Here is a 284,757-nt window from a genome sequence, read left to right as displayed (position 1 = left end):
CACACACACACACACACACACACACACACACACACCCATGACCGTTGTTTCTCCCATTATGCGCAGTTGCTCCCAGTCTGGCCCTAGCAGCCAGAGACAGTGGTCATGTATGTGTGATCTGCATTTGCGCGTGTGTGTGTGTGTGTGTGTGTGTGTGTGTGTGTGTGTGTGTGTGTGGGAATGGGGGGGGGGGGGGCGTTTGCACCAAAAGCTTACGTGTTTAATAGGTGGTGTTCCCCCCCCCCCCCCTGCCAGCAACACAACATCTACACTATACAGTGAGTGCCAATCTATCCTTTTCATAATACTGTCGTTACCACCTTGCCAAGAGGCATATTGTGGAGTAATCCGAAGGGCTCTACTAATTTGTACAAGAGGAAGGAGAGCACAATCTCAATGTAAGTTTTTAGAAAACTGGTATGTGCGTTACTTCTCCAAACCTTTCAGAAAAGACACGGTATGCTCTTCATTCAGCAAGATGCGTAATAAACAATATTAGCAATACTGCATCAAACTTGTTCACTTTCATCTTTGGATTAAACATTCGATTTCAGAGAGTACAGAATTTGGCAGAATCAAATTTTGGGGATATGTGGAACTGGGACAATGGCATATTTTTTACCCATTCAACAAACTAAGCACTGCTGATTGCTACTTTTATTGTGTCTGCTGCTGCAATGCATATATGAAACTGTAAGTGCAGCATCTATGATGGAATAAAATGTTATACAAATGAAACAAACAGGCACAGTGAAATAGAGTAGTATGGCTCATCATTTCGGTCTCACAGATTAGCAGGTGTTGACTTGAAAGATAATACTTAAGAAGTATTTACTCAAATCCAAGCCGCACTTTTTTTCCGGTTTTTGTAATCCAAAAAACCGCCTGCGGCTTAGAATCGAGTGCAAAGCAAGTGGAAGTTCTGAAAAATGTCAGTAGGTGCTGAAACAACTAACTTCTGCCGTCGAATATATGTAGCGCTACACAGGCACAAAGATAAATACTGGCGCCAAAACCTCTGCGTCAGTAAATAAATTAAAAAAAAAAAGGTGGAAGACAATTTTCATACATTATCCAAAGAAGTAAATACAAATTCCGTATTGTTCATCTTCGAATGTAGCAGAACTTCAATGTATTACGAAAATCCGACTGGCAAGACTGTTTGGGATGTTTGTCAATATGGCCAACTCTACGTTCTGAATGTTTTCCTACCTGTGAGAAGAGATGGTTGCTAATAGGAACCTGATGAAATGTGAATCACATGCAGTATTCTCTTCATCATAAGAGTTATACGAATATAAACATTTTGCCACGTATTCTTTCGTGTTTGCTGCTATCTTATTTAAATCCTGTCTGCCTAATAAACTACGAAACTAGAGTGAGACAACAGCAAATGCGGAAGAATATACGTATCGTGTCATGTTTATATTCGTATTATTCTTATGCCTAATAGTGATACAGTCAGAAATGAAGCATGGCAACTGACTAGATTTTTATATCTAAGATGACTCTAATTTCTGTGCAGAATTTGATGTACTAAAGAAGCGGCCGCAAAGATTTTCAAATGGAGAAAAATTTTCGCCTAACTCTCGTTCAGAACATGTTCTATCATACGCAGTCTATTATTTGGTTCTTGTTGATCATTATCAAAGAAAGCAGCAGTGTAAGTAACAAGAAATAGTAGTCTCTTGCCATTGTTCTGCTAATGAGACAATTTCTCTCTCTCGTTGTTTTTTTTTTTTTTTTTTTTTTTTATTGTAAGCGGCGGTAGCGTGCACAAAAGCAAGCCATGCCGCGAGCGACGAAAGGCTGGAAACACGCACTATCAGAATGTGACAAACAATGCATGACACAGTACAGTAATGCATTTTCAGCTTAGAGTGACATAAACGCCTATAACAAGGAAAATGGCACTTATCAGATCAAAGCAAAATAAGCAATCGATTCAAACCAGATGAAGCACATGAAAAAGGAAGGGTACCAGTATAAATACGGACGGAGCGCCTGACGCATAGCAATGGCTACCTGGTAAAGCTTAAGTGCTACGCTTACGACTCGAACCAAACTACTGTAGCTGTATCGTCATTCACTCGAACTAAATTGTGTCTCATATTACAATGGACTGACTTTGTTTCGATTTGGAGGTGCGGCCTAACATTTTTCTCTCCCCTTCAACTTCGAGTCTCAAATTTCAGGTGCGGCTTAGATTCGGGAATTTTTTTTTTTCCTTCCTTTATTTCGAGTCTCATTTTTCAGGTTTGAGTGCAGCTTAGATTTGAGTAAATACGATAGGTGGTATTTCAACTAATTCTGACTATGAAATAAAACAAAGTACAGCAGGGAGCTCTGACGAATTAAAGAGCAACGATGAAGATTCTGATGAATAGTAAAGTATGAGTTAAGAAATAAGATGCTACTGAGATCATAAATTTTTCTTGTGTTGATGAATCTGTTAACAAACATATTCAAAAATGCACTGAAACATTGGCACATGTAGTGTTGGGAGGTGATAAACTGTCATTACTGTTAGAGGAGCTACGTATTTCTTGCTGTTCTACTCCTACATGACACTGTATCTGAAGGTATAGAATGAATCTTCACTGGCTAGAGAAATGGGTAACACAATTTTACAAGTCTCTGCTGTCATGTAATCTCTTCAGGGAAATCATGACTGTACTACGATTCGGTTTGTGGTTGACAAGGTCAGAGTCATTAAGAAATGCAAGGCAGCTACCATGTCAGTCCTAGAAGAAAGAGACGTAGCAAACTGTCAAAGCATGTACATCCCTGGTCCTTATGTTTGTGGTGATGTACTAACCAAGTAATACTGAAGTGTGATCCAAGTCGCACAAATATGGCTTTAATAATAACCTCCGAACAATATGCCTCTAAGGACTCAACAAGACACAGAACGCTGATGTGCACATTACAAACTAGAATCACACAGAGAGTCAGTCAGCACTGTTCCACACTTACATATGTGCAAGTCGCCAGCAGATGGCATGGCAGGGACCGCACGGCACGCTTGGCTCCCAGAGATGGCCTCCAGCAGCCAGCCTGCAATGATCAGTCGGTGACCAATTTAAAGACGCAAGTACGGCAACACCACTCTCGGTGCACTCACACAGACACGTACTAGTAGCACGATACAGCAGTGATGAGCAGTAGTACCCCTCCTGTCTTGCGCGCCTTTTATCTGGCCCTACAATTTACTTTCCTAGACCCACACAAATGCCTGATCCTCCTAATTCAATTTGCTCTGCAGACTATTTAAAATTCATAAAGAAAAAGGAGCCACAATTGCACTTTGTGTGCCAGTTACTTTCCAATACATTGGCACCAGCTGATCTTATTTAAGAATACTGAACTTTCGTAGCCATACTTACAGCACATCCTTTGCTTCCTGGTCTAAATCCAAGTTAACTCCCAGCCCCCTCCCCCCCCCCCCCCCCACACACACACACGCCCCTCCCCCCCCTCTCCCCCCCCCCTCGCAATCAGCTAGTTGTGTGCTGTTATCTCACGTCACACCCTAGTCTATGAGTACCCAGCTGTCTATCACCTGACCCCTCTACCTGCACCCCTAGCTAGCCCACAGATGGCTCCCCACTCTCCCACGAGCCACTAAATGCTTCCCTCCAAACCCCTCCCATCTCTCTCCATTCCTCACATTGCCTCAACCCACCCCATCCTACCCCACTCTAAAGCCCCACCTCACTCCAGAACACTCACCGTGGGCCAGTAAAGAGCTGGCAGTTGAGCGACCACAAAATAAGGAGACGTGCATGCGCATGTGAGTGTGTGTGTGTGAGTGTGTGTGTGTGTGTGTGTGTGTGTGTGAAAGTGTGCTCGTGCTCATGTTTTCCCTACAGCTAGAAAAAGAAAGTGCATTCTGGAAGCTCGCCAAGCAATGTACCTTTTAGTTTGGAATGTAGAAGACGAGGTACTGGTGGAAGTAAAGCTGTGAGTACGGGTTGTGAGTCGTGCATGGATAGCTCAGATGGTAGAGCACTTGCGCATGAAAGGCAAAGGTCCCAAGTTCGACTCTTGGTCCGGCACACAGTTTTAATCTGCCAGGAAATTTTCATATCAGTGCACACTCCACCGCACAGTGAAAATCTCATTCTACATACCTTTTGTTCATGTGCCTATCGATGAGACAGTGCTTCTGCCTTTTGGTGAGCCATCTCCTTTATTCCTAAATAATTCGTAATTTTCAACAGAAACTTTCCATACGTTATTATTGCATCCTACATTACAATATGCAATTTCCACAATATGTGGTCCTCTGTGAATATAATGGGGGTAACAACTGTAGGAGACCAAAAACTGACTGCAGTAAGCAAGTTCAACTTATTGTACGTTGCAGTAGTTATGCAGAGGTGAAGAGGGTCACACAGGATAGGCTAGCATGGTCAACTCCATGAAACCAATCTTCAGATGGAAGATCACAACAATAAAAACATTTGATTCAGCATACACCAGACTCCAAACAGCGTACACAACCTGTATGCTCAGAAACACAGAAAATCATATTGGTTCCATCAGCAGGAAACTTCAGCCCGTAATTGTTATGGAACACTGTGGCGATTTTGTTCATTAATAAAACCCAAAACTGGGGAGTAATAAGAGAGGATTGTTGTAACTTCTTATCAACCTGGTTACCAAAATACATATTAAGAACACTGGTAAAGTGTTATTTTAAAGGGGTCACTCCAAAGCGCCACGAAAGTATTTGAGCAATGTATAAAATTAGAGAATCAGTGCACAATATTGAAAGCCTATCTACATAATCTATATCTGCATGACTAGTCTGTAATTCACAATTAAATGCTGGCAGAGGGTTCAGAGAACCACCCTCAACCTCTTTATCTACCATTCCACTCCCCTACAGCATTTGAGGAAAAACAAACACTTCAATATTTCCGTACAAGCTCTGATTTCTCTATTTTATTACAATGATCATTTCTCCCTATGTAAGAGGGCTCTAACAAAATATTTTCACATTCGGAGGAGAAAGTTGATGATTGAAATTTTAAGAACCTGCTCCAGCAAATTGCTTTTGCTTTAATGACTGCTACCCCAATTCACATGCGATATCTGTGGCATGCACTTTCCTGTTTGCCAGTAATACAAAATGAGCTGCCCTTCTTTGAACTTTTAAATGATGTCCTCTGTCAGTCCTATCTGGTAAGGATCCCACACCATGCAGAATACTCCAAAAGAGGACAGACAAGTATAGTTGTAGATAGTCTCTTTAGTAATCCTAATCTTCTAAATGTTTTACTATTAAATCACAGTCTTTTGTTTGCTTTCCCACCGCATTATCTATGTGAGCATTCCAATTTAAGTTATTTGTAAATGTAATTCCTAAGTATTCAGTAGACTTCACAGCCTTTAGATCTGCGTGAATTATCATGTAACCAAAATTTAGTAGATGCCTTTTACTACTCATGCGGATGACATAACAATTTTTATTATTTAAGGTCAGTTACCACTTTTTGCATCATATGGATACGTAGCCTAAATCATTTTGCAGTTCATTTTGATCATCTGATCACTTTACAAGACAGTAAATGATTTGCAAGACTGTAAATGATAGCATCATCTAAGAGGACTGCTCAGATTCTCTCTTAAATTGTTAATGTAGATCGGCAACAGCAGGTGGTCTACAACACTTCCTTGAGGAATTTCAGATATCACTTCTGTTTTACTTGATGATTTTCCATCAATTACTATGAACTGTGACCTTTCTGACAGGAAACCACACATCCAGTTGCACAACTGAGACAATACGCCATAGGCACACAATATGATTAGAAAATGCTTGTGAGGAACTGTTTCAAAAAGTCTTCTGGAAATCTACAAATATGGAATAAATTTGAGATCCCCAGACGACAGCACTTATTACTTTGTGTGACTAAAGAGCTAGCTGTGTTTTAAAAGGTCTATATTTCTGAATCTATCTTGGCTATTTATCAATGAATCATTATCTTTGAGATAATTCATAATATTCAAACACAATATATGTTCCAAAATCCTAATGCAAATCAACATTAGTGATATGAGTCTGCTATTTAATAGATTACTCCTCTTTTCTTTCTTGAGCATTGGTGTGACCTGTGCAACTTTTCAGTCTCTAGGTATGGATCTTTATCAAATGAGCAGCTATATATGATTTCTAAAGGAGCTATTGTATCAGCATTCTCTGAAAGAAACATGACCGCTTTATTACACTGAGGAGAGCTACTACTAAGTTACTCACAGTTGCAGTTGTTCTTGATTTGAATACTGCAATATTTACTTTGTTGTCTTTGGTGAAGAAATTTCAGAAATCCGTGTTTAGTAACCCTGCTTTAGTAGCACTGTCATCAGTAACATTACCACAGCTATTGAGCAGTGAAGGTATTGGTTGTGTCTTGCCATTGGTGTACTACACATGCAACCAGAACCTCTTTGGATTTTCTTCCAGATTTCAAAATGAAGTTTCACTATGGGAAGTATTAAACACATCTTGCACTGAAACCCACCCTAAGTTTCGAGCTTCAGTAAAACATCGCTAATCTTGGAGATTTTGCATTCTTTTAAATTTTGACATGCCTTTTTTCATTGCTTCTGCAGCTGAGTTTTGACATATTTTGTGCACCACCCTTTTAATTTATTTGGTATCCTTTCAATTGCACAAACAGAATGTGCAAAGTAAGTGGAAATTACTCGTCTCTTCCCTGATTACAGTGCAATAGAAGATACTACAAGATGTTGACAGATTGCCATATCTCGTTAGCTTTATATGTAATAATGAGGTCACAGATGCAGAAATCACCAGCAGAACTGGAAAATCAGTCCATATGGTAATTAGGTCTGTAATATGTCAACAAAGCTTTGACTGTACTCCTTTATCATTTATATGTGTGAGACTTGGAAAATATCAGTAAAATCAGCACACAGTCTCCATATTTTTCACCAACAATGCTAGAGATGAATTCTGAAGATGTTAACCCAACCAAGTTACAAACGATGAAGTGCTGAGAATACGAGGTCTACACAGCCTGCACGTAATTATTGTTGAAAGAAGACTGAAGATTGCAGGTTATGTTCTACGCATGTAAGGTGGAAGAATCCCAAAATCAACACTGTTGTGGAAATCAATGGACAGATACAGATGTACAGGAAGACCTTTTAACACCTGGAACTTTTGCAATGAATCTTCAATGCATGGACACAAACTTGGAGGAAGGTGAGAACTTGGCAGCTGATCGAGTGAACTCTGTGAAACCAGTTCCTTGTATGGTACACAGCAAATCTGAGTAAGTTAGTAAGTAAGTAAGTAAGTAAGTAAAGTAAGTACAACTGGGGATTTTGCAAAACTGCTGGATGATCGATATTATTGTCTAGATTTGACACTGTTGGACTTATACCTTTTCCTTGATGTGTATTCTTCAAATTGTGAGTTTTATGAAAAAGCTGATAGGTACTTACCAATCAACCTTCCCTCACATGAACTGACATTGTCTCTTTATAAATTCTACTGTGCTAACAATTATCTACTGAGAATCCTCAACTAGGTCTCCGCAGCTCAAATGAGCCAGTTTCTTTTAAATTTCTGTCTTTGGCTATAATTGTCTTCCAAGTATGGTGACGCAACATCCTGTCATGAAACTTTTGCCTTTACACTTGCTTTTTTTTCTGGACACTGCCTTTTTCTGCACTGTGCACTAAATACACTATGTGAGTAACGCCCAATCTCCAACAACCAATCGTGAACTGTAATCAGTTGTGAACTCTACCAGGGCACATAACAAACAATTAACATTTGCGTTTTAGTGTTCTAAGCTGTGAAGTCATCAGCGGACAAATAATTTAGTACCTATTCCTGGACAGCCGGAGTGGCCGTGTGGTTCTAGGCGCTACAGTCTGGAACTGAGTGACCGCTACGTTCGCAGGTTCGAATCCTGCCTCGGGCATGGATGTGTGTGATGTCCTTAGGTTAGTTAGGTTTAATTAGTTCTAAGTTCTAGGTGACTGATGACCTCAGAAGTTAAGTCGCATAGTGCTCAGAGCCATTTGAACCTATTTCTGACATGCTGTTGTTTGGAACAACAACTGACATGATCCAAAATATTACTTTTTTTTATTATAGCTTCACTTTTATTTTGTCTAATGATTACTAATTTCAGTATCAAATTCCATCATCAAGCCACTATATGATTGGAAAGCAAAGTGTATCGTTAAAATATTGTTTATTAAACAGATTACCATTATATCATCATTCCTTAAAGTAATGTCCAAAGTGGAAGGACAGATGATTGATTTTGAGTATATACAAAAGTCAGAGTACTGAACCGGATATGAAAGAAGGAAAACCAGAAGGGCAGTGAGAGACGGGTGCCTTCTATCACCTTACTTCCTTAATATTTTCATCAAGGAAGTAATAACAACAACAAAGAAAAGATGACAAGAATCAAAAGGTAATTTCTGGAATACTCCAAGGAAATGTGATAGGACCATTACATTTACAATGAATATAAATGATCCAGTAGAAAGTGTCAGAGGCTCCTTAATATTGTTCACAGGTACTCTCACTTGTCCATCAGAAAGTAGCAATAACAGAAGGCAGTATCAATTTGCACAATGACCTGCAGAGGATTGGTGAATGATGCAGGCTCTGGCAGTTGACCCTGCACATAAATAAATGTAACATATCACTCACACACACACACACACACACACACACACACAGGAAAAGAAATCCAATACTGTACAACTACACTATTAATGACAAATTGCTGGAAACAGAATCTACCATAAAATATCTAGAAGTAACTATCCAGAGCAACCTTAAAGTGGAATGACCACATAAAACTGCAATAGAAAAGCAGATGCCAGACTAACATCCACAGGAAGAATCTTAAGTGAATGCAAATTACCCCTGTGTCCTTACCCAGTAGGACTGACAGAAGAGAGAAAGAAGATCCAACGAAGTGCGGAGTGTTTTGTCGCAGGATCATTTAGTCACTGTGAGATCATTACAGAGATGCTCAGCAACTCCAGTGGTAGATGCCATAAGAGAGCAGTTGTGCATCACGGAAAGATTTACTACCCAAATTTCGAGAGAGTAGTTTCCGAGAAGAGTCTGACAACATAATAGTTTCTCTCATATACAATTCACGAAATGATCACGTGAAGAAAATTTGAGAAGTTAGAGATAATACAGAAGTGTACTGACAGTCACTCTTCTCAGGCACTGTTCACAAGTGGAACAAGGCAGAGGGGATCAGTTGGTGGCATGAGACGTACCCCCTGCCACACACAGGTGGTTTTTGGAGCATGATGTCGATATGGAAACTTAATTGCATGCATATACACTGCAGATTGATGACATCACAATAGTAAATCAAAGTAGGAACTAAATAAAATGTTTCAGGCCTTAAATCTAGACATGGTAAAACTAAAGCTAAAAATGAATACAAAGAAGACAAATGTTATGGCTACAGACAAGAAAGGAGGTGGAGGTAGGACTGACACAAGAACAGACAATGAGAAACTCAAGAAAGCAACTGAAATTCAATATCTCAGTAGCTTTTTGCAAGAAAACAATCAATATTTCAAGACATTCAAGAAAAGAATAGCACAGGTGAAGAATTCCTTCCAAAATAAGAAGAAGCTGCAACTGAATAAACATATCAGCTTCCACATTAACAAAATATTTGTAAAGACCTTTGTGTGGAGTGTTCTGACACACAGATGCAAAATCTGTACATTAGAAAAGCCAAAGGAAGCTCGCCTCAAACCTGCTGAAATGTAGTTCTGGAGGAGAAGTACAAGAACTAGCTGCATTGACAGAAAAATTAAAGGAAATAGGAGAGAAGAAAAAACCACTGAAAGTTATAGGCCAGGGCAAAGCAAAATACACTGGACACTTAACTGGAGACGATAATCTTTTAAAAAACATTTCTGAAGGCAAGATCGTAGGTAAGAAAACAAGGGGATGACTGAGAACATCCTACTTAAACAATGTGATCAATGAATGGGATTTTCTTCACACATGGAGATGAAGACAACTGCTGAAGAGAGGAAGCTGTGGCTGCAGAGACAAGGTTTAACCTTTTGGAAGAGTAAGGACAAACAAATACGAAAAAAGTGAATCTACATGGTAGCTACATATGGAATAAATGACAACTTCTTGTGTGCAGTCATCAAGTCACTTACCCCAGTAGGTGTCTTATCTACTAAAAGTAAAGGTCACTGTTGTGCTTTCAATAGATGTGAACTGCACCCTGAAAATGGTATGTCTAGTTTGCAGTTGTACAGAAGCTTTTTATTTTGCAAAATGGTTCAAATGGCTCTAAGCACTATGGGACTTAACATCTGAGGTCATCAGTCCCCCAAATTTAGAACTACTTAAACCTAACTAACCTAAGGACATCCCTGCCTGAGGCAGGATTCGAACCTGCGACCGTAGCAGCAGCACGGTTCCGGACTGAAGTGCCTAGAACCGCTTGGCCACAGTGGTCAGCTTTTATTTTGCAAAGAAATTTTTGATAATAAGATGAACTGATGCTGGTACTTGCTACTGAAACCAGTAGTACTTAGATACAACAAAAGTGTGACTATAGAATTAAGAATAATTTTTCCAAACAATCGAGTATTTTTTTCAAAATGGCACCACAATAGAGGATACTTATTTTAAACTAAAGACACAAAAGAAAAAAAGAGAAACTGTAAAGATCTTCAGTTTCATAATGCTCTCTTGGGAGGAAAATATAAGATACCAATTACAAATTATTTGTTTCAGTTCCTTTAGAATAATTTCCTGTTTCACAGGTGCCTTGAAGAAAATAAAAGATCTCAAAAGTGTCTTAATGACAACCGATGGCCTCATGTTGACAATAATTGGTAAACTTGCAAGCCATACTTTTTTATGTTGTATAAACTACGAAACTGTTAGCATCGTCAGCTAAAATTTACTTCTTCTGTCTTAATATACCTTCCTTCACTTACAGCTGCAGTGTGGAGACAGCGGTGAGGGTGGGAGCGGGGATGGGGGTGAGGGTGAGGGCGTACTGCTTTAAAATGGTGATTCTTGTATTGATATTCTTAACAACAGATTTATATCTTTTGTTTATGAAAGTCTGCATGCGATGACAGCTGCACTAGTAATACCTTCACAGGTTCGTATTCAAGTTGCAAGGCTAGATCTATGCCAGCCATGACACGCTCCCAGCCTTTCCTCCTCATGATCTGGTTGTAGCGTTGGGACTGCAGGGTGTCTAAGCTGATGTTCAGACCGTCAAGCCCTGCCCTCTGCAAGGCAACCAGCTGTCTTGTCAACATGAGGCCATCGGGTGTCATTAAGACACTTTCGAGATCTTTTATTTTCTTCAAGGCACCTGTGAAACAGCAAATTATTCTAAAGAAACTGAAACAAATAATTTGTAACATTGTTGCTGCATATGAAACAAAACTCCAGTTGATAAATTGAAAATACAAATTCCTTAAAAGTTAACTGTACATTTGCCCTAATACAAAGAGATACGAAGGGTTAATAAACTGAATTGGAGAATGCAAGTTAAGATAGCAATGAAAAAATAATTAGAGGCATAAGATCACCTACTGCAACAGGGAAATGGGAATCAATATGAACCATTACCCAGCTACTGTCAACTGATTCCATGTCTCCATGCACACTGTATAAACCACTGTGGGTTTGTCCGACAAAGTACATTGTTGTACCACACATTATGGTTTATCCCCATTCAATGCTCATGTGGAGTGTGGGAAGAATGATTCTTTAAATGGTTCTGTGCATGCTGTAATTAATCTTGCCTTCATGGTCCCTATAGGAGTGATACATATGTAGTTATTGTATAATCCCTAAATACCTCGCTTAATACAGGTTCCTGAAATTTCATAAGTTGGGTTTTGTCATATATTTGGCGTCTATCTTCACTTGTCTGGCATTTCCAATTTTTAGTAGCTTCTTGATGCTCTCCCATGCATCAAATAAATCTATGATCAATCATGCTACACTACTTTGTATACATTCAATGTCTGCCATTAGCCTTATTTGTTATGGGTCGTACTTAAGCAATATTCTAGAATGGGCCACACAAGTATTTTGTAAGCAATGTCCTCTATAGACTGATTGCATTTTCCAGTATCTTACCAATGAATTGAAGTCTGCATTCTGCTTTGTCTACAAGTGAGTCTATGTCACCATTTCATTTCATCCAGATATTTGTATGAGTTGACCAATAAAAACTGTGATTATTTGATAATGTAGTCATACAATACTGTCTTTTATTTGTTTTGTGATGTGCTCCAATGTACATTTCTGAAAACTTAAACTCAGTTGCCTATCTTTGGACCAAATTGAAATGTTATGATCTGACTCAAATTTGTGCAGATTTTTTTCAGGCAATAATTCATTATAGACAACTCTATCATCCAGGAAAAGTATGACGTTCCTTATAATATCATCTTCCAGAACATTAAGGTACAACATTAATGTAATAGTATAAATTACTATAACTGTATAAATAAGTTTATAAGTGTGTAAAATACATTGAACTGTTTGTTACAACAAAACATTGTACTGGTATACTCAGCAAGATGTTAAATCAGCAGATAGCTACATTTTATGTTCAACATTTTGTGTACAGCATATATGCTGGAAAGGATTTATACCCAAATTAAATAAATCTGAAGAAATGGTAGTGTGTCTCTGGAAAAATAATCCATAAAAACTCATACAGTCCAATTTGCTATTATGTCACTGTTGCTGAAATATAATACAAAGTAACTGAATTCGATGAACATTCTCAGAGTGCAATATGCCTCAGAGTGAAATGCACAGTAATGTCAACATTATTTTTCAAGGCTATGTTTGTGAAAATGGATGAAAGCAAACCACACATTTTGTTCTCAATCTGCGGAAGCATTATGCACTGTGAAACACTGTACTGCTGTTCTACATAAAAGCTGTCTCATTGTCAACATCTTTCCCCTGCTGGCTGTTCTACACTTCTCATCACTGATTCAACACATTGTAAGATATTTTATGCTGTATGACACCACAGTCTAGTCTGGTTAGGACAGCACAAAAATAATATATGAATTTCAGTATTGAAACTGGAACAGCAGAACAGCTCTCATCACACTGGATATTAAATCGAGGTTGGATTACAGCCGTGGGTACATCATTTCATGCTACTCAACTGTATGTCATATGTCAGAGTTCTTCAACTGTAGTAGCTGGTGACTGGTGGCTGGCGACTGGTGGCATACCCATCTCTTGGCATCCTGTGAACAGACGTTCTCCACAGGTGACAGATTTGAAGGAAATGCTGGATACGGCAACAGTGGAACACTCTCTGTATCGAGGTAGCTCAGTACAGATCAGGTGATGTAAAGTCTTGCATTATACTGTTAAAAGATAACATCACGGAGCCCTTGAAAATAGGGTACAGCGATAGGCCTTAACAAAACACAAATGCAATGGCTGCTGTCCAAATTACTGGCTATGTGAACCAGAGGTTGTGACATGTATCCAGTTGCACCCCATACCATCACATCACATGCTGGACCTGCATGTGAATGACAGGTACAATCTGGCCAGGTCTGTTGGCATCAGAGCCTCCACACACAAGCAAGTACATCAATTGTGACGATGTTGCAGAACCGAGACTCATCTGATACAATGACACAGTGCCATTCCTGTGTCTGGCATTGTTGTCAGTTGCACCGCTGTCAGTTCAACTCTCTCTAGAGCTGCATTAATGGCTTGACAGTCTGTGCTGCTCCAGATGCCATCACATTGTATGTGTGGATACTTGTCTCACTGTATACAAGCCCACTTCCTGACTAAATGTACAAAACTTCACTGCAGGATCATGTACGCATGAGCGAACACTTGTCTGCCCTCTCAGGTGCTAGTTGGATGGCACTACGGAGGCCCTGCAAGGCATTTAGCATGGCCCTCCTGAACCTACCAATTCTATGTTCGCACAAAATGAGATTCTGAGCAATGCAAGCAGCAATATAGTGAAACAATAAACCAGAGTCTCACCAGACCATGAGCCTGCCACTGCCAAATCTGGAATGCTGATAAACATTTCTCCTTCTTCCATTATGTATAACATGGTCTTTGTGTACACAACCAACACTGAAATAGAATTTCTGAATGAGAAACCTGCTTTCTTGCATACAGAATATGCATGGGAGTGCTGAAAAGTAATGCCTCTGAATTTTTTATTCTGTTCTCAATATCGGTCGAGGTATGACACGTCACGCATATTACTTGGTCAACTTTCCCACTTCACTGACTCGTGGCACACCCCCCTCCCGCTAACAGATGGAGTCGCAATAGGCAGCCCACTCTGGCCAGAGATTGTGAATATGTTTACGGTGCACTTCGAGGAAGAGGCCCTGATGTCATCCAAATGGAAATCCATCTTCTTCTTCTTCTTCTGTTATGTGGATAACACACTTGTCATCTGGCCTCATGGAAGAGACAAACTTCTTGACTTCTTTGTACATCTGAACTCCACACGCCACAAAATCAAATTCACTATGGAGACCAAAGAAGAAGGAAGACTACCATTCCTGGACATCATAGTCAGGAGAATAACGGACAGCACCCTGTGCCACAGTGTGTATCTGACTCTATAAAACACATAAACTCAGTTCTCCCTATGGCACTGTGAATAATTTCAATAACAAAAACTGAGATGAATGTTGCAGCGTACATTTAATTTCCACTTTGGCTTTGCATTCAAGATCAGTCTTACCTGAGAGTGCAACATTACATCTTTGTTTAATTTAATTATATGTTCATTAGATTTTGGTTATAAGGCACGTTTTGCTTCCTAATGTTTCATCTCCAAATGCTGGAAACAATCCATGGAGGAAGAGGAGTATGTAAGACATTGGTGGACCAGGTTGGAAGTATCTGTGAATTTCAATACTCTGTAGAAGAGCTCAATCATTTGAAAATAACTTTCAGACCTTGTGGCTATTCTAACAGATATACATAGGGCACTACATTCTAAAATATTTGCATCTTTCAGTGACAAAACAAGCAACTAGAGGAAAAGTTCTCTTGCCACTTGTAAAAACAGTCGCAGATCGCGACCTCTGAGTGCTATAAAGAGAAGGTATTGATGCAGTGCTTAAACCAAACAGAAGACCACAACTGCAGCCATACTCAAGCAAATTGCTATGCAGTAGTTTCAGTGAATTTGACAATGATGTGGCTGCTTTCATAGTGGCCCAGTCATATTGTGGGGTACGGAATGCCAGTGACAGGGCTGGAATTGTAGGTGACAGATGGGTTTTTGGCAAAGCCTTGTATCAATACCTCCTTAATTATTGAGCTGAAAAACTGTAAAAAACATCATACAGTAAAATCACACAAAAAAAATTCCTATTTCTGCAGGTATTGTGCCTTCTGTTTCTTTTTCATTACAAAAACATATTGATTCAAGTTTATAAAGTCACAACTATGTCACTGTGATTTGTGTAACACACATTCTGGAACATGTTCCAGGAATGCCATGAAACAGACAGCTTTAAATACTTACTCTAGCTCATCTTTCAAGACTTGCATGCCAACAACAACACCATCTATCCAATCTGTTTTTATTTCACTTTCATGTAAAGCTTTCTCCACAAAGGATATCATCTGCCATGTAGGCAGTGCAAGAGGAAATTCCACACTCACATTTGGGTAACCAAGTGGATTCTGTGTCTTGTCAGAACCAAGTACAATCAACCCAATTTCATCTTTACCACTGGTAAATATCTGGAAACATATTAAATGGTAAAAATAAGTTTTGTTTATAACAAGTTGTATCCAATAAAAACATCACACACAGGTACTCTTTATAAAATCATTTAATTCGATAGATAAAAAATCTACTCACCAAGCAATGGCAGAACACACACATAAAACACTGTTGTGATAGGCAAGCGTTTGGAGCCAGTGACTCCTTCTTCAGGCTGAAGGGTTGCAGGGGAAGCAAGAAGGGTGAAGGAAAAGGACTGGAGAGGTCTAAAAAAAGGGGTAGATTTTGGTAAAGTTACCCAGAAACATGGGTCATGGGTGACTTACCGTACAGGATGAGAAGGAGAGACTAATTGTTGGGGAGTGCATCGGGCAAGATTCGGAAACCTGAGAGCTTAAAGGTGGAAGACAGGGTAATATGCAAGACAGAGATTACTACTAAAACTGTACATGAGTTAATAAGAGTGAGAAGCTAAGTGTATTGTATGCAACAGCTGTGGGAGGGGGCAGTGAAAACAGACGGGAAAGACAATGAAAGATGTAGAAAGCTAAAACGGAGTGAAGCACAGAGTAATTACAGTGAAGAATAGCTGAGACAGGAGAAATTAACGTAAATGAAGGCGAGGTGGGTGGTGAGAACCAAGGACATGTTTTAGTGCTAGTTCCCACCTGCGGAGTTCTGAGAAACTGGTGTCTGGCGGAAGAATACAGGGGGCATGTGTGGTGAAACAAGTGCTGAGGTCACGTATGCCATGTTGAAGAGCATGCTCTGCAACAGGATATTGCGAGTTCCCAGTATATACACTACGCTTATGCCCATTTATCCTAACTGATAATTTGGTGGTAGTCATGCAGATGTAGAAAGCTGAACAGTGTTTACATAATAGCTGGTATATGACATGTGTCGTTTCTATTTCTCGCCTGATCCGCAGTTCTGTGTGACTTTCCCAAAATCTACACCTTTTCATGGAACTCTCCAGGCCTTTTCCTTTACCCTTCTTCCTTCCCCTTCAACGCTTCTGTCTGGAAGAGCCACTGTCTTTTATGTGTATGTTCTGCTGCCGCTTGGTGAGTAGATTTTTTATCTATTCAATTAAATAAATTTATCAATAATTTATTGTTTTTGTTGTTATAGTTACTCTTTATAACCTACTTAAAATACATCACGTACCCTCCTCTCCACAATTCTTCGAACACATAGTTTTGCCTTTTGTAAAAAATCACTGCGTTTCTGTATAACATACTTGGAGTCAAAGTGTCCAACATCTATTACAATTATAAACAGATGAAAGAAAGTCATTGTATTTATTGGCAGTATTACGCAATCAAATATTTTGAAAGAGTTCCAGTGGTATAAATTTACAATATCTTACAAATAAATATATACGTTTATTCTTTAAATCAATTCTTAGCAATAACATAATAGTATAAATTGCAGAATCAATATAGCCAATTTTAATGTAATGACTGCAATACTAATACAAAATAACAGTGGTAAGTTATTACAAATGAGAGGGGGAGAGAGAGAGAGAGAGAGAGAGAGAGAGAGAGAGGCATTTAGACAATGTTTCATTACAGTGTGAAACTTATTAGAATTAAAATGAAGCCATAGTGAATTATTACATTCCAAAAATAATAATTATTGTGTTCTTTCACATCAAAATAATACATTCATTAGGCAATGTATACTTTTAATTTCAGAAATTTTTATAACAGCTCTGAACTTCACTGTTTCGATGAATTTATTACATGTGTCAATGAATGAGGGTTGATAACATTGCTTTAGTCATTCAATTGTTCATCATGTGATATTCGCAATGTTCTTAATAACTTCTTATGTAAAGTTCTATCATCAAAAAGATAATCTACGTAAGTTTTAAAAGTCGCGAATCTTTAAACAACAACTTGAAAATGGGTATATCAGTATTTTGTATACATTCTAGCATTGCTAGATTTACTTTTAAATTTTAAAGTATATGAGCAGATTGAGCGACTTTCCATCCAGAAAATTTGCTGTTGGCAAGACCTCACTACAAAGAAAAATGGTCTTTCCGGAGTCAAATGCTAAAAAATTCATAAATACCAGCATTGTAAGTTATACAAACAGGTATTAAGCAATGGGCATAAATATCGTTCTGCTTGACTTGAAAAAAAGTAGGTAGATGAAAGAGTAAATTGGGTGCAAGGATTGAACATAAACTCACCCAAATTGCAAAGGTTTTTTAAAAAAAAAAAAAAAAAAAAAAAAAAGGACCAAGAGGGTCACTGCTCAAGAATTGAGAACAGCCCCCCCCCCCCCCCCCGCCCTTCCCTTTCTTTTACAGGCTTGCTTTCACTTTTCAGATGAGACCATGTCCCCCATATGTGAAGAAAATAGCCAATACGTAAAGAGAATTACAGATAAAGCGTTTTCTAGAATGAGATTTTCACTCTGCAGCATAGTGTGCACTGATATGAAACTTCCTGGCAGATTAAAACTGTGTGCTGGACCAAGACTCCAACTTGGTGATCTTAACCCCAGATCTGTGTTGCCGATTTGGGAGGTAGATCTCGTATCTGGAAAGAGGAGATGACAGTTAGGGTACTATGGGTGAGCAGCTGCCATCAATTTTTGATGGTGCAGAACCCACAATAGTGGAACTGCTGCCTAGTCCAAAGGCACCTGTTACCAGTCTTACCCCACAATAGTGTATCGAATCCAGATGTAATGTCGAAGCTGATGAAAAGTCATATGAGAGATTCCTGTAATCTAGGTGTGACTTCACCAATGCTGCATACAGCCATATCAAAGTAGAGTGGACCACACCGTGGTCAGTGTCGCTGAGGCATAGAAGAGCATTCAGGTGCGACCTACATGTCTGCTTTAGTTGACAAAGACGGGGAACCCATGTCAACTAGGCATCTAAGACCGGTCCTAAAAAACACAATGACAGAAATGCATAACGTAGGTCATGGCAGGCAAAAAATGGATGCTATGAGTGAAAGCCCAGGATTGTGCTTGGTGTATTGCTCCCTGCATTCTGCCTCCAGCAATAGAAGTCGTGGATGAACAGGAAAGATGGGGACACCATATGCCATGCAGCTGCCACCAGATCATTGATAGCCACAAAAAGGAGAGTGGCACTCAAAACAGAACCTTGTGCAAGCCCCTTCTCCTGCAGGGGGGGATGCTACAGGAGGCACCAACCTGTACCCAAAAAGTGTGACATGGAAGAAAGTTCTGGATAAAAATCAGGAGTGGGCCATGGAGGCCCCACTCCTTTAAGGTGGCAAGGACGTTATGGCACCATGTGGTATCATAAGATATACACGCAGATCAATGAAAACTGCAACAAGGAACTGATGCTGAGCAAAAGCTGTTCAGATAGCACACTTCAAGTGGACTAAATTATCTTCAGTAGAGCACCCTTGGCGAAAAGCACCCTGGATCGAAGCCAAAAGATCCGGGGATTCAAGGACACAATACAGCTTTCGACTAACCATATGTTCAAGTAACTTGCAGGACACTGAGTAAACAGTCTGGACGACAGCTGTCCATTTGAAGAAGCAATTTATCAGATTTCAAAATTGGAATAATGGCATTTTCACGCTACTGGGAAGAGAATTCTGCATTGCACCAGGGATGGTTAAAGAAAGGCCAGGTACACTGACGGAAAAATTTGCAACACCAAAAAATAATTAATGTAGAGTAATGAAATACCAGGAATATATTTGTTGAGACAACGTATGTAAAGTGATTAATGTTGCAGGATCAGAAAACAATGTAAGTGTGAGATAAGCCACAGCAAATGTAAAAGTAATTGCTGGTACACTGATGTACACGTGTCATGTGTCAGTTTATGGGATGGAGTTCCATGCCTGTTGCACTTGGTTGGCCAATAAAAGGACAGTTAATGATGTTTGTGGATGGGTTGAAGCTGTCATCAGATAATGTCCAATATGTGCTCGATTGGAGGTAGAGCTGGTTATCGAGCAAGCCAAGGCAATATGTTGACACACTATAGCATGTTGGCTTACAACAGCAGTATGTGAGCAAGTGTTATCCTGTAGGAAAACACCTCCTGGAATGCTGTTTGTGAATGGCAGCACAACAGGTCAAATAACCAGACGGACATACAAATTTGCAGTCAGCGTTCGTGGGATTCATACAGACAGTTTTGTCAGTGGAAAAGCGAAAGCTATTGTTGATGCTCCAGGAGTAAAGACAATCAAGACATTGCTGAAGATGCCACTAAGTGAGACAGGTTCATAGAGAACTGCAATAGAAGGCAAAATCGTCAAAAAAAAGGGAGCCGGAGATGCCCAGTGGGAGACATGCCATTATAGGGTTAATGGTGATAGCAAAGAGAATGACACTCAGAATGGAACCCTGAGACACACCATTTTCCTGGATAAAGGTGTCCGACAAGGCAGACCTTTCATGAACCTCGAAAACTCGGTCTTTTAAAAATGTCTGAAGGAAACAGGGTAGGTGGCCATGGAAGCCCCACATGTGAAGAGTATGGAGGGTACTAGCTCTCTAGCAGGTGTCATAGGCCTTCTCACAAATCGAAAAACACAGCGACAATATGGGATTTCTGCAGAAAACCATTCATGACATGGATGGGCAAAATAATGAGACGGTCCACTGCAGAATGCCGTGTTGAAAGCCACACTGTGCATTCATCAAAAATTGTGAGACTCGAGCCACCATATCATCCGGGCATGAATCATATGTCCCATCACCTTGCGAACACACTGGTAAGAGAGATGGAGTGGTAGCTAGAAGGAAGAGTGTGTGTGTGTGTGTGTGTGTGTGTGTGTGTGTGTGTGTGTGTCAGAGAGAGAGAGAGAGAGAGAGAGTGAGAGAGAGAGAGACAGAGACCTAATTTCGGCAAGAGCTGGATTTCAATCAATAAACTGAGTTGAAGTCTGCTGTTGTGGTCTTCATCCAGCTACTGGTTTGGTGCATCTCACCAGCCTATCCCAGCCTTTGTAAGCCTCTTCATCTGCATAGTATTTCAACCTAAATCCACTTAGAATGGTGAACCACCATTCAGAGAATAACTTTTTAACAACACAGTTCGACTTCTCTAAAGGCTTCTATACTGAGAATCAAACATAATATCTCACAAATTCAATTCCAGTAGAATTAAATAGTGGAAATTATCCCCTCTGTCATCTTTCCAAAGCCTTTGACTGTTTAGATTAAAAAATTCTGTGAGGGGAAGCTAAAATAGTATGGCATTAAAAGTCTTCCCCTTGCATGGATTGAGTTGTACTTTAACTACAGAAAATGGAAGGTCACATTAACAAATGATAAGACAGGAAGTGGGCGCCATGTGTAGAGAGTACAAACGATACTAGTCCCCAACAAATGTCGTAGGCTTTCTCCAAATTGAAAAACACAGCCAGTCTGGGATTTCCACAGAAAACCATTCATGACATGGGTAAACAAAGTGGGTGATAGCCAGAAGGAAGTTGTTTGTCCTTACCGGGCTTAGGTGTGGGTATAACAGTGGCTTCACAACAGTGGCTTAATAACATGCCCTCTGCCCAGGTCCGGTTGTACGTATTAAGCAAAAAGTGCTTGCCCACAAGAGAAAGGTGCTGCAACATTTGAAAATTAACAGTGTCTGGTCCAGGGCAGAGGATTGAGATGAAGTGAGAACGTGAGCTAGCTTCCTCATAGTAAAGGCAGCACAGTAACACACACGATTCTGAGAAGAGAAGGGTATTGCCTGAGTCTTCTCTGCCCATTTCCAATAGAGGTAGACAGGATGATAGTGGGAGGAGCTCAACATTTCTACAAAATGGCGACCCAAGGTGTTGGAGATAGCAATATGGTACACGATGATACTGTCTGCTACTGTCAGGATGAAAATTGGGGAATGGATCTTGCTCCCAGAGAACCATCGGAAGTTGGTGCACACGATGGAAGAGGGGGGTGAAACTGTTAAAAGAACTAGTGAACGAAGTTCAGCTACCTTTTTGGTTATCCTGAAGAATGCGAATTCCATCGCAGCAGGCTTCAGTCCACCAAAGGATTGGGACACAGCATGGTAAAGAGGAAGTGTGAGGAATGGAATGTTCTGCGACGGTAAGGATAATGTTTGTAAGAAATTCCACCTGTGACAACTGTGGAAATCATGTTCGTTGAAGGTCGCCAGGGCGGGGTAAAGTCTCCAGTCAGCCTTAGTGTGCTGCCATTTCGATGTGCACGGAGGTGGGGTAGGAGTCAGCAAATGGATAGCACACAGGAAATGGTCGCTCGAGTAGGTGTCAGAAAGAACGGACCGTTCAAGATGATGTGCAGGACGGGCAGTGAAGAAGGAAAGGTCCAAATGGGAATAGGAGTGCGACGAGTCTGAAAGCAACATGGGTGCTTCTGTGTTAAAGATGAAAAGGTTAAGTTGATTAAGAATGGCAGCGAAGAGGGCACCTCTCGGATAGGTTCTGGAAGAGCCCCAAATGGGATGGTGTGCATTAAAGTCCCCAAGCAGCAGAAATCGGCGAGGAAGCTGTCCAATAAGCTGGAGGAAGTCGAACCTGGTGACATCAAATGATTGAGGGATGTAAATGGTAGAAAGGGAAAAGTTCAAGTGAGGAAGGAAAAGACAGACTGCAACAGCTTGATGACAGGTAGTCAGGGAGATGGATGGGTTGACTATGAATGTCATCCCATATGAGCAGCATGACTCCTTCATGAGACAGAATGCCAACCTCGAGCGGAAGGTCAAAACAGACCAGGAAGAAATACAAAAGCTCAAAGCAGTCGTGAGGATGCAATTTTGTTTCCTGAAGGCAGAGTACAAGTAGAAGCTGCGATTCTAAAAGCAGTCATAAATCCTCTTTGTTGGATCAAAGTCTGCAAAAGTTCCATTGGAGGACAGTCACAATGAGGACAATAGGAAGGGGTGTCACCTCGGCAGCTGCCAAGTGTCAGTCTGCGAAAACTCACTGCTACAGGGCACAGAGGCAAGAGGATCCTGCTCCATGAGGTCCTACAGAAGTGTCGGCTTTCTTCTGCTGTCGACATGAGGAATTCAGGGCATGTTGTCTGTAGTTCAACAATGCCTAGATGATCCTTACTGCAGTTTGATTGCATCTGCATTATAACACTTTGCCAAGAAGGGCTCTCAGCAAGGGTAGTGTCCAGACATCGTGGAGTGAACCGTGGCAATGTTGTTCGGACATGGAAGAGATAGAGAGGGACAGGAACTATCAGTGACATACCTTGCTCAGGCCACCCGAGGGCTACTACTGCAGTGGGTGCCTGCTACCAACAGATTATGGCTCTGAGGAAGCCTGACAGCAATGCCAATGTGTCGAATAATGCTTTTCGTGCAGCCACCGGACGTCTTAGGCCTGTTGCTCTTCCATTCATTGAAACTACAAAATTCCTGAGGCTCCTGCTTTATACAAAACTATCTTGGTCCTCCGACTTCATGCTCCCTGCAGCTTTTTCGATGGGTGTGAACCCTTCACCATCTTGGCTTCATGCGGCAGCCCATCTTCACCTTGACCTTCAGGCTCGCCTTCAGTTTCACGACCTATGCATGGATTTTTGCAACAATATCTTTGTGTACACTGATGGCTCTTGGACTGACCATGGTGTCAGGTGTGCCTTCAACGTCAACCAACATTTTTTGATACTGACTTCCGGCACATTGCTCAGTATTTACAGCAGAGCTCTTCACCCTGTATCAGATCATGGAGTACATCTGGTGACATACTCTTTTCAACTGTGTCACTGCTCAGACTCTCTCAGCACCCTTCAAAGCCTCTGTGCACTGTAGACTGTCCATCCCTTAGTGCACCGGTTCCAGGAAAGCTTCCACTTGCTCACTTTTTATGGAGCCACTGTGATGTTTACGTCGGTTCCAGGTCATATCGGTCCAAGAGGTTGCTGACACTGCTGCCAAAGCTGCATTCCTCGTACTTCAGCCCAATAATTCTTGCATTCCCTCTGATGATCTCTTGTTGCTTTCTGTCAGGAGGTGGTGTCACTTTGGCATCGCCACTGGTCCTCCATTCATAGGAATAAGCTCTGGGTTATTAAGCCTCTTCCAGTGGCTTGGACAACCTCCTCTCAGTCGTCCTGCGGCGAGGAGGTCATTTTAACTAGGTTGCATATTGGGCACTGCCTTTTTAGCCATCACCATTTGTTAAGTGGTGCTCCCCCACTACTTTGTGTACATTGCACCCAACTTTTAACTGTCTGCTGTTTCCTCAGAGGGTGCCCTTTTTTTTTACCGTTTACGTTCCCGTTTGGGTTTGCCATCTGAGTTATTGGCCGTTTTAGTGAACAATGCGTGGGCTGTCGACCGTGTTTTACTTCTTATCAGTTGTAGCAATATGGTGAAGGCCATTTAACTTTTAGTTCTGGGCCTCCATTTACCTATTGCGTACTTCATAGACCTTTCTCCACATCCCTGATTGTAGCTGTCCTCTCTCCTGTCATTAAACGTTGACATGTAATCATTTTTAACTCCTCTCCTCACCTTTGTGTTTCACAGTTTTGGCATGGACACATATGACCCTAGTTGTTTTTGCGCCCTAAAACAAAATGGGGGAGAAATACAAGGCCCTTACATTCTTTTGTCGACTTATGTCTTTACCTCCCCTTGAGACCTCAAAATTTGTCGGGGAAAAATTCTAAAATGTGTCCGTGGAATCAGAGATATCAGGGAATTTCACTTGGAGAAACTTGTGGCAGCCCTGATTTTAGGTTTTTATATATGGAAATTATTTTTGCTTCTAGTATTGCAGTTCTGAATTGCTGAGTTCATCCTAAACTCACACGTGAGTGGTATCTGCATACCCAGGAACTTAGAACACGGGAGCCTAATTGCCCAGTTATCCCTACTTTTGATATTCGTATCTGTAAGTCACTTTCATTTCTTTAGAACTGCACAATACAAGTTTTTAGGCATTAAGCTGGTACCTGTGGATCAGTACACGCCTGTTCTGTTATTCTCCTGGATGTTTCTGGTATGGATGAGTTTAGATCTTGCATCAATAAGTTTGTGGCACTGCAAAACATTAGAGTTTTTCCTAAGCCCTCCAGTGCCGGAAGTAAATCATTTTTGTGGACTTGGCAGCAAACACTGTGTGCCACACCATATTTTATGTTCTCCCTTTTTGAGTTTAATCTTATTCCTGTCTTATCATTTGTTAATGTGACCTTCCATTTTCTGTAGTTAAAGTACAACTCAATCCATGCAAGGGGAAGACTTTTAATGCCATACTATTTTAGCTTCCCCTCACAGAATTTTTTAATCTAAACAGTCAAAGGCTTTGGCAAGATTACAGAGGGGATAATTTCCACTATTTAATTCTACTGGAATTGAATTTGTGAGATATTATGTTTGATTCTCAGTATAGAAGCCTTTACAGAAGTCAAACTGTGTTGTTAAAAAGTTATCCTCTGAATGGTGGTTCACCATTCTAAGTGGATTTAGGTTGAAATACTATGCAGAGATGAAGAGGCTTACAAAGGCTGGAATAGGCTGGTGAGATGCACCAAACCAGTAGTTGGATGAAGACCACAACAGCAGACTTCAACTCAATTTATTGATGGAAATCCAGCTCTTGCCGAAATTAGCTTCTAGCTACCACTCCATCTCTCTTACCAGTGTGTTTGCAAGGTGATGGGACATATGATTCATGCCCGGATGATATGGTGGCTCGAGTCTCACAATTTTTGATGAATGCACAGTGTGGCTTTCAACACGGCATTCTGCAGTGGACCGTCTCATTATTTTGCCCACCCAAGTCATGAATGGATTTCTGCAGAAATCCCAGATTGTCGCCGTGTTTTTCGATTTGGAGAAGGCCTATGACACCTGCTAGAGAGCTAGTACCCTCCATACTCTTCACATGTGGGGCTTCCATGGCCACCTACCCTGTTTCCTTCAGACATTTTTAAAAGACTGAGTTTTCGAGGTGCATGAAGGGTCTGCCTTGTCGGACACCTTTATCCAGGAAAATGGTGTGTCTCAGGGTTCCATTCTGAGTGTCATTCTCTTTGCTATCGCCATTAACCCTATAATGGCCTGTCTCCCACTGGGAATCTCCGGCTCCCTTTTTTTTTGACGATTTTGCCTTCTATTGCAGTTCTCTATGAACCTGTCTCACTTAGTGGCACCTTCAGCAATGTCTTGATTGTCTTTACTCCTGGAGCATCAACAATAGCTTTCGCTTTTCCACTGACAAAACTGTCTGTATGAATCCCACGAATGCTGACAGCATTCCAGGAGGTGTTTTCCTATAGGATAACACTTGCTCACATACTGCTGTTGTAAGCCAACATGCTATAGTGTGTCAACATATTGCCTTTGCTTGCTCGATAACCAGCTCTACCTCCAATCGAGCACATATTGGACATCATCTGATGACAGCTTCAACCCATCCACAAACATCATTAACTGTCCTTATATTGGCCAACCAAGTGCAACAGGCATGGAACTCCATCCCACAAACTGACACATGACAAGTGTACAACGGCGTACCAGCATTTGCATTTACATTTGCAGTGGCTTATCTCACACTCACATTGATCTCTGATCCTGCAACGTTAATCACTTTACATACGTTGACTCAACAAATATATTCTGTTGTGTGTAGACAAGACAGCCTAGACACAATAAGAGGAAGCCGAAAGGCATGCGCTACGCTCACACAGATGGACGTGAGGTCTGAAACAGGATACGTAATGAATGCTATACAGAAAAGTACATAGCTTCTGTAATACTTAACTTTAATCCATCCTTTTGGTACATCTGGGGAATGTGGTGATACAAGTGAGACTCTTTAGATACATGCAATGTTACTAATGGCGCCTTGCTAGGTCGTAGCCATTGACTTAGCTGAAGGCTATTCTAACTATCGGCTCGACAAAGGAGCGAGGCTTCGTCAGTATAGTCGCTAGCTATGTCGTCCGTACAACTGGGGTGAGTGCTAGTCCGTATCTCGATACCTGCCTTGTGGTGGTGCTCGGTCTGCAATCCCTGACAGTGGCGACACGCGGGTCCGACATGTACTAATGGACCGCGGCCGATTTAAAGCTACCACCTAGCAAGTGTGGTGTCTGGCGGTGACACCACATTCCTCCCCCGCAAATCGGCGAACGGTCGTGTTATAAGGCTTCCGCCCGCCGTGGGGAGGACCCCATGTTGACGTATGCGATGAGGTGGGGAAACTAACAACAGGCGAGGCTGTGCCACCCGCACCCAGCCATTCGGTGCGAGGGGATCTAGGAAACGCCTGATAACCTAGTCCAGGGTGCACGTCAACATGCGGTGTATGTGCCCGTAAAGAGACAGGAGGGGCCGAAGGGTCGACCGCGAAGACGCCATGTGGTCCGGAGCGGGCAAGAGCTCCATGGTGGAGGACAGCTGGTCACGGGAAGCGATCGGCGGCGCGTGACCCAGGGAGGTGCTTGGCGGCTGCAGCGAAGCGTCCACTGTGGGCGGCGCCGGCTGGAGGACAGGCGGCGGCGGCGGAGGCGGCAGCGGCGCGTCGCCATGGGGCAAAATGGAATTCATCGTCGGTAACACCTGGGGATGAGGCGAGCCAGTAGATGGGTCCCCAGGGCGCTGACCGGACGGCACCGTCGCTGAAAGCAGACGGGGAGCGGCAGAACCCGTGCGACGACAGAGGTGCAGCTGATTGAGATGCCGACGCACCTCACCAGAGGCCCCCAAAACCAAATACATCGCGCGGCCGAGGCAGCGAAGAATGCGCCCTGCGAGCCAACGCCGTGAACCTCGATAGTTGCGATAAAATACAACGTCGCCTGGAGCAAAAGCAGAAGTCTGCCGCTGCACAGGAACCTGATGCGGCGGGTGCAGCAAAGACATCAAGGTTCGATGAGGACGACCGTGGAGCAACTCAGCCGGCGAGCGACCATCTCGGGGCTGAGAGCAATACGAAGACAAAAAGAGCAACAACGCGTCCTCCCGAGAATGCGACTCTTTCAACTTCAACATCTGTGACTTGAAAGTCCGGACCAATCGTTCAGCGTCACCGTTTGACTGAGGCGAAAACGGCGCGGATGTCAGATGTTGAATACCATTGGCCTGGCAGAATGACTGAAATTCTGCGGACATGAATTGTGGGCCATTGTCAGAAACAATAGTCTGCGGAAGACCTTCAATGCAAAAGATAGCAGACAACGCTTGGATGGTGGCAGTTGACGTCGTGGAAGACATCCGGACAACAAAAGGAAAATTACTGAAGGCATCTACCAGAATAAACCACCGAGCATTCCAGAATGGACCAGCAAAATCGATGTGCAAGCGTTGCCAAGGGGAAGTGGCTTTTGGCCATGCAAATATTTTCCGCGGCGGTGCTGATTGTTGTTCGGCACACGCCATGCAAGAAGAACACATATTCGTAATCGCAGCATCGATGCCGAACCAAGTACAGTGCTGACGAGCAAGTTGTTTCGTTCGCACTATACCCCAATGTCCTTGGTGAAGAAGCCGTAAAACAGAGGACTGTAACGAACGTGGGACCACGACTCTGGACTGATCATTATCAGAACGCAACAACAAAACACCACGTCGAACAAAAAGTCTCTCCTTGTGAGCAAAAAATCGGCGAACCAACGGATCCTCGATCCGAGACTTTGACAAAGGCCATTGCGTAGCAACAAAACGCAAAACGGTAGCAAGGACCGGGTCAGCAGCTGTGGCTGTAGCTACACGACGAAAATCAATCGGAAACGATTTGACCACGTAATCGGTTTCCGAATCAATGAGCATACAAGCAAGTTCAGAAGAGTCGAATGCTCTATCCTCAGCAACAGGCAAACGGGACAAGGCATCGGCGTTTCCGTGCTTAGCAGTGGACCGATAAAAGATATCGTAGCGGTAATGCGAGAGGAAAATAGACCAGCGAATGAATTTCTGCGCTGTACACGGAGGTACAGGCTGGTTCACTGATAGGTCCTGATTTACTATAGACATGTTAAACAACTGAAATAAATCTAAACCAAACAAGTTCACTGCAGTAGAAGAACGAAGAACGTAAAATGACACAAGTTTTGTTTGTCCCTTGTATGTTGCAAGAAGGGTGCACTGTCCTAACACAGGGATATTCTGACCTGAATAACTATTTAACTTAACATTTGCGGCACGCAACAGAGGTTTGCCCAGTTGTTTGTACGTGTCATGATTGAGCAATGAAACTGCAGCTCCGGTATCAAGCTGGAATGGTATGACCTTGCCATTTAAGTCCAAATCTACAAAAAGTTTATTGTCCTGGTGACGACATGAGCGACTGTCTCATGCAATTTGAACTGACACTGGTACAGAAGCACTTGCGACTTGACGCGAGTTCCGGCAACGTCGACGCACAGCATTTGTGGAACGAACACAGTCACTGTTAGAGACAGTGGCACTGGACGAAGTGGAATTAACTACATGAATGTCCATGGGCGAAGGTACACGAGCCTGAGTATTCTTGGTTCGATTCCGGCGCGAAGCAAAGGGCTTGGAATGATTAAGAGTGTCTGATCTGAGCTTTTTCTGGCAAACACTTTGAACATGTCCTTTCTTATTACAGTAAAAACAAATAGCTTGGCGTGACGGGCAATTTTCACGCAAATGTCTAGTAGCACACCGCGGGCATGATTTCACTGCAGTTGTATGCTGTCACGGCACACCTGGTTTAGAGCGAGGCGGCAGCTGCGCGGACGCGTGCGAGGGCAGTTTGCTGGGCCGTGCAGTGCGCCCGGCGGACGGGGTAAATACTTTTCGAAGTTGGACCTAGCAGATGCGTACTTGCAAATCCCAGTGGATGCCGAATCCCAGCGCGTCTTGGTGGTTAACACGCATCTTGGCTTGTACCGATTCAAAAGACTGCCATTCGGGTGTGCATCCACCCCTGCATTGTTTCAGCAATATTTACAAACTGTTTGTGCGTCGGTGATGATGGTAAAGTGACGACCATACAAGAAATCATGGAACTTAGTAACACCAAACACGAGAGCCAAAGCTTCTTAATGTGGTATCACCGCCAGACACCACACTTGCTAGTCCCTAGCTACGTCGTCCGTACAACTGGGGCGAGTGCTAGTCCGCATCTCGAGACCTGCCTTGTGGTGGCGCTCGGTCTGCGATCCCTGACAGTGGCAACACGCGGGTCCGACATGTACTAATGGACCACGGCCGATTTAAAGCTACCACCTAGCAAGTGTGGTGTCTGGCGGTGACACCACATATTCCTGGTATTTCATTACTCTACATAAATTATTATTTGGTGTTGCAAATTTTTCCATCAGTGTACCTGGCCTTTCTTTAACCATCCCTGGTGCAATGCAGAACTCTCTTCCCAGTAGCGAGAAAATGCCGATATTCCAATTTTGAAATCAGATAAATTGCCTCTTCAAACGGACAGCTGTCGTCCAGATTGTTTACTCAGTGTCCTGCAAGTTACTTGAACATATGGTTAGTCGAAGGCTGTATTGTGTCCTTGAATCCCCGGATCTTTTGGCTTCGATCCAGGGTGCTTTTCGCCAAGGGCGAAGATAATTTAGTCCACTTGAAGTGTGCTATCTGAACAGCTTTTGCTCAGCATCAGTTCCTTTTTGCAGTTTTCATTGATCTGCATATATATCTTATGATGCAACATGGTGCCATAACATCCTTGACACCTTAAAGGAGTGGGGCCTCCATGGCCCACTCCTGATTTTTATCCAGAACTTTCTTCCATGTCACACTTTTTGGGAACAGGTTGGTGCCTCCTGTAGAATCCCCCCCCCCCCCTGCAGGAGAAGGGGCTTTCACAAGGTTCTGTTTTGAGTGTCACTCTCCTTTTTGTGGCTATCAATGATCTGGCGACAGCTGCATGACATATGGTGTCCCCATCTTTTCTGTTCGTCCGCGACGGCTATTGCTGGAGGCAGAATGCAGGGAGCAATACACCAAGCACAATCCTGGGCTTTCACTCATAGCATCCATTTCTTGGCTGCCATGACCTACGTTATGCATTTCTGTCATTGTGTTTTTTAGGACCGGTCTTTGATGCCTAGTTGACATGGCTTCCCCGTCTATGTCAACCAAAGCAGACATGTATGTCACACCTGAATGCTCTTCTATGCCTCAGCGACACCGACCACGGTGTGGTCCACTCTACTTTGATATGGCTGTATGCAGCACTGGTGCAGTCACACCTAGATTACAGGAATCTCTCATATGACTTTTTATCAGCTTCGACATTACATCTGGATTCGATACACTATTGTGGGGTAAGACTGGTAACAGGTGCCTTTGGACTAGGCAGCAGTTCCACTATTGTGGGTTCTGCACCATCAAAAATTGATGGCAGCTGCTCACCCATAGTACCCTAACTGTCATCTCCTCTTTCCAGATACGAGATCTACCTCCCAAAATGGCAACACAGGTCTGTGTTTACGATCGCCATGTTTGAGTCTTGGTCCAGCACACAGTTTTAATCTGCCAGGAAGTTTCAAATCAGTGCACACTATGCTGCAGAGTGAAAATCTCATTCTAGAAAACGCTTTATCTGTAATTCTCTTTACATATTGGCTATTTTCTTCACATATGGGGGACATGGTCTCATCTGAAAAGTGAAAGCAAGCCTGTAAAAGAAAAGGGGGGGTGGGGGGCAGTTCTCAATTCTTGAGCAGTGACCCCCTTGTTTTTTTTTTTTTTTTTAACCTTTGCAATTTGGGTGAGTTTATGTTCAATCCTTGCACCCAATTTACTCTTTCATCTACCTACTTTTTTTCTCGCCAAGCAGAACGATATTTATGCACAGTGCTTAATACCTGTTTGTATCACTTACAATGCTGGTATTTATGAATTTTTTAGCATTTGACTCCGGAAAGACCATTCTTCTTTGTAGTGAGGTCTTGCCAACAGCAAATTTTCTGGATGGAAAGTCGCTCAATCTGCTCATATACTTTAAAATTTAAAAGTAAATCTAGCAATGCTAGAATGTATACAAAATTCTGATATACCCATTTTCAAGTTGTTGTTTAAAGATTCGCGACTTTTAAAACTTACGTAGATTATCTTTTTGATGATAGAACTTTACATAAGAAGTTATTAAGAACATTGCGAATATCAAATGATGAACAATTGAATGACTAAAGCAATGTTATCAACCCTCATTCATTGACACATGTAATAAATTCATCGAAACAGTGAAGTTCAGAACTGTTGTAAAAATTTCTGAAATTAAAAGTATACATTGCCTAATGAATGTATTATTTTGGGGTGAAAGAACACAATAATTATTATTTTTGGAATGTTATAATTCACTATGGCTTCATTTTAATTCTAATAAGTTTCACACTGTAATGAAACATTGTCTAAATGCCTCATTCTCTCTCTCTCTCTCTCTCTCTCTCTCTCTCTCATTTGTTATAACTTACCGCTGTTATTTTGTATTTGTATTGCAGTCATTACATTAAAATTGGCTATATTGATTCTGCAATTTATACTATTATATTATTGCTAAGAATTGATATAAAGAATAAACGTATATATTTAATTGTAAGATATTGTAAATTTATACCACTGGAACTCTTTCAAAATATCTGATTGCGTAAAACTGCCAATAAATACAATGACTTTCTTTCATCTGTTTGTAATTGTGATAGATGTTGGACACTTTGACTCCAAGTATGTTATACAGAAACGCAGTGATTTTTTACAAAAGGCAAAACTATGTGTTCGAAGAATTGTGGAGAGGAGGGTACGTGATGTATTTTAAGTAGGTTATAAAGAGTAACTATAACAACAAAAACAATAAATTATTGATAAATTTATTTAATTGAATAGATAAAAAATCTACTCACCAAGCGGCAGCAGAACATACACATAAAAGACAGTGGCTCTTCCAGACAGAAGCGTTGAAGGGGAAGGAAGAAGGGTAAAGGAAAAGGCCTGGAGAGTTCCATGAAAAGGTGTAGATTTTGGGAAAGTCACACAGAACTGCGGATCAGGCGAGAAATAGAAACGACACATGTCATATACCAGCTATTATGTAAACACTGTTCAGCTTTCTACATCTGCATGACTACCACCAAATTATCAGTTAGGATAAATTGGCGTAGTCATAGTGTATATACTGGGAACTCGCAATATCCTGTTGCAGAGCATGCTCTACAACATGGCATACATGACTTCGGCACTTGTTTCACCACACATGCCACCTGTATTCTTCCGCCAGACGCCAGTTTCTCAGAACTCCGCAGGTGGGAACTAGCACTAAAACATGTCCTTGGTTCTCACCACCCACCTCGCCTCAATTTACGTTAATTTCTTCTGTCTCAGCTTTTCTTCACTGTAATTACTCTTTGCTTCACTCCGTTTTAGCTTTCTACATCTTTCATTGTCTTTCCCGTCTATTTTCACTGCCCCCTCCCACAACTGTTGCATACAATACACTTACCTTCTCACTCTTATTAACCATATACAGTTTTAGTAGTAATCTCTGTCTTGCATATTACCCTGTCTTCCACCTTTAAGCTCTCAGGTTTCCGAATCTTGCCCGATGCAGTCTCCAACAATTAGTCTTTCCTTCTCATCCTGTACGGTAAGTCACCCATGAGCCATGGTTCTGGGTAACTTTTCCCAAAATCTACCCCTTTTTTTAGACCTCTCCAGTCCTTTTCCTTCACCCTTCTTGCTTCCCCTGCAACCATTCAGCCTGAAGAAGGAGTCACTGGTTCCAAACGCTTGCCTATCACAACAGTCTTTTATGTGTGTGTTCTGCCACTGCTTGGTGAGTAGATTTTTTATCTATCCAATTAAATAATTTTATAAAGAGTATCTGTGTGTGATGTTTCTATTGGTATACAACTTGTTATAAACAAAACTTATTTTTACCATTTAATATGTTTCCAGATATTTACCAGTGGTAAAGATGATATTGGGTTGATTGTACTTGGTTCTGACAAGACACAGAATCCACTTGATTACCCAAATGTGAGTGTGGAATTTCCTCTTGCACTGCCTACATGGCAGATGACATCCTTTGTGGAGAAATCTTAACATGAAAGTGAAATAAAAACAGATTGGATAGATGGTGTTGTTGTTGGCATGCAAGTCTTGAAAGATGAGCTAGAGTAAGTATTTAAAGCTGTCTGTTTCATGACATTCCTGGAACATGTTCCAGAATGTGTGTTACACAAATCACAGTGACATAGTTGTGACTCTATAAACTTGAATCAATATGTTTTTGTAATGAAAAAGAAACAGAAGGCACAATACCTGCGGAAATAGGAAATTTTTTTGTGCAATTTTACTGTATGAATGTTTTTTACAGTTTTTCAGCTCAATAATTAAGGAGGTATTGATACAAGGCTTTGCCAAAAATCCATCTGTCACCTACAAATCCAGCCCAGTCACTGGCATTCCCTACCCCACAATATGACTGGGCCACAATGAAAGCAGCCACATCATTGTCAAATTCACTGAAACTACTGCATAGCAATTTGCTTGAGTATGGCTGCTGTTGTGGTCTTCAGTTTGGTTTAAGCACCTTCTCTTCATAGCACATGGAGGTCGTTCTCTGCGACAGTTTTTACAAATGGCAAGAGAACTTTTCCTCTAGTTGCTTGTTTCTCACTGAAAGATGCAAATATTTTAGAATGTAGTGCCCTATGTATATCTGTTAGAATAGCCACAAGGTCTGAAAGTTATTTTCAAATGATTGAGCTCTTCTACAGAGTATTGAAATTCACAGATTCTTCCAACCTGGTCCACCAATGTCTTACATACTCCTCTTCCTCCATGGATTGTTTCCAGTATTTGGAGATGAAACATTAGGCAGCAAAACGTGCTTTATAACCAAAATCTAATGAACATATAATTAAGTTAACCAAAGATGTAATGTTGCACTCTCAGGTAAGACTGATCTTGAATGCAAAGCCAAAGTGGAAATTAAATGTACGCTGCAACATTCATCTCACTTTTTGTTATTGAAATTATTCACAGTGACATAGGGAGAACTGCGTTTATGTGTTTTATAGAGTCAGATACAAGCTGTGGCACAAGGTGCTATCCGTTATTCTCCTGACTATGATGTCCAGGAATGGTAGTCTTCCCTCTTCTTTGGTCTCCATTGTGAATTTGATTTTGTGGCGTGTGGAGTTCAGATGTACAAAGAAGTCAAGAAGTTTGTCTCTTCCATGAGGCCAGATGACAAGTGTGTTATCCACATAACAGAAGAAGAAGAAGAAGATGGATTTCCATTTGGATGACATCAGGGCCTCTTCTTCGAAGCGCACCGTAAACATATTCACAATCTCTGGTCAGAGTGGGCTGCCTATTGCGACACCATCTGTTTGCAGGAGGGAGGTGTGCCACAAGTCAGTGAAGTGGGAAAGTTGACCAAGTAATATGTGTGATGTGTCATACCTCGACCGATATTGAGAACAGAATAAAAAATTCAGAGGCATTACTTTTCAGCACTCCCATGCATACTCTGTATGCAAGAAAAGCTTATGGAGCAGGTTTCTCATTCAGAAATTCTATTTCAGTGTTGGTTGTTTACACGATGACCGTGTTAAGCATAATGGAAGAAGGAGAAATGTTTATCAGCATTCCAGATTTGGCAGTTGCAGGCTCATGGTCTGGTGAGACTCTGGTTTATTGTTTCACTATATTGCTGCTTGCATTGCTCAGAATCTCAATTTGTGTGAACATAGAATTGGTAGGTTCAGGAGGGCCATGCTAAATGCCTTGCAGGGCCTCCGTAGTGCCATCCAACTAGCACCTGAGAGGGCAGACAAGTGTTCGCTCATGCGTACATGATCCTGCAGTGAAGTTGTGTACATTTAGTCAGGAAGTGGGCTTGTATACAGTGAGACAAGTATCCACACATACAATGTGATGGCATCTGGAGCAGCACAGACTGTCAAGCCATTAATGCGGCTCTAGAGAGAGTTGAACTGACAGCAGTGCAACTGACAACAATGCCAGACACAGGAATGGCACTGTGTCATCGTATCAGATGAGTCTCGGTTCTGCAACATCGTCACAATTGATGTACTTGTGTGTGGAGGCTCTGATGCTAACAGACCTGGCCAGATTGTACCTGTCATTCTCATGCGGGTCCAGCATGTGATGTGATGGTATGGGGTGCAACTGGATACATGTCACAACCTCGGGTTCACATAGCCAGTAATTTGGACAGCAGCCATTGCATTTGTGTTTTGTTAAGGCCTATTGCTGTGCCCTATTTTCAAGGGCTCCGTGATGTTATCTTTTAACAAGATAATGCAAGACTACACATCACCTGAGCTGTACTGAGCTACCTCGATACAGAGAGTGTTCCACTGTTGCCGCATCCAGCATTTTCTTCAAATCTGTCACCTGTGGAGAACGTCTGTTCACAGGATGCCAAGAGATGGGTATGCCACCAGTCGCCAGCCACCAGTTGCCAGCCACTACAGTTGAAGAACTCTGACATATGACATACAGTTGAGTAGCATGAAATGATGTACCCATGGCTGTAATCCAACCTCGATTTGATATCCAGTGTGATGAGAACTGTTCTGCTGTTCCAGTTTCAATACTGAAATTCATATATTATTTTTATGCTGTCCTAACCAGACAGGACTGTGGTGTCATACAGCATAAAATATCTTACAACGTGTTGAATCAATGATGAGAAGTGTAGAACAGCCAGCAGGGGAAAGATGTTGGCAATGAGACAGCTTTTATGTAGAACAGCAGTACAGTGTTTCACAGTGCATAATGCTTCCGCAGATTGAGAACAAAATGTGTGGTTTGCTTTCATCCATTTTCACAAACATAGCCTTGAAAAATAATGTTGACATTACTGTGCATTTCACTCTGAGGCATATTGCACTCTGAGAATGTTCATCAAATTCAGTTACTTTGTATTATATTTCAGTAACAGTGACATAATAGCAAATTGGACTGTATGAGTTTTTACGGATTTTTTTTCCAGACACACACTACCATTTCTTCAGATTTATTTAATTTGGGTATAAATCCTTTCCAGCATATATGCTGTACACAAAATGTTGAACATAAAATGTAGCTATCTGCTGATTTAACATCTTGCTGAGTATACCGGTACAATATTTTGTTGTAACAAATAGTTCAATGTATTTTACACACTTATAAACTTACTTATACAGTTATAGTAATTTATACCATTACATTTATGTTGTAACTTAATGTTCTGGAAGACGATATTATAAGGAACCTCATACTTTTCCTGGATGATAGAGTTGTCTATAATGAACTATTGCCTGAAAAAAATCTGCACAAATTTGAGTCAGATCATAACATTTCAGTTTGGTCCAAAGATAGGCAACTGAGTTTAAGTTTTCAGAAATGTAAATTGGAGCACATCACAAAACAAAAAAAAGACAGTATTGTATGACTACATTATCAAATAATCACAGTTTTAATTGGTCAACTAATACAAATATCTGGATGAAATGAAATGGTGACATAGACTCACTTGTAGGCAAAGCAGAATGCAGACTTCAATTCATTGGTAAGATACTGGAAAATGCAATCAGTCTATAGAGGACATTGCTTACAAAATACTTGTGTGGCCCATTCTAGAATATTGCTTAAGTACGACCCATAACAAATAAGGCTAATGGCAGACATTGAATGTATACAAAATAGTGTAGCACGATTGATCATAGATTTATTTGATGCATGGGAGAGCATCAAGAAGCTACTAAAAATTGGAAATGCCAGACAAGTGAAGATAGACGCCAAATATATGACAAAACCTAACTTATGAAATTTCAGGAACCTGTATTAAGTGAGGTATTTAGGGATTATACAATAACCGCATATGTATCACTCCTATAGGGACCATGAAGGCAAGATTAATTACAGCATGCACAGAACCATTTAAAGAATCATTCTTCCCACACTCCACATGAGCATTGAATGGGGAAAAACCGTAATGTGTGGTACAACAATGTACTTTGTCGTACACCCCACAGTGGTTTATACAGTGTGCATGGAGACATGGAATGAGTTGACAGTAGATGGGTAATGGTTCATATTGATTCCCATTTCCCTGTTGCAGTAGGTGATCTTATGCCTCTAATTATTTTTTCATTGCTATCTTAACTTGCATTCTTCACTTCAGTTTATTTACCCTTCATATCTCTTGGTATTAGGGCAAATGTACAGTTAACTTTTAAGGAATTTGTATTTTCAATTTATCAACTGGAGTTTTGTTTCATATGCAGCAGCAATGTTACAAATTATTTGTTTCAGTTTCTTTAGAATAATTTGCTGTTTCACAGGTGCCTTGAAGGAAATGAAAGATCTCAAAAGTGTCTTAATGACAAACGATGGCCTCATGTTGACAAGACAGCTGGTTGCCTTGCAGAGGGCAGGGCTTGACGGTCTGAACATCAGCTTAGACACCCTGCAGACCCGACGCTACAACCAGATCATGAGGAGGAAAGGCTGGGAGCGTGTCATGGCTGGCATAGATCTAGCCTTGCAACTTGAATACAACCCTGTGAAGGTATTACTAGTGCGGCTGTCATCGCATGCAGACTTTCATAAGCAAAAGATATAAATCTGTTGTTAAGAATATCAATACAATAATCACCATTTTAAAGCAGTACGCCCTCACCCTCACCCCCATCCCTGCTCCCACCCTCACCCCTGTCTCCACACTGCAGCTGTAGGTGAAGGAAGGTATATTAAGACAGAAGAAGTAAATTTTAGCTGACGATGCTAACAGTTTCATAGTTTATACAACATAAAAAAGTATGCCTTGCAAGTTTACCAATTAAATATCATATATTTTCCTCCCAGGAGAGTCTTATGAGACTCAAGATCTTTACAGTTTCTCTTTTTTTCTTTTGTGTCTTTAGTTTAAAATAAGTTTCCTCTATTGTGGTTCTGATTTGAAAAAAATACTCCATAGTTTGGAAAAATTATTCTTAATTCTGTAGTCACATTTTTGTTGTGTCTAAGTACTACTGGTTTCAGTAGCGAGTACCAGCATCAGTTCATCTTATTATCAAAAATTTCTTTGCAAAATAAAAGCTGACCACTGTGGCCAAGCGGTTCTAGGCACTTCAGTCCGGAACCGTGCTGCTGCTACGGTCGCGGGTTCGAATCCTAACTCAGGCAGGGATGTCCTTAGGTTAGTTAGGTTTAAGTAGTTCTACGACTGGGGGACTGATGACCTCAGATGTTAAGTCCCATAGTGCTTAGAGCCATTTGAACCATTTTGCAAAATAAAAAGCTTCTGTACAACTGCAAACTAGACATACCATTTTCAGGGTGCAGTTCACATCTATTGAAAGCACAACAGTGACCTTTACTTTTAGTAGATAAGACACCTACTGGGGTAAGAGACTAGATGACTGCACACAAGAAGTTGTCATTTATTCCATATGTAGCTACCATGCAGACTCATATTTTGTATTAGTTTGTCCTTACTCTTCCAAAAGGTTAAACCTTGTCTCTGCAGCCACAGCTCCCTCTCTCCAGCAGTTGTCTTCATCTCCATGAGTGATGAAAATACCATTCATTGATCATATTGTTTAAGTAGGATGTTCTCAGTCATCCCCTTGTTTTCTTACCTACAATCTTGCCTTCAGAAATGTTTTTTAAAAGATTATCATCTCCAGTTAAGTGTTCAGTGTATTTTGCTTTGCCCTGGATTATAACTTTCTTCTCTTCTATTTCCTTTCATTTTTCTGTCAATGCAGCTAGTTCTTGTATTTCTCCTCCAGAACCACATTTCAGCAGGTTTGAGGCGAGCTTCCTTTGGCTTTTCTAATGTACAGATTTTGCATCTGTGTGTCAGAACACTCCACACAAAGGTCTTTACAAATATTTTGTTAATGTGGAAGCTGATATGTTTATTCAGTTGCAGATTCTTCTTATTTTGGAAGGAACTCTTCACCTGTGCTTTTCTTTTCTTGAATGCTTTGAAATATTGATTGTTTTCTTGCAAAATGCTACTGAGATACTGAATTTCAGTTCCTTTCTTGAGTTGCTCATTGCCTGTTCTTGTGTCAGTTCTACTTCCACCTCCTTTCTTGTCCGTAGCCATAACTTTTGTCTTCTTTGTATTCATTTTTAGCTTTAGTTTTACCACTTCTTGATTTAAGGCCTGAAACATTTTATTTAGTTCCTACTTTGATTTACTATTGTGATGTCATCAATCTGCAGTGTATATGCATGCAATTAAATTTCCATATCGACATCATGCTCCAAAAACCACCTAACTGTGTGTGGCAGGGGGTACGTCTCATGCCACCAACTGAACCCCTCTGCCTTGTTCCACTTGTGAACAGTGCTTGGGAAGAATGATTGTCAGTACACTTCTGTATTATCTCTAACTTCTCAAATTTTCTTCTCGTGATCATTTCGTGAATTGTATATGAGAGAAACTATTATGTTGTCAGACTCTTCTCAGAAACTACTCTCTCAAAATTTGGGTAGTAAATCTTTCCGTGATGCACAACTGCTCTCTTATGGCATCTACCACTGGAGTTTGCTGAGCATCTCTGTAATGATCTCACAGTGACTAAATGATCCTGTGACAAAACACTCCGCACTTCATTGGATCTTCTTTCTCTCTTCTGTCAGTCCTACTGGGTAAGGACACGGGGGTAATTTACATTCACTTAAGATTCTTCCTGAGAATCTTAGTCTGGCATCTGCTTTTCTATTGCTGTTTTATGTCGTCATTCCACTTTAAGGTTGCTCTGGATAGTTACTTCTAGATATTTTATGGTAGATTCTGTTTCCAGCAATTTGTCATTAATAGTGTAGTTGTACAGTATTGGATTTCTTTTCCTGTGTGTGTGTGTGTGTGTGTGTGTGTGTGTGTGATATGTTACATTTATTTATGTGCAGGGTCAACTGCCAGAGCCTGCATCATTCACCAATCCTCTGCAGGTCATTGTGCTAATTGATACTGCCATCTGTTGTTGCTACTTTCTGATGGACAAGTGTAGTACCTGTGAACAATATTAAGGAGCCTCTGACACTTTCTACTGGATCATTTATATACATTGTAAATGTAATGATCCTATCACATTTCCTTGGCGTATTCCAGAAATTACCTTTTGATTCTGGTCATCTTTTCTTTGTTGTTGTTATTACTTCCTTGATGAAAATATTAAGGAAGTAAGGTGATAGAAGGCACCCGTCTCTCACTGCCCTTCTGATGTTCCTTCTTTCATATCCGGTTCAGTACTCTGACTTTTGTATATACTCAAAATTAATCATCTGTCCTTCCACTTTGGACATTACTTTAAGGAATGATGATATAATGGTAATCTGTTTAATAAACAATATTTTAACGATACACTTTGCTTTCCAATCATATAGTGGATTGATGATGGAATTTGATACTGAAATTAGTAATCATTAGACAAAATAAAAGTGAAGCTATAATAAAAGAAAGTAATATTTTGGATCATGTCAGTTGTTGTTCCAAACAACAGCACGTCAGGAATAGGTTCGAATGGCTCTGAGCACTATGCGACTTCTGAGGTAATCAGTCGCCTAGAACTTAGAACTAATTAAACCTAACTAACCTAAGGACATCACACACATCCATGCCCGAGGCAGGATTCAAACCTGCGAACGTAGTGGTCACTCGGTTCCAGACTGTAGCGCCTAGAACCGCACGGTCACTATGGCTGTCCAGGAATAAGTACTAAATTATTTGTCCACTGATGACCTCACAGCTTAGAACACTAAAACACAAATGTTAATTGTTTGTTATGTGCCCTGGTAGAGTTTACAACTGTTTACAGTTCACGATTGGTTGTTGGAGATTGGGCGTTACTCACATAGTGTATTTAGTGCACAGTGCAGAAAAAGGCAGTGTCCAGAAAAAAAAACAAGTGTAAAGGCAAAAGTTTCATGACAGGATGTTGTGTCACCATACTTGGAAGACAATTATAGCCAAAGACAGAAATTTAAAAGAAACTGGCTCATTTGAGCTGCGGAGACCTAGTTGAGGATTCTCAGTAGATAATTGTTAGCACAGTAGAATTTATAAAGAGACAATGTCAGTTCATGTGAGGGAAGGTTGATTGGTAAGTACCTATCAGCTTTCTCATAAAACTCACAATTTGAAGAATACACATCAAGGAAAAGGTATAAGTCCAACAGTGTCAAATCTAGACAATAATATCGATCATCCAGCAGTTTTGCAAAATCCCCAGTTGTACTTACTTTACTTACTTACTTACTTACTTACTAACTTACTCAGATTTGCTGTGTACCATACAAGGAACTGGTTTCACAGAGTTCACTCGATCAGCTGCCAAGTTCTCACCTTCCTCCAAGTTTGTGTCCATGCATTGAAGATTCATTGCAAAAGTTCCAGGTGTTAAAAGGTCTTCCTGTACATCTGTATCTGTCCATTGATTTCCACAACAGTGTTGATTTTGGGATTCTTCCACCTTACATGCGTAGAACATAACCTGCAATCTTCAGTCTTCTTTCAACAATAATTACGTGCAGGCTGTGTAGACCTCGTATTCTCAGCACTTCATCGTTTGTAACTTGGTTGGGTTAACATCTTCAGAATTCATCTATAGCATTGTTGGTGAAAAATATGGAGACTGTGTGCTGATTTTACTGACATTTTCCAAGTCTCACACATATAAACGATAAAGGAGTACAGTCAAAGCTTTGTTGACATATTACAGACCTAATTGCCATATGGACCGATTTTCCAGTTCTGCTGGTGATTTCTGCATCTGTGACCTCATTATTACATATAAAGCTACCGAGATATGGCAATCTGTCAACATCTTGTAATATCTTCTATTGCACTGTAATCGGGGAAGAGACGAGTAATTTCCACTTACTTTGCACATTCTGTTTGCCTTATCTCTATTAATTTCCAGCCCTACACAATAAGGCATTTAATGAGAAAGCAGATAAAAATTAACTTGATGCCTTCCAAGAAGACGGTCTCTACTAAGTCTCTACTCCTTCAAGTCTGACTATGTAAGTGTAGACCAGAGATGGTTTAAATTCAGAGAAATAGTATCGACATCAATTAAGAGATGTATACCAAATAAATTGAAAGGATACCAAATAAATTAAAAGGGTGGTGCACAAAATATGTCAAAACTCAGCTGCAGAAGCAATGAAAAACAGCATGTCAAAATTTAAAAGAATGCAAAATCTCCAAGATTAGCAATGTTTTACTGAAGCTCGAAACTTAGGGTGGGTTTCAGTGCAAGATGTGTTTAATAGTTCCCATAGTGAAACTTCGTTTTGAAATCTGGAAGAAAATCCAAAGAGGTTCAGGTTGAATGTGTAGTACACCAATGTCAAGACACAACCAATACCATCACTGTGCAATAGCTGTGGTAATGTTACTGATGGCAGTGCTACTAAAGCAGGGTTACTAAACACGGATTTCTGAAATTTCTTCACCAAAGACAACAAAGTAAATATTGCAGTATTCAAATCAAGAACAACTGCAACTGTGAGTAACTTAGTAGTAGCTCTCCTCAGTGTCATAAAGCAATTATGTTTCTTTCAGAGAATGCTGATACAATAGCTCCATTAGAAATCATATATAGCCGCTCATTTGATAAAGATCCATACCTAGAGACTGAAAAGTTGCTCAGGTCACACCAATGCTCAAGAAAGAAAAGAGGAGTAATCTACTAAATAACAGACTCATATCACTAATGTTGATTTGCATTAGGATTTTGGAACATATATTGTGTTTGAATATTTTGAATTATCTCAAAGATAATGATTCATTGATAAATAGCCAAGATAGATTCAGAAATATCGACCTTTTAAAGCACAGCTAGCTCTTTAGTCACACAAAGTAATAAGTGCTGTCGACTGGGGATCTCAAATTGATTCCATATTTGTAGATTTCCAGAAGACTTTTTGAAACAGTTCCTCACAAGCATTTTCTAATCATATTGTGTGCCTATGGTGTATTGTCTCAGTTGTGCAACTGGATGTGTGGTTTCCTGTCAGAAAGGTCACAGTTCATATTAATTGATGGAAAATCGTCAAGTAAAACAGAAGTGATATCTGACATTCCTCAAGGAAGTGTTATAGACCACCTGCTGTTGCTGATATTTATTAACAATTTAAGAGAGAATCTGAGCAGTCCTCTTAGATGATGCTATCATTTACAGTCTTGCAAATCATTTACTGTCTTGTAAAGCGATCAGATGATCAAAATGAACTGCAAAATGATTTAGGCTACCTATCCATATGATGCAAAAAGTGGTAACTGACCTTAAATAATAAAAATTGTTATGTCATCCGCATGAGTAGTAAAAGGCATCTACTAAATTTTGGTTACACGATAATTCACGCAGATCTAAAGGCTGTGAAGTCTACTGAATACTTAGGAATTACATTTACAAATAACTTAAATTGGAATGCTCACATAGATAATGCGGTGGGAAAGCAAACAAAAGACTGTGATTTAATAGTAAAACATTTAGAAGATTAGGATTACTAAAGAGACTATCTACAACTATACTTGTCAGTCCTCTTTTGGAGTATTCTGCATGGTGTGGGATCCTTACCAGATAGGACTGACAGAGGACATCATTTAAAAGTTCAAAGAAGGGCAGCTCATTTTGTATTATTAGCAAACAGGAAAGTGCATGCCACAGATATCGCATGTGAATTAGGGTGGCAGTCAATAAAGCAAAAGCATTTTGCTGGAGCAGGTTCTTAAAATTTCAATCATCAACTTTCTTTGTTTGGCACGGCACTTGGAGGGCGACGGTTCAGTCTTCACCCATCTGTCTCTTTTGTCCCATGTCCTGATTATTTTCTCCTCATGCCTCACTCCTGTCTTTACTTTGAACAGTTCATAGATCTCTCCCATGAACTTCACTTTCGATATTGCATTTTTCATGTTTCTTGTCATATTAACATCAAAGATAATGATAATGTGCCAGAATAATGTAAGGCTAGCATCTTTTTAGTCACATATTTCTGCTGATACAGCTTATATTGTACACCTGGAAATACAATGTCAATTTTGTTCCGATGACAACGTATGTCACCTGGGAGTAGTAGATGTACTGGCAATGGTTTCAGTGTCATCCGCCAACAGATAGTGTAATGGCATAGCTATCAGAGTGCTATATGTGTCTACCCTTTAATAGGAAATGCTCACAGCCAGTGTGATGCAGACATGTGAAGCAAGCAGGCAACCATGCCAGGAAGGCACACTCGTGATTCTTATAGCCAACGAGTGAGTTTAAAAAGGGGTAAAATTGTGGGTTTCCGAGTGGCAGGATGGTCCTTTCGGGGGAATTTCCACACAAGTTGGATGTGCTGCATCAGTTATGCAACGCTGCTAGTATCAGTAGTCACGTAAACATTCTCACACACGTAATCGAGGTTCTGGACATCCACACAGCACAGATGCTCACTAGGATTGTTGTACTGAAAGGGCAGCAGTTGCAGATCGTACGGCTACCACAGCACAGATAAAAGGTCTTGTGAGCCCCAGATGTGTCAACACAAACTGTTGCGAAGCAGTTATTGCCAGTTGCGTTACGGACGTGCACACATCTATCCTGTCTTCCAATCGTGCCTCAGCACTGACATGCATGGTTCGAGTGGTGCCATTAGACGATCTCTTTGAGGATGGCATGGCACGCCATGGTTGTAAGTGATGAAAGCAGATTCCGCTCACACACAAGTGATGGTCGTATCAGCAAATGACATAAATCTGGTGAGCACTCTCTTGTAGAGTGCATTTGCCCAAGATACAGTGGCCCCACCCCAGGCCTTATGGTCTGTGGTGCGATAAACTACAACTCTCATTCATCTGTGGTGTTTCTGCACTTGGTACATGCAGAATGATGTCACACCTGTTATTTTTGCATTCTTGTAACTGGAAGGTAATGTACTGTTCCAACAGTATAGTGAGGACCCACACGCTGCCCATGAAACTCAGTGTTCTCAGAAAGATGAGCAGTGACTTCCCGGGCCAGCATGTTCTACGAGTTTGTCTCCAACCGAGCACATGTGGGAACATGGGATGAGAAGTGACTCGTGCAACTTGTCAACCAACAACTCTTACATAACTATCTGAACAGATTGAGCATGTGTGACATAATTTATCTCAGGACAGTTTTTGCCATCTGTACTATCGACTGAATGCCGTAGTCAGTGCCTGCATTGTCACCAGTGAGGCCTACACCACGTACTAATGTGTGTGTTTTGGCACGGGTCGATACATGCTAGCTGAGAAGCATTTGCAGTATTGATCTGTAAATGTGATCATTTCATGTACTCCATATGCACTGTTGCAACATTAAATCTAGAGTGAATTTTCTTCTGGCAGTGGGCACAGACTTTTACCTCACAACTTTGATACATTTTACTTTTTCTTTTTCTTAGTCTTTATCCCCTGCTATCACAGTCTCAGCATGTTAATGTGCATTTGGCAGTATTAGTGGTAAATTGTGGCCAGATGCCCTTTCCATGCCACCTCCCCCCCCCCCTCCCCCCCTTCCAACCCACACCAGAGTGAAAGTTATGTACCCTGTATCTGTATGTATCTAATATTATCGTGTGTGAAAGTGTGAGAATGTTTTCAAAATGTTTGAGGATCATGTAACTGATGTGGGGTGTGCATACCAGTCTGCTATTCATCTAGTCGGATGTGGACAACAGCCTAAAAACCATGTCCACACTGGCTCTAGCTGCATGCTAACGTTGGCATCTACCCAGGAGTATTACAATTTCGATAGAGTACAGTAGAGTTTTAATGATTTATACAATACTTTTATGTCATGAATTTTAGAGAATTGATTGAAGATGTCTTTCTGCTGTTGTTTAATTTATGATATAGCCACAACAGAAAATCCAACAGAATATGTTAATTATTCTGGTCTTGTTCATTTCCGTATTTGTTCTGTGTTAAAGTAATTGTTCAGATGCATACAACATAAAAGTAAAAGTAAGGTCTATGATGACAGGCAGTGACTGGGCTGTTGTCCTGACAGCAGGTAGGGTGCAGCCTTTGTTCACTGTGGCACTAGGAGGGAGAGGTTTAATGGCCTATCACCCCAGCTTCCTTTTACCCCTGGGAAATATCCCCAGGAGTCACCTGATAGCAGGTTGGCGTCACCTGGGGGCCATCCTGCAGTCACTGGAACAAGGAAAATTCCCCACCTTATATGTTTTATGGGGAATCGAGCCCAGGACCTCCTGATTGGAGTCTAGTGCGCTACCCACTAGACCTCCACAACCACCGTGCTTATGGGATATGAAATGTCTGCATCTATATGACTACTCTGCATTTCACAGCTCAGTGCCTGACAGAGGATTTATCAAACCACTTCCATACTGTTTCTCTACCGTTCCACTCTTGAACAATGTGTGGGGAAAAGTAACACTTAAATCGCTCTGTGTGATCTCTGATTTCTTGTGTTTTATTATAACGATCATTTTTCCCTATGAAGGTGAGTGCTATGAAAATTAAAATGTTTTTGCATTTGGAGGATGAAGTTGGAGACTGGAATTTTGTGAAAAGATCTTGCCACAGCAAAAAAGTATTTCTTTTTGTGATTACCATCTCAACTCGCATATCATGTCCGTGACTCTCTCTCTCCTAATATTTTACAATAATACAGACTGAGCTGCCCTCATTTTGACTTTGATTTCCTCCATCATTCGTATCCCATGGTGTACTTGTGCATTGTCATCTTGAAACACAACCAATGATCATCCAAATGTCGACTATATGACAGGACAGTAGGTTCGAGGATCCTATCATCATATTGCACAGCCCTCAAATAGCCTTATTAGAAATGAGATGTGTCAGACATCTGTATACCATACTGGCCCAAAACATGACCGATCCATCTGCCTGCTAAACTTAAAAGACTGGACTGCAGGTCTGAAACACATTTTTCACTGGAGCGGACACAAATGAACAAGAATTATCTATGGCTCTGAACAGTAGCTGAGCACAAGCAGACACCATTCTGTTGCATTTGGTTAGCATTCACAGGTGTTCACTCATGTTCTGCCCATTATCAGTCCTTCGATGAACTGTCAAACGAAGTCTCCATCATCTCTGCATTGGTGAGAGCAGGAGAGAAAGAGCTAAATTCTGGTGTTTCATCAGTGAACTTTTGTCTTCAACTCAAGATCTTTGAGCAGCAGAATGGTCTGAAGAGAATGTAATGTTTCTGATAACAGAATAGATGCTCGTGAATTCCAAGATGTCCACGCCATAAATGCCAAATAAAAAGAAATACAATTGACAGAGAGTTTCCGAAGTACTGGGAACATGAGAAAGATGATAATTACATTAGATACTTTCATCAGCCAGGAATGGAGTGAATAAGCACGAGCTTTGTATTTGTTTTTATTAAAAAAGAACAGCACAACAAAGTTCCTTGAAAGTAAACATGTACAAAAATGTATCTATCATGCTGATTAAAATTATGTACATACCCCACACGAGCTTTGTATTTGTTTTTATTAAAAAAGAACAGCACAACAAAGTTCCTTGAAAGTAAACATGTACAAAAATGTATCTATCATGCTGATTAAAATTACGTACATACCCCACAAGCCACCTTAGTAATTTCTTGTCCTGTTCCACTGACAAATAGTGCTAGGAAAAGCAATAGTCTATATGCCTCTGTACAAGCCCTAATTTCTCTTGTCCTTGTGGCCTTTACATTAATTGTAAATTGGTGGCTGTAGGATCATCCTGCAGTCAACCTCAAGTATGAGGTACCTAAATAGTTAAATAGTGTTTTGTGAAATGAATATCATCTTCCCTCCAGGGGTTCCTATTTGAGTTCATGAAGCATCTCTATAATACTTATGTGCTGATCAAACTTACTGGTGATAAATCTCTGAATTGGTTCAATGTCTTCCTTTAATCCAATGTCATGCAGATCCCAAACACTCAAGCGATGTTAAAGAATGGGTCACACTAGTGTTGTGTCCTTTACAGATAAGCTACACTTTCCTAAAATTCTTGCAATAAAGCTATTTGGCCATTTGCCTTCCCTACAACCAATTTTGCTCGTTTCATGTCTTACTGCTTTGCAACATTATGCCTAGGTATTTAATTGACGTGACTGTCAAGCAGCATACTACTGATGCTGTATTCAAACATCATGGGATTTTTTTTCCTTCTCATCTGCATTAACCTACATTTTTTTATATTTACAGTAAGCTTCCATTCATCTCACCAATCACAAATTTTGTCTAAGTCATCTTATATCCTCCTATAGTCACTCAATGGCGACATTTGCTCATACACAATAGCGTCATCAGCAAACAGCCTCATAGTGCTGGCCACATTGGCTGTCAGATCCTTAATGTACACTTATTAGCCAAAACATTATGACCACTGCCCACTGCAAGTTGGATGCTGCCTGGTGGCATTGCGGGCATGTGATGCGGTAACAAAAATATGTAAATAGAGCAGAGGGGGGTGGGGGCTCACTTAGGTAAGATATGGGCTGCAAATGGGGAAATCAGTTGAGATAAGTGATTTTGATATATGGCAGATTATTATTATGCTAAGCCTGTGACACACATCTCAAAAGCGGCAATGCTGGTCAAATGTTCATGTGCTATCTATCACTAGGTGCTAAATGGTTAGACATCCATGACTCTTCACAGTACTTGGGGTTTGGCGGCATGTCTGGCTGCAATGTAGGATAGATGGTGATTTGTAGCAACTCTGCTGAAAGAGCACACTGCTAGTGCACGCACAAGTGTTCCATAGCACACTGTTCATTGTAAATTCTGGAACACGGATCTCCGCACCAGACCACTCCTACATGTTCACATGTCTACCCAACAACATCATCAGTTGTGATTGCAGTGGGCACAGGACCATTCGGATTAAACCATCAATCAATGGAAATGTTGGCTCTTTGGGTGAATCCCATTTTGCTACACTAGGTTGATAGGTGTCTCCACAAAAACCATCATTGAGGTGAATGGCAGCTCCAAATGTGCAGCACACCACGGATGCTGGCTGGTGGGAGCAGCATTATGCTTGGGAGACATTCTCCTGCACTTGCATGTAGTAATCAAAGACATGCCGACAGCTGTGAATCACCTGTGTCCCTTCATGCTTGATGTCTTCCCCGACAGCGATGTCATCTTTCAGCAGTGTAAATGTCTGTGTCTCAGAGCCAGAATCATGCTACAGAGGTTTGAAAAGCATTATAGTGACGTCACATTGATGTCTTGGTGGCCAAATTTGCCTGATGTAAACCTAAAAAACCCATCTGGATCACTATCGGGCATCATTACCACGTATGCAAATCAGTGAATTACAAGACCTGTGTGTAGACATCTAATGCTTCATACCTCCTCAAACCTAACAACAAGCTGTCTGATCCCTGATACGCAGAATCAGTGATGTATTTTGTCCCAAAGATGGACAAACAAGCTATTAAGCAGGTCATAATGTTTTGGACCACCAGTCTATACAGGATGTTACAAAAAGGTACTGCCAAACTTTCAGGAAACATTCCTCACACACGAAGAAAGAAAATATGTTATGTGGACATGTGTCCGAAAACGCTTACTTTCCATGTTAGAGCTTATTTTATTACTTTTCTTCAAATCACATTAATCATGGAATGGAAACACACACCAACAGAATGTACCAGCATGACTTCAAACACTCTGTTACAGGAAATATTCAAAATGTCCTCCGTTAGCGAGGATACATGCATCCACCCTTCGTCGCTTGGAATCCCTGATGCGCTGTTGCAGCCCTGGAGAATGGCGTATTGCATCACAGCCATCCACAATATGAGCACGAAGAGTCTCTACATTTGGTACCGGGGTTACGTAGACAAGAGCATTCAAATGCCCCCATAAATGAAAGTCAAGAGGGTTGAGGTTAGGAGTGTGTGGAGGCCATGGTATTGGTCAGCCTCTACCAATCCATCGGTCACCGAATCTGTTGTTGAGAAGCGTACGAACACTTCAACTGAAATGTGCAGGAGCTCCATCGTGCATGAACCACATGTTGTGTTGTACTTGTAAAGGCACATGTTCTAGCAGCACAGGTATGAAATCATGATAACATGCTCCATAGAGCGTAGGTGGAAGAACATGGGGCCCAATCAAGACATCACCAACAATGCCTGCCCAAACGTTCACAGAAAATATGTGTCAATGACGTGATTGCACAATTGCGTGCAGATTCTCATCAGCCCACTCATGTTGACTGTGAAAATTTACAATTTGATCACGTTGGAATGAAACCTCATCCGTAAAGAGAACACTTGCACTGAAATGAGGATTGACACAATGTTGGAGAACCATTCGCAGAAGTGTGCCTGTGGAGACCAATCAGCTGCTGATAGTGCCTGCACACGCTGTACATGGTACGGAAACTACTGGTTCTCCCGTAGTACTCTCCATACAGTGACGTGGTCAACGTTACCTTGTACAGCAGCAACTTCTCTGACGCTGACATTAGGGTTATCGTCAACTGCACGAAGAATTGCCTCGTCCATTGCAGGTGTCCTCGTCATTCTAGGTCTTCCCCAGTCGCTTAGTCATAGGCTGGAATGTTCCGTGCTCCATAAGATGCCGATCAATTTCTTCAAACGTCTTCCTGTCGGGACACCTTCGTTTTGGAAATTTGTCTCGATACAAACGTACCGCACCATGGCTATTGCCCAGTGCTAATCCATACATCAAATGGGCATCTGCCAACTCTGCATTTGTAAACATTGCACTGACTGCAAAACCACTTCCTGACGAACACTAACCTGTTGATGCTACGTATTGATGTGCTTGATGCTATTACTGTAGAGCAATGAGACGCATGTCAACACAAGCACCGAAGTCAACATTACCTTCCTTCAATTGGGCCAACTGGCGGTGAATCGAGGAAGTACAGTACATACTGACGAAACTAAAATGAGCTCTAACATGGAAATTAAGCATTTCCAGACACATGTCCACATAACGTATTTTCTTTATTTGTGTGTGAGGAATGTTTCCTGAAAGTTTGGCCGTACCTTTTTGTAACACCCTGTATAGAGAATGAGAGTGGTGCTATCATACTTCCCCGGGGCACTCCTGAGAATAACCCCAATACCCCTGCCTCTGATGAACACTCACCATCAAGGACGACATTCTGGCTTCTGCTACACAAGAAGTCATCTCGAGCCATTTACATATCTTGAAACCTAATCTGTAATTTCAGACCTTAATCAACAGTATGCAACTGTGGCAAACACTTTCTGGAAACAGCAATGTGGAATCTGCCTGTTCCCTTCATTGCTGATTTGCAGGATATCTTGTGAGAAAGGAGCAAGTCGAGTTTCACACGAACGATGATTTCTAAATCTGTGCTGATTTGTGAACAGAAGCTTTTCTGCCTCGTGGAAATCAAAGTGAAAATACATTCAAGAATTCTGCAGCAAACCAATGTTAAGGATATTGGTTTGTAATGTTGTGGGTCCATTTTTTTACTCTTCTTATATACAGGAATTACCATGCTTTTTTCCAATTGCTTATGACTTTGCATTAAGCAGGAAATTACAATAAATGCATGCTAAGAACAGGACCTATGCCATAGTGCACTATTTGTCGAGAGATCCATTGCTGAAATTTTGACATTTTGTTGGCTAAACAGTAGGTTGGAGGATTCAGTTCTGATACTGCACAGCTCTCAAATTATACTTACTAGTTATTAGAGGCATTTGATATCCATAGGTGACACAAGACCAAAACCAGACTGACTCAACTATGTGCTGAATCTGTGGGTCTTCACACTTGAGACATGCATTGGTACCTGGCCATTTCCGCACCCTTCTACAAGGATCATCAGGTATCAAAGAAATGCTTCACTTATTGTGAAAGGAATACAATACCACTGATCCAAGTTCCGCTGGAGGACACCCTGTATCACCACTAGTAATCTCCTTTCCTGTTGCACCACAAACAGAGTGAGGGCAAAATGACTTGTCTATATGCCTCTGAATGAGCCCTAATCTCTCTAAACTTGTCTTCATGGCCCTTACATGGAATGTACATTAGTCACAGTAGATTGTTCTGCAGTCAGTGTCAACAGCCATTTCTCTAAATTTTCTCACTAGTGCTCCTTAAAAAGATTGTCGCTTGCCATCCACCGGTTTCCATGTACACCACGATTCTTTGTGCACTACATTCCCTGGGGGTTTGTACTGTAGTACATAATGGACACCTAGAGACCCCACTGAATGTGTCGAGATGGTTGTGTACCGTGTGAGTCAACACAGCTCTCCCCATTATCTGCAAAAAAGTCACAGTGCAGTTACAGTAAGTTCCTGAGGTACTACCTGTCAGCTATAATTTGAAGTTAGCAGTCGTCAGTTGTTGTTGGCTCTGAGCAATCTCTGTAGTGCCGATTTTTAACATTTTGTTACTGCAAAGGCTGTGGAATGTTCATATGACGTCGCTGTAGCTTTTGCCAATTGTGTGGTAACTTTGCATGCTGACAAACATTCTCACTGTAAAGTAACAATGCTTGGGCAGTCTTTAAGCATTAACGCTTTAATCCCATTGCAAAGTCAAATTTTTTGATGTTATATTTGACATGTGATCAGTTTGTTTATTTATTTATTTTTGTAATTTTATTTTTGTGGTTTAGTACAAAAACTGTAGTGGTAGTGTATTTCTCCTAGAGCCCTTTTGTGGGCTGCTATTTTCCACTGTGAAAATGAGGCAATTTTTTTTTTCCAACTACACAAGTGACGATAGTAGTGATCTGACAACAAACAAAAACTGTTTGTTGTAGCAATTTTTATGCATCTGGTACAGTGTACTATCACAAGATACCAGGTACATCAACAGATGGTAATATATATTCCCAAAAGCTTTGTAAAACCACTAAGTGGTTGGCAAGTGTGCTTCCCGAGATTCACAAAAGACATAATTGTGTAATACCGTATTTACTCAAATCTAAGCTGCACTTTTTTCCGGTTTTTGTAATCCAAAACACCACCTGCAGCTTAGAATCAAGTGCAAAGTAAGCGGAAGTTCTGAAAAATGTTGGTAGGTGCCGCCACAACTAACTTCTGCCGTCGAATATATGTAGCACTACACAGGCATGCTTTGCAGGCACAAAGATAAATACTGGCGCCAAAACCTCTGCGTCAGTAAACAAATTAAAAAAAAAACGGTGGAGGGTGGTGGGGGGGGGGGGGGGGGGTGGAAGATGAGCTTTTTTCTCTGCCCCGAGTTTCGACCACTGCATTTTCATACTTTATCCAACAAAGTAAATACAAATTCCATATTCTTCATCTCTGAATGTTGCAGCCTTTCAATGTACTATGAAAATCCGACTGGAAGACTGTTTGGGATGTTTGTCAATATGGCCAAGTCTACGTTCTGAATTTTTGTCCTACCTCTGACAAGAGATGGTTGTTAATAGCAACTTTTATGAATTGTGAATCACATGCAGTATTCTCTTCACCATAGGAATAATACGAATGTAAACATTTTGCCATGTATTCCTATGTGATTCCTGCTATCTCATTTAAATCCTGTCTTCCTAATAAACTATGAAACTAGAGTGAGACAACAGCAAACGCGGAAGAATATATATATCATGTCATGTTTATATTCGTATTATTCCTATGCTGAATAGTGATACAGTCAGAAATGAAGCACGGCAACTGACTAGATTTTTAAACCTAAGATGGCTCTAATTTCTGTGCAGAATGTAATGCACTAAAGAGGCGTCTGCAAAAATTTTCAAACGGAGAAAATTTTTCGCTAAACTTTCGTTTGGAACATCTATCATATGCAGTCTATTATATGGTTCTTGTTGATCATTATCAAAGAAACCAGCAGTGTAAGTAACAACAAATAGCAGTCTCTTGCCATTGTCTCACTGATGAGGCGATTCCTCTCTCTTTTTTTTTTTTTTTAATTGTAAGCGGCGGTAGCGTGCGCAAAAGCAAGCCATCCCGCGAGCGGCGACAGGCCGTAAACACGCATAATCAGAATGCGACAAACAATGCATGGCACAGTCCTATAATGCATTTTGAGCTTAGAGTGATGGAAACACCTATACATCTACATCTACATCTACATTGATACTCCGCAAGCCACCCAATGGTGTGTGGCAGAGGGCACTTTACGTGCCACTGTCATAACCTCCCTTTCTTGTTCCAGTCGCGTATGGTTCGCGGGAAGAACGACTGTCTGAAAGCCTCCGTGCGCGCTCTAATCTCTCTAATTTTACATTCGTGATCCCCTCGGGGGGTATAAGTAGGGGGGAGCAATATATTTGATACCTCATCCAGAAACACACCCTCTCGAAACCTGGCGAGCAAGCTACACCGCGATGCAGAGCACCTCTCTTGCAGAGTCTGCCACTTGAGTTTATTAAACATCTCCGTAACGCTATCACGGTTACCAAATAAGCCTGTGACGAAACGCGCCGCTCTTCTTTGGATCTTCTCTATCTCCTCCGTCAGACCGATCTGGTACGGATCCCACACTGATGAGCAATACTCAAGTATAGGTTGAACGAGTGTTTTGTAAGCCACCTCCTTTGTTGATGGACTACATTTTCTAAGCACTCTCCCAATGAATCTCAACCTAGTACCCGCCTTACCAACAATTAATTTTATATGATCATTCCACTTCAAATCGTTCCGCACGCATACTCCCAGATATTTTACAGAAGTAACTGCTGCCAGTGTTTGTTCCGCTATCATATAATCATACAATAAAGGATCCTTCTTTCTATATATTCGCAATACATTACATTTGTAATGTAACAAAGAGAACGGCACTTATCAGATCAAAGAAAAATAAGCAATCAATTCAAACCAGACGAAGCACTTGAAAAAGACTCTCTAGTATAAATGCGGACGGAGAGCCTGACGCATAGCAATGACTACGTGGTAAAGCTTAACTGCTAAGTTCACCACACGCACCAAACTACTGTAGCTGTATCGTCATTCATTCGACCTAAATGGACCAACTTTGTTTCGGTTTGGAGATGTGGTCTAAAACGTTTCTCCCCCTTGAATTTCGAGTCACAAATTTCAAGTGGGGCTTAGATTCGGGAAAAATTTTTTTCCTTGATTTCGAGTCTCATTTTTCAGGTGCGGCTTAGATTCCAGTGTGGCTTAGATTCGGGTAAATACAGTAAGTGTACTTCCCAAACCATTTTGAGAAACTATTTTGATGGAAAGCATATTTTCCAAGAGCCATTAAAACACTGTTATTTGGTGGGCTGTATACTTCTCACAGCCCTAAAAGCTATATTTCATAACAAAAAGAAAGTAAACTGGTGCAGCGGACTATCACTGGATGCCAGGAGCATGCAGAAGTGGTTCAATGTATTCCCATAAATGCAGTAAAGAAACACAGCTACTGCTAAGTATATCTCTCATGACCAGTAAAAGCCTTAAGTGACTCTTTGCAGCAGGTCGACAGACTGTACAGCCCACGTGAGTCACACTGTCCCATTAACGAATGGAGACACAGTGCACTCTGCTAAAGTAAATGAGAGTGCAGGTTCGCTTTCACCTACATTACACAGTCAGTTGTACTTAGTGATTTCTGGTGGACAAAAGAATATTGAGAAAGGAGAAATGAAGGAAGATAAGTGTTTAATGTCCCATAAACACTGAGGTCTTTAGTGTCTGAGCACAAACTCTGATTGTTTCAAGGATGGGAAGGCTATTTATTGTGCCCTTTCAGAGAAACCATCTCGGCATTTGCCTGTACTGATTTAGAGAAAGCTCAGGAATCCCAAGTCTGGGTGGACTAGATGGAGCTGTAGAGAGCAAAAACTGTAGAGGAAAACAGAGATTGGAATACATCCAGCAGATAATTGAGGCTGTAGGTTGAAAGGGCTACTCTGAGATGAACAGGTTGCCACAGGAGAGTAATGCATGGACTTTAACTGTTAGTCGCCCTGAATGTGAGTCCAGTGAGCTCACCACTGTGCCACCTCGCTCGATATATTTTGAGAGAAGTTCCTGATTTTACCATTTCACAGGATGTGGGACATGTACTTACCATCAACTGTATTTCTTTACTGTATTCCTGAGAAAACATCATACGAGCTCTGTATGCACCTGGCACCTGATGTTAGTTTGCTGCACCAGCTGAACTTTCTGTCTGTTATGAAATGTAGCTTTTAATTGTCATTAAATGTCACTTGTTCCTTTCAGAAGCAGTTGCAAATATATGTGCCACCAAATAATGTTGTTTTGAAGGCCACTGGGAAGTATGCTTACTACCAAAGTAATTTTTCCATGATACAAGAAGAATATACTTACCACAAAATTAATTTCTTTTTTGGACTGCAGAAAAGATACTTACCACCAACTGACCATACTTACCACTAATTTAGTTGTTTTACTATGCTCTTGGGAAAATGTTGTACCTCCTCTGGACGTGGTTGATCTTTTGTGATAATATGCTAAACCACTGGTGCCTGTTTGTCATGACATCAGTGCTGTTGTCACTTGTTACAACAGAACACATTGTTTCATTCTGCAATATATGCTATTGTGACTTGCCTCAGCTCGTTTCTTTAAGTAGTGTTAAATGAAGTTTCTAGGATTGTAAAATAGATAGTCAAATAAAATCAGAAAATTCCTTTTTTTCACATGTAGTAGTAACTCATAACAGCTTACTAAAGACAGTGGGAAGTATACTTACTACTATAGTTTTTTGCTCCTAAATCACAAAAATAAAATAATCAAAAATTAAATTTAGTTGAAACTTCTAAAATGATACCAAAACAATTAACTTTACAGGGCTGCTACAAAAAATGTGCCCACAAATGGGTTAAAAACAAAGTTTGCAAGCTGTGGGGGCAGTGTGAAACTTTTTTAAGCACTGTATTTGAAAAATATTATTCATTTTGTTCCACTTCTAGAATGTTAGGTTTTGTGGATTTTTGCCTGTACATTAATGGGTGTGGATGCGTTCAGTGGAAGCAAGTGTGTCGTGTATGATTTTTCTCAGTAAATATGTCTTACTGACTTTGCAGTATATCTCCAATGTTCTGGATGCATCAAATGAAGTTTAAAAGACAGCTAAATGCTGTTGCTGGTATGTCTCTTCATGTAAATGTCAGAGTTACTATTATTATTCAATACAGAAAGGAAGATTACCAGCTTAGCAATTTGCTGAAAATGGGTTCAATAAAGGGAATATTACAATTAACATCCTGTTAACGACAAATTAATTAGAGATGGGAAGCAGCCTCAGATTGGAGAAGGAAATTGGACGGATAGCTGACTCCATAAAAATTAATACATTTCATACTGTGCTCGAGCACAGGCAATAAAAAACAGTGAGCAAACATGATGCATGTACTTGTTGCCTCAGGGTCTCCTGCGAAACTGAGGTCCTTGAATAAGCTACATCACACTGCTTCATTGTGTACTTGTTGTCAAGCCAGTTTATGAAGTACACATCCCTCTTCATTTTAAATAACTTTGTTTTGAATGCACTGTACAAGAATATTGAATACCTTGAAAATTATCGAGTTCAGCCATTCATTCACATGTAATATTCCAACAGCTCCATCACCGATGAGAGCCTTCAGGGGTGTAAAACGAGTAAGTGAGAAGTGCCACTGAACTACTAACAACCATTTTCATCTACTACTAATCTGCTCACATTAATCATTATTCAAGGGGATCAGTTCTACATCATTTTATTTTTATAAATATACAGAGAAGCAACTACTTGAAAAAAGCCAATGCTCTGCTACTTAAACTGCTCTGCCACTATTTTGATTTAATACTTCATGCTAAATGGGCATTTAATTTTACACAGGACACTGTCATCTAAACTTATTCTGATAAATTCATATACTTCCTTCTTGTGCAATGCCCTTTATGCTGTCAATGCCACGTTGGGACCGGTACAGTAGTTTCTGTTCCGTGGAGGACCAACCGTACCTGCACATAGGCTATTATCATGATGTAATCACCACTTCAAAAGGCATTCCTGTCTGCTCCTAGAGAATATGTTGCATGGCTAAATATGGTCTTCTGTTAGAAAGTGTTTGTGTGTTGTGTATTTGAGGTGGGACAGGTAGGTAAATTCACATATCCAGGTAAATTATTGGTGTACTGGCTAATAAAACATTTTTTGCTTTAATTTTGAATATTTGGGGATTTCCCGACTGCTCCTAATGTCGGCTGGCAGATGTTAAAAGGGTGTTGCACCTGAATATAAAACAGTTTTCTTAACCCTAAGCTTCAATGCATATTCTCTATGGAAATTATTTATATTGTGATTGTTATGGTTGCAAACTTTGCAATTAATGCTAAATTCTCTCTTGTCCATTTCAGCAGCTCAAGGTCAGCATATCTTGCTGCTATGTGGAGGACCCAGGTCCAATTCGTGGTAATGCCTTTTTTTTTAAGGGGCGAAGCTACTCCACACCCACACTGACATGGTGACCATCACCAAAGTTCTACCATCACCTCCGTTTGCTTCGTTACAATTGAGAAGTGCACAGGATGTGGGGTCATGATGTTGTCCGTAGGATTACCCACTAATACAGGCACTTTGAGGCGATAGAAGTGGTCGAGAAGTGAGCAGAACATAGCAGTTTTAAGGGCAGAGGGAGAAAAGTGCCGAGGCAAGCACCAAAGGAAAAGAACTTCTGCAATAGTCTGGACAGATAGTAAGAGCAGTAACAGTTTCTTTCTGTCTGCAAGGGTGAGGTTGTCGTTAGTTTTGGGTATCATGCGATGCTCGATACCATTGTCGCAGCTTAAAACACTCTTTACGAGTGTCAGTCCTATTGAGGAGGGGTACTCCTGGGCTGTGCACCTCAGTGTCTCCTGGGCCACCTGCAGCATCTGTACTTGTAACATGCCAAGGTCGTTATACGAGTGGTCAATTGGCCATAAAGAGGTTTGGTTGGATATGTTTATGTTTAGTGTGCAATACTGCTTTCCCGTATTGCCAGTTGGTCAGCTAGATATTTGCAGCTGGCAATGCCATTTAGTTTTGCTGTAATGCAGGGATTCACCAGTGTTTATTTTGTCTGTGAGCTTGTGCTGTCCACAGGTGATTAATTGTCCCTAGATAGAAGTGTTTTTCAGCAGTTGTGTTTTCACCCATGGTTGTGGTCGTAGTTTCCCAGGTTAAGAATGAAATAATTGTCAGAGTGTCTCAAGTTCCTTTACAGTCGTGTGGTGAGTTTTTTGAATATCTGTGTGTGAGTCTCAAGGCAGTATTCTCTGTGAAGATCGACAGTGTGTGTGGACTGTGGTGCACTTCGTTGTGTATCACCTGTAGGCGGCACAGGCGGTCAGAGCCACATAACCCCAGACTGCAGCTGCATGTATCATCATGGATCTAATCAGTATCATGTACACAGACCTCGATACCCTCCTATTCAGTGTGCTTTACCTGTTGAGCTTAGAGTAACACTGTTTGAGCCTTGCATTTGCTCAGTTGGCCAGTCACTGAAGTATTTGACTTTCACACTGAAACGTATTGGGCGTGTGTGTAGCGTTATTTGTCTTCAGTCTTAATGTGGGGTCCTGCCCACTCATCTCATATAGGGTGCCTAAAGGATGCTGCATTCTCAAAATGCTATACAACAATTCAAGCAAACAACATTAATAGTTTTTATTACAAATAAGAAGTTTGACAATGCTTAACCTGGAATTTACAATGGTGTCGCAAGCAATAGGCGACATGCAGTATAAATCCGAGTCCTTTGCTATATACAATGTTCGTGCAAGTTTGACACACAGTTTGTGGATCACTAATAACTGTTATTGTAGCATTCAGCGCTAGGCCTGTCCGTATACTGTCCTAATCCTGTCCAAATACTGAGTGGCCGAGGCTGGCAGGAGCGGCACTTATATTCTCTTTGTCTAGGGGCCTGCTCCCGTCGTGGTGTGGTCCTTGCCAGTGGGCTATTGGCTGACGGTGTGTTCACTGCCTTCTTAGCTCTTGCAATCTTAATTTTCATTCCAGAGCTTGTGGGTATGCCAGAACACTTGATGTTTGTGCAGTTGTTATGGTTTGTCAGTGAACAGAACTGATTCACACTTGTCAGCATTTGCTTTAACACACTGTCGTTCCAGCTAGGCAGTTTTGTTTGCAGTTGCGAATTATGCCTGATGGTTTCCAGTCTTGCACTAGGATGGTAATGTCGTCTGCGTAGATGGTTGCCATTGTGTTTTGTTCAGTTGGAAAGTCATTGACGTAGAGATTAAACAAGAGGGGCCCTTGGATGCTGCCTTGGGGTACTCCCACTTGTATACTGTGTTGTGTTGACTGTTTGCCCTGAACGTCGGTGTTGAAGCTTCTGTGGGTGAGATTGAGTGTGTAAGATGCATGAACTCGTTGGAGAGACTAGCAGTGCAGAGTTTGCGAATGAGACGATTGTGCCGTAGATGACTGAAGACCAAGAACAGCACTCCTGTAGCTTTGTTGGTGTTGGGGGTGTGTGTAATATGTTCTACTACACCGAGGAGTTGTTGTGTTGTGGAGTGGTGATTGCAGAATCCAAATTGCTCCAGTCTCAGCGAGTGATTGGTGTTGCAGTGCATAGTAAGATGTTTGAGAATCATCTTCTCAACAATCTTATTCAGGGAGCTCAGCAGGCTGATGGCTCCATAATTTTGTGGTAGGGAGTGGTATTTCCCTGGCTTCCTGAACATCAGGACAGGGAAGTGTTGATGTTGTAGAATGGTATTCATCATATGTGTGAGATGCTCTATAGCTTTATTTGTGAACTCCTGGGTGACATGGTTTTGAAAGTGATTGGGACCAGGAGCTTTTCTAGCTGTTTTGTGCTTAATAACCTGTGTAATTTCATGTGTAGCAGTATGTATTGTTACATTGCACGTGGGCTGGGTTACAAGCCATGTAACCTCCTGGTTCATTTCAAGTAGCAGTGCTGGATTGGAAGGAGCCAGATTCAGTGTGAATGATGTTGCTAGTGTTCTGGTCATCAGCTCATGCTTCTCCTCCATGGAGTATGCTGGTCTGTAAGGCGGTGGTAAGGGCTTTGACAGCTTCAACAAGTTTCCTGCTTTGTGTAATTTTGGGAATTTGTGGGATATGACTTTTCAAGCATTTCCTTGAACAATGCCCAATTCACACGCTTGTAGCTCAGTATCCTGTGAGATTCATCATACTGCTGTGTTTCTTCCAAGTAAAGTATTACAGGTGTTTGGTGAGGCCAAATCATGTATAATTTCAATGTTGATTGTGACTATAATGCCAATCACATCTAATGTCTATCACATTTAGTCTCTGTTCCCTGTTTTAAGTGTCACCTCAGCTGGCACTAGTGTAATGTAGTTTGGGCGCAGTGCATGTTCGCATAGTTTTTTTGCTAATGGTGTTTGATCTTTGTTAGTTCCAAGCAGAGTGTTTAGCATTAAGATCACCAGTGGCTATTAGTCACTATGCTATGTTGAGTATTGTGCTGATATCGCTTGTTATGATATTACCAGATCAATTGTATATCGATATCAATGTAGTGTTCACTCAGTTGACTTGACCCTAACAGCTGTGGCTTCTAGTCTTGCAGGTTCAGGGATCTTAATATTTGTGTATTCTTTGTCTCAATATATGATGATTGCTTTTCCACCCACAGTTGTGCCTTCAGGTGGTCAGTTCAGTAGATGTAATATCTTGGGAAGAGTAGTTGTTCGTGTGACTGGAGTTAAGCTTTGTTCATGAGAGCATTCCAGATTCCCTTCTCCTCCATAAATGCAGCTAGCTCTGCCCTTTTGTTGCCAATCCCATCTGCATTCCAGAATAGCATCTGAGTCAAAGTACTGTTGTTTGTGTTTTGTGGTGTATTATCTATGGAAGAGTGTGGGCGGTGTGGTGATAGCAGTTTGTATAGCAGCCATGCAATGGCTGGGTGTAGCCGTCATGAGTTTGTGCATGCGTTATGATGAAGAGCCTCAAGAGGATCTTAAGCCACGTGAGTGGGGAATAGTGTCTCCACTATGCCTCTGATTGTGGTGAGAATGTTTGTTATGTCAGCCAAAGTGTTGGCGGTGGTGTTGGTGGCTGGTGGTCCTTATGTTGGTGTACTGGATGGGCTGGCTTGTGTGTTATTCATGGTTTGTATTTCATCTGGGGTCACCTGTGTTATTGCTGTGGTGAGGGGGGCAAGAGTGTGAGTTACGGTTACATTGTTCCTTTTAATGTGTTCCTATGTTTGTCTGGTCTGTTGTTGGTGTATTTGTTGTGGTGTGATAGTGTCCCCTCTTTTGTTTTTTGGGTACCTCTGTTTCATTTCGTGTGTTTGTGGTTGCCCTAGTTTGGGTGTGTCTTCTGTGATATCACGAGTGTCACAATGTGGCCTAGACAGAGTTGACTTGGTGTTGTCTGGGACCGGCAGTGTTGTCATCAGTACAGGGGCAGTTTCTAGCATTGCAGGTGTGGGTTGTGGTTCTGTTGTTGTGGGAGTGTGCCATGAGTTTGTGGAGCTCTGTGCATCCTCAGTTCATCCACTTCCACTGACAATGCTAGTAAAAGAGATTCCACACCTTACTGGTTGGGGGGTGGGGAGTGTCTTGGAGCTGTTCTGGTTACCACTTGTCTGTCTTTGGCACTTTTGCACCTTAGAGCTTCTTTGTATGCTGCACACCATCTGTAGTTTGCACATGGACCCCTCCACATTTGGTACATTTGATAGTTGTACCAAGTTTAAAGTGTCGTGCTACATGGTTACCAGTGCATTTGCAGCACTGTGTGCCAGTTCACATCGGGTGCCGCACGGCCAATCTGCTGGCAGTGGTGGCACTGTTGGGGGACACACGGAAGTGTGTATATTTCTACTACGACCATGTGAAGCAGGAGCATCTGCGTCAGAAAGTTGCATGAGTAAGCTGTGTCGTCCAAATCCACTAAATAGTTTGGCTGCAGTCTGTGTGTCACGAATCCCAGAATTCATCTCATGCTCTCACAGTCCCAGCTGAGAGCTGTGATTATACCATGAAGAATGTCATTGAGGGTTGTGGTGTCAACTCCTTTCATGATGTACATTCGAGTTTTTCCCCCTTGGGTGCTATATTTATGATACTCAATTCCCCCAGCTTTGACGAATTTCAGGAGATTTGTGCAATCTGTTTTGTTGCATACATACAGTGATACATGGTCCCTTGTGAGTTTTGTGTTTGGTATATGGTGGGGAGTGACATTCTACAAATGTCTTGTTTAGCTTGCCGAGGCAAGTGTAATTGTGTATTATGACCAGTGGGAAGCCAGTCGGTGTAGTGTTCTGCGTAGCGGCTGGGTTAGTGTTGTGTAGTTGAGGTGCTGCAAAATTGTTTGTATGGGCGCTCGTATTACCGATGCTCAGAACTGCTGTTGGTGAAAGCACGCTGCATTTGCCATGTGAGTCAGTAGGCTCAGTTGTTCGTGTATGTTGCTGCTGATTCCATTTTGGACCCACCAGCTTCGAAGGTCCATCTTTGTTCCACGGAGCTGTCACTTCCAGCTCGAGGACTCCTGCGGTGATATTGAGGGCCTCTCTAGTATATTCACTGGTGGTGTGACTGGTGTTGGTGTTGCTGTTGCTGTTGCGTTGCTTCCACCCGTCAGTTGGACAATGAGCTCATGCTGTCTCCGAGCCATTGCTTCTTGATTTGTGGCAGCAAAGTCCAGATTTAGCTGGTTCATCACTTACTGATAGGTGGCAAAGCAAGACAGAAACATTGAAGGGAACAGATGGCACTCCTGCCTCTTGTGCTGCAGTCTTGCTACGGGTCGTTGGGTGGGATCTGCTCGGTGGATCTGCCGTCTCCCAGACATAAGGATACTTTTAAGGATAGAATGTGGATATGAGACAATTTTACTTTTTCGTCTGAAAAGACAATTTTGCTTTTTTAGTGTACATACAGAAGAGGGGAGTCCTTATGACTCACTTGTGCAAGATGCAATGCACAGTGCAAGAGAGCACGGGTGGTAGACAGCAGGCCTGTACTGGAAAGTGTTGTCCAATGTGAACGTGCCCCGGACACTGAAATACCCTATTAAAGAATGGGAGAGTCACACTGGGGAAGTTCCAACCACAGTTGCAGGAACTTTGAGCCAGAACTCTTGGCCACCTAGCACTGTCAAGTGTGTAGCAGCGTGTGCTTATTAGTGACACTCCAAAGAGTGTCCTGTGGCATCTATGCCAGTTTTAGCGTATATGTAACACAAATATCCTCTCGCAGCTACTGCAGGTACAGAGGGAAGGCAGCTGCTCAGCTGCGACTCACCCGTAGTACTGCCCGTGGTTTTCCTTGGTGGGAGGACTGGAACGAGGTGCACCAAGCCTTGTGATGCCCATTGAGGAACTGTTGGACTGAGGCGTAGTGACTCTGAGGTCAAGAAAGCTGGCAGTGACCAGAACAGGGTGTGCTGACTCACCCCCCCCCCTCCCCCCCACTATACTGATTTCAGTGATGCCATTGCAGAGGATTACACTGTGGTTGGTCATCTGGTTTTGATGTGGGCCAGAACATGAAGCTTTCCTTTGCCTTTTTTTGCTAAATTGACTCTTACTTCTGGGCACAAACACCTATACAGAGCAAATGTATTGGCACCCAGGGTTTGGTTATTTGGGGGGGGGGGGGGTTGGGGGAGTGATGGTTTGTTATTGTTTCCACCCCCCTCACCCAGCTTCCCTCAAAAATGCAACTCGCTAGCAACCTCACTGTTAGCATATGACAGACATCTACAATTTTAATAACAATAATAAACACACAAAAATATATTAAATTATTCAATATAATAGTAACAATACAAATAGGTGGATCAAAGAAGGAAGAAAACATAGGACAAACAAAAGAACTTCAGAAAGTGTACAAACTGACATGGACACACTATAATAAAAGAAACATTTCAGTACAAGGCAAACACATGCGCTACAATACAGTTATAGTATCAGAAGCACTCTTCGCATCAGAAATGACCACAATCTGAGGACCAGGCACCACAAAGCAGAAAGAATGCAATGCAAAATCCTCAGAAAATTTTTTGGAGCAGTGTACAGAGATGGCATATGGATGAAGAGATCAACCAGAGAATTATAAGAACACAGAGGCAGACTCAGTCACAATCAGAAAACACCGACTAACATTCTGTGGACACATACACACAATGAACAGCAACAGATTCACAAAGGGATTTAGGATGTAGTAAATGCCTAAATCAAAAAAAACCAGTTGGTTTCAAGAAATAGAAGAAGGCTAAAACGAGCAGGAATCAGAATGGAAATGATGAATGAAAGAGACAAATTCAGAATCAAAATTATGAACATAAAACTTGAAGTAAAGGGAAGGAAGAAAACAGAGAAAATATGTACATATCAAAGGAAACAAGAACACAGTCAATGAATGAAACGATTTTGGGAAGAGAAAAGGGAGGAGGAAATAAGGAAAAATCTGAACAATCACGTAACAACCAAGTTGAACTCTGTCAAAGTGTGTGCTCACCATCATCATTTCAATAAACATTATGACTGAACAGAGGTCTGCAAACACATGTGAATGAGGGGAATACTGTTTCTATCAATGATTTCCAACTGTGTTCGGGAAGTCATTCTTTCTGTTGTTGTTGTATCGGATCTGTTGTTGACACCTGGTATGTTCAACCCAGTGGTGTGCAGCTTTACCCGGCTGGAATGTTGTCAATCAGACCAAAAGCATGTCCTTGTGGGCAGACCCTAGCACGAGCAACTGAAAAGTGTCCTTTATTACATGTAGCTTGTCATTGCTGGAAGAACTTGGCATTTTTGACACACTTCTGTTTCCATGCTACCTCCTTCTCCAAAAGTTATGTGTGCATTTGGAAATTGGTGAAGTAAAAAATATAAAGACATCGTGTTGTTCTGCCACATCTGTCTGTAGTGTGCATTTTGGGGTGCGTGTACGATACAAGGCATTTAGGTATGGTGAGGTTACTTAGCCATTAGTGTTCACAATGGCTGGCATAAAGGAAACATGACAAGTATTACATTAGAAAGCAACAGCGATAGCTTTCCGACCGCATAAATTCTACTAGGCAGAGTCAGAAGCAGACACAGTGGCCTGTGCCAGATACGAGGGTTGGAAGTGGCTGAAATGTGAGTCGTGGGACAGAGAGAAAGAGAGAGAGAGAGAGAACACACAGACAGCACCATAAAGCATTCCCCATCTCTTTCTGCACGGAATGAACCACACTGCTGCCTTCTTAAGGGCACCCCAGTATAATATGTTGTTTGGGAAGTGGGTGGTAGTTATCATCATTGCAATGACCTCCCCTTATATCCACTCCTGCAAGATTGTGAAATCTACAGCCACTGAGGAGATTTATGTGAGATGTTCCTATCAACTTTGTGTAACATTCATATTGCACACTTCTGCAGACAAAACAGATTTTCGACCTTAGCTTAGGAAAGAAAAGAATCATCACAGATCATTAAGGTTCAAAGAACTTGTCTTGAACACTGTAAGGGATCCGTGATCCCACAAACATAGATTCTAGTATCTGACGCCCAGGTCGATAGCGGACAGGAGTCGATTGTCGAGCACTGCAGTAGGCAGTGAGACTAGTGCTGAGTGCGCAGTAGTATGGTAGAGTGTCGAGTGAGAAGTAGAGTGGGAAAGACGGCCAAGAATGGTGGTCTAGTGAGTTGTAAACGGTAAAATTCACTGGAGTATGACGAGTGAGCACGTCCCCCTGATCGTCGTGGGGTTGACTCTCACTAATGCCGATTCGCGAGTGATATGAAACAGAAAGTGACAAGTGCCAAATTACGTGTTTCGTGTCAACCGCGACAGCCAGCAACAACCATGGATTGCAGTGAGGATTGTTGTGAATGTTAACCATCAGCATTGCCTGTGACAAAGTGCTGAAAGTCAGCAATCAATAAAAAGAGATAACCACAATTAGACGTGTAAGGCAAAGGTAGCAACAGCCTCAGAATTTGTGTGTTAGTAGGAAATATATATCAGTTGTACATCGCAACCTTTGTGATACTTAATAATAGACAAACTTTCAATCATTAGCTATTCCGTCTCAGAACAGCCGCATTCGGTTGAAATACTCCCTAAACCACAGCAGAACAACGCAGAACAACCAATAGCCTTTCATGCAGTAAGCACACGGTCATATATCATAATAATTAACTGTTTTGTGGCTTTGGTAAATTACCCAAAATCCAGTAAAGGAATTAATCGGGGGTGTTTCAACACGAATCCTTAAAAATTCTTTTGTAGTTAACCTATTTTCAGATTATGAAGAGTTCTTTGTTACAGCTTGTATTTTTATTCCAGGTGGCACTGAACTTGATGGCTGTAGTGATGTTGTGAAGGCACAAAGTCGGAAGTTGTTAAACCTTCAGAAACAAGATTTTCAAAAGTACTTCTTCTCAGATACCAATATTTCGCCCCTGTTTGTGTCGGATACACAGATGTCTCAGTTGTTGTCACATAATTTGAGTGTAGTGACCGAATCTAGAAAACAGTTTCTTTTGCTTCCCTGTACCCCAAGCATTATGTGCAATACAGGACTCCTAACAAGACAAACACACAGAGCACTGCCCTCTGTCTTCTCTTGCCGTTTCTGCAGTTTGGGAGCACAGTCCGGAAGTCTGACTCATGTTGACCGGTCTGGCAGGGCGAAAATGGTCAACGTGGGTTCGAAGCTGGTGACAGAACGGACTGCTGCAGCACAAGCAAAGGTTTTTGTGGGACCCGAACTGATGAAACTCGTACGAGAAAATGGCCTGAAGAAAGGTGACGTACTTAGCGTTGCTCGCCTGGCGGGAATTGTGGGGTCCAAGCAGACGTCCAGCCTTATCCCTCTGTGTCATAACATATCTTTATCCTCTGTGGCTGTGGACATTGAACTGGACTCTGCTCTCAACTGTGTGATTGTAACTGGCACAGCAAAGTGTAGAGGGCAGACGGGTGTGGAGATGGAAGCTCTCACTGCTGTATCGGTGTCCGCCTTAACAGTGTACGATATGTGCAAAGCTGTGAGTCATGACATTGTGATATCTGAAATAATGCTTCTGGCCAAAAGTGGGGGAACTAGAGGAGACTTCCACCGGACATGAGCATCTGTGTGGGGCAGTGAAATAAGTTAAGTATACCTGGTGTGATGTAGGCAAATTTCAAAGTCTGTTCATAGTTATCATAAATTATATACACATCGAATTGGCCTGAATATAAGTTGCACCTTTAATTTCGAAAAAGAGAGAAACTTAATTAAAAATAATTTGTCAAGTTGCCCATTTACAAAAGCTTTTCAAAATGTGATTTACCCTTAACCAGTTTTTTTGTAGTACACTGTAGATAAATTACACACAAAAACAAAGCTTTCAGTTGCAGTTTTCATGTAAGACACTCTTAACTTCACTAACATTCATTGTTTTGTCACTGTCAGTATTTTTGTCACTCTCCTCCCAAAGTACAGTGGCGTCGCTACAATCCTGGGCATTGCATGTGCAGCATTTCTTGAACCGTACCTTTAAAAAGCACATCTGTTAGATGAATAACTGTGAGTTTGAAATTTGCAACGTAACTGTACCGAATTCCAAATCTCTCTCTCTCTCTCTGTGCCCTCCCCCAGCTGTGTGGTAGTGTCCTCTGTGTTGCTCTATTGTTTCAATTTTTGATGGTCCCATGCTGTGAAAGTTGAGGTGAAGTGTTCATTCTTAAATAAATAGTGTGTATCAGCTCTTTTCTCCTAGGATCAGGTTGTCATTGCTGTGTTCATTGATGTAAAATGACACTTTTTTAACAGTTCCTAAAAGGTGCACCACTTCATTGACACTTTTGCTCAGGTGTAGAGCATATTGGCCAGACTAATTTACATGTTTCAGCTTTACACTGTATGGTATCCTCTTTTTTAAAGGCCTATTATCTTTCTTGTGTGTGACTTGTCCAGAGATTGAAAATGTTTTATTTTGTAAGTTACCAATCCAGAACAGATTTCTGTCAATTTAATTCTTCAGGTTTTTCCAGAAGTTTGCTGAAATTCCCGAGTTGTCCTTTGCACAGTCGGACATCATTTTCTTCCTCGCATATTTCGGTGACATTAGTTGTTGCTTTCACAAAGTGCTACTTGAGACTGACCGTCAGATGGAGCAGGTCTGTAATTTGTTCCCTCTGCCTTCGTGCTTCATCTGCAATCTGCTCTGACAGACACCATCCTCGGGTATCCGTGTTGCGTGATATTCCGAGTGTCATCTACACTCACGGGCACGATTCTTGTGTGTTATGTTTTCAGTCCAAGCTGGTTGGTAGAATTCTGTTTGCGGGCTGTACCTGTTTGGGGACAAGGATCGGCAGGGCATGAAACCCTAATCTTTCATCTTTCAGTTAACTCAAATGTCGAGTGTCACTTTTTTCATGTACTGCGGTTACAAATATAAGAAAATACAAAATGAAAATTTCTCAACATAGTCATGTTTCTTTTCAGTATGTTTCTCAGATCAGTACACTGCAATGTAAATATTCCATTAAAAGAATATATTTTTGATTGTTTCTTCAGTCAGAGATGCATTGCCTTTTTGACTTAACAATCAATGTCAAATCATTGTCCCTCAAACAATCCTGCAGGGGTTTGACAATGTGAGACCATGGCTTTATGGAGGATCACCTAGAATTAGCTGCCGTCTTTTCTGACATGATTTTAAATCAATGCTATCATCACTGTTTCTTTTGCTTAGGGTTTTGAGTCTAGGAATGATGCAAACAATCAGCAGTTTATTTCTTTGTTATGTGATCTTTTTTCTCCTCCCTAGCCCCCTTTCTTCCTTCATTTGGTAGCCTTGAGCAAATTGAATATTCCTGCTTTTGTTTGTATTTATTAATCTGTTTGTGCCTCTAATTCTTAAAAGACTTCATTATGACACTAATAATCTGAAGCAGCAAATTTGGGGAAAAAGAGCTGCATTCATTTATGCTGTTGTAAAATGGAGGAATTGGTTGTAGTTGGAAAAAAATCTGCCTTTTACAGCTGCTGAATTTTGTCATTTATTTTACGTAGCCCACCCATGATCTACAATCAGGTCTTCTTCTTTATGTTGTATTTTTTATGAGAATGTTGAAACATAGATGATTGTTATGCATCTTTGCAGCACCTACACTTGAATATTGTACTTAAAAATGTTATTTGTTATCTTTTTTAAATTAAATTGTTATGTTAAAGAAGTGAATTAAATGATTGTTGCCTGTGACATAATTTTGTAGCAGCTAAAATTAAATGCTGGTCTTCAATATTTTAATTGTTATAGTTTGGGGTATGATTGTTGTAATTAGAAAATGAATATGTGCCTTGTGCACTATGTTGTTACAGTAATTTGGAGTTTATTTTGTACATCATCTGGTGTAAATTATAAGAATTTAAGCAAAAACTTCTGTCTCTCAACAGATTTCTTAATAACACTATTCCAGTAACTGGATATGCATATTGAAATATTTGTGTTGTATATTAGATTCTATGACCTGTACCGAGGCAATATTTTGCGGTTGCAAATTTTCTTGACTATTATTAAGTGTGTGTGTGTGTGTGTGTGTGTGTGTGTGTGTGTTACTTATGCCCTACATACGAGTCCTCCAAGGTTCTTATGATCTGACCAATGTACGACATGCCAAAATGCTACAGCTGCATGGGGAGATACAATTAAATCCCATCCCCCCTCTCCCTCTCTCTCTCTCTCTCTCTGTCTCTCTCCCTCTCTCTCTCTCTCTCAAAGATCGGCAGGTTCAGGAATCTAACACAGAAAGAATTTAATCACAGTTTCTTTTTCATCTCTATCATACAATGTAGTCCAATTTTTTGCTAATACAGATATATCATTTTGTGATTTATGTTGTGTACTCTTCAAAAGATCTAATGATGTCCTCATTCCTTTCTTATAAACAAAACAAAAAGAAACTAACAATAATTGTCATTAAAGTAAAACACAGAACAGTGTCTCCATAGCATCAATGAGCACATCCTTTCAGCACCTTTGACCCAGGCAGTGAACACAGCAGCGGTCAGTCTATGACTTGCAGCAGGTGAATCCCAGTCAGCTGCATTGCTCATGCACCCCACGTAAATAATAATAAACAAAATCTAACAATACACATAACCAAGTCTTGATTTGTGACAGTATACCGCTGATGACGAAAAAAATTAGACCCAAAGATTTTGAGATGTGGTACAATAGAACTATTGCTCTAGTTGAAGCGGTAAGACACAAATGTTGTATTCACACTTTTAAAAAGCTCAGAAAAGTGTTATAACTTTTTCAGAAGTCTAAATCAAACTATGGAAACTCTCGGTAGGAACTTAGAAATATAGGAAATGATAGAGTGCTACTTACCATAAATACATGTTAAGAAGTCTATTTTTTTTTTCTTTTAACAAATCTAGCACTGCATATTACTGCCAAATTAGTCATTACCTATGATTGCCCCAGTGGCAGAAGTATGTATAATAATGTCAAAACGTTTGTGACACTACACACTAGGACAAGCTCAAGTTTCAGATACACGTTGATTGCGTTCTGGATGATGCTATCTACATGTTCATCCACACTCTGCAAACCACTATGAAGAGTATGACAGAGGGTACATCTCACTGTACCAGATATTAAAGCTTGTTCATGTTTCAAGACCATTTAAATCTCTCTCTGCATGCTGTAATTAATCTAATATTGTCCTCACGGTCCCTATGGGAGCAATAGTTACAAGGTTGTAACATATTCTAGAGTCGTCTTTTGGTAAGCATACTTTCTTAGGATAGTGTACATCTTATCTTGAGGCGTCTGCCAATTCAGTTATTTCAGCATCTCTGTGACACTCTCCCTTGGGTCAAACAAACCTGTGACCATTTGATCTGCCCTTCTCTGCATGCGTTCAAATCACCCATTAATCCATTTTGATACGGGTCCCACACATTTGAGCAAATGATTTGTAGAATGACTGCATTTCTATGGTATTCTAGAGTGCTACTTACCATAAATACATGTTAAGAAGTCTATTTTTTTTTTCTTTTAACAAATCTAGCACTGCATATTACTGCCAAATTAGTCATTACCTATGATTGCCCCAGTGGCAGAAGTATGTATAATAATGTCAAAACGTTTGTGACACTACACACTAGGACAAGCTCAAGTTTCAGATACACGTTGATTGCGTTCTGGATGATGCTATCTACATGTTCATCCACACTCTGCAAACCACTATGAAGAGTATGACAGAGGGTACATCTCACTGTACCAGATATTAAAGCTTGTTCATGTTTCAAGACCATTTAAATCTCTCTCTGCATGCTGTAATTAATCTAATATTGTCCTCACGGTCCCTATGGGAGCAATAGTTACAAGGTTGTAACATATTCTAGAGTCGTCTTTTGGTAAGCATACTTTCTTAGGATAGTGTACATCTTATCTTGAGGCGTCTGCCAATTCAGTTATTTCAGCATCTCTGTGACACTCTCCCTTGGGTCAAACAAACCTGTGACCATTTGATCTGCCCTTCTCTGCATGCGTTCAAATCACCCATTAATCCATTTTGATACGGGTCCCACACATTTGAGCAAATGATTTGTAGAATGACTGCATTTCTATGGTATTCTACCAAAAAAAATCTAAGTCTTTCGCCTGCCTTAGCCTGAGTGGGCCTATATGACTGTTCCATTTCATATCCCTACAAAGTGCTCCACCCAGGTAATTGTATGAATAGACTTAATCCAAGCAAGACACCCTGATACTGTAGTCATACCACACTGCGTTTTCTTCATTTTGCAAAATGCACGATTTTACATGTCTGAACATTTAAAAGAAAGTTTGAAATTATCAAGATCTGACGAATGTTTGTACAATTTCTTTCAGACTGTGCTTTATTCTAGATAAATGCACTATCTGTGAAAAGAGTGCTTTACTATTAATATTGTCTGCAAAGTCATTAATGTACATGAACATGAACAGCAATGGTCACAACATACCTCTCTATGACACATCTGAGGTTACTTCTACATCAGATGATGACTCCCCAGCCAAGATAACATGCAAGTCATTCCTACCAAAATATCCTCAATTCCAGTGACAAATTTCACTCGATACCCCTCACAGTAGCAATTTTGATAATAAGCATCAATCTGGCACTAAGTCAAAAGCTGTTCAGAAATCGAGAAATACTGCCTGCACCAGTCGAGCCAGGAAGACGAAAGTTTGAAGGTCAGGTTGACAAAACAGATTTTTAATACTCTTGGTAACAACCTTTAAGTTTCTGATGTAGTTCAGGGGAATGACAAAGGGATCTTTGACAGGCTGGATTAAATCTAGGCGGCGTCTCAGACCGACCAGAGTTACAACTTTAAAGGCTTCTACGCTGAGCAAATACAACGGGCTGTTGGAGGAAGAATGCAAAGGCAGCTTCTAGTAATGTGCAATTGCTATTCTGCATGGTCTTTAATGGCCATTATCAAATTTTAAAAAATTAAGAATAACAATAACACAGTACACAACAGGAAGGGTACAGCAGACTTTCCCTGATTGTTCCTTACATTATCTTTCCTTGATTTTTTTTTTTTTTAATGATAATGTTTCTAAGTCTTTCCTGGTTTCCATTGAAAGGTTTGGATTGTTTCAAAGATTAATTTACACATTTTTTAATATTTTAATGTATTCTAGGACAGGAACTCAAAGAGCACAAGTATAAAAAAACTGCATGTAGGACATTCATGTAAAGCTTCCCATTTTTAACTGCAAGGTAATGGCAATCTATTTTGTTACAAGAAAATGAATTGGGACTTAGTTCTCCAGAGCTGATACTATTATAAGGAGTTGTGATGGAAGAACATGAGTTCCAAACAATGGATGCCTTGGATCTGTTTGCTGCTGCTTCTTTTTAATCTCTGCTGCTAATCCCATGAGTGAAAGATCTCTACCAATGAAAAAGTAGATTTGAATGACATTAAGTTTCTTCTCTTGTCAATAGTTGTTTCTACTGAAGAGAAATGAGTCTGGTCATCTTTGTCCATTTGCAGTAATTCAAAGGTGTCGTAGCACCTGACATGTATGCTTGAAAATAACAAACGATCAAAAATGTAATTAACAGAAGTATTGACAGCAGTAAGCTGTATTTATCACATTCAAAAAGTTTGTAATAGCTGTGGACCCTTGTTTTATCATGTCAATCCATTTGTGCCAATGGCTAACAGAGTACCATTCATCATCATGTCAAGTGGCAATAACAGTTTGCTTGCATCATAAATATTGAGTGGCAAAAGATAATTCTAACAATATGAAATAGGACAGATTGCTACTCACCAGTTAGAGCAGGCAATGGGCAGCAGACAAGCATACTGAAAAAAAAAGAAACTGTCAGGTACTATATACTCAAAAAAACACTTAGGTACTGAAGGAATTATCGAAATACCAAATAGGGCTGAAATCAGTAAATGTGACATACATGTGAAGACAGAAAAATAATTACAGTTTCAGAAAAAACTGGATGATTTATTCAAGAGAAAGAACATCACAAATTGGATGAGATGGTCCACCTCTGGCCCTTATACAAGCTTGGCTCTGGCTGATAGAGTTGTTGGATGTCCAACAGAGGGACATCATGAAAAATTCTATTCAAATGTCACTGTAGATAGTCAAAATCCCGAGGTGGTCTAACGGCCCTGCCCATAATGCTCCTTACATTCTCAATTGGGGAGAGATCCAGCAACTTTGCTGGCCAAGGTAGGGTTTGGCAAGCATGAGGACAAGCTGTGTGCAGACAGGCATTATCTTGCTGAAATGTAAGCAATGTATGGCTTGCCAAGAAGGGAAACAAAATAGGATGTACAGTATTGTCAACAGACAACTATGCTGTAGGGGTGACATCCATGTCACCCTTACAGCATAGTTGTCTGTTGACCAAAAGTGATCTGTTACGAAAAGAAATCGCACCCCAGATCATCAGTCCTGGTAGTTGGACCGTATGGGATGTGTCATTCACGGTGGTATCCCACCGTCTGGGGCATCTTCAGACGCATCTGTGATGATCATTGAGGCTCAGTTCATAGTGGGACTCATCACTGAAGCCAATTATATTCCAGTCAATGCAATTCCAGACCAGGGACGTGCCTGGGGACACACCAGATAGCAGTGCGATACCAACCCGGCTGCTGGCTGCCATACAGCCAAACGAGGACTGATGGTCTACTGTGCCATTTCTTTTCATAACAGGACCTCTTTGGTTGTCATCTGTGTCACCATTACAACACAGACATCTGTTGACGATATTATAAACCCCATTTTGTTTCTCGTCATGACAAGCCATCATTTGCTTACATTTCAGCAAGATAATGCCTGCCCACACACAATTTGTCTTCATACTTGCCACACCTTATCTTCGCCAGCTAGGTCATGGGATCTCTCCCCAACTGAGTATGTCTGCGGCATTATGGGCAGGGCCACCCAACCAGCTCATGATTTAGACAATACAATGTGCCACTTGGATAGAATTTGGCTTGATGTCCCTCAGTAGGACATCCAACAAATCTATCAATGACAAACTTGCTCAAGAGTCAGAGGTGGACCAACTTGCTCAATTTGTGAAGCTCTTTCTCTTGAATAAATCATTCAATTTTTCTGACATTGTAATTTTTATTTTATTTATTTATTTTATTTTTTTTTTTTGTCTGTGCACGTACATCACATCTACATATTTCCATCCCACACAGATAATTCTTTCATGCTGCATAATGTTTATTTTCATCTTACGAGTGTAATCTAATGGACAGAGCCCACCTCAGCATAGGGAGTCTCTGCTGGTTGGGAGTGTGGAGGTGGACAGACAGAGAGAAGTGTACTAGGGGGACGTAATAGTGTGTGAGATTGGAATGGGAGCAGGGGAGGGCATTGAGGTGTGGGGCCACAGGAACGAAGCCTAGAAACTCTAGCTGCGACATATTCTTCACTCCTGTAAACCCCGTTACCTAAACCTTTGCTAGTCTCTCTGTCTCACATATCTAGGCCTTTACCTGCTCCCACCCCGGCCTCACACCACCACACCTGCTAGATGAGGACTGTCCCATACTTTCTAATATCTAAAAATCTTCCTTCAATGTGCCAGTCTGCCACTCAGTGTCTCCTCTAGGTGGGGAGCAGAAAGCTATCCTATTCCATATTATTGTTATTCCATCCCAGATATCCCAATGCTTAAAAATTAATTTTAGGCTTGCCGTAAAGTATTACACAAACACTAATTGGTTATTTTTTCTGATATTCAAATTATATTTTGCTCTCATTTTTGTCCCTTTATCTAATCAACTTTGCATTGTGACATTTCTGACGAAAGTACGAGTTATTCAGAAATTAGGTAAAAAGTAGTGAATTCTTCCTTTGAATCACTCTCACTTTGTCTCAGGCACGAGCAAATGTGTGTACCCGTATATGCATTTAGCTGTATCAAATTATCTTCCCCAACACACAAAATGGGGGTCATTATTCAATTTATCTTGAAAGTATGTGTGAAATGCACTTTCCACAAAAATGCTCAGATGCATAACTCTCAAAATATGTGTTTGAACAATAGGTCTGGAATTTTTAAAGACAAGGTGAAGAAACCATTGGATTGTATAATTTTTTTATTAATCACAAAGAAACAACATGATTCAAAGACATCAACAACAGCAATGGAAGTTCAAGTGAATTGTCTGCCTCCAATTCTGATCACAGAGAAACACTCCAATAGGAAAGAGGGCACAACATCCTGCTCCATTTTTAAAAGCTGCAATGTCAAATATTACAACCTGTAACAAAAAAAGGTCATGTGATAAATATTGTTTACATATCGATTACAGTAACAGAGGCATATATGGTCTAATAGGAAGGGTGAACACAAGGGCAGGACATGGGGAACAATGAACAGATGAGATGTGAAACCACGGTAAGTTAATAGTGGTGATAATGCCAGTTAATTACATGGGTGGGAAAAGCAACCACTCTTGCAACTCAGAGCTACTCTTTTTTCTGCAACTGATCTTCCGTTCCTTCATTGTTCCTATTTTTCTCATATTAATAATTCTAGTTATAGAAGGTTTTCTAACTAAAAGCTTATTAGCATTTTGTAATGAAACCGATAAACAATACAGTCTCATTCTCTAATGGAAGAACACAGTACATCGCGTTCGTAAATAACTTGATCCAACAAAACAGTGGACATTCATTACATGACATTTAATTTTAAGTATCAATACAAACACTTACATAAAACATTATTTACACTCAAAACCCATTATTCAAAACTGATGTCCATATGTGTAACTGTTTACAGTAGCAATTATTAATATAGTTACTATTGCTAGCTTTAATATGGATTGTTAAAAAGTTTAGAAATGTTAACTTAAAAATGAACTGTAAGCAAAATCTTTTCTGTTAAAAAGTTAATGTTGAAACCACTGGAGAAACATTATAATGTATTATTGTAGTCATCATGTACACTGAAAAAAAAAAAAAAATTTGCAACACCAAAAAGTAATTAACGTAGAGTAATGAAATTTCAGGAACATATATGTCTAAGTAACTTATTTAAGTGATTAACATTGCAAGATCACAGGATAATATAAGTGCGAGATACACCATTGCAAATGTGATACACTAATGCATTGAAATCCAGTGTAACTGCCCGAATGTAAGCATGCAAACGTGCATGCATTGTGCTGGTTATGAGTTTGTGGGATGAAGTTCCATGCCTGTTTCACATTGTCATCAAAACAGGGATGGTTAATGCTGTTTTTGGGAGACACTGGAGTTGTTCGATGATGTCCCGTGTGCACTAAATTGGAGCCAGACCTGGTTATCAAACAGGTCAAGGCAACATGTTGACATACTGTAGAGTATACACCCATGCCTCCATCTTTGCTACCCTCCCTGTTTACCTCTACCCTGTTGCTTCATAACCTGGTTTGTGAGTAACTGAATCCACTTTCTCTTCTTCCCCTTCTTTCCCCTCTCTCCTCCCTGACGAAGGAACAAAGTTCCAAAAGCTAGGATACGTAAATTTTCTGTTATGTTTTGTGTATCTATTGGCTGTACTGGCCAGCCCCTCTATCTCTTTGTTAGTATTTGTTTCACGTCTTTATATGAGATTTTCCATCATCACAGTAATGTTAGTTTATAATTTACGGACAGCCTAATCCATTATTTCCTGTCAAGGTTTGAAACTTTAGAAAATCATAAATTTTGTCTTGGTAAAATAAAGGTGATTAGATGTTTCCCTTATGCACATGTAAAAGACTGTCAGTTCACATCTACGTTTATAATCTGCAATCCACCAGGAGGTGCATGGTACAGGGTAAGTCCCATTGTACCAGTTATCAGGGTTTCTTGCTGTTTCATTCATGTATGGAGCGTGGAAGAATGATTGTCTGAATTTGTCTGAATGCCTCTGTGTGAGCAGTAATCATCCTAATCTTATCTTCACGACCCCTGTGAGAGCAATATGTGTGTGGGGGGGGGGGGGGGGGGGGGGGGTTGTGGTATATCCCTAGAGTAATCATTTAAAGACAGTTCTTGAAACTTTGCTAATACACTTTCTTGGGATAGTTTACACCTGTCTTCAACAGTCTGCCATTTCAGTTCCTTCAGTATCTCTGTGACACTCTCCCATGGATTAAGCAAACCTGTGACCATGCTGCCTTTCTTTGTATACATTCAATGTCTCCTGCTAGTCTCATCTGGTACAAGTCCCACACACTTTAGCAATAGTCTAGGGGGGGTGGGAGGGGGGGGGGGTCACACGAATGACTTGTAAGCATCTCTTTAGTAGACTGATTGCACTTCCCCATTATTATACCAATACACCAAGGTCTACAACCTGCTTTACCCACAACTGAACCTATGTGATCATGCCATTTCATATTCCTACAAAGTGTTACACACAGGTATTTGTACGAGTTGGCAGATTCCGACAGTGACTCACCAATATTATAGTCACAGGATACTAAGTTTATACATTTCTAAACATTCAGAGCAAGTTGCCAATCACTGCACCATGTTGCAATCTCATCAAGATCTGACTGAATATTTATGCAGCTTCTCTGAAATAGCACTTCATTACAGATAGCTGCATCATCTGCAAAAATCCTGATTTACAGCAAGGTCATTAATGGACAAGAACTGCAAGGTCCCCAACACACTTCCCTGGGGCACACCTGAAGTTACTTCTACATCTGATGATGACTCTCCATCCAAGGTAACATGCTGTGTCCTTCTTATCAAAAAGTCCTCAATCCAGTCACGTATTTCACTTGATACCCCATATGATCGTACTTTTCACAGTAAGTGTAGGTGTGGAACAGAATCAAATACTGTTAGGAAATCAAGAAACACAATCTACCTGTTGCCTTGATCCAAAGCTTTCAGCAAGTTATGTGAGAAAAGTGAGAGTTGGATTACATATCATCTATATTTTTGAAAACCATGCTGGTTGATTCGAGAAGGTAGTTCCGTTCGAGATACCTCATTATGTTTGAGCTCAAAATATTTTCTAAGAATCTACAACAAATTGATGTCATGGCTACTGGATGGTAGTTTTGTCACTCCTACAACCCTTCTTGTAGACGGGTGTGATCTGTAACTTTTTCCAAAAACTAGGTAAGGTTTTCTGGATAGATTACAGTGAGAAGAGAGGATAACTCAGCCACAAATTCAATATAGAATCTGACTGTGATTCCATCGGGGTCTGGAGCTTTGTTTAATGATTTCAACTGTTTCTCAACACAACTGACACTAATACCTATTTCGTTCATTTTTTCAGTGTACGAGTATTGAATTGGGGCAGTTCTCCTGGGTTTTTATTTGCAAAGGAACATTTGAAAATCGAGTTCAGAATTTCAGCTTTTACTTTGCTACCCTCAATTTCAGTTCCTGTCTCACTTGCTAGGGACTGGACACTAACTTTTTTGCCACTAACAGCCCTTACATACGACCAGAATTTATTTGGATTTTGTGAAATGTTATTTGACAATATTCTGCTACAGTAGTCATTGAAGGCTTCATGCATTGCTCTCTTGACAGCCAAACATGTTTCATCCAGCGTCTCTCAATCTATAATCCTACACTTTGTTTTACACCTATTATGCAGTAATCTCTGTTCCTTTAAAAGTTTTCTTTACAGTGACTGTATACCACGGAGGTTCCATCCCATTATGAACTGTTCTACTAGGAACCTATCTACTCAGTGCGTGGTCAACTGTTCTTTTCAAGTAGAGGAAGAGCACCTCTACATGCTCCTGACCTGTGCTGAAAGTTTCAAGTTCCTCACTGAGATAAGATATTACTGATTTCTACTTAGTTAACTGAACGCATAATAAGAGGGAAACATTCCATGCAGGAAAATATATCTAAAAACAAAAATGATGTGACTTACCATACGAAAGCACTGGCAGGTCGATAGACACACAAACAAACACAATCATACACACAAAATTCTAGCTTTCGCAACCAACGGTTGCTTCATCAGGAAAGAGGGAAAGACGAAAGGATGTGGGTTTTAAGGGAGAGGGTAAGGAGTCATTCCAATCCCGGGAGCGGAAAGACTTACCTTAGGGGGAAAAAAGAACAGGTATACACTTGCACACACACCCATATCCAACCACACATACACAGACACAAGCAGACATTTGTAAAGGCAAAGAGATTCGGCAGAGATGTCAGTCGAGGCAGAAGTACAGAGGCAAAGATGTTGTTGAAAGACAGGTGAGCTATGAGCAGTGGCAACTTGAAATTAGCAGAGGTTGAGGCCTGGCGGATAACGAGAAGAGAGGATATACTGAAGGGCAAGTTCCCATCTCCGGAGTTCTGCCAACGCAGAAAATCTTTTTGGTTTCAATGCCTTTCGCGTTTTTGGGTTCTCCATAGTTGACTCTGTCAATATTGTCTCTGACGCTATTCCTTATGCTCAACTGGATTCCTTGTCGACTACATTTTCGTCCCTTTTTTCTCCCCGTTTAGGCTGTGCGAACGACTTTGAAGCTCATATCATGCTCAAACCCACGGCTCGGCCTAAGTTTTTTCGGGCTCTGCCCATTCCTGTGGCCCTTCGAGATCGGGTAAAACGGGAGTTGGATCGTCTCACTGCGTCAGGGGTCTTACTTCCTGTCACTTCCAGTGATTGGTCCTCCCCTGTTGTTGTAGTTGCTAAGGCCAATGGTGATATTTGTCTCTGTGGCGATTTCAAAGCCACTGTAAATGCTCAATGCCTCATTGACACTTACCCTATGCCCCGTCCTGAAGAACTGTTCACTAAACTCGCTGGAGGACAGTATTTTTCTAAAATTGACCTGTCAGAAGCTTATCATCAACTTCCTCTCGATGCTGCTTCCTGGCAGTTTCTGGTCCTTAACACGCCTTTCGGCCTCTATCAATACCAACGCTTGCCATTCGGGGTTGCTAGTGCCCCTGCTCTCTTTCAGCGATTCTTGGAACAATTATTGCTCCCTGTCCCTGGGTGTATCAATTACATGGACGACATTGTTGTCACTGCCTCCACCACTGACGAACATCTTCAAAATCTCCGCACACTTTTTAATGTCTTACAGACTGCCAGTTTTAAATGTAATCTAAAGAAATCACAATTTTTTCAGGCATCTATAACGTACTTTGGGTTCCAACTCTCTCGCGATGGTATTCAACTGTTTCAACACACTGTCGCTGTGATCGATGCCCTTCCTTGCCCTACATCTGTTAAGGAACTGCAGGCCTTCTTGGGGAAAATAGCATACTATCACAAGTTTTTACCATCTGCGGCGTCGGTGGCTCAGCCGTTGCATCCCCTGTTGCATAAAAACGTGCCTTTTCACTGGTCCGCGTCATGTGACGCGGCTTTCCAGAAATTAAAGACTATGCCTGGCTACTTATTGACCTGGCCAACATCTTGTTCTTGCCACAGATGCCTCTCAATACGGGGTCGGTGCAGTCCTTGCACACCATTTTTCTGACGGTTCAGAACAACCCATCGCTTATGCCTCCAAAACGCTCACGGATGCCCAACAAAGGTATTCCCAAATTGAGAAAGAAGCTTTGGCCATTATTTATGCTCTTCATAAGTTTGGTGTTTTTCTCTATGGCTCAAAATTTCATCTTGTTACAGATCACAAACCACTTGTTTCCTTGTTCCATCCATCAACGTCACTTCCCGACAAGGCTGCACACCGCCTCCAGCGTTGGGCTCTTTACTTGTCCCGTTTCAATTATGAGATTCATTTCTGGCCAATGGCTCAACATGCGAATGCTGATGCTTTGTCTCGCCTTCCCATGGGTCCTGATCAGGCATTCAATAGGGACGAACTTTTGTGTTTCCACCTGGATGTTGCCGAGCAGCGGGTTGTGGACGGGTTCCCCATCACTGGGGACAGGCTGGCAGCTGCTACGGGTTCTGACCCTACCCTCTCCCGGGTTTTACGCCGTATTCAGGAGGGTTGGCCAGATCGCCCGTCCGCTAAGACTTCTGATCCGTTGCGGAACTACTACACTTTGCGCTACCGCCTTACGGCTAGGGATGGTATTATCCTCCTCTCCACTGACAATGCTTCACCGCGTGTAGTGGTACCTGCATCTATGCGTGTTGCGGTCTTGCGCCTCCTTCACCAGGGGCACTGGGGTGTGTCTCGCACAAAATCTCTGGCGCACCGTCATGTGTACTGGCCTGGCGCTGACTCTGAAATTGCACACATGGTGGCTGCCTGCGGCCCTTGTGCGTCACAGGCCGCTGCCCCGAAGTCATCTTTGTCACCGTGGCCTTCACCTGAGAAGCCCTGGGAGTGCATTCATGCTGACTTTGCGGGACCTTTTTTAGGTACTTATTGGCTCCTTGTAATTGACGCCTACCCTAACTTTCCTTTCATTGTCCGTTGCACGTCACCTACCACCGCGGCAATCACCAGTGCTCTCACCCGCATTTTTTCTTTGGAAGGCCTCCCCTCTACTCTTGTTACTGATAATGGTCCGCAATTTGCCTCTTCCGACTTTGCAGATTTTTGTGCTCGTCACGGCGTTACTCATGTCACGGCCCCGCCGTTCCATCCACAATCCAACGGTGAGGCTGAACGGCTGGTCCGCACATTTAAGGCTCAGATGCGGAAACTTCTGACTTCTTCTGCTGATGATGATGCGCTTCTCCAGTTCCTGGCGTCTTACCGTTTCACCCCCATGGGCGATCACAGCCTGGCTGAGCTCTTACATGGTGACAGCCCCGCACGCTACTTCATCTTCTGCGGCCTCCCTCCTCATGGCCGCGGGTGCCTTCCCTTGGCCGGTTCACCGCCGCCGACCTTGTCTGGGTACGCGGATATGGCAGGCGGCCAAAAAGGAGCCCGGGCCGCATCTTACGACACCGTGGTAGACGCCTGTATGAAATCCAGATGGACACGGGTGTTGCAGTGCGTCATTCGGACCAGCTTCGGCCTCGGGTGCCAGCAACGCCTGTTCCGAATGCTGCCACACCACTTTTGGCTCTACCTGATGCCCGGGATCTTGGCATCTCTCAATACTCACAACGCAGCCCTCTCACCGTCATCGCGATGCCAGCACCAGAACGGACGCCACCAGGAGACGTGCCCATGCAGGAACCGGAGGATCATCCTCTGTCAGAGTACATCTACTCGCCTCCTCCTTCAATGGATGCCGACACATCACCCACGTCTCCTGTCATCTCGACCCGTTATCATCGGGGACACTTCCGTCCGTACGGGAAGCCTCCTCCTCGAGACTTTACATTAGCCATCTCCAGGACACCTCCATCAAGACCAGTGCAACAATTTCAAAGGGGGGAAAAATGTTGTGACTCGCCGATTATTCAAAGTGCTGCCGCGCAATTACACGTGTCCTCTACGTGCGGCGCTGTCTGCCAGCCATGCAGCAGCTGCGACACCTAAGCGGCCAGCCGAGCAGCGGCCGCTAGACTGAGACTCAGTGTTGAATCGAATGCCGACTTGTACACAGGTCAACTTACTCAGTGACTTATATGTGTTGTTGTGTTGTTCCTAAATATATGTGTTAAACTTGAAGTTCTAACACTTCTCTTTGGCAGTAATCTTTTATACAATTCTATTCTACTAGAATGATCCTGCAGTTAATGAGGTCCCAAATGTTTCATTGTATCCTCAATTGACTGCTCTCTTTCTTGATTTTAGTTTCAATATTACATTTCTCCCCCCCCCCCCCCCCCCCTCTACCCCTCTCCACCCTCACTCCATCATTTTCTATGCCGATCACTTCTGCTTTGCAGTCAATATTAGAGGCGAAACTGGTGACAGAAGACATGCAGAAAATGCAAGTCTTTATGTCTGTCAGTTTCAATATTTTACAATAAAATACGAGCCTAAAGTATGCTTTGTGAGAAAAAGCTATCAGAAACATAATAGTATGTAAAATAACTACCTCTATGTTATTTATATGAAATCAAATAACAACACCAAAACATTTGATGATGAGCACTGTAAACAGAAATTGTAAATGGAAACCACTGAAATTGTAAGGTACCAAAAATGTTGTCTTACACTTGGGACTAAGAGAACTATGTCTACTCTAAGTGACGTTAAAAGGGCAATATCACAGCCCTTGACAATTTGGTACCTCAAAGATTTCCAGTTCTTTGCCCACATTCTCTGCCAACTGAGAACATGAAGGGTGGATTTCACTTCATGGTCTTCTTTCCTGCATTTAGCTTCCAAACATCAACTCTCACATATAATTTCAAATCAACAGTACAGGATGTCAACAGCATAGAAACAAAACCAAATACACACAATTATAATGTTGTTTCCAGACTTAGGCCTGTAAGTTCAATATTATATTCTCTTACTTTTTTGTTCTTTTCGAGGGTTTTGAATGGATTTAAGAACACTAGAAACACACGATTCTATGCCTTTAGCAAACTCAAGTGGTCCACTTTTAACTAAATTTGAGTTTTCTTTTACACTGAATAAGATGCTGCACATTGTTCCCAATTTATTTCTTGGGTTGGTAATAAAATATTTAACCAATGGTGGTCCAAAATTTCTATACAGTTATTTTCTAGTTTCTGTTTTTAGGACTTTTCCAATTTAGGAACACAATAAGGATCTGTTGAACCACATGCTGAAAACTATAAATTTCTACATCAATTCTTTAAGTCTGAAGACAACATAACCATACCATTAAACAGAGACTCATATTACACAGGACTGAAAGAATATGCACATAAAAACACACATCACTAAAAATAAAAATAAAATTATATTTATACACAGGTACTACTCAGGACAGTAAAATGTTATCATAAATGAATCAACCAAAAAGAAGACATCAGGGGTAACATGAGAAACTAAAAAGGTTTTCAGCTAGTGAAGGAGGCAAGTTGAAAGTATATTTTACAACAACAAGCATTTTTGGTTACATTCAAAACATTAGTGGTACATTCAAAACATAAATAAATAATGAAGCTAGTTGTTTATCTCACCATTTTTTCAAGTTGTGTGAAAATTGCACAAAAGTAGGGAACACCATTTGTGCCGTAACAAAGAGCAGAGCAGCATTAAATGAAATATAAAATAATCCATTAACTGTTCAATAAAAAATATTAGATATTTATGGCAACTGAGTTTAAATTCACACTAACCACAAAAGCAAATCAGAGTAGTTAGAAACAGGATAAGTTTAAGGAAGAAAAGTTGAAGTACAAGATGGAGGAAAGGAAACATGAACAAGCTTTAATATCTGGTAGAGTGAGATGTACCCTCTGTCATACTCTTCATAGTGGTTTGCAGAGTGTGGATGAACATGTAGATAGCATCATCAAGAACGCAATCAACGTGTATCTGAAACTTGAGCTTCTCCTAGTGTGTAGTGTCACAAACGTTTTGACATTATTATACATACTTCTGCCACTGGGGCAATCATAGGTAATGACTAATTTGGCAGTAATATGCAGTGCTAGATTTGTTAAAAGAAAAAAAATAGACTTCTTAACATGTATTTATGGTAAGTAGCACTCTATCATTTCCTATATTTCTAAGTTCCTACCGAGAGTTTCCATAGTTTGATTTAGACTTCTGAAAAAGTTATAACACTTTTCTGAGCTTTTTAACAGTGTGAATACAACATTTGTATCTTACCGCTTCAACTAGAGCAAAAGTTCTATTGTATCACATCTCAAAATCTTTGGGTCTAATTTTTTTCGTCATCAGCGGTATACTGTCACAAATCAAGCCTTGGTTATGTGTATTGTTAGATTTTGTTTATTATTATTTATGTGGGGTGTATCAGCAATGCAGCTGACTGGGATTCACCTGCTGCAAGTCATAGACTGACCGCTGCTGTGTTCACTGCCTGGGTCAAAGGTGCTGCAAGGATGTGCTCATTGATGCTATGGAGACACTGTTCTGTGTTTTATTTTAATGACAATTATTGTCAGTTTCTTCTTGTTTTGTTTATAAGAAAGGAATGAGGACATCATTAGATCTTTTGAAGAGTACACTACATAAATCACAAAATGTTATTTCTGTATTAGCAAAAAATTGGACTACATTGTATGATAGAGATGAAAAAGAAACCGTGATTAAATTCTTTCTGTGTTAGATTCCTGAACCTGCTGATCTTTGAGAGAGAGAGAGAGAGAGAGAGAGTGAGAGAGACAGAGAGACAGAGAGAGAGAGAGAGAGGGGGGGGGGGGGGGGATGGGATTTAATTGTATCTCCCCATGCAGCTGTAGCATTTTGGCATGTCGTACATTGGTCAGATCATCAGTAGCTTGGAGGACTCGTATGTAGGGCATAAGCAACACACACACACACACACACACACACACACACACACACACACACTTAATAATAGTCAAGAAAATTTGCAACCGCAAAATATTGCCTCGGTACAGGTCATAGAATCTAATATACAACACAGATTTTTCAATATGCATATCCAGTTACTGGAATAGTGTTATTAAGAAAGCTGTTGAGAGACAGAAGTTTTTGCTTAAATTCTTATAATTTACACCAGATGATGTACAAAATAAACTCCAAATTACTGTAACAACATAGTGCACAAAGCACTCATTCATTTTCTAATTACAACAATCATACCCCAAACTATAAAAATTAAAATATTGAAGACCAGAATCAAAGTTTAGCTGCTACAAAATTATGTCACAGGTAACAATTATTTAATTCACTTCTTAAACATAACAATTTAATTTAAAAAAGACAACAAATAACATTTTTAAGTACAATATTCAAGTTTAGGTGCTGCAAAGATGCATAACAATCATCTATGTTTCAACATTCTTATAAAAAATACAACATAAAAAGGAAGACCTGATTGTAGATCATGGGTGGGCTATGTAAAATAAATGACAAAAATCAGCAGCTGTAAAAGGCAGATTTTTTTCCAACTACAACCAATTCCTCCATTTTACAACAGCATAAATGAATGCAGCTCTTTTTCCCCAAATTTGCTGCTTCAGATTATTAGTGTCATAATGAAGTCTTTTAAGAATTAGAGGCACAAACAGATTAATAAATACAAACAAAAGCAGGAATATTCAATTTGCTCGAGGCTACCAAATGAAAGAAGAAAGGGGGCTAGGGAGGAGAAAACAAGATCACGTAAGAAAGAAATAAACTGCTGATTGTTTGCATCATTCCTAGACTCAAAACCCTAAGCAAAAGAAACAGTGATGATAGCATTGATTTAAAATCATGTCAGAAAAGACGACAGCTAATTCTAGGTGATCCTCCATAAAGCCATGGTCTCACGTTGTCAAACCCCTGCAGGATTGTTTGAGGGACAATGATTTGACATTGATTGTTAAGTCAAAAAAGCAATGCATCTTTGACTGAAGAAACAATCAAAAATATATTCTTTTAATGGAATATTTACATTGCAGTGTACTGATCTGAGAAACATACTGAAAAGAAACATGACTATGTTGAGAAATTTTCATTTTGTATTTTCTTATATTTGTAACCGCAGTACATGAAAAAAGTGACTCTCGACATTTGAGTTAACTGAAAGATGAAAGATTAGGGTTTCATGCCCTGCCGATCATTGTCCCCAAACGGGGACGGCCCGCAAACAGAATTCTACCAACCAGCTCGGACTGAAAACATAACACACAAGAATCGTGCCCGTGAGTGTAGATGACACTCGGAATATCACGCAACACGGATACCCGAGGATGGTGTCTGTCAGAGCAGATTGCAGATGAAGCACGAAGGCAGAGGGAACAAATTACAGACCTGCTCCATCTGACGGTCAGTCTCAAGTAGCACTTTGTAAAAGCAACAACTAATGTCACCGAAATATGCGAGGAAGACAATGATGTCCGACTGCGCAAAGGACAACTCAGGAATTTCAGCAAACTTCTGGAAAAACCTGAAGAATTAAATTGACAGAAACCTGTTCTGGATTGGTAACTTACAAAATAAAACATTTTCAATCTCTGGACTAGTCACACACAAGAAAGATAATAGGCCTTTAAAAAAGAGGATACCATACAGTGTAAAGCTGAAACATGTAAATTAGTCTGGCCAATATGCTCTACACCTGAGCAAAAGTGTCAATGAAGTGGTGCACCTTTTAGGAACTGTTAAAAAAGTGTCATTTTACATCAATGAACACAGCAATGACAACCTGATCCTAGGAGAAAAGAGCTGATACACACTATTTATTTAAGAATGAACACTTCACCTCAACTTTTCACAGCACGGGACCATCAAAAATTGAAACAATAGAGCAACACAGAGGACACTACCACACAGCTGGGGAAGGGGAAAAAAAAGAGAGAGAGTTTAATGACCTACTTACTCACTTTTTACTGGCAACAAGATAAGAGTGCAGGTGGTGTCATATCAAAATTGTAGAGAACATGCACGAGAAAAAGTTTTAACAATAGCAAATTAACGTACTTGCTAGTGCTTATTTTTTTTTTTTTAAATATCTCTCTCAAACTGATCAGGTATTGGAAAAAGAAAGATAAATATTTTGAATTAAGACTTAAAACAGGATGGAAACGGGTACCATATTGGCCTGAATATAAGATACACCATTTCTACAAAAAATCTCCCATAAAAACTGGGACTTTTATGAATCATAGAAACCTCAACTGTAGTGCTTTTTCTTAAGTTTGAAATGAAACAAAAATATCACTACAGTTTGTAAATCAATTGTTGTGTATGAGGTAGCAATGCAAACATTCTCTTTGTTGCTATCCCATTTAGGTAGTGACTACAGAGGGATCCAGAAAAATGTAGACATTCTCTGATAGTTATTACCTTTGGAACAAAGTGTTATATGGCTGCAATTTTGAGTAGTAGCATAAACCACTGTTTTCCCAACAGATCTTGTCGTGTGGGTTTCCAGCAGATGACAATGCAGCGCTGGATGAAGTACAACTATTGTTTGAGCAATGCAAGGCTGTACTGAAACAACAATTTATTGTATTTGGTATAAATTTTAAGCCGACAATGCTGTTTAAAATGTGCACAAGGAAAGGTCCTCTGAACAACAACATCAACCTCCAGGTTCCAGCACTGCTGTATTGCAACATTTTTCTAGATCATCTCAAAAATCTATGAAGCATTGTGTATGGGGAAGTGGGATAAGCTGATCAAGTGCATGATAAATTCTGAAGACTGCAAAGTGGAAAGTGTACATTCCAAGATTGTTTCACACTATGAATGAGGACAACTCGAATCGAAGGATGGAGCACTTCGAGTGGTCTGAAGGCATGCTTCACGAAGATGAATGGTTTGCAGGGAAGGTTATCTGGCCTAATGAGGCACAATTCAACCTGAATGGTAATGTAAACTGTCATAGCTGCGTGTATTGGGCTGCTGAAAATCCTCATGTTCACATGGACAAACATGTTACTTCACTTGGTGATAATGTGTGGTGTGGTCCGTCATAGTATTGTTTCTCTGACCCATTCTTCTTTGAAGGTACATAACTGGTGAGGTGTATCATATACTGCAAACATTGATTTTATTAGCCATCCAAGTGGTGTTTGGAAACAAAAGATTTTTACCTACAAGACTGTACTCCGCCTCACCACCACAGAGATATCAGATTCTACTTAGATGAAAATATACCTGGACGACAGATAGGACGAAGAGGAACTGTCAAGTGCCCACCAAGTTCATGGGACCTTACAATTCTCGACTTCTACCAATGGGGGACCTCGACAAACAAAGTTTACCAACAGAACCCAGCTACACTGAATGAGATATGAGAAACCATCAAGACATCCTGTGCAGCTACCACACTGGCAACATTGACAGCTGTATTTCAGTCAACAATTCAGCAACATTGATGTTGCTTGGCTGCTAACAGGTGTCACTTTGAACACACAAAATGATCTTCCTCCCATGCAAGAATTTTGACACTATGCCATTTTGTTCCATCAATATTGACTATCAAAGAGAGTCTACATTTTTCTGGACCCCTCTGTATTCCCATTCTCACAGTTTCACTATTTTAGACAGTGGAACAGGCACAGTTTTTCTCTAACTAAAGAATATAATTTATTCTTCACCAATGAAGCACAACATTGAGAGAAAATTTTGGAATTCGGTACAGTTATGTTGCAAATTTCAAACTCACAGTTATTCATCTAACAGATGTGCTTTTTAAAGGTACGGTTCAAGAAATGCTGCACATGCAATGCCCGGGATTGTAGCGACGCCACTGTACTTTGGGAGGAGAGTGACAAAAATACTGACAGTGACAAAACAATGAATGTTAGTGAAGTTAAGAGTGTCTTACATGAAAACTGCAACTGAAAGCTTTGTTTTTGTGTGTAATTTATCTATAGTGTACTACAAAAAAACTGGTTAAGGGTAAATCACATTTTGAAAAGCTTTTGTAAATGGGCAACTTGACAAATTATTTTTAATTAAGTTTCTCTCTTTTTCGAAATTAAAGGTGCAACTTATATTCAGGCCAATTCGATGTGTATATAATTTATGATAACTATGAACAGACTTTGAAATTTGCCTACATCACACCAGGTATACTCAACTTATTTCACTGCCCCACACAGATGCTCATGTCCGGTGGAAGTCTCCTCTAGTTCCCCCACTTTTGGCCAGAAGCATTATTTCAGATATCACAATGTCATGACTCACAGCTTTGCACATATCGTACACTGTTAAGGCAGACACCGATACAGCAGCGAGAGCTTCCATCTCCATGCCCGTCTGCCCTCTACACTTTGCCGTGCCAGTTATAATCACACAGTTGAGAGCAGAGTCCAGTTCAATGTCCACAGCCACAGAGGCTAAAGATATGTTATGACACAGAGGGATAAGGCTGGACGTCTGCTTGGACCCCACAATTCCCGCCAGGCGAGCAACGCTAAGTACCTTCAGGCCATTTTCTCGTATGAGTTTCATCAGTTCGGGTCCCACAAAAACCTTTGCTCGTGCTGTAGCAGTCCGTTCTGTCACCATCTTCGAACCCACGTTGACCATTTTCGCCCTGCCAGACCGGTCAACATGAGTCCGACTTTCGGACTGTGCTCCCAAACTGCAGAAACGGTAAGAGAAGACAGAGGGCTGTGCTCTGTGTGTTTGTTTTGTTAGGAGTCCTGCATTGCACATAATGCTTGGGGCACAGGGAAGCAAAAGAAACTGTTTTCTAGATTCAGTCACTACACTCAAATTACGTGACAACAACTGAGACATCTGTGTATCCGACACAAACAGGGGCGAAATATTGGTATCTGAGAAGAAGTACTTTTGAAAATCTTGTTTCTGAAGGTTTAACAACTTCCGACTTTGTGCCTTCACAACATCACTACAGCCATCAAGTTCAGGGCCACCTGGAACAAAAATACAAGCTGTAACAAACAACTCTTCATAATCTGAAAATAGGTTAACTACAAAAGAATTTTTAAGCATTCGTGTTGAAACACCCCCGATTAATTCCTTTACTGGATTTTGGGTAATTTACCGAAGCCACCAAACAGTTAATTATTGTGATATATGACCGTGTGCTTAATGGATGAAAGGCTATTGGTTGTTCTGCTGTGGTTTCAGGAGTATTTCAACCGAATGCGGCTGTTCTGGGACGGAATAGCTAATGATTGAAAGTTTGTCTATTGTTAAGAATCACAAAGGTTGTGATGTACAACTGATGTATATTTCCTACTAACACACAAATTCTGAGGCAGTTGCTACCTTTGCCTTACACATCTAATTGTGGTTATCTCTTTTTATTGATTGCTGATTTTCAGTACTTTGTCACACGCAATGCTGATGGTTAACATTCACAACAATCCTCACTGCAATCCATGGTTGTTGCTGGCCGACACGGTTGACGTGAAACACGTAATTCGGCACTTGTCACTTTCTGTTTCTTATCACTTGCGAATCGGCATTAGTGAGAGTCAACCCCACGACGATCAGGGGGACGTGCTCACTCGTCATACTCCAGTGAATTTTACCATTTACAACTCACTCGACCACCATTCTTCCCCGTCTTTCCTGCTCTACTGCTCACTTGACACTCTACCATACTACTGCGCACTCAGCACTAGTCTCACTGCCTACTGCAGCGCTCGACAATCTACTCCTGTCCGCTATCGACCTGGGCGTCAGATACTAGCATCTTTGTTTGTGGAATCAGGGATCCCTTACAGTGTTCAAGACAAGTTCTTTGAACCTTAATGATCTGTGATGATTCTTTTCTTTCCTAAGCTAAGGTCGAAAATCTGTTTTGTCTGCAGAAGTGTGCAATATGAATATTACACAAAGTTGATAGGAACATCTCACATAAATCTCCTCAGTGGCTGTAGTTTTCACAATCTTGCAGGAGTGGATATAAGGGGAGGTCGTGGCAATGGTGAAAACTACCACCCACTTCCCAAACAACATATTATACTGGGGTGCACTTAAGAAGGCAGCAGTGTGGTGCATTCTGTGCAGAAAGAGATGGGGAATGCTTTATGGTGCTGTCTGTGTGTTCTCTCTCTCTCTCTCTTTCTCTTTGTCCCACGACTCACATTTCAGCCACTTCCAACCCTCGTATCTGGCACAGGCCACTGTGTCTGCTTCTGACTCTGCCTAGTAGAATTTATGCGGTCGGAAAGCTATCGCTGTTGCTTTCTAATGTAATACTTGTCATGTTTCCTTTATGCCAGCCATTGTGAACATTAATGGCTAAGTAACCTCATCATACCTAAATGCCTTGTATCGTACACGCACCCCAAAATGCACACTACAGACAGATGTGGCAGAATGACACGATGTCTTTATATTTTTTACTTCACCAATTTCCAAATGCACACATAACTTTTGGAGAAGGAGGTAGCATGGAAACAGAAGTGTGTCAAAAATGCCAAGTTCTTCCAGCAATGACAAGCTACATGTAATAAAGGACACTTTTCAGATGCTCGTGCTAGGGTCTGCCCACAAGGACATGCTTTTGGTCTGATTGACAACATTCCAGCCGGGTAAAGCTGCACACCACTGGGTTGAACATACCAGCTGTCAACAGATCCGATACAACAACAACAGAAAGAATGACTTCCCGAACACAGTTGGAAATCACTGATAGAAACAGTATTCCCCTCATTCACATGTGTTTGCAGACCTCTGCTCAGTCATAATGTTTATTGAAATAATGATGGTGAGCACACACTCTGACAGAGTTCAACTTCGTTGTTACATGGTTGTTCAGCTTTTTCCTTCTTTCCTCCTCCCTTTTCTCTTCCCAAAATCTTTTCATTCTTTGACTGTGTTCCTGTTTCCTTTGATATGTACATATTTTCTCTGTTTTCTTCCTTCCCTTTACTTCAAGTTTTATGTTCATAATTTTGATTCTGAATTTGTCTCTTTCATTCATCATTTCCATTCTGATTCCTGCTCGTTTTGGCATTCTTCTATCTCTTTAAACCAACTGGTTTTTTTGATTAAGGCATTTACTACATCCTAAATCCCTTTGTGAATCTGTCGCTGTTCATTGTGTGTATGTGTCCACAGAATGTTAGTCGGTGTTTTCTGATTGTGACTGAATCTGCCTCTGTGTTCTTATAATTCTCTGGTTGATCTCTTCATCCATATGCCATCTCTGTGCACTGCTCCAAAAAATTTTCTGAGGATTTTGCATTGTATTCTTTCTGCTTTGTGGTGCCTGGTCCACAGATTGTGGTCATTTCTGATGCGAAGAGTGCTTCTGATACTATAACTGTATTATAGCGCATGTGTTTGCCTTGTACTGAAATGTTTCTTTTATTACAGTGTGTCCATGTCAGTTTGTACACTTTATGAAGTTCTTTTGTTTGTTCTATGTTTTCTTCATTCTTTGATCCACCTATTTGTATTGTTACTATTATATTGAATAATTTAATATATTTTTGTGTGCTTATTATTGTTATTAAAATTGTAGATGTCTGTCGTATGCTAACAGCGACGTTGCTAGCGAGTTGCATTTTTGAGGGAAGCTGGGTGAGGGGGGGCGGAAACAATAACAAACTGTCACTCCCCCCCCCAAATAACCCAACCCTGGATGCCAATACATTTGCTCTGTATAGGTGTTTGTGTCCAGAAGTATGAGTCAATTTAGCAAAAAAAAGCAAAGGAAAGCTTCATGTTCTGGCCCACATAAAAACCAGATGACCAACCACAGTGTAATCCTCTGCAATGGCATCACTGAAAGCAGTATGGTGGGAGGGGGAGGGGGGGGGAGTCAGCACACCCTGTTCTGGTCACTGCCAGCTTTCTTGACCTCAGAGTCACTACGTCTCACTCCAACAGTTCCTCAATGGGCATCACAAGGCTTGGTGCACCTCGTTCCAGTCCTCCCACCAAGGAAAACCTCGGGCAGTACTACGGGTGAGTCGCAGCTGAGCAGCTGCCTTCCCCCTGTACCTGCAGTAGCTGCGAGAGGATATTTGTGTTACACATACGCTAAAACTGGTGTAGATGCCACAGGACACTCTTTGGAGTGTCACCTACAAGCACACGCTGCTACACACTTGACAGTGCTAGGTGGCCATGAGTTCTGGCTCAAAGTTCCTGCAACTGTGGTTGGAACTTCCCCAGTGTGACTCTCCCATTCTTTAATAGGGTATTTCAGTGTCCGGGGAACGTTCACATTGGACAACACTGTCCAGTACAGGCTGCTGTCTTCCACCCGTGCTCTCTTGCACTGAGCATTGCATCTTGCACAAGTGAGTCATAAGGACTCCCCTCTTCTGTATGTACACTAAAAAAGCAAAATTGTCTTTTCAGACGAAAAAGTAAAATTGTCTCATATCCACATTCTATCCTTAAAAGTATCCTTATGTCTGGGAGACGCAGATCCACCGAGCAGATCCCACCCGACGACCCGTAGCAAGACTGCAGCACAAGAGGCAGGAGTGCCATCTGTTCCCTTTGACGTTTCTGTCTTGCTTTGTCACCTATCAGTAAGTGATGAACCAGCTAAATCTGGACTTTGCTGCCACAAATCAAGAAGCAATGGCTCGGTGACAGCATGAGCTCATTGTCCAACTGACGGGTGGAAGCAACGCAACAGCAACAGCAACACCAACAAAAGTCACACCACCAGTGAATATACTAGAGAGGCCCTCAATACCACCGCAGTAGTCCTCGAGCTGGAAGTGACAGCTCCGTGGAACAAAGATGGACCTTCGAAGCTGGTGGGTCCAAAATGCAATCAGCAGCAACATACACGAACAACTGAGCCTACTGACTCACACGGCAAATGCAGCATGCTTTTACCAATACCAGTTCTGAGCATCGGTAATATGAGGGACCATACAAACAATTCTGCAGCACCTCAACTACACAACACTACCCCAGCCGCTACGCAGAACACTACACCGACTGGCTTCCCACTGGTCATAATACACAATTACACTTGCCTCGGCAAGCTAAAAAAGACATTTGTAGAATGTCACTCCCCACAATATACCAAACACAAAACTCACAAGGGACCATGTATCACTGTATGTATGCAACAAAACAGATTGCACAAATCTCCTGAAAATCGTCAAAGCTGGGGGAATTGAGTATCATAAATATAACACCCAAGGGGGGAAAACTCGAATGTACATCATGAAAGGAGTTGACACCACAACCCTCAATGACATTCTTCATGGTATAATCACAGCTCTCAGCTGGGACTGTGAGAGCATGAGATGAATTCTTGGATTCGTGACACACAGATTGCAGCCAAACTATTTAGTGGAGTTCGATGACACAGCTTACTCCTGCAACTTTCTGACGCAGATGCTCCTGCTTCACATGGTCGTAGTAGAAATATACACACTTCCGTGTGTCCCCCAACAGTGCCACCACTGCCAGCAGTTTGGCCATGCGGCACCCGATGTGATCTGGCACACGGTGCCGCAAATGCACTGGTAACCGTGTAGCACGACACTTTAAACTTGGTACAACTATCAAATGTACCAAATGTGGAGGGGTCCATGTGCAAACTACAGATGGTGTGCAGCATACAAAGAAGCTCTAAGGTGCAAAAGTGCCAAAGACAGACAAGTGGTAACCAGAACAGCTCCAAGACACTCCCCACCCCCCAACCAGTAAGGTGTGGAATCTCTTTTACTGGCATTGTCAGTGGAAGTGGATGAACTGAGGATGCACAGAGCTCCACAAACTCACGGCACACTCCCACAACAACAGAACCACAACCCACACCTGCAATGCTAGAAACTGCCCCTGTACTGATGACAACACTGCCGGTCCCAGACAACACCAAGTCAACTCTGTCTAGGCCAGATTGTGACACTTGTGATATCACAGAAGACACACCCAAACTAGGGCAACCACAAACACACGAAATAAAACAGAGGTACCCAAAAAACAAAAGAGGGGACACTATCACACCACAACAAATACACCAACAACAGACCAGACAAACATAGGAACACATTAAAAGGAACAATGTAACTGTAACTCACACTCTTGCCCCCCTCACCACAGCAATAACACAGGTGACCCCAGATGAAATACGAACCATGAATAACACACAAGCCAGCCCATCCAGTACACCAACATAAGGACCACCAGCCACCAACACCACCGCCAGCACCTTGGCTGACATAACAAACATTCTCACCACAATCAGAGGCATAGTGGAGACACTATACCCCACTCACATGGCTTAAGATCCTCTTGAGGCTCTTCATCGTAACACATGCACAAACTCATGACGGCTACACACAGCCAGTGCATGGCTGCTATACAAACTGCTATCACCACACTGCCCACACACCTCCATAGGTAATACACCACAAAACACAAACAACAGTACCTTGACCTAGATGCTGTTCTGGAATGCAGATGGGATTGGCAACAAAAGGGCAGAGCTAGCTGCATTTATGGAGGAGAAGGGAATCTGGAATGCTCTCATGAACGAAGCTGAGCTCCAGTCACACAAACAACTACTCTTCTCAAGATATTACATCTACTGTACTGACCACCTGAAGGCACAACTGTGGATGGAACAGCAATCTTCATATATTGAGACAAAGAATACACAAATATTAAGATCCCTGAACCTGAAAGACTAGAAGCCACAGCTGTTAGGGTCAAGTCAATTGAGTGAACACTACATTGATATCGATATACAATTGATCTGGTAATATCATAACAAGCGATATCAGCACAATACTCAACATAGCATAGTGACTAATAGCCACTGGTGATCTTAATGCTAAACACTCTGCTTGGAACTAACAAAGATCAAACACCAATAGCAAAAAAACTATGCGAACATGCACTGCGCCCAAACTACATTACACTAGTGCCAGCTGAGGTGACACTTAAAACAGGGAACAGAGACTAAATGTGATAGACATTAGATGTGATAGGCATTATAGTCACAATCAACATTGAAATTATACATGATTTGGCCTCATCAAACACCTGTAATACTTTACTCGCAAGAAACACAGCAGTATGATGAATCTCACAGGATACTGAGCTACAAGCGTGTGAATTGGGTATTGTTCAAGGAAATGCTTGAAAAGTCATATCCCACAAATTCCCAAAATTACACAAAGCAGGAAACTTGTTGAAGCTGTCAAAGCCCTTACCACCGCAGTTCAGGATGCAATAGCAGGTACCATTACAGTACTTATACCACAAGAATGCTCAATGGCCCTGCTCCCAGAAATACAGGGGCCAATGTCAATGAGAGATCATCTCGGGAGATACTGGATGTACAAACAGCATATTAGCAGGCTCCAGGGGATCATACAGGCTAAATTAAAACTTTTAAAACCACAAACTGGGACAATAGACTCGCAGGGCTGCACACCACATGACCTGGAGTGTGGCAAATAGCTGTCCACTCCACCAAGAAGAAATACTACACACCAAGTTTACAAATACCTTACAGACCAGCATACTCCATGGAGGGGAAGCATGAGCTGATGACCAGAACACTAGCAACATCATTCACACTGAATCTGACTCCTTCCAATCCAGCACTGCTACTTGAAATGGACCAGGAGGTTACATGGCCTGTAACCCAGCCCAAGTGCAATGTAACAATACATACTGCTACACATGAAATTACACAGGTTATTAAGCACAAAACAACTAGAAAAGCTCCTGGTCCCAATCACTTTCAAAACCATGTCACCCAGGAGTTTACGAATAAAGCTATAGAGCATCTCGCACATATGATGAATACCATTCTACAACATCAACACTTCCCTGTCCTGATGTTCAGGAAGCCAGGGAAATACCACTCCCTACCACAAAATTATGGAGCCATCAGCCTGCTGAGCTCCCTGAATAAGATTGTTGAGAAGATGATTCTCAAACATCTTACTATGCACTGCAACACCAATGACTCGCTGAGACTGGAGCAATTTGGATTCAGCAATCACCACTCCACAACACAACAACTCCTCCGTGTAGTAGAACATATTACACACACCCCCAACACCATAAAGCTACAGGAGCACTATTCCTGGTCTTCAGTCATTTACGGAACAATCGTCTCATTCGCAAACTCTGCACTGCTAGTCTCTCCGACGAGCTCGTACACCTTACACACTCATATCTCACTCACAGAAGCTTCAACACCGACATTCAGGGCAAACAGTCAACACAACACAGTATACAAGTGAGAGTACTCCAAGGCAGCATCCAAGGGCCCCTCTTGTTTAATCTCTACGTCAATGACTTTCCAACTGAACAAAACACAATGGCAACCATCTACGCAGATGACACTACCATCCTAGTGCAAGACTGGAAACCATCAGGCATAATTCACAACTGCAAACAAAACTGCCTAGCTGGAACGACAGTGTGTTAAAGCAAATGCTGACAAGTGTGAAGCAGTTCTGTTCACTGACAAACCATAACAACTGCACAATCATTAAGTGTTCTGGCATACCCACAAGCACTGGAATGAAAATTAAGATCGCAAGAGCAAAGAAGGCAGTGAACACACCGTCAGCGAATAGCCCACTGGCAAGGACCACACCACAATGGGACCAGGCCCCTAGACAAAGAGAATATAAGTGCCACTCCTGCCAGCCTCGGCCACTCAGTATTTGGACAGGATTAGGACAGTTTACGGACAGGCCTAGCGCAGAATGCTACAATAACAGTTATTAGTGATCCACAAGCTGTGTGTGAAACTTGCACGAACATTGTATATAGCAAAGGACTCGGATTTATACTGCATGTCGCCTATTGCTTGCGACACCATTGTAAATTCCAGGTCAAGCATTGTCAAGCTTCTTATTTGTAATAAAAACTATTAATGTTGTTTGCTTGAATTGTTGTATAGCATTTTGAGAATGCAGCATCCTTTAGGCACCCTATATGAGATGAGTGGGTAGGACCCCACATTAAGACTGCAGACAAATAACACTACACACACGCCCAATACGTTTCAGTGTGAAAGTCAAATACTTCAGTGACAGGCCAACTGAGCAAATGCAAGGCTCAAACAGTGTTCCTCTAAGCTCAACAGGTAAAGCACACTGAATAGGAGGATATCGAGGTCCGTGTACATGATACTGATTAGACCCATGATGATACATGCAGCTGCAGTCTGGGGTTACGTGGCTCTGACCGCCTGTGCCGCCTACAGGTGATACACAACGAAGTGCACCACAGTCCACACAGACTGTCGACCTTCACAGAGAATACTGCCTTGAGACTCACACACAGATATTCAAAAAACTCACCACACTACTGTACAGGAACTTGAGACACTCTGACAATCACTTCATTCTTAACCTGGGAAACTACGACCACAACCACGGGTGAAAACACAACTGCTGAAAAACACTTCTATCTAGGGACAATTAATCACCTGTGGACAGCACAAACTCACAGACAAAATAAACACTGGTGAATCCCTGCATTACAGCAAAACTAAATGGCATTGCCAGCTGCAAATATCTAGCTGACCAACTGGCAATACGGGAAAGCAGTATTGCACACTAAACATAAACATATCCAACCAAACCTCTTTATGGCCAATTGACCACTCGTATAATGACCTAGGCATGTTACAAGTACAGATGCTGCAGGTGGCCCAGGAGAAACTCAGGTGCACAGCCCAGGAGTACCCCTCCTCAATAGGACTGACACCCGTAAAGAGCTTAGGGTTAAGAAAACTGTTTTATATTCAGGTGCAACACCCTTTTAACATCTCCCAGCCAAAATTAGGAGCAATCTGGAAATCCCCAAATATTCAAATGTAAAGTAAAAAATGTTTTATTAGCCAGTCCACCAATAATTTACCTGGATATGTGAATTTACCTACCTGTCCCACCTCAGATACACAACGCACAAACACTTTCTAACAGAAAACCATATTTAGCCATGCAACATATTCTCTAGGAGCAGACAGGAATGGTAGATGGTTTACTCCACAGAGGGAAGCTGGCAGCAGCTTTGGAATGCCTTTTGAAGTGGTGATTCCATCATAATAATAGCCTATGTGCAGGTACGGTTGGTTCTCCACGGAACAGAAACTACTGTACTGTTCCCAACGTGGCATTGACAGCATAAAGGACATTGCACAGGAAGGAAGTATATGAATTTATCAGAATAAGTTTAGATGACAGTGTCCTGTGTAGAATTAAATGCCCATTTAGCATGAAGTATTAAATCAAAATAGTGGCAGAGCAGTTTAAGTAGCAGAGCATTGGCTTTTTTCAAGTAGTTGCTTCTCTGCATATTTATAAAAATAAAATGATGTAGAACTGATCCCCTTGAATAATGATTAATGTGAGCAGATTAGTAGTAGATGAAAATGGTTGTTAGTAGTTCAGTGGCACTTCTCACTTACTCGTTTTACACCCCTGAAGTCTCTCATCGGTGATGGAGCTGTTGGAATATTACATGTGAATGAATGGCTGAACTCGATAATTTTCAAAGTATTCAATATTCTTGTACAGTGCATTCAAAACAAAGTTATATAAAAATGAAGAGGGATGTGTACTTCATAAACTGGCTTGACAACAAGCACACAACGAAGCAGTGTGATGTAGCTTACTCAAGCACCTCAGTTTCGCAGGAGACCCTGAGGCAACAAGTACACGCATCATGTTTGCTCACTGTTTTTTATTGCCTGTGCTCGAGCACAGTATGAAATGTATTAATTTCCTTCTCCAATCTGTGGCTGCTTCCCATCTCTAATTAATTTGTCGTTAACAGGATGTTAATTGTAATATTCCCTTTAATGAACTCATTTTCAGCAAATTGCTAAGCTGGTAATCTTCCTTTTTGTATTGAATAATAATAGTAACTCTGACATTTACATGAAGAGGCATACCAGCAGCAGCAGTTAGCTGTCTTTTAAACTTCATTTGATGCATCCAGAACATTGGAGATATACTGCAACGTCAGTAGGACATATTTACTGAGAAAAATCATACATGACACACTTGCCTCCACTGAACGCATCCACACCCATTAATGTACAGGCAAAAATCCACAAAACCTAACATTCTAGAACTGGAACAAAATGAATAATATTTTTCAAATACAGTGCTTAAAAAAGTTTCACACTGCCCCCACAGCTTGCATACTTTGTCTTTAACCCATTTGTAGGCACATTTTTTGTAGCAGCCCTGTAAAGTTAATTGTTTTGGTATCATTTTAGAAGTTTCAACTAAATTTAATTTTTGATTATTTTATTTTTGTGATTTAGGAGCAAAAAACTATAGTAGTAAGTATACTTCCCACTGTCTTTAGTAAGCTGTTATGAGTTACTACTACATGTGAAAAAAAGGAATTTTCTGTTTTTATTTGACTATCTATTTTACAATCCTAGAAACTTCATTTAACACTGCTTAAAGAAACGAGCTGAGACAAGTCACAATAGCATATATTGCAGAATGAAACAATGTGTTCTGTTGTAACAAGTGACAACAGCACTGATGTCATGACAAACAGACACCAGTTGTTTAGCATATTATCACAAAAGGTCAACCACATCCAGAGGAGGTACAACATTTTCCCAAGAGCATAGTAAAACAACTAAATTAGTGGTAAGTATGGTCAGTTGGTGGTAAGTATCTTTTCTGCAGTCCAAAAAAGAAATTAATTTTGTGGTAAGTATATTCCCCTTGTATCACGGAAAAATTACTTTGGTAGTAAGCATACTTCCCAGTGGCCTTCAAAACAACATTATTTGGTGGCACGTATATTTGCAACTGCTTCTGAAAGGAACAAGTGACATTTAATGACAATTAAAAGCTACATTTCATAACAGACAGAAAGTTCAGCTGGTGCAGCAAACTAACATCAGGTGCCAGGTGCATACAGAGCTCGTATGATGTGTTCTCAGGAATACAGTAAAGAAATACAGTTGATGGGAAGTACACTTCCCACATCCTGTGAAATGGTTAAATCAGGAACTTCTCTCAAAATATATTGAGCGAGGTGGCACAGTGGTGAGCTCACTGGACTCACATTCAGGGCAACTAACAGTTAAAGTCCATGCATTACTCTCCTGTGGCAACCTGTTCATCTCAGAGTAGCCCTTTCAACCTGAGACAATGTAGGTCGAATGAATGACGATACAGCTACAGTAGTTTGGTGCGTGTGGTAAACTTAGCAGTTAAGCTTTACCACGTAGTCATTGCTATGCGTTAGGCTCTCCATCCATATTTATACTAGAGAGCCTTTTTCACGTGCGTCGTCTGGTTTGAATTGATTGCTTATTTTTCTTTGATCTGATAAGTGCCGTTCTCTTTGTTATAGGTGTTTCCGTCACTCTAAGCTCAAAACGCATTATCATACTGTGCCGTGCATTGTTTGTCGCATTCTGATTATGCGTGTTTATGGCCTGTCGCCGCTCGCGGGATGGCTTGCTTTTGCGCACGCTACTGCCGCTTACAATTAAAAAAAAAAAAAAGAGAGAGGAATCATCTCATCAGTGAAACAATGGCAAGAGACTGCTATTTGTTGTTACTTACACTGCTGGTTTCTTTGATAATGATCAACAAGAACCATATAATAGACTGCATATGATAGATGTTCCAAACGAAAGTTTAGCAAAAAATTTTCTCCGTTTGAAAATTTTTGGAGACGCCTCTTTAGTGCATTACATTCTGCACAGAAATTAGAGCCATCTTAGGTTTAAAAATCTAGTCAGTTGCCGTGCTTCATTTCTGACTATATCACTATTCAGCATAGGAATAATACGAATATAAACATGACATGATATATATATTCTTCCGCGTTTGCTGTTGTCTCACTCTAGTTTCATAGTTTATTAGGAAGACAGGATTTAAATGAGATAGCAGGAAACATGTAGGAATACATGGCAAAATGTTTACATTCGAATTATTCTTATGGTGAAGAGAATACTGGATGTGATTCACAATTCATAAAAGTTGCTATTAACAACCATCTCTTGTCACAGGTAGGACAAAAATTCAGAACGTAGACTTGGCCATATTGACAAACATCCCAAACAGTCTTCCAGTCGGATTTTCATAGTACATTGAAAGGCTGCAACATTCGGAGATGAAGAATACGGAATTTGTATTTACTTCGTTGGATAAAGTATGGAAATACAGTGGTTGAACCTTGGGGCAGAGAAAAAAGCTCATCTTCCACCCCCACCCCTGTTTTTTTTCAGTTTGTTTACTGACGCATAGGTTTTGGCGCCAGTATTTATCTTTGTGCCTGCAAAGCATGCCTGTGTAGTGCTACATATATTCGACGGCAGAAGTTAGTTGTGGCGGCACCTACCAACATCTTTCAGAACTTCCGCTTACTTTGCACTTGATTCTAAGCCGCAGGCAGTGTTTTGGATTACAAAAACCGGAAAAAAGTGCAGCTTAGATTCAAGTAAACACAATATGTCTTTTGTGAATCTCGGGAAGCATACTTGCCAACCACTTAGTGGTTTTACAAAGCTTTTGGGAATATATATTACCATCTGTAGATGTACCTGGTATCTTGTAATAGTACACTGTACCAGATGCATAAAAATTGCTACAACAAACAGTTTTTGTTTATTGTCAGATCACTACTATCGTCACTTGTGTAGTTGGAAAAAAAAATTGCCTCATTTTCACAGAGGAAAATACCAGCTCACAAAAGGGCTCTAGGAGAAATACACTACCACTACAGTTTTTGTACTAAACCACAAAAATAAAATTACAAAAATAAATAAATAAACAAACTGATCACATGTCCAATATAACATCAAAAAATTTGACGTTGCAAAGGGATTAAAGCGTTAATGCTTAAAGACTGCCCAAGCATTGTTACTTTACAGTAAGAATGCTTGTCAGCATGGAAAGTTACCACACAATTGGCAAACGCTACAGCGACATCAAATGAACATTCCACAGCCTTTGCAGTAACAAAATGTTAAAAATCAGCACTACAGAGATTGCTCAGAGCCAACAACAACTGATGACTGCTAACTTCAAATTATAGCTGACAGGTAATACCTCGGGAACTTACTGTAACTGCACTGTGACTTTTTTTGCAGATAATGGGGAGAGCTGTGTTGACTCACACGGTACACAACCATCTCAACACATTCAGTGGGGTCTCTAGGTGTCCATTATGTACTACAGTACAAACCCCCGAGGAATGTAGTGCACAAAGAATCGTGGTGTACATGGAAACCGGTGGATGGCAAGCGACAATCTTGTTAAGGAGCACTAGTGAGAAAATTTAGAGAAATGGCTGTTGACGCTGACTGCAGAACAATCTACTGCGACTAATAGGCATATAGACAAGTCATTTTGCCCTCACTCTGTTTGTGGTGCAATAGGAAAGGAAATTACTAGTGGTATTGTATTCCTTTCACAATAAGTGAAGCATTTCTTTGATACCTGATGATCCTTGTAGAAGGGTGCGGAAATGGCCAGGTACCAATGCATGTCTCAAGTGTGAAGACCCACAGATTCAGCACATAGTTGAGTCAGTCTGGTTTTGGTCTGGTGTCACCTATGGATATCAAATGCCTCTAACAACTAGTAAGTATAATTTGAGAGCTGTGCAGTATCAGAACTGAATCCTCCAACCTACTGTCTAGCCAACATAATGTCAAAATTTCAGCAATGGGTCTCTCGACTAATAGTGCACTATGGCATAGGTCCTGTTCTTAGCATGCATTTATTGTAATTTCCTGCTTAATGCAAAGTCCTAAGCAATTGGAAAAAAGCACGGTAATTCCTGTATATAAGAAGAGTAAAAAAATGGACCCACAACATTACAATCCAATATCCTTAACAATGGTTTGCTGCAGAATTCTTGAATGTATTTTCACTTTGATTTCCATGAGACAGAAAAGCTTCTGTTCACAAATCAGCACAGATTTAGAAATCATCGTTCATGTGAAACTCGACTTGCTCCTTTCTCACAAGATATCCTGCAAATCAGCGATGAAGGGAACAGGCAGATTCCACATTGCTGTTTCCAGAAAGTGTTTGCCACAGTGCGCCACTGCAGACTGTTGATGAAGGTCTGAAATTACAGATTAGGTTTCAAGATATGTGAATGGCTCGAGATGACTTCTTGTGTAGTAGAAGCCAGAATGTCGTCCTTGATGGTGAGTGTTCATCAGAGGCAGGGGTATTGGGGTTATTCTCAGGAGTGCCCCGGGGAAGTATGATAGGATCACTCTCATTCTCTATACAGGATGTTACAAAAAGGTACGGCCAAACTTTCAGGAAACATTCCTCACACACAAATAAAGAAAATACGTTATGTGGACATGTGTCCGGAAATGCTTAATTTCCATGTTAGAGCTCATTTTAGTTTCGTCAGTATGTACTGTACTTCCTCGATTCACCGCCAGTTGGCCCAATTGAAGGAAGGTAATGTTGACTTCGGTGCTTGTGTTGACATGCGACTCATTGCTCTACAGTAACAGCATCAAGCACATCACTACGTAGCATCAACAGGTTAGTGTTTGTCAGGAACGTGGTTTTGCAGTCAGTGCAATGTTTACAAATGCAGAGTTGGCAGATGCCCATTTGATGTATGGATTAGCACTGGGCAATAGCCATGGCGCGGTACGTTTGTATCGAGACAAATTTCCAGAACGAAGGTGTCCCGACAGGAAGACGTTCGAAGAAATTGATCGGCATCTTATGGAGCACGGAACATTCCAGCCAGACCTAGAATGACGAGGACACCTGCAATGGACGAGGCAATTCTTCGTGCAGTTGACGATAACCCTAATGTCAGTGTCAGAGAAGTTACTGCTGTACAAGATAACATTGACCACGTCACTGTATGGAGAGTGCTACGGGAGAACCAGTTGTTTCCATACCATGTACAGCGTGTGCAGGCACTATCAGCAGCTGATTGGCCTCCACGGGTACACTTGTGCAAATGGTTCTCCAACATTGTGTCAATCCTCATTTCAGTGCAAATGTTCTCTTTATGGATGAGGTTTCATTCCAACGTGATCAAATTGTAAATTTTCACTGTCAACTTGAGTGGGCTGACGAGAATCTGCACGCAATTGTGCAATCACGTCATCGACACATATTTTCTGTGAACGTTTGGGCAGGCATTGTTGGTGATGTCTTGATTGGGCCCCATGTTCTTCCACCTACACTCTATGGAGCATGTTATCATGATTTCATACCTGTGCTGCTAGAACATGTGCCTTTACAAGTACAACACAACATGTGGTTCATGCACGATGGAGCTCCTGCACATTTCAGTCGAAGTGTTCGTACGCTTCTCAACAACAGATTCAGTGACCGATGGATTGGTAGAGGCCGACCAATAGCATGGCCTCCACACACTCCCAACCTCAACCCTCTTGACTTTCATTTATGGGGGCATTTGAATACTGTTGTCTACGCAACCCCGGTACCAAATGTAGAGACTCTTCATGCTCATATTGTGGACGGCTGTGATACAATACGCCATTCTCCAGGGCTGCATCAGCGCATCAGGGATTCCATGCGACGGAGGGTGGATGCATGTATCCTCACTAATGGAAGACATTTTGAACATTTCCTGTAACAAAGTGTTTGAAGTCATGCTGGTACATTCTGTTCCTGTGTGTTTCCATTCCATGATTAATGTGATTTGAAGAAAAGTAATAAAATAAGCTCTAACATGGAAAGTAAGCGTTTTCGGACACATGTCCACATAACATATTTTCTTTCTTCGTGTGTGAGGAATGTTTCCTGAAAGTTTGGCAGTACCTTTTTGTAACATCCTGTATAGACTGGTGGTCCAAAACATTATGACCTGCTTAATAGCTTGTTTGTCCATCTTTGGGACAAAATACATCACTGATTCTGCGTATCAGGGATCAGACAGCTTGTTGTTAGGTTTGAGGAGGTATGAAACATTAGATGTCTACACACAGGTCTTGTAATTCACGTAAATAACATATCACTGATTTGCATACGTGGTAATGATGCTTGATAGCGATCCAGATGGGTTCTTTAGGTTTACATCAGGCAAATTTGTCCACCAAGACATCAACATGACGTCACTATAATGCTTTTCAAACCTCTGTAGCATGATTCTGGCTCTGAGACACAGACATTTACACTGCTGAAAGATTACATCGCTGTCGGGGAAGACATCAAGCATGAATCAGAGGCTGAGACGGTTCTGCGACCGTGTGGGCTGCAGATTCCTCGACTTGCGCCATAGGGTGGTGGGGTTTCGGGTTCCGCTGGATAGGTCAGGAGTCCACTACACGCAACAAGCGGCTACACGGGTAGCAGGGGTTGTGTGGCGTGGGCTGGGCGGTTTTTTAGGTTAGATGGCCTTGGGCAAGTACAGAAAGGGCAACAGCCTCAACGGGTGCGGGGCAAAGTCAGGACATGCGGGGACCAAGCAGCAATCGGTATTGTAATTGTCAACTGTCGAAGCTGCGTTGGTAAAGTACCGGAACTTCAAGCGCTGATAGAAAGCACCGAAGCTGAAATCGTTATAGGTACAGAAAGCTGGCTTAAGCCAGAGATAAATTCTGCCGAAATTTTTACAAAGGTACACACGGTATTTAGAAAGGATAGATTGCATGCAACCGGTGGTGGAGTGTTCATCGCTGTTAGTAGTAGTTCATCCTGTAGTGAAGTAGAAGTGGATAGTTCCTGTGAATTATTATGGGTGGAGGTTACACTAAACAACCGAACTAGGTTAATAATTGGCTCCTTTTACCGACCTCCCGACTCAGCAGCATTAGTGGCAGAACAACTGAGAGAAAATTTGGAATACATTTCACATAAATTTTCTCAGCATGTTATAGTCTTAGGTGGAGATTTCAATTTACCAGATATAGACTGGGACACTCAGATGTTTAGGACGGGTGGTAGGGACAGAGCATCGAGTGACATTATACTGAGTGCACTATCCGAAAATTACCTCGAGCAATTAAACAGAGAACCGACTCGTGGAGATAACATCTTGGACCTACTGATAACAAACAGACCCGAACTTTTCGAATCTGTATGTACAGAACAGGGAATCAGTGATCATAAGGCCGTTGCAGCATCCCTGAATATGGAAGTTAATAGGAATATAAAAAAAGGGAGGAAGGTTTATCTGTTTAGCAAGAGTAATAGAAGGCAGATTTCAGACTACCTAACAGATCAAAACGAAAATTTCTGTTCCGACACTGACAATGTTGAGTGTTTATGGAAAAAGTTCAAGGCAATCGTAAAATGCGTTTTAGACAGGTACGTGCCGAGTAAAACTGTGAGGGACGGGAAAAACCCACCGTGGTACAACAACAAAGTTAGGAAACTACTGCGAAAGCAAAGAGAGCTCCACTCCAAGTTTAAACGCAGCCAAAACCTCTCAGACAAACTGAAGCTAAACGATGTCAAAGTTAGCGTAAGGAGGGCTATGCGTGAAGCGTTCATTGAATTCGAAAGTAAAATTCTATGTACCGACTTGACAGAAAATCCTAGGAAGTTCTGGTCTTACGTTAAATCAGTAAGTGGCTCGAAACAGCATATCCAGACACTACGGGATGATGATGGCATTGAAACAGAGGATGACACGCGTAAAGCTGAAATACTAAACACCTTTTTCCAAAGCTGTTTCACAGAGGAAGACCGCACTGCAGTTCCTTCTCTAAATCCTCGCACAAACGAAAAAATGGCTGACATCGAAATAAGTGTCCAAGGAATAGAAAAGCAACTGGAATCACTCAATAGAGGAAAGTCCACTGGACCTGACGGGATACCAATTCGATTCTACACAGAGTACGCGAAAGAACTTGCCCCCCTTCTAACAGCCGTGTACCGCAAGTCTCTAGAGGAACGGAGGGTTCCAAATGATTGGAAAAGAGCACAGATAGTCCCAGTCTTCAAGAAGGGTCGTCGAGCAGATGCGCAAAACTATAGACCTATATCTCTTACGTCGATCTCTTGTAGAATTTTAGAACATGTTTTTTGCTCGCGTATCATGTCATTTCTGGAAACCCAGAATCTACTATGTAGGAATCAACATGGATTCCGGAAACAGCGATCGTGTGAGACCCAACTCGCCTTATTTGTTCATGAGACCCAGAAAATATTAGATACAGGCTCCCAGGTAGATGCTATTTTTCTTGACTTCCGGAAGGCGTTCGATACAGTTCCGCACTGTCGCCTGATAAACAAAGTAAGAGCCTACGGAATATCAGACCAGCTGTGTGGCTGGATTGAAGAGTTTTTAGCAAACAGAACACAGCATGTTGTTATCAATGGAGAGACGTCTACAGACGTTAAAGTAACCTCTGGCGTGCCACAGGGGAGTGTTATGGGACCATTGCTTTTCACAATATATATAAATGACTTAGTAGATAGTGTCGGAAGTTCCATGCGGCTTTTCGCGGATGATGCTGTAGTATACAGAGAAGTTGCTGCATTAGAAAATTGTAGCGAAATACAGGAAGATCTGCAGCGGATAGGCACTTGGTGCAGGGAGTGGCAACTGACCCTTAACATAGACAAATGTAATGTATTGCGAATACATAGAAAGAAGGATCATTTATTGTATGATTATATGATAGCGGAACAAACACTGGTAGCAGTTACTTCTGTAAAATATCTGGGAGTATGCGTACGGAACGATTTGAAGTGGAATGATCATATAAAACTAATTGTTGGTAAGGCGGGTACCAGGTTGAGATTCATTGGGAGAGTGCTTAGAAAATGTAGTCCATCAACAAAGGAGGTGGCTTACAAAACACTCGTTCGACCTATACTTGAGTATTGCTCATCAGTGTGGGATCCGTACCAGGTCGGGTTGACGGAGGAGATAGAGAAGATCCAAAGAAGAGCGGCGCGTTTCATCACTGGGTTATTTGGTAACCGTGATAGCGTTACGGAGATGTTTAATAAACTCAAGTGGCAGACTCTGCAAGAGAGGCGCTCTGCATCGCGGTGTAGCTTGCTCGCAAGGTTTCGAGAAGGTGCGTTTCTGGATGAGGTATCGAATATATTGCTTCCCCCTACTTATACTTCCCGAGGAGATCACGAATGCAAAATTAGAGAGATTAGAGCGCGCGCGGAGGCTTTCAGACAGTCGTTCTTCCCGCGAACCATACGCGACTGGAACAGGAAAGGGAGGTAACGACAGTGGCACGTAAAGTGCCCTCCGCCACACACCGTTGGGTGGCTTGCGGAGTATCAATGTAGATGTAGATGTAGATGAAGGGACATAGGTGATTCACAGCTGTCAGCATGTCTTCGATTACTACATGCAAGTGCAGGAGAATGTCTCCCAAGCATAATGCTGCTCCCACCAGCCAGCATCCGTGGTGTGCTGCACATTTGGAGCTGCCATTCACCCCGATGATGGTTTTTGTGGAGACACCTACCAACCTAGTGTAGCAAAAATGGGATTCACCCAAAGAGCCAACATTTCCATTGATTGATGGTTTAATCCGAATGGTCCTGTGCCCACTGCAATCACAACTGATGATGTTGTTGGGTAGACATGTGAACATGTAGGAGTGGTCTGCTGCGGAGCTCCGTGTTCCAGAATTTACAATGAACAGTGTGCTATGGAACACTTGTGCGTGCACCAGCATTGTGCTACAAATCACCATCTATCCACATTGCAGCCAGACATGCCTCCAAACCCCAAGTACTGTGAAGAGTCATGTATGTCTAACCATTTAGCACCTAGTGATAGACAGCTCATGAACATTTGACCAGCACTGCCGCTTTTGAGATGTGTGTCACAGGCTCAGCATAATAATAATCTGCCATTTATCAAAATCACTTATCTCAACTGATTTCCCCATTTGCAGCCCATATCTTCCCTAAAGTGAGCCCCCATCTGCGTCTGCTCTATTTACATATTTTTGTTACTGCATCACATGCCCCCAATGCCACCAGGCAGCATCCAACTCGCAGTGGGCAGTGGTCATAATGTTTTGGCTAATAAGTGTACATTAAGGATCTGACAGCCAATGTGGCCAGCACTATGAGGCTGTTTGCTGATGACGCTATTGTGTATGAGCAAATGTCGCCATTGAGTGACTATAGGAGGCTATAAGATGACTTGGACAAAATTTGTGATTGGTGAGATGAATGGAAGCTTACTGTAAATATAAAAAAATGTAGGTTAATGCAGATGAGAAGGAAAAAAAAAATCCCATGATGTTTGAATACAGCATCAGTAGTATGCTGCTTGACAGTCATGTCAATTAAATACCTAGGCATAATGTTCCAAAGCAGTAAAACATGAAACAAGCAAAATTGGTTGTAGGGAAGGCAAATGGACAAATTGGTTTATTGCAAGAATTTTAGGAAAGTGTAGCTTATCTCTAAAGGACACAACACTAGTGTGACCCATTCTTTAGCATTGCTTGAGTGTTTGGAATCTGCACGACATTGGATTAAAGGAAGACATTGAACCAATTCAGAGATTTGTCACCAGTAAGTTTGACCAGCACATAAGTATTATAGAGATGCTTCATGAACTCAAATAGCAACCCCTGGAGGGAAGATGATATTCTTTTCACAAAACACTATTAAACTATTTAGGTACCTCGCACTTGAAGCTGACTTTAGGTCGATCCTACAGCGACCAATTTACAATTCATGTAAAGGCCACAAAGACAAGAGAAATTAGGGCTTGTACAGAGGTATATAGACTATCATTTTTCCTAGCACTATTTGTCAGTGGAACAGGGCAAGAAATTACTAAGGTGGCTTGTGGGGTATGTACGTAATTTTAATCAGCATGATAGATACATTTTTGTACATGTTTACTTTCAAGGAACTTTGTTGTGCTGTTCTTTTTTAATAAAAACAAATACAAAGCTCGTGTGGGGTATGTACGTAATTTTAATCAGCATGATGGATACATTTTGTACATGTTTACTTTCAAGGAACTTTGTTGTGCTGTTCTTTTTTAATAAAAACAAATACGAAGCTCGTGCTTATTCACTCCATTCCTGGCTGATGAAAGTATCTATTGTAATTATCATCTTTCTCATGTTCCCAGTACCTCGGAAACTCTCTGTCAATTGCATTTCTTTTTATTTGGCATTTATGGTGTGGACATCTTGGAATTCACGAGCATCTATTCTGTTATCAGAAACATTACATTCTCTTCAGACCATTCTGCTGCTCAAAGATCTTGAGTTGAAGACAAAAGTTCACTGATGAAACACCAGAATTTAGCTCTTTCTCTCCTGCTCTCACCAATGCAGAGATGATGGAGACTTCGTTTGACAGTTCATCGAAGGACTGATAATGGGCAGAACACGAGTGAACACCTGTGAATGCTAACCAAATGCAACAGAATGGTGTCTGCTTGTGCTCAGCTACTGTTCAGAGCCACAGAGAATTCTTGTTCATTTGTGTCCGCTCCAGTGAAAAATGAGTTTCAGACCTGCAGTCCAGTCTTTTAAGTTTAGTAGGCAGATGGATCAGTCATGTTTTGGGCCAGTATGGTATACAGATGTCTGACACATATCATTTCTAATGAGGCTATTTGAGGGCTGTGCAATTTGATGACAGGATCCTCGAAACTACTGACCTGTCATATAGTCGACATTTGGATGATCATTGGTTGTGTTTCAAGATGACAATGCACAAGTACACCATGGGATATGAATGATGGAGGAAATCAAAGTCAAAATGAGGGCAGCTCAGTCTGTATTATTGTAAAATATTAGGAGAGAGAGAGTCACGGACATGATATGCAAGTTGAGATGGTAATCACAAAAAGAAATACTTTTTTGCTGTGGCAAGATCTTTTCACAAAATTCCAGTCTCCAACTTCATCCTCCAAATGCAAAAACATTTTAATTTTCATAGCACTCACCTTCATAGGGAAAAATGATCGTTATAATAAAACACAACAAATCAGAGATCACACAAAGCAATTTAAGTGTTACTTTTCCCCACACATTGTTCAAGAGTGGAACGGTAGAGAAACAGTATGAAAGTGGTTTGATAAATCCTCTGTCAGGCACTGATTTGTGAAATGCAGAGTAGTCATATAGATGCAGACATTTCATATCCCATAAGCACGGTGGTTGTGGTGGTCTAGTGGGTAGCGCACTAGACTCCAATCAGGAGGTCCTGGGCTCGATTCCCCATAAAACATAAAAGTGGGGATTTTTCCTTGTTCCAGTGACTGCAGGATCGCCCCAGGTGACACCAACCTGCTATCAGATGACTCCTGGGGATGTTTCCCAGGGGTAGAAGGAAGCTGGGGTGATAGGCCATAACCCTCTCCCTCCTAGTGCCACGGTGAACAAAGGCTGCACCCTACCTGCTGTCAGGACAACAGCCCAGTCACTGCCTGCCATCATAGACCTTACTTTAACTTTTATGTTGTATGCGTCTGAACAATTACTTTAACACAGTACAAATACAGAAATGAACAAGACCAGAATAATTAACATATTCTGTTGGATTTTCTGTTGCGGCTATATCATAAATTAAACAACAACAGAAAGACATCTTCAATCAATTTTCTAAAATTCATGACATAAAAGTATTGTATAAATCATTAAAACTCTACTGTACTCTATCGAAATTGTAATACTCCTGGGTAGACGCCAACGTTAGCATGCAGCTAGAGCCAGTGTTGACATGATTTTTAGGCTGTTGTCCACATCCAACTAGATGAATAGCAGACTGGTATGCACACCCCACATCAGTTACATGATCCTCAAACATTTTGAAAACATTGTCACACTTTCACACACGATAATATTAGATACATACAGATACAGGGTACATACCTTTCACCCTGGTGTGGGTTGGAAGGTTGGGGGGGAGGGGGGAGGTGGCATGGAAAGGGCATCTGGCCACAATTTACCACTAATACTGCCAAATCCACATTAACATGCTGAGACTGTGATAGCAGGGGATAAAGACTAAGAAAAAGAAAAAGTAAAATGTATCAAAGTTGTGAGGTAAAAGTTTGTGCCCACTGCCAGAAGAAAATTCACTCCAGATTTAATGTTGCAACAGTGCATATGGAGTACATGAAATGATCACATTTACAGATCAATACTGCAAATGCTTCTCAGCTAGCATGTATCGACCCATGCCAAAACACACACATTAGTATGTGGTGTAGCCCTCACTGGTGACAATGCAGGCACTGACTATAGCATTCAGTCGATAGTACAGATGGCAAAAACTGTCCTGAGATAAATTATGTCACACATGCTCAATCTGTTCAGATAGTTATGTAAGAGTTGTTGGTTGACAAGTTGCACGAGTCACTTCTCATTCCATGTTCCCACATGTGCTCGGTTGGAGACAAACTCGTAGAACATGGTGGCCCGGGAAGTCACTGTTCATCTTTCTGAGAACACTGAGTTTCGTGGGCAGTGTGTGGGTCAACACTGTACTGTTGGAACAGTACATTACCTTCCAGTTGCAAGAATGCAAAAATAACGGGTGTAACATCTTTCTGTATGTACCAAGTGCAGAAACACCACAGACGAATGAGAGTTGTAGTTTATCGCACCCCAGACCATAAGGCCTGGGGTGGGGCCACTGTATCTTGGACTAATGCACTCTACAAGAGAGTGCTCACCAGATTTATGTCATTTGCTGATACGACCATCACTTGTCTGCGAGCGGAATCTGCTTTCATCACTTACAACCATGGCGTGCCATGCCATCCTCAAAGAGATCCTCTGATGGCACCACTCGAACCATGCATGTCAGTGCTGAGGCACGATTGGAAGACGGGATAGATGTGTGCACGTCCGTAATGCAACTGGCAATAACTGCTTCGCAACAGTTTGTGTTGACACATCTGGGCCTCACAAGACCTTTTATCTGTGCTGTGGTAGCCGTATGATCTGCAACTGCTGCCCTTTCAGTACAACAATCCTAGTGAGCATCTGTGCTGTGTGGATGTCCAGAACCTCGACTACGTGTGTGAGAATGTTCACGTGACTACTGATACTAGCAATGTTGCATAACTGACGCAGCACATCCAACTTGTGTGGCAATTCCCCCGAAAGGACCATCCTGCCACTCGGAAGCCCACAATTTTACCCCTTTTTAAACTCACTCGTTGGCCATAAGAATCACGAGTGTGCCTTCCTGGCATGGTTGCCTGCTTGCTTCACATGTCTGCATCACACTGGCTGTGAGCATTTCCTATTAAAGGGTAGACACATATAGCACTCTGATAGCTATGCCATTACACTATCTGTTGGCGGATGACACTGAAACCATTGCCAGTACATCTACTATTCCCAGGTGACATGTGTTGTCATCAGAACAAAATTGACATTGTGTTTCCAGGTGTACAATATAAGCTGTATCAGCAGAAACATGTGACTAAAAAGATGCTAGCCTTACATTATTCTTGCACATTATCATTATCTTTGATGTTAATATGACAAGAAACATGAAAAATGCAATATTGAAAGTGAAGTTCATGGGAGAGATCTATGAACCGTTCAAAGTAAAGACAGGAGTGAGGCATGAGGATGGCCATCACCCACTCTATTTAACTCAGTTTTGGAGAAAATAATCAGGACATGGGACAAAAGAGACAGATGGGTGAAGACTGAACTGTCGCCCTCCAAGTGCCGTGCCAAACAAAGACTGCACTCTACGTGTAGTCAGATCATGTCACACACCACACCATGACTTTCGAAATATATATGCACATGTAGATAAAATGTCTGGCCTTTGCTGATGATATAGCCATCATAACAAATAACAGAAAAGAAGACAAAAAAGCTCTACAAACTCTTTATCAAATCTCAATCAAAACGGGACTACAAATCTCAAATGAAAAAAACTTGTACATTGACACAATGTAAAGAGACAGACACCCACTGGTAACAAAGTATGGGAAGATATCACATGAAGAAAGTTTCCAGTGCATGGAAGAGATTACACAGAAAATAAGACTGAACTCAACATCCAATGAAAAAAGAATCACAAAACTACATAAGGTATTCAGACTTATATGGAACAATTATAACAAAAGAAGTTTTTCCATCAATGCCAAATTAAGACACTGTAGTACAGTAGTTACCACAGGCCTTGTACACCTCAGAACAACAGCCATGAAGGGAAGAACAAAAATCAAAGAGATGGAAAAACAGAAGGAAAGATCTACAGGCCAGTTCAGAGAGAGGGGATCTGGATAAACATATTGACAAAAGAACTGTACAAATACAAACAGAGGATTAAAAACAGCACCAGGTAAAGAAGGACAAGGTTCTAGAGACACATACAAATTATGCACAAAAACAGACTTACCAAGAATATTTTTTATATAGTTATGACTAATAAAGTGAAAACCAACTGGGTATAGGAAACCATGGAGGACCTCAAGAAACAAAACATCTCCACAGAAGACATCACAGACAGGAAAAAATACAGAGTAAAAAACTGGAAAACAGAGATTTCAGCAGATATTGAAAGAGAAGAAAATGGGGAAGAACGGTACAGAAGAGAGGAAGAGGAATCACAATGAATATATGAGAAGTTTTTGAAAGACAAATGAAATAGACAAAAAAAAAGCCTTGAAAATTGATGGTGCTCTCCTTAAGGGGGTATTAATTAACAATAATTCAATATAATAATAATAATAATAATAACAATAACAATAATAAGAAGAACTAAAAGAAAAATATAGACAAAGACTAACAGAAATACTGAAAACAGAATTGACAGCAAGAAACAAGACAAAAGCTATAAATACTTATGCCATACCAATATTGACCTACTCATTTGGAGTAGTGAAATGGAGTAACACAGACCTAGAAGCACTCAATACACTTACACGATCACAATGCCACAAATATAGAATACATCACATACATTCAGCAACAGAAAGATTCACATTAAGCAGAAAGAAAGCAGGAAGGGGATTTATCGACAGAAAAAAACTACATTATGGACAGGTAGACAATTTAAGAAATTTCTTTCTAGAATGAGCAGAAACTAGCAAAATACACAAAGCAATCACTCATATAAATACATCGGCTACACCACTGCAACTTCATAACCACTTCTACAACCCTTTAGATCACATAACATCAACAGATACGAAGAAAGTAAATTGGAAAAAGAAAACACTTCATGGCAAGCACCCGTATCATCTAACACAGCCACACATCGATCAAGACGCATCCAACACATGGCTAAGAAAAGGCAATATATACAGTGAGACAGAAGGATTCATGATTGCAATACAGGATCAAACAATAAACACCAGGTATTACAGCAAGCATATTATTAAAGATCCCAATACCACAACGGATAAATGCAGACTTTGTAAACAACAAATAGAAACAGTAGATCACATCACAAGCAGATGTACAATACTAGCAAATACAGAATACCCCAGAAGACATGACAATGTCGCAAAAATAATACATCAACAGCTTGCCTTACAACATAAACTTTTAAAACAACATGTTCCTACATACAAGTATACACCACAAAATGTACTGGAGAATGATGAATACAAATTATACTGGAACAGAACCATTATAACAGATAAAACAACGCCACATAACAAACCTGACATCATACTCACCAATAAAAAGAAGAAATTAACACACCTAATCGAAATATCCATACCCAATACAACAAATATACAAAAGAAAATAGGAGAAAAAATTGAAAAATACATCCAACTGGCTGAGGAAGTCAAAGACATGTGGCATCAGGATAAAGTTGACATTATACCAATTATACTATCAACTACAGGAGTCATACCACACAATATCCACCAGTACATCAATGCAATACAGCTACATCCAAACATATATATACAACTACAGAAATCAGTAATTATTGATACATGTTCAATTACCCGAAAGTTCCTAAATGCAATATAACACATACCATACAGTTGAAAGGAAGTGACGCTTTATCAAGGTCCACGTCACTTTCCATTTTTAACCAGACTTAACGTCTGAGGAAGTAAAGAATAACAATAATAATAATGACACTGTCTCTGTCTCAAGAAATTGATCTTCGAAGATCAGCTGAAGTTATCTCCCATGTCTTACTCTGCCTCTGTCCATGTGAATAATAGTAAAATTTAGGCTTATTTGGGAAAACAGCATCAAAGAAATTGTTTATTACAAATGGAACAACAGTATTATAGATTGCACATGACAAAGATTTATTGTCACAAATTGATGTTATCACCACTCTTGATAAATCCTGTTAATACAGTACAATAAAAATAACAACACCCGATAAATCTCTGTACACACGCCACATTACCACAAGTGAAAACTACATGGAGTGGAAACAGGGAGATACTACGATGCAAAATTGTTTCCATCTTATGACCTTTTTGTTGTTGCTGTGGTAGTCTGAAGATTGGATTGCTGCAGCTCTCAATACTAATCTATCCTGTGCAAACCTCATCACCTCCACCTCTACATATCTATTACAACACCCACCCATTTAAACCTGCTAGTTGTCGTGAAGTCGTGATCTATTTCTACAGTTTTTATACCCCTTCCCTTCCAACACACACACACACCCACACACACACACACACAAGCCACCAAGGAAGAGCCTACAGCTTTGATTCAACCTCCCCCCAGTCATACCCTCATACCTCCCTAACTATGCTTTGTTCATTACTCCATCTTCCACAATCACTACGAATTCCTCCATCCTCCACGAGATATATACATCCTAAGCACCAATCCTGTAAAACTGTTGTCAACCTTTCTGCCACAACTCTTAGCCCTGCAGAAGTCTTCGTACTTTCTAAAGGCCTCACCTTTAGCCCAAAACCTAAATTCAAGTGTGCTGGACTTGTAAAGGACCTTCTTTCCTTACCTAATCTCTGCAGCTGAAATTTCTTCAATGTGCATTAGAGAGGTATGAGGGTATGACTGGAAGAGGGGGGGGGGGGGGGGGGGGGGTGAATCAAAGCTGTAGGCTCTTCCTTGGTGGCTAGTGTGTGTGTGTTGGAAGGGAAGGGGTATAAAAACTGTTGAAATAGATCAAGACTATGCTCCAGACTGAATGCGGAAAGGCATAATCAGTCTTAAATGATGATGATGATGCATCCCACTAATAACAGCCAACAAAAACCTCACATAGAACCTTGCTTAAAACAGTTCCAGCCTCCCTCCCACCCTGAACCTCCCATTCCAGCCAGTCATCTCTTGGTTATCTTTCAGGAATTCATCACTTCTAACCCGGCCTTACTTTCCTTTCCTAAATCCTCCCTAGTGAGACCAACACCACTCCTATCTAACACACAGCTACCCATATCCTTAAAATCAATCCGTGCCTTATCATCTTTCCTACAGATAAAAGCTTCATCACAGTGTTCATGAATCATAGTGACTATGTGGCTGAGAGTCTTCACCAACTTTCTAACACCTCTGCATACAAACCTTACAACCATGATCACATCCGTGAATTCCAACAAGACTCCAGCAGGTCTCCAAGACCTTAAGTCCATCCCATAACCTGACTCCTGGATCTATCTCCCTCCTCACACCACTCCTTCCTTTTTACCTATTCGCCAACCCAACTACACAGGTCTCTCCACTTGCCCAACTGTGGCTGGGTACAATCCTCCCACTGAACATCACATGCAAACCATTGTCTGTAACCTCCCATCCTACAGTGAAGACAATGCTTACTTCCTTCACCGCCTTTCTGCAGTTCCTGTTTTGCTACCACATGACTCCTTGCTGGTTACTATGGATGCAACATCATTTTACAACATCCCCCATGCCCATGGCCTCACTTTCCAAACATCCTCCTGATACCAAACCCACCACCTCTTTCCAAATCCCCTTCCCCAAACACATCCTGACTCACAATTATTTCACTTTCATAGACCAAGTCACAGGGTGAAATGCCTAAAGCTCGCACCACAAGTATGAAGTGCTATTGATTTGCGGCTTTGACTGAATGGATTGGTAGACAGGGACTCATTACTGTTACCCAATCAACAGATTGTAAAAATCCTTTCTTGTGCAGATGTACACTTTTTAAATGAAACTGTGCTTACTGACATTAACAAACTAAAAATATGGTAAATCAGAATGTCAGTGGGGTTTGTTGCAGGATTCTAGTACAGGTTGTCAATGAGATACAGTATTTTTAAAAGTTTCCACACCAATACTAGTTTGTGCCACTCAATCTGGGTAGTTGCTAGGTATGATGTTGTTTGCTTACAGTGTGTTTGTGTGTGTGTGTGGGTAGTTGCTAGGTATGATGTTGTTTGCTTACAGTGTGTTTGTGTGTGTGGGTAGTTGCTAGGCAACCTCTTCAACCAGTTATGTGGAAGTCATAGCCTAACTCTTAGCAACATAACAGATGAAACAAGTAGTTGATCCACATGTTACCTCTTGCACAATCGCATGTGGAAATGGCATTAATTGGGCAAGTGTCCTATGCATTCTCCATTGATATAGGTGTATCCCTTTCTATAAAGAGCTGCATGGAATTGATCAAGAGAATTGTGTTAACTTCCATACATGGGCATTAAGACAGGATACTCCAGATGTATCATGTATCTTGTTTAGCGGTGAAGGAAATTTTAACAATCGTGGCCTGGTAAAGTGCTGAAATAAGCACAATTGGTCTGTTAACAATTGTCTTTGGCTGTGGCAGGTGGAATCTCAGCATCTTTGGAGTGTAAATGTGTGGTGTGAGGCAGTGAACCATCAGCTCATAGGCCCGTTTTTCTTAGAAAGAACACTGAATGCGCACAAGTATCACAGCCTCCTAACAAATCATCTTCCACGGATGCTAGAAGAGATTCCTCTGCAGACTAGGAGCAACTTGTGGTACCAATACGATGGCTGTACAACTCACAGTGCACGAAGTACAACATGGCTTCACAAACTGTTTACAAATCATTAGATTGGATGCAGAGGACCTGTATCTCGGTTGATCCATTCGCCAAATTTCATGCCTGGAGACTTTTTTTCTATGGGGAAAGCTGAAAGACTGTCTACAAGGGCATACCAACTACATCTGATGATATGCAATGATGTATTACTGCAGCCTGTCAGATTGTCCCTGCTGAAATACTGGTATGTGTGCAGCAGTCTTTCCATACCAGAATGGGAGCATATACTGGTGCTGCCAGTGGTCATTTTGAACACAGCCTGTGATGATCAATTGTCTCATTACTGGTCACAATCCACATAACTAGTGTATGGACTTGGACTGTTCTTTGGTGTGTGCTACCGCAGCTAATGTACAAGTGTTGGTGTGGGAACTTTACAGCTAATGTACAAGTGTTGGCGTGGGACCTTTTCAAAATATGATATCTCATGAATGGCTCACACTAGACTCCTGCAACAAACACCGCTGATAGACTAATTTACCCTACTTTTAGTTAATACCGATAGGCATAGTTTCATTTAAAAAAGTTTATGTTTGCACAAAAAATGCACTTTCTAATATCACTACAACCTGTTGGTTGGTTACTAGCATAAGCCCCCAACTACCAATCCATTCTGTGAAAACCACACATCAATAGCACTTTCCATTTCTGCAATGTTTGTGGTGCAGGTTTTAAGTGATTATCCCTGTATAAACAAATCTGTAGTACTGCCATGGGTACTCGCATGGTGCCATCCTATACCAGCTTTTATATTGGCCATCAGGAGAAGTCCTTCCTATCCTGTCAACACCTAAAACCCATTGTCTGATTCAGAGTAATTGAGACATTTTCATGATCTGGACTCATGGTATAGACTGCTTCTTCCATAACCTAAAAACCTACTCCCAAATCATCTTAACCTGATTATTCTCAACTCAATGCGCCATATCACTAGACATCGATATCCATAAATACATGTCAAGTGGACCAACCACCAACAGTACCTCCCTCCACTTTGACAGCCGTCACCCATTCCATGTCAAAAAGGCTCTTCCATGCAGCCTTGTCACACGTGGACTCACTATCCCCAGTGGAAAGCAGGAGTTGTCTAAATATGGCAATAGCACTACCAGAGCCACAGTATCCTATCCGTCTCATTCATAAATAGACCTCCCGTGCCATCTCCTCATTTCACACCTGTAACCCTGCTAACCAGACAATGGTCAGCACTCATCTAATCACCCAGGCCTTGAAAAGCTCAACCACATCCTTCACTGGGGCTTTGGCTATCTCAGATGGGGTATACTGTACTCAAGATACTACCCTATTCCTGCAAAGTAATGTTCCACTGCCCACACAATCTAGAGAACATCCTTGTCCGCCCCTAATCCTGTGAGTGACCCAGGTGCAAGACCTGTCCCACAGATCCACCCACCACCTCCTACAGCAGTCCAGTCGCAGGAATCTCCCACCATATAAAAGGCACGATCATGTGCAAAAGCAACCTGTTAAAAATCAGCTATGCTGCAATTACCATACAATTTTCCATGTAGGGATGACAAGTAACCAACTGTTCACTCGCAGTAATGTCCAGCACCAAACTGTGGCAAACCACAGACTTGACATTGCAGTTGCCAAGAGGCTGTACACCACTTCAACAACTGCTTCACTAGACATACCATTTGGATATTCCCTTCCAGTGCAAGTTTCTCTGACCTACGCAGGTGGAAATTGTCTCTCCAGCACATCTAGTGCCATCCACCTGACCTAAACCTCTGCTAATTTGTTTCCCACTGTATCACTTCACCTTTTCCCTTCTCTCTTCTGTACCCACCAATCTTTTCCCATTCAGACAATGTACTGTCTTCTCCAATCACTCTGCCCCCCCCCCCTCCCCCCCCCCCCCCCCCCCCCAACCCCCCCCACCCCACCCCGTGCAGCTACTGCGGGTGTGTACATTTGGGTGTTTGTGTGGTTTCCAAACTAAACCATGTGCATTTTAGATATGTTAGATCCATATACTTTACCTGAAACTAATTCTCTGAGGTACTGAGACTACTGCTTCCTGGCTCTATTTTCAGCTAACACAGAAGTATTGTCTACAAACAAAAGTGTATGGGACAGGATATTTACCAGTGAATCATTTACACGGGACACCAAAAAGACTGTTGTGTGGCATGTAGACAACCCCCGAGATGGTCCACCAAGGCAGTGTGACTGCAGGAGCATACAGCAAAAACTCTACACAAAAGATGGTCCAGCACTTCTCAGAGCTTACAGTCAAAACTTATCAGGCAAGGTGTCCATATTATGCAAATAAACGTAGGATTAACAAGTGACAAATGCAGTTACCAAAGCAAATTAGATGATGAGCATGCCATCAGTATTATAGCTCTATAGGAAATGCATTTAGGTGATAATTCAGAAGCTACTTGCAAGATTACGCAATATAAAGCAATATCAATACTCCTCTCAATTGTTAGGTGCTACCACAATAAATGAAAAAAGAGACAGCTCTTGGATTATGCTGGCTTAAGCTGTCAGAAAATTAGTGATGTAGAAGTAATTAGAATAAAACTCAAAGGCCTGGTTATTACATCAGTCCACAAATCACCTAACGGAAAGTGTCTGACACTAGTCTTACACACAGCAACTAGACAGCACGTATATGTTTAAGATTTTAATTCCAAAACACAACCCGGAGATACATAAATAGAGACAAACATAGAGAACCATTGTTCGAATGGATCAACACACAAGAAATTATCTAAGTTTGATGCCAAGGAATTTAAAACGTTTTGGGCAGGCAGATGGAAACTGATACAAAACCTTACCCATCCATCTTTTCCACTGATGAGAACAAATTACCACTGAATCACTCAATAGTGGGTACTGAAACACTTTTCAAGGAGTGTACATTGGCTCACAAAAGTTATCATTGGTGCTGAAATATCAGTTACAAAATACATTGATAAACCCACATGGAAATTTGAAAAAGCTAACTCGATACAATACACCCAGGAAGTGGCGTCGAGTATGCAAGCAGTAGTAAATCGTGCCGTAGAAAATCGTACTACATTTAGTTTAAAGTGCATAGTCTGCCAAAACAGTATTCATAGCGGTATTTGTTTGTGCTCTTTTTCACATATATGGATCCATCTATCGTGTATGAACAACAGAAAAGTGATAAATCCGAATTGTGTATGTGGCTTTGTTAAGTGCAGTGGTCGAAAAAGTGCAGTCAAGATGTATAATGCTGGTACTGAAGAACTCATCTCTGATGTGCTGAAAGAAGAACTTGCAATAGCTAAAAAATATATGAATGACATCGAATCATTAATTAATTCTTTGAATGTTGATTTTAATCCTTTTGTGAAAAATGTACAAAGTGAAAACTACAACACTCTCAAAGAAACCGTTACTGAAATTCAAAGTGCTCCAATATCTGCTATAGTTACGAAAAACTCGTTTGCGCCCATTGCACAAGAGAAACACCGACAAATGAAATTATTGAGAGAAGACGAGACAAAACCAAAAGTTTATATCTTTGCAGACAGCCATGGACGAGATTTAGCCACTATTCTTACGAATATGCAATCTAAATTTTCCGTTACTGCCACAGTAAAACCCGGGGCTCCTTTCCAGCAAATAATTAAAGATTTAAGCCCTCAACCAAACGATGTTTGTGTAATTATTGCTGGAGCTAACGATGTTTATAAAAATGAGTCGAAAAATGCAATCACAGCATTGCGAAATGCACTGGAAAGAATCTCGCCAAGAAAAACAATCATCGTTAGCATCCCATATAGACATGACCTAATAAACAGTTCATGTGTAAATAATGAAATCAAATTCACAAACAGAATGTTTCAAAAGGTATGCAAAGCATTCAAGGACGTGAAGTTTTTGGACAGTAATTCCGAAGAGAGAAACCATTTTACTCGGCATGGAATGCACAGGAACTGGCTAGGAAAACGTGTACTCGCTAAAGCATTATTAGCAGAAACATTCAAACTATTTGAAAACACCACTCCTCCAATCATTCTAAAAGCACCTGTGCCCATTGAAACTGTACCATTGGAAGAAACACATACAGTGTCGTCAAAATACTCCTTCAAACCTAATGGAACAGCTGAAGGGAAGACTTCATATGCAGCAGCACCTGTATGTGAATCAACACAAACAGGTCCTTTATACAAAAGCAAGACAGCACCAGCAGTTACAACTCAAGTGGGAAACGTTAGTCCACCGCCAACTTGTGAAGCAGCAGCATTTAAGGAGGAAGAACAGTCATCAATAGCAGAAACAGCAACACCAACCCCCACAGGATCAAGTGTACAAGCCGACAGTGTAGAAACCTCACCAACAGGAGATCCACCCTCTATGGCAAAAAGGAGCACAGTAGTGACTGCAGCTGCTCCACATAGGATGTGCCTGAGATCAAGAAAGTCCTCAGCTGCAAATGGGGATTTTTTATGGTACTGGGGCAGAAGGGGGAAGGTTCCAATCAGAATGTAAGTAATGTAGTTAATAACAACAAATGTGGGTGTTACCAGCACAACAGCTCCCTCTTCCCTGCAGAAAACTGTTCCTGTAATACTGGTATGTCAAAAGTAATAAAACTCAGTCCTAGCAATGGTAACACCACAACTAATCATGTAATTAAAAATGAGCTCAAAATTTTTCACCAAAATATTCAAAGCCTGCTCTGTAAGTTAGACCAATTTATTGTAAATATTGATGAACCAACAGGCGCAAATTGTGCTCATATTCTCTGTCTGACAGAACACCATATCACTTTTGGCATTGAAATGCTCAATATACCAAATTATGGTTTAGCTACCTCATTTTGTAGAAAGCATATGTGCAAAGGTGGGGCAGTTATTTATGTGAAAAACAGCCTGTCCTTTGATACAATAGATGTAGAGAAATATTGTGTAGAGAAAGACTTTGAGGCATGTGTCACAGAAATAGTAGAAGGTAACAAGAAACTGGTAATCGTAGCAGTATACAGGGCTCCATCTGGTAATTTTAAAGTATTCATGAAACAATTAGATTCTGTGCTATTGTATCTCACAAGAAAAAATAGGGACATTATAGTGACTGGAGATTTTAATATAGATTTCCTAGGAAGCTCATCTTCTAAGACAGAGTTTGCAAACTTAATGCATACCTACAACCTTGTCTCCACTGCCAGTTTTCCCACAAGAACTACTGCCACTTCCAGCACTCTAATAGACAATATCTTTGTAGATATGAGTAAAACTAATCACATCAAAGTTGAAAAAGTCATAAATGGACTCTCTGATCATGATGGGCAAATACTCACAATTGACAACTTTAATACAAATCAGAACAAAGCTAGTGCACAGTGGAAAACCAGTAGTAACATGAATGAGGAAAATATCCAAAAATTCAAATTATGCATTTGGGAGACTGACTGGAGGTATGTTTATCTTGCAAATGATGTTAATACAAAATATAATTTATTTACTGATGAATTATCAGATATATTTGAAAATGTCTTTCCAAAAAAGGTCTGTAGACTACAGAACAGGCAATCAAGCAAAAAACCATGGCTCACCAAGGGCATGCCAGAGAAAAAGGGAACTGTGTATAATATCTAGACAATCCAATAATCCCCTGCAGATGAAATATTATAGGACATACTGCAAAATCTTAACTAAAGTCATTAAAAAATCTAAAAGTATGTGCATGCAATCTAAAATTAACTGTTCAAACAATAAAATCAGAACGATTTGGAATGTAATAAAGAGGGAAACAGGTACTTCACCATCTGACAATGAAAAATCTGCTGTCCTAAAAATTAACGATTTGGAAATAACTGATAGTAAACAGATAGCAGACACATTTAACAACCACTTTCTAAGTGTCACCTCTCAAATAGGTTCAGTGGTGACCTAAGAGAAGCTTTAGATATTCTGAAACTTAACCTCCCACAATGTTTTAATGATATAAATGTAACACCCATAACTGTTAATGAAATAAAAAAAATAATTCACTCATTGAAAAGTAAAGGATCTTCAGGTATAGATAACATCTCTAATAAACTGTTGAAAGCCTGCAGTAATTATATAAGTGTAGTACTTGCTCACATTTGCAACATGTCTCTTTATGAGGGAGTTGTTCCAGAGAGAATGAAATATGCCACTGTGAGACCTCTTTTCAAGTCTGGCGATGCTACAGATGTAAAAAATTATCGTCCTGTCTCTCTCTTAACAACATTCTCAAAGGTTCTTGAAAAGGCAGTGTATAACAGGATTGTGGCACATCTTGATAAACTTAATATTATTAACCACAGACAGTTTGGTTTTCAAAAAGGGGTTTCCACAGAGTGTGCCATATATTCACTCACAAATGATGTCTTGGAGTCTATTAATAGTAAGAAGTCACCAGTTAGTGTCTTCTGTGATATTTCCAAGGCCTTTGATTGTGTAAACCACAAGATACTCTTGGAGAAGGTCTATCATTACGGAATCAAAGGGCCTATAGGTAACTGGCTAAAATCATATCTTCAAGACAGGAAACAAAAGGTGGTTCTACATGGCTGCAACAAAGGATCTCCTAATCTAGTGGATTCTGAATGGGGCAAAATTCAGCATGGAGTTCCCCAGGGATCTGTCCTTGGACCCTTGCTGTTTTTAATATATGTTAATGATTTACCCCTGTCCATTAGTAAAAATTGTGAATTCACAATGTTTGCTGATGATACAAGCATTGTCGTTGATGGTCAGTCTACTGCTGATATGGAGACTGATGTTAATGATATACTCAGAGAAGTTACAGCTTGGTTTTCAATTAATTCTCTTTCAGTTAATATTAAAAAAACTAATTTTATACAGTTCCACACAAAAATAAAACTCTAGAAAGTATAGTAATTGCTCATGACAACCAGGAACTAGAACAGGTGCAATCCACTAAATTCCTGGGGGTTCACATTGACAGTAGGCTCAACTGGGAACAGCATGTGTCCCTTACTCTAAAAAGGCTTTCATCAGCAACTTTTGCTCTAAGAATAATTACTCATTTTGGGGACATCAACATTTTAAAATCGTCTTACTTTGGGTACTTTCACTCATTAATGAGTTACGGAATAATATTCTGGGGTAATTCACCAGCCTCAAAAAAAATCTTAAATGCTCAGAAGAGAGCAGTCAGAATCATGTGTGGGGTTCCTCCACGAACCTCATGTAGAAAACTTTTTATACAGTTAGGTATTCTGACCACAACATGTCAGTACATATACTCTCTGATGAATGTAGTTAATAAAGACTATGCTCAGTATGAAACAAATTGTTCGTACTATAACTACAATACTAGAGGTAAAGATGATCTACATGTTGAACTAAAAAATTTAACACTTGTACAGAAGGGAGTAAAAAATGCGGCTATAAAGACTTTTAATGCATTGCCTAATTATATTAAATGTACAATAGAAAATGAAACGCTGTTCAAAGGTATGTTAAAAAAATACCTGCTCGACCATCCACTGTACTCGTTAGATGAATTCTTTTCCAGAAGTAATGCCCTCCCTTAATAATAGATGTATTTAGTCTCTTAGTTATTAGATGGATGATACAATATTATGTTAATGTTATAGTGTTAATGTTATAGTTATAATGTTATGTTGAGAATTGCTATACTAGTTTAATGACAGCTTTTAATATCTATATCATTGAATTATATTACTATTCTGTAGCATTAATTGTATTTGTACAATTGTATTGACACGTTCCACATCCAGGCGAATCACTCGCATGTATGGATCTATGGAATACGCATATCAAATAAAAAATAAAAACAACCCGCACTGGACACCTCAAAAGGCAGAACATTGGGAATTATTGTAGATGTAGCTAAATGGAATATCTGAAGGGAGGTAACAAAATAATGTGTACTAGGATGGGACAAACCTGCCCAAGTCCTCTACAAAGGATACCAAGGGTCTAAATAATGTTTTGATAACATTTTGTATTTAAAAATATTTGTGTGTATAAATTGTTCATGTTGATGTAAATTTGACAATTTAAGAAATGGTCATGCTTAGGAACAATGTAAGAAATAGGTGTTATGTAAAAGCCAGTGTGCTTTTGTTTGAACGATGTGGGGAGTGGAAAAGGTGCGAAAGGCGAATTGGCGTGCTACCTTGAGCAAGTGTGGGAAGTCAGTCACACAGTCTGTAGGCAGCAGTGATTGAGGTAACTCCTTTGTGGAGCAGAAGCTTTGCCTGCAAATTTTCATAAAAATGCCTTGGTTGAAGACTGCAAACAGCCTACAGCATAGCTGCGAGTTGTTGAGCTACTTTATGTAAAACTGAATGAAGCCAAGAAGAGAAATTGAGCCCATACAGCAAGAAACTTGCAGGCCATAGTGTGGGTAGTGTAGCCGTCATAACTGTTCGCCAAACCCAAGCCTATAGCCACCAGATAAGATTTTTTTCTATTTTTACCTTTGTACAGCATGAACCATTAATTTAAACTGTGATTTAATAATCATTCTTGAAATTTACAGAAACTGGCTCACCCTGTCATTTCATCCTAATCATACATCTGTATAGGGTTCCTTCCTGGTGTTTGATTGATCCGAGTGTCCTGTTTTACGGACTTATGAAGTGCCAAGTTAATATAAAGAGGAACCATTTAAATTGCTTTAGTGTAAATAATAAAAATGTTTTCTTAACTATTGCAAAGTGTTATAGTTTGCTTACATAAAATTCAATCAGAGTGAAGTGCCAAGTTAATATAAAGAGGCACCATTTAAATTGCTTTAGTGTAAATAATAAAAATGTTTTCTTAACTATTGCAAAGTGTTATAGTTTGCTTACATAAAATTCAATCAGAGTGAAGCCAAGTTACTAGAACCTGTTAGATGGCTATACAGAATTAGTTCAAAGAATAATAGCTTTTGAAAGTAAATTCCACCAAGAAAGAGGTTTTCTTTAAGTGAAATGTTCAGTTAAAAAGTGTGTGCTTTAGTGTCTAAGTATTTAAGTTTCTTGATTATGGAAAGTGCTTTTCTAAAGGTTGTTCCCCCCATCCCCGGCTAATTTTTTTTACCTTCCTTGAAGTTATCTACTGGGCTTTTTCTTTTTTTAAATCATAATGTATAAAGATGTAGCCCAAAATTGTTTAAGTGGGGTAATTTATTCGAAAAGCCAAACTAAACAGTAGCAAGAAAGTAGGCAAAATTCACATTTCTGCTTCTCCAATACTTCACTATTTCATTGCCAGGATAGGTTGGTGACCATTAAGTACATGTTTTAAACCACTAAATGAACTTGGAAATGAGTTGTCCTAGCTTCAGTATATTATTATTCATACTGTGTTTCTATCTAGCCACTGGGTAAGATCTTAGGAAAAGAAGTGAATAGTCCAATTTACTTATCCATTAGATGCAACACACGGTAAATCCTGTAAGAAGGATAACTCTATTGATTATCTTTTCCTATAAACAGGACTATCCGTCCACAGTGTATTTTATTTGGAAACTAAACTAAATTTTAGTAAGAGGGTTATACGTGGCAACATAGGGACAGGGTTTCTGTTATTTACATAAAAGCATACTAATATCATAATGGTAGTGTTACAAGGTCCTATTAATGTGTGGTCATCACATTTGTTAAATGTCTCACCACATTCCTATTGAAACTATTTACTCTTCTTGTAAATAACACCTATGACAAATTTATACAAATGTCCACTAAGACTTTGCTCGTCAACTTTCATTTAGGTAACAGCGATCTTTTAGATGTATTTAAATCAGTACTGTTAAGAAATACTGACTAGCTTTATTTTCAAGAATCTCAAGTTTAAGTTATACATACTGTTACCCTCCAATAAGAATCATTGGCCGATTCTTCATCTTTGACAGGTTCAGCATGCCTGCAATGCAAAACATTACCTTTTGTATTAACACATGAAATCCAATTTTTAAATTTAATAAATGCTTATACAAACATAAAGTTTCTTCAAAAAATGTATTTCTGACAACTTCCTGTCACAGATAATTTTCACTGAATGTTTCAACCCAGTTATATTGCTGATGAGAAGCAAATGTTGATCTTTTCCCTCTCTTCCTTCACCATCTCCTGTTTTGTTCACCTTGACATATTTCTACCAAAAAGACTACCCCAATGGATCCACTGCTTATATTTAACACACAGTAAATTCAGTGCAAATATTTCCTTAACACAGGATGTGCATTGACGAGCTTGAATTAATCAGAAAAATATAAACAGATACTAACCATTCCACAGCTCTTACAAAATACTTGCATTAAGTAATCATCAAAGCTACTTTTTGTACAGCAAGAGGACTAACAGTCAAAATGGTGCTACATGCTACAGGCAGTGCAATACAATTTATTTTACTCATTGCTACAGCAATAAATGTACTTATAAAAATATTCAGACTTAGACTATAATCAAATACAGAGAGAGAAAATATTCTAACTAAAGAGATATAGCAGCCATAGGCAGAAACAAATAAAAAAAGTGATACTAATCTTAGCTTTGAGGACCAAAAGTTTCTTCATCTGGAAAATGTAAAAAGAGAAATGAGACTGTTCAAGAAATAAGGATGAAAATTTAGGATCTTGAGTCATGGAAGATGGATGGTTAAATGAATGAAAAAACTAGACTGGACATGATGAAATTCAGATGCGAAAGAGCAGCAGATGATGTAATTTTAAATGCTGAGAAATAAGATCTCTTCAAGAGGAGCCACCAAAAGGTCAAATAAGTGAAGAACAAGCTGAAAATACCGGTAAATGGGCTAAAATGGCGGCAAATAGATAAACGAAACAGAAAGATAGTGCTGAAGAACAGGCAACCAAACAACAACAACAACAACAACAGCAATAACAATAACAGCACATTGTAGCAATATATAATAGCAGTCCCACAACATCTGGAGGAAGATTTTCCACTAACAGAACAATAAATTCATGAAGCCATCAAATCATTCCAAAACTTCAAAGCAACAAATGAAGACTCCACTACAGCAAAATTATTGAAATAGTCAGAACACACAAATGATCTACAACTGCTGTTTGAGAACATTTGGAAAGCTGAAGAGATTATTGAAAGCATTAATCCACAGCTATGAAAAAAAGGGGACACACAAAATGTCAACAATTGCAGAGATGCCTGACTTCTGCCAGTGGTATACAAAATATTATCAAAAATTCTCTGGACAGAGTTGTAGAAACTTTAGACAAATAACTGGGAGAATCTCAAGGAGCTCTAGAAAGGGAAGACCCTGCACAGAACAGATGTTTATTAGAAAATTGATAATTCTCCACAGACTGTTAATCACCAAACCAATAATAGTATCACGTATTGGTTTCAAGAAAACATTTGATTTGGTAGGCAGAGAAATTATGGGTAAAATCATCAAAGAATTTTGTGTTAAAGCAAACATAATCCTCAAAACACTAGCAAATAGGGTGACTGAAGCTAAATTTATGGGAGAAGTATCTCAACCATTTGAAATAAAAACTGGTGTTAGACAAGGGGACAGTTTATCACCTTTACTGTAACACTACATTCTAGAAAAAATAGAAAGTTATTGGAATTTGGAGAAAAAAAATCACAAAATTGAACCAATAGTTTTAGGACGAAAAACAAATGGAATTAAGGTAAACTGCCTGGCTTCTGCAGATGATTCTGATATACTTTCAAAAAATCTGACAGACAGTTATTAAAAGAAATCTTTTGGAAGAAATAGCAAAGAGAGCTGGTCCCAAAATTTCAGACGAAAAAACAACATTGATGACAATTTCAAACAATGCATCAACATTCTTAGAAAAACAAAAATGTAAAATAGCATTAGTAAGTAAATTTAAATATATTGGACAAACTGTACAACAAAATGGACTAGAAGAATTAACAGTAGATGCAAGAGTCAGCAAACTGGACAGAGCAAATCGTTTGACAAAGGATATTTACAACAAGAAATGTACAACTAAAAAAAACAAATTTAAACACTATCCCACAGTGGTATGACCAGGATGCTTACATGGATGAGGATGCCTAATGATGAACTATAAGCTGGACAGAACAGAGGTTCCACAAAGGAGCATTATTAGAAAATAATGGTTGCAATACAAGCTACAGATGGCTGGAAAATGAGAAGTAATGAGGAGATATACAAAAATTTTGAGAAAATATCAGAAGTAATGGCTAAAAGAAGATTAATCTTTTTTTAGAGACCTCTACTGAATGAGTAGTTCTGGAAGAAGGAATCAATGATAGCATGGATTACAGAAATAAGAAAGAAACAACACCAAACAATCAGAAATAATAGAAAGAAACCTTTTTACAGATAACATACTGAATGTAAAAGGATCATCACCTCTCCAAGATCAAAATTAATTTCATCCCTCTCAATAAGACTGTGAAAACCGGAAATAAATTTCATAAATATGATACTGCGAAGCTCAAAATCAATCAAAACGTAATGGAACAATGCCACCAGTAACTCACAGTTGAATCCCATAAATGGGCAGACATTGCCTCCATGATCCAACAAGCAGCTAATACTACAATCCTGACAGCTAAAAAGAGGAATCATACATGGTGGAATGAGGTTTGTGGTGAGGTGGTGGCCCAAACAGCAAGTGCATGGAAATAGTGGAACTCTACCAGGAGACCTGATGATTTTGATGTATTCCATGAAGTTCAAAAATATGCAGCCAGAACTCTACTGCATGAGAAACAGCAGTTAGAACAGATCGATCAGCGTTTCCAGATAAACAATGTCAGAGACTTCTATCAGACGTTCAAATCGAATTTGAAAGGATACCAAGCCCCTAGTTTTTGTTTTAGAGACGAAAATGGAAAGCTCAGTGTTGTGTACATAGTTCCGCGTATTCAGCGCGTACACAAATTTCCCACTAGAGTGCGCCCCGCTAAGCACAACAGCGCAGGCGCAGCACTCGTCCATCTCCCCACTACGAGATGGCGCTGCCATAGAGACGGACCAAATTCTGCTTCCGCCGATCCGCGTATTAATATGTAACGCAGCCAATGAGATTGCTGCTAACATAGAACACTTTCTCCTCGCGCATCACACTCACGCAGTGATACATGAACGTGCGAGGTATTATAACGGGTGTAAAGACCTTCGATCAGTCAGTCTGCATTTGTCTGCACCAGTCTGCATTAGTCTGTACCAGTCTGCATTAGTCTGTACCAGTCTGTACGAGTTCTACAATTGTCTGTGCCAGTCCATAGTCAAGATCCAGTCTGCGCCTAATAAGATTACCATATTCCTGTACATAGCCATGAAGATAAATGTATAGACACTTTTGTCAAGTATCCGAGATATATGTAAGAATAAGATTAACGTACCAATACCAAAGGAACTTCAGATTGTCAATTGTAAATAGCATCCAGAACCAAGTTAAATAATTTTTATATTTGTTATTATTTTAATAAATGTGTGTGAAAATTAATCAAGTTCTATTTAAAGTTGGTCACCATCAATCTGCTACTCTAAGTGTGCAAGTGGCATTTCTATCGTCTGACCTAATGGCAGAAGATAAACATGCCATGATAAGACCACGAGACATATTGCTGACACTCGCTTACTTCGTTAGAGCAACAAGTCAAATAATCTGATGGTGTGTGTACTGAAGGTCTTACAGTACGCACACCACACTCGGCCTGACCAACAAAGAGAACTGCAAGATAATGTCTCGTTACTTTGAAAACCTACTTAATTGTGATGAACCGAAAGAAAGATTCCCTGTATGTGCCCCAATCCACAAACTACCCCTCATCTCCATCTGGTAAAGAGGAGACCAAAGAGATCATCAACAACTTTAAGAATAATAAGGCAGCTGGAGAGGATTCAATAGTGGTGGAACTACTGAAGCTGGCAAATAATGAAACTCTAGATATACTAGTCCAACTTTTTGAGGAGATCTGGAGAGCTGGGATGATACCAACTGAATGGCAGTCAGCTTTAATCCATCGTATACACAAAAAAGGTGATAAATAGAATGTCAATAACTATAAGGGTACCTCATTAGTATCTGTTACATATAAGATTCTCTCCAAAGTGATACAGAATAGAATAGAAGATCATTGTAACCAACTGATTGGGGACTATCAAGCTGGTTTCCGAAAGGGCGATTCTTGCGCAGAACAGATCTTTAACCTGAAGAGCATGATCAGGTACAAAAAAAATTGGAAAAATAACTATGTGGTCATATTTGTTGATTTTCAGAAAGTATATGACTCCATCGACTGACAGGCAGTAATGAATATTTTGGAAAAGAAAGCTGATCAAACAAACTCTTACTAACACAGTGTCAAAAATTAAATTTATGGGTGAGGTATCTGAACCTTTTCAATTGTGTCTTGGAAAAGGTCATTCAAGAGTGGAGAAAGTTATTAGCCCAAGGAGAAACAAATGAAGAGTGGTTCAGACTTGGTCCTAAGAACAAAGGGGTGTGCATTGGCTGCTTAGATTTTGCGGCTGACCTAGCCATTTTTGCTAACAACATAGAGTCAGCAGTCAACAAGATAAATAGGCTGTCAGAAATTGCTGAAAAAAGTTAGACTCCAGATCTCTATTCAAAAGACAAAACATATGACGAACATCTGTGATGGACCTGAATGGATGATAACCAACCTCGGAAAAAATTGGATGAGTTAAGAATTTCAGGTATCTTGGTGAAGTCATCCACCTGGAGAATGGATTAAAAGAAGAAGCAATTGTCGGGATGAGGAAGTTAGACCAAGCATACCAACTGACAAAGAATACTTATAACAAAAAGTCTATGAGTATATGGGCCAAGTTCCAACATTATAATACAGTTGTAAAACCTGAGGGCTTATAAGCATCCAAATCTTTGACCACGAATAGACAAGGTAAGCTGAGCGGCTGGAAAAGCGTGAGTGTAGGATATTAAGGAAAATCCTAAGGTAATAGATGGGTCGATGGACAATGGCGAATGAGAGCAAATGAGGACTCGTGCAGCAAGACAGAACCTATCACAGCATCCATTACGAAGAAATGATTGTTATTTTATGGTATCTCATGAAAATGGACGGTGATCGACTAACAAAAAGAATATGGAGTTTCATCCCATCTAAGAAAACGAGGCCGAGATGGTTCAAAGAATGTGAAAAAGATCTTAAGCAGATTGGTATCTCAGAGAGAAATTCCTGAAAGGAACAAATTTAGAAGATTGGTGACCAACTACCAAGGTTTTAACATGGCATCAACATCCGAAAGACAGTGAGGACCATTATCTGAAGAGCATAAAAAGGCACTTCTTGCAGGGGCTCAGAAGATACTGGCAGGAAGTCAAACCTGGAGCAAGAACAAGACCTGGACACTAGAGTGAAGTCGGTTGTTACCACACAGTCCGTAGAGACTCACCTCAATAAAAAAAAATAAGTAAATAAAAATAAAAGGCTTTCAATGCAGAAGAAATAGGGGATTGAGAACAACACGAATAGAATAAAGGGGGAAAAACATGAGGAGGAGATGGACGAGTACTGGAAAAACAGGAGACGACAAGGGAAGAAGAAGAAGTGAAGTTATTACATGATGAGAGATGGTGATTGGATTTGATTTGATTCAGTTTTCATTACATACACCGAAAAAATGAGATGATTCTCGAGGGTGTGGAACATGTCAGAATGTATAACACAAAACATTTTAATATAATGAATACTACCCTGATCATTTGTCATGAGATTGTCAAAATAGGTGAATACAATACAATAAACTGGAAAAGCTAATATTTACAGAATTAATACGCTGTCAGAATGAAACATTGTTATGCACTATTAATAAATTTATCATACACAAAATACCTAATTTTGACTGTTGCAACCAAGTGCTGTCAAAACTTATATCTAACATATTTTTACTTAAGCTGGCCTAACAGTCTCTGTTAGGATATTCATCTATAGAGTAGAAGGCATTGCCTATCAAAAAGTCATTCAAACTCTGTTTAAACTGTGCTTTATCTGAAACCAAGTTTTTAATGGTTGCTGGTAATTTATTGAAAATGTGTGTTCCTGAATATTGGACCCCCTTTTGGACCAGCATAAGTGATTTTAGGTCTTTATGTAGATTTTTCTTATTCCTAGTATTGATAATATGTATTGAGCTACTTGTTGGAAATATAGATATATAACTTGCAACAAATTTCATTAAGGAGTAAGTATACTGAGAAGCAATGGTTGGAATTCAAAGTTCCTCGAATAGGTTCTACACGATGTTCTTCAAAGACTGGTCCCAGATACTCCATTGCACCATTCACCGAACCTGATAACCACGAGCCGTCAGTAACAAAAATTAAGTCTTGCTTAAGAGATTTACAACACTACATGCACTTGTTACCAAAGTCTCATTTACTTTTAGAGCTATCTGTTCCACTTCCTTTTTGGCCCCACTTCTCTCTGTCTTCACTATATCTGAAACAGTTCTTATTTTGTTGCCCGATACAATTATCATTTTCTCTTAATAAAGCTACTTCGATTTCTGGATTACTTGATTCAATATTTTGCAGTATTCTTTGTAATGCATTACAATTCTAATATCAGAAACATTCCTAGATAGTAGATACAGTCTCCTTTTTGCCCCACATGATATCTTTATTCCTTGTATAATCCATGGTTTATCTTTTGACTTCTGTGTGATCTGAGTTACCTTTAGGGGAAAACAATTTTCAAAAGAGGAGGTAACTTTATTAATAAATGCTTTGCATTTTCCATTTGAGTCAGGTAAACATCTCTCCAGTTCATGTCTTTGAGCAATTTCCTGAATTCCTCAATTTCTGGCTTATTTATTATCCTCCTGTACTCAGATTTAATATTTTTTTATCCTGACAAGTTTCAACATTTAACACAAGATGCTGCACGTCGTGATCAGATAGTCCATTTACTATTGGTTTTGTGATATGATGTTTTTCCCCTAGATTTGTTCATAAAGATATTATCAATAGCAGTCTCAGAGCATTTACATATCCTAGCTGCAAAGTTCACAATAGGAACTAAATTGAATGATAGTGTTAAAAACACCAGCAACCACTATTTCCCCTTCTTTTGTTTTTTACACAAGCTATTCCTTTCGCTTTGTGAAATGAAGCACTGCCTAGTTCCAAAACACAGGACTACTATGACAAGGTGAAATGTTCTCAGAGTGCTACATGTATGATAGTAAATGTAATCAGCACTATAGTTGTTTTCTGAGTAGTTATGCTGTGTGTGTTTCATTCAATCAGATGAAATGGAATAAAATCATCAATTTATTTATTTGGGCTCTTTATCACCAAGATACATTCAATGTTGGTTGAGGTTTATCTTTTGAATTCACTCCAGTGTAGATTGTCAAAATTTTATCAGTTGTCAATGTACTTGTAACACAGTTTCCGAATTTACTGCCATCCAGGAAAGTATCGCACTCAAATTATTCTCAGAGACTGAGAGATGGCTGAAACCGAGAGCAGAAAGCTCTGACATATTTAGTGATTAATGGAATATATATCAGAAAGGCAGGTTAGACACTGTAGGAGAGGGAGTGTCCATTGTCTCTATTGAGGTCAAAGCTGATTGTGACAGTGAAGTTATCTGGTTGCGTATAACAAGTCTAGGTGAAATCACGTTAATTAATGGATAATCAGCCACCCAGTTCTGCTATGACAGTTTTGGAGCCATTCACAGAAAGTCTACAGACAGTAGCACATAAATACCTAGATCATGCAATACTAGTTGGAGGTGAATTTAGCCTACTGAGTATAGATGGTAGCCTATGGCTTCATCGCAGGGGGTGCAGTCAATCTTGTGAAGCACTTTTGAATGTGGTTTTCGAAAATTGTCTTGAGCACCTAGTTTGCCATGCCACATGCAATGGAAATATCTTAGACCTTGTAGTTACAAACAGGCCAGATATCATCAATGACTTCAGCATAGAGATGGGGATTAATAATCATGATAACATAATAACAACTAAGGTTACAAAAATTAATAAATCAGTCAAGAAGGCTAGGAAAATGTTCATGCCAGAAAGAGCAGATAAGCAGATGTTAGCATCTTACTTAGACAGAACTGACATCACTTAGTTCCATTAAGATGGACGTAGAGAGATTATGGTCAAAGCTTAAACAGATCGTGAATTGCACTCTCAACAAGTCTGTACCTAGTAAACGAATTAAGGATGCAAAAGAGCCACTGCGGTTTAACAATGAAATTTGGAAAATACTGAGGAAGGAAAAGCTACTGCACTCTTGGTTCAAAAGAGAATGCCAAATGGCAACAAGGAAAGGTTACTACCACTGTCATACCTCAGCAAAAGATCTGGCTGAGAAGCAGGGGAATTTATTGTCCTATGTAAAATCACTAAGTGAGTCAAAGAATTCCATCAAGTCACTTGACCAGTCTGGTGTGGCAGTAGGAGATAAATGTTTTAAATTTTGCATTTAAGAAATCATTCATGCAAGAGAATCATATAAACATACCGTCATTTGACAATAGCACAAAGACACCTAACAACAATCACCACAAGAGGCCAGCACTAGCACAAGTTGTTCACATGATATTCGTTGGACTGTTGCCTGTAAACCCGTCCCATGTCAGTGCTCTTGGAAGAGAGCTGTGGCAGTGACACGGCTCTGTTGTTGTTCCTGTGCAGTGATCTGCAAAGACGCGACGGTACGGGACGGGGGGTCGGGTCGAGATTCAAGCAGTGATTAAATACTTCATAAAGAAAGGTATGAAAGTGAAGGACATTCATGCCGATTTCCAGAAAACACCAGGGGACTCTGCTCCTTTGTCTTCAACTGTTGCCAAGTGGATAAATGAATTTCAATTTGGTCAGGAGAGCTTAGATGATGATCATCCATGAATAGGTCAGCCAAAACGTGTCACTACTCTAGAAATCATTGCAAAAGTCCGCATAATGATCAAGGAGGATCACCAATTTAGAGTGCATGAAATTGCTCACGCTTGCCAGATGTCATCTGAAAGGTATTCACAAGATGGGTGCCGCGACTCTTGACGCTGTGTCAAAAACGAATGAGAATGGACATATCACAACAATGTTTGGCCTGTTTTAGGAGAAACAAACAAGATCTTTTGTGCTGGTTTGTGACCACGAGGAAACTTTGGTTTACTACTATACCCCAGAGACAAAGCAACAATCAAGGCAGTGGAAACATGCTGAATCTCCGCCGCCAAACTCCTTCAGCGGGGAAGGACATGGCGTCAGTGTTCTGGGATGCGCCACCAAATTCCTTCAGCGGGGAAGAGCATGGCATCAGTGTTCTGGGATGAGAAGGGGATTCTGTTTGTACATTATCTCCCCACTGGGCAAACAATTACTGGAGAATACTATGCTAACCTTCTGGACAAATTGCAACAAATGATATGCGAAAAAGGCCAGGTTTAATAAGGAAGAAAGTCGTCTAGCATCAAGCAAATGCACGCTCGCATGCATGTACCATCGCCATGGTAAAATTACACAAACTAAGGTATGAATTGTTGCCACACGTGCCTCTTCCCTAAACTTAAAATTTTTCTTTGCGGATGAAGATTCACTTAAATGAAGAATTGATAGCCTGAGTTGACAACTATTTTATAGGCCTGGAGGAAAATCATTGTCGAGATGGGATCGAGGTATTGGAACACTGTTGGACCAAGTGAATTAATCTACAAGCAGGGTACATTGAAAAACAAAAAAGTTTCAGTGACATAAGTACATTTTTTCTATTCTGTTTCAAGAACTTTTCAAACCACCCTCGTAAGCATCCCCGACGCCTGAAATAATTAAAAACAAATAAGTCGCCAGTTGCAGATGGAATCTCAATTTGGTTTTACAAAGAGTGCTATATGGCACTGGACCCTTACTTAGCTTGTATTTATTGTGAATCTCTCACCCAGCAGAAAGACCTAGCAACTGGGGAAAAAAATACAGAGGCGTCTCCTGTATATACGAAGGGCGAAAGAACAGACCCGCGAAATTACAGACCAATACCCGTAACATCAGTTTGCTGCAGAATTCTTGAACATATTCTGGGTTTGAATCTAATCAGTTTCATAGAGACCAATAAGTTTATGTCCACAAATCAGTACAAAGCATCGCTCATGGGCAACTCAGCATGCCCTTTTGTCATACGACGTCTGTTCAAAAAATTCCAAAACTTTGTCCACAAAATTTTCTATGCTTATCTTTTAATTACTATGGATTGTCTCCTTCGAAATACTCTCCTCCACAATTGATACACTGCTCCCAATATCATTTCCACTTCCAGGAGCAGTCTTGACACACATCTTGCTGGGTCGCATAAAGTGCCGTCTGCGAATTTTCTTTTATCTCATCTACCATTGCAAAACTTCATCCTTTTCAACTTTGGAAATAAAAAGAAGTCTGCAGGGGTCATACTATTCTCGCAAGGAACATCTCATTCTCATTTGTGAGATCCAAAAGTTTTTTTGGTCTTGACTCATGAGCCGTGGAATGAACTTGGCGGCAACACAATGCATTCCAAGATGCTGTGTCATTTCATAACATGATCCAATTGAAATGTTACATTCTTCTACAATCTCTCAGACAGTGTATCTTCGACTGCCACACACAATTTCTTTGACGTTCCTGACACAAGCGTCATCAGGGGACATCTAAGAGCATCCTGAACAAGGATTATTTTTGACTTTTGTAAAGCCATTTTAAAACGTGTGAATAATACATAACACCAAGTATGGCTTAAGCACTCATCGCTATAGGCTCCCTGCATCATTTGGTGTGTCTGTGTAAAGGTTTTCTTGAGTTTCACGCAAAATTTAATGCAGATGCATTGCTCCTCTAACTTTGCCATCACAAAATTCACAAACCCAGATTCCATATTTCTTGATTTCCGAGAAGCATTTGACATAGTGCCTCACTGCAGACTTTTAACAAAGGTACAAGCACATGGAATAGGTTCCCAGACATGTGAGTGGCTCAAAGACTTCTGAAGTAATAGAACCCACTACATTATCCCGACGGTGAGTGTCCATCAGTGACTAGGGTATCATTAGGATCATTCCAGGGATGTGTGATAGGAGCGCTATTACTCATATTTTCTATGTGCATAACTGATCTGATGGACAAAGTGGACAGTAATCTGTGGTTGTTTGCTGATGATGTTGTGGTGTATGGAAGGTGTCATCGTTGAGTGATTTAGGAGGATAAAAGATGACTTGGGCAAAGTTCCCAGTTGGTGTGATAAATGACAGCTAACCCTAAATGTAGAAAAATATAAGTTACTGCAGATGAGTTGGAAAAACTAATCCATAATGCCAGAATCCAGCATTAGTAGTGTCATGAATGAAGTCACATTGTTTCAATATCTGGACATAACATTGCAATGTGATATAAAATGGAACAAACTTGTGAGGGTCATGGTAGGGAGGGCGAATAATCATCTTTCGTTTGTTGGGTGGATTTTACTACAGTGTGGCTCAGCTGTGATGGACATCACATATAGGATGCTAGTGTCTGGGATCCACAAGGGGTCGAATTAAAGCAGACATTGGGGTAATTCAGAGGCAGGATACTAGATTTGTTAACAGTAGGTCGAAACAACAACATACAAGTATTATGGAGATGTTTCTGGAACTCAAATGGGAATCCCTGGAGGGATTTTGAGGAACACTGTGCTGACTGCAGAACAATTCTGATTGCACCAACATACATTATGCGTAAGGACCACGAAGATAAGAGACGACAAATTAGGACTCATAGAGAGGCATATAGACATTCACTTTTTCCTCAATCGATTGGCAGATGGAACGGAAAAGGAACTGACTACAGTTGAAATAAAATTACTTGATAGTTGGCACTTCAAACGCCAATAAGAGTAGTCAGCGTCACACTTGAACTGTCTGCTGTTGCCAAACTCCACCAAAATTGGCCAGTCACTTCCAATTCCTGGTTCAGCATTCTTTCTTGATGTATTTGTATCCCAAATTACGAGCCCGACACTTTTATTATGTATTTCATGACACGCGATAGCTACACCAAAAACAACACACATTAACAATGCTAATGAAAGACACACATTTCATTCATAGCACTAACCAAACACTACCGAATAACTCAGCACAAGGTGTAATTCAGTATCATACATATAGTTATCATATTCACAGAGATCATCTTACATTAGATAAGCTTTTCACTACATTGTGTGAAACTGAAATTTTTAAGGTTGCAGTTCATAGTTGCAACTGGGTCACTACATTCACATATATAAATACTTCATGCAGTGCTGTGGCATAGCACAATGGTTGGCAGATTAATCTAATGTGTAGCATGTCGTAGGTTTGAATCTCATCAATGTAGCAACATTTTTATTTCTAAATCTAACCAAAAGAGTGTGATTATTATTTTCATTCAATTAATTGGTTTAAATGTATTTTTTTATTTTTAATACTTTGCTGCATCATTTTTCATCATTGTTTTGACTGTTCTATTTGGTCTTATTTTTCTTCCTGTCACTATTTCTTCATTTGGAATCTGCCTCAGTCATCTATAATCCACGAACAAGTGCCCACATGGACTGTTCACTGGTTTCTAACATGGCAGCATGTGCAGCTAGAGTAAGGATAGTTACAGGTAACAAATGAAACGGAGAAATTTTAATTTGCTTTCAGCCCTGAAATTGAGTTTTTGTTGTCTTGAGTTTACCCTTAAGCGTTAGCTTTAATCGCCATGAACAAAGCGATCATGATATTAGTACTGCTGCAGACTGTTGACCACAATTTTCTCGGCTGGGTTAGGACACAAGTTTACAGTCAGGGATACAAAACGGGTCGTCTTCCCCAGTTCAGTCACTGGTCACTTTAAATCAATAGTCGACAGAGTATCCAACATTTCTGACATACCTTGCACCAGCCACTAGAAAAATTGCTCTGTGTTAAACGTTTAACATAATTTGTGAAGTGAGCCGCTTGTTTGTTGTCACCTGTAACCAAACGGTAGCTGGTAGCCATTGTGGCAACATTGTTGCGGCAAGTGATTGATGTCAACTATCAAGTAATTTTATTCAGACTATTGTAGTGAGACAGGGTACCTTCTGCCATGCACCATATGGTGGCTAGTGGAGTATGTATGTAGATGTGGAATCAGTCTTTCCTTCTCATCCCATCTGGAAAGTCTCCCCTGATCTGCAGTTCTGGGTAACTTTCTCAAAATCTACAATTTTTCCTAGACCTATCCTTCACCCCTCTTCCTTCCACTTCAACCCTTCTGCCTGAAGAATGAGCTACTGGCTCTGAAAGCTTGCCTAATTATAATCTTCTTTTATGTGTGTGTTCTGCCGCCACTTAGCAAGTAGATTGTTTATCTATCCAATTCAATTATCATGTAACCAAAAGCTGCATTTAACACACCAAGTCTCTTTTACCAATCACTTTTAATATGTCCTACAGAATGTACTGTCTATCCTGTCCTTTTTTGAGATTACTGTTTTGTTGTACTTTTCTACAGGCATCGTCTTACTTATTAGGAGTCAGTTCCTTCATGTTGTTGTTGTTGTGGTCTTCAGTCCTGAGACTGGTTTGATGCAGCTCTCCATGCTACTCTATCCTGTGCAAGCTTCTTCATCTCCCAGTACCTACTGCAACCTACATCCTTCTGAATCTGCTTAGTGTATTCATCTCTTGGTCTCCCTCTACGATTTTTACCCTCCACGCTGCCCTCCAATGCTAAATTTGTGATCCCTTGATGCCTCAAAACATGTCCTACCAACCGATCTCTTCTTCTAGTCAAGTTGTAGAGCTGCATGTACTCGGGAAAAATTACGGCTGTAGTTTCCCCTTGCTTTCAGCCGTTCGCAGTACCAGCACAGCAAGGCCGTTTTGGTTAATGTTACAAGGCCAGATCAGTCAATCATCCAGACTGTTGCCCCTGCAACTACTGAAAAGGCTGCTGCCCCTCTTCAGGAACCACATGTTTGTCTGGCCTCTCAACAGATACCCCTCCGTTGTGGTTGCACCTACGGTACGGCCATCTGTCTCGCTGAGGCACGCAAGCCTCCCCACCAATGGCAAGGTCCATGGTTCATGGGGGGAGTTCCTTCATAGTCAACAGTTAAGGAATGGGTGGCTGAATTCATATGTGGCATATGTCTCTGTAAGATGACTCATGAACTACTTCCTAGAATTACAATCAAATATGAAAATGCTGAGAAAGAACACAGTGTGATATTGCAAGATCAGTAATTAAAAAGATGTGCAAAACAGTTGATGCCGTGGCCATACCAGAAAGTGAGTGGCATGTCTGTTGAAGCCTGACTACAACCTAATGTGAAAAACAATTTGGGACAATCTGACACACAACTGATTCTATGCACCAATCTGTTCCCGTGGATGAAATGAAACAGCAGTTGCACAAAAATAGCCAAGGTGACTTAATCGGAGAGAAAGAGTGGTCATTGTTTTCTAGGATGCAAAAGGGATTTCTATTTTAGATTAGCTTGCAAGACTGAAACAATACCTCACAAATACAATGCAAGTATTCTGACTCAACTGGATGAAAAAATATGGAGCCAAGACCCAGGGGGAAAAAAAAAGTTTATTGTCAGTGAAATGCATATGGTCACAAAGGCACTTTCACAATAGGAAAACTGGGAGTTTCAAGTGTGAAGTCTTCAAATATCTATTCCATTCTCCAATTTTTTCACATTCTGACTTTAGCTTCTTCTTCTTTTCTTTTTGTATGAATGATTCACTTAAGACTACATGCGTCACAGCTCAAAACCGTTTTGTGAGTCAACAACTGGATATGTTTTCACTGGTCTGTCTCTTGTAACTCCGTTGGACATGGAGGTAGCAAATGAGGATGTAGGATGTCCATGACATACTGCTGTGCTGTCAGAGTGACCTGAAGTCATATCCGATGCTGCCCCACACGCCCTCTCCCTATGTCGTTGTCATACTCACTGACAACTGTCATCGCGGGTCTTGCAGAATGTCTCACTGCTGGTCACATGACAGGTGCAGGTGTGAAAGGGTTACTATGTGCTCGGCGTACATTACAGCAATTCTCCCATGGGCTCGTCAGACACGGTAAACCGGAAGCTTGCTGACAAGCACACCACCCTTACGTTCCCAAGCAGTCCAACATGGGGCCACTACCACATCTGAATGACTCACAAATCTGCATATTGCATAATTCAATCAGCCTGGCAAATGGAGACACCCAATTAGGCCCCTTCAAATTTTGTTGCGTGCTGATAATGCTGACTCACAGAAGTACAGGGCATCTGTGTCCTTCACAGGGATCACTCAACATCTTACACTCTTCACATCTCTTATAGCTCCTACCATTCTTGGTAACAATCCGAGACACAAACAAAGCTAATGCAATCTGGTGGCCTTTGTATCCATTTCAGAGAGTTGCGACTCTCATAATTTACCACTGGTATGCACACTCGTGAAACTACGTTGCTTCAGGGAGCTTCCCTTTTTTTTCTTCAAGCTGTTTAGTTCTTTGAATCCATTTTTCTTGTAGCTCAGAATAATTATTTTATTGTGTAGCAAACTTACAGACTAGCATTCTGGTCTGAGCTGTCGGAGTTGGCGGTCATGTGTGTGTGAGGTGTGCTTGCTTGTGTGAATGAATGGTGTGTATTTCTATTTCTTTTTCTGATGAAGGTTGTGGCCAAAAGCTTATGTGTAAGTGTCTTAACTGTGCCTGTCTGCATTTTAACGTGCCATCTTTATGGTAATTAACACTCTATCTTTTCCTACACTGCTGATATTCCAACCTGGAGTTTCCATTGTTTGAACTTACGGTCTACTGTTTTATGTTGCAGTGCACTTCTACAAGTGTAATACACAAATGTTGCCTTAGGAAAGAGTCACAATAACATCCATGTCTACCGTTTGCTATTTTTTACGAAATAGCACATCACACTCGAAATTTAACTTAGCCAATGAAATAAGTTTGAAGATTTATTGTGTGTAAGAGACACGAGGGCCCACTGTGTGGGAAATGTGGGAAGTTCTGTGCAGAGATGGAGTTATCCACAGACGCAGTAAGTCTTGGGAGCTATACGGGTGTTTAAACATCAACACCTGCTGGGATGAGGGGCCACTTACTCTGAGGTGGCGCTGTGCCAGCAACGAGCTCGACCCATTGATTAGCACCACACATGACAATGACCAACCAGCTGCTTCTCTGTGCAGAGATATAAAATTTATCGATTTTGGACATCTTTTGACAATCTGTCACATGGAGAACAATGTTTACTCTGGCAATTTTAACACTAATCTAGTGTTCTGCAACATATTAATGTGAAATGTTGTCTATGATGTTGAAGCGTGTAAGTTTAACTGATATCTGAGAATTTGTTGTTTTTGTGGCATTATCTGGAAAATGGCCTCTCTTGCAGCTCCAAGCATAAATGTCAAGTGAAGAAGAATAATTAGCACAGCACACTGGAACCGAGTAGGGATCCGGTTTACTGCTCGGCCACTAAATTAGCATATCGTGAGTACACCAGAAGAGACGCTGTACACACTTGCATATACTACATACACAAGTACAAGCATCGATCAAGCTACTGCGAAACTGCACTCTGTGTGACTCATCACTACATCAGAATACTGTAAATGTGGTGATTCCAATTTCTTAAGGTCTCTTCCTGTTTGTTTTCATCAGTAGGATCTTATTTTTCAAGTATGTGGGAATCCAATGAGCTGCCTGTTTGGATACATTCTTTCTGTATGTCCCTCAAGTTGGATTCCTTGGAGACACATTGTAACAAGAGCTTTTAGGAATTTGCCTGGAGATTTCACACTGGGTTCTGTGTGATGTATCCCATCCTTTATTCTTGGACCTAAGATTTTTACTACAATTTTACATTCTTCTAATTCAGTTTGCTGTTTTCATGTCTTGTGTTGGACAAAGAGTCTCTCTCATGCATAAAGAAATTCTAATTTGATCACTGTTGTACAATGTTAGATTTTAGAGTTCCAGGAAAAATACTTTTAGTTAACTGAGAGACAGTTTGTACTTTCTGAAGTCTGGATTCTATGGCCTTCTTTTCATTATGATGTTCAGTGGTCTTTTTCACCAAATTATTTAAACTATTTAACACCGAATACTATGTCATTGCCTATATAAGTTCACCCAGTGCCATTTTGGTATCAGCCAAGAATTTTTTCTCCAGGTGAAATTAGTAGTCCAATTTTCCTAGCTTGCTCCCTTAATATTTCAAATTGCTTTAGCATATCAGTGATGTTTTTGTCAATTAGTATTATGTCATCGGTATAGGTTACACAATATAATTCTATCTTTAAGTTTACGTTCTAGTCAGTGTAATAGTGCACCTGCTCTTCTCCATTATCTTACAATTTTCTTCGGGGCATAGTTGAATAGCAATGTGATATGCCATCCCATTTTCATATTCTTATGTCTGTCTTAAATTACACTGCTTGAAAAAAAGTGAGACACTCAGAAGGTGGGGAGAAAACAAATTGAAACATAGCTAATTTAGAGGGTATGTGATGTTATTTCAGTGATAACAAAACAGAGTCAAATTTACACAGAACTTATCAGTTTGAGCCCACTTATCAATACAGCAATGCACCCTGTCTGGCCTGGACAGTGCGGGAGGATGTCGTAAAGCTGCTGCATACCCTCCTGAGAAAGGTGATCCACAACTGTTGTAACTGGACATTGCAATCATGGATACAGGCAGTGGGATGGAGTTGACGTCCATGTTGGTCCCATAATGTTATATCGGGGACAGATATGGGGATTTTACTGGCCACAGGAGTATATCAACATCACACAGACAATTTAAAGAGACACATACTACATGTGGACAAGCACCGGCCTGTTGAAAAATAGCACCACAATACTATTACACACTGCTGTACCATCAGCGTTCCCACGGCCATTACAAGCCGTGACCTGAAGTCATACCCAATGGCTCCCCACACCATGGGACTCCTTTGTGACCCCCCCCCCCCCCCCCCCCCCCAAAATGTGGAAGAATGGGACCTCTCCCCATCTCCCCGGGTCACTGTCAAACTTCTCCACGATAGTCATTTGGAGCAGTGCAGGACTGGGACTCATCAGTGAACATAATGTGACGCCATTCATTAGCAGTCCATACTTCTTGATCATGGCACCACTTCACATGCAGTCATTTGCTTGGGTGTTAATGGCAGCCTATGCGCAGGACGGCAATTCCATAGTCTGGCTGCTCCTAGCTGTATGACACAGCATGTTGCAAGGAGACTATTACAGTGAACTCCTGTTTATCCGAAATGATCAGGACGGTGGTCAGTTCCGATAACGAAAATTCCAGATAAATCAAAGTCCCCCTGTTTTCACATGTGAACACTCCAAATTGCGTCAATATTGCGAAATACGATCGTAAAACGTGCGTAGGGTATGTAAAACATTACTGATATGGTTGCAAATAACCCTACACTTTTTTACTGAAAAAATTGTGTTGACATGTTAAAAAGGCACCAAACTATGATTGAAAACTCAAAGTTTTTAAATGCTGTATAACAAAGCTCGTTTATTTTGCATTCTTACAGAAAAAATCTCCCTTATTTGGCAGCAGGAAAAAACAGGAGTTTTAATTTTATTACCTACTCTTTTGAATAAAAAATAAACTACTGAACAAAATTATGAAACAAATCTAGAGATTACTCAAAGGAACGAAAAGTCTGTCCAGAGGAACTTTCAAGAAAAGTAAAAAAAAAAAAAAAAACTTTTTAAGTTATGGACATAGAAGTTCTAGGATGCTTCATTAGAGTTTATTTTTTGGTAACGAAGTCACGAATGTCTTTTTTTCTTTTTTTTTTTTTGCTTGAGAAACTATTGCTGCAACAATACATCTCCAACGTTGAAATCAAACTATTTCAGGATAAATCGTCTCCTCCTGTTGGCTGATGTACTCCAGGGCAGTTTGGATCACTTCGTAACAGAATGTGTGAGGAATATTTTTCTCTGATTCATCATCAGAAACATAGTCTTCTAACGCTTTATGATCGGTCACAATTTGGACGATTTCATCCTCAGTCACATGAAAAAATGCCATTTTCCATCCACTCTTCAATGTCTTCGAAGTGTGTGTCTTTACAACCAGCTTCTCCAGTAAATTCACCAAAATTATGTCAGCTTGAGTTTCGGTGTTGTCTCCTCCTTCCCACCACTTAGGTTGCCTTACGATCTAAGAGTTTTTTCCAAGACCTAACAAGAGGAACTGGAGGAATTAGATTCCAAGCTTCAGCAATCAATGAATGACACTTAAAACATCAATTTTTTTAAGAGCTTCCACAAAATCATCTGCAGCATCAATCACACCTATTAAGTATTCCAGCATCTTGTGTCTGTAATGTTTTTCCATCGCCTCAAGAATACCTTGGTCCATCGGTTGACATAGAGATGTGACATTTTGTGGAAGAAATACAACTTTGATATCCCCATCTTGCAGATCACCTGGGTGAGAAGGAGCATTGTCCACAAGAAGTAGCGCTTTTCAAGGAAGTCCTTTTCCTTCCATGTAATTTACTACAGCTGAAACAAACTCTGCCTGGAACCACTCTCTGAAGATGGCACGGCACTGTTCATACATGCCTTAAGACTGATTCGTGTACCTCAGTGGGAAAGCTGGTTGGTTGGTGTCTAAATGCTCTTGGTGTTTTGGATTTGCCAATTAAAGTAAGACACAGTTTATGATTGCCAGTGGCATTACTGCAAGCGAGGACAGTAAATCTTTCTTTGATTTTTTTGTATCTGGAAGCCATTTCTTCTTCTTTAGAGGCAAGGGTTTTCGTTGGCAGCATTTTGTAATTCAACCCAGTTTCATCACATTTGTAAAGTTGATTGTCAGTATAACCTCCTTTGTCAATGATTGTGTGCAGTTTCTTCTTAAAATCAGCATAGCAGCTTCATCCCCAGATAATGATTTGGCACTGATGGCAATTTCATGGATGCCATGCTGCTTCTTGAAATGATCCTGCCAGCCATTACTTCCGAGGAATTCTTGCTTCTTTCCTTCTATCAGCTCATTAGCTCATTTTGACAAATTAGAGGACCTGAAACTGACACACCTTTGGCTCTTATTTATTCGTGCCACAAAAATAATGCCTCTTCTAACTGAGGATGTGCACCTTTTCTCATTGTTTTTCAAGATTTCACTGCGCTGCCCAATGCTTGGATGGAACAAAAATTTTTCAATTCCTGATCGATTTGTCTTCCGATCAGTAATTGTACTCCTACTCTGCAGCAACTTTTGTGGGTGGCTCACCAGCATCAATTCTCTGCAAAGTGTGATGATCTTTTTCCAACAAGATCACATTCATTTTATGTTACGTGCCCGTAGTCACGTTCAGTGTTCTTTTTACAGACACTCGACTGAGTCCTTTATGGTTTTTGGCCCCTTTTATCTCTGGACACTTTAAGGCACATAGTGGGAGCACAAAACCTCAAATCAGAAACACACAAATGCACAACTTGACAACACTCGAGATGCACTTGACAAACTTTTGATTTTTGAAACCAGGCTGTGGCAGCCATCAAATGAAAGCATTCGATACATCTATGCCATTTCCTCTGTTCTACCCAAGCCCACGTGGCAACACAACAGGGTGTTGTACGTTCACTGTTAAACACTCAGCTTTGATGTACCGACAACAAGTGGAAAGTGTTAGGTGGCGCACTCTAATTGTCAGTTTCGACAGGCCTACGTTGCGCTCCATAGAACAATACTGTATGTACTGTACTTCCAAGGAGTTCCAATAGATGGCAGTGGCATGAAACCATGCAATACGAATAAGAAACGCACTAGAGCTTCAACCAACACACGCACGAATTGACGATACTTGGACTTTTGACACGCACCAGTGCACTGATTAGCAGTAGATTGCCAAAAAACACCAGCAAATGCTTGGCTCCAGGTGCACGCAAATTGAAACTTGTCAAGTGTCAATCTAGCTAGCCAAAAGTGTAGCTGCACGAGAGTTTACTGTACTTGTTCTCAGATGGCAGTCACAGACGTGAACAGGTTACAATGTACTCAGTACACTACACAGTGATGCTCCCTTGTAGTGGTCTGATGTAGTCAACTGGAACATTGATGATGAGTAAGCCCTTACTTTCCAACATCAGGCCACTGTCAGATCCAAATACTCCAAAAATACAGATGTTGCAAGGTTTAACCAGGGGACCAAATGGACATCCACAATGAGGTTTCTTTCAAACTCTCATCAGATAATGCTGTCTCACACCAATATGCAGCACCTTCATATCCTCCAGAGTGATGATTCAACATCTGACGCTATTCACATCCCTTATATACCACACGATGCTTGCTAAACAGCAATAAAAAAAAAGAACACTAATGAATAATGAAGGAAAAGACAGACTGTTACTTACCATAAAGAAGATACCTTAGGCTGCAGATGGGCAGAATTAAAAGACACTTACATAAAGCTTTCAGCCACAGCCTTCATCAGTAAGTAGTAATCTGTCTTTTCCAACATTGTTGATATTCCTACTGGAGTTTCCATTGTTTCAAGGACACTGATGCTTTTCTGTGAGTGTTTGCTTTATGATGTTTTCTGCATTTTAGCTTTTTTTAAAAAAAGAAAAAAAAAGAAAGAAAGAAAGAAAAAAAAAAAAAGATTTGTTGCTGGAAAACTTCTGAAGTCCAATAAAGGAGTTACAACAGCCATATATGGTTATCTGGTGGACCTTGCAGAACCAAATTCTAGGGCTGAAATATACTGTTGACCAATGGGCATTAATCAGAATGAATACTAAATAAAAAATTAAATCCAAGTTTACACAAAAAACACAGGTTCTATCACTGTTGTTTTTCGTTCTGTTTTGCTCTTATGTTTGCTATGACTTGTTAAGCAGAAATTTTCTTTCTATCTATAGAGTTACATTTGCTGTAATGTATCTTACCTGCATGTTGTTTCTTCTTTCTTCTCACTGCTGCCCCAATCATGGCAAGCAAGTCATCCTCACTGCATTTGCTTCGTATTGCATCTCTGAAACAACAGTTAAAACACCCGTTAAACAGTACCAGGCCAACACCACACAGTGAAATGTTGGTACACTAAAAAGGAAGAAAAACTTTGCAGAAATCTTCAACAGTAATCTTGTAGTCTGCAGTAGGCAACAGCAGGATAACAAACCCACTGGACAAAAATGGGAAAGTCATGATAGAAGTTACTTTCATTTTTATAAATAAACAGGTATCTTACACAAATGCTCAAGAGTATACATAGGATCTCGGGCTGAAGAGGTGGAGCAGAAACTGACATTAGTTTTGTTGAAGAGGGAGTACTGGAACACAGCACAATTTCTTGCAAAATGAAGCCAAATTTATTGATAAACTCTTAATTAATTGCCAAGCTCACTAATGTGACCATTTTATAACAGGTACTTACTGCTTGGAGTATATGTGACTTTTCAGGCTTGCCTAATAGATCTGTTGCAAAAACACTTTGGGTTTCCCACCAGATAACATTATGCAAGTCCCTCCCTCAATATTTCAGTGACACAACGTTTTGGCATCTTCAGGTGGTGGTGATTTCCACCATCACTGCTGCAAGATGCAACTGGCAATTTCCACGTGACAGCTTTGAAATTTATCATGTGGATGACTATGACCATCATATTTAGAATTCAGAGGATTTCATAGAATACCTGAAGATGCTTAAACTAGAACTTTCAGATCTTTTAGTTAGCTCAAATGTTATATCATTACTTACAAAAGTGCCCCTGCAGCCCTCATTAGAGGTTATTAGCAGCAAGTTTGAGAAAGAAATTGTGATGCTGTTTAAACATGTGCATACCTCATCCTATTTCTTATGTAACACCAACTACTTTAATCAAGTGGACAGTGTTCCCATGGGAGATCCTCTATTTCCCTTAGTAAATATCCAACATTCCTCCTTCTGGCAGAATGCTGAAGAGACATTTGTGGTGTGGCCCACATAATACAGACACTACCTATGTCCCTGCAGCATTTGCACTCGCTCCATCTGAATATTCAGTTCACTGTGGAAGTACAAAAAGATAGCAGCTTACCATTCCTGGATGTCACGGTTAGAAGAAAAGCTGACATAGCACTGGGGCTTAGTCTCTACTGCAAACTGATACACGCAGAGTTATATTTGGGGTCCAAAAGTTGCCGTCACCCTGCACAATGTGGTAGTGTCTTACACTCCCTGGCACATAGAGCACACGTGATTTCAGATACCGACAGTCGGCCTGGTGAACTGTAACACCTAAGAACAGTGTTCCAGCAGAATGTTTATTCTTGTAAACAGATTTGCAATGTGTTCTGAGCAAAGCAAGTTCAGTGTAGGGATGTAAATGAAGATACTTAGACAAGCACTGCAAATGGCTTTCTTGCCATATTTCAGTGGCATGTTTTCAAAATTAAAAGAATCGCTAAGAGAAACAGAATCAAGTGTGTTTTTCGTCTACCAGCAAAACTAAGGAATTGTTTGTGTTCAGTTAAAGACAATCTTGACCTTAGAAAACACAGATCATATATAAGATCTGATGCCATTATGGGAAACCTTATATAGGGCAGACACCTCACATTGTGCAAGAACACTGTGTTCAACAGCGCTGACAAAAATGCCACCCAGTAAATTAATGGTAGCAGAGCACTGCCTGAATACAGGGCACCACACGTTTCCCAAGAGGACTGAAATTTTATCCTCAGCATCATCACTCTAGGACTGTGTTTTTAAGAATGAGGCATGTATCCATACGGTGGGCAATCTTACCAACAGGAATATGGAATTTTGACTAAGCACTGCCCAGAATCCAGCACTGACTGCCATGAAATTAAAACAGTAGAAACCAGATCCTCCGATGTATGACCTGATGCAGTACCTTGCAGAGAGTTAATTCAGCTCTTAACCACACGAGTGTCCAGAAGTGCAGTCATTGCCCACAACACATAAGCAGAAGGCTACTATGAATGGCATTTACATCCAACTGGGAGTGCCTGTCCACACATTCGTACTCCTGCTTCTAGCCTGACAAATTTCAATTCTGCTGTGCGAATATCACCAGCCACATCTTGCAGCAGTGATGACAGGACCCACCACTACCTGAAGATGACGAACAGTTGTGTTGGTGAAATATTGTGAGGCTTGGACAAAGTTATTCAGTGGCAAATCTGAGAAGATTTGTATACATTATTTTTCTGTGACGCAGGTAATGTGCAGCAAAATGTGATAACTTTCTGCATTTTCCTTTTTGTACATTTCAAAATACCCCAAAAATTGGTGAGAAACACTGAACATATGACATAACCAGATGACACACCCCACAGCACGTGCAGCAGTCGGGGTTGAGTGTAAATGAATTATTGAGCAGTGCAATACATTCATTTGAGCAAACAGAGCAAATTTCGAAAACATTTTGTAAATATGATCTGTTGTAAATGTAGATGTTAAAAATTATTGTCCCTGCTGTAATCAAGCAAAAGCAGTTCTGATTTTGTGTTTATTGCTTCTGTCCCTTCTCTTGTTAGTAAAGAAAACATAGGTCATTTAATGGCGATGATGCTATTCTGAAGTTTATACTCATCTACTTGTTATGCAATATGGTAGGTTTTCATTGTACTGTACTTTGCAAGAAATCAAGGAAACTGCAAGACCGGTAAATAAAATAATAAACTTCTATATATAAAAATAAAGATGAGGTGACTTACCGAACGAAAGCGCTGGCAGGTCGATAGACACACAAACAAACACAAACATACACACAAAATTCAAGCTTTCGCAACAAACTGTTGCCTCATCAGGAAAGAGGGAAGGAGAGGGGAAGACGAAAGGAAGTGGGTTTTAAGGGAGAGGGTAAGGAGTCATTCCAATCCCGGGAGTGGAAAGACTTACCTTAAGGGGAAAAAAGGACAGGTATACACTCGCACACACGCACATATCCATCCACACATAAAGACACAAGCAGACATATATATATCTGCTTGTGTCTGTATGTGTGGATGGATATGTGCGTGTGTGCGAGTGTATACCTGTCCTTTTTCCCCCTAAGGTAAGTCTTTCCGCTCCCGGGATTGGAATTTTACTATCATTACTTTTTTTTTTTTTTTTTTTTTTTTTTTTTTACTTGTACCACACATATTCCACACGGTTCATGCTCACTCCTTCAATGATACTGCCCATCCTTCTCTAGTGTGTGAGTTGTCCATGCTTTCCTGCGTGTTTGTTGGTTTAAACACCCTTGTTTCAAAAGAGAGTGACAGCTTAGATACAGTCTTGTCAACATTTTGTATTTTTATTTAGCAATTATTGTTTGAGCCTTATAGGTGAATGTCACAAGATATTGTCAACCACTGCATTCACTAGATGGGAATGGGGTTCATGGGGTTCATTTTTTAAGTTGCTGTTATCTTTTTCATCCTATCTTGGACTAGCTTTTCCATACTCCCACTCTATTTTACGTAGCCAAACAGTTATCTGCCCTTGCAAACTTGCTCCTTTACTACCAAGTCAACTAATACTGGGCAGCATAACAGAAGTTCCAATATCCAGTCTTTCACCACAGTTCACCTACACACACTTTTCACTCACTGATTTTCTTTTTTCAATGTCATAAATATTTTGCTTTCACAGGCTGCTGTGCTTTGAACATAAAATTGTAGGAACATCTGCCTCACATGTCTTTTTTTTTTTCTTAATTAAAGAATATGTTCCTTGCTTATTCCTATTTTCTTCTGATACATTTCCATTCTCACTTTTATTTTGTTTTGATCCATTTCTTTTTTCTTTGATAGACAAGTCAAACAACAATGGCAATATGTTGCAGCCCCCTGTGTTTCACCCCAACTTACTATGAACTTACTTTTCTTAGCTTCCAATTTTATTAGTCATTTGGTTTTTAAGATACTTAAATTAATTGTTTGACCCTGTATTTTTATATCTTATTTTACCTTCGGTTGATAAAGGATTTCTGGTATGCTCACAAAGAGAGAGCTGATTCTTCCCACCCCTCACCCCCCTTACCATGTCCTGAAACAAACTTATCGCCAAGTCTTCGTCTAGTCATCAATTTAAAAGTGTCAGTTGTTGGTCCCATTGTCTAATAATTTGTACATTTATACACATGAAGTTCCAATTTTTATTTGGAACATATAGACTCTGATAATCATGAATCACAGTTCAAATGGCTCTGGGCACTATGGGACTTAACATCTGAGCCAAGGCAGGATTCAAACCTGCGACCGTAGCAGTCGCGCAGTTCTGGACTGAAGCACCTAGAACCGCTCGGCAACGGTGGCTGGCGAATCATAGTTACCATCACATGGACAGAAATACTATGTTAACTTTAATACAACACAGGGACATAGCCAAAAATGTCTTTACATAATTTCCAGTTCTGATTACTTTCCTTTAATTTAATCTCACAAATAGGTTAGTGTAACATGATGTTGACAGAGGCAAATTATATATACTCACAAATTATTTAGCTAGAGGTATCTGGTTTGTATGTCTGGGAGGGAGGAGGGTGCAAGCTGAAATCTTCGAGAAAAGATTACTCATTTCATACCTGCTGGATTTAACTGCAGTTTATCTCTTCCATATACCAACCACATACCTAATGTGCATGGCAAACAGTTTGAAAGTATTATTCTATACTCAGCATTTGGAACTATCAGTTCCTTCATGAGAGAGGAAAGAGGGATAAGTTTCTGAAGGTCTGAAAGGTCACTCGGACTCCACAACTAATGTGAGGACAAGAGGAACGAATGTGTCTATAAGAAGTTTTGGAATTTCACCTCCTGAAGGTAAAATACTGATCAGTCTGTCAGTCTTCTAGTAATTTTATGGTTTCCTCGCATGAATTTTCACTTGGACATGATTATTCTATGTTTCATCACTCACCTGAGAGATATCTCTGAATACCCAAAGAGTCACACCTCCAAATTGCCATCAGCTGTTATCTGTAAACGGTTGCACGTGCCACAGAAGTGTTCACTCATTGAGGTAATAAATCCCACACGTCCCTTGAAGCCCGGGACATGGTATGCCTGCAAAAAGAAATTGTAAGAAAATAGCTACTGCTGTTGTGTAAATACTATAAATGTGTTGCTCACCAAGTGGAGGAAGGAGAAAATGTGCATTAAGGGGAGTTTGAACGCCCTATCCTGACAATGTTAAATTTGGTGACTTAACTTCCCCGTATTTCAGGAACAACTGTAGCCATTGACAAGAAACTTTTACAGGACATTAAACTATATGTTCTGAGTCTTACAATAATTGCATTTCAGCCACTGCTTTTGGAAATGCAATTTTTTAATTACACAGTTAAAATTTTGTGTACTTTTTTGTATGTTATTCTAAATAATTTTATTTATGCATAATATTATGTTCTTCTTTTAGTTCAGAAGACTCAGAATACGTATGTTATTACTCCCTGAAAATTTTAATTCGCTACTCGAAGTAGTTTCTGAGATTTAGGGAAAAATGCAAGAGAAAATCTAAATTTTCAAGAAGAGTTTTTAAAGTTTTAATAGACTGTAACTCAATATATGCTTAACATTTTATTTTTAGTCACTCAGAAGCACCCTGCACCATACTGTATATCATCCTCTTGACCTTTTTTAAGTTTTTTCTTGTTTTCTTCTTTCTGGACTCCGTAGTGGCCAACTGTGCTGCATATAGTGCTTTACCATTGCAAACCTTGTCCATCCATTCAAATTCTCTGATGCAGTTTGCTCCAGAATTAATTCCCATATGTTGTAGCACTTTCACACTACCAATGTTGCCATCATTAAAAGCAATAACAGCATGACTCACCCCCACTTTAGTGTCTTCATTACAAGAAAAACATTTTTTGGTCTACATCTACATCTACATCCATACTCCTCAAGCCACCTGACGGTGTAGGCTACCTTGAGTACCTCTATTAGTTCTCCCTTCTATTCCAGTCTCGTATTGTTCGTGGAAAGAAGGATTGTTGGTATGCCTATGTGTGGGCTCTAATCTCTCTCATTTTATCCTCATCGTCTCTTCGCGAGATATACGTAGGAGGGAGCAATATACTGCTTGACTCCTCGGTGAAGGTATGTTCTCGAAACTTCAACAAAAGCCCATACAGAGCTACTGAGCGTCTCTCCCGCAGAGTCTTCCACTGGAGTTTATCTAACATCTCCGTAATGCTTTCATGATTACTAAATGATCCTATAACGAAGCATGCTGCTCTCTGTTGGATCTTCTCTATCTCTTCTATCAACCCTATCTGGTACGGATCCCACACTGCTGAGCAGTATTCAAACAGTGGGCGAACAAGTGTACTGTAACCTAATTCCTTTGTTTTCGGATTGCATTTCCTTAGGATTCTTCCAATGAATCTCAGTCTGGCATCTGATTTACCCACGATCAACTTTATATGATCATTCCATTTTAAATCACTCCTAATGCATACTCCCAGATAATTTATGGAATTAACTGCTTCCAATTGCTGACCTGTTATATTGTAGCTAAATGATATGGGATCTTTCTTTCTATGTATTCGCAGCACATTACTCTTGTCTACATTGAGATTCAATTGCCATTCCCTGCACCATGCATCAATTCGCTGCAGATCATCCTGCATTTCAGTACAATTTACCATTGTTGCAACCTCTTGATATACCACAGCATCATCCGCAAAAAGCCTCAGTGAACTTCCGATTTCATTCACAATGTCATTTATGTATATTGTGAATAGCAACAGTCCTACGACACTCCCCTGCAGTACACCTGAAATTACTCTTACTTCGGAAGACTTCTCTTCATTGAGAATGACATGCTGCATTCTGTTATCTAGCAACTCTTCAATCCAATCACATAATTGGTCTGACAGTCCATATGCTCTTAAATTGTTCATTAAACGATTGTGGGGAACTGTATCGAACGCCTTGCGGAAGTCAAGAAACACAGCATCTACCTGGGAACCCGTGTCTAAGGCCCTCTGAGTCTCGTGGACGAATAGCGCGAGCTGGGTTTCACACGATCGTCTTTTTCGAAACCCATGCTGATTCCTACAGAGTAGATTTCTAGTTTACAGAAAAGTCATAATACTCGAACATAATACATGTTCTAAAATTCTACAACTGATCGACGTTAGAGATATAGGTCTACAGTTCTGCACATATGTTCGACGTCCCTTCTTGAAAACGGGGATGACCTGTGCCCTTTTCCAATTCTTTGGAACGCTACGATCTTGTAGAGACCTACGGTACACTGCTGCAATAATGGGGGCAAGTTCCTTCGCATACTCTGTGTAATATTGAACTGGTATCCCATCAGGTCCAGCGGCCTTTCCTCTTTTGAGTGATTTTAATTGTTTCTCTATCCCTCTGTCATCTATTTCAATATCTACCATTTTGTCATCTGTGCGACAATCTAGAGAAGGAACTACAGTGCAGTCTTCCTCTGTGAAACAGCTTTGGAAAAAGACATTTAGTATTTCGGCCTTTAGTCCATCATCCTCTGTTTCAGTACCTTTTTGGTCACAGAGTGTCTGGACATTTTGTTCTGATTCACCTACCACTTTGACATAGGAGCAAAATTTCTTAGGATTTTCTGCCAAGTCAGTACATAGAACTTTACTTTCGAATTCATTTAACGCCTCTCGCATGGCCCTCCTCACATTACATTTCGCTTTGCGTAATTTTTGTTTGTCTGCAAGGTGTTGGCTATGTTTATGTTTGCTGTGAAGTTCCCTTTGCTTCCGCAGCAGTTTTCTAACTCGGTTGTTGTACCACGCTGGCTCTTTTCCATCTCTTACGACCTTGCTTGGCACATACTCATCTGACGCATATTGTACGATGGTTTTGAACTTTGTCCACTGATCCTCAACACTATCTGTACTTAAAACAAAACTTTTGTGTTGAGCCGTCAGGTACTCTGAAATCTGATTTTTGTCACTTTTGCTAACCAGAAAAATCTTCCTACCTTTTTTAATATTTCTATTTACGGCTGAAATCATCGATGCAGTAACCGCTTTATGATCACTGATTCCCTGTTCTGCGTTAACTGTTTCAAATAGTTCAGGTCTGTTTGTCACTAGAAGGTCTAATATGTTATCGCCACGAGTCGGTTCTCTGTTTAACTGCTCAAGGTAGTTTTCAGATAAAGCTCTTAAAAAATTTCACTGAATTCTTTGTCCCTGCCACCCGTTATGAAAGTTTGAGTCTCCCAGTCTATATCCGGCAAATTAAAATCTCCACCCAGAATTATAACATGGTGGGCAAATCTACTCGAAATATTTTCCAAATTATCCTTCAGGTGCTCAGCCACAACAGCTGCTGAGCCAGGGGGCCTATAGAGACATCCTATTACCATGTCTGAGCCTGCTTTAACCGTGACCTTCACCCAAATTATTTCACATTTCGGATCTCCGTCAATTTCCTTCGATACTATTGCACTTCTTATTGCTTTAAACATGCCTCCCCCTTCACTGTCCAGCCTGTCTCTGTGGTATACACTCCAATCTGAGTTTAGAATTTCATTACTGTTTACATCTGGTTTCAGCCAACTTTCTGTCCCTAGTACTATGTGGGCATTGTGACCGCTTATTAATGAGAGCAGTTCTGGGACCTTTCTATAGACGCTCCTGCAGTTTACTATTAGCACATTAATATTGTTATTCCCTGTTGCATTTTGTCTACTCCTACCTTGCCGCATCTCAGGAGGTGTCTTGCCGGGCCTAGGGAGGGAATTCTCTAACCTAAAAAACCCACATGTGCACTCCACATATACTCCGCTACCCTTGTAGCCACTTCCTGCATGTAGTGCATGCGTGACCTATTCAGGGGGACCCTACATTTCTCCACCCGATAGCGGAGGTCGAGAAATTTGCACCCCAGATCTCCGCAGAATCGTCTCAGTCCCTGGTTTAAGCCTTCCACTCGGCTCCAAACCAGAGGATCACTATCGGTTCTGGGAACGATACTACAAATAGCTAGCTCAGATTCCACCCCGCGAGGCTTTCCGCCTTCACCAACTCCGCTAACCGCCTGAACGAACTGAGGATGACCTCTGAACCCAGACGGCAGGAGTCATTGGTGCCGACATGAGCAACAATTTGCAGTCGGGTGCACCCAGTGCTCTCTATCACTGCCGGCGCGGTCTCCTCCACATCTCGGATGAGACCCCCGGCAAGCAGACAGAGTGAACACTGACCTTCTTCCCCGACCTTTCCGCTATTTCCCTAAGCGGCTCCATCACCCGCCTAACGTTGGAGCTCCCAATAACTAATAAACCCCTCCCCCCATGTGCCTGCTCGGACCTTGCTGAAGGAGTGGCCACATGTCCACTCACAGGCAGAACGGGCGATGCCACACGGCCAGCCTCCACACTGACCCTCCACCTCGTGCGCCGCGAACGCCGCTGAACCCGCCACTCCCCTTGGGAAGAGGGTGGCACAACCGCGCCCGGTATCCGCAAAGATGTGTCGACAGCAGGGTCAGTGGGTGAAGCATGTAACACCTGGGGTGTACCATGCAACGCACCAGACTCACCACTGCCTGAAGATGGCTAACCGCGGCCATCAACACGTTCAGCTGTTTGCGAACAGTGGCCAGCTCCTCCTGTGTCCGTACACAGCAGTCTCACATCCTATCCATCTTAAGAAATCAATTTACTGTAGAGAGTTAATCAACTTATAACTAGACTGCTAATTCACTAAAGGCGGCTGATAGTTGACTAAACTGTGGTTACTAGACACTTCCTGTAGAAAACAATGAAAATAGCACTACCTGTCTCTGGACTGTATTGAAAACAAACACTAGCACTACTGGAACTATGGCTGACTAAACGGACTTTCTCTGACTGTATTCAAAACAAACACAAAATCTATGGAACACTATTAGTAGCACTCGACAATTAAAGTTTCCTAAAAGCAAAAACACACGGAAGAAGAAGTTACAAGTAAGAAAAATAGAGTTAATACTTAAATCAGCATAGCTCGCTGCACAGCAGACGTGACGCAGACGGCAGTTACGATGACACTGACGCTATAAGATTATTGAACGACTCATTGGGATTTTGAGTCTGACAATGCAGACACTTCTTCAATAATTCAGGATTGCCAGGTCTCTGTAAACAGGTTTTATGATATCCACAACTGCTGCTGGGATATAATGTTTATGGCTGTATGACCTGTTTGAGTACTGGGCATTGCGGTAATTGCACCATGAACCAGATCCAGGAGGGCATGACCAACACATTCCAGTTCTGTGATAAGCTTCTCACCATAAGGCTGAGTGGCTACTACACTGTTATATGCATTTGAGTCTGCACAACCTAAGAACTTAGTGTAACACACTCCCCTTTAGTTTACAGATCGATTATAAATTTCAACAGCTGCACAGGCCTCCGTATGACTAGTTGTCCTTCATAATTTCTGTCACAGATATGCCCTTCTTCATTCCCTGATTTATACTTATAAGAATGTTTGGTTAAAATCTGGAAATCTATTAGCTTTCCAGTATCCACCACTGGTCACTGTAGCAACAGAATTCTTAGAACTTCAGCTGCGCTTCTACCAAGTGCCCCAAAAGCTACTGATATGTCAATCATACCATCGTTTATTTCAGCAGCTTCATTTGCAGCACCCTTAATTGACTCACATGCAGTGGATTTCACAGCAGCTCCAATAAATCCTGCATACTTGTCTATTTTACAAAGTGGGCGTGGCATATACATCACGACACACATTGTTTCTGCTGCAGTGTGTCCTTTGCCAATAGCTCTCAATCCATAAAACCACCTAACATTTATTTCAAAATAATTATCTTTACACTTATCAGAACTCCAAAATGAATGAGTATATTTACAACTGGCAGAACTAATGATAAGTTTCCTGGCTAGTCCATTTGATACCTCAATGTCTTCATGTAAACTAACTGGCCCACCACATACATACGGCACACACATTCACATAACACCCCTGTTACGATGTGTAGATGTATCAGAATATAACCTAACCTACCATTTACATGAGTTTTGTTTTGAGATAACTGTGTTATCACTATGTTTTATTTTAATCTTCGAAGCACTAATGGGTGTTTCTCTAGATACTCATGAGTTTGCGAGTATTCCATTGTCTGTAACTTCACACACCACATGCTGAACACAATGTTTCTCTTTATTCAAAAATTTATTACCATGAAACCCACATTTCTTAAAAACACTTCATTTTGGAGTCATACTTTTTGAGAGATTTACCAGTCTATTCGTCACTATTCCTCAGAAAAATGTTAGCACTTCGATATACAAAGCATGTTTATACTATGAAAAGATACGATACTATTTTTGACAGTGCTACCAATACAAACACATAATTTAACCTTTATAACACAGCAATCCACAGCTTTCTACAGGGTGGTCCATTGATAGTGACCGGGCCAAATATCTCACATAATAAGCATCAAATGAAAAAACTACAAAGAACGAAATTCGTCTAGCTTGAAGGGAGAAACCAGATGGCGCTATGGTTGGCCTGGTAGATGGCACTGCCATGGGTCAAACTCATATCAACTGCATTTTTTAAAAATAGGAACCCCCATTTTTTATTACATATTCATGTAGTACGTAAAGAAATATGAATGTTTTAGCTGGACCACTTTTTTCGCTTTGTGATAGATGGGGCTGTAATAGTCAAAAATGGTTCAAATGGCTCTGAGCACTATGGGACTTAACTTCTGAGGTCATCAGTCCCCTAGAACTTAGAACTACTTAAATCTAACTAACCTAAGGACATCACACACATCCATGCCCGAGGCAGGATCGAACCTGCGACCGTAGCGGTCGCGCGTTTCCAGACTGTAGCGCCTAGCACTGCTCTGCCACTCCAGCCAGCTGCTGTAATAGTCACAAACATAGAAGTATGTGGTATCACATAACATTCCGCCAGTGCGGACGGTATTTGCTTCGTGATACATTACCTGTGTTAAAATGGACCGTTTACCAATTGCGGAAAAGGTCGATATCGTGTTGATGTATGGCTATTGTGATCAAAATGCCCAAGGGGCGTGTGCTATGTATGCTGCTTGGTATCCTGGACGACATCATTGAAGTGTCCAGACCATTCGCCGGATAGTTACATTATTTAAGGAAACAGGAAGTGTCCAGCCACATGTGAAACATCAACCACGACCTGCAACAAATGATGATGCCCTAGTAGGTGTTTTAGCTGCTGGGGCAGCTAATCCACACATCAGTAGCAGACAAAAAGCGTGAGAATTAGGAATCTCAAAAACGTCGGTGTTTAGAATGCTACATCAACATCGATTGCACCCGTACCATATTTCCATGCACCAGGAATTGCATGGCGATGACTTTAAACGTCATGTACAGTTCTGCCACTGGGCACAAGAGAAATTACAGGGCGATGAAAGATTTTTTGCATGCATTCTATTTAGCGATGAGGCATCATTCACCAACAGCGGTAACCTAAACCGCCATAATATGCACTATTGGGCAACGGAAAATCTATGATGGCAGCAACAAGTGGAACAGCAGCGACCTAGGCAGGTTAATGTATGGTGTGGCATTAAGGGAGGAAGGATAATTGGCCCCCATTTTATCGATGGCAATCTAAATGGTGCAATGTATGCTGATTTCCTGCATAATGTTCAACCAATGTTACTACTACATGTTTCACTGCATGACAGAATGGCGATGTACTTCCAACATGATGGATGTCCGGCAAATAGTTTGCGTGTGGTTGAAGCAGTATTGAATAGCATATTTCATGACAGGTGGATTGGTTGTCAAGGCCCGCACATTCACCGGATCCGACGTCCCCGGATTTCTTTCTGTGGGGAAAGTTGAAGGATATTTGCTATCGTGATCCACCGACAATGCCTGACAACATGCGTCAGTGCATTGTCAATGCATGTGCGAACATTACGGAAGGCGAACTACTCACTGTTGAGAGGAATGTCGTTACACGTATTGCCAAAGGCATTGAGGTTGACAGACATCATTTTGAGCATTTATTGCATTAATGTCGTATTCACAGGTAATCACGCCGTAACAGCATGCGTTCTCAGAAATGATAAGTTCACAAAGGTACATGTATCACATATGGAACAACCAAAATAAAATGTTCAAATGTACCTACGTTCTGTATTTTAATTTAAAAAACCTTCCTGTTACCAACTGTTCGTCTAAAATTATGAGACATATGTTTGTGACTATTACAGCGCCATCTATCACAAAGCGAAAAAAGTGGTCCAACTAAAACATTCACATTTCTTTACGTATTACATGAATATGCAATAAAAAATGGGGTTCCTATTTAAAAAAACACAGTTGATATCAGTTTGAGCTATGGCAGCGCTTTATAGCAGGCCAACCATTGCGCCAGCTGGTTTCCCCCTTCGAGCTAGACAAATTTCGTTCTTTGTAGTTTTTTCGTTTGACACTTATTTCGTGAGATATATGGCCCGGTCACGATCAATGGACTACCCTGTATATAAAAAATTACCGATTTTATTAGGTCTTGAAGTAATGCGTGTAAAAATTTTAACATTTTCAACTAGTGTAGATTATATTTTAGAAAATAAAATAAAATACTTCCCACGCAAGTTTATAAGTAATATACATATCATTTTATTTGGAAAATTGCAAATTTTATAATCAGGTAAAAACCCGAAAAAGTGAAAAAGAATGTTTTCCCCTTGTAACTCCCCTTAAAGTTATGGAAATGTGCAAGCTTTCGGAGCCAGTGGCTTCTTCTTCTGGCAGAAACAATAAGGGGACGGAAAACGGAAGAAAGAAAATGATTGTCAAGGTTTAGGAAATGGGGAGAGTTGTAGAAAAGCTGCAGAGAAACCCAGGCCAGGACAGACTTACTGAATGGGATGAGAAATATGTAACTAAACCAGTCCATCTCTCATACCACCAGCAGATGTGAAGAATTATTGTGATTGGTAGTAAGTCATAAACATTAAATTATTTTCAATGTATGTTCATATGTAATACTGCACGTACCTTTGAGGTATCATTGGGCCCATTGGGCAGAGGATCAAAATTAGGCCACTGCTTTCTAATTATTTGGACCATTTCACTAAATGAGACCATCTTCCCATCATTCCATTTGTTGCCGCTGAAAGGCATGTACTCGATAAATCTTACATCAACATTTTTCTCTTTTGTTAACTCCACAAAACTGCACACTTCATCTTCATTAAAACCTCGCATTACAACACAATTTATCTGTGGAAGAAAGACACCATTAAAAACTTGGTATCAGATAAAGCATGGTTTAAACAGAGTTTGAAAGACTTTTTGATAGGTAACTCATCCTACTCAATAGATGAATATCTTAACAGTGGCTGTTAGGCCAGCTTAAATAAGAATGTCTGTTAGATTTCAGTTCTGAGAGCACTTTGTCATAACAGTCAAGATTATGTACTTTTTGTTTGATAAATTTATTAATAGTGCATAACAATGTTTCAGTCTGACAGCGTATCAATTCTGAAAATATTAGCTGTTCCAGTTTGTATTGTATTCACCTAGTTTGACAATCTCCTGACAAATGATCAGGGTATTCAAATGTTTTATATTTTTTATGTTATACTTTCTGGCATGTTACTCACCCATGAGAATCGTCTCATGTTTTGGGTCTTGGAACAAAAGCTGAATCTAATCTAATCTAACCTACAAAATAATGGTTCTACAAGTCTGTTGTTATATTTGTATACCTCACTGATTCTGTTAAATTAATCTTTTTCTCTCTTTTTAGAGAATGTGGGAATTTATCTTAGCATGCCAAGCTGTTAACCTTCTTAACAATTTATGAAAATTAAACTACATACATCTCCAATCTTTTTCCCCACTCCAACGCACACATCTTTTGCTGAAAGTGTTATTTTAACAATTACATGAAACTGTGCTGCCATTTGTGAAACAAAGTTGAAAGTGTTCTCAAGATAAAAGGTCTTCAGAAAAGGAGCATTTAGTATCTGTGCAGGTGGTAATACTGACAGCCATCATATAAACAAGCCCATATGGTAGAACATCCCGCTTTACACATACACGCAATGCCAGAAAAAAGGAAAAGAGCACACCTTTCATTCAAGCATTGAATATATAAACTGATGAGACAAAACACTATGACCTCCTGTTTGATAATGTGTTTGTCCACTGTTGGAACACAATACAGCAGTGATTTTGTGTGGGACAAGTTCAACAAATTTCAGGTATGTTCCCAGCATTATGTGAGGTATGTTCCCAGCATTATGCAGCACCGCATGTCTAAGCACAGGTCATGTAATTCCCATAAATTGGAGATCAGTGGTTTCTGGGTGCAGAACTGGTATCTGATAGCATCGCAGATGTATTCCATCAGATTCAGAAGGGGTGAATTTGATTCTGGCCTCGTGACACTGAAAGTCATATTGTTGAAACATGTCACCTTCATTAGGGACAGGGTGCGGACAGTGCACAATAATGTTCACACAGAACAAAGCTGTTATGGAGCCTTCAGTTACTACCACAGGACCCATAGAAGACCAGGTGAATGTCCTCCATAGCATAATATTGCTCCCACTGGCCTAAGTCTGTAGCAAAGTGCACCTTTCAAGCACCAATTCACTCTGTTGACAGTGTATGTGCACAAAACCGTCAAGTAGGTGTAATGCGAAACTCGAATGATTCAACCAGATGACACATTTCTATTGATTCACTGCCCAATCTCAATGCTCCTGAGCCACAGAAATTGTAATTCAACTGTGTTGTCAACATGGGAACATACAGGGGTTGTCTGCAGCAGAGCCCTATGTTTAACAATGTGCAATGAATGGTGTGCTCTGAAATACTCGTGCTTCCACCAGCACTGTGTCATCAGACATGCCACAGAAATTAGCTTCCTCAGCCGAATGTCATCTTTTTCAAAGGAACCATCCCAGCATTTGTCTTAAATCATTTAGGGAAATCAAGGAAAACCCAAATTTTGATGGCCCGATGGGATTCGGGTCCGTTGTCCTCTGGAAGTCAAGTCCACTGTCTGACCACTGTGGTGGCATGACCTAGTCTTAATTAAGCCAGAAAATCCTGGGAAATGCTGACATACTTATTGATTTAAGATATAACAATTTAAAACAATCCTCTCATGAATTTCACTACAATTTTCCGCTCTTTTGAAAAAAAATTTCTTTTGACTGTTTTGATGTTGTTTAGTATGTTTAAATAATGATGGCAGTCTCTATAAAAGGGCAGTTTGACTTTTAAGTTTAGTTATACTGTTTTAAACTACATCCTTCATCTATTTGTCCACCCAGAAGTGCTATAGGATATAACTTGAAGACTATGGTGAGGTGGTGGGGGACAGTCATGTGTTGAGAAGGAGGTGCTGCCAGAAATGAAGTGTGTGAGGTGACGTTATTGACACTGCATACAGGGAGAATAAAAATACTCTATTCCATATTCATTTACAATCTACGTCTGGCCCCCATATGGTTTTACTTTTCTCCAATAAGAAAAAAGAAATTGTCAGTAACTGTCTTTATAAGGTCTTAAAAGGAAACAAACAATAGAAATCTAGGCTGGAGTAATGACCATATTATAAAAAAGATACATTGCTATTCACTGTATACAGGAGATGTTAGGTCACAGACAAGCACAACAAAAAGACTACTAAACACGTAAGCTTTCCATCAGAAAGACTTCTTCCAAAGTGGACAAAAAACACACACACACACACACACACACACACACACACACACACACACACACACCCAACCGTTGTTTCTCCCATGATGCACAGTTGCTCCCAGTCTGGCCCTAGCAGCCGGAGACAGTGGTCATGTATGTGTGATCTGCATTTGCGCGCATGTGTGTGCGTGTGCGTGTGTGTGTGTGTGTGTGTGTGTGTGTGTGAGGGAAGGGGGGGGGGGTTTGCACCAAAAGCTTACGTGTTTAATAATAGGTGGTGTTCCTTTCCCCCCCCCCCCCACCCCCCCCCCCCCCCCCCCTGCCAGCAACACATTTACACTATACAGTGAGTGCCAATCTATCCTTTTCATAATACTGTCGTTACCACCTTGCCAAGAGGCATATTGTGGAGTAATCCGAAGGGCTCTACTAATTTGTACAAGAGGAAGGAGAGCACAATCTCAATGTAAGTTTTTAGAAAACTGGTATGTGCATTACTTCTGCAAACCTTTCAGAAAGGATACGGTATGCACTTCATTCAGCAAGATGAGTAATAAACAATATTAGCAATACTGCATCAAACTTGTTCACTTTCATCTTTGGATTAAACATTCGATTTCAGAGAGTACAGAATTTGGCAGAATCAAATTTTGGGGATATGTGGAACTGGGACAATGGCATATTTTTTACCCATTCAACAAACTAAGCACTGCTGATTGCTACTTTTATTGTGTCTGCTGCTGCAATGCATATATGAAACTATAAGTGCAGCATCTATGATGGAATAAAATGTTATACAAATGAAACATACAGGTACAGTGAAATAGAGTAGTATGGCTCATCATTTCGGTCTCACAGATTAGCAGGTGTTGACTTGAAATATAATACTTAAGAAGTTGAATCCAAAGGAGAGGATGTACCGTATTTACTCAAATCTAAGCCGCACTTTTTTTCTGGTTTTTGTAATCCAAAAAAAAGCATGCGGCTTGGAATTGAGTGCAAAGCAAGTGGAAGTTCTGAAAAATGTCAGTAGGTGCTGAAACAACTAATTTCTGCCGTCGAATATATGTAGCGCTACACAGGCATGCTTCGTAGGCACAAAGATAAATACTGGCGCCAAAACCTCTGCGTCAGTAAATAAATTAAAAAAAAAAAGGTGGAAGACAATTTTCATACATTATCCAACGAAGTAAATACAAATTCCGTATTGTTCATCTTCGAATGTAGCAGAACTTCAATGTATTACGAAAATCCGACCGGCAAGACTGTTTGGGATGTTTGTCAATATGGCCAACTCAATGTTCCGAATTTTTTCCTACCTGTGAGAAGAGACGGTTGCTAATAGGAACCTGATGAAATGTGAATCACATGCAGTATTCTCTTCATCATAAGAGTAATACGAATATAAACATTTTGCCACGTATTCTTTCGTGTTTGCTGCTATCTTATTTAAATCCTGTCTGCCTAATAAACTACGAAACTAGAGTGAGACAACAGCAAACGCGGAAGAATATACGTATCGTGTCATGTTTATATTCATATTATTCTTATGCCTAATAGTGATACAGTCAGAAATGAAGCACGGCAACTGACTAGATTTTTATATCCAAGATGACTCTAATTTCTGTGCAGAATTTGATGTACTAAAGAAGCGGCCGCAAAGATTTTCAAATGGAGAAAAATTTTCACCTAACTCTCGTTCAGAACATGTTCTATCATACGCAGTCTATTATTTGGTTCTTGTTGATCATTATCAAAGAAAGCAGCAGTGTAAGGAACAACAAATAGTAGTCTCTTGCCATTGTTTCGCTAATGAGATGATTTCTCTCTCCTTTTTTTTTTTTTTTTTTTTTTTTTTTTTTTTTTTTTTTTTTTTTTTTTAATTGTAGGCAGCGGTAGCGTGTACAAAAGCAAGCCATGCCACGAGTGACGACAGGCCGCAAACACGCACTATCAGAATGCGACAAACAATGCATGACACAGTACAGTAATGCATTTTCAGCTTAGAGTGACATAAACGCCTATAACAAGGAAAACGGCACTTATCAGATCAAAGCAAAATAAGCAATTGATTCAAACCAGATGAAGCACATGAAAAAGGAAGGGTACCAGTATAAATACGGATGGAGCGCCTGACGCATAGCAAAGGCTACCTGGTAAAGCTTAACTGCTAAGCTTACGACTCGAACCAAACTACTGTAGCTGTATCGTCATTCATTCGACCTAAATTGTGTCTCATATTACAATGGACTGACTTTGTTTCGATTTGGAGGTGCGGCCTAAAACTTTTCTCTCCCCTTGAACTTCGAGTCTCAAATTTCAGGTGTGGCTTAGATTCGGGATTTTTTTTTTTTTTTTCTTTCCTTTATTTCGAGTCTCATTTTTCAGGTTTGAGTGCGGCTTAGATTTGGGTAAATACGGTAGGTGGTATTTCAACTAATTCTGACTATGAAATAAAACAAAGTACAGCAGGGAGCTCTGACGAATCAAAGAGCAGCGATGAAGATTCTGATGAATAGTAAAGTATGAGTTAAGACATAAGATGCTACTGAGATTGTAAATTTTTGTTGTGTTGATGAATCTGTTAACAAACATATTCAAAAATGCACTGAAACATTGGCACATGTAGTGTTGGGAGGTGATAAACTGTCATTACTGTTAGAGGAGCTACGTATTTCTTGCTGTTCTACTCCTAAATGACACTGTATCTGAAGGTATAGAATGAATCTTCACTGGCTAGAGAAATGGGTAACACAATTTTACAAGTCTCTGCTGTCATGTAATCTCTTCAGGGAAATCATGACTGTACTAAGATTCGGTTTGTGGTTGACAAGGTCAGAGTCATTAAGAAATGCAAGGCAGCTACCATGTCAGTCCTAGAAGAGAGAGACGTAGCAAACTGTCAAAGCATGTACAGTCCCGGTCCATATGTTTGTGGTGATGTACTAACCAAGTAATACTGTGTGTCAGGCAGCGCATTACTCAAGAACCATCATGGAAAAAGGTGGAGTGGTAATTTATGTAAAAAACAACATATTTTACAATGCATTAGATTTAAAGAGCCATTGTATAGAGCAACAAATTGAAGTATGTGGTGTAAATGACTTCACGGCTGTAGTGTTAGCACTGTATAGATCTCCCTCAGGGAATTTGAATGTATTTCTTAAGCACTTAGATTCTTTATTATCCATACTGTACTCAAAGTCCAAGAACTTGATAATTACTGGTGACTTTAATGTTGATTTCCTAAATGAGAGCAATAGTAAAGCTGATTTAGTACATTTAATGGAGTCTTATAATCTGATGACAATAGTAGATTTCCCAACTAGGGTTGCTGTTAACAGTAAAAGTCTGATAGATAATATATTTATAGATAAGTCTACATGGAATGAGATCATTGTACATCCAATCCTTGGCCTTTCTGATCATGGTGGTCAATTGCTTAGGCTCAATTACATCAGTGTGTGCAACAGTTCCGAGCATTCTTGGAAATCTTTTAGGATAATAAATGAACAGGGCCTTAAAAAATTCAGTGATAGCCTAAAAGAGATAGACTGGAGCCGAGTTGATAGGGAAACAGATGTAAACAAAAAGTACAATTCATTTTTAAATGAATTCATGTCTGTATTTGAGTCCATCTTTCCCAAAAAAAAGTAGTTAGAAATAGTCATATAGGCAATGCCAAGAAGTCTTGGATCACTACAGGGATAACAACATCTTGTAGAACAAAAAGGATGTTATACAGTTCTCTCAGGACTTGTAATGATCCAAAGAAATGACAACACTACAAACTTTACTGTAGCATTCTCAAGAAGGTTATAAATAATTCTAAAAGTATGTGCATAAAATCAGAAATTGAAAGCTCAGAAAATAAAATTAAAACTATAAGGAATGTAATAAAGAGGGAAACTGGCAGGACAACAGGGAACATGTCTCAGGTAGAGATTAAAACAGGGGACAGTATCATAAAGAAACCTGAGTTGGTTGCAGAAATATTTAATAACCACTTTTTGAGAGCAGCAGAGAAGACAAGCTGTAATGGTTCTATGGAAGAATCATTGTCCCTCCTACAGAAAGCTATTAGCAACAGAATCCCACAGTTATCCTTATCTCCATTTACTGTAAGCGAAGTCATAAGAGTAATTAGATCATTAAAAAACAAAAATTCTGCTGGTGTGGACAATATTTCTAGTAAAATACTGAAACACTGTTATAAATTTGTTAGTCCCACCTTATGCAACATATACAATGCATCCCTAGAAGATGGGATTGTCCCTGACAGACTTAAGTTGGCTGTAGTGATTCCTCTCTTTAAAAAAGGGGATAAAAGCATTGTTACAAACTATCGCCCAATATCCCTATTAACTACCTTCTCGAAAATTCTAGAAAAACTCATGCACAGGAGGATTGTAGACCATCTCAAATTCCATAGTATCTTAAGCAAAAATCAGTTTGGTTTTCGTGCCGGTCTTTGTACTGAACAGGCAATATTCTCTTTCAGCAACCAAGTTTTGGAAGCCATTAACAAAAAAATGTCTCCAGTGGGTATTTTTTGCGATCTTACGAAAGCCTTTGACTGTGTAAACCACCAAATTCTTTGGAAAAAGGCAGAATACTATGGTTTAGGTGGTACTGTTGGCTTGTGGGTACAATCATATCTACAGGATCAGAAGCAGACTGTAATGCTAAATGGCTCTTCTGGAGAACCTGCCTCGTCTGAATGGGGCATGATAACGTGTGGTGTGCCTCATGGCTCCGTTTTGGGCCCACTGATTTTCCTCATCTTTATTAATGATCTTCCTCTTTGTTCTGAGACAAACAGCAAATTTACCCTGTTTGCCGATGATACCACAATTCTAATTGACGATTTGACTGATCATGATCTTGAAAAAACTACAACTACTGTTTCTAATGACATCTTAAATTGTTTCTCCTCAAATGGTCTCTCACTCAATGCAGATAAAACTCATTATATGAGGTTCCATACATCACAAAGTAATCCCAATGAAATTGACATAAAATGTAGAGATCAACCAATACAGAAAGTTGAAGAAACAAAATTCCTGGGTGCTTACATAGACAGTAAATGTAATTGGTCAGTTCACATTCTTCATCTATGTAAAAAACTTAGCTCGGCAACATTTTCACTACGGGTAATTTCTTCAGTGGCTGAAGTTGACACTATTAAGGTTGCCTACTTTGGCTACTTCCACTCATTGATGTCATATGCTATCATATTCTGGGGGAACCAACCACTTGCAAAACAAGTTTTCACCATCCAAAAAAAAAAGCAATCAGAATAACGTGTGGGGTTAATCAAAGACACTCTTGCAGGCATTTGTTTCGGAAGATAGGTATCCTAACAACTGCCTCACAGTATATTTTTTCCTTGCTGACCTTTGTGTGCAAAAATTATTCCATCTACCAAGACAACAGTAAATTCCATGGTTATAACACTAGAAACAAAAACAATCTACATTTAGAAATGAAACGTCTCACTCTGGTACAAAAAGGAGTTTACTACTCCAGCATTAAGCTGTTCAATGCTCTACCACTACATATCAAATGTGTTCATACAGAACTGCCAAAATTTAAACGAGTTCTCAAAGATTACCTGACAGAGAAATCTTATTATACTGTGGATGAATACCTGAAAGAAAATGTATACCATCACTAAACTTATTGTGTCTAGAAGTAGTTCAATTGATTTTATTGTGCATTTGGGAATTAGCTCACTTTTTGTAACAACAGATTGGCTATACATGTATTTACTCTTGTAGGCCTAATATCTGATTTAACTTTGTGCTCTTGCCTTTAACCTTTATTTGAAACTCCTTTTTCTGTCAAATGGTTGTTATGTTATCTAGCTGATATTGTATCTGTTACTGTATTTATAGTATGTCTTACTTAAACTATGTACAATTTGCCATTGAATTGCCCTTGTATAGTTTAAATTGAAACCTGTACAATTTGACACGTTCCATATCCTTGTGATTGACTCACTAACTGGATCTATGGAACAAGAAATAAATAAATAAATAAATAAATACTGAAGTGTGATCCAAGTCACACAAATATGGCTTTAATAATAACCTCCGAACAATGTGCCTCTAAGGACTCAACAAGACACAGAACACTGATGTGCACATTACAAACTAGAATCACACAGAGAGTCAGTCAGCACTGTTCCACACTAATATATGTGCGAGTCACCAGCAGATGGCACGGCAGGGACCGCACGGCACGCTTGGCTCCCAGAGACGGCCTCCAGCAGCCAGCCTGCAATGATCAGTCGGTGACCAATTTAAAGACGCATGTACGGCAACACCACTCTCGGTGCACTCACACTGACATGTACTAGTAGCACGATACAGCAGTGATGAGTAGTAGTACCCCTCCTGTCTTGTGCGCCTTTTATCTGGCTCTACAATTTACTTTCCTAGACCCACACAAATGCCTGATCCTCCTAATTCAATTTGCTCTGCAGACTATTTAAAACTTTTAAAGAAAAAGGAGCCACAATTGCACTTTGTGTGCCAGTTACTTTCCAATACATTGGCACCAGCTGATCTTATTTAAGAATACTCAACTTTCGTAGCCATACTTACAGCACATCCTTTGCTTCCTGGCCTAAATCCAAGTTAACTCCCAGCCGCCCCCCCCCCCCCCCCCACACACACACCCCTCTCTCCCCCCTCGCAAATCAGCTAGTTGTGTGCTGTTATCTCACGTCACACCCTAGTCTATGAGTGCCCAGCTGTCTGGCACCTGACCCCTCTACCTGCACCCCTAGCTAGCCCACAGATGGCTCCCCACTCTCCCACGAGCCACTAAATGCTTCCCTCCAAACCCCTCCCATCTCTCTCCATCTCTCACATTGCCTCAACCCACCCCATCCTACCCCACTCTAAAGCCCCACCTCACTCCAGAACACTCACCATGGGCCAGTAAAGAGCTGGCAGTTGAGCGACCACAGCATAAGGAGACATGCATGCGCATGTGAGAGAGTGTGTGTGTGTGTGTGTGTGTGTGTGTGTATGTGTGTGTGTGTGTGGGCGCGCGCACATGTTTTCCCTACAGCTAGAAAAAGAAAGTGCATTCTGGAAGCTCGCCAAGTAACGTACCTTTTAGTTTGGAAGGTAGAAGACGAGGTACTGGTGGAAGTAAAGCTGTGAGGATGGGTCGTGAGTCGTGCAAGGATAGCTCAGCACTTGCCCACGAAAGGCAAAGGTCCCAAGTTTGACTCTTGGTCCGGCACACAGTTTTAATCTGCCAGGAAGTTTCATATCAGTGCACACTCCACTGCACGGTGAAAATCTCATTCTACATACCTTTTGTTCGTGTGCCTATCGATGAGACAGTGCTTCTGCCTTTTGGTGAGCCATCTCCTTTATTCCTAAATAATTCGTAATTTTCAACAGAAACTTTCTGTACCTTATTGTTGCATCCTACATTACAATATGCAATTTCCACAATATGTGGTCATCTGTGAATATAATGGGGGTAACAACTGTAGGAGACCAAAAACTGACTGCAGTAAGCAAGTTCAAGTTATTGTACGCTGCAGTAGTTACCCAGAGGTGAAGAGGGTCACAGAGGATAAGCTAGCATGGGCAACTCCATGAAACCAATCTTCAGATGGAAGATCACAACAATAAAAACATTTGATTCAGCATACAACAGGCTCCAAACAGCATACACAACCTGTATGCTCAGAAACACAGAAAATCATATTGGTTCCATCAGCAGGAAACTTCAGCCCGTAATTGTTATGGAACACTGCGGCGATTTTGTTCATTAATAAAACCCAAAACTGGGGAGTAATAAGAGAGTATTGTTGTAACTTCTTATCAACCTGGTTACCAAAATACATATTAAGAAGACTGGTAAAGTGTTATTTTGAAGGGGTCACTCCAAAGCGCCACGAAAGTATTTGAGCAATGTATAAAATTAGAGAATCAGTGCACAATATTGAAAGCCTATCTACATTATCTATATCTGCATGACTAGTCTGTAATTCACAATTAATTGCTGGCAGAGGGTTCAGAGAACCACCCTCAACCTATTTATCTACCATTCCACTCCCCTACAGCATTTGAGGAAAACCAAACACTTCAATATTTCCGTACAAGCTCTGATTTCTCTTATTTTATTACAATGATCATTTCTCCCTATGTAAGAGGGCTCTAACAAAATATTTTCACATTCGGAGGAGAAAATTGATGATTGAAATTTTAAGAACCTGCTCCAGCAAAATGCTTTTGCTTTAATGACTGCCACCCCAATTCACATGCGATATCTGTGGCATGCACTTTCCTGTTTCCCAATAATACAAAATGAGCTGCCCTTCTTTGAACTTTTAAATGATGTCCTTTGTCAGTCCTATCTGGTAAGGATCTCACACCATGCTGAATACTCCAAAAGAGGACAGACAAGTATAGTTGTAGATAGTCTCTTTAGTAATCCTAACCTTCTAAATGTTTTACTATTAAATCACAGTCTTTTGTTTGCTTTCCCACCGCGTTATCTATGTGGGCATTCCAATTTAAGTTATTTGTAAATGTAATTCCTAAGTATTCAATAGACTTCACAGCCTTTAGATCTGCGTGAATTATCATGTAACCAAAATTTAGTAGATGCCTTCTACTACTCATGCGGATGACATAACAATTTTTATTATTTAAGGTCAGTTACCACTTTTTGCATCATATGGATAGGTAGCCTAAATCATTTTGCAGTTCGTTTTGATCATCTGATCACTTTACAAGACAGTAAATGATATGCAAGACTGTAAATGATACCATCATCTAAGAGGACTGCTCAGATTCTCTCTTAAATTGTTAATGTAGATCGGCAACAGCAGGTGGTCTATAACACTTCCTTGAGGAATGTCAGATATCACTTTTGTTTTACTTGACGATTTTCCATCAATTACTATGAACTGTGACCTTTCTGACAGGAAACCACACATCCAGTTGCACAACTGAGACAATACACCATAGGCACACAAGATGATTAGAAAATACTTGTGAGGAACTGTTTCAAAAAGTCTTCTGGAAATCTACAAATATGGAATCAATTTGAGAGCCCCAGTCGACAGCACTTATTACTTTGTGTGACTAAAGAGCTAGCTGTGTTTTAAAAGGTCAATATTTCTGAATCTATCTTGGCTATTTATCAATGAATCATTATCTTTGAGATAATTCATAATATTCAAACACAATATATGTTCCAAAATCCTAATGCAAATCAACATTAGTGATATGAGTCTGTTATTTAGTAGATTACTCCTCTTTTCTTTCTTGAGCATTGGTGTGACCTGAGCAACTTTTCAGTCTCTAGGTATGGATCTTTATCAAATGAGTGGCTATATGTTGTTGTTGTGGTCTTCAGTCCTGAGACTGGTTTGATGCAGCTCTCCATGCTACTCTATCCAGTGCAAGCTTCTTCATCTCCCAGTACCTACTGCAACCTACATCCTTCTGAATCTGCTTAGTGTATTCATCTCTTGGTCTCCCCCTACTATTTTTACCCTCCACGCTGCCCTCCAATACTAAATTGGTGATCCCTTGATACCTCAGAACATGTCCTACCAACCAATCCCTTCTTCTGGTCAAGTTGTGCCACAAACTTCTTTTCTCCCCAATCCTATTCAATACTTCCTCATTAGTTATGTGATCTACCCATCTAATCTTTAGCATTCTTCTGTAGCACCACATTTTGAAAGCTTCTATTCTCTTCTTGTCCAAACTATTTACCATCCATGTTTCACTTCCATACATGGCTACACTCCATACAAATACTTTCAGAAATGACTTCCTGACACTTACATCTATGCTCGATGTTAACAAATTTCTCTTCTTCAGAAACGCTTTCCTTGCCATTGCCAGTCTACATTTTATATCCTCTCTACTTCGACCAACATCAGTTATTTTGCTCCCCAAATAGCAAAACTCCTTTACTACTTTAAGTGTCTCATTTCCTAACCTAATTCCCTCAGCATCACCTTACTTCATTCGACTACATTCCATTACACTCGTTTTGCTTTTGTTGATGTTCATCTTATATCCTCCCTTCAAGACACCATCCATTCCGTTCATCTGCTCTTCCAAGTCCTTTGCTGTCTCTGACAGAATTACAATGTCATCGGCGAACCTCAACATTTTTATTTCTTCTCCATGGATTTTAATACCTACTCCGAATTTTTCTTTTATTTCTTTTACTGCTTGCTCAATATACAGATTGAATATCATCGGGGAGAGGCTATAACCCTGTCTTACTCCCTTCCCAACCACTGCTTCCCTTTCATGTCCCTCGACTCTTATAACTGCCATTTGGTTTCTGTACAAATTGTAAATAGCCTTTCGCTCCCTGTATTTTACCCCTGCCACCTTTAGAATTTGAAAGAGAGTATTCCAGTCAACATTGTTAAAAGATTTCCCTAAGTCTACAAATGCTAGAAACGTAGGTTTGCCTTTCCTTAATCTTTCTTCCAAGATAAGTCGTAAGGTCAGTAATGCCTCACATGTTCCAGTATTTCTACGGAATCCAAACTGATCTTCCCTGAGGTCGGCTTCTACTAGTTTTTCCATTCGTCTGTAAAGAATTCGTGTTAGTATTTTGCAGCTGTGGCTTATTAAACTGATTGTTCGGTAATTTTCACATCTGTCAACACCTGCTTTCTTTGGGATTGGAATTATTATATTCTTCTTTAAGTCTGATGGTATTTCGCCTGTTTCATACATCTTGCTCACCAGATGGTAGAGTTTTGTCTGGACTGGCTCTCCCAAGGCCGTCAGTAGTTCCAATGGAATGTTGTCTACTCCAGGGGCCTTGTTTCGACCCAGGTCTTTCAGTGCTCTGTCAAACTCTTCACGCAGTATTGTATCTCCCATTTCATCTTCATCTACATCCTCTTCCATTTCCATAATATTGTCCTCAAGTGTATCGCCCTTGTATAGACCCTCTATATACTCCTTCCACCTTTCTGCTTTCCCTTCTTTGCTTAGAACTGGGTTTCCATCTGAGCTCTTGATGTTCATGCAAGTGGTTCTCTTATCTCCAAAGGTCTCTCTAATTTTCCTGTAGGCAGTACCTATCTTACCCCTAGTGATATAAGCCTCTACATCCCTACATTTGTCCTCTAGCCCTCCCTGCTTAGCCATTTTGCACTTCCTGTCGATCTCATTTTTGAGACATTTGTATTCCTTTTTGCCTGCTTCATTTACTGCATTTTTATATTTTCTCCTTTCATCAATTAAATTCAATATTTCTTCTGTTACCCAAGGATTTCTACTAGCAGTCGTCTTTTTACGTACTTGATCCTCTGCTACCTTCACTACTTCATCCATCAAAGTTACCCATTATTCTTCTACTGCATTTCTTTCCCCCATTCCTGTCAATTGTTCCCTTATGCTCTCCCTGAAACTCTGTACAACCTATGATTCTTTCAGTTTATCCAGGTCCCATCTCCTTAAATTCCCACCTTTTTGCAGTTTCTTCAGTTTTAATCTACAGGTCATAACCAATAGATTGTGGTCAGAGTCCACATCTGCCCCTGGAAATGTCTTACAATTTAAAACCTGGTTCCTAAATCTCTGTCTTACCATTATATAATCTATCTGATACCTTTTAGAATCTCCAGGGCTATATATGATTTCTAATGGAGCTATTGTATCAGCATTCTCTGAAAGAAACATAACTGCTTTATGACACTGAGGAGAGCTACTACTAAGTTACTCACAGTTGCAGTTGTTCTTGATTTGAATACTGCAATAATAACTTTGTTGTCTTTGGTGAAGAAATTTCAGAAATCCGTGTTTAGTAACCCTGCTTTAGTAGCACTGTCATCAGTAATATCACCACAGCTATTGCGCAGTGAAGGTATTGGTTGTGTCTTGCCATTGGTTTACTACACATGCAACCAGAACCTCTTTGGATTTTCTTCCAGATTTCAAAACGAAGTTTCACTATGGGAACTATTAAACACATCTTGCACTGAAACCCACCCTAAGTTTCGAGCTTCAGTAAAACATCGCTAATCTTGGAGATTTTGCATTCTTTTAAATTTTGACATGCTTTTTTTCATTGCTTCTGCAGCTGAGTTTTGACATATTTTGTGCACCACCCTTTTAATTTATTTGGTATCCTTTCAATTTATTTGGTATATATCTCTTAATTGATGTCGATACTATTTCTCTGAATTTAAGCCATGTCTGGTCTACACTTACAAAGTCAGGCTTGAAGGAGTAGAGACTAAGTAGATACCATCTCCTTGGAAGGCATCAAGTTAATTTTTATATGCTTTCTCATTAAATGCCCTATTGTGTAGGGCTGAAAATTAATAGGGATAAGGTAAACAGAATGTGCAAAGTAAGTGGAAATTACTCGTCTCTTCCCCGATTACAGTGCAATAGAAGATAATACAAGATGTTGACAGATTGCCATATCTCGGTAGCTTTGTATGTAATAATGAGGTCACAGATGCAGAAATCACCAGCAGAACTGGAAAATCAGTCCATATGGCAATTAGGTCTGTAATATGCCAACAAAGCTTTGACTGCACTCCTTTATCGTTTATATGTGTGAGACTTGGAAAATGTCAGTAAAATCAGCACACAGTCTCCATGTTTTTCACCAACAATGCTAGAGATGAATTCTGAAGATGTTAACCCAACCAAGTTACAAACGATGAAGTGCTGAGAATAAGAGGTCTACACAGCCTGCACAAAATTATTGTTGAAAGAAGACTGAGGATTGCAGGTTATGTTCTACGCATGTAAGGTGGAAGAATCCCAAAATCAACACTGTTGTTGAAATCAATGGACAGATACAGATGTACAGGAAGACCTTTTAACACCTGGAACTTTTGCAATGAATCTTCAATCCATGGACACAAACTTGGAGGAAGGTGAGAACTTGGCAGCTGATCAAGTGAACTAGTGGAAACCAGTTCCTTGTATGGTACACAGCAAATCTGAGTAAGTTAGTAAGTAAGTAAGTAAGTAAAGTACAACTGGGGATTTTGCAAAACTGTTGGATGATCGATATTATTGTCTAGATTTGACACTGTTGGACTTCTACCTTTTCCTTGATGTGTATTCTTCAAATTGTGAGTTTTACGAGAAAGCTGATAGATACTTACCAATCAACCTTCCCTGACACGAACTGACATTGTCTCTTTATAAATTCTACTGTGCTAACAATTGTCTACTGAGAATCCTCGACTAGGTCTCCGCAGCTCAAATGAGCCAGTTTCTTTTAAATTTCTGTCTTTGGCTATAATTGTCTTCCAAGTATGGTGACACAACATCCTGTCATGAAACTTTTGCCTTTACACTTGTTTACTTTTCTGGACACTGCCTTTTTCTGCACTGTGCACTAAATACACTATGTGAGTAATGTCCAATCTCCAACAACCAATCGTGAACTGTAAACAGCTGTAAACTCTACCAGGGCACATAACAAACAATTAACATTTGTGTTTTAGTGTTCTAAGCTGTGAGGTCATCAGCGGACAAATAATTTAGTACCTATTCCTGGACAGCCAGAGTGGCCGTGTGGTTCTAGGCGCTACAGTCTGGAACCGAATGACCGCTACGTTCGCAGGTTCGAATCCTGCCTCGGGCATGGATGTGTGTGATGTCCTTAGGTTTGTTAGGTTTAATTAGTTCTAAGTTCTAGGCGACTGATGACCTCAGAAGTTAAGTCGCATAGTGCTCAGAGCCATTTGAACCTATTCCTGACGTGCTGTTGTTTGGAACAACAACTGACATGATCCAAAATATTACTTTCTTTTATTATAGCTTCACTTTTATTTTGTCTAATGATTACTAATTTCAGTATCAAATTCCATCATCAAGCCACTATATGATCAGAAAGCATAGTGTATCATTAAAATATTGTTTAATAAACAGATTACCATTATATCATCATTCCTTAAAGTAATGTCCAAAGTGGAAGGACAGATGATTAATTTTGAGTATATACTAAAGTCAGAGTACTGAACCGGATATGAAAGAAGGAAAACCAGAAGGGCAGTGAGATACGGGTGCCTTCTATCACCTTACTTCCTTAATATGTTCATCTAGGAAGTAATAACAACAACAAAGAAAAGATGACCAGAATCAAAAGGTAATTTCTGGAATACGCCATGGAAATGTGATAGGACCATTACATTTACAATGTATATAAATGATCCAGTAGAAAGTGTCAGAGGCTCCTTAATATTGTTCACAGGTACTACACTTGTCCACCAGAAAGTAGCAATAACAGAAGACAGTATCAATTTGCACAATGACCTGCAGAGGATTGGTGAATGATGTAGGCTCTGGCAGTTGACCCTGCACATAAATAAATGTAACATATCACACACACACACACACACACACACACACACACACACACACAGGAAAAGAAATCCAATACTGTACAACTACACTATTAATGACAAATTGCTGGAAACAGAATCTATCATAAAATATCTAGAAGTAACTATCCAGAGCAACCTTAAAGTGGAATGACCACATAAAACAGCAATAGAAAAGCAGATGCCAGACTAAGATTCACAGGAAGAATCTTAAGTGAATGTAAATTACCCCTGTGTCCTTACCCAGTAAGACTGACAGAAGAGAGAAAGAAGATCCAATGAAATGCGGAGCGTTTTGTCACAGGATCATTTAGTCGCTGTGAGATCATTACAGAGATGCTCAGCAACTCCAGTGGTAGATGCCATAAGAGAGCAGTTGTGCATCACGGAAAGATTTACTACCCAAATTTCGAGAGAGTAGTTTCCGAGAAGAGTCTGACAACATAATAGTTTCTCTCATATACAATTCACGAAATGATCACGAGAAGAAAATTTGAGAAGTTAGAGATAATACAGAAGTGTACTGACAGTCATTCTTCCCAAGCACTGTTCACAAGTGGAAAAAGGCAGAGGGGATCAGTTGGTGGCATGAGACGTACCCCCTGCCACACACAGTTAGGTGGTTTTTGGAGCATGATGTCGATATGGAAACTTAATTGCATGCATATACACTGCAGATTGACGACATCACAATAGTAAATCAGAGTAGGAACTAAATAAAATGTTTCAGGCCTTAAATCAAGAAGTGGTAAAACTAAAGCTAAAAATGAATACAAAGAAGACAAAAGTTATGGCTACAGACAAGAAAGGAGGAGGAGGTAGGACTGACACAAGAACAGGCAATGAGCAACTCAAGAAAGGAACTGAAATTCAATATCTCAGTAGCATTTTGCAAGAAAACAATCAATATTTCAAGGCATTCAAGAAAAGAATAGCACAGGTGAAGAGTTCCTTCCAAAATAAGAAGAAGCTGCAACTGAATAAACATATCAGCTTCCACATTAAGAAAATATTTGTAAAGACCTTTGTGTGGAGTGTTCTGACACACAGATGCAAAATCTGTACATTAGAAAAGCCAAAGGAAGCTCGCCTCAGACCTGCTGAAATGTGGTTCTGGAGGAGAAGTACAAGAACTAGCTGCATTGACAGAAAAATTAAAGGAAATAGGAGAGAAGAAAGAACCACTGAAAGTTATAGGCCAGGGCAAAGCAAAATACACTGGACACTTAACTGGAGACGATAATCTTTTAAAAAACATTTCTGAAGGCAAGATCGTAGGTAAGAAAACAAGGGGATGACTGAGAACATCCTACTTAAACAATATGATCAATGAATGGGATTTTCTTCACACATGGAGATGAAGACAACTGCTGAAGAGAGGAAGCTGTGGCTGCAGAGACAAGGTTTAACCTTTTGGAAGAGTAAGGACAAACTAATACAAAATATGAGTCTGCATGGTAGCTACATATGGAATAAATGACAACTTCTTGTGTGCAGTCATCAAGTCACTTACTTCAGTAGGTGTCTTATCTACTAAAAGTAAAGGTCACTGTTGTGCTTTCAATAGATGTGAACTGCACCCTGAAAATGGTATGTCTAGTTTGCAGTTGTACAGAAGCTTTTTATTTTGCAAAATTGTTCAAATGGCTCTAAGCACTATGGGACTTAACATCTGAGGTCATCAGTCCCCCAGACTTAGCACTACTTAAACCTAACTAACCTAAGGACATCCCTGCCTGAGGCAGGATTCGAACCCGCGACCATAGCAGCAGCACGGTTCTGGACTGAAGTGCCTAGAACCGCTCGGCCACAGTGGTCAGCTTTTATTTTGCACAGAAATGTTTGATAATAAGATGAACTGATGCTGGCACTTGCTACTGAAACCAGTAGTACTTAGACACAACAAAAATGTGACTACAGAATTAAGAATAATTTTTCCAAACAATCGAGTATTTTTACCAAAACAACACCACAATAGTGGAAACTTATTTTAAACTAAAGACACAAAAGAAAAAAAGAGAAACTGTAAAGATCTTGAGTCTCATAAGACTCTCTTGGGAGGAAAATGTAAGATTTTTAATTGGTAAACTTGCAAGGCATCCTTTTTATGTTGTATAAACTACGAAACTGTTAGCATCGTCAGCTAAAATTTACTTCTTCTGTCTTAATATACCTTCCTTCACTTACAGCTGCAGTGTGGAGACAGCGGTGAGGGTGGGAGCGGGGATGGGGGCAAGGGTGTGGGCATACTGCTTTAAAATGGTGATTCTTGTATTGATATTCTTAACAACAGATTTATATATTTTGTTTATGAAAGTCTGCATGCGATGACAGCTGCACTAGTAATACCTTCACAGGGTCGTATTCAAGTTGCAAGGCTAGATCTATGCCAACCATGACACGCTCCCAGCCTTTCCTCTTCGTGATCTGGTTGTAGCGTTGGGACTGCAGGGTGTCTAAGCTGATGTTCAGACCGTCAAGCCCTGCCCTCTGCAAGGCAACCAGCTGTCTTGTCAACATGAGGCCATCGGTTGTCATTAAGACACTTTCGAGATCTTTTATTTCCTTCAAGGCACCCATGAAACAGCAAATTATTCTAAAGAAACTGAAACAAATAATTTGTAACATTGCTGCTGCATATGAAACAAAACTCCCGTTGATAAATTGAAAATACAAATTCCTCAAAAGTTAACTGTACATTTGCCCTAATACAAAGAGATAAGAAGGGTTAATAAACTGAATTGAAGAATGCAAGTTAAGATAGCAATGAAAAAATAATTAGAGGCATAAGATCACCTACTGCAACAGGGAAATGGGAATCAATATGAACCATTACCCAGCTACTGTCAACTGATTCCATGTCTCCATGCACACTGTATAAACCACTGTGGGTTTGTCCGACAAAGTACATTGTTGTACCACACATTATGGTTTTTCCCCATTCAATGCTCATGTGGAGTGTGGGAAGAATGATTCTTTAAATGGTTCTGTGCATGCTGTAATTAATCTTGCCTTCATGGTCCCTATAGGAGTGATACATATGCGGTTATTGCATAATCCCTAAATACCTCACTTAATACAGGTTCCTGAAATTTCATAAATTAGGTTTTGTCATATATTTGGCGTCTATCTTCACTTGTCTGGCATTTCCAATTTTTAGTAGCTTCTTGATGCTCTCCCATGCATCAAATAAATCTATGATCAATCATGCTACACTATTTTGTATACATTCAATGTCTGCCATTAGCCTTATTTGTTATGGGTCATACTTAAGCAATATTCTAGAATGGGCCACACAAGTATTTTGTAAGCAATGTCCTCTATAGACTGATTGCATTTTCCAGTATCTTACCAATGAATTGAAGTCTGCATTCTGCTTTGCCTGCAAGTGAGTCTATGTCACCATTTCATATCATCCAGATATTTGTATGAGTTGACCAATTAAAACTGTGATTATTTGATAATGTAGTCATACAATACCGTCTTTTTTTTGTTTTGTGATGTGCTCCAATTTACTTTTCTGAAAACTTAAACTCAGTTGCCTATCTTTGGACCAAATTGAAATGTTATGATCTGACTCAAATTTGTGCAGATTTTTTTCAGGCAATAATTCATTATAGACAACTCTATCATCCAGGAAAAGTATGAGGTTCCTTATAATATCGTCTTCCAGAACATTAAGGTACAACATAAATGTAATGGTATAAATTACTATAACTGTATAAATAAGTTTATAAGTGTGTAAAATACATTGAACTATTTGTTACAACAAAATATTGTACCGGTATACTCAGCAAGATGTTAAATCAGCAGATAGCTACATTTTATGTTCAACATTTTGTGTACAGCATATATGCTGGAAAGGATTTATACCCAAATTAAATAAATCTGAAGAAATGGTAGTGTGTGTCTGGAAAAAAAATCCGTAAAAACTCATACAGTCCAATTTGCTATTGTGTCACTGTTACTGAAATATAATACAAAGTAACTGAATTCGATGAACATTCTCAGAGTGCAATATGCCTCAGAGTGAAATGCACAGTAATGTCAACATTATTTTTTAGGCTATGTTTGTGAAAATGGATGAAAGCAAACCACACATTTTGTTCTCAATCTGCGGAAGCATTATGCACTGTGAAACACTGTACTGCTGTTATACATAAAAGCTGTCTCATTGCCAACATCTTTCCCCTGCTGGCTGTTCTACACTTCTCGTAACTAATTCAACACGTTGTAAGATATTTTATGCTGTATGACACCACAGTCCAATCTGGTTAGGATAGCATAAAAATAATATATGAATTTCAGTATTGAAACTGGAAAAGCAGAACAGCTCTCATCACACTGGATATCAAATCGAGGTTGGATTACAGCCATGGGTACATCATTTCATGCTACTCAACTGAATGTCATATGTCAGAGTTCTTCAACTGTAGTGGCTGGCGACTGGTGGCTGGCGGCTGGTGGCATACCCATGTCTTGGCATCCTGTGAACAGACGTTCTCCACAGGTGACAGATTTGAAGAAAATGCTGGATACGGCAACAGTGGAACACTCTCTGTATCGAGGTAGCTCAGTACAGCTCAGGTGATGTGTAGTCTTGCATTATCTTGTTAAAAGATAACATCAAAGAAAGACTTGTAAGGGATAGAACAATTTATCAGCTTCCTGAACATCCTTCCAACAGCGAGGAAAACAAAATAAACAAGAAAGAAGAACAAAAATACAACGCTGCTGACATTCCTAATTTAAACTAGAGGTATGTGATGCTGTAAATATGATTCCCAATTACCAAATTGTGAATACGCCCGATTTAAAAATTTATCACCATAATGTGCAATCCCTGCGTAATAAGATCGATGAAATTAACGTTCTATTAACACATGAACTTAATGATATCTCAGTGTTATGCATTTCTGAGCACTGGCTTAACCCAGAATTAATCCAGAATACTAAAATAAACAAATTTGTCTTGGCTGCTTACTACTGCAGGAAAAACAGCAAACAGTGTGGGATAGCAATTTACACAAAGGATAATGTAGATTTTATTACACTACCTGACTTAACTAGGGCAAATGTCGAAAAGGATTATGAAATTGCAGCTATAAAAATTACTCAGTTCAACCTGGTTATTGCTACAGTTTACCGATCACCGTCTGGGAATTTTGAACTTTTCTTAAACAAAATGGAGTCATTGCTAAATAAAGTAAATAAAATGGATTGTGAATTTATAATCTGTGGTGACTTCAATATTGACATTTTGAACCTTGCAACGTCCTTCAATTTAAAGACTGAAGTAAAAGCAGCTACCCGAGTATCAGAAACTTGTCAAACAGCTCTTGATCAGTTTCTAGTAAATAAGAGTTTACACAACACCTCACTAAAAATTTTCAATGCAGGTTTTAGTGATCATCTTGCTCAAATATTAAGCGTAAAAGTACAAGGCAGTATTATTAACAACATGTCTTTTAGAACAGCATATCGAAGCTATAATCAGCATAATGTGAACTACTTCAACAACTTATTACACAAAGAAAAATGGCTAGGAGTGTACAAAATGAATGATATAAATGAAAAATTCGACACTTTCATTGATACATTAACCCATTTCTTTGAACTTGCATTCCCACTGAAAACATTAACCATACGGGGAAACTCTAGAACAAACAGCTGGATCACAAAGGGAATAAGGGTTTCATGCCAGAAGAGAAGACTACTTCATGAAATATGTAACTCGAAAAATTCATCACCTGTAGTACGCGCATACTATAAAAAATACTCCAAAATATTAAGAAAAGTAATAAAAGCAGCAAAAATAATGCATAATGATGAAATCATTTATAATTCAGCTAATAAATCAAAGGCTATGTGGAGTGTTATAAAAAAAGAATGTGGAGAATACAGACAACCTTGGAAAAATATAACACTATCACATAAAAATAAAAAAGTAACAAACCCCTTAGAAGTAGCTAACACATTTAACAACTTTTTCACAGGTGTTGCTGAAAATATGTTACAATCAAACTTTAAGAGCATCCAGGCAAATGAATATAAAATAAGTACATGTAGAGGATCAATGTACATCGGTTCTGTTTCACAAGATGAAGTAGCTAAAGCAATAAAAGGACTAAAAAATTCCAAATCGGCAGGTATTGATGGTATACCTGCAACAGTGTTAAAGGAGAGCGCATCAAACCTAACTGAAGTACTCACACATTTATGCGACTGCTCACTTCAGGCAGGCACTTTCCCTGATGTGTTAAAAACATCAAAAGTTATTCCTGTATATAAAAAAGGGGATAAAGACAATGTAAATAACTACAGACCCATCACAATTTCCTCCTGCATCTCTAAAGTACTGGAAAAAGTTATGTATGAGAAACTTATGAAATTTATAAATAAAAACAGCATCCTATGTAATGAACAACATGGATTCAGAAATAAGAGGTCAACGACAACTGCTGTCTATGAGTGCATCAATTTCATCCTAAACCTGATGGACAAAAAACAGGAAACAATAGGAGTCTTTATTGACTTGTCAAAAGCTTTTGACATGGTGGACCATAAAATTCCGCTATCAAAGCTAGAAAGATATGGTATTCGAGGTCTGTCCAACAAGTGGATCAGTTCCTGCCTGACAAATCGTATGCAGGCAGTGTGCGTCAAGCACACAAATATTGAACTAAAAACTGTATCTAATCACTTATCTGACTATAAACAAATAAAATGTGGTGTACCCCAAGGATCTGTATTGGGACCCCTTCTGTTTCTTCTGTACATAAATGATCTAAGCTTAAATATTGATGCACACAAATCAATCATATTTGCAAATGACACCACGATTCTACTAAAAGGAGACGACGATGAACAGTTACAGCAGACAGTAAACACAGTCACAAAACAACTTAGCAGCTGGGCACAGAGTAATCGGCTTGTAATAAACAGTAAGAAAACTGTTGCTCTAAAATTCCACAATGTTCCTAACAAGGACATGTTTATCCCATCAGTCTCTATCAATGACGAACCAGTTGGTAACAGTACTGAAACCAAATTCTTAGGACTTTGGCTGCAGAGTAACATCAGATGGAACAAGCATATTGAATGTCTCAATGCAGAACTGACCAAAACACGTTATCTTCTTTGTTCATTAAAATCATGCTGTAGTGAGAAAACAGTATTGAATGCATATCATGCGTACTTTCATTCTCGTCTTAGATATGGGGTCACCTTCTGGGGAAACTCTAAAATAGCTAATAGCACTTTTAAACTACAAAAAAAGGGCCATTAGAATCTTGTTTGGGTGCAAGCCTAGAGACTCTTGTAAACCCCTGTTTAAGAAATCTGGTATTCTCCCATTACCGTGTATATACATTATGGAAACCCTTTTGTTCTTTAAATTAAATGTAACAGGCAAGGACCAGAGGCTAAAAAAAACTGTGATATACATGAGCACTTTACCAGACAAAACAGGAACTTACATATGACTCAAATCAGCATAGCACTGTGCCAAAAAGGTACTTTTCACATGGGAGTTAAGCTTTATAACAAACTTCCTGAAAACATAAAAGCTATCACTGAGGTCAATACATTTGGAAAATCTCTAAAGTCATATTTACAGCATCACTGCTTTTATTCCATTGAAGAATATTTAAATTTATGAAATGTGTTATATAAATACTTGTGTGTAAAGTGTATTATTGTAAGCTTAAATATGTATGCTTTGAAATTACTTTCAGCCTGTATATTTATAACTTGACTTGTCCAATGTCTTATGCATAAGCTGCTATGTAGACAACAGGACCAATAAAATACAATCTACAATCACGGAGCCCTTGAAAATAGGGCACAGCGATAGGCCTTAACAAAACACAAATGCAATGACTGCTGTCCAAATTACTGGATATGTGAACCAGAAGTTGTGACATGTATCCAGTTGCACCCCATACCATCACATCACATGCTGGACCCGCATGAGAATGACAGGAACAATCTGGCCAGGTCTGTTGGCATCAGAGCCTCCAAACACAAGTACATCAATTGTGACGATGTTGCAGAACCGAGACTCGTCTGACATGATGACACAGTGCCATTCCTGTGTCTGGCATTGTTGTCAGTTGCACCGCTGTCAGTTCACCTCTCTCTAGAGCTGCATTAAGGGCTTGACAGTCTGTGCTGCTCCAGATGCCATCACATTGTCTGTGTGGATATCTGTCTCACTGTATACAAGCCCACTTCCTGACTAAATGTACACAACTTCACTGCAGGATCACGTACGCATGAGCGAACACTTGTCTGCCCTCTCAGGTGCTAGTTGGGTGGCACTACTGAGGCCCTGCAAGGCATTTAGCATGGCCCTCCTGAACCTACCAATTCTATGTTGGCACAAAATGAGATTCTGAGCAATGCAAGCAGCAATATAGTGAAACAATAAACCAGAGTCTCAGCAGACCATGAGCCTGCCACTGCCAAATCTGGAATGCTGATAAACATTTCTCCTTCTTCCATTATGCTTAACACGGTCTTCGTGTAAACAACCAACACTGAAATAGAATTTCTGAATGAGAAACCCGCTCCATAAGCTTTTCTTGCATGCAGAATATGCATGGGAGTGCTGAAAAGTAATGCCTCTGAATTTTTTATTCTGTTCTCAATATTGGTCGAGGTATGACACGTCACGCATATTACTTGTTCAACTTTTCCACTTCACTGACTCATGGCACACCCACCTCCCGCAAACAGATGGAGTCGGAATAGGCAGCCCACTCTGACCAGAGATTGTGAATATGTTTACGGTGCACTTCGAGGAAGAGGCCCTGATGTCAACCAAATGGAAATCCATCTTCTTCTTTTCTTCTTCTTCTGTTATGTGGATAACACACTTGTCATCTGTCCTCATGGAAGAGACAAACTTCTTGACTTCTTTGTACCTCTGAACTCCACACGCCACAAAATCAAATTCACTATGGAGACCAAAGAAGAAGGAAGACTACCATAGCTGGACATCATAGTCAGGAGAATAATGGACAGCACCCTGTGCCACAGCGTGTATCTGACTCTATAAAACACATAAACTCAGTTCTCCCTATGGCACTGTGAATAATTTTAATAACAAAAAGTGAGATGAATGTTGCAGCTTACAATTAATTTCCACTTTGGCTTTGTATTCAAGATCAGTCTTACCTGAGAGTGCAACATTACATCTTTAGTTAATTTAATTATATGTTCATTAGATTTTGGTTATAAGGCACGTTTTGCTGCCTAATGTTTCATCTCCAAATACTGGAAACAATCCATGGAGGAGAAGGTATTGACGCAGTGCTTAAACCAAACAGAAGACCACAACTGCAGCCATACTCAAGCAAATTGCTATGCAGTAGTTTCAGTGAATTTGACAATGATGTGGCTGCTTTCATAGTGGCCCAGTCATATTGTGGGGTACGGAATGCCAGTGACAGGGCTGGAATTGTAGGTGACAGATGGGTTTTTGGCAAAGCCTTGTATCAATACCTCCTTAATTATTGAGCTGAAAAACTGTAAAAAACATTCATGCAGTAAAATCACACAAAAAAATTTCCTATTTCTGCAGGTATTGTGCCTTCTGTTTCTTTTTCATTACAAAAACATATTGATTCAAGTTTATAAAGTCACAACTATGTCACTGTGATTTGTGTAACACACATTCTGGAACATGTTCCAGGAATGTCATGAAACAGACAGCTTAAAATAATTACTCTAGCTCATCTTTCAAGACTTGCATGCCAACAACAACACCATCTATCCAATCTCTTTTTATTTCACTTTCATGAAAAGATTTCTCCACAAAGGATATCATCTGCCATGTAGGTAGTGCAAGAGGAAATTCCACACTAACATTTGGGTAATCAAGTGGATTCTGTGTCTTGTCAGAACCAAGTACAATCAACCCAATTTCATCTTTACCACTGGTAAATATCTGGAAACATATTAAATGGTAAAAATAAGTTTTGTTTATAACAAGTTGTATACCAATAAAAACATCACACACAGATACTCTTTATAAAATTATTTAATTGGATAGATAAAAAATCTACTCACCAAGCAGTGGCAGAACACACACATAAAAGACTGTTGTGATAGGCAAGCGTTTGGAGCCAGTGACTCCTTCTTCAGGCTGAAGGGTTGCAGGGGAAGCAAGAAGGATGAAGGAAAAGGACTGAAGAGGTCTAAGAAAAGGGGTAGATTTTGGGAAAGTCACCCAGAACCATGGGTCATGGGTGACTTACCGTACAGGATGAGAAGGAAAGACTAATTGTTGGGGACTGCATCGGGCAAGATTCGGAAACCTGAGAGCTTAAAGGTGGAAGACAGGGTAATATGCAAGACAGAGATTACTACTAAAACTGTGTATGGTTAATAAGAGTGAGAAGGTAAGTGTATTGTATGCAACAGTTGTGGGAGGGGGCAGTGAAAATAGACGGGAAAGACAATGAAAGATGTAGAAAGCTAAAACGGAGTGAAGCAAAGAGTAATTACAGTGAAGAAAAGCTGAGACAGGAGAAATTAACGTAAATTAAGGCAAGGTGGGTGGTGAGAACCAAGGACACGTTGTAGTGCTAGTTCCCACCTGCGGAGTTCTGAGAAACTGGTGTCTGGCGGAAGAATCCAGGTGGCATGTGTGGTGAAACAAGTGCCGAGGTCACGTATGCCATGTTGTAGAGCATGCTCTGCAACAGGATATTGTGAGTTTCCAGTATATACACTATGCCTATGCCCACTTATCCTAACTGATAATTTGGTGGTAGTCATGCAGATGTAGAAAGCTGAACAGTTTTTACATAATAGCTGGTATATGACATGTGTCGTTTCTATTTTTCGCCTAATCCGAAGTTCTGGGTGACTTTTCCAAAATCTACACCTCTTCCTGGAACTCTCCAGGCCTTTTCCTTTACCCTTCTTCCTTCCCCTTCAACGCTTCTGTCTGGAGGAGCCACTGGCTCCGAAAGCTTGCCAATCACAAATAATTTATTGTTTTTGTTGTTATAGTTACTCTTTATAACCTACTTAAAATACATCACGTACCCTCCTCTCCACAATTCTTCGAACACATAGTTTTGCCTTTTGCAAAAAATCACTGCGTTTCTGTATAACATACTTGGAGTCAAAGTGTCCAACATCTATTACAATTATAAACAGAAGAAAGAAAGTCATTGTATTTATTGGCAGTATTACGCAATCAAATATTTTGAAAGAGTTCCAGTGGTATAAATTTACAAAATCTTACAAATAAATATATATGTTTATTCTTTAAATCAATTCTTAGCAATAACATAATAGTATAAATTGCAGAATCAATATAGCCAATTTTAATGTAATGACTGCAATACAAATACAATATAACAGCGGTAAGTTATAACAAATGAGAGAGAGAGAGAGAGAGAGAGAGAGAGAGAGAGAGAGAGAGAAAGAGAGGCATTTAGACAATGTTTCATTACAGTGTGAAACTTATTAGAATTAAAATGAAGCCATAGTGAATTATTACATTCCAAAACTAATAATTATTGTGTTCTTTCACCCCAAAATAATACATTCATTAGGCAATGTATACTTTTAATTTCAGAAATTTTTACAGCTCTGAACTTCACTGCTTCAATGAATTTATTACATGTGTCAATGAATGAGGGTTGATAACACTGATTTAGTCATTCAATTGTTCGTCACGTGATATTCGCAATGTTCTTAATAACTTCTTATGTAAAGTTCTATCATCAAAAAGATAATCTACGTAAGTTTTAAAAGTCGCGAATCTTTAAACAACAACTTGAAAATGGGTATATCAGTATTTTGTATACATTCTAGCATTGCTAGATTTACTTTTAAATTTTAAAGTATATGAGCAGATTGAGCGACTTTCCATCCAGAAAATTTGCTGTTGGCAAGACCACACTACAAAGAAAAATGGTCTTTCCGGAGTCAAATGCTGAAAAATTCATAAATACCAGCATTGTAAGTGATACAAACAGGTATTAAGCACCGGGCATAAATATCATTCTGCTTGACGAGAAAAAAAGTAGGTAGATGAAAGAGTAAATTGGGAGCAAGGATTGAACATAAACTAACCCAAATTGCACAAAAAAAAAACATGAGGGTCACTGCTCAAGAATTGAGAACTGCCCCCCCCCCCCCCCCCTCTTTCTTTTACAGGCTTGTTTCACATTTCAGATGAGACCATGTCCCCCATATGTGAAGAAAATAGCCAATATGTAAAGAGAATTACAGATAAAGAGTTTTCTAGAATGAGATTTTCACTCTGCAGCATAGTGTGCACTGATATGAAACTTACTGGCAGATTAAAACTGTGTGCTTGACCAAGACTCAAACTTGGTGATCGTAGCCCCAGACCTGTGTTGCCGTTTTGGGAGGTAGATCTCATATCTGGAAAGAGGAGATGACAGTTAGGGTACTATGGGTGAGCAGCTGCCATCAATTTTTGATGGTGCAGAACCCACAATAGTGGAACTGCTGCCTAGTCCAAAGGCACCTGTTACCAGTCTTACCCCACAATAGTGTATCGAATCCAGACGTAATGTCGAAGCTGATAAAAAGTCATATGAGAGATTCCTGTAATCTAGGTGTGACTGCACCAATGCTGCATACAGCCATATCAAAGTAGAGTGGACCACACCGCTGAGGCATAGAAGAGCATTCAGGTGCGACCTACATGTCTGCTTTAGTTGGCAAAGACGGGGAAGCCATGTCAACTAGGCATCAAAGACCAGTCCTAAAAAACACAATGACAGAAATGCATAACGTAGGTCATGGCAGCCAAAAAAGGGATGCTATGAGTGAAAGCCCAGGATTGTGCTTGGTGTATTGCTCCCTGCATTCTGCCTCCAGCAATAGCCGTCACGGACGAACAAAAATGATGGGGACAAAATATGTCATGCAGCTGCCGCCAGATCATTGATAGCCACAAAAAGGAGAGTGACACTCAAAACAGAACCTTGTGCAAGCCCCTTCTCCTGCAGGGGGGGGGATGCTACAGGAGGCACCAACCTGTACCCAAAAAGTGTGACATGGAAGAAAGTTCTGGATAAAAATCAGGAGTGGGCCATGGAGGCCCCACTCCTTTAAGGTGGCAAGGACATTATGGCACCATGTGGTATCATAAGATATACACGCAGATCAATGAAAACTGCAACAAGGAACTGATGCTGAGCAAAAGCTGTTCAGATAGCACACTTCAAGTGGACTAAATTATCTTCAGTAGAGCGCCCTTGGCGAAAAGCACCCTGGATCGAAGCCAAAAGATCCGGGGATTCAAGGACACAATACAGCCTTCAACTAACCATATGTTCAAGTAACTTGCAGGGCACTGAGTAAACAATCTGGACTACAGCTGTCCATTTGAAGAGGCAATTCATGTGATTTCAAAATTGGAATAACGGCATTTTCTCGCTACTGGGAAGAGAATTCTGCATTGCGCCAGGGATGGTTAAAGAAAGGCCAGGTACACTGACGGAAAAATTTGCAACACCAAAAAATAATTAATGTAGAGTAATGAAATACCAGGAATATATTTGTTGAGACAACGTATGTAAAGTGATTAACGTTGCAGGGCCAATGGGAGTGTGAGACAAGCCACTGCAAATGTAAATGCAAATGCTGGTACGCTATTGTACACGTGTCATGTGTCAGTTTGTGGGATGGAGTTCCATGCCTGTTGCACTTGGTTGGCCAATATAAGGACAGTTAATGATGTTTGTGGATGGGTTGAAGCTGTCATCAGATGATGTCCAATACGTGCTTGATGGGAGGTAGAGCTGGTTATCGAGCAAGCCAAGGCAATATGTTGACACACTATAGCATGTTGGCTTACAACAGCAGTATGTGAGCAAGTGTTATCCTGTAGGAAAACACCTCCTGGAATGCTGTTTGTGAATGGCAGCACAACAGGTCAAATAACCAGACGGACATACAAATTTGCAGTCAGCGTTCGTGGGATTCATACAGACAGTTTTGTCAGTGGAAAAGCGAAAGCCATTGTTGATGCTCCACGAGTAAAGACAATCAAGACATTGCTGAAGATGCCACTAAGTGAGACAGGTTCATAGAGAATTGCAATAGAAGGCAAAATCGTCAAAAAAAAAGAGAGCCGGAGATGCCCAGTGGGAGACAGGCCATTATGGGGTTTATGGTGATAGCAAAGAGAATGACACTCAGAATGGAACCCTGAGACACACCATTTTCCTGGATAAAGGTGTCCGACAAGGCAGACCCTTCATGCACCTCGAAAACTCGGTCTTTTCAAAATGTCTGAAGGAAACATGGTAGGTGGCCACGGAAGCCCCACATGTGAAGAGTATGGACGTTACTAGCTCTCTAGCAGGTGTCATAGGCCTTCTCCAAATCGAAAAACACAGCGACAATCTGGGATATCTGCAGAAAACCATTCATGACATGGGTGGGCAAAATAATGAGATGGTCCACTGCAGAATGCCGTGTTGAAAGCCACACTGTGCATTCATAAAAAGTTGTGAGACTCGAGCCACCATATCATCCGGGCATGAATCATATGTCCCATCACCTTGAGAACACACTGGTAAGAGAGATGGAGTGGTAGCTAGAAGGAAGAGTGTGTGTGTGTGTGTGTGTGTGTGTGTGTGTCAGAGAGAGAGAGAGAGAGAGAGAGAGAGAGAGAGAGAGAGAGCTAATTTCGGCAAGAGCTAGATTTCCATCAATAAACTGAGTTGAAGCTGCTGTTGTGGTCTTCAGCCAACTACTGTTTTGGTGCAACTCACCAGCCTATTCCTGCCTTTGTAAGCCTCTTCATCTCTGCATAGTATTTCAACCTAAATCCACTTAGAATGGTGAACCACCATTCAGAGAATAACTTTTTAACAACACAGTTTGACTTCTGTAAAGGCTTCTATACTGAGAATCCGACATAATGTCTCACAAATTCAATTCCAGTAGAATTAAATAGTGGAAATTATCCCCTCTGTCATCTTGCCAAAGCCTTTGACTGTTTAGATTAAAAAATTCTGTGAGGGGGAGCAAAAAAAGTATGGCATTAAAAGTCTTCCCCTTGCATGGATTGAGTTGTACTTTAACTACAGAAAATGGAAGGTCACATTAACAAATGATAAGACAGGAATAAGATTAAACTCAAAAAGGGAGAACATAAAATATGGTGTGGCACACAGTGTTTGCTGCCAAGTCCACAAAAATGATTTACTTGGGGCACTGGAGGGCTTTGGAAAAACTCTAATGTTTTGCAGTGTCACAAACTTATTGATGCAAGATCTAAACTCATCCATACCAGAAACATCCAGGAGAATAACAGAACAGGCTTGTACTGATCAACAGATACCAGCTTAATGCCTAAAAACTTGTATTGTGCAGTTCTAAAGAAATAAAAGTGACTTACAGATACGAATATCAAAAGTAGGGATAAATGGGTAACTAGGCTCCCGTGTTCTAAGTTCCTGGAAATGCAGATACCACTCACATGTGAGACCAGCATGTGAGTCAGTTAACCGAGAAGCTCAGTTCTGCCCATTTTGTGCTTAGAAATCTCTTACTGTATCAAACTGGACAAAGGATTGCTAACACACTTTCACTCAGTTTACTCATATGGCATAATCTTCTGAGGTACTTCAGCTAAGCGGAAAAAAATATTTATTCTACATCTTGAAAAAGCTTCTTCAGGGACCCATGGATTCTCACACTTACATGCCTATAGAAGTTATATTCCCTAATGGTATTTGTGATTAATAGCAAGAGTTAGTTTAAGATGAACTCAGCAATTCAGAACTGCAATACTAGAAGCAAAAATAATTTCCATATATAAAAACCTAAAATCAGGTTTGCCACAAGTTTCTCCAAGTGAAATTCCCTGATATTTCTCTGATTCCACAGACACGTTTTAGAATTTTTCCCCGACAAATTTTGAGGTCTCAAGGGGAGGTAAAGACATAAGTCGACAAAAGAATGTAAGGGCTTTGTATTTCTCCCCCATTTTGTTTTAGGGCGCAAAAACAACTAGGGTCATATGTGTCCATGCCAAAACTGTGAAACACAAAGATGAAGAGAGGAGTTAAAAATGATTACATGTCAACGTTTAATGACGGAAGATAGGACAGCTAGAAACAGGGATGTGGAGAAAGGTCTATGAAGTACGCAATAGTGAAATGGAGGCCCAGAACTAAAAATTAAATGGCCTTCACTATATTGCTACAACTGATAAAAAGTAAAACAGAGTCGACAGCCCACGCATTGTTCACTAAAATGGCCAATAACTCAGATGGCAAACCCAAAAGGGAATGTAAACTCTAAAAAAAAAAATGGCATCCCCTCAGGAAACGGCAGACAGTTAAAAGTTGGGTGCAATGTGCACAAAGTAGTAGGGGAGCACCACTTAACAAATGGTGATGGCTAAAAAGGCAGTGCCCAATATGCAACCTAGTTAAAATGACCTCCTCGCCACAGGAGGACTGAGAGGAGGTTGTCCAAGCCACTGGGAGAGGCTTAATAACCCAGAGCTTATTCCTATGAATGGAGGACCAGTGGCGATGCCAAAGTGACACCACCTCTTGACAGAAAGTAACAAGAGATCATCAGAGGGAATGCAAGAATTATTGGGCTGAAGTACGAGGAATGCAGCTTTGGCAGCAGTGTCAGCAACCTCTTGGACCGATATGACCTGGAACCCACATAAACATCACAGTGGCTCCATAAAAAGTGAGCAAGTGGAAGCTTTCCTGGAACCGGTGCACTAAGGGATGGACAGTCTACACTGCACAGAGGCTTTGAAGGGTGCCAAGAGAGTGTGAGCAGTGACACAGTGAAAAGAGTATGTCAGCAGATGTACTCGATGATCTGATACAGGGTGAAGAGCTCTGCTGTAAATACTGAGCAATATGCCGGACGTCAGTACCAAAAAATGTTGGTTGACGTTGAAGGCACACCCGACACCATGGTCAGTCCAAGAGCCATCAGTGTACACAAAGATACTACTGCAAAATTCCGTGCATAGGTCGTGAAACTGAAGGCAATAGACCGAGCCTGGTGCAGTGTCTTTAGAAAGTGAATGAAGGTCAAGGTGAAGATGGGCTGCCGCACGAAGCCAAGATGGTGAAGGGTTCACACCCATCGAAAAAGCTGCAGGGAGCATGAAGTGGGAGGACCAAGATAGTTTTGTATAAAGCAGGAGCCCCAGGAATTTTGTAGTTTCAATGAATGGAAGAGCAACAGGCCCAAGATGTAAAAATGGTGGGAGAAACCAGCTGTGCTGCCAGAAATTCATACAAATGTTTTTGTCAGTAGAAAAACTTAAGCCACTGTCCATGCTCCATAAGTAAAGACGATCAAGACATTGCTGAAGACACCACTCAATGAGACAGGTTCATGAAGAGCAGCAGTAGATAGCAAAATTATCAACAAAAAGAGAGCCGGAGATGCCCGGCAGGAGACAGGCCATTGTAGGGTTAATGGCGACAGCAAAGACGACGACACTCAGGACAGAACCCTGAGGTACACCATTTTCCTGGATAAAGGTGTCCGAGGAGGCAGACCCCATACGTACATCGAAAACTCGTCTTTTAAAAATTCCTCAAGGAGATGGCGCAGTTGGCCACATGTGTAGAGAGTACAAACGATACCAGTCCTCCAACAAATGTCGTAGGCTTTCTCCAAATTGAGAAACAAAGCCAGTCTGGGATTTCCACAGAAAACCATTCATGACATGGGTAAACAAAGTGGGTGATAGCCAGAAGGAAGTTGTTTGTCCTTACTGGGCTTAGGTGTGGGTATGACAGTGCCTTCACAACAGTGGCTGGAAAACATGCCCTCTGCCCAGGTCCGGTTGTATGTATTAAGCAAAAAGTGCTTGCCCACAAGAGAAAGGTGCTGCAACACTTGAAAGTTAACAGTGTCTGGTCCAGGGCGGAGGATTGAGATGAAGTGAGAGCGTGGTCTAGCATCCTCATAGTAAAGGCAGCACAGTAACACTCAGGATTCTGAGAAGAGATGTTATTGCCCGAGTCTTCTCTGCTCATATCCTATAGAGGTAGGCAGGATGATAGTGGGAGGAGCTCAAAATTTCTGCAAACTGGCGACCCAAGGTGTTGGAGATAGCAATAGGGTACACGATGATATTGTCTGCTACTGTCAGGGTGAAAATTGGGGAATGGATCTTGCTCCCAGAGAACCGTCGGAGGTTGGTGCACACGATGGAAGAGGGGGGTGAAACTGTTAAAAGAACTAGTGAATGAAGTTCAGCTGCCTGTTTGGTTATCCCAAAGAATGCGAATTACATCACAGCAGGCTTCAGTCCACCAAAGGACTGGGACACAGCATGGTAAAGAGGAAGTGTGAGGAATGGAATGTTCTGCGACGGTAAGGATAATGTTTGTAAGAAATTCCACCTGGTCATGACAACTGCGGAAATCGTGTTCGTTGAAGGTCGCCAGGGAGGAGTAAAGTCTCCAGTCAGCCTTGGTCAGCTGCCATTTCGATGTGCACGGAGGTGGGGTAGGAGTTAGCAAATGGATAGCACACAGGAAATGGTCGCTCGAGTAGGTGTCAGAAAGAACGGACCGTTCAAGATGATGTGCAGCACAGGCAGTGAAGAAGGAAAGGTCCAAATGTGACGAGTCTGAAAGCAACATGGGTGCTTCTGTGCTAAAGAAGAAAAGGTTAAGTTGATTAAGAATGGCAGCGAAGAGGGCACCTCTCAGATAGGTTCTGGAAGAGCCCCAAGTGGGATGGTGTGCATTAAAGTCCCCAAGCAGCAGAAATCAGCAAGGAAGCTGTCCAATAAGCTGGAGGAAGTCGAACCTGGTGACATCGAATGACGGAGGGATGTAAATGGTAGAAAGGGAAAAGCTCAAGTGAGGAAGGAATAGACAAACTGCAACAGCTTGATGACAGGTAGTCAGGAAGATGGATGGGTTGACTATGAATGTCATCCCATAAGAGCAGCATGACTCCCCCATGAGACAGAATGCCAACCTCGAGCGGAAGGTCAAAACAGACCAGGAAGAAATGTGAAAGCTCAAAGCAGTCGTGACGATGAATTTTGTTTCCTGAAGGCAGAGTACAAGTAGAAGCTGCAATTCTAAAAGCAGTCATAAATCCTCTTTGTTGGATCAAAGGCTGCAAAAGTTCCATTGGAGGACAGTCACGATGAGGACAATAGGAAGGGGTGTCACCTCGGCAGCTGCCGAGTGCCAGTCTGTGAAAACTCACTGCTACAGGGCACAGAGGCAAGAGGATCCTGCTCCATGTGGTCCTACAGAAGTGTCGGCTTTCTTCTGCTGTCGACATGAGGAATCCAGGGCACAAGAAAGGTTGGTGGGGCACACTGGCGAAATGGTGGCCGGCCAGGAGAAGGTATCACATGGCGACACCGTCAAAGAGGATCTTTGGGTCAGCGAAACAGAAGACCATTTGCCTTTGTTGGACTTTTTCGAGCCTTTCCAGTTGGCAGAGGGAGACTCATGTGTTGATTGGCTGGAGGGATGTAGCAAGTCTTCAAGGGAGTCTTCCTTCTGTCCTTTCCGGCCTGCCGGTTGTGTAGCTGGTGAGTTGCACAAATACTCTGAGAATCAACGCTAATGAGGATAGTAGCAACTCACGGTAAAGATGATTGCTGAGCCACATCCAGGCATGTAAAAAAGACAATAACATTCTCACAACTAAACTTCCGCCATACCCTTTGTCAGAAAACAAGAGCACACAGATATTCAGACAGTCACCCAGACACAACTCATGTATACGTGATCACCACCTCTGGCTGCTGCGTCAACAATCTCTGAGAATCAGATTCAAATAACCACTCCTCCTGCCTCCCTGTCTCTTGTCGATAGCTGCTAGGCTAGTGGCAAGAAGTGGTGGTGGTACTGATTGCAATTCGAGGGGAGTGGTATAAAGGGGAGAAGCAGTAAGAATAAGGGAGTACGGAAGTTACGCACGTACTCAGCTGCACCCAGCCAGTGATGACACATGACATCTCAGTAAACAAACCATTTCATCTACTGAGACAAAAACAAGTTTTTTCCAGTGCTCTTTTCAAAATTCCCTGATACATTTGAAATTCCCTGATTTCCAGAACATGTGGCAACCCTGGAAATACACATGATTGATGTGCCATAATAATATTTATTTCATATTAATAACCATCTAAGCTGTATTATTACACATTTATTGTGTTATGACCAGATTTGTTCACTAAACATATTCAGGTGGCCTACATGTGTAAAGTCATGACACAAATGGGCAATTTGAAGATGTTCAGTCAGTGAAACCAACTGCAACATGATAAATATGTAATAACACATATAATCATTAATATTGGTCTCAGCTGTGGTGCTCAGCATGATCAAAGTCATTTATTTTACAGTTCGTTATGAATCAGATTTTGGCTTTTTTGGACATCATCAGAAATTGTCTGAGGTTTATAACTGACTATAAAACAAATACTATTGTGGAAAATCAATGATGTGAATTTAAGCATTAATATATCTATGTTCCCTCAAGTACCAATGGCATATTTCCATGTAGACTGTGCACCTCTCCGTACGGTTCAGATTACAGCTTTATATTCTGCTAGAAAAGTGTAACAGTATGACAAGAGACAGACAGGCAAACAAAAATCCCCAAATCCTTAAAAATGAAGTAAAAAAATACCCCATGAGACAAGGTGTCCATAATTTATAAGAATACCTGGGCTCCAGAACGTAAATTCTGCATACTAATACTATTATATAGATCCTGACTTTACCCATATATAGAGAGCTGACAGTAGTCTGCGTCCCATTACATGAATGTTTTGTTTGAAGTATTATATAAAAATAGCAGCTAAATAGTATAGGACGAGCAGTGGATATTTTCAAAATCGCTGTTTTACCCCTGACATAACAAATCTACAAGTAATTTCATAATTATCAATTCGAGCAGAGTAGCACTAGCCATAATTTGTTGTTAGCATATTTTACAGACATAGGCAGCAGGGGATTACCAAAAGTTCTTGTTCTCTTATTTGCTTTAACCCGTGGCATCTTCAAGATGGTGACACTCCTATTTCAAGCGTTTTCAATATGGAGACCACGACATCTATCACTACACCCATGAACAAACATAAACAGGCCCTAACAAGTGGAATATTTAACACCAGAAATAAAGTGAAACTAATGGGGGAACCGCTCGAAGTAGGGGTTTTGGGCAGTGTCAATCACCACACACAACAATAAGGATGATGACACCATTCCAAAATAAATATCAAACCAAAAATTATGCACACAAAATCCTCAACAAACCCTCAACAATCATCCCACCCCAAAACTGCGAATAACAGCTATTGGTATCATACATTTTGCCTGAACTAAACAGCTCCAATGAAGACAGTGATACTAGAAACCCACACATACACTGAAACTTTCACTTGGTCTATACGGCTCAAACATAGCCAGAGATACCATGAAACCAGACACAAAAACCTGGTACTGCAAATTTCACTTGACCTATATAGCTCAACCAAGGTGCACAATACTACCAACTGCCACAAATCAACAACACCAGACCACACTCCATAAAACCCACCGATATAAGCAAATAAATACCCCCAAAAAATAATACCAAATTAATCAAACATAAATTACCTCAATGAACCGTAAACAAATCCACTACATTACAAAAAGGAAATAGGTCTTACCAACCACAGTTTCCCCCCCTCCACTCTCTCTCTCTCTCTCTCTCTCTCTCTCTCTCACACACACACACACACACACACACACACACCTAAGCACCACTTACCAAACAACTGATGCCCATCCCATACATACATACATACATACACACACACATCAAAAAACGTTTTGCATCCCCTCGGTTCCTGAACCTGTGCAGAAATTTGCAATAGAGATCAACATCGTTTCCGCCCTTTCTATTGATCATGAAAACCACACAGTGCATGTTGTACCACCATACAGCGAGACTCTCAGAGGTGTTGGTCCAGACTGCTGTACACACGGGTACCTCTGATACCCAGTAGCACGTCCTCTTGGATTGATGCATGCCTGTGTTCGTCGTGCCATACTATCCACAAGTTCATCAAGGCACTGTCAGTCCTGATTGTCCCACTCCTCAACGGCGATTCGGCGTAGATCCCTCAGAGTGGTTGGCAAGTCACATGCCCATAAACAGCCCTTTTCAATCTATCCCAGGCATGGTCGATAGGGTTCATGTCTGGAGAACACGCTGGCCACTCTAGTCGAGTGATGTAATTATCTTGAAGGAAGTCATTCACAAGATGTGCACAATGGGGATGCGAAATGTCATCCACAAAGACGAATGCCTCGCCAATATGTTGCCAATATGACTGCACTATTGGTCGGAGGATGGCATTCATAAAACTTTGAACATAGCTGCTAAGGTTCAGTGCCCGTGTCAGAATTATATTAGAACAAATAAGCCCTCGGTCACAAATATTAAGTCAAAATTGACCAGGTTTCGATGCTACTATGAGCGTCGTCTTCAGAATTAGCCTGACTGTTCTAAAACATATTAGGTATATAATACATTCATAAAATTAAAGTTTGTACTTCATCTTTTCCAGTCAGTACAAACTTTAATTTTATTAATGTATTATATACATAATATGTTCTAGAACAGTTAGTGTAATTCTGAAGACGACACTCATAGTAGCGTCGAAACCTGGTCAATTTTGACTTAATATTTGTGACCGAGGGCTTATTTGTTCTAATATAAGGATGGTATTCACTTATAGCACAGCTGTCATGGTGCCTACCATGACCACCAACAGTGTGCATCAGCCCCCCATAATCCCACCCAAAACAGCAGGGAACCTCCACCTTGCTTCACTCATTTGACAGTGTGTCTAAGAGTTCAACGTGACCGGGTTGCCTCCAAACACATCTCTGACAATCGTCGGAAGGCATATGTGACACTCATTGGTGCAGAGAACGTGATGCCAATCCTGAGCAGTCCAATTCAGCTTGTTATTGGGTTCATCTGTACCGTGCTGCACGGTGTTGCAGTTGCAAAGATGGACCTCGCCATGGATGTGTGGAGTGAAACTGCACATAATGCAGCCCATTGCACACAGTTTGAGTCGTAATGTGATGTAAGGTGGCTGCACGAAAAGCATTATTCGACACAGCGGCATTGCCGTCAGGATTCCTCAGAGCCATAATCCGTTGGTAGCGTCACCCACTGCAGTAGTAGCCCTCGGGTGGCCTGAGCAAGGTATGTCACTGACAGTTCCTGTCTCTCTGTTTCTCCTCCATGTCCAAACAACATTGCCATGGTTCACTCCACGATGCCTGGACACTACCCTTGTTGAGAGCCCTTCTTGGCACAGTGTAATAACGCAGATGTAATCGAACTGCAGTACTGATCATCTAGGCATTGTTGAACTACAGACAACATGCCCTGGATTCCTCATGTCGACAGCAGAAGAAAGCCGACACTTCTGTAGGACCTCATGGAGCAGGATCCTCTTGCCTCTGTGCCCTGTAGCAGCGAGTTTTCGCAGACTGGCACTCGGCAGCTGCCGAGGTGACACCCCTTCCTATTGTCCTCATCGTGACTGTCCTCCAATGGAACTTTTGCAGCCTTTGATCCAACAAAGAGGATTTATGACTGCTTTTAGAATCGCAGCTTCTATTTGTACTCTGTCTTCAGGAAACAAAATTCATCCTCACGACTGCTTTGAGCTTTCACATTTCTTCCTGGTCTGTTTTGACCTTCTGCTCGAGGTTGGAATTCTGTCTCATGGGGGACTCATGCTGCTTTTATGGGATGACATTCATAGTCAACCCATCCATCTCCCTGACTACCTGTCATCAAGCTGTTGCAGTTTGTCTTTTCCTTCCTCACTTGAGCATTTCCCTTTCTACCATTTACATCCCTCCGTCATTCGATGTCACCAGGTTCGACTTCCTCCAGCTTATTGGACAGCTTCCTCGCCGATTTCTGCTGCTTGGGGACTTTAATGCACACCATCACATTTGGGGCTCTTCCAGAACCTATCCGAGAGGTGCCCTCTTCGCTGCCATTCTTAATCAACTTAACTTTTTCTTCTTTAGCACAGAAGCACCCATGTTGCTTTCAGACTCGTCACACACCTATTCCCATTTGGACCTTTCCTTCTTCACTGCCCGTCCTGCACATAATCTTGAACGGTCCATTCTTTCTGACACCTACTCGAGCGACCATTTCCTGTGTGCTATCCATTTGCTAACTCCTACCCCACCTCCGTGCACATCGAAATGGCAGCTCACTAAGGCTGACTGGAGACTTTACTCCTCCCTGGTGACCTTCAATGAACACGATTTCCGCAGTTGTCATGACCAGGTGGAATTTCTTACAAACATTATCCTTACCATCGCAGAACATTCCATTCCTCACACTTCCTCTTTACCATGCTGTGTCCCAGTCCTTTGGTGGACTGAAGCCAGCTGCAATGCAATTCGCATTCTTCGGGATAACCAAAAAGGCAGCTGAACTTCATTCACTAGTTCTTTTAACAGTTTCACCCCCCTCTTCCATCGTGTGCACCAACCTCCGACGGTTCTCTGGGAGCAAGATCCATTCCCCAATTTTCGACCTGACAGTAGCAGACACTATCATCGTGTACCCTATTGCTATCTCCAACACCTTGCGTCGCCATATTGCAGAAATTTTGAGCTCCTCCCACTATCGTCCTGCCTACCTCTATTGGAAATGAGCAGAAAAGACTCGAACAATGCCTTTCTCTTCTCAGAATCGTGAGTGTTACTGTGCTGCCTTTACTATGAGGAAGCTAGATCATGCTCTCACTTCATCTCAATCCTCCGCCCTGGACCAGACACTGTTAACTTTCAAAAGTTGCAGCACCTTTCTCTTGTGGGCAAACACTTTTTGCTTAATACGAACAACCGGATCTGGGCAGAGGGCATGTTTCCCAGCCACTGTCGTGAAGCCACTGTCATACCCACACCTAAGCCCGGTAAGGACAAACAACTTCCTTCTGGCTATCACCCACTTTGTTTACCCATGTCATGAATGGTTTTCTGTGGAAATCCCAGACTGGCTGTGTTTTTCAATTTGGAGAAAGCCTATGACATGTCCATCCCTTAGTGCACCCGTTCCAGGAAAGCTTCCACTTGCTCACTTTTTATGGAGCCACTGTGATGTTTATGTGGGTTCCAGGTCATATCGGTCCAAGAGGTTGCTGACACTGCTGCCAAAGCTGCATTCCTCGTACTTCAGCCCAATAATTCTTGCATTGCCTCTGATGATCTCTTGTTGCTTTCTGTCAGGAGGTGGTGTCACTTTGGCATCGCCACTGGTCCTCCATTCATAGGAATAAACTCTGGGTTATTATGCCTCTCCCAGTGGCTTGGACAACCTCCTCTCAGTCCTCCTGCGGCAAGGAGGTCATTTTAACTAGGTTGCATATTGGGCACTGCTTTTTTAGCCATCACCATTTGTTAAGTGGTGCTCCCCTACTACTTTGTGCACATTGCACCCAACTTTTAACTGTCTGTCGTTTCCTGATGGGATGCCCTTTTTTTTTTACCGTTTACATTCCCGTTTGGGTTTGCCATCTGAGTCATTGGCCATTTTAGTGAACAATCCGTGGGCTGTCGACCGTGTTTTACTTTTTATCAGTTGTAGCAATATAGTGAAGGCCATTTAATTTTTAGTTCTGGGCCTCCATTTCCCTATTGCGTACTTCATAGAGCTTTCTCCACGTCCCTGTCTGTAGCTGTCCTATCTTCTGTCATTAAACATTGACATGTAATCATTTTTAACTCCTCATTTCATCTTTGTGTTTCACAGTTTTGGCATGGACACATATGACCCTAGTTGTTTTTGCGCCCTAAAACAAAATGGGGGAGAAATACAAAGCCCTTACATTCCTTTGTCGACTTATGTCTTTACCTCCCTTTGAGACCTCAAAATTTGTCGGGGAAAAATTCTAAAACGTGTCTGTGGAATCAGAGAAATATCAGGGAATTTCACTTGGAGAAACTTGTGGCAACCCTGATTTTAGGTTTTTTTATATGGAAATTATTTTTGCTTCTAGTATTGCAGTTCTGAATTGCTGAGTTCATCTTAAACTAACTCTTGTTATTAATCACAAATACATTCTTTTGTCGACTTATGTCTTTACCTCCCCTTGAGACCTCAAAATTTGTCGGGAAAAAATTCTAAAACGTGTCTGTGGAATCAGAGAAATATCAGGGAATTTCACTTGGAGAAACTTGTGGCAGCCCTGATTTTAGGTTTTTATATATGGAAATTATTTTTGCTTCTAGTATTGCAGTTCTGAATTGCTGAGTTCATCTTAAACTAACTCTTGCTATTAATCACAAATACCATTAGGGAATATAACTTCTATAGGCATGTAAGTGTGAGAATCCATGGGTCCCTGAAGAAGCTTTTTCAAGATGTAGAATAAATATTTTTTTCCGCTTAGCTGAAGTACCTCAGAAGATTATGCCATATGAGTAAACTGAGTGAAAGTGTGTTAGCAATCCTTTGTCCAGTTTGATACAGTAAGAGATTTCTAAGCACAAAATGGGCAGAACTGAGCTTCTCGGTTAACTGACTCACATGCTGGTCTCACATGTGAGTGGTATCTGCATTTCCAGGAACTTAGAACACGGGAGCCTAGTTACCCATTTATCCCTACTTTTGATATTCGTATCTGTAAGTCACTTTTATTTCTTTAGAACTGCACAATACAAGTTTTTAGGCATTAAGCTGGTATCTGTTGATCAGTACAAGCCTGTTCTGTTATTCTCCTGGATGTTTCTGGTATGGATGAGTTTAGATCTTGCATCAATAAGTTTGTGACACTGCAAAACATTAGAGTTTTTCCAAAGCCCTCCAGTGCCCCAAGTAAATCATTTTTGTGGACTTGGCAGCAAACACTGTGTGCCACACCATATTTTATGTTCTCCCTTTTTGAGTTTAATCTTATTCCTGTCTTATCATTTGTTAATGTGACCTTCCATTTTCTGTAGTTAAAGTACAACTCAATCCATGCAAGGGGAAGACTTTTAATGCCATACTTTTTTTGCTCCCCCTCACAGAATTTTTTAATCTAAACAGTCAAAGGCTTTGGCAAGATGACAGAGGGGATAATTTCCACTATTTAATTCTACTGGAATTGAATTTGTGAGACATTATGTCGGATTCTCAGTATAGAAGCCTTTACAGAAGTCAAACTGTGTTGTTAAAAAGTTATTCTCTGAATGGTGGTTCACCATTCTAAGTGGATTTAGGTTGAAATACTATGCAGAGATGAAGAGGCTTACAAAGGCTGGAATAGGCTGGTGAGATGCACCAAAGCAGTAGTTGGATGAAGACCACAACAGCAGACTTCAACTCAGTTTCTTGATGGAAATCCAGCTCTTGCTGAAATTAGCTCTCTCTCTCTCTCTGACACACACACACACACACACACACACACACACACACACACAAACACACACACACACACACTCTTCCTACTAGCTACCACTCCATCTCTCTTACCAGTGTGTTCGCAAGGTGATGGGACATATGATTCACGCCCGGATGATATGGTGGCTCGAGTCTCACAATTTTTGATGAATGCACAGTGTGGCTTTCAACAGGGCATTCTGCAGTGGACTGTCTCATTATTTTGCCCACCCATGTCATGAATGGTTTTCTGCAGAAATCCCAGATTGTCGCTGTGTTTTTCGATTTGGAAAAGGCCTATGACACCTGCTAGAGAGCTAGTACCCTCCATACTCTTCACATGTGGAGCTTCCGTGGCCACCTACCCTGTTTCCTTCAGACATTTTTAAAAGACCGAGTTTTCGTGGTGCATGAAGGGTCTGCCTTGTCGGACACCTTTATCCAGGAAAATGGTGTGTCCCAGGGTTCCATTCTGAGTGTCATTCTCTTTGCTATCACCATAAACCCTATAATGGCCTGTCTCCCACTGGGCATCTCCGGCGCCCTTTTTTTTGACGATTTTGCCGTCTATTGCAATTCTCTATGTACTTGTCTCACTTAGTGGCATCTTCAGCAATGTCTTGCAGTGGCTTATCTCACACTCACATTGATCCTGCAACATTAATCACTTTACATACGTTGTCTCAACAAATATATTCCTGGTATTTCATTACTCTACATTAATTACTTTTTGGTGTTGCAAATTTTTCCATGAGTGTACCTGGCCTTTCTTTAACCATCCCTGGTGCAATGCAGAATTCTCTTCCCAGTAGCGAGAAAATGCTGTTATTCCAATTTTGAAATCAGATAAATTGCCTCTTCAAACGGACAGCTGTCGTCCAGATTGTTTACTCAGTGTCCTGCAAGTTACTTGAACATATGGTTAGTTGAAGGCTGTATTGTGTCCTTGAATCCCCGGATCTTTTGGCTTCGATCCAGGGTGCTTTTCGCCAAGGGCGCTCTACTGAAGATAATTTAGTCCACTTGAAGTGTGCTATCTGAACAGCTTTTGCTCAGCATCAGTTCCTTGTTGCAGTTTTCATTGATCTGCGTGTATATCTTATGATACCACATGGTGCCATAATGTCCTTGCCACCTTAAAGGAGTGGGGCCTCCATGGCCCACTCCCGATTTTTATCCAGAACTTTCTTCCATGTCACACTTTTTGGGTACAGGTTGGTGCCTCCTGTAGCATCTCCCCCTGCAGGAGAAGGGGCTTGCACAAGGTTCTGTTTTGAGTGTCACTCTCCTTTTTGTGGCTATCAATGATCTGGCGGCAGCTGCATGATATATGGTGTCCCCATCGTTTTTGTTCATCCGTGATGGCTATTGCTGGAGGCAGAATGCAGGGAGCAATACACCAAGCACAATCCTGGGCTTTCACTCATAGCATCCATTTTTTGGCTGCCATGACCTACGTTATGCATTTCTGTCATTGTGTTTTTTAGGACTGGTCTTTGATGCCTAGTTGACATGGCTTCCCCGTCTTTGCCAACTAAAGCAGACATGTAGGTCGCACCTGAATGCTCTTCTATGCCTCAGCGGTGTGGTCCACTCTACTTTGATATGGCTGTATGCAGCATTGGTGCAGTCACACCTAGATTACAGGAATCTCTCATATGACTTTTCATCAGCTTCGACATTACTTCTGGATTCGATACACTATTGTGGGGTAAGACTGGTAATAGGTGCCTTTGGACTAGGCAGCAGTTCCACTATTGTGGGTTCTGCACTATCAAAAATTGATGGCAGCTGCTCGCCCATAGTATCCTAACTGTCATCACCTCTTTCCAGATACAAGATCTACCTCCCAAAACGGCAACACAGGTCTGGGGTTACGATCACCAAGTTTGAGTCTTGGTCCAGCACACAGTTTTAATCTGCCAGGAAGTTTCATATCAGTGCACACTATGCTGCAGAGGGAAAATCTCATTCTAGAAAACTCTTTATCTGTAATTCTCTTTACATATTGGCTATTTTCTTCACATATGGGGGACATGGTCTCATCTGAAAAGTGAAAGTAAGCCTGTAAAAGGATGGGGGGGGGGGGGGGGGGGAGGGGGGGCAGTTCTCAATTCTTGAGCAGTGACCCTCTTTTTTTTTTTTTTTAACCTTTGCAGTTTATGTTCAATCCTTGCACCCAATTTACTCTTTCATGTACCTACTTTTTTTCTCATCAAGCAGAACGATATTTATGCCCGTTGCTTAATACCTGTTTGTATCACTTACAATGCTGGTATTTATGAATTTTTCAGCATTTGACTCCGGAAAGACCATTTTTCTTTGTAGTGAGGTCTTGCCAACAGTAAATTTTCTGGATGGAAAGTCGCTCAATCTGCTCATATACTTTAAAATTTAAAAGTAAATCTAGCAATGCTAGAATGTATACAAAATACTGATACACCCATTTTCAAGTTGTTGTTTAAAGATTCGCAACTTTTAAAACTTATGTAGATTATCTTTTTGATGATAGAACTTTACATAAGAAGTTATTAAGAACATTGCGAATATCACATGACGAACAATTGAATGACTAAAGCAGTGTTATCAACCCTCATTCATTGTCACATGTAATAAATTCATCGAAGCAGTGAAGTTCAGAGCTGTAAAAATTTCTGAAATTAAAAGTATATATTACCTAATGAATGTATTATTTTGGGGTGAAAGAACACAATAATTATTATTTTTGGAATGTAATAATTCACTATGGCTTCATTTTAATTCTAATAAGTTTCACACTGTAATGAAACATTGTCTAAATGCCTCTCTCTCTCTCTCTCTCTCTCTCTCTCTCTCTCTCATTTGTTATAACTTACCACTGTTATATTGTATATGTATTGCAGTCATTACATTAAAATTGGCTATATTGATTCTGCAATTTATACTATTATGTTATTGCTAAGAATTGATTTAAAGAATAAACGTATATATTTATTTGTAAGATTTTGTAAATTTATACCACTGGAACTCTTTCAAAATATTTGATTGCGTAATACTGCCAATAAATACAATGACTTTCTTTCTTCTGTTTATAATTGTAATAGACGTTGGACACTTTGACTCCAAGTATGTTATACAGAAACGCAGTGATTTTTTGCAAAAGGCAAAACTATGTGTTCGAAGAATTGTGGAGAGGAGGGTACGTGATGTACTTTAAGTAGGTTATTATGAGTAACTATAACAACAAAAACAATAAATTATTGATAAAATTATTTAATTGAATAGATAAAAAATCTGCTCACCAAGCGGCAGCAGAACATACACATAAAAGACTGTTGTGATTGGCAAGCTTTCGGAGCCAATGGCTCCTCCAGACAGAAGCGTTGAAGGGGAAGGAAGAAGGGTAAAGGAAAAGGCCTGGAGAGTTCCAGGAAAAGGTGTAGATTTTGGAAAAGTCACCCAGAACTGCGGATCAGGCGAAAAATAGAAATGACACATCTCATATACCAGCTATTATGTAAACACTGTTCAGCTTTCTACATCTGCATGACTACCACCAAATTATCAGTTAGGATAAATGGGCATAGGCATAGTGTATATACTGGAAACTCGCAATATCCTGTTGCAGAGCATGCTCTACAACATGGCATACGTGACCTCGGCACTTGTTTCACCACACATGCCACCTGTATTCTTCCGCCAGACACCAGTTTCTCAGAACTCCGCATCTGGGAACTAGCACTACAACGTGTCCTTGATTCTCACCACCCACCTCGCCATAATTTATGTTAATTTCTCCTGTCTCAGCTTTTCTTCACTGTAATTACTCTTTGCTTCACTCCGTTTTAGCTTTTTACATATGTCATTGTCTTTATCGTCTATTTTCACTGCCCCCTCCCACAGCTATTGCATACAATACACTTAGCTTCTCACTCTTATGAACTCATGTACAGTTTTAGAAGTAATCTCTGTCTTGCATATTACCCTGTCTTCCACCTTTAAGCTCTCAGGTTTCCGAATCTTGCCCGATGCAGTCCCTAACAATTAGTCTTTCCTTCTCATCCTGTACGGTAAGTCACCCATGACCCACGGTTCTGGGTAACTTTCTCAAAATCTACCCCTTTTCTTAGACCTCTTCAGTCCTTTTCCTTCACCCTCCTTGCTTCCCCTGCAACCCTTCAGCCAGAAGAAGGAGTCACTGGCTCCAAACGCTTGCCTATCACAACAGTCTTTTATGTGTGTATTCTGCCACTGCTTGGTGAGTAGATTTTTTATCTATCCAATTAAATAATTTTATAAAGAGTATCTGTGTGTGATGTTTTTATTGGTATACAACTTGTTATAAACAAAACTTATTTTTACCATTTAATATGTTTCCAGATATTTACCAGTGGTAAAGATGAAATTGGGTTGATTGTACTTGGTTCTGACAAGACACAGAATCCACTTGATTACCCAAATGTTAGTGTGGAATTTCCTCTTGCACTGCCTACATGGGAGATGATATCCTTTGTGGAGAAATCTTTACATGAAAGTAAAATAAAAACAGATTGGATAGATGGTGTTGTTGTTGGCATGCAAGTCTTGAAAGATGAGCTAGAGTAAGTATTTAAAGCTGTCTGTTTCATGACATTCCTGGAACATGTTCTAGAATGTGTGTTACACAAATCACAGTGACATAGTTGTGACTTTATAAACATGAATCAATATGTTTTTGTAATGAAAAAGAACCAGAAGGCACAATACCTGCAGAAATAGGAAATTTTTTTGTGTGATTTTACTGTATGAATGTTTTTTACAGTTTTTCAGCTCAATAATTAAGGAGGTATTGATACAAGGCTTTGCCAAAAATCCATGTGTCACCTACAATTCCAGCCCTGTCACTGGCATTCCCTACCCCACAATATGACTGGGCCACCATGAAAGCAGCCACATCATTGTCAAATTCACTGAAACTACTGCATAGCAATTTACTTGAGTATGGCTGCTGTTGTGGTCTTCAGTTTGGTTTAAGCACTGCGTCAATACCTTCTCTTCATAGCACTCGGAGGTCATGATCTGCGACAGTTTTTACAAATGGCAAGAGAACTTTTCCTCTAGTTGCTTGTTTTTCAGTGACAGATGCAAATATTTTAGAATGTAGTGCCTTATGTATATCTGTTAGAATAGCCACAAGGTCTGAAAGTTATTTTCAAATGATTGAGCTCTTCTACAGAGTATTGAAATTCACAGATTCTTCCAACCTGGTCCACCAATGTCTTACATACTCCTCTTCCTCCATGGATTGTTTCCAGCATTTGGAGATGAAACATTAGGCACCAAAACGTGCCTTATAACCAAAATCTAATGAACATATAATTAAATTAACCAAAGATGTAATGTTGCACTCTCAGGTAAGACTGATCTTGAATGCAAAGCCACAGAGGAAATTAAATATCCACTGCAACATTCATTTCACTTTTTGTTATTGAAATTATTCACAGTGCCATAGGGAGAACTGAGTTTATGTGTTTTATAGAGTCAGATACACACTGTGGCACAGGGTGCTGTCCGTTATTCTCCTGACTATGATGTCCAGGAATGGTATTCTTCCTTCTTCTTTGGTCTCCATAGTGAATTTGATTTTGTGGCGTGTGGAGTTCAGATGTACAAAGAAGTCAAGAAGTTTGTCTCTTCCATGAGGCCAGATGACAAGTGTGTTATCCACATAACAGAAGAAGAAGAAGAAGAAGAAGAAGAAGAAGAAGAAGATGTATTTCCATTTGGATGACATCAGGGCCTCTTCCTCGAAGTGCACCGTAAACATATTCACAATCTCTGGTCAGAGTGGGCTGCCTATTGCGACTCCATCTGTTTGCGGGAGGGGGGTGTGCCACGAGTCAGTGAAGTGGAAAAGCTGACCAAGTAATATGTGTGACGTGTCATACCTCGACCGATATTGAGAACAGAATAAAAAAATCAGAGGCATTACTTTTCAGCACTCCCATGCATATTCTGTATGCAAGAAAAGCATATGGAGCAGGTTTCTCATTCAGAAATTCTATTTCAGTGTTGGTTGTTTACACGAAGACCGTGTTAAGCATAATGGAAGAAGGAGAAATGTTTATCAGCATTCCAGATTTGGCAGTGGCAGGCTCATGGTCTGCTGAGAATCTGGTTTATTGTTTCACTATATTGCTGCTTGCATTGCTCAGAATCTCATTTTGTGCGAACATAGAATTGGTAGGTTCAGGAGGGCCATGCTAAATGCCTTGCAGGGCCTCAGTAGTGCCACCCAACTAGCACCTGAGAGGGCAGACAAGTGTTCGCTCATGTGTACGTGATCCTGCAGTGAAGTTGTGTACATTTAGTCAGGAAGTGGGCTTGTATACAGTGAGACAAGTATCCACACAGACAATGTGATGGCATCTGGAGCAGCACAGACTGTCAAGCCCTTAATGCAGCTCTAGAGAGAGGTGAACTGACAGCAGTGCAACTGACAACAATGCCAGGCACAGGAATGGCACTGTGTCATCGTATCGGATGAGTCTCGGTTCTGCAACATCGTCACAATTGATGTACATGTGTGTGGAGGCTCTGATGCCAACAGACCTGGCCAGATTGTATCTGTCATTCTCATGTGAGTCCAGCACGTGATGTGATGGTATGGGGTGCAACTGGATTCATGTCACAACCTCTGGTTCACATAGCCAGTAATTTGGACAGCAGCCATTGCATTTGTGTTTTGTTGAGGCCTATCGCTGTGCCCTATTTTCAAGGGCTCCGTGATGTTATCTTTTAACAAGATAATGCAAGACTACACATCACCTGAGCTACCTCGATACAGAGAGTGTTCCACTGTTGCCGTATCCAGCATTTCCTTCAAATCTGTCACCTGTGGAGAACGTCTGTTCACAGGATGCCAAGAGATGTGTATGCCACCAGTCGCCAGCCACTACAGTTGATGAACTCTGACATATGACATACAGTTGAGTAGCATGAAATGATGTACCCATGGCTGTAATCCAACCTCGATTTGATATCCAGTGTGATGAGAGCTGTTCTGCTGTTCCAGTTTCAATACTGAAATTCATATATTATTTTTATGCTATCCTAACCAGATTGGTTTGTGGTGTCATACAGCATAAAATATCTTACAATGTGTTGAATCAGTGATGAGAAGTGTAGAACAGCCAGCAGGGGAAAGATGTTGGCAATGAGACAGCTTTTATGTATAACAGCAGTACAGTGTTTCACAGTGCATAATGCTTCCGCAGATTGAGAACAAAATGTGTGGTTTGCTTTCATCCATTTTCACAAACATAGCCTTGAAAAATAATGTTGACATTACTGTGCATTTCACTCTGAGGCATATTGCACTCTGAGAATGTTCATCGAATTCAGTTACTTTGTATTATATTTCAGTAACAGTGACATAATAGCAAATTGGACTGTATGAGTTTTTACGGATTTTTTTTCCAGATACACACTACCATTTCTTCAGATTTATTTAATTTGGGTATAAATCCTTTCCAGCATATATGCTGTACACAAAATGTTGAACATAAAATGTAGCTATCTGCTGATTTAACATCTTGCTGAGTATACCGGTACAATATTTGTTGTAACAAATAGTTCAATGTATTTTACACACTTATAAACTTATTTATACAGTTATAGTAATTTATACCATTACATTAATGTTGTACCTTAATGTTCTGGAAGACGATATTATAAGGAACCTCATACTTTTCCTGGATGATAGAGTTGTCTATAATGAATTATTACCCGAAAAATATCTGCACAAATTTGAGTCAGATCATAACATCCAAAGATATGTAAATTGGAGCACATCACAAAACAAATAAAAGACAGTATTGTATGACTACATTATCAAATAATCACAGTTTTAATTGGTCAACTCATTCAAATATCAGGATGAAATGAAATGGTGACATAGACTCACTTGTAGGCAAAGCAGAATGCAGACTTCAATTCATTGGTAAGATACTGGAAAATGCAATCAGTCTATAGAGGACATTGCTTACAAAATACTTGTGTGGCCCATTCTAGAATATTGCTTAAGTATGACCCATAACAAATAAGGCTAATGGCAGACATTGAATGTATACAAAATAGTGTAGCATGATTGATCATAGATTTATTTGATGCATGGGAGAGCATCAAGAAGCTACTAAAAATTGGAAATGCCAGACAAGTGAAGATAGATGCCAAATATATGACAAAACCTAACTTATGAAATTTCAGGAACCTGTATTAAGTGAGGTATTTAGGGATTATACAATAACCGCATATGTATCACTCCTATAGGGACCATGAAGGCAAGATTAATTACAGCATGCACAGAACCATTTAAAGAATCATTCTTCCCACACTCCACATGAGCATTGAATGGGGAAAAACCGTAATGTGTGGTACAACAATGTACTGCGGTAGCACACACCAAAGAACAGTCCAAGTCCATACACTAGTTATGTGGATTGTGACCAGTAATGAGACAATTGACCATCACAGGCTGTGTTCAAAATGAGCACTGGCAGCACCAGTATATGCTCCCATTCTGGTATGGAAAGACTGCTGCACACAAACCAGTATTTCAGCAGGGACAATCCGACAGGCTGCAGTAATACATCATTGCATATCATCAGATGTAGTTGGTATGCCCTTGTAGACAGTCTTTCAGCTTTCCCCATAGAAAAAAAGTCTGCAGGCATGAAATTTGGCGAATGGATCAACCGAGATACAGGTCCTCTACATCCAATCTAATGATTTGTAAACAGTTTGTGAAGCCATGTTGTACTTCGTGCACTGTGGGTTGTACAGCCATCGTATTGGTACCACAAGTTGCTCCTAGTCTGCAGAGGAATCTCTTCTAGCATCCGTGGAAGATGATTTGTTAGGAGGCTGTGATACTTGTGCACATCCAGTGTTCTTTCTAAGAAAAATGGGCCTATGAGCTGATGGTTCACTGCCCCACACCACACGTTTACACTCCAAGGATGCTGACATTCCACCTGCCACAGCCAAAGAGAATTTTTAACAGACCAATTGTGCTTATTTCAGCACTTTACCAGGCCACGATTGTTAATATTTCCTTCACCACTAAACAAGATACATGATACATCTGGAGTATCCTGTCTTAATGGCCATGTATGGAAGTTAACACAATTCTCTTGATCAATTCCATGCATCTCTTTATAGAAAGGGATAAACCTATATCAATGGAGAATGCATAGGACACTTGCCCCATTAATGCCATTTCCACATGCGATTGTGCAAGAGGTAACATGTGGATCAACTACTTGTTTCATCTGTTATGTTGCTAAGAGTTAGGCTATGACTTCCACATAACTGGTTGAAGAGGTTGATAACATCATACCTAGCAACTACCCAGATTGAGTGGCACAAACTAGTATTGGTGTGGAAACTTTTAAAAATACTGTATCTCATTGACAACTTGTACTAGAATCCTGCAACAAACCCCACTGACAATCTGATTTACCATATTTTTAGTTTGTTAATGTCAGTAAGCACAGTTTCATTTAAAAAGTGTACATCTGCACAAGAAAGGATTTTTACAATCTGTTGATTGGGTAACAATAATGAGTCCCTGACAACCAATCCATTCTGTCAAAGCCGCAAATCAATAGCACTTCATACTTGTGGTGCGAGCTTTAGGCATTTCACCCTGTGACTTGGTCTTCAAAAGTGAAATAATTGTGGGTCAGGATGTGATTGGGTAGGGGGATTAGGAAAGAGGTGGTGGGTTTGGTATCAGGAGGATGTTTGGAAAGTGAGGCCACGGGCATGGGGGATGTTGTAAAATGATGTTGCATCCATAGTAACCAGCAAGGAGTCATGTGGTAGCAAAACAGGAAATGCAGAAAGGCGGTGAAGGAAGTGAGCATTGTCTTCACTGTAGGATGGGAGGTTACAGACAATGGTTTGCATGTGATGTTCAGTGGGAGGATTGTACCCAGCCACAGTTGGACAAGTGGAGAGACCTGTGTAGTTGGGTTTGTGTAGTTTGGCGAATAGGTAAAAAGGAAGGAGTGGTGTGAGGAGGGAGATAGATCCAGGAGTCAGGTTATGGGATGGACTTAAGGTCTTGGAGAGCTGCTGGAGTCTTGTTGGAATTCAAGGATGTGATCATGGTTGTAAGGTTTGTATGCAGAGGTGTTAGAAAGTTGGTGAAGACTCTCAGCCACATAGTCACTATGATTCATGAACACTGTGATGAAGCTTTTATCTGTAGGGAAGATGATAAGGCACGGATTGATTTTCAGGATATGGGTAGGTGCGTGTTACATAGGAGTGATGTTGGTCTCACTAGGGAGAATTTAGGAAAGGAAAGTAAGGCCGGGTTAGAAGTGACGAATTCCTGAAAGATAACCAAGAGATGACTGGCTGGAATGGGAGGTTCAGGGTGGGAGGGAGGCTGGAACTGTTTTAAGCAAGGTTCTATGTGAGGTTTTTGTTGGCTGTTATTAGTGGGATGCATCATCATCATCATTTAAGACTGATTATGCCTTTCCGCATTCAGTCTGGAGCATAGTCTTGATCTATTTCAACAGTTTTTATACCCCTTCCCTTCCAACACACACACACTAGCCACCAAGGAAGAGCCTACAGCTTTGATTCACCCCCCCCCCCCCCCCCTCTTCCAGTCATACCCTCATACCTCTCTAATGCACATTGAAGAAATTTCAGCTGCAGAGATTAGGTAAGGAAAGAAGGTCCTTTACAAGTCCAGCACACTTGAATTTAGGTTTTGGGCTAAAGGTGAGGCCTTTAGAAAGTACGAAGACTTCTGCAGGGCTAAGAGTTGTGGCAGAAAGGTTGACAACAGTTTTACAGGATTGGTGCTTAGGATGTATATATCTCGTGGAGGATGGAGGAATTCGTAGTGATTGTGGAAGATGGAGTAATGAACAAAGCATAGTTAGGGAGGTATGAGGGTATGACTGGGGGGAGGTTGAATCAAAGCTGTAGGCTCTTCCTTGGTGGCTTGTGTGTGTGTGTGTGTGGGTGTGTGTGTGTGTTGGAAGGGAAGGGGTATAAAAACTGTAGAAATAGATCACGACTTCACGACAACTAGCAGGTTTAAATGGGTGGGTGTTGTAATAGATATGTAGAGGTGGAGGTGATGAGGTTTGCACAGGATAGATTAGTATTGAGAGCTGCAGCAATCCAATCTTCAGACTACCACAGCAACAACAAAAAGGTCATAAGATGGAAACAATTTTGCATCGTAGTATCTCCCTGTTTCCACTCCATGTAGTTTTCACTTGTGGTAATGTGGCGTGTGTACAGAGATTTATCGGGTGTTGTTATTTTTTATTGGACTGTATTAACAGGATTTATCAAGAGTGGTGATAACATCAATTTGTGACAATAAATCTTTGTCATGTGCAATCTATAATACTGTTGTTCCATTTATAATAAACAATTTCTTTGATGCTGTTTTCCCAAATAAGCCTAAATTTTACTGTTATTCACATGAACAGAGGCAGAGTAAGACATGGGAGATAACTTCAGCTGATCTTTGAAGATCAATTTCTTGAGACAGAGACAGTGTCATTATTATTATTGTTATTCTTTACTTCCTCAGACGTTAAGTCTGGTTAAAAATGGAAAGTGACGTGGACCTTGATAAAGCGTCACTTCCTTTCAACTGTATGGTATGTGTTATATTGCATTTAGGAACTTTCGGGTAATTGAACATGTATCAATAATTACTGATTTCTGTAGTTGTATATATATGTTTGGATGTAGCTGTATTGCATTGATGTACTGGTGGATATTGTGTGGTATGACTCCTGTAGTTGATAGTATAATTGGTATAATGTCAACTTTATCCTGATGCCACATATCCTTGACTTTCTCAGCCAGTTGGATGTATTTTTCAATTTTTCTCCTGTTTTCTTCTGTATATTTGTTGTATTGGATATGGATATTTCGATTAGTTGAGTTAATTTCTTCTTTTTATTGGTGAGTATGATGTCAGGTTTGTTATGTGGTGTTGTTTTATCTGTTATAATGGTTCTGTTCCAGTATAATTTGTATTCATCATTCTCCAGTACATTTTGTGGTGCATACTTGTATGTGGGACTGTGTTGTTTTATAACTTTATGTTGTAAGGCAAGCTGTTGATGTATTATTTTTGCTACAATGTCATGTCTTCTGGGGTATTCTGTATTTGCTAGTATTGTACATCCGCTTGAGATGTGATCTACTGTTTCTATTTGTTGTTTGCAAAGTCTGCATTTATCTGTTGTGGTATTGGGTTCTTTAATAATATGCTTGCTGTAATATCTGGTGTTTTTTGTTTGATCCTGTATTGCAATCTCGAATCCTTCCATCTCACTGTATATATTGCCTTTTCTTAGCCGTGTGTTGGATGCGTCTTGATCGATGTGTGGCTGTGTTAAATGATACGGGTGCTTGCCATGTAGTGTTTTCTTTTTCCAATTTATTTTCTTCGTGTCTGTTGATGTTATGTGATCTAAGGGGTTGTAGAAGTGGTTATGAAATTGCAATGGTGTAGCCGATGTATTTATATGAGTGATTGCTTTGTGTATTTTGCTAGTTTCTGCTCGTTCTATAAAGAATTTTCTTAAATTGTCTACCTGTCCATAATGCAGGTTTTTTATGTCGATAAATCCCCTTCCTCCTTCCTTTCTGCTTAATGTGAATCTTTCTGTTGCTGAATGTATGTGATGTATTCTATATTTGTGGCATTGTGATCGTGTAAGTGTATTGAGCGCTTCTAGGTCTGTGTTACTCCATTTCACTACTCCAAATGAGTAGGTCAATATTGGTATAGCATAAGTATTTATATCTTTTGTCTTGTTTCTTGCTGTCAATTATGTTTTCAGTATTTTTGTTAGTCTTTGTCTATATTTTTCTTTTAGTTCTTCTTTAATATTTGTATTATCTATTCCTATTTTTTGTCTGTATCCTAGATATTTACAGGCATCTGTTTTTTCCATCGCTTCTATGCAGTCGCTGTGGTTATGCAGTATGTAATCTTCTTGTTTAGTGTGTTTTCCCTTGACTATGCTATTTTTCTTACATTTGTCTGTTCCAAAAGCCATATTTATATCATTGCTGAATACTTCTGTAATCTTTAGTAATTGGTTGAGTTCTTGATTTGTTGCTGCCAGTAGTTTTAGATCATCCATGTATAGCAAATGTGTGATTTTGTGTGGGTATGTTCCAGTAATATTGTATCCACAATTTGTATTATTTAGGATGTTGGATAGTGGGTTCAGGGCAAGGCAGAACCAGATAGGACTTAATGAGTCTCCTTGGTATATTCCACGCTTAATCTGTATTGGCTGTGATGTGATATTATTTGAACTTGTTTGGATATTAAGTGTGGTTTTCCAATTTTCCATTACTATGTTCAGGAACTGTATCAATTTAGGATCTACTTTGTATATTTCCAATATTTGTAGTAACCATGAGTGGGGTACACTATCAAAAGCTTTTTGGTAATCAATGTATGCGTAGTGTAGCGACCTTTGTTTAGTTTTAGCTTGATATGTCACCTCTGCATCTATTATCAGTTGCTCTTTACATCCTCGTGCTCCTTTGCAACAGCCTTTTTGTTCTTCATTTATAATTTTGTTCTGTGTTGTATGTGTCATTAATTTCTGTGTAATGACTGAAGTTAATATTTTGTATATTGTTGGTAGGCATGTTATGGGGCGATATTTTGCTGTGTTTGCTTGATCTTTAGGTTTCAGACAAGTTATTCCACGTGTAAGTGTATCAGGGAATGTGTATGGGTCTGCAATGTAACTGTTAAATAATTTAGTTAGATGTGAATGTGTTGAGGTGAACTTCTTTAGCCAGAAATTTGCTATTTTATCTTTTCCAGGGGCTTTCCAATTGTGAGTAGAATTAATTGCTTGGGTGACTTCATGTTGCAAAATTATCACTTCAGGCATTTGTGGTATCATCTTGTATGTGTCTGTTTCTGCTTGTATCCACCGTGCATGCCTGTTATGTTGTACCGGGTTTGACCATATGTTGCTCCAGAAGTGTTCCATGTCTGTTATGTTTGGTGGATTGTCTATTTTAATGTGTTTGTTATCTATTGTCTGGTAAAATTTCTTTTGGTTTGTGTTGAATGTTTGGTTTTGTTTCCTTCTATTTTCACTTTTTTTGTATCTTCTGAGTCGTTTGGCTAATGCTTGTAATTTCTGCTTCTTTTCGTCTAATTGCTCTGTCGCTTCTTGTTGTGAGATTTTACCCAACCTTTTTCGTTTTCTTTCCGAGATTTCATTTCTTATAAATTGTGTTAGCTGTCCGATGTCTTTTCTCAGTTTTTCTATTTTGATCTGTAGCCTGTGTTGCCATGCTGGTTTTGTGGGTTTCTTGTGTGTGTTGGTTGGTTCTGATCTCTGCCTAGTGTGTATATTTAGTGTAGTGAGTGCTCCTGTATAAACCAGTAGTTGTAACTCTTCCATAGTTGTGTTTTCATTTATTTTGTTGTGTATGATTGTGTTGATAGTTTTTAACGTTGTTTCGACTTGTGGGTTATTTGGCGGTCTTTGCAAGAATGGTCTAATGTCTGTATTTGTGTCTTTGTATTCTATATATGTCAGCTGAAAGTTTTCTTCTATATCTAACATGTGTGTCACTTCATGTTCTATTTGTGCTTGTTCTGGTGGCTGTCTTAAGATTTCGTTTTCCTCTGATTGTTTAATTGATGCGTGTTGTTCTTTGTTTGTTTGCTCTGGGATGTTTGAGTCCATTACTGTATTTTCTTCTTCTTCTTCTGATTGCACATTATTTTGTTCCAGTATTTTTTGTACTTGTTGTTTGATGTTTTCTAAAGTACAACAAATATTATTATTATTATATTGAATTATTGTTAATTAATACCCCCTTTAGGAGAGCAGTAAAGCACCATCAATTTTCAAGGTTTTTTTCTGTCTCTTTCATTTGTCTTTCAAAAACTTCTCATATATTCATTGTGATTCTTCTTCCTCTCTTCTGTACTGTTCTTCCCCGTTTCCTTCTTTCAATATCTGCTGAAATTTCTGTTTTCCAGTTATTTACTCTGTATTTTTTCCTGTCTGTGATGTCTTCTGCGGAGATGTTTAGTTTCTTGAGGTCCTCCACGGTTTCCTATACCCAGTTGGTTTTCACTTTATTAGTCATAACTATATTAAAAATATTCTTGGTAAGTCTGTTTTTGTGCATAATTTGTATGTGTCTCTAGAACTTTGTCCTTCTTTACCTGGTGTTGTTTTTAATCCTCTGTTTGTATTTGTACAGTTCTTTTGTCAATATGTTTATCCAGATCCCCTCTCTCTGAACTGGCCTGTAGATCTTTCCTTCTGTTTTTCCATCTCTTTGATTTTTGTTCTTCCCTTCATGGCTGTTGTTCTGAGGTGTACAAGGCCTGTGGTAACTACTGTACTACAGTGTCTTAATTTTGCATTGATGGAAAAACTTCTTTTGTTATAATTGTTCCATATAAGTCTGAATACCTTATGTAGTTTTGTGATTCTTTTTTCATTGGATGTTGAGTTCAGTCCCATTTTCTGTGTAATCTCTTCCAGGCACTGGAAACTTTCTTCATGTGATATCGTTCCATACTTTGTTACTAGTGGGTGTCTGTCTCTTCACATTGTGTCAATGTACAAGTTTTTTTCATGTAAGATTCGTAGTCCCGTTTTGACTGAGATTTGATAAATAGTTTGTAGAGCTTTTTTGTCTTCTTTTCTGTTATTTGTTATGATGGCTATATCATCAGCAAAGGCCAGACATTTTATCTACATGTGCATATATATTCCGCAAGCCATGGTGTGGTGTGTGACATGATCTGACTACACATAGAGTGCAGTCTTTGTTTGGCACGGCACTTGGAGGGCGACGGTTCAGTCTTCACCCATCTGTCTCTTTTGTCCCATGTCCTGATTATTTTCTCCTCATGCCTCACTCCTGTCTTTACTTTGAACGGTTCATAGATCTCTCCCATGAACTTCACTTTCGATATTGCATTTTTCATGTTTCTTGTCATATTAACATCAAAGATAATGATAATGTGCAAGAATAATGTAAGGCTAGCATCTTTTTAGTCACATGTTTCTGCTGATACAGCTTATATTGTACACCTGGCAATACAATGTCAATTTTGTTCTGATGACAACACATGTCACCTGGGAATAGTAGATGTACTGGCAATGGTTTCAGTGTCATCCGCCAACAGATAGTGTAATGGCATAGCTATCAGAGTGCTATATGTGTCTACCCTTTAATAGGAAATGCTCACAGCCAGTGTGATGCAGACATGTGAAGCAAGCAGGCAACCATGCCAGGAAGGCACACTTGTGATTCTTATAGCCAACGAGTGAGTTTAAAAAGTGGTCAAATTGTGGGCTTCTGAGTGGCAGGATGGTCCTTTCGGGGGAATTGCCACACAAGTTGGATGTGCTGCGTCAGTTATGCAACATTGCTAGTATCAGTAGTCACGTGAACATTCTCACACACGTAGTCGAGGTTCTGGACATCCACACAGCACAGATGCTCACTAGGATTGTTGTACTGAAAGGGCAGCAGTTGCAGATCGTACGGCTACCACAGCACAGATAAAAGGTCTTGTGAGCCCCAGATGTGTCAACACAAACTGTTGCGAAGCAGTTATTGCCAGTTGCGTTACGGACGTGCACACATCTATCCCGTCTTCCAATCGTGCCTCAGCACTGACATGCATGGCTCGAGTGGTGCCATCAGAGGATCTCTTTGAGGATGGCATGGCACGCCATGGTCGTAAGTGATGAAAGCAGATTCTGCTCCCACACAATTGATGGTCGTATCAGCAAATGACATAAATCTGGTGAGCACTCTCTTGTAGAGTGCATTCGTCCAAGATACAGTGGCCCCACCCCAGGCCTTATGGTCTGGGGTGCGATAAACTACAACTCTCATTCGTCTGTTGTGTTTCTGCACTTGGTACATGCAGAATGATGTTACACCCGTTATTTTTGCATTCTTGCAACTGGAAGGTAATGTACTGTTCCAACAGTACAGTGCTGACCCACACGCTGCCCACGAATCTCAGTGTTCTCCGAAAGATGAGCAGTGACTTCCTGGGCCAGCATGTTCTACGAGTTTGTCTCCAACCGAGCACATGTGGGAACATGGGATGAGAAGTGACTCGTGCAACTTGTCAACCAACAACTCTTACATAACTATGTGAACAGATTGAGCATGTGTGACATAATTTATCTCAGGACAGTATTTGCCATCTGTACTATCGACTGCATGCCACAGTCAGTGCCTGCATTGTCACCAGTGAGGGCTACACCACATACTAATGTGTGTGTTTTAGCACGGGTCGATACATGCTAGCTGAGAAGCATTTGCAGTATTGATATGTAAATGTGATCATTTCATGTACTCCATATGCACTGTTACAACATTAAATCTGGAGTGAATTTTCTTCTGGCAGTGGGCACAGACTTTTACCTCACAACTTTGATACATTTTACTTTTTCTTAGTCTTTATCCCCTGCTATCACAGTCTCAGCATGTTAATGTGGATTTGGTAGTATTAGTGGTAAATTGTGGCCAGATGCCCTTTCCGTGCCACCTCCCCCCCCCCCCCCCCTTCCAACCCACACCAGGATGAAAGTTATGTACCCTGTATCTGTATGTATCTAATTTTATCGTGTGTGAAAGTGTGAGAATGTTTTCAAAATGTTTGAGGATCATGTAACTGATGTGGGGTGTGCATACCAGTCTGCTATTCATCTAGTCGGATGTGGACAACAGCCTAAAAACTATGTCCACACTGGCTCTAGCTGCATGCTAACGTTGGCATCTACCCAGGAGTATTACAATTTCGATAGAGTACAGTAGAATTTTAATGATTTATACAATACTCTTATGTCATGAATTTTAGAAAATTGATTGAAGATGTCTTTCTGTTGTTGTTTAATTTATGATATAGCCGCAACAGAAAATCCAACAGAATATGTTAATTATTCTGGTCTTGTTCATTTCCGTATTTGTTCTGTGTTAAAGTAATTGTTCAGATGCATACAACATAGAAGTTGAAGTAAGGTCTATGATGGCAGGCAGTGACTGGGCTGTTGTCCTGACAGCAGGTAGGGTGCAGCATTCGTTCACCGTGGCACTAGGAGGGAGAGGGTTATGGCCTATCACCCCAGCTTCCTTTTACCCCTGGGAAATATCCCCAGGAGTCATCTGATAACAGGTTGGCGTCACCTGGGGCCACCGTGCAGTCACTGGAACAAGGAAAAATCCCCACCTTTTATGTTTTATTGGGAATTGAGCCCAGGACCCCCTGATTGGAGTCTAGTGCGCTACCCACTAGACCACCACAACCACCGTGCTTATGGGGTATGAAATGTCTGCATCTATATGACTACTCTGCATTTCAAAGCTCAGTGCCTGACAGAGGATTTATCAAACCACTTTCATACTTTTTCTCCACCGTTCCACTCTTGAACAATGTGTGGGGAAAAGGAACACTTTAATTGCTCTGTGTGATCTCTGATTTGTTGTGTTTTATTATAACGATCATATTTCCCTATGAAGGTGAGTGCTATGAAAATGAAAATGTTTTTGCATTTGGAGGATGAAGTTGGAGACTGGAATTTTGTGAAAAGATCTTGCCACAGCAAAAAAGTATTTCTTATTGTGATTACCATCTCAACTTGCATATCATGTCCGTGACTCTCTCTCTCCTAATATTTTACAATAATACAGACTGAGCTGCCCTCATTTTGACTTTGATTTTCTCCATGATTCGTATCCCATGGTGTACTTGTGCATTGTCATCTTGTAACACAACCAACGATCATCCAAACGTCGACTATATGACAGGACAGTAGGTTCGAGGATCCTATCATCACATTGCACAGCCCTCAAATAGCCTCATTCGAAATGAGATGTGTCAGACATCTGTATACCATACTGGCCCAAAATATGACCGATCCATCTGCCTGCTAAACTTAAAAGACTGGACTGCAGGTCTGAAACTCATTTTTCACTGGAGCGGACACAAATGAACAAGAATTCTCTGTGGCTCTGAACAGTAGCTGAGCACAAGCAGACACCATTCTGTTGCATTTGGTTAGCATTCACAGGTGTTCACTCGTGTTCTGCCCATTATCAGTCTTTCGATGAACTGTCAAACGAAGTCTCCATTATCTCTGCATTGGTGAGAGCAGGAGAGAAAGAGCTAAATTCTGGTGTTTCATCAGTGAACTTTTGTCTTCAACTCAAGATCTTTGAGCAGCAGAATGGTCTGAAGAGAATGTAATGTTTCTGATAACAGAATAGATGCTCGTGAATTCCAAGATGTCTACACCATAAATGCCAAATAAAAAGAAATACAATTGACAGAGAGTTTCCGAGGTACTGGGAACATGAGAAAGATGATAATTGCAATAGACACTTTCATCAGCCAGGAATGGAGTGAATAAGCACGTGCTTCGTATTTGTTTTTATTAAAAAAGAACAGCACAACAAAGTTCCTTGAAAGTAAACATGTACAAAAATGTATCTATCGTGCTGATTAAAATTACGTACATACCCCACAAGCCACCTTAGTAATTTCTTGTCCTGTTCCACTGACAAATAGTGCTAGGAAAAACGACAGTCTATATGCCTCTGTACAAGCCCTAATTTCTCTTGTCTTTGTGGCCTTTAAATGAATTGTAAATTGGTGGCTGTAGGATCGTCCTGCAGTCAGCTTCAAGTACGAGGTACCTAAATAGTTTAATAGTGTTTTGTGAAAAGAATATCATCTTCCCTCCAGGGGTTACTATTTGAGTTCATGAAGCATCTCTATAATACTTATGTGCTGGTCAAACTTACTGGTGATAAATCTCTGAATTGGTTCAATGTCTTCCTTTGATCCAATGTCATGCAGATCCCAAACACTCAAGCAATGCTAAAGAATGGGTCACACTAGTGTTGTGTCCTTTACAGATAAGCTACACTTTCCTAAAATTCTTGCAATAAACCAGTTTGGCCATTTGCCTTCCCTACAACCAAATTTGCTTGTTTCATGTCTCACTGCTTTGCAACATTATGCCTAGGTATTTAATTGACATGACTGTCAAGCAGCATACTACTGATGCTGTATTCAAACATCATGGGATTTTTTTCCCTTCTCATCTGCATTAAGCTACATTTTTTTATATTTACAGTAAGCTTCCATTCATCTCACCAATCACAAATTTTGTCCAAGTCATCTTATATCCTCCTATAGTCACTCAATGGCGACATTTGCTCATACACAATAGCGTCATCAGCAAACAGCCTCATAGTGCTGGCCACGTTGGCTGTCAGATCCTTAATGTACACTTATTAGCCAAAACATTATGACCACTGCCCACTGCGAGTTGGATGCTGCCTGGTGGCATTGCGGGCATGTGATGCGGTAACAAAAATATGTAAATAGAGCAGACACAGATGGGGGCTCTCTTTAGGGAAGATATGGGCTGCAAATGGGGAAATCAGTTGAGATAAGTGATTATGATAAATGGCAGATTATTATTATGCTGAGCCTGTGACACACATCTCAAAAGCAGCAATGCTGGTCAAATGTTCATGTGCTATCTATCACTAGGTGCTAAATGGTTAGACATCCATGACGCTTCACAGTACTTGGGGTTTGAGGGCATGTCTGTCTGCAATGTAGGATAGACGGTGATTTGTAGCAACTCTGCTGAAAGAGCACAATGCTGGTGCACGCACAAGTGTTCCATAGCACACTGTTCATTGTAAATTCTGGAACACGGAGCTCCACAGCAGACCACTCCTACATGTTCACATGTCTACCCAACAACATCATCAGTTGTGATTGCAATGGGCACAGGACCATTCGGATTAAACCATCAATCAATGGAATTGTTGGCTCTTTGCTACACCAGGTTGATAGGTGTCTCCACAAAAACCATCATTGAGGAGAATGGCGGCTCCAAATGTGCAGCACACCACGGATGCCGGCTGGTGGGAGCAGCATTATGCTTGGGAGACATTCTCCTGCACTTGCATGTAGTAATCGAAGACATGCCGACAGCTGTGAATCACCTATGTCCCTTCATGCTTGATGTCTTCCCCGACAGCGATGTCATCTTTCAGCAGTGTAAATGTCTGTGTCTCAGAGCCAGAATCATGCTACAGAGGTTTGAAAAGCATTATAGTGACGTCACATTGATGTCTTGGTGGCCAAATTTGCATGCTGTAAACCTAAAGAACCCATCTGGATCGCTATCGAGCATCATTACCACGTATGCAAATCAGTGAAATGTTATTTACGTGAATTACAAGACCTGTGTGCAGACATCTAATGCTTCATACCTCCTCAAACCTAACAACAAGCCGTCTGATCCCTCATACGCAAAATCAGTGATGTATTTTGTCCCAAAGATGGACAAACAAGCTATTAAGCAGGTGATAATGTCTTGGACCACCAGTCTATACAGGATGTTACAAAAAGATACGGCCAAATTTTCAGGAAACATTCCTCACACGCAAAGAAAGAAAATATGTTATGTGGATGTGTCCGAAAACGCTTACTTTCCATGTTAGAGCGTATTTTATTACTTTTCTTCAAATCACATTAATCATGGAATGGAAACACACAGCAACAGAATGTACCAGCATGACTTCAAACACTTTGTTACAGGAAATGTTCAAAATGTCCTCCGTTAGCGAGGATACATGCATCCACCCTCCATCGCATGGAATCCCTGATGCGCTGATGCAGCCCTGGAGAATGGCGTATTGTATCACAGCCGTCCACAATATGAGCACGAAGAGTCTCTACATTTGGTACCGGGGTTGCGTAGACAAGAGCATTCAAATGCCCCCATAAATGAAAGTCAAGAGGGTTGAGGTCGGGAGAGTGTGGAGGCCATGGAATTGGTATGCCTCTACCAATCCATCAGTCACCAAATCTGTTGTTGAGAAGCATACGAACACTTCGACTGAAATGTGCAGGAGCTCCATCGTGCATGAACCACATGTTGTGTTGTACTTGTAAAGGCACATGTTCTAGCTGCACAGGTATGAAATCATGATAACAAGCTCCATAGAGCGTAGGTGGAAGAACATGGGGACCAATCAACACATCACCAACAATGCCTGCCCAAACGTTCACAGAAAATATGTGTCGATAACGTGATTGCACAATTGCGTGCGGATTCTCGTCAGCCCATTCATGTTGACTGTGAAAATTTACAATTTGATCACGTTGGAATGAAGCCTCATCTGTAAAGAGAACATTTGCACTGTAATGAGGATTGACACAATGTTGGAGAACCATTCGCAGAAGTGTACCCGTGGAGGCCAATCAGCTGCTGATAGTGCCTGCACACGCTGTACATGGTACGGAAACAACTGGTTCTCCCGTAGCACTCTCCATACAGTGACGTGGTCTACGTTACCTTGTACAGCAGCAACTTCTCTGATGCTGACATCAGGGTTATCGTCAACTGCACGAAGAATTGCCTCGTCCATTGCAGGTGTCCTCGTCGTTCTAGGTCTTCCCCAGTCGCTTAGTCGTAGGCTGGAATGTTCCGTGCTCCCTAAGATGCCGATCAATTTCTTCGAACGTCTTGCTGTCGGGACACCTTCGTTCTGTAAATTTGTCTCGATACAAACGTACCACGCCATGGCTATTGCCCCGTGCTAATCCATACATCAAATGGGCATCTGCCAACTCTGCATTTGTAAACATTGCACCGACTGCAAAACCATGTTCCTGACAAACACTAACCTGTTGATGCTGCGTATTGATGTGCTTGATGCTATTACTGTAGAGCAATGAGTCGCATGTCAACACAAGCACCGAAGTAAACATTACCTTCCTTCAATTGGGCCAACTGGCGGTGAATCGAGGAAGTATAGTACATACTGACGAAACTAAAATGAGCTCTAACATGGAAATTAAGCATTTCTGGACACATGTCCACATAACGTATTTTCTTTATTTGTGTGTGAGGAATGTTTCCTGAAAGTTTGGCCGTACCTTTTTGTAACACCCTGTATAGAGAATGAGAGTGGTCCTATCATACTTCCCCGGGGCACTCCTGAGAATAACCCCAATACCCCTGCCTCTGATGAACACTCACCATCAAGGACGACATTCTGGCTTCTACTACACAAGAAGCCATCTCGAGCCATTCACATATCTTGAAACCTAATCTGTAATTTCAGACCTTCATCAACAGTCTGCAGTGGCGCACTGTGGCAAACACTTTCTGGAAATAACAATGTGGAATCTGCCTGTTCCCTTCATCCGTGATTTGCAGGATATCTTGTGAGAAAGGGGCAAGTCAAGTTTCACACGAACGATGATTTCTAAATCTGTGCTGATTTGTGAACAGAAGCTTTTCTGTCTCGTGGAAATCAAAGTGAAAATACATTCAAGAATTCTGCAGCAAACCAATGTTAAGGATATTGGTTTGTAATGTTGTGGGTCCATTTTTTTACTCTTCTTATATACAGGAATTACCGTGCTTTTTCCAATTGCTTAGGACTTTGTATTAAGCAGGAAATTACAATAAATGCATGCTAAGAACAGGACCTATGCCATAGTGCACTATTTGTCGAGAGACCCATTGCTGAAATTTTGACATTTTGTTGGCTAGACAGTAGGCTGGAGGATTCAGTTCTGATACTGCACAGCTCTCAAATTATACTTACTAGTTATTAGAGGCATTTGATATCCATAGGTGACACCAGACCAAAACCAGGCTGACTCAACTATGTGCTGAATCTGTGGGTCTTCACACTTCAGACATGCATTGGTACCTGGTCATTTCCGCACCCTTCTACAAGGATCATCAGGTATCAAAGAAATGCTTCACTTATTGTGAAAGGAATACAATACCACTGATCCAAGTTCCGCTGGAGGACACCCTGTATCACCACTAGTAATTTCCTTTCCTGTTGTACCACAAACAGAGTGAGGGCAAAATGACTTGTCTATATGCCTCTGAATGAGCCCTAATCTCACTAAACTTGTCTTCATGGCCCTTACATGGAATGTACATTAGTTGCAGTAGATTGTTCTGCAGTCAGCGTCAACAGCCATTTCTCTAAATTTTCTCACTAGTGCTCCTTAAAAAGAATGTCGCTTTCCATCCATCGGTTTCCATGTACACCACGATTCTTTGTGCACTACATTGCCCGGGGGTTTGTACTGTAGTACATAATGGACACGTAGAGACCCCACTCAATGGGTCGAGATGGTTGTGTACCGTGTGAGTCAACACAGCTCTCCCCATTAGCTGCAAAAAAAGTCACAGTGCAGTTACATTAATTTCCCGAGGTACTACCTGTCAGCTATAATTTGAAGTTAGCAGTCGTCAGTTGTTGTTGGCTCTGAGCAATCTCTGTAGTGCCGATTTTTAACATTTTGTTACTGCAAAGGCTGTGGAATGTTCATATGACGTCGCTGTAGTGTTTGCCAATTGTGTGGTAACTTTCCATGCTGACAAACATTCTTACTGTAAAGTAACAATGCTTGGGCAGTCTTTAAGCGTTAACGCTTTAATCCCTTTGCAAAGTCAAATTTTTTGATGTTATATTGGAGATGTGATCAGTTTGTTTATTTATTTATTTTTGTAATTTTATTTTGTGGTTTAGGACAAAAACTCTAGTGGTAGTGTATTTCTCCTAAAGCCCTTTTGTGAGCTGCTATTTCCCACTGTGAAAATGAGGCAATTTTTTTCCCAACTACACAGGTGACGATAGTAGTGATCAGACAACAAACAAAAACTATTTGTTGTAGCAATTTTTATGCATCTGGTACAGTGTACTATCACAAGATACCAGGTACATCTACAGATGGTAATATATATTCCCAAAAGCTTCGTAAAACCACTAAGTGGTTGGCAAGTATGCTTCCCGAGATTCACAAAAGACATAATTGTGTAATACCGTGTTTACTCGAATCTAAGCTGCACTTTCTTCCGGTTTTTGTAATCCAAAACACCGCCTGTGGCTTAGAATCAAGTGCAAAGTAAGCGGAAGTTCTGAAAAATGTTGGTAGGTGCCGCCACAACTAACTTCTGCCATCGAATATTTGTAGCACTACACAGGCATGCTTTGCAGGCACAAAGATAAATACTGGCGCCAAAACCTCTGCGTCAGTAAACAAATTAAAAAAAAACGGAGGTGGGGGGGTGGAAGACGAGCTTTTTTCTCTGCCCCAAGTTTCGACCACTGCATTTTCATACTTTATCCAATGAAGTAAATACAAATTCCGTATTCTTCATCTCCGAATGTTGCAGCCTTTCAATGTACTACGAAAATCCAACTGGAAGAGTGTTTGGGATGTTTGTCAATATGGCCAAGTCTACGTTCTGAATTTTTGTCCCACCTGTGACAAGAGATGGTTGTTAATAGCAACTTTTATGAATTGTGAATCACATGCAGTATTCTCTTCACCATAAGAATAATTCGAATGTAAACATTTTGCCATGTATTCCTACGTGTTTCCTGCTATCTCATTTAAATCCTGTCTTCCTAATAAACTACAAAACTAGAGAGAGACAACAGCAAACGCGGAAGAATATATATATCATGTCATGTTTATATTCGTATTATTCCTATGCTGAATAGTGATACAGTCGGAAATGAAGCATGGCAACTGACTAGATTTTTAAACCTAAGATGGATCTAATTTCTGTGCAGAATGTAATGCACTAAAGAGGCGTCTGCAAAAATTTTCAAACGGAGAAAATTTTTCGCTAAACTTTCGTTTGGAACATCTATCATATGCAGTCTATTATATGGTTCTTGTTGATCATTATCAAAGAAAGTGGCAGTGTAAGTAACAACAAATAGCAGTCTCTTCCCATTGTTTTGCTGATGAGACGATTCCTCTCTTTTTTTTTTTTTTTTAATTGTAAGCGGCGGTAGCGTGCGCAAAAGCAAGCCATCCCGCGAGCGGTGACAGGCTGTAAACACGCATAATCAGAATGCGACAAACAATGCATGGCACAGTATGATAATGCATTTTGAGCTTAGACTGACGGAAACACCTATAACAGAGAGAACGGCACTTATCAGATCAAAGAAAAATAAGCAATCAATTCAAACCAGACGAAGCACGTGAAAAAGGCTCTCTAGTATAAATACGGACAGAGAGCCTGACACATAGCAATGACTACGTGGTAAAGCTTAACTGCTAAGTTTACCACACGCACCAAACTACTGTAGCTGTATCATCATTCATTCGACCTAAATTGTCTCATATTACAATGGACCAATTTTGTTTCGGTTTGGAGATGTGGTCTAAAACGTTTCTCCCCCTTGAATTTCGAGGCACAAATTTCAAGTGCGGCTTAGATTCCAGAAAATTTTTTTTCCTTGATTTCTAGTCTCATTTTTCAGGTGCGGCTTAGATTCGAGTGCGGCTTAGATTCGGGTAAATACAGTAAGTGTACTTCCCAAACCATTTTGAGAAACTATTTTGATGGAAAGCATATTTTCCAAGAGCCATTAAAACACTGTTATTTGGTGGGCTGTATACTTCTCACAGCCCTAAAAGCTATGTTTCATAACAAAAAGAAAGTAAACTGGTGCAGCGGACTATCACTGGATGCCAGGAGCATGCAGAGTGGTTCAATGTATTCCCATAAATGCAGTAAAGAAACACAGCTATTGCTAAGTATATCTCTCGTGACCAGTAAAAGCCTTAAGTGATTCTTTGCAGCAGGTCGACAGACTGTACGGCCCACGTGAGTCACACTGTCCCATTAACGAATGGAGACACAGTGCACTCTGCTAAGGTAAATGAGAGTGCAGGTTCGCTTTCACCTACATTACACAGTCAGTTGTACTTAGTGATTTCTGGTAGACAAAAGAATATTGAGAAAGGGGAAATGAAGGAAGATAAGTGTTTAATGTCCCATAAACATTGAGGTCTTTAGTGTCTGAGCACAAACTCTGATTGTTTCAAGGATGGGAAGGCTATTTATTGTGCCCTTTCAGAGAAACCATCTCGGCATTTGCCTATACTGATTTAGAGAAAGCTCAGGAAACCCAAGTCTGGGTGGACTAGATGGAGCTGTAGAGAGCAAAAACTGTAGAGGAAAACAGAGACTGGAATACATCCAGCAGATAATTGAGGCTGTAGGTCGAAAGGGCTACTCTGAGATGAACAGGTTGCCACAGGAGAGTAATGCATGGACTTTAACTGTTAGTCGCCCTGAATGTGAGTCCAGTGAGCTCACCACTGTGCCACCTTGCTCGATATATTGTGAGAGAAGTTCCTGATTTAACCATTTCACAGGATGTGGGAAGTGTACTTACCATCAACTGTATTTCTTTACTGTATTCCTGAGAACACATCATACGAGCTCTGTATGCACCTGGCACCTGATGTTAGTTTGCTGCACCAGCTGAACTCTCTGTCTGTTATGAAATGTAGCTTTTAATTGTCATTAAATGTCACTTGTTCCTTTCAGAAGCAGTTGCAACTATATGTGCCACCAAATAATGTTGTTCTGAAGGCCACTGGGAAGTATGCTTATTACCAAAGTAATTTTTCCATGATACAAGGGGAATATACTTACCACAAAATTAATTTCTTTTTTGGACAGCGGAAAGGATACTTACCACCAACTGACCATACTTACCACTAATTTAGTTGTTTTACTATGCTCTTGGGAAAATGTTGTACCTCCTCTGGATGTGGTTGACCTTTTGTGATAATATGCTAAACAACTGGTGTCTGTTTGTCATGACATCAGTGCTTTTGTCACTTGTTACAACAGAACACATTGTTTCATTCTGCAATATATGCTATTGTGACTTGTCTCAGCTCGTTTCTTTACGTAGTGTTGAATGAAGTTTCTAGGATTGTAAAATAGATAGTCAAATAAAAACAGAAAATTCCTTTTTTTCACATGTAGTAGTAACTCATAACAGCTTACTAAAGACAGTGGGAAGTATACTTACCACTATAGTTTTCTGCTCCTAAATCACAAAAATAAAATAATCAAAAATGAAATGTAGTTGACACTTCTAAAATGATACCAAAACAATTAACTTTACAGGGCTGCTGCCCTTTATGCTGTCAATGCCACGTTGGGACCAGTACAGTAGTTTCTGTTCCGTGGAGAACCAACCGTACCTGCACATAGGCTATTACTAAGGTGGAATCACCACTTCAAAAGGCATTCCAAAGCTGCTGCCAGCTTCCCTCTGTGGAGTAAACCATCTGCCATTCCTGTCTGCTCCTAGAGAATATGTTGCATGGCTAAATATGGTTTCTGTTAGAAAGTGTTTGTGCGTTGTGTATCTGAGGTGGGACAGGTAGGTAAATTCACATATCCAGGTAAATTATTGGTGGACTGGCTAATAAAACATTTTTTACTTTAATTTTGAATATTTGGGGATTTCCAGATTGCTCCTAATGTCGGCTGGCAGATGTTAAAAGGGTGTTGCACCTGAATATAAAACAGTTTTCTTAACCCTAAGCTTCAATGCATATTCTCTATGGAAATTATTTATATTGTGATTGTTATGGTTGCAAACTTTGCAATTAATGCTAAATTCTCTCTTGTCCATTTAAGCAGCTCAGAGGTCAGCATATCTTGCTGCTATGTGGAGGACCCAGGTCCAATTCGTGGTAATGCCTTTTTCTTTAAAGGGCGAAGCTACTCCACACCCACACTGACATGGTGACCATCACCAAAGTTCTACCATCACCTCCGTTTGCTTCGTTACAATTGAGAAGTGCACAGGATGTGGGGTCATGATGTTGTCCGTAGGATTACCCACTAATACAGGTACTTTGAGGCGATAGAAGTGGTCAAGAAGTGAGCAGAACGTAGCAGTTTTAAGGGCAGAGGGAGAAAAGTGCCGAGGCAAGCACCAAAGGAAAAGAACTTCTGCAATAGTCTGGACAGATAGTAAGAGCAATAGCAGTTTCTTTCTGTCTGCAAGGGTGAGGTTGTCGTTAGTTTTGGGTATCGTGCGATGCTCAATACCACTGTCGCAGCTTAAAACACTCTTTACGAGTGTCAGTCCTATTGAGGAGGGGTACTCCTGGGCTGTGCACCTGAGTGTCTCCTGGGCCACCTGCAGCATCTGTACTTGTAACATGCCAAGGTCATTATACAAGTGGTCAATTGGCCATAAAGAGGTTTGGTTGGATATGTTTATGTTTAGTGTGCAATACTGCTTTCCCGTATTGCCAGTTCGTCAGCTAGATATTTGCAGCTGGCAATGCCATTTAGTTTTGCTGTAATGCAGGGATTCACCAGTGTTTATTTTGTCTGTGAGCTTGTGCTGTCCACAGGTGATTAATTGTCCCTAGATAGAAGTGTTTTTCAGCAGTTGTGTTTTCACCCATGGTTGTGGTCGTAGTTTCCCAGGTTAAGAATGAAGTGATTGTCAGAGTGTCTCAAGTTCCTGTACAGTCGTGTGGTGAGTTTTTTGAATATCTGTGTGTGAGTCTCAAGGCAGTATTCTCTGTGAAGGTCGACAGTGTGTGTGTGGACTGTGGTGCACTTCGTTCTGTATCACCTGTAGGCAGCACAGGCGGTCAGAGCCACGTAACCCCAGACTGCAGCTGCATGTATCATCATGGGTCTAATCAGTATCATGTACACGGACCTCGATACCCTCCTATTCAGTGTGCTTTACCTGCTGAGCTTAGAGTAACACTGTTTGAGCCTTGCATTTGCTCAGTTGGCCTGTCACTGAAGTGTTTGACTTTCACACTGAAACGTATCGGGCGTGTGTGTAGTGTTATTCGTCTGCAGTCTTAATGTGGGGTCCTGCCCACTCATCTCGTATAGGGTGCCTAAAGGATGCTGCATTCTCAAAATGCTATACAACAATTCAAGCAAACAACATTAATAATTTTTATTACAAATAAGAAGCTTGACAATGCTTAACCTGGAATTTACAATGGTGTCGCAAGCAATAGGCGACATGCAGTATAAATCAGAGTCCTTTGCTATATACAATGTTCGTGCAAGTTTGACACACAGTTTGTGGATCACTAATAACTGTTATTGTACCATTCTGCGCTAGGCCTGTCCGTATACTGTCCTAATCCTGTCCAAATACTGAGTGGCCGAGGCTGGCAGGAGCGGCACTTATATTCTCTTGGTCTAGGGGCCTGCTCCCGTCGTGGTGTGGTCCTTGCCAATGGGCTATTGGCTGCCTTCTTTGCTCTTGCGATCTTAATTTTCATTCCAGAGCTTGTGGGTATGCCAGAACACTTAATGTTTGTGCAGTTGTTATGGCTTGTCAATGAACAGAACTGCTTCACACTTGTCAGCATTTGCTTTAACACACTGTCATTCCAGCTAGGCAGTTTTGCTTGCAGTTGCGAATTATGCCTGATGGTTTCCAGTCTTGCACTAGGATGGTAGTGTCATCTGCGTAGATGGTTGCCATTGTGTTTTGTTCAGTTGGAAAGTCATTGACGTAGAGATTAAACAAGAGGGGCCCTTGGATGCTGCCTTGGGGTACTCCCACTTGTATACTGTGTTGTGTTGACTGTTTGCCCTGAACGTCGGTGTTGAAGCTTCTGTGGGTGAGATATGAGTGTGTAAGATGTATGAGCTCGTCGGAGAGACTAGCAGTGCAGAGTCTGCGAATGAGACGATTGTGCTGTAGATGACTGAAGACCGGGAACAGCGCTCCTGTAGCTTTGTTGGTGTTGGGGGTGTGTGTAATATGTTCTACTACGCGGAGGAGTTGTTGTGTTGTGGAGTGGTGATTGCTGAATCCAAATTGCTCCAGTCTCAGCGAGTCATTGGTGTTGCAGTGCATAGTAAGATGTTTGAGAATCATCTTCTCAACAATCTTATTTAGGGAGCTCAGCAGGCTGATGGCTCCGTAATTTTGTGGTAGGGAGTGGTATTTCCCTGGCTTCCTGAACATCAGGACAGGGAAGTGTTGATGTTGTAGAATGGTATTCGTCATATGTGTGAGATGCTCTATAGCTTTATTCATGAACTCCTGGGTGACACGGTTTTGAAAGTGATTGGGACCAGGAGCTTTTCTAGCTGTTTTGTGCTTAATAACCTGTGTAATTTCATGTGTAGCAGTATGTATTGTTACACTGCACTTGGGCTGGGTTACAAGCCATGTAACCTCCTGGTCCATTTCAAGTAGCAGTGCTGGATTGGAAGGAGCCAGATTCAGTGTGAATGATGTTGCTAGTGTTCTGGTCATCAGCTCATGCTTCTCCTCCATGGAGTATGCTGGTCTGTAAGGTATTTGTAAACTTGGTGTGTAGTATTTCTTCTTGGTGGAGTGGACAGCTATTTGCCACACTCCAGGTCATGTGGTGTGCAGCCCTGCGAGTGTATTGTCCCAGTTTGTGGTTTTAAAAGTTTTAATTTAGCCCGTATGATCTCCTGGAGCCTGCTAATATTCTGTTTGTACAGCCAGTATCTCCCGAGATGATCTCTCATTGACATCGGCCCCTGTATTTCTGGGAGCAGGGCCATTGAGCATTCTTGTGGTATAAGTACTGTAATGGTACCTGCTATTGCATCCTGAACTGCGGTGGTAAGGGCTTTGACAGCTTCAACAAGTTTCCTGCTTTGTGTAATTTTGGGAATTTGTGGGATACGACTTTTCAAGCATTTCCTTGAACAATGCCCAATTCACATGCTTGTAGCTCAGTATCCTGTGAGATTCATCATACTGCTGTGTTTCTTCCAAGTAAAGTACTACAGGTGTTTGGTGAGGCCAAATCATGTAACTAAAGGATGTTCTGAAATTCCCGCTTTTTTCCATGCAGTTGCTTCTTGTGATAATCAGAGGCTGATTTTGACTAGTTAGAAATACTGCCAACTCCCCAATGAAATGTTGGTTGTGGTCAGATTTATATGTAGCGTAGCTAGAGTATGGGTTGCTCCAGAGTGGTTAATTTTGTTTTACCTTGTACGGAAGCAACAAAGAGCGTCCAGTGGAGTTAAATACCCTTGGCAGCAGAAATAAGTTTCACATGAAGTACACACAGCCTATCCTGTCTCAAACGCTTGACAGCTACACAGCGAACATTATTCAAATGTAGATGGCAGCTGTACCTTGAAAGTAAGCGTACCTCATGAGTATATCAGCAGTACATCTTCTGACATGCTTGATGTGAATGTGAACATAGAATAATAGTTAAAAACAACTATAGAATTGGTCAGCAGAATCACCATTTGAGGTTCCGTAAACGTCCCCATTGGTTGTTTTCATGTCAGGTCTCCAGGTGGAACACATCGTCATCTGGTCACAATACTATGGCTGTGAGCCGTCGCACTATCAGCCGGAACACAAATATCCATCGACCGTGGGTCCACCGCGCGTGCGCGAACACAACTGCCCTCTAGCGACAGGCACAACAGCGCACAGGTGGTGAAAGCTCGTGGGAACAATAGATATAAAAAACTGACAGTTTCTGATGACCGAAACAGGGACCATTGTGTTTCTTAACATCAAACAGAACAAGGTTCTAATTGTTAGTTAAAGGGTACGTCTTATCTCAATTCAGAGTATTGTTAGATAGCGGCATTCCAATGGCTTCTTCCACTACACAGTCCCAATACAGCGACGCAGGGTCAACCACTTGTCTCATCGTACAACATTTCATATTTTTCAGTAAGACAATGTTCAGACACTCAGATTTTTCTGGCTGAATTAAATGTGCGTGCCGATCGTGCTTCACGCAACGATACTGGAGCGTACGAATAGTTAGTCCAATACAGGCTTTCCCGCAACTGCGGGAATTGTGTAGATCCCGGGCTTTCTCGAACCAAAGTTATCCTTCACTAAGCCCAGCAGAGCTGTGGTCTCAGGTGGTGGACGGAAAATACTTTTAATATCAAACTTCTTTAAACTTTTTCCTGTTTCTGAAGATATGCTCCCCGCAAAATGTAGGAATTCCGCAGATTTGCTTGTATCTTCTGTTAGTTCCCGCGAATGTCCAGTCTCCAGTTCTTGCGTCAAACTGTCTGCATCTCAGATAGCGTAAACCCTTTTCATCAATGTAAGTAGGACCTCGTTGCGTTGGTAGGATTGATAACTGCCTGATGGATAAAGATATCTGTTCGTATGCGTGTGCTTCAGATAAACTGTCCTAATGTCCCATCACCCCTCCTGTGGACCAAGACACCTAAAAACGGATGTTCGCCGTCCTCTTTGACTTCCATAATGAACTCAATATTGGGATGCACACAATTAAAATGATACAGAAAACGATCCAGAACATCCCTCCCAAATGGCCATCCCATAAACGTATGGTCGACGTATCTCCATGAACAAGTTGGTTTAAAGAACCATGTTGCAATGTCCTCAATCTTCCACAAATTGGCGACCACGGGGGATAATGGACTCCCAATAGCCACTCAGTTTGTTTAAAACTTTTGTCATTAAGTAAAAAAATACGTCAACGTCAACACATGGTGACAAAGCTTGTTGTTTCTTCGTCCAATTTTTCACAAATTAACTGCAAAGAATCCTCAAGAGGAACTTTGGAAAACAGAGACGCAACATCAAAACTAAAGAGCCAATTCTTGGGATTGAGACTCAGAAGTCATATGTTGAATAAAAACCAGAGAATTGGAAATAAGATTATAGCAATTTCCGACAGGGGGACTGAGCATGGACGCTAGATACTTAGCCAACTTATAAGTAGGAGTGCCCAAATTTCTAACAAAAAGCCGAAGAGAAAGTACTTCCTGTCTACCTTAGGCAAACCGTATAATCTCGGCTGGACTGCAGAACCAGGTCGACGTTTTTCCCAGAACTTCATCAGATAATGAAGTCTCTTTTAATGACTGGAAGAGTCTTGAGAGTCTTGGGTTTTATACGGTGAGTTGGATAGTTCTGCAATCTTTGGTATGCCAAGTGTGCAAGAGAGAGATAAATTTTAAGCACATAATTGTCCCGCAAAAGAAGAACCGTTGAACTGGCCTTGTCCGCTGGAGGAATTACGAAATCTTCTCTGAAGGACCGGATTGCGGCTCTTTAAAGCGAGATGTTACCTCGCGGGGGTGGCACCTGACACAGCTGAGACACCTCTTACCTAACCTCATCAGCTAGATGGTCGGGAAACCTGGACACGACTTGTTCAACGGCAGAAATGTATTCCGTAATTGGAACATCACTGGGTGTATGGGTAAAATTGAATTCCTGTTCCAATACTGCAGGCATAGCATCGTTCACTCTTTCGTTGTGAGACTGATCACATGTCGACGGGTGTTATCAGTGTAGACTGCGAAGAAAACCGTTGAATTTTCGAAGATTTCCTACTGACGGCGTTTGCCTACACCCAGTCTGATATTGCCCAGGACGAACTGTCGACCCAATTCCAGGATGCAGCGGAAGCAGCGCTGAAACTGCCAAATGCAGATAAAATAAATCTTTGGATATGAAATCCAGTTGTGCGCGTATAAAACTATTGCGCTCCCTTAGTAAGGCAAAACCAGCACGCTTCTTAATGGTGTTGGCCATTCTTGTCTCAATGTAATCAACAATTCTGGCAAATTTAGGTATTAAAACTTCATTCCAGCATCTCAGCCAAAAAGCGAGGTTGCTCAGTAATTTCCCCTTCTTACGAAGTTCATGAAATACCCTTGAAAGTTGAAACGTCCCCTCACCGTAGAGGATCTTCATGTGATTCCGTAATCTCTGCCGGCGTAATAATTGGTTGTATTCATGTCGGGGCTCCAGATTCAAAACATCATCTGATCTGGCTGGAGAGCCGACATGAATACCCATAATCACGTATCAAAGGCCAATGATGCAAACAAAATGGTCTTCGTCTCTTCGGTTTGGAGTGATCATGTGTACATGCATGAACTCGAGTACACAAGTTATGTGACTAGAAGTGAGACAGGGTCATACAGCGTATAAATTCTCAACCATGCAGTTGAGAAAGATCCAAACACCATTTCAACCTCAATATTCACAATTTTCCATCGTGTTTAGCCTAGGATTATTGTTTGCCCTCAGATAAACCAAAAGTAAAGAAACACATAGTATAGGATGTTATGTTGTCCATACTGCAAATGAAATAAATCTTCGGATATGAAATCCAGTTGTCTGCTGTTAAAGTCTCAGCAAGCCTTAACAGGTAAAGTTCAGACATTTTGTTAAGGTCACGATGTCCAGAAACGAAAGGGCTGTTCTTAAAATTTCGGACAGTTGTCAGACAGGTATACACGGTGCTAAGTCGGAACTGTCCATTACCGCAACTAATTTCCAGCTGTATGAGGGGGCGAAAGAAGCAGCACAAGGTACTTTGTTTCAGCAGTGTTCCGAAACGACAGGCAAATGATGTATTTATTATAACGAATGAAACATTGCACAAATAACTGACAGGACACTCAATATTTAGTCTGTCACGAATTACATGCGGGACACATCCAGAAATTAGTGAGAATTCTTAAATGGATGAAGTTTATCGCAGATGCTCATGGTGGGGAGGGAGGGGGGGGGGGGGGGGTTGGTGGCAAGTGCAACTCCTTGCTGTCTGTCCCCTGACGTCCCCCTCCTCCCTCCCCCCCCCTCCCCCCCCCCCACTTCTGTAGCCTATGACTAAGTATAAATCTACGAAGTGCGACACACTATGAATTAAATTTCAAAATAGGATATAAAAAAGTTTGCTCAAATGCGATTGCACAGATTAGAAATGGAATTCCTGAAAAACCACCCATGCTTTCTGAAAACCGGGGAAAGTATTTTAACAATATAGCTATGCTACTATCTGGGGAAAATCGAACGCATTTCTCGCAGTTACAGTGGAAAATTTACTCACAGAACATCCAGTAATATGCAGGCAGCACTGTGTGGTGGAAAAATTTCATAATTCACACAGTACTTACATGAAACTAAGTTTATTACTGTCTGCCAGCACTGAACCAGAAAAAAAGATGGTTCAGCACTAATCTTGATAACCACAGAGAATACATGCAACTATCTAAATATGTTCCTGAGCTGTCCAGAATGCTGTGTTCCAATAACAGGTACATGGCTGTCCGGACCTCACTGCTGCTCCGTCCCAACACACGACGACCCGGAAATACTAGCGGTCGCTCTAAAGATAGTACGACAGTCCTCTTATCGATAAGCACCGCTGGTGCCACTCACGGGCAGGCAAGCCAGCAACTTAGTGACGCCAGTAAATCTAATAAGAAACAGGACGGCAGTACCGCAAAGACAAGATGTTAAGCAATAAACGGCACTAACACGAGCCGCGCACGGCTCAATCAGGGTATGGTATAATGCAGGACAATATAATTACATGGTTTTCAGTGTATGTAGTATTGCGATCTTCGATTTGCTTCCTTACTTTATACCACTTTATAAAGTAATAACGTAGTCCCGAAACATGTTCTGGTTATTATATCACACATTTAACAATTGACGCGAAACATTGTCAGTACTGATTCATGAACCAGTTGTACGTTGCTTGACAATACATATACAAGCTTAGAATTTAGGACCTTAGCCACAGTCTTCCCACGTGGTATTGCTTCAGTTTATCCTGGTGTACAGCTGTGTATCCAAAGTACTGTCTGTTTTTTTAATTCATCTGTCTTTCGACTGGTTTGGAGTCCTACATCGCTTCCTATCTTCTGCACTACTTTTCATCTCTACAGGGTGTCCCCGAAATGTTGCGACAAAATTCAAGGAGTTGTAGAGGGTGTCTTGAGGAACAAATGGAGGATAGGAGTACGTGTCTAGAAATTTCATCCAACGAAGCTACAGAACGTCGAAGTCATAGAAGCCTACGTCTGCCACTAGGGCACCCTTTCGGCAGCAAATTCACATTGTACACTGACGAAATGTAAGATGAACGCCTCGCAATGTTATTTCTTATTCAGTGATCACAACTGATTGCCATGATCGCCATTGGAGAGGATGGAGCTAGCTGCTGCGTAGACAGGCCTTGTCTCCAATGAATGCGATGTTCTGTTGCCTTGGTGGATGACTGTTTCGGACACGGGTTTCCATCTGTAGTTTATTTTTCTCCTGTATTTTAGAGGGTTCCAGGAGAAAAATAAACTGCGGGTGGATACTTGTGTCAGAAACCGCCACCAACCGAAGCACCAGAGCATCGTATTCATAGGAAACAAAGCCGTTCTAAGCAGCAGCTAGCTCCACCTTCTCCACTGAAGGTCGCGGTAATCAGTCGATCAGTGAATAAACAAACAACATTAAGAGACTTTCTGCCTACCGTCCTTCAGCGTGCAAAGTCACGTTTGCTGCCAGCGCCTATAACATCGGCGCGCTCTAGCGTCGTTGAATGACGTTCCCCAACACGGGTTTCTACCCGCAACGTATTCCTCAAGATACCATCTACAACCCCTCGAAGTCTGTTTCAACGTATCTAGAACACCAAGTTTATAATTTCTTTGTACTAGGACGCGTGTTCTAGTATCTGTCTACACCTACATTACTTTTTTCCATTTCTAATTCCTTCCAGCGCAAAATTAATTTTAGCGGCCTGCGTGGCAAATGTTCCATTAACGTAACCATTCTACTGGTAAGGCTTTCCCATAGATTTAATATAGGGCCTATTTGTTTTTTCAAAATGGTTCAAATGGCTCTGAGCACTATGCGCCTTAACATCTGAGGTCATCAGTCCCCTAGAACTTAGAACTACTTAAACCTAACTAACCTAAGGACATCACACACATCCATGCCCAAGGCAGGATTCGAACCTGCGACTGTAGCGGTCGCGCGGTTCCCGACTGTAGCGCCTAGAACCGCTCGGCCACTGCGGCCGGCTGTTTTTTCAGTACCTCCTTGTTTCGTATCCCGTCTCTCTACTTTACTACCTTCTTCGATAGTACCTCATCTGAAAGGATCAAATTCTCCCCAACTTCTGATCGTTTGAAGTGGCGTAGTGATGAAGGTAAGGGTCTTGTACTGGGGAGGACGGTGGATTCAAATACTCGCCCCACACTGAGATCAGATTTTCGTGGCTTCCCTGAACCACTTCAGGTCACTGCATGGATAGATCCTTTGAAAAGCATACACCGATTTCCCTTCACACCCTTCACACATCTCAGTTTATGCACAGTCTCTAGTCATGATGATGCTGAAAGGAAGCCAAATCTTCGGTCCTTCTAATTTATACTTCTCAAATTTTCGCTTGGTATATATTTCAGTTCCACACAATGATATGCTCCAGAACTTTCTTCAGGTATGCCACATCCACTTGACGAATCCACCCCTGCAAGAGCTGTCATCTGCAGAGAGGAGTGAGAGTGTTTGTCATACCAGGAACATAAGAATACAACCCTGTGAAAATGGCTGCTGTCATCCTGGAAGACGGGAGGGTCCACAGCATATCCATATCAAAATGTAGAGGGGTAATGCTTAATTACAGATAATGTAGAGATGAACATCGTGGTTAATTTTCATGGCAATGAATGGTCGCAAGTCACGGTGCGAAAACTGCCCCAAAACATCACAGAACCACCTCCGGCCTGATCCACAACTTCCACTCTTCAGTATGGCATGATTGCACTCCAGTCAACTACTGCCCAGATACTGTGTTGTTTGTCCAATTAAAGACGTCCAACTCCACATGCCGCTGAGAGCAATGACCTTTTGCGAAGTACCTCGTTTCGAAAGTCCATGGCATGCAGTTCCATTCGCAACGTTGGTTCGCTGGAAACTTGTTGCATTCTTTCAGTCCTGGATCCTTCCGGTGGGAGAGGTGAGAAAGTAAGAAACTGAGAGCCCCCCCCCCCCCCCCCCATTAGGATCCTACTGTGGATCCGTGTCTGCATTGAATGACTGCAGCAATTTCTGTCGGGTTGGAAAAATATTGTCATTGGCGAGGTGTGACATCCGTCACTAGTCACTGTCGGTTAGGGTGTTTTAACAATGGCTGCTCTTAACATATGTGTTACATGACTGTGAGTGGTCCACCATTCCTTGTAGACAATCCACAATGATACACCAATCAACCTCTTCATCTCAGAAGAACAATGTCCTCAATTATTTGGTGCATATATTCCAATCTCTGTTTTCACCTACAGTTTTTACCTTCTACAGCTCCCTCTAGTACCATCCAAGTTACTGCCTAATGTCTTAACACATGTACATGTCCTATTACCTCGTCAACCTATCTTACAGCGCAAATTTCGGATAATTGAGTGGCACATACACAGAATTTCATTGTAAAGAGGCACTGTCCTGAATTAGGTCAGCAGTGGAGTGTCACACAACCGTCTGGTATCAGTTCTACGTGACTTAGAGCGATCCAAAGCATTCGCTGTGAGCAGCAATTCCTTGTCATGTTTGAAACCAATTGTATCTGGTAGTGTATGACAATTGTCTCTGGTCCATGTCAGCTAAAGTCTTCTTACTAGTGTTGCTCCTACGCCGTACTACATGGCTGCGAGAGATCTACCATTACTGTCTTGATACATCAACAAATCGGTGGACTGCACTCACGATCTGATCACAGGAGAGTCCAAACACGATTACTACTAACTGCAATCCTGTCACTTCTCCATGTAGAGCCTTCTTACTGCGGTGTTCCTTATAACTGACTGGCACATAAACCATCTCATCAAAAGTATCTGGACACCGCTATGTGATGCGGAATTGGCGACTATATGTCACGAGAGGTAGACTTGACAGGGTAACTGGAGGTGGGAGCCATTGTCTTATTAGCAGAGAAACAGTACTGTAAAATGGGTTGTTCACGAGGGCTCGGTGATCTCGAACGTAGTGACTGGATGTCACCAGAGTAACAAATCCATCAGGGTCATTTCAGACGTTCTAAAGCTGCCCAAGTCGACTGCTAGCGATGGGAGTGTGCAGTGGAAGTGGAGAGGAAACTTAACAGCTAAACCTAGATGAAGCAGACATCATGTACTGACGGACAGGACCTCCAACCCTAGCAGACGGTGGTTGTAAGAAACCACACGAAATGAGTGGAAGGGATCACTCGTGTGTTCCAAAGTACTACCAGTAGTCCAGCTAGCACAATGAATGAGAGTTAAATGGAATGGAGTACGATGGTCACGCAGCTTCTGTCAAGCCACAAATTTCTGTAATTAGTGCTAAGCAAAACATGGGGTGATGTAAAGAATGACGCCATTGGGCAGTGTATCACTGGAAAGGGGTGATTTGAAGTGAGGAACCACGCTACATACTTTGGAAATCCAATGAAAGGGTTTGTAGAATGCCTGCCATCATGCGTAATTCCAACACAGAAGTACAGAAGAGATGATGTTACAATATGGGGCTGTTTATCGTGCTTAGGGTGTCGTTCCCTCATTGCACTTAGGAAAACGCTATATGCAGAAGTATATGAAGACATTTTGTGGAGCTTTAGGCTGCATTCAGCACAGGACGTTTTCGGAGACTATAATTGTTTCAGCGTGATAGTAAACCCTGTTGTGCGGCAGTATCTGTGGTTTGTGAATAACAATATTCCTGAAATGGACTATGCTGCCCAGTGTCCCGACCTGAACCCAATGAAACTCATTTGGGAAGTGTTAAAAGATCGACTTCGCTCCAGAATCCAACATCACTACCACCTCTGGTTTCAGCACTTGAAGAAGAACAGACTGTCATTCCCTCACTGACATTCATGCACCTCACTGGAAATGTCCCCAGCAGAATTCCAGCTATCATAAATTAAAGGGTGGTCATATCCCATGAGTAATAAAGGGACACACACACACACACACACACACACACACACACACACAGCCAACAGCCGACCCACCAGCCCTTCGCATGATCTCCGTCACAATTTCACCCAACCCCTCCCTCCCCCAATCACTCCACCCAAAAAATTATGTTATGTGTAGCGCTGCCCTGCCAGCCGACCAACAGAAGTTCATCTTTTGTCCCTGTAGTCACTCAGTAAAGTAGGTCGTAAAGTGTGTAGGCTGTACAGGAAATTGGTCGGTCGGTTGGTGTGTGTGCGCAGTGCCCTTTATGTCCATTACTAGATGCTGGACACTTTTGATCAGAAGGTGTACCCACCACTTGGCCGGCATGACATACTTCAGAGCGGTGGAGGGTAACATGACAGCTTGGCAGAAGTCCTACACAGGTTGTTGTTGTTGTGGTCTCCAGTCCTGAGACTGGTTTGATGCAGCTCTCCATGTTACTCTATCCTGTGCAAGCTTCTTCATCTCCCAATACCTACTGCAACCTACATCCTTCTGAATCTGCTTAGTGTATTCATCTCTTGGTCTCCCTCTACGATTTTTACCCTCCACGCTGCCCTCCAATGCTAGATTGGTGATCCCTCGATGCCTCAGAACATGTCCAACCGATCCCATCTTCTAGTCAAGTTGTGCCACAAACTTCTCTTCTCCCCAATTCTATTCAAAACCTCCTCATTAGTTATGTGATCTACCCATCTAATCTTCAGCATTTTTCTGTAGCACCACATTTCGAATGCTTATATTCTCTTCTTGTCTAAACTATTTATTGCCCACGGTTTCACTTCCACACATGGCTACACTCCATACAAATACTTTCAGAAACGATTTCCTGACATTTAAATCTATACTTGATGTTAACAAATTTCTCTTCTTCAGAAACGATTTCCTTGCCATTGCCAGTCTACATTTTATATCCTCTATACTTCGACCACCATCAGTTATTTTGCTCCCCAAATAGCAAAACTCCTTTACTACTTTAAGTGTCTCATTTCCTAATCCAATTCCCTCAGCATCACCCGACTTAATTCGACTACATTCCATTATCCTCGTTTTGCTTTTGTTAATGTTCATCTTATACCCTCCTTTCAAGATACTGTCCATTCCGTTCAACTGCTCTTCCAGGTCCTTTGCTGTCTCTGACAGAATTACAACAATATCGGCGAACCTCAAAGTTTTTATTTCTTCTCCATGGATTTTAATACCTACTCCGAACTTTTCCTTTGTTTCCTTTATTGCTTGCTCTGTATACAGATTGAATAACATCGGGGATAGGCTACAACCCTGTTTCACTCACTTCCCAACCACTGCTTCTCTTTCATACCCCTCGACTCTTATAAGTGTCATCTGCTTTCTGTACAAATTGTAAATAGCCTTTCGCTCCCTGTATTTTACCCCTGCCACCTTCAGAGCTCCAAAGCGACGAGTTGAGCTTTTTTGAGGGGGTGGCTGATATTTTGTCCTGTGAGATTGTCTGTAGTGACGGGTGCCGGCGATGTGCCCGCAGGGCCCGACGTGGGAGTGGAGCGGCGAGCTGCCGCATGTGGCGTAGACGATCCAGCACCAACACGCGATCCAGGGCGACGTGACGGAGCTGCAGCTGGCCGCTGTGCGCTGGACGTCCTACTGCCGGCAGGCGCTGTCTTCGCCGCTGGACACTCGCATCCTGCTGCGCCTGCTGCAGGACCTGGACACGCGCTGGCCACACGAGACGCTGTCCCGCGAGGAGGTAAGCGCTAAGCGGCCCGCGCGCGCCCGCATAGCTCGCCAGATACCGGAGGCCCATTTTCACTATCATATTCACACGTTGTCTAATTCGGCTCTGCTATTCTGATCAAATATCGGTTTTCCGAGCGTCAGTTGTTATACACCATGGTCGACCAAGTCGTGCAAAATTTCACTTTTGCACAATGTGCTGCTTCCAAGCACTCCGAGGTTCGGTCTGTCTCGTCACTGTTTGGTACGTCTCGCCTTTGCTCGGTTCCTCTCGGTATAGCGCCACATTTCATACAGCAGAGCGATGCGACACTTCCTTCCAGCATTTGATGAGGCTTCTTTTGATCGACACGGCTTTCTTCAGCTCGCCAGGGTCTTGGTGTAAGCACTGTTTATCCTTCGCTATTTGTTCGTGGTATAAAGGAAGTTGGTCCAGTGGTTATTCGCACAAAAACAGGCAGTCTAGTGATCTATCGTCACAAGATGTGGATGGGAACGAGAACAGAAGGTTGAAATTTTCCATATCCATTATGCAGTCGCAGTAATATATGAGTAGCAGAAATTTCCTATGGAACATTACACACCACTCAGATAGAATTTAAAGATTTAGTTGACGGGCTGGCCGGGGTGGTCGAGCGGTTCTAGGCACTACAGTCCGGAACCGCGGGACCGCTACGGTCGCAGGTTCGAATCCTGCCTCAGGCATGGATGTGTGTGATGTCCTTAGGTTAGTTAGGTTTAAGTAGTTCTAAGTTCTAGGGGACTGATGGCCTCAGAAGTTAAGTCCCATAGTGCTCACAGCCATTTGAACCATTTTTTTAGTTGACGAGGAAAGAACCAGAAATTACAAAGATTAGCAGACGAGATTCTGTGTTCTGTACATCAAAAAGCACTTTGTTTTAAATTAGCAGACATAGCTGACATGATGACATTGATGGATCAAGTAGCAAATATTCGGAAGTAGAATACATTACTATGCCGTCAGGTATAACTGTTTCAGTGAAACTGTACGAAGAGTATGGAGACTAATCCATTTCGCAGAAAAAGTTCCAGGACAGGCTTTTTTTTATTTCTGAGCTTGCAATACCAAAAGGGAACAAATGTTGCTTTCATGTTAATGTGTGTGTCCTCGAAATGACCTTGCACGTGTTTCCGTGAAACTCACTATGTGGCAAGGCTGTGCTTAGCAACACCCTGTCTGGATTCTTGGCGCATTAGTTTTGGTGACACAATCGATGCTGATTCTGAGCAAAGAGTGAAAAATAAGATATGCGTTAAGCTGGGAAAACCCTAGTGAAATGTGGACGATGATTAAGCAACTGCAGCGAGGCCCTTTCAAGAATGCAACTGAAAGAAAACTCCATCAAGATATCACATACATACGACAGCCTGTGACAAATGAGCTTACAAGCATAGAAGTTGAAAATTTCCCTGCTTTCTTTCAAGACCTCCAGAAACGTTGGTAACTGAAGTACAATTTTCTATATTTTTTTTAATCTGTCCTGTAACATTTCTGACAAAGGGAGTATATTCAGGATGAGTCATGCACGACGTAATACCCCTTTTATTTCGTGAATGATTTTAGATACCGAAGCTAGGTTTTGGGCCAACGATAGCATGCTAAGGGACACGTAATTTGGTGTGTAATACAGAATCTTCACTTTTGTATCGATCGTGAATATGAGGCAAGTATAATTTTTTAAAGAGAATGATATACTTTCTTAACGGCATCCGAAAGCGCATGAGAAGACGACTGCAGTGATACAATGCTTGTTAATTTTGTAGTAGAAACTCCTTGCAAAAGAATGAGAGAAATATTCTAAAACTGAGTCATCCGGAATCAGATATTACATTGTAAACATGGTCATGCCAGTCTACATCGTTGTATTAAGCTTTTCGACTGTTTACTTCTCTGTGCCCCAGAACTAACAAAACTGTGTTGTCTGTCAGCAGATCATTTATGATTCATAATTTCTTGCATGCTGACATGTACACCAATGTGCAAAAGTTAGACACGCTATTATGAGACGAATGTCAAGAAAATTCTGTGAAAATAGTAATGAAAAACTGCTCGAAAAACTGTAGTTGTTCCAACAAAAACCTGGAAAAGTACGTACAATTGAAACAGCTTTCCTTAGTCCCATCTGATACGCCAGAAACTAGCATATGCCATAGTCTCACAAAAAAAAATCGTAGGTGTTTCTAGGTCGTATACAAAATGAGGTTTTATTTTAGTAGCGAAGGCGTGCCTTGCTGCATCGGCATATAACGGCTGAGTCTGGTCTGAGAGCTTGGTGTTATTTCACAGCAATGGCCTACTCTCGCCTCATTGCTTCCCAGTTTTAGTGCATTTCTCGGATTCTCTTGCGAAAGGCTTCAGTGTCAGTAATAAAAGCGCTATATCATCGCAACTGCCTTTCCAAGACCTACTGAATATAGTTATGAAAAGTATACATTTCCATTAAAAAAAATCATACTTGTATCAACATCTCGGTTGATGCCTGATATCAGGGCATTATCCATACAAAACAGTGCCCCTCAGGGTACTATCAATTGCACGAAACCTCGTTTCGATATCTGTAACCGTTCAGGAAATTAAAGGGGTGTCAGGTCTTTTGTAACTGGACTATATTATTTCAAAGTACGTTGGTTAAGTCAAGGGGCATGCCTGAAACGATTTTTCAAATTGAAACCCGCTATTGTTAAATTTATGAAAGAAAAATGAAAGGAGGAAAGAAAATTGGAACACCCAGGATGGGCTGAAGACTTTGCATTTTACGTGGATTTGACTGCACACTGCCCACAGTAAGATATTGCAAGGTGAGAAATAATCTATTTTGGATATGACGGGGATATGTTTAAAAAAATAGCATTGTGCGGGTGATAAATTATGAAAAAAAAACACCGTCCATTTCCCTAAACTCACTGGTGTTAAAGAAAACATGAATTTGAACAAACTTCTGTCTCGTTAAAAGAATTACAGAAATAGTTTTCCAAACATTTGAGCGCACTGCCAGTTCTAAATTTCCTTGTGATCTCTTTTAGAGACCGTTTTGCATTTAATTTTAAAGCGCCCCTGGGCAACTGCAGATGGAGCTTATCGATCTGCAACGTATTTCCCGTTTATAAGCCAAATCCATCTGTGTTGAAACTGTCCCGAAGCTCAACATTCCACGTCCATATAATGAGATTGCAAACGTGATAACAATGTTTTGATCAACATAAATGCATGAAAGACTGCTTTCGATTATGAAACTAAATAAGTCACGATTACGTGGCAGCCTGTGATGTAATGTAGAGCTGAATATAACACCAAATATGCAATGAACATTTTATGAAGGTTTGAAACTCACAATTCAATGGTGTGTTCCTGTAAAAACCGTGTGCCAGTGCTGAAGAGTATCAAACATTAGTATCATCAGTGGACTTGAGTATCGACAAAGCATTCTACCACAGACGTGGTATGGAAAAGAATAAGGGCATTGGAGACTTACGTTGAATCCATTCAATTGCCTCAGAATGCTGACAGCGTGAGCTTGGTTCAACCACTGAAACATGTGGATTATGAGAGGAACAAATGCCTGGGCCATAAATGATGAACCTCCTCACCACAGTATCAATGGTTCCACTATGCACAAGCCTCAGCACACCATGTTCCAGCAAAGGGATGAACACTTTTATTGACTTTGGTAAACAAGTGAAACTGTAGCACATTCATGGACAGTTCAACTTAACAGCAGCATTAACAAACTCAAGTGCGCCTGCACCATATTTCATGTGAGGTGAGCACTCTGGACGATGCCGCAATAGCAGCAGTTAAATTCCAATAATCAAACTACAGACTCTGAATTCAAATGTGCCTGTTGATGCAACCTTTATTTATTCATTTATTATTTTGTAAATAGCGGTAGTAATAATGTGTAAAGTGTACATTAAACAAAATTAGATACAAACATTATGTAATGGCATGTTCTGAGAGTACATGAGGTAAACTTGGGCACAAATGAAGGTCTCAGTACAATGGCAGGCCAAGAGTTTAAAGCACAGAAAAGTTAAATGGTGTTAATGCACCACCACTGCATACTGACATCCAGCGACCAGTGATATGGATCACTCCAGTATACAATAAATGGGGAGGGGTAAGGGGTAAGGGGTGGCAAGGGAGGGGGGGGGGGGGTTGCAATTGTGTAGGTTCTTTAAATGACCTACACATATCAATAAAAAGTTGCACCATCCCCACGTGGCAGAGACATCATAGGGAGGTATGATTACATCTACGTTGACAGAAAATTTTAAAAACAAAACTATCGATTTTTATGTACCTCTTTATGTATATATGTCTGCTTGTGTCTGTATATGTGCGGATGGATATGTGTGTGTGCGAGTGTATACCTGTCTCTTTCTCCCCCTAAGGTAAGTCTTTCCGCTCCCGGGATTGGAATGACTCCTTACCCTCTCCCTTAAAACCGACATCCTTTTGTCTTTCCCTCTCCTTCCCTCCTTCCTGATGAAGCAACTGTGGGTTGCAAAAGCTTGAATTTTGTGTGTGTGTTTGTTAGTGTGTCTATCAACATACCAACACTTTCGTTTGGTAAGTTACATCATCTTTGTTTATATATATACGAGGGCCGTTCAGAAAGTAACCTCCGGTTGATTTAAAAAAATACACCAAGTTAAATAAAAATATTTTAATATATACATCTTACAACTACATCTTTGCACTATTTTTCTACATAGTCTCCATAGCGATTGAGGCACTTATCGTATCTCTTCACAAGCTTTGAAATTCCTTCTGCATAAAAATCACCTGCTTGTGCCTGGAGCCTGCCTGTCACCGCATCTTTGAGCTCTTCGTCGTCATCAAACCGCTGTGACCCGAGCCATTTCTTCAAATGCATGAAGAGGTGATAATCACTTGGCGCCAGGTCTGGGCTGTAAGGTGGATGGTTGATAACGTCCCACTTGAAGGACTCAAGAAGGGCCGTTGTTCTGCGAGCAGAGTGAGGACGGGCGTTATCGTGCAAAAAAATGATACCGGAAGTCAGCATACCACGGCGTTTGTTCTGTATAGCCCGTCGTAACTTTTTTATTGTTTCACAGTACACGTCTTGATTAATGGTCGTACCACGTTCCATGAATTCAACCAACAACACCCCTTTGGCATCCCAAAACACCGTTGCCATCAGTTTTCTGGCAGAAAAAATCTTGCGAGGCTTTTCTTGGTTTGGTAGGTGAATTTGAATGTGCCCACATCTTTGATTGTTCTTTTGTCTCAGGGTTCACGTACTTAATCCAGGTTTCGTCACCGGTCACGATTCTGTTTAACAATGGTTCTCCTTCGTCCTCATAACGTGACAGAAAGTCTAATGCAGAGGCCATTCTTTGAGTTTTGTGGTGGTCGGTAAGAATTTTGGGCACCCATTGTGCACAGAACTTACGGTAACCCAATCTTGCTGTCACTATCTCGTACAAGAGAGTCTTAGAAATCTGTGGAAAACCAGTAGACAACTCTGACATTGAGAAACGTCGATTTTCACGAACTTTTGCATCAACTGTCTGAACGAGTTCGTCAGTCACCAATGATGGTCAACCACTCCTCCCTTCATCATGAACGTTTTCTCGTCCACTTTTAAATAAACGTACCCATTCACGGACAACTCCTTCACTCATAACTCTTGGTCCGTACACGGCACAAAGCTCACGATGAATAGCTGCTGCAGAATATCCTTTGGCTGTAAAAAACCTTATGACAGCACGCACTTCACATTTGGCGGGGTTTTCTATTGCAGCACACATTTCAAACTGCCACAAAAACTAAACTAGTGCAGGTACGGCGTTCACTCGACCACGGCTTGGTGCCAACTGACCTGTTGAGTGCGTGAACGCACAGATGGCGTCGCTACTCCCCCCACAACCCGCACTGTGACCAATCGGAGGCTACTTTCTGAACCGCCCTCGTATATATATCTCGGTGTCTTGTTGGTCTTTTGAGCTGGTGCAATAAAGACGTATGTAATTGCACTCTACCAGTATTCTTTTAATTAAAAGTTACAATATGCAGAAGACACAAGTTTTCATTCTCGTACCTAGCTACACCTTATTTTCTACTTCCCAATGTGACAAGGGCTTGCATTTTTAAATGGACCTTTTTGGAGAAGAAGTCAACCTGAAGAGAGAATAGCCGCCGCAGTCATGTCGTTGTACATCGTTGGGGAGAAAAGGTAAATACCACGACGCGCACCCAAACTAACAGGAATTAACATTTATTGAATGCCACAATGTTCTTAACGTGTACGCATCTATACCTGTGCGCATTTATGGACAAGTTTTGTTGCGGCTAAATGATAATTACTTCAGATCTGGACAATTCACATCATCTCTCCCCCCAACCACTATAATTTTAAAGAATTGTGATAAGTAATTCTTTTTTACACACAGTGATTTACATTCAACTACAGTAAAACACACACACACACACACACACACACACACACACACACACACAAAATATAAACTTACATTTTTTTTTAAATTCTATGTAGTAGAAGCAGTTGTCAATCAAGTATAGCAATTTTGGTTTCTGCTTGAAGTTAATCTGGTTGTTACTACATTTTTTACTAATAATATTGTTCAGTTTTTACTAAAATGATAAACACTGTAACCAATTTTGATGATTGTATCGTTAGACGATCATTTTTTTGAGAAAAATTGTACTTAAAAAGTCTTCACAAAGCCGCATCAGCTGTTTTCACCTTTTGCCGTCACAGAGGTTATAGCTGTGGAGCAACATACACAACATAGTCAGCTCATGTCTCGTGTAGACGACTAATGGAAAGAAATTACTAGCTGAAAAAATATGTACTCGCATCTCAAAGAAGAGTGAAGAAAAAAGTATAAGTGACAAACAAACGGAGATTAAGAAGTGCTTTAGACAAGTTACAAGCTGTGCCATCTGCCAAACAGTGTGGTTTAAACCGATTAGGTGAGAAACAAACAATCAAGTCATCAGCCAAACGAAAATTACGAAATGGTTTAAACTGAAGAGGTCAGATGTGGATGAAGCAAAACTTATACAAGCTCCAGAAGTTAACTAACCTACTGATTGCCACCAGAAAACAGAAGCCATACACAAGAAAGGTACTGAAAATTTTTAGGGTAAGTGCTGTATTAGAAATGCCATTGGATAAAGAATCAGAAACCATTTCCACTAAAGTTACTAAATACCCAGGGTTTGCTATCGTACACCATAATGTTCAGTCACTCACAAATAAAATTTCCATGTTGGAAGCACTACTCCAGTATGCACTAAATGTAGATACAATTTGCATTACTGAACATTGGCTATGAAATGCCGAAGTAAAATTAACCTCAATCTCAGGATATAGATTAGCAAGTCATTTTAGCCGAGAGTTTTCCAAACATGGTGGCTCTGCTATCTTTGTGAAAAAAACAAATAAAGTTCTGTGATGTCAGTAAAAGTTATATTGACCCGATTGATCATTATTACTGATTATTCAAAAGCCTACAAAAGAATCTATGGTAGAGTAGTCAAAGAGGCAAAAATTATGTGGAATGACAATTTGATAAGAAACTCATCTAACAAAATGAGATCCACGTGGAGAGTTATAAAGAAAGAAACTTGTAGTTCAGCTCCAAAGAAAAAGAAAGTATCATTAACACTAGAAGACTCAAAAGTCACAGACCCAAATTTGATAGTGGAAAAATTCAGTGAATACTTCACTTCACTGGCTGAAGACCTCATTCAAGTACACTATCAAGGACCAGTCCCAAGTTTCTCCAGCAAGTCAGTGATCTTGACTGCTTCTATGTATGTTTATGAAACAAACCCCAATGAAATTATAAGTAAAATTAAATCATTAAGCAATAAAATGTCAAGTGGTCTTGATGAAGTACCTGATTTCATATTAAAAACATGTGCTCACCACATAGAAAACCCCTTGGCAAAAATTTTCAACCTCTCTTTAAAAACTGGTGTATTTACAGATGTTTTTAAAATAGCAAAAGTTACACCAATGCTAAAAAAAAGGGTCTTCGGAAAAAAATATCAAACTACCGACCCGTGTCACTGTTAAGTTTCTACTTAAAAATTCTAGAAAAACTCTTCTATGACAGGCTTCTAAGTTTCATAAATAAATATGCACCACTTACAGTACAACAACACGGTTTTAGAAAGTCTAAATCTACACAGACACCAATTTTCGAATTCTTAGACTGCATTTTAAAATCCCTTGATCAACATAAATTAGCTGCAGGTATTTTTCTAGATCTATCAAAAGCCTTTGATATCCTGGACCATAACATTCTGCTCGAAAAATTAGAAAGCGAGGAGTAAGAGGTGTAGCACATAGCTGGTTGTTTTCATACCTAAAAAACTGCAGGCAGAAAGTATCACTTCAGTATGAATTCAACAAAATTAATAAAATAAGAAACAACTCCTTACTTTCTAGCGAATTAACAATAAAACTTGGTGTACTGCAGGGCTCAATCTTAGGTCCATTACTCTTCTTGATTTATGTGGATGGCTTAGTTGAATATACGAGTCCCACAAAAACCATCCTGTTTGCCGATGACACCAGCATATTGCTCACTGGATCCAATCCAGAAACTTTGCAGTCCACAGCAAAAAGTTCTATGGAAAGACTTTCTGAGTGGTTCACAAAAAAACAAACTCATTATAAATAGAGAAAAAACTGTGTGTGTCGATTTTCATTTAATTCCTCCAACTAATCAAATGTCTATTCAAGCACAATTAAAAAATGATACCCTAGAAAATGTAAGTGTCACAAAATTTTTGGGTCTATTGGTTCAGCAGGACTTAAAGTGGGGCACACATATAAATAACTTGTCTAGAAAACTATAATCTGTGTGCTATGGCCTAAGAATTTTAAAGGCTACAACAAGCAAAACAACAATACTGCAGGCACACTATGCACAGTTCCACTCACTAGTCCAATATGGGATCGTTTTCTGGGGATACTCAATTCATAGTATAAAGGTTTTTAGAATGCAACAAGGGCTCTAAGAATAATTTGTGGCCTTAGAAAGATGGACTCCTGTAAATCCCATTTTACTGAGCTTAGTGTTCTAAATGTTCCAAGTTTATTCATTTATGAAACTGTCTTGTTCACTAGGGACTACCTCCTGAAAACAAGCAAACTGCTACAGAACAAAAATGTACACAACTATGGTACCAGAGGGAAATCAAATATACATCAAAAATATCACAGAACAACCACCTATTAGAGGAGCATAATTAACATTGGTGTAATACTACATAATAAGATAACAGAGGAAATAAAAAATGCTACTCATCCAATATTTAAAGCTAAACTAAAGGCATTTCTAATAAAGCACTGTTTCTATTCTGCCAGAGAATTTCTGAATACGTAACAAAATTAATTGTAATAGGTACCTATTTTTAATTTGCCTACTATTTTGCTTATACTACGTATTATTGTAACTTATATTTGACCTGTCCAATATCAATTGTACAATTTGTGCTGTATGATAAAACTGGACCAATAAAAAATCAAATCAAATCAAATCAGATTTTAAAATTTGTTGTTCCACTCACATATTTGAACACATCATCAGTTTTACTTGCTATCTGAGGCAATGTAGGAAGGGTCTCACCCAGATGTAGATGAATGTAGGTTGAAGCAGAATATTAGCTTAAAGGAAAAAACAGGTTGGGATTAAATTAGAATAGGAAAAGAAGAATTCTGCTTCTAGGTAGCAGTCATGGGAGGGGTGTAGGCCAGCGGCTTCAGGACGAATTAGGCGCAGGGTAATAGGTCACAAGTTTTGTGAAACCATGTGCTAGCCTTAGCCAGGTGACAGCAAACTTCGGTCAGTTATGCAGGAACTCTGAGAAGGAACATCAGGTTATTATAATTGGAGGAGCAGGAGACAGCCTGGCTATGAATCCAAGATAAATCATTAGGAGTGACCTGGATAAAACAGGAGCAGAAAATGGGAACACAAATGTGGGGTTTGTGGAGCTCTTTCTATGCCATGATCGGCTCTGGATAAACACTGCTATAAGGCACGACTGGACAGGATGCCCCAGACACCGGCAAAATCTCATGTAAGTGTTGTTCCAGTTGATGCTATTGGTAAGTGGGAATACACCTGCACCTAAATATGAAGGGGAAAGACAAGGTCGCTTCTCTATTAGTAGATACTGTAAGGAGGGCCACAGTTACACATGGGACGATCGCTGTGGTTAATGGGACCAGATAACGGGTTCTTTAGATTAAAGCCAAAGTCCAGACAGACAACAATCAAGAAAAATAGTACAAATGAAGCCATATGTACAGCAAATAGAGATAAAGCTATGGGTACTATCAACTTACTTCACCAAAATATCAGGGAAACAAAAAATAAAGTAGATGAGCTATTAGTGTGTTTAGATGATCTCAAAAATAAGAATGTGATTGATATACTTTGTCTGTCTGAACACCATGTAACTGTGGGGATGGAAAGTGTCAGTACAAATGGGTATAATTCAGCATCTTACACTTGCAGATCTAGCATGGATAAAGGAGGAATTGCCATTTACACAAAACAAGGGTACAAATACAGAACTGTAGAAGTAAGCAAATTTTGTGTTGATCAGCACTCTGAAGTTTGTGCATGTGAACTACAGCTAGCTAGTGTATGTTGATATTAGCAACAGTGCACAGGTCCCCATTAGGAGAATGGGAGCTATTCATAAAAAACGTTTGACTTCCTATTATGCTGTCCGTCAGACAGAAAGAAGAAGTTATTAATCTGTGGTGATTTCAATATAAACTTTCTAAGCAACTCTGATAGGAAAAGGGAACAAGAAGTGTTATTAATGACATGTAACTTAGAATCAATGATCAATTTCCCTACACATATAGCTCAAGACAGTAGCACTCTAATAGATAATGTATTTGTAAAGCAAGAGGATGCAGAACTAACACATGCTTTCCCTGTGACAAATGGATTATCAGACCATGATGCACAATTGATTAACTTACAAAACCTAGCAGGGTGTACAGTTCAGAAACCATTAAGTAACAGTGTAAGGTTGCTCAGTCCAGTACCTATATAATGAGCCAAATGCTAATGATAAATGCAACATATATCTTGATAGGTTTATATCCCCTTCTGAACATTGTTGCCCAAAAAAATTACTAAATGTAACACCATTTTTCAAAGAAACCTTGGATTGCTAAAAGTATTAAAATGTCTTCAGAAAGAAAAAGAAAACTGTATGAGATAGCAAGAATTAGTATAGACCCAGGAGTAATTTTACACTATAAAGTTATTGTAACATAGTGAAAGAAGTTGTCAGAAAATAAAGAGATACATATGTTAGAGATGAAATTAACAACTCGGGCAATAAAATCAAATCAATATGGAATGTTGTTAGAAGGGAGACAGGAAAAGTAACCACGGGGGTATGTAGTATTACTATTAAGGGGAATGAGACTATTTTAACCAACAGTACACAAGCAGTTAATGTATTTAACAACTACACAAGCAGCTAATGTATTTAACAACCATTTCTTAAGTGTAGGTAAAAAACTTGGTGAGAACAGCTCAAGAAAAAAAAAACAAGCAGCACGTGGAAGAGTCAGTTTGGAGAAATCTTAAATTAATTTTCACCAAACAACCTCTTATGAAATAAGGAAAATCATTAAATCTTTGAAAAATAAATGTTCAGTTGGAGTAGATGACATCTCTAACAAGATATTAAAACAATGTGGAGAATTTACAACTGATGTTCTGAGTCACATATGTAATGCATCACTAACTCAAGGTATTTTCCCAGACAGTTTAAAATATGTCATTGTCATAGCCTCTCTAGGAAAAATGGGACACCACATATGTCAATAATTACCGGTCAGTATCCTTGCTTACAGCATTTTCAAAAATCACCAAGAATGTAATGTACTCAAGAATGGTTAGCCATCTCAACAGTAATGGGATACTTAGTAAATCACAGTTCGGATTTCAAAAATGCTGTTCTACTGAGACAGCTATATACAATTTCACTGTCCATGTAATAGAGTCTTTAAATAGTAAAATATCGCCAATAGGAATTTTCTGTGACTTATCCTAAGCATCTGATTGTGTGAACCATGACATTATATTACAGAACTTGCAACTCTACAGTATAAATGGAACAGCATATGAATGGTTTAAGCCATATCTACAAAAGAGGAAACAAAAAAGTTTCTTTCTATGGTTTAGATGATTTAAGGAAGTTTGCCACTTCATGTAACTGGAGTGAAATTACATTAGGTGTTCCACAGGGTTTGATCCCGGGTCTCCTTCTGTTCTTGATATAAATGAATGATCTTCCTACCTTCTCTGAAACAAGAAGCTAACCTGACACTATTTGCTGATTATGCAAGCATCATTATTTATCCAGTAAAAGAAACTCCAATAGAAAATGATACAAATAATGAATTTGCAAAAGTTGTTCATTGCTTTTCTGCAAATGGGCTTGCTCTGAACTTAAAAAAAAAAAACACAGTACATCCAATTTTCTGCCACAAGGAGTACAGTTCCTTCAATAAAAATAACACATCAACAGAAGTCAGTAGACAGGGTAGAGCATACTAAGTTTGTAGGTGGACATATAGATGAGATTCTTAATTGGAAAAATTCATATTTTGGATCTCCTAAAGCGACTAGGTTCAGGAACTTTGCAATCAGAATAATTGCCAATTCTGAGAATATAGAAATTAGTAAGCTAACATACTTAGCACAATTTCACTCTCTGATGTCATACGGAATTATATTTTGGGGTAACTCAACACTTGGGCAAATGTATTCACTGTTCAGAAGAAAGAGGTTAGAATAATTTGTGGGACTCATAGTCGCACATCTAGGCATCTGTTTAAAAGGTTAGGAATTCTTACAACAGCCTCATAGTACATTTACTCACTAATGAAATTTGTTCTCAATGACATGGACCATTTTAAAAACAACAGTGACATTCATGATTATGATACTAGAAGGAAGAAAGACTTACACTCTCCTCTTCTTTACCTATATTTGGCACAGGAAGGGGTAAAATATGCTGCTGTAAAACTTTTTGATAAATTACCAGATGAAATAAAATGTTTGACAGACCATACATGAATTCTTGAATAGGAATAAATAAATTTATAGGTATAATATATGAGTTTTGTGCCATTTAATAATATGGGGTACATGATAAAAATTTTAAGCATAAAAAAATTGATTCATGTATGCATTTATTATGCACTTGACACATTCCACATCATAATGGTTACTGTGAGAATGATCAATGGAACACATAACCAAAACAAATGAAACTGATTGTTGCCCACAGCAACAAGGTCTTGCAATGCAGACTTTGTCTGCCCACTCTCTACTGCCTTTCTTATGTAAATCTTGTCCCCTCCACACTTCTCTACTGCTCCACTTCACTGTGTGATAACACCTTCCTACATGGGCTATAGTTTCTGCAAAAATACTTAACAGCTATTTAAGAAGCATAAAAAAATCGAAAAATTGTGTAATTTAAGACAGAAATATAGTGAATACACATCTTTTATGAGTTTTTATTGTTTTTAAAAATTTAAGTGAAGGTACTCTATTTTGCAGAAACATACAGACAGAATAAAAACATTCTTGTATTCAGATTTGGGTCTGTTCGCTACTTAATAAATTCATGAATTTCATTTACAGTTCGGCACTGGAATAGACATTCCGGACATTTCTTTTGAAATCTGCCTTTAACGTTAAGGACTTTTGAATCACAGAAATTATTCAATACTCGAGATGAGAGTGAACTCAAGCACAGTTTTATAAAAAATGTCAATAATCCACTCACTCTGCTACGGTCTGCTATAGGAGGAGATCAGTACAAGGAATCAGCTTCAGTTATATATTTGGCAGGATCTAATATAGATTAAGGCATGCATGGCAGTTAAAGTTGAAAAAGTCAATTTGTTTTCACATTGAAACAATAAGAGGAATTTATAACCCACTGCCTGCCATATTGCCATATAACAACAATGGAAATTTCTGGATGAACTAAAACATAAAATAAGGACTGTAGAGGACTGATGTATCACACATGTAAACACGCAACAGAAAACATTATTCACACTAGTTTTTGAGCTCTTTACCTTCCTCCAGCAAAAATGCACATATTCACACACACAACCACACAAACTCCCAAGCACACTCTCAAACAACTATAGAAAGGTTGACTAATGATTATTGATTATTGAGAGCAGTTGCCTGCACAGCTGCAGGTGCTGAGGATGTAGAGAAGGACACACAAGGCAAGGAGGGATAGTGGGATTAATGTGGGGAAGATCTTTCGACAGATGACTCAGTGGCTGCACACCAAGACAAAAGTAGTGCAGAAGATAGAGGGGAAAGGAAAGGGGGGACAGGGGTGAGAGAGAGGGGTGAAGTGGGAAGATGGGGAGGGGTGAGAGAGGGGAGGATATAGGAGGGGGAGGGAGTGAGAGAAGAGGGATAGGGGCAAGAGAGGGAGGGGGTGGGAGGGGAAGGGGGAGAGAGGAGTGGGGAGGGGAAGGGGAGTGAGGAGGGAAGTGGAGAGGGTGCGGGTAAGAGGAGGGGAGGGGAGGTGGCAGATGGGGGGAGGTAGACTGGGAGGAGAGGGGGAGGGAGAGGGGGAGGGAGAGGTGGGAGTGAGAGAAGGGGAGGGGAAGAGAGGGGGAGGGGAGAGAAGAGGGGGGAGAGGGGAGGGGAGAGAAAAAGGGGAGGGAGGGAGGGGAGAGGGAAAAAGAGAGGGGGGAGGGAGGGGGAGAGAGAGAGCCCACTTGACACGACACGAGGCAGGAGGAGGGGGGGAGGGAGCAGCAGGACATAATCTGGACAGGAAACGAATGCTGTAGACAGATGAGAGAAGGGAAAAGGTCAGGTGAGGCAGTGGTAGACAGTTAAATGGAGGTTTAGGCCAAGGGGATTGTACAAGTGCAGGATATGGTGGAGAGACAATTCCCACCTGTGTAGTTATAAGAAACTAGTGCTGCCAGGGAGTATCCAAATGGCTCCCTTAGTGAAATAGTTGTGGGAGTCACCTGTGTTGTGGTGCACAAAATGTTCGGCAACTGGTTGGTCATATTTGCAGTTGGCCATAGTTTGGAGGTAACTATTCATGCGAGTAGATGGTTGATTACTTGTCATGCCCACATAGAACACTGGGTAGTAACTGCAGCATAGCTGACACAAAACATGGTTGCTTTTAAATGTGGCCCTGCCTTTTATTGGCTAGGAAATGCCAGTGAGTGGACTGTGATAGGAGATGGTTAGGTGTGTGGGACATATTTTGCACTGGAGTTAACCACAAGGGAATGACCCATGGGGTGCATTCGGAGTAGGTTTGGAATAGGGACGGATAAGTATACTCTGTAAACTGCGTGGGCAGTAGAACACTGCACGATGTGAACAGGATACTGTCTGTCAATAAGGTTTTATCGAGCTAGTCCACAGACAGATCTGCTGTGTCATCTCCTGAAACACCAGTAAACCTGTTAACCAGCCACCGACCAGCACTCCTCTGATCTGCTAGTATCACCTTGGCCTTGAAAAGATCAACAAAAAGCTCAACCACACCCTTCACCAGGTTTTCAACTACCTCTCATTACACCCTGAGATGAGGGACATTGTACCTTAAATCATACCCACATCAACCAAAGTAGTGGTTTGCCAAGCACCAGACCAACAGAATATCCTTGCCATACAGCTCCCAATCCTGCACCCCATGGGTCATTTCCTTCTGGTCAACACAGGAGAAAGACACTTCCATACACCAACCCACCATCCACCACCTCGTACTGCAGTCAAGTCATATGCATTGTAATGTTCTGATATAGGCTAGATGAAGTGTATGAGAACTTTAGGGGAGTTTCAGGTGAGACATAGTTTTCGAGCAGTCAGGAGCAAATGCCGAAAGACAAAAATCCAGTGATAGCAGGTAGCTCCTTGGGTCAGCACCAAACACTGTCACAGGGAGCACCTACAAGTGGTGTGGATTTTGCGACTCTTGGAGGATACTTGTAGGAGACTCAAACAATCGAAAAGTCAGGATGGAATGAAGACAATATTATGAAAAGGATAATTGCTACTCACCATATAGCAATGATGCTGGGTCAAAGATGTGGACAACAAAACAACTTTGCGACAGTCTTTTTGTTGTGCCTATCTGACTCGGCATCTCCACTATATGGTGAGTAGCAACTATCCTTTCACAATATTATAGGAGACTCAAGGAATTCTAGAGTTTCATAACAATCAATTACTTTATTCCAACTTAACTACTACACTGAAGACCATTTATAAACATAGATGAGAGAGAACAGAAGAAGAATCACCCAGTGCTTCATTAAGTACAAACATTTGAGAGCAACATTAAAAGTGAGAAAACAGACTTAAATTGGACATTACCCAAGGTTGGTGTTGAGCAACACGTAATCCCAACACTCTGACTGACAAATACTTGGAATACGAAAACCTGAGGCTTTAGAAAGTATTCTGACAGCACAATGTTTCTGCAGCCACCCCACTAACACTACTGGAATGTCACAGTCATTTGCCAGTCTAACATGGGGCTTTTCTCCTTCATGGTGCCTCCAACCAACTCCATTTTGCATCCTTCCCCTTCTTCTTCTCTGCTGGATGACTGCTTCTAGCATTCAGACTAATAAGCTGTACATTTGGTAGCAACAGCATCCAGCTGAAAGCTAAACATCACTGCCCTTCTTAGTACGGTAAGGAACAACAGTGTTTTACATCGCCATGCTTCACCCTGCAGACGCAGGCTTCTATCTCATGAGCAGAGGCCTCTACTTCAGCAGTTTTCTTCATTTTCCCTCTCAATCTAACTTCTGTGAAACTACTGATGCGGCTATTCTTAGGTGTAATGGTCATTCTTGCTGCATGTGCTAAGAAATGCCTGTTTATGATTATCGCCTACTTACAACAACATGTAGATGGTTGTGGAGATACTAATTAGTTCTCTTTATCATGACTTATACCCTGGGACAGCTGTCCAAGCATTTGCAGTTCGTAAGTTTCCTCCATTACTATTTCCCTAGAGTAACCTAAAAGCTACGATTTACGCCTGTACCTACAGTGTGTCTCTGGTTTCTTGCCTCGGAGCACTCTTGCTGACTCTCAACAGTCTCAAGCTTAACAGTGAATGATTCAATAAGTTGTTAATATATGACAGCATTTCCTTTCCAATGGCCAATGGCCTTGCCACACTGATAATACTGGTTCCCATCAGATGACTGAAGTTAAGTGCTGTCAGGCTTGGCTAGCACTTGGGATGTTGGTAAGCGGGATGCACTCAGCCGTTGAGACAACCATGTAAGGAGCTACTTCATTGAGAAGTAGTAGTTACGGTCACAAAAACTAACAATGGCCAGAACAGCAGTGGGCTGACCACATGCCCCTCCACAATCACATCCCGTGACGCCTATAACCTGCTGTGGCAATCACTTGATACCATTTGGGCCCCCCAGGGCCCATCCAGACAGAGAATTTCCTACCCAATAAAAGGCAAGGTCATGTGTAAAATCCGAAAAGTTTACATCAGCTATGCTGCAATTACTCTGCAGCATGCTATGTGGGCATGACAAGTAACCAATTGTCTACTTGCATGAGTGGCCATCGTCAAACTGTGGCAGTCTGCAAACTTGATCATCCAGTTCCCGAACATGCTGTGTACCACAGCACAAATGACTTCAACAGCTGCTTCAGTAACTGCGCAAATGGATTCCCCTACCAGAATAGTTTCTCTGAACTACATAGGCGGGACTTCCCTCTCCAACACATCCTGCACTCACGCAATTCCTCTGATCTAAACCTCCGTTAATCAGTTCCTCATTACCTTTTCCCTTCTCTCTTCTGTCCTCACCACTCCTTTTCACTCCAGATCATGTACTGTCTTCTCCCAGCACTCTCCCCCCACCCCCAGAGGTGGCATGCATTCTCTCTCTCTCTCTCCCCCCTCCCCCCTCCCTTCTACCCTTTTCCATCCTTCCTCCTTCCTTCCTGTCTCCCTCTTCATCTCTACCTTCCTCTCCCTTCCTCCCATCCCTTTCAACCCCACTTCCTTTCTCTATCTCTTACAAACTCTACCCTCTGAATTTCTTTTGTCTTGTTGTGCAGACACTGAGTCATCTGTCGAAAGACCTCCTTCACACTATCCTACTAACCCCTCAGTTCTAGTGCATTCTTCTCTCCTCCCTCCCCACCGCCATCTGCGCAGGCAAGTGCTCTCAATAAGCGATAATCAACAGCCAGTCTCACTGCAGGAATGTGGTTGGGTGTCTGTCTGCCTAAATATGTGTACTTTTTCTAGAGAAAGCGTAAGAGCTCGAAAGCTAATATGAATACTGTTTTCTACTGCATGTTTCTATATGCCACACCTCACTCCACTGGTTTCTCTTATATTATACTGTTGTTTAGATCTAGCAAGTACACATTAAAAAGGGTTTGAGCCTATTCCTCGAGCCAATATGACATTTAAAGTTAGATGTAGCAGTTTAAATAATAAAATGTGTATTAAATAAAACACTCATACTCAAATGTTTACAAGGAAGTAATCAGTTTATTTTAACTTCGAGTCTCTACATTACATAACTTACCCCACCATCTATTATGTATAATCCTTTGTCTTTCTTCACAATATTGCAGTGAGACCTTGACACATACATTGATAGGCAATTGATTTCATTATATCGTGCCCTTCCAACTCTGTACTGTAAACAGAATTTCAAACTGTTATCATATCTGTGTTACATGATATGGAGTATGTGAACTTACACTACATCTTACTTGTTGAACATGTTATACTTGTTGGATAATAGATGAGAAGCAAATATGCCTAAAATGATTGGAGTTATAAATAAAGATGTTTTTGGTTAAAATGAAAGCATGTACTGGAGATGTTATGGTAATAAAACAGTGAGACCACATGACCTAGAGAGAGACGTAAACAAATAAGAATTGTTTCTTCTCTGTAACATCTGAGATTTATAACGAGGTGCACATTTATAAGGAACTATTATCTCAATTAGATATTTTAGCTGTTGTTCTTGTTGTTGTTGTTATCTTCATTCTGAAATATGTCACAATTTTGTACAATAATAGAGAAGCAGATGTGCCTAAACAGAATGGAGCTTTAAATGAGGATACATTTGCTGAAAATAAAACCATATTTACAGAACTTGCTAATAGTGATAAAAGGGCAGGATCATGTGACACACAGAGCTATGTAAACAAATACGAAATGTTTCTTCTCTGTAACATTGGGGATTTATATTGTTACAGCTATTATTTTTGCTCATGTATAAGGCTCCCCACTGTTTCAAGAAAATTCCAACTTGACAATTAGGAGCAGCTGCAAAAGTTACAAAGTGTAACATAAAACAAACAAGGTATCTGGCCTTGTAAGTAAGATATGGACATAATGTTGAAGGAAGTCACGAGTTTACACAGCACACAACATTGTCTTCACTGATAATGATAAAATATTTTGATAAGCTAGATGTTAAAATGATTAAAATAAACAAATACGCCAGGATGTAAAGATCACGATAAAAAGAAAAAGCTTAGCATTGCATGAAACTCTCTCTCTCTCTCTCTCTCTCTCTCTCTCTGTCTTGTAAATTCTTGATTGCCTTCATCATGGTGTCCATATTCTACCTACTAGGTCCAATGGCCTATTTGTTTTTTCTTATACTTCATAACTTTTGTTGCTGCTGATTGTGAAGTTAGGATTATTTTTTGAAACAATTGGAGCCTTAAGTGAGCAAAAATAATGAGTGCAATAATGGGTCCCTATAAACATCCACCATGTTATAAGTCCCCGATGTCAATGAGAAGAAACAGTTCTTATTTCTTTACAAATCTCTCGGAGTCACAAGGTCTCACTCTTTTATCCCTACAGCATGTCCTGCAAATACATTCTCATTTTTAGCAAAAACACCCTAATTTAGAATTCCACCCTGTATACATTTGTATGTGTGGCAATGAACATCAGACAAAACAGAGATGAGCTAAGCACACTGAAAAACATTAAAGCATCAGCTTTGAAAGACTGAGAAATCAATCAGGCAAAATACAGTTTTAAAAAGAGATCCACAGCAGCTGCATCAACCATAAAAAAAAAGAAAAATATAAAGAAAGAAAGAAAGAAAAATAAAGAAAGAAAGAAAGGAAAGAAAGAAAAGATGTGATCTCCGTTTATCACAATTCCCTTGTCTGTTGTCTGAAAACAGAATGCACCCAGTAAAATGTAATGCACTAACTGTAGAGGGAGAACAAGGCTTGTATACAGTAAGCAGATTAAAGTGGATATAGGTTGCAGTGGTAATGCAAAGATGAAGAGGCTTGCACAAGGTGGTCCATGTGGAGAGCTACATCAAACCAGTCTGAAGATACATCATCTTCATCAAATCATCATCATTGTCAACAACAATTAAAACATAAATAGACAGACCAAGGCTACTGTATTTTCTCTGTCTGAGTGTGCAGATGATATTACATCATGGCAGCAGTATATCTACATGCACACCATAAGCTGGGTGTTCCCAAGTTAGATGACAACCAGCATCCATGTGAAAGTGGAAGTGTCTTTTTCATGACAAGTTATGCAGATTATCATCATCTTGCCTTTCGTTGCTGTGGGTGTGTATACATGCCCTGCTACATTGCTGCTCAGGTGAATAAAGAGCTAGTTGTGTTTCACAGGAACGATGTTTTCTGAACCCATGTTGACTGTGTGTCAATAGGCATAGTGTTGTGGAAAACGGTGGACAGCATACTGCACATGTTTTGCGCCAGTCACATGGAAATTAATAATACGATTTGATTTTTATTGATGCTTTTTATGTGCTTTTTTGCTTCAGGACAATTAAAAACCGATGTGATTGATCCTTTTTATGCAGTTTTTGGCTTCAGGACAATTAAAAACCGATGTGACTGATGCTTTTTATGTGGTTTTATGCCTCAGAACAATTAAAAACCCATGTGAGTGATGCTTTTTATGCGGTTTTGACCTCAGGACATTAAAAATAGATTTTTCCCATCTTATGAGATATGACCTTGCCATGGTGGATGGGCTTACTTAACTAACAGTATCACAACTGTACACCCATGCACACTGAGTAGTACAGTTTGTTTAAAGTCAAACATACACCTTAGGTATCGTTGTATGATTCATTCTTCATTTTTAGTTGACCACTATTAAATCATGATGCTTACAGCGCCCTCTTTTGCTACATTTTGTAACTATTTGTTTTTCTTCTGCCATAAGTTTTCCCCCTTCTCCGATAATATTCCATATCAATTTGAAGTTATTCTGACCAGTGGTGTTATTTCTACAGTGGTTTGAAAGTTGAACTTTAATTATAATGTTTCTGTATTTTTAATTATTTCTAGTTCATATTCCACATCATGGTCTCTATCCCATCTCCTTGGATTATCATTAACATAAAATTAGGTAGAAGCAGAAAGTGTGAAAAAGCTATCTATGATGTTAATGTTACTTAACACAAATTTAATCTTTCATTTTGTTGTCACAATGCTACAAAGGCCAGTTCCCCTGCTCTTGGTAATCAGAAGTCCATACCTGGCTCTAAAGCTGGGTTTCTACTGGCATGAATTTCTTACAAGTAGATCCCCTGCTACCACTCCCATAATTCAACATACGTGTGGAAACATGCAATTTGCATGTTGTTATACCAACTTACACCTAACTTTTGAAAGTTAAGTGGCGTTCTACCTCCTCCACCATCATCTACAAGTTTCAGCAACTATGATTAGTGGATCTGCTCTCATTCTACTCTGATTCATTCAACAGCACAGATCTAGAATTGTTTGTTTATTTACGTGAAAAGTTAGTATCATACCAAAATAATGTGCTTGTTCTTCAACTAAGTTAATGAATACCTTCTAAAGTGACAAAATATTCTTAAACTATGTGACAGGGACATCTTTTAACATTCAACAACTCTTTATAATCATTTATTTGTATCAGAGTAACATATCATCTTTCAAAGCGACGAAATGATTAAACAGTATCGTTACTGGCAGAATGGACTTGTCGAAGTTCATATTACAGCAGAACACTCAATACTGTAAAGGTATTTTTTATTTCAGTATAGTGATAATAAGGTCTTGCTTTAGTCATTGAGTGTAAGTATTATGGCGAAATAGAAGTTTATTTTTAACTTTAGAGAATTAAAACTACTCTTGTCCATCATTAAAATCCTATGCAAATATGACAGTGTTCATATTGGCGCTGTTACTGAGTGATTACTTTTCTCCACAGCTTAATAAATTCTGATTACAAAATAAGTGCTGCACCAGTGAAAGAAACATATACAAATATTGCAGTGACATCAGTTTGCCAGATGTGTCAGTGTTACTTCTAATTTAATGTGAGGTGGCATGACAGCTTGCATACGTGTACTAGATCTTGCTACAGAGCCACAAATATAGCTCAAAAAAGATTTCAAAATTGATGTTACTCATTCAAAAATGATTTTAAAATGAATGCTGTCTCAAGCAGATAACTTCCTCATTAGCATACTGGATGTTCCCAAGTGATTGCTACAAGATGTTCACTCCCATACCCAACTTTAATAAAAAAAATATGACCTTTTAAGTTGAAAAAACTTTTTGAGTATCCCATTCATCAAAAAACAAAGTTCATTGTATATTTTATTTTTAGTTTCAGAAATGTTGATGTGCGAAATCAGATGATTGTTTTTATACACACTGTTTATAATTCACTAGGTCTCAGTGTGGTTTCAGGCCCCAATGGTTCATATTCAAAGATGTGAAAATGTTATTTCTTTCGTGCAAGCTTCTTTTGAATCAAAAACATCTACTGAAGGCACTCTAGCTGATCTGATTAATGTATTTGATTTAGTAAACTGGAGATACCAAGGCATTATGGCATCCACGACTTGGAACCTTTGCCTAAGGATCAATTCTTCAGTCACTGTCATTTGCAATGTTTGTTAATGATCTTCAGAGTAATTTGTCATGTATATCTGTACATGATGCAGATGACACAATGACTGCAAATTCTGGAAAAGATGTGAACAAACTGAAACTACAAAACGGTGAGTCCTTCAAGTTATCAAATACTTGGTTTAATGCCAATGAATATCTGGTAAACTACTTGGCATGTATATGGATGCAGATTTTATCTGTTGAGTAAACTACATAAATGTCTTTCTGAAAAACTGTACATTTGTTCATATTGTGCATTCTTTCACTTTTACATAAGATTTGGTTTTGTTGGGTGGGGTGATTCTCCTGGAGAAAAAAAAAATGTAGCAGAAGTAGAGCATTAGCTGTTTCCATAACTGAAACATCTTGTGGGCCTAATTCCAAACAGTAAATTGTATTAATAGTTACATGTCTCTTCATACAGAGTTGTCCCTTTGCTTTAAAAGAAAACCACCACCAGTAGAGCCTAAGGCAGCCTGTGCACAAACATAATACTTATCAAATATTAAAAACAGATACACAAACAACTAGAGAAAACGCAGTGTAGTTACAAGTGTCTAGTTACAAGACGTTTTAGTATATTACCTTCATAGGTACCACAGGTCTCACTAAAGTGGCTGAAAGAGAAGGTCTATCTTAAACTTGAAGAATATGAGAATTGTGTAGCGGTTGATCTTAATTAATAATTAATTAACAAAGTTTACAGCTTCCACCACCTGAGGAGGTGCAGTGGGGAATTAGTCCACATTAAAGAAGAATTACATGATTGTCAGAACACTCAATAAAGAAGTAGATCAGAAATTGAAATAATGGCCGTAATCTAAACATACTGTCTCACAAAAGGGAAAACACTTCATCCTGACAACTCATTGAAGAGCCCAGACTACTTCTGTGCTGTAAATCTGAATAAGAAAAATAAACAGAAACCCAGGAAAAAATAACGATTTTGAAGGGGGTTTCATCGAAAAATATTGTTGTTGTTCTTAACTATGTGACCAATAGTTGAGATTATAGTAGCACACGAGCCATTACCAGCAATTCAATAAAGAAACTTTAGAATACCTGCTCGGTTGATGAGTAATTATTAAAGCCATCAACTCTGCTGTTGAAGAATGAGTGGGAAGATCGTCAATCACAATTTCTAAGGACTAAAACTGTTTCATTGGTTCCACAACTATGTCATAGAATTGAGAAGCAATGGAGTCCACCTGGCACAGTGATCCAGCTCGCCATCAGTGTCCGCTACACACCATGCTGCACAGCAACTGTGGTGAGCTGTACTTAATTCATACTACTTTCTTGTGACAGTAGTACCTACTGTGAAATAATTTAAAAGTGTCTACATCCAAAAACAGAGACGTTGAACGAAATATATATACGCCAGCTTGACAGTTCATGGGGTCGCGGGTAAATATTCAAATGGTCATTTCTTTTGTTATGTAGTTATGAATAAGCACTTAAATTTTGTGTGCATGCTTTACACCTTCCTTTGATATTTACAAGAGCCTGGAAACTACTTTTGCAGTCTGGCAGAAAGTAGTGGAGAACATACTGAGCATAATTTCCAGTCTGCAAGTCCAGATTCCTCTTTATGCTCACTGAAAGAAAATGTGCCTCTTTGCTGTTTACACAGCAGGATCAGGAACTACAACTATTAGTAAAACTTTTGAGTTTTAACTGATTGCTATATTCTGTAAAAGTTCACATGTACAAAATATAATAATATCCCTGATAATAATAATAATAATAATAATGGTAACGACACTGCTAGCCAACTGGAAAATGATTTAAATCCAAATAGAGGTGTTTTGCAGGATATGCTTCCTGCAACCACCCTAGAAGGAAAACAAAGACAGAGGATGAGATGGTCAGATGAAGTTAATCTGTTATTACCAAGCAACAAACCTAGGAACCAACACAACTGGATACAGATCACAAGTATACACAACATTTATTACCAGATACCCAGAATTAAAATTTTTAACACAACAACGACTAGCTGATCAGATCTGTGTAATAATAAAAAATAACAGGATACCCCAGTCAGAATTAGAAAACATCAAACAACAAGTACAACAAATACTGGAACAAAATAATGTGCAATCAGAAGAAGAAGAAGAAGAAAATACAGTAATGGACTCAAACATCCCAGAGCAAACAAACAAAGAACAACACGCACCAATTAAACAATTAGAGGAAAACGAAATCTTAAGACAGCCAACAGAACAAGCACAAATAGAACACGAAGTGACACAGATGTTAGATATAGAAGAAAAATTTCAGCTAACATATATAGAATACAAAGACACAAATACAGACATTAGACCATTCTTGCATAGACCACCAAATAACCCACAAGTCGAAACAACAATAAAAACTATCAACACAATCATACACAACAAAATAAATGAAAACACAACTATGGAAGAGTTACAACTACTGGTTTATATAGGAGCACTCACTACACTAAATATACACACTAGGCAGAGATCAGAACCAACCAACACACACAAGAAACCCACAAAACCAGCATGGCAACACAGGCTACAGATCAAAATAGAAAAACTGAGAAAAGACATCGGACAGCTAACACAATTTATAAGAAATGAAATCTCGGAAAGAAAACGAAAAAGGTTGGGTAAAATCTCACAACAAGAAGCGACAGAGCAATTAGACGAAAAGAAGCAGAAATTACAAGCATTAGCCAAACGACTCAGAAGATACAAAAATAAGTGAAAATAGAAGGAAACAAAACCAAACATTCAACACAAACCAAAAGAAATTTTACCAGACAATAGATAACACACACATTAAAATAAACAATCCACCAAACATAACAGACATGGAACACTTCTGGAGCAACATATGGTCAAACCCGGTACAACATAACAGGCATGCACGATGGATACAAGCAGAAACATACACATACAAAATGATACCACAAATGCCTGAAGTGATAATTTTGCAACATGAAGTCACCCAAGCAATTAATTCTACTCACAATTGGAAAGCCCCTGGAAATGATAAAATAGCAAATTTCTGGTTAAAGAAGTTCACCTCAATTCATTCACATCTAACTAAATTATTTAACCATTACATTGCAGACCCATACACATTCCCTGATACACTTACACACGGAATAACATATCTGAAACCTAAAGATCAAGCAGACACAGCGAACCCAGCTAAATATCGGCCCATAACATGCCTACCAACAATATACCAAATATTAACTTCAGTCATTAAACAGAAATTAATGACACATACAACACAGAACAAAATTATAAATGAAGAACAAAAAGGCTGTTGCAAAGGAGCACGAGGGTGTAAAGAGCAACTGATAATAGATGCAGAGGTGACATATCAAGCTAAAACTAAACAAAGGTCGCTACACTACGCATACATTGTTTACCAAAAAGCTTTTGATAGTGTACCCCACTCATGGTTACCACAAATATTGGAACTATACAAAGTAGATCCTAAATTGATACAGTTCCTAAACATGGTAATGAAAAATTGGAAAACCACACTTAATATCCAAACAAATTCAAATAATATCACATCACAGCCAATACAGATTAAGCGTGGAATATACCAAGGAGACTCATTAAGTCCTTTCTGGTTCTGCCTTGCTCTAAACCCACTATCCAACATGCTAAATAATACAAATTATGGATACAATATTACTGGAACATACCCACACAAAATCACACATTTGCTATACATGGGTGATCTAAAATTACTGGCAGCAACAAATCAACAACTCAATCAATTACTAAAGATAACAGAAGGATTCAGCAATGATATAAGTATGGCTTTTGGAACAGACAAATGTAAGAAAAATAGCATAGTCAAGGGAAAACACACTAAACAAGAAGATTACATATTGGATAACCACAGCGACTGCATAGAAGCGATGGAAAAAACGGATGCCTATAAATATCTAGGATACAGACAAAAAATAGGAATAGATAATACAAATATTAAAGAAGAACTAAAAGAAAAATATAGACAAAGACTAACAAAAATACTGAAAACAGAATTGACAGCAAGAAACAAGACAAAAGCTATAAATACTTATGCCATACCAATACTGACCTACTCATTTGGAGTAGTGAAATGGAGTAACACAGACCTAGAAGCACTCAATACACTTACACGATCACAATGCCACAAATATAGAATACATCATATACATTCAGCAACAGAAAGATTCACATTAAGCAGAAAGGAAGAAGGAAGGGGATCTATCGACATAAAAAACCTACATTATGGACAGGTAGACAATTTAAGAAATTTCTTTCTAGAACGAGCAGAAACTAGCAAAATACACAAGGCAATCACTCATATAAATACATCGGCTACACCACTGCAATTTCATAACCACTTCTACAACCCTTTAGATCACATAACATCAACAGATACGAAGAAAGTAAATTGGAAAAAGAAAACACTTCATGGCAAGCACCCGTATCATCTAACACAGCCACACATTGATCAAGACGCATCCAACACATGGCTAAGAAAAGGCAATATATACAGTGAGACAGAAGGATTCATGATTGCAATACAGGATCAAACAATAAACACCAGGTATTACAGCAAGCATATTATTAAAGATCCCAATACCACAACGGATAAATGCAGACTTTGTAAACAACAAATAGAAACAGTAGATCACATCACAAGTGGATGTACAATACTAGCAAATACAGAATACCCCAGAAGACATGACAATGTCACAAAAATAATACATCAACAGCTTGCCTTACAACATAAACTTTTAAAACAACACGTTCCTACATACAAGTATACACCACAAAATGTACTGGAGAATGATGAATACAAATTATACTGGAACAGAACCATTATAACAAATAAAACAACGCCACATAACAAACCTGACATCATACTCACCAATAAAAAGAAGAAATTAACACAACTAATCGAAATATCCATACCCAATACAACAAATATACAAAAGAAAACAGGAGAAAAAATTGAAAAATACATCCAACTGGCTGAGGAAGTCAAAGACATGTGGCATCAGGATAAAGTTGACATCATACCAATTATACTATCAACTACACGAGTCATACCACACAATATCCACCAGTACATCAATGCAATACAGCTACATCCAAACATATATATACAACTACAGAAATCCGTAATTATTGATACATGTTCAATTACCCGAAAGTTCCTAAATGCAATATAACACATACCGTACAGTTAAAAGGAAGTGACGCTTGATCAAGGTCCGCGTCACTCCATTTTTAACCGGACTTAACGTCTGAGAAAGTGAAGGAAATAATAATAATAATAATAATAATAATAATAATCGTTTCAGAAACAGCACTATTAACAGTGCAGAGATGACCACTGTGGGAACTTCCAAGTAAAATGGTATATCATCCTGATTTCTAATCACCAAAAGTTACTTCCTTGCCAATATAGCGGAAAAATAACTTCCTCACTTGCCACGTGGTTTTGTCAGCATTGTGGGCGACACACAGTTACTTCTGTGAAATTTAAGGGAACCAGGATAGTGGAATATCTTCACAGGTTCACTTCCAGCTTTTATGGAAAATCGCATTCAACTCTGCCAAGCTCTGACGACGTCCAAGACACCAGGCAAGCAGGCAATTGACTGACATGAACATATTGATATCCTGGTTCAAAGTGTCTCTCCTAACTGCCTCTCAGGCCTTATTTATATATGGCCACAGTGGACCACCAAAGGGAACATCTGCTATCAGTCGTCCTAGGGACAGGGTCAGAATCTAAAAGGCCCATTTCTCGGACACGTATTAATTAATAATAATTGTTTAACAATTTGTAATCTTCTCAATTTGTATATAAATAGAATTAAGTTTGGTTTAGTTATTAAAATGTTTTAGCTGGCTACAATTTTTTAAAGCGGAATCGACAGTAGAACATGACCTCTGAACTGCCTTTTTAAGATTCCTTGTTCTCATAGTTATTTATGAACTGTCCCGAAACTTGCTATAGCTGTATTACTGCACTATTGCAATCGCGTACTGTAAGTACAACCTTCTATTACAAATACAAATGATAATCAATTATGAGTAAGGACTTCATTTCAAATTTGGTTTTTAGTAAATAATTTGAAAACCAAAAGAGGTAACTTATTGGTGCTACATATAGAAGAAGTTTACATCTTACTGAGGATGTTTCTAAGTCTAGTATTTAGAGCCTTTAATTTTTCATAAAAACCCAAATAACTTTTGATTGTGATGTACATGATGTGCATTTGTATATTATGACCAGTTTTTAGCTCTCTAGTTCTATTATTTAGTGCCACTATTTTTTCTTAAGGTCGTATATTTTGCCTGACATATGGAGGGCTTATTTCAATAGTATAATTGAATATTTCT

The 284,757-nt window shown here is 40.4% G+C and overlaps 1 protein-coding gene and 1 pseudogene across 1 annotated transcript; one reads left to right on the top strand and one right to left on the bottom strand.

The window, feature by feature from the left end:
* Nucleotides 1–68,380: 68,380 nt before the first annotated feature.
* LOC124616671 (molybdenum cofactor biosynthesis protein 1-like) lies at nt 68,381–68,815 on the top strand. Its single transcript, XM_047145001.1, has one exon. The coding sequence runs from the start codon at nt 68,381–68,383 to the stop codon at nt 68,813–68,815; it is 435 nt and encodes a 144-aa protein (XP_047000957.1).
* A 22,958-nt stretch (nt 68,816–91,773) lies between these two features.
* On the bottom strand, nt 91,774–196,697 carry LOC124616670 (annotated as a pseudogene).
* Between the last annotated feature and the right edge of the window lie 88,060 nt (nt 196,698–284,757).

Source organism: Schistocerca americana, chromosome 5 (assembly GCF_021461395.2).
Source record: "Schistocerca americana isolate TAMUIC-IGC-003095 chromosome 5, iqSchAmer2.1, whole genome shotgun sequence".
Taxonomy (NCBI): domain Eukaryota; kingdom Metazoa; phylum Arthropoda; class Insecta; order Orthoptera; family Acrididae; genus Schistocerca; species Schistocerca americana.
Note: the sequence above shows the minus strand (reverse complement) of the source record. Positions and strands in the feature narration are given on the sequence as shown.

Excerpts from the sequence above, each read along its gene's own strand:
- LOC124616671 (XM_047145001.1), top strand. The coding sequence starts at position 68,381 with ATGGTCAACGTGGGTTCGAAGCTGGTGACAGAACGGACTGCTGCAGCA.